The sequence below is a fragment of the Phalacrocorax carbo genome, chromosome 12 (assembly GCF_963921805.1).
Source record: "Phalacrocorax carbo chromosome 12, bPhaCar2.1, whole genome shotgun sequence".
Classification (NCBI taxonomy): Eukaryota; Metazoa; Chordata; class Aves; order Suliformes; family Phalacrocoracidae; genus Phalacrocorax; species Phalacrocorax carbo.
Window position 1 is genome coordinate 13,859,081 of NC_087524.1, and position 243,793 is coordinate 14,102,873.

General features: G+C 44.9%; 5 protein-coding genes across 15 annotated transcripts; 3 read left to right on the forward strand and 2 right to left on the reverse strand.

Annotated features, from left to right (window-relative positions):
- Positions 1-26,588: 26,588 nt before the first annotated feature.
- Positions 26,589-49,170, forward strand: ADRB1 (adrenoceptor beta 1). 2 transcript variants are annotated; one of them, XM_064464201.1, is made up of 3 exons: positions 26,589-27,926; positions 37,603-37,657; positions 48,139-49,170. In XM_064464201.1, exons 1-3 carry the CDS (start codon positions 26,646-26,648, stop codon positions 48,348-48,350), a joined length of 1,548 nt encoding a protein of 515 aa, XP_064320271.1. In that variant the 5' UTR covers positions 26,589-26,645; the 3' UTR covers positions 48,351-49,170. The 2 variants fall into 2 exon arrangements, with proteins under 2 accessions (XP_064320271.1, XP_064320272.1); XM_064464202.1 differs by lacking the exons at positions 37,603-37,657; positions 48,139-49,170 and adding an exon at positions 30,823-37,573.
- Positions 49,171-56,513: 7,343 nt separating this feature from the next.
- On the reverse strand, positions 56,514-95,577 carry CCDC186 (coiled-coil domain containing 186). Of its 5 annotated transcripts, none has more exons than XM_064464204.1 (17): positions 95,407-95,546; positions 82,195-82,328; positions 79,002-79,695; positions 76,416-76,542; positions 73,851-73,979; positions 72,697-72,909; positions 71,135-71,254; positions 70,488-70,592; positions 70,050-70,148; positions 69,254-69,340; positions 68,332-68,474; positions 65,769-66,024; positions 64,943-65,132; positions 63,752-63,832; positions 62,488-62,698; positions 61,211-61,430; positions 56,514-60,516 (listed from the first exon to the last, which is right to left on the reverse strand). In XM_064464204.1, exons 3-17 carry the CDS (start codon positions 79,679-79,681, stop codon positions 60,433-60,435), a joined length of 2,745 nt encoding a protein of 914 aa, XP_064320274.1. In that variant the 5' UTR covers positions 79,682-79,695; positions 82,195-82,328; positions 95,407-95,546; the 3' UTR covers positions 56,514-60,432. The 5 variants fall into 5 exon arrangements, with proteins under 5 accessions (XP_064320274.1, XP_064320275.1, XP_064320273.1 ...); XM_064464205.1 differs by lacking the exon at positions 95,407-95,546 and adding an exon at positions 83,513-83,638; XM_064464203.1 differs by lacking the exon at positions 82,195-82,328 and having other exon boundaries at positions 95,407-95,577.
- On the forward strand, positions 95,537-127,335 carry TDRD1 (tudor domain containing 1). Its single transcript, XM_064464479.1, has 25 exons — positions 95,537-95,778; positions 102,491-102,573; positions 103,990-104,060; positions 104,253-104,400; positions 104,799-104,904; positions 106,125-106,185; positions 107,676-107,780; positions 108,139-108,321; positions 108,969-109,115; positions 110,080-110,251; positions 111,833-111,916; positions 112,278-112,454; positions 113,609-113,716; positions 114,525-114,695; positions 116,112-116,360; positions 118,303-118,425; positions 119,574-119,684; positions 119,889-120,059; positions 121,121-121,366; positions 121,868-121,984; positions 122,206-122,316; positions 123,486-123,653; positions 124,018-124,239; positions 124,428-124,474; positions 126,011-127,335. Exons 1-25 carry the CDS (start codon positions 95,537-95,539, stop codon positions 126,101-126,103), a joined length of 3,516 nt encoding a protein of 1,171 aa, XP_064320549.1. The 3' UTR covers positions 126,104-127,335.
- A 2,695-nt stretch (positions 127,336-130,030) lies between these two features.
- VWA2 (von Willebrand factor A domain containing 2) lies at positions 130,031-157,879 on the forward strand. Of its 3 annotated transcripts, none has more exons than XM_064464208.1 (14): positions 130,031-130,112; positions 136,664-136,722; positions 137,352-137,426; positions 139,413-139,546; positions 141,840-141,949; positions 146,716-146,910; positions 147,289-147,419; positions 148,096-148,228; positions 149,930-149,985; positions 150,862-150,969; positions 151,784-152,365; positions 152,702-153,253; positions 156,415-156,537; positions 157,272-157,879. In XM_064464208.1, the coding sequence occupies exons 2-14, from the start codon at positions 136,674-136,676 to the stop codon at positions 157,403-157,405; spliced, it is 2,382 nt and encodes a 793-aa protein (XP_064320278.1). In that variant the 5' UTR covers positions 130,031-130,112; positions 136,664-136,673; the 3' UTR covers positions 157,406-157,879. The 3 variants fall into 3 exon arrangements, with proteins under 3 accessions (XP_064320278.1, XP_064320279.1, XP_064320280.1); XM_064464209.1 differs by lacking the exon at positions 130,031-130,112 and adding an exon at positions 136,804-136,843; XM_064464210.1 differs by lacking the exons at positions 130,031-130,112; positions 136,664-136,722; positions 139,413-139,546 and having other exon boundaries at positions 137,350-137,426; positions 157,272-157,878.
- A 4,800-nt stretch (positions 157,880-162,679) lies between these two features.
- AFAP1L2 (actin filament associated protein 1 like 2) lies at positions 162,680-234,701 on the reverse strand. Of its 4 annotated transcripts, XM_064464215.1 has the most exons (20): positions 234,555-234,701; positions 190,815-190,943; positions 190,208-190,285; positions 185,522-185,613; positions 181,208-181,298; positions 177,693-177,776; positions 175,064-175,269; positions 174,316-174,495; positions 173,638-173,727; positions 172,754-172,838; positions 171,452-171,556; positions 170,661-170,872; positions 168,804-168,949; positions 168,345-168,456; positions 167,400-167,636; positions 167,137-167,314; positions 166,736-166,903; positions 166,200-166,381; positions 165,498-165,626; positions 162,680-165,123 (listed from the first exon to the last, which is right to left on the reverse strand). In XM_064464215.1, exons 1-20 carry the CDS (start codon positions 234,568-234,570, stop codon positions 165,097-165,099), a joined length of 2,547 nt encoding a protein of 848 aa, XP_064320285.1. In that variant the 5' UTR covers positions 234,571-234,701; the 3' UTR covers positions 162,680-165,096. The 4 variants fall into 4 exon arrangements, with proteins under 4 accessions (XP_064320285.1, XP_064320284.1, XP_064320282.1 ...); XM_064464214.1 differs by lacking the exon at positions 177,693-177,776; XM_064464212.1 differs by lacking the exon at positions 177,693-177,776 and having other exon boundaries at positions 175,064-175,266; positions 190,785-190,943.
- Positions 234,702-243,793: the final 9,092 nt, after the last annotated feature.

Consider the following 243,793-nt stretch of genomic DNA (forward strand, 5'->3'; position numbering starts at 1 on the left):
AGTCCTGCTCTCTAAACTTTTTAAACTCCTGTGTAAAGACCTGTGATTGCTGGTGTTAAATAAACATTGATTTGGATAATTTCTGTTTGTGAAAGAAATTAAAGGCTTAATGTTGTGTGAAAAACAACTTTAATAAGATACCAGCAGCAGAAACCAACTGTGAAAGAGGAATCTGTGACTTGGGTGTTTGGAGCTAGTGAAAATTTTACTACCAACATAATCATTAATAAAACCACACACTTTTCTGCTTACATAAAGTGCTGTATAAATAATGCAGTGTGACTGGAGGTGAGATAACTCATTGACAAAACCCTGTGTTTGATTTGGTGGAAGAGTTATGTTAGCAAGGACCATCTCCAGCTGGGACTTGTGGTCCTATCCTCCTGGGCTCTGTGAAGACTTGTAAGAGGAAGAATCTTCCAAACCATTCTCAAAGTGCTTACCAAGCCCACAGATGGGAGGTGAAGCAAAGGCACTGGAAGATGGAGAGTTACCATTTCTGCAGTAAGAAGGCAGGCACGTCCAGGCAGTCCACCTTGCTGTACAATGTATAGCACTGTATGTACCACAACACACTGTTTTACACTGAAAAGAGACCGTCTACCAAAGTCCTCACTATCACTCTCTACAAACCTCTGTTGTATCTCTATATCTGCCAGCAACTGCGTCCTATTCCAGTTCCCAGTTTAACTCCTTATCTTTTCACCCTTCTAAATATTTGCTAGTTTCTGGTGAGCACTCCTTTTCCTAAACTGACAGCAGAGTTGTGCTCCACTAAAAGCGCCTGGCACACTTGATGGATGGGTAGCTACATGGCACCAAGGGCTAACGCGATCTCAGCGTCCTTCACTCCAAGTGTTACAGAGGGCGAACCTCCACTTACAGCTGTAACATAGCTTGAAGGAAATTTAGAGGATGCATTGCTTTAGGGAAAACAATCCATTTAAATATAACAACACCTAAAACAGATAGCTCCTTTTGTCTGTAAACTCTCTGATACCATTTCTGCTATTCTAAGCTGAAATGGATTTTAATCATAGGTCAGTTAAAAAAAAAGCTGGGAAAACACAATAGCAACTGCCAACTCTGTTTTTTTCCCTTCTTCTCCACAAAAAGGAGTCCAGAGGTTCAGATAAGCTGGGGACAAAAACAGGAAATCAATGATCTGTCATCATGGGCTCCTAGCAGTTCCCTTCCTAGCCGTGTCCCGCAGCAGCAGACAGCATCAGTCTCTGCGGGCCCTGCAGAGACATTGCTGTCCCAGAGCTCATCGTGGCTGCTGGAAGTCTTGCTGGGAGCATGGGCTTTGTGTCACACCAACTTTTGTTGATTTTAGATATTCCAATTTCCTCACATCCACTCAAAATATGTCACAGAAGTCCCATTATTTCTTTCAGCTATGTCTCACACACCAGCATATCTTTGAATAATCTTTACCCTAAAGGAGAGGAAAACGTAAATGTCTGGGTCATTGTAATGCCACTGCTGCCTAGAAAGAGCGGTGCCATTCCTGCACGGCTCTTTGATTTGAATGATGAGTGGAGTGCTAACCATTACTGGTCCTATTTCCTTGGACTCAAAAGGTAGGACAATGTTTTATGGTGGCAATTTCCAGATGTTTGTTAGGCTTTAACTCCATCTGCCCTAGCTTTATCTACAATTGTAGTCAGCAGGATTTGCCTGTGTTAAACATGTCTTAGGAAAAGTTTTGAGAGTGTTTAATTATTAAGACTTATAGAAATATTGTCCAAGGAGTGTCTCTGTGAATAAAAACAGTTTCCCAAGTAGCTCTGATCAGTGTTCAGAAGAAAGCCAACTCCTTACCTGACTGGGCAATGAAAATAAGTTAAAACATGACTGTGCTCCTTATAAGAGAAACAAACCTGGATTTTGCCCTCTTGGTAATATGTTAACAGGTAATTTTTTCTAGTAAGTGGCACATGACCAGAGTGTTCCCCATGAAAACAAGCCTCTGAAAGTGCTCACATATAGCACATTTAAGAGGAGATGTAAACTCAAGTTTGCTTACTCCTTGGGTTAACCAATCCTACAATAATTTCCATAAAGCTGAGGAATAATGAGCGTAATTTCTTAACCAAACCCTGTGAGTTTTAACAGAAATATCAATATACACTTTTAATTAGTCCATTGAACAAGGATTAGATTTTTCCTAAGCAAAGCCATGATTTCTTACTGCTAGGCAAAGTCACTCTGCAACAACACTTTAGCCTGGTGAAGGTCACTTCAGGGCAAGGATGATCTCCCAGATGTGTAGGAGTAAAGAGACAGTTTCTCTTCTATGGGAGGCTATGGGAACTATATGGCCTGTATTCTTCTTCTCACTCATCAGCTGAATTTTTTCTGGCCTCTTATTGCCATTGAAGGGTAAGGTAAGATGGAGCAGCTCCGAGAGTTCAAAGACAGCAGGGGTGAACCAGCCTGTGCTAAGCAGGAAGAAAATCAGAGGGGTATGGCAGCAGTTGCTGTGCATGACATGCTGACTTGTGCACAAAGCATCTTGACTATAACCAGGAATCTGGCCCTTTGTTTATGAAGCTTAATGATATAACATTGGCATCTTAGATGAAAAGCACTAAAACATCAGATCATTAATACCTTTCACTTTTTGTCAAACCAATGGTGAAAATTCCAAACAGAACTTGGGGCGAAGTTCATGAAGCTGGCAATAGTCCTGGGAACATGAGCCAGGAGCTTAAACCCAGACTCCAGGGAATTCTGTTTATCCGTGTCATTACCCAAAATGGTCAGAGATGGAAAACAACAGTGGACACCACTGCAGGTTAAATCTCTCTGTTTTGAGTTCCTTCTTTTTTTTTTTTTTTTTTTTTGGGGGGGGGGGGCGGGAAGTGCTTGTTAGCACTTTAGCACTTTAAAAGCATAAGTCTGTGTTTCTCCTCTTCCTGAACAGAGAGCAGCATGAACTTTGGAGATACAAGTTAACTCATTTTCCCCATTTTCAAGATTCTGTGTTCTCTATGCAGAAATGGAGGTTTCTGTTTCATAATTTTCTGATGTTCTCTATGAACAAATCCTAGGAGCTCAGGAGCATGTACAGAACACTGTTCAACAGTGAAGCTGTTGAAACCTTCATACAAGCTTTGATGCACTCTAAGTATATCTTCTTGCAGCTGCTACAAGTCATATAAATTTCTTCATTCCCATCTTCATCAGATGTCTTACTAGTGCTTGCCTGTGGCAGCGTAGTGTGAATCACACAGCCCAAAATCCCTGCTAATGTAAATGGCTGCTGTTCCAGGCACACCAGGGAGCCTCATCTTTTGTACTAGCAAGTAACTGGCACCAGAAGCACGTGTGCGCGCGTGCGTGCTCCTGTGTGCACATGTGTATGTTGGAGAATGAAAACTGTACCAAAATTCAGGTCCTTATACTCTGTTCCCTGCAAACACCATGGTAACTCCCAGTGGTGCTGAAGTCTTGTGTCCCTGTAGTGCACTACATGATGCTATAAACAGCTATGAATAGCTAACACATAATAGATAAGCAGCTAATAACTATAAATAAGTTTTGTCTGAACAAGGAGATAGTTTTATGTCATTTTAGTATCTGTCAAGCCACATGCATCTGCAAACTGCTGATAAACATTTTTTTTCCACTCACATATCCAGTTTAATAAGCTTCTGTTAGCACCATGGTGATATTTCTGTGACAAAAAGAATCAGGTTCTCTTAAACTAACAAATCTATGAAAATGGTTTTAAAAATCAGGTCAGTGTAAACTTGATAATAAAGATAGGGGCTACTGAGAGTTTAATCTCTCCTCTCCTGGGATCAAAAAGCTGAAGGTTTCTTAAACGCCTAGGAGACATTCACTGGCTACTGAATAATTACTGCCATAGATAAACCAGCTCGTGGGTAGTCCAACTTGATGCCCCTGGAATGATTCAGCCGAGCAGACTGGGAAGCTTCTTGAGTTGCAGGTTCAGATGGCCACAGATCAGCTTCAACTATAACAGCAACCTGAGACGCTCTAGTGGTGCACATTTTTTATGCAGTAGCACCCAACATTTGTGGTACAGCTGGGGTAGGTGGTTGCCATGGGCGATACACCATAGCCCAAGCTCACACTGTGACCACACATACTGAATGTGCACAGAGAACTGATACCTCTCTGAGTGTTTAGAGCTCCAGGTCTAAAAAGGTGCTGTACAGGGGCTTCCGTCCTCTGCTGCTACCATGTCAAGTGATATGGTCACAGGTAATAACATTAGCAAGGCAGGTGACAACTGGAGAGTGGTAGGTTAAACAAATTGTCCTGGCAGGCCACACGCAGGAGGAGGTCCTCATGGTGGGACTCAGCAGAGCATCAGGAGTCCTGCCAGCAATGTAAATGTTTTGTGAATTTGTCTCAGTTGTGCTCAACTGTCCATGAATAACAAACCACAATAAATGGTGAAAGCCGAAATTTTTCTTGTTGGCAACTCCAGCCAGAACATTTAGTTTCCAGTTGGAAATGGCTCGTCATTTAGAAATTTCAGCCCACTTTATTCAAGAAAATAGATCCTAGAACACCCTACAATGCTTGAATCTGGAATGAAATGTTTTCTTTACATCAAATTCCAGAAACTTGTGGGGTAGGGAGTTGGAGGGATTTTAATAATTTAAAAAAATAAACAAAACCATCAATCATTGGAAAAGTTCTCTTCCTGGCTCTGCCTCTGACTTCTGATGGGATTTGAGGTATCTCAGGACTTTTACTAACCCTTTGTTTTGCCAGCTTACTTTGGAGCTATAGTTATCCCTGCCTGTGTGTTACACCAGTGGGTTTCTGACCTCGGATGGGCTCTACTCTAACAAACACTGCAACAGTTCCCCTTCTTTCATTTCGTCCTCCCAAGACCTCCTAACAGTCTTAGCTGCAAAACCGCACTAAAACCTTTGATGAACCATGTGTAAGAGCACGTCTGTCTTTGGACACCACGTATCTTCTACCTTCACCCTCGTTCTGCTTGCTGCTGCCTGATGCAGAAGACTGCACGAGAGAGTGTAGGCAAGTTGCACTGAAAGGGCAAACAGGCTTCCTGTGCTGACCCCTCCAGTGCTGCCCCCAGAGCACCACAGTCACGGACAAGCCAGCCCTGGCAAATGGGACTGGGTCAGCATAATCTGCCCCCATCCACAACTCTCATGATAACCAGTGCAAGATGAGCCAGGACAGATTGTTCTCAATGACGGGCTCTAACTTCTGCTACTCTCTAGTGCCAGCAATTACTTTAGCCAGAGCATGACCATATTCACACACAAGATTAGCCTTTTCCATGAATACCAGTACAGTTTTTCCTGTAATCCTCTAGTTTCTTTCCTCTTAAGAGTCCTGAGAAAACTTCTGCTGGCACAAATTATTCTGACTCTACAGAAATCAACAGAGCTCTAACCATTTTTATTCCAAGTCAGGCTCTTCTGCCACTTGGCAAGGAGACCCACAGTGCATCAGGGTAACCTGATAGGAGAATTCATGTCTTTGCCCCTGCCCTTGGACCTGCCTTACTAAGAGGGAAAGTAAAGTCTAGAGAACAAGAGCAAAAGGGCAGTGCGTTGTTTAACAGAATGAATGCCATCATAATGTCATCATCATCTGCAACTGGGACAGATCTATCCTAATGGCAACAAGTCTGGAGTCAGGATTGCATTGACTCAGTTTGCATGACCTCAAGAAATCCTCATTCAGTTTCTGCTTATTTTGAGTAAAAACAGTCAGGAAGTGGACAGAATGCTGCTTTCTTTCATTGGGTGTTTTGGGAAATGTGATTGATGGGCTAGAGGGGTGGCGTTATGGTTTGTGCTGTCGCAATAACTCTTCAAGCCTGATAGTGCAGGGCTGGACATCTCACAAACCTTGTCGAAGTAATAGTAAATAGCCTTTATGAATTAAAAAAAAGAGAGTAAAATCAAGATTAGTACCAGGAAGGATAGAGATTATGCTTGGAAGTTATTTCCTTAATATTTGGATATAATCTACCTTATCCAGGAACATCTGTCTGTGTGCATGAGAAAGAAATATGCTTTTGTCCCCTGCAGCAGTATCCAAAAATGAGGTGGTAAGTATTGCTTCCTGGTCACACACAAATGGGTTTTTTATCTGTGCCAAGATCGTAATATGAACACTGGAAAAAAACTGCAAACACAAGAAAAAGGGCACACACCTGAAAGCCTTTAGCTAGCCTTTCCATCCCCTGAGATTCACCAGCTTGCTCTAATAAAGCTTTGCTGAAGCTTTGTTTTCTGAGGACATTTATATTCTAATAGGAAAGTGCAAACATCTTTAACAATAGCTTTGTGTCAGGCCACAACTGTATTCATTCCTTGATGCTAAGGCAGGCTATTAAAAGAAAAAGTTCAGCCAGTGCCCCTTGGGGTCTGGGAGAGCTGGACAATTTGGATGTTAGGTTCACTTCCAATTTCAAAGCTTTGCTATATAGAGGATTTCAAACCTCGCAATTCCACCAAGAGAGACTATACCTGCTAAATTTGCAGAGACCACTAACCTGAGAGGGGCTGCAAATCAATCACAGTTAAAATCCCAATATATCTTGGCAAATAAGGAAAAAAATCTGGAAAAAAGATAATTCTGTAGGCACTAGAGCAGGGCAGATATAATAAAATGTAACTGCAGAAAAGGGGGTAAACTGAACTATAGATTTGAATCGTAGAATCAAAGAATCATTAAGGTTGGAAAAGACCTCTAGGATCATCAAGTCCAACCGTTTACCCAACACCACCACGTCTCCTAAACCATGCCCCGAAGTGCCGCGTCTACATGTCTTTTAAACACGTCCAGGGATGGTGACACCACCACCTCCCTGGGCAGTCTGTGCCAGTGCCTGACCGCTCTTTCAGTGAAGAAATTTTTTCTAATATCCAATCTAATTACAAGCTGAGCTTGTTGTTGTCCCTTTGCAAAAGAGAGGAGCAGCATGCTGGGCTGCCCAGGCTGGGAGCCTGGTCTGCAAAGGCAGGAGGAGTAACCCTGCTGCACATGAGGTGGGGAACACCTGAGCTGAAGCATCAGTTGCAACATGGGAGATTCAGACACTAGGAAAAATCTTTTAATCGGAAGTGTAGGGAAGTAGTGCAGTAGATTGCTTGAGGATGGCACAGAATCTGCACGACAACAGAGTTTGAAAAGCAAGTGGGGAATAGCTGAGAATGACAAAGCAAAACTGATTCTGTCCTGGAGGAGGGGCAGGGGCTGAGGGAGCCCTCCTCTCTGCTTGCCATGGTCATGTCTTTGGCTGCTGTGCTGGAGCCTGGGCTTGAGTTCTCAGACCCAACTGGGGTTACAGCCAGCCGTGTCCACACAGCTTGTGCAGTATCATGGGTTGTGTAGGAGAACAGTGTGTTTTCTGTGCACTTCCTCAGAGTGTCTTCATTTTAATTCATTGCCTAAAGGGCTGCACAACATAAAGAGGAAGACAGCACTCCAAGGAAAACATCCCTGACTGACCTTCAGTGCCCCCAGTTAATCCCTCTGCTCAAGAGGCCAACTCACTACGTCCTAGTGCCAGAGCATTGATTACTTCACATGATCAAGGAGTTTGGGTTCAGTTACAGGACTTAAACCAAAACAACAATAGATTCAGCCACTAACTTCATGTCTTCTAAGAAATGTAGACATCACTTACATGTAAGTGTCCCTTATCACATCCATGAGATATGCAAGCCTATATAGTGTCATATAGACCCAGTTCAGTAGCCCATCCAGATAATCAGACTGTGACTGATCCTTGACTGCCCCTGTGTATTTCCCTGTAAATCAGCTTCTTTCTCCAGAAAGGCACCTTTGGAGGTAGTTCCAGATACTGGCAATTGGCAGGAAGGCAGCAGAGCAATAATGGCACCTAGCACTCATAATGGTTTTGCCCAGGTAGAAACATTATAACTTGTATACACAGAGTTATAGGAGACAATCAATTTCATCCAGCCATACTGAAATGAAAATATCATATCCTTTTCTGAGACTGAATCTAAATGATATTCTGTATCCTATCATTCCTTACAGAGCTAGGAATCAGGGAAAACAGACTATACCTCTGAAGAATCCTTTCTGTTTGAAAGACTGCTTTTGCATGCTTGCTAAGGTTGTCTTCATTTTTATTCATCATCTACAGGACTCTATGACATGCACAGGAGGGAAACATTTTAAGTAAATCACCCCAGCCTGACTTCAAAGGAAAGTGAGCTGGACAAGATGTGCCAAAGGGTTTAACATCTGCGCCATTCCTATAAAGCATTGTTTTGTCCTTCATACTCGGCGAGGAGACACCCACATGTGTTTTCCACTTTCATTGTAAAAGCAGGAAATGTCTAATTAAAATCAAGCTTAACCTACTTTGTTTTCTCTTCATGCCGAAGTAACATCAGCTGATGAGAGGGAGGATCTGCAAGTCTTGGCACCCAAATAGCCTCACCCAGCAGAGGGACAGAACCGGAGAGATCCGGGCAGATACACTGGGATGATATCTGTGTCCCTGGGGTACGGGAACAAATTAGGTCGTGTACCAGGAAGGGCAGTGCTGTGTGCTGGGGAAATTCAACACGGATAGTTGTACCAGGCCAAACTCTGTTGTCATTCCTATAGAATGACAGAAAATAGGGATGGCAAGAACCTCACCAGGAGATGCGGTCCACCTGTCTTACTCCAGTCTGTCACCCTGATCAGCCACAGTGTCTTGTAGTTACAAGAGCCGAAGTGAGGGCAGATGCAGATATTGTACTCCAGGATCCTCCCCAAACCCAACAGCCACAGCCTGAGGTACCAAATCAGATTAATTAAGAAACTCTGAGATGTGACTGATTTATAACCTCACTGGATCAGGCCAAAGAATGGACGCTCCAACCAACTTAATATCCAGATTATGTGGCATCTTTCATTTGCCAAGGGCTGAATGGCTTTTCAGTCCCCTTTCACTGGCCATATGGTAACAAAGATCTTTGTGTTGCATGTTAGTAATGCAGAAAACAGTACTATAGTCATGAGTGGTTTGGGAGGAAGCTTAAGGCAGCAGATTCTTTTCCCAGAGACAAGTCTACTTCCAATTACGTATCATTATGCGTCAAACACAACTTTGCTTCACCAAGGGTGAAGGCACTCTCATGTGGTTTTTGCCAGGAGAAGCACAAGCTCTCTTATGGAAAAAACCCCTGTGTTACAGGAACTTCCCATGCAGTGATCATAAATAAAGTCCCTGGAGACATCCACCAGGCCACTTTGGAAAACTGTAGCATCAAGGCAGGCTCTGATCAATGTATTCTAAAGAACAAGATTATTTCCATTAAAATTTTGATCAATTCAGACATTCTTGAAATTGAAGTATTTTTCAAATAATTCAGTGGTTTGGGTAAAATTTCTTTGTGCAATTATCTTGCAGAAGATGAGTGACCGAAGCCAAGCTAGAAGCAAATTAACATTTGCATTTTTAACAAATTTCCCAGCCAGGTGTTAACTTCCTCATTTGCAGGGAAATTTTGAGGCAGGCATGTCGAAGCTGTGAACTGCTATTTAAAACCCATTGGGATTGTCATATTTATTAACACAATCACTGGCATTTTTCTATAATTTAGATTAGGTCTTTAGGGCTTAGAAGAATGGCAGCCAGAATATAGTGCTAGTCATGATCCTGTTATCAAAGGACACCCACTGTCCATAGAAGCATAATCCCTAGCTCATACAGCATATTAAAGTAGCTTAAAATTGCTTCCTCAGTTGCAGATGGGGAAACTGAGGATAAGAAAGAAAAAAGTGACTCAGAAAGTAGGATTCCCTTCTTCCATCAAGCTGTAACAACTTGCAGCAAAGGGAAGGCTGAGAGACAATGGATTACCTAAGAATATTGTCATGTTTATGCATCCAAAGTGAGAAGAGGATGGATGGATTTGTCCTCTGTATCAGTGCTATGACAGTGGAGGCTTGTCTCAATCTCTTTAATGCCACTTCCTGTTCTCTCTGCATTATCATTTTGGACCATCCTGGCTTTATCCCATACTTTAACTGCTTGGCCCCTTCCTCCTGTTCTTCCCAGAGAAGGGGAAGTAAATAGAAGTTGACATGAGCTAAGGGAAGAGCTCAGGGCAGAGCAAGAGTATAAGTACTGCGGCTCAAAGAGTTGAAGCACAGCAGTGTTGTTTCCTCAGCTTTAGAAGCTATAAAATGGCAAGCAGCAGAGCTCAAACGTGTTGTCATGACAATGAGTGTTATAAAAAGTGGGGGTTTCTCTGCATGTTTAATGCATTGAGAGAAAGGTAACCAGGACAGCAATAAACACTTGATAGATTTCACTCTGTTGAGCAAAGCAGCACAGAGTCTCAAACATAATTACAGTAGAGATTATTTATCTGTTATTGATGAAATGACCCAAACTCTCCTATCTGTATTGATGGGCACTAGTGGTTTAGTGCCACGAGGCACAGAAAAGGGTCTGTGTAGGCTGTTTCCATGGTCCAGCCTAGGTCTCACAGTCTAATCCAAAGTCCTCCTAAATTAGCAAGAACTTCTCCAGATAATGAAAGCCAGACTAAATGCCAGTCTGTAGAATGAAATATGAGGGTTACATCGTCACCATGCAGATCTTCACCCAGAATGTAAACTGGATTATTGGGTTTGTAGGGAAGGAGCATCAGGTCAGGTTCTTTGGTGAGAATGATTGCCTGGGGCAGAAGTGTCATGTGGCAAACCTCAGGCTGGCTCATTACAAATGGGCTTAAGAGGGCAAATGTGATAGTTGGACTTTCTGTTTGTTCTTCTGCCGACTTGCAGGCAGTAAGCAGTCTTTGCAACACCACCAGCTACAGAAAACTCCCTAATACCTCCTTCATGCCCCTACAGCACTTTCTTTCTGAAGCACTTTATTCAATATCAAGCAGTTAGGTGTCCTCCAAGTGAAAACAGACTCCTGGACTTACAAGACTCTCCAGAACCTGTGCTGATCAGCGCAAAGGATGGCCAGCCAAGCAGTGACTCAGCAACACCTGCCCGGTCAAGATCCCAACACCCTGCCCTACCTCAGCAGGCTATGAGTAAACAGAGATGAATTAGGAAGGTCAGGCATGGAAGCTGAGGACCTACAGTCACATTCTGCCCTCTCTCTTCATGCACCTGCCCTGTACAGGGGAAGCTATTCCAGCCTGACCTAACACCAGCAGACTGACTCTTCTGCAAGGCTGCAATGTCACACTTAACCCATCCAACCAGGAAAGGTGCTAGAAGTACCTCTGGATCAAATGTAAGTACAGTCTAATGCCTTGAGACAGTAAAAGAGGTAGGAAATGGGGAGAAGAAGGAGAAGACAGCGCAACAAAAGTGCAAATAAACACGCACACTAAGTGAGAGTCCTGGCACTGTTCTCTCCACATCTCTCACAACCCCACTACTCACCCAGGCTTTCTTTGCAGCCTGCTCTTCCCTTCAGGCTGGGTGAGCTGAAATTGAAGAGACAGTGTACAAGTCTGGCAGTCACGACCTGAAGACCATGGATGCTGACCACTGCATGAAGCCAGTGCCTATGAAAAATTCTGAACTTATTAATTTTTTTTACCTATTTCCCTGTTTAATCAGACCAGGGACAATGGGAACACCATGCCATGACCTGACACCAGGCTGCCTCAAAATGTACAGTTCTCTGGCTACAGGATTTTTTTTTTTTACTTTTCTCTTGTGTTCATGAACTATTTAACTTTCATCCTAAGGAAGCAGATAATGATTCTTTTCAAACAAAAAACCCGTGATAGTAACAGATCTCTTGGTTCATAGAAGGGTTTTCTTTGTTTTCAAGTTAAAACCCACCTACTCAGATCCAACCGGCTGTCTTCAGTTTCTGGATGTGGCTCTTGAGCAAGGTTTTAAGACTACATCCAGCATTGTTTGATTGATGAAGGTTCATATTTTTGAGCTTTGCAGGGAAGACATATCAAACAATAAGGAATGATGGAAGCCATTCTGCCATATTTAATAAACTGTGTGGATCAGCCCATTCATGGGTCTTCTCCTACAAAAAATAGATCTCTAGCTAGTCTTCTCTAGTTTCAGTGTTCTTTCTCTCTCTCTCGAAGCAGACAGCCCTTGCTATACTTAATTCCCAAAGCAGGAATAATCCTTACCTTTCTGCTTGAGCATGACTGATCACATCTGTGTTCTGCTTTGTGATGTTGGCGATCTCTGCTACTTCTCTAAGACTACTCCATAGCATACTAGATCATACTTGCAGGAAGTCTTGCTTGATATTCCTCCTTCTTCTTTGGCTGACAAAGATATGTCCAGATGTCTTATTGAAAGCCATTCTTCAGGACATCTCCCATTATGTTACTAACCCCACTCCCTTTCACACAAGTTCTTCTCTCCATCTGTGTTCACTGCAGTCCTCCTCAGCAGTACAATAGGGCTGATATATGTCACATAGTGTTTATTTTCTTTCCCTTCACAGCCCACCTGAGTCCCTTTCCTTACTGCAATCATTCTCCTGTGAAATTAAGAGCACATGCAGTCAATCAAATTTTCAAAACTAGGTCCTGTTTTGAAGCCACACCTGCTTTCAAGCCCAGCAGGGCACACCATAGCTCACCCGCTGTGGCTGTTGAGAATGGCCCCTGCTGGGCATCCAGGTGCTGGAAAGGGAGTCCCAGATCTTCTGATCTCCATTGGAGGTAGGCTTTCATCTCTGATGAAACCAGAATTTCCACACTGAGAATGTGTCTCACGTTCCAAGGGGAACTTGGACAACACAAGTGAGGTCTTACCTCTCCACTTAGCTACAAAAGCCCTACAGGTATTTTGACTCCTCTCTTTGAAGTTCCCTTTTGTTTCCCAGTTGCCATTAAGAAATGTGCCATTCTGGTGACAGCACAGGATGTCAAGGACTTGGAGGTCCAACGTGGCTGGAAGTATTTTTCTCCCTGGCCACCTTTCTTCTTATGGTGGTTCAAAATCCATCACATGCCAGACAGGTGGCCACTGTGAGCACGCCACAGAAACAGCAAGAATAAATGATTGTTACTCACCTGGCACATCAAGTTACAAATGGTCACCATGTCTACCCAGGGAAACAAGAGGGGACTCCCTCATTTCAAAGGAGGACCTGGGCTGTGTTGTGAAGGGAGAAAGCCAGGCTGATATGTTGTGGGCAGCACCCACAGACAGACTGTCTCTGTTTCACTCACCAAAATGACAAATGTGGGAACTTCTCAGCTAGGAAACTACTGATTGATTCACATTGCATCTAAGGCAGAGAGACAGCACATATTTTTGTCATAAAACTACACTGTGCCATAAGTAGCTCATGGCACTAGGACTAACAATGTCCCAGTTATTAGCTTACCATTCATACTGGAGGGACAAATCTTCCACTACAAAAAAAAACCGCTATTCCTTCCTATTCTGTCACACATATAAGGAAATCACTGGGAAGATTTTTACATTTCTTTCATAAGTGGAAACTAAATTATGTTTCCCTTTCATCTGTCTGTTTAGTATATATGTTATTTTTAAAGGTATTAAAGTTCACTACCTCCAGAAAACAGGCCACTGTTCTTACACAAAATTTTACTGCTCAGAGAAGAAGTCACGCAAGGGTTAAACAAGTTGTCCAAGGCTGGGAGCTCATAACCAAGTGGGGATTGTAACTAAGGGGCAACCAGGCTCCTTTCCTGTTCAGTCACACTGCTGTCTGCACTGCAATGATTTCATTCACCAAAACATGGTCATGGACAAAGAACGGACTCTGCAAAAACAGCCCCTTATCTGCTTCTGCCTGCCTCTTGTCCAAGTCATGTGTGATTAGTTTACTGACACAAACACCCCACTGGAGCCAAAGCAGCTGCAGGAGCAAGTTGTGCTCTGATACAGTTCATGCCTTTATAGCAGTGTAAGAGCAGTAGCTACAGTTTAGCCAAGTCCAGGAGCTTCGCTGTTTATAGAGCTGGAAGAAAAACGCAGCTTGACTGTAATGTATCAAGTAGACCTGGTTGAGTTGACAATCAAAAAAAAGTCAGTTCTGATTTGTAACAATAACTGCAGTGAGCATGAAATAAAGATTAGTTGTAGGGAACAAATACAGGACAGAGAAATATAAATCCCAGGAGCTGTTTCAACTTGTCTTTTTTTTTTTTCCTTAGTCAATAGGAAACAAAGGGATTCAAAATACTTGAGGCTAGGGAGACTAGGAGTAGGTGGCAGCAGAGCCTCTTCACGCCATGACTCCAACCAAATCTATTTTAAACAATTACTCCTGAGAAAATGAAAACTCTGTTAAGTTTCATTTCAAATAGGTCTCTGCTGTATGGGTTCTTCAATATCTGCTGTGAAAGGAGCTCTGCAGCTGTCTTTCCCTAAGCGAGGCACTAGTAGGCTCTCTTCCCTCCACTCATCTCCTATTTCCATTACCATTCCTAGGAGCTTATTTCACTGCAGATCATTTGTCCTCTGTCAACCTTGGTTGAAATTAGCCAAGAGGAGGAAAGACCTGTATGTGCACACATTACCCAGAGTGTGAGTTTATAGGTCTTGCTTCCTTGAGAAGACAGGCTAGAACCATCATCATGCTTTGTAGTCATCCCATCAGCATTCGTTTCTGCTGCTAACAGGGACAGTGGAAGCATGGGTATAGCATATGCCATGTTACAGACCTCCTGTCATGCTGCTGCAAAGTCCCACCATTCAGACAGAAGCTGCACCAGCTTTTCCAATCTAAGTGTTTTGATTCCAAGCTTAAATCTCAAGTCCGTACTTTTCCCAGTTTCAGCTCCAGTGAGTTCATCGGAGATACTCATTTTACTTCCTTATAGGCATAAAAGGAGAAAAACCAAGCAAGCACATCCCAAAGGCTAAAAACCTCCAAAATAGGGAGCATTTAAGACAGACCTCAGTTTTTCTAAAAGTACAGCCTCAGGAGTTTTAGGCCAGTAGGATTCCTCTGGGGAGGGGATCTTTGCACTGCTATAAAACAGTGTTTGGTGTTAACCTGACAGTTTCCCAATACTGCCTTAGCCCAGAGTAATGGGATTATAGATAGACTATTTTTAATGCTACACCAGATAGGATAGTCAGATTATTAGGGTTTTGCCATAGGATCTTTTTATTTTTTTACTCTACTTGCTCATATTTATAAAGAATCTTTGAAAACTGAGACTAAAATCTATTTTCTGTTTATCTGGCTTTTTAGCACTTACACTGGAAAATGACCCACTAGGTAAAGTGTTATTCATTACCAATTTTAGAAATGATTTAGCTGATAGAACCTTCAGAGTCATGTTTATATATTCAAAGGGCAATTCATTAAACAGTTTGGTGCAGTAAACAAATCTTTAACCTTCCTGAAGAACAGGAAATATATATTATTATGCTAAGGTTGTTCAAACTTCTGTAAAGCAAAGGTTGGCTGCCGAACGCAGCAAGTAAACTGAAAAGCAATGATGAAACCAGAAACTGGAGACCGTAACATAGGATCCACAGGGTCTGATGATGAGTCGTAGGGCAAGGGTAAGTCACTGAGGCCCAGATCCATCCCATTTAACTTTAGGCACTTAAACAAATTGCCTGATATAGGAAACTGGGCTGCCTCACTAGTCAATGTAGAGATAAAAGCTTCTTCAAAGACAGTTGAAGCATGGCCAGAATTAACGTCTCTACTACATATAGAAGTTTAAACTCTAAAGTTCAATGATGCTCCTAACCTGAAGACCTCACTTAATGGCACAAAGTTATTCCCTTCCCAGGCAACCCAGACTGGAGTCCAGCTGTCTCCAGGGCAGCTTAAACGCCTCTTGTTGCAATGTATGTTCATTCCTTCTTGTCCTGTATCCAGCAGAGAACTCTTCTTTGCAGGAACATTTTACACTGTCATTGTGTCTCCTTAGTGGTCTCTGGAGTAAACAAACCCGGGTCTTTCAGTCTTCCCACTCCAGCCACAGCATCAAGGCCTCTGGTTGTTCTCACTGCTTGCTTATGGGATTATGTCACTAGGCTCACATATTTCTAAAAGTTGGCACCCAAATCTGGACACAGGCATTGCCAGTAGAGTAATGCCAGACATTGATTTGCTACTTTATTTTCAATAGAGTGAAGGGATTATTTTATGTCTTGCATGTAACTCCTGTTTGTGATGCTTGTGTAAGAGTAGTCACCACTCCCCAGAGACCTTACAGCATGTCAGGTTTATCAGACCTTTTCGCTGACAGAAACAAGGGCCCTACCCCCTTAGTCCTACTCCCACGAGAATGTCTTTTCATGGTACAGTAACTGGTGCCAAGAGAAATAAGAGCAGGAAATGGGTGTCAAGAGAAAAAGACAAGTTTGGTGGAATCAGTAGGCAGTAATCCCCCAGGCTGAACAGTGATAGAGATGCTGAAGTTGTGAACTGCAGCCTTGCAGCAGCCCTTCAGGCTGCCACTGGGAAAGTCATTTTACCTGTCTGTCCCTTTTATTTCCCTCCTAACTTTGACCTAACTGGCCTGGTTTAGGTCTGTAGGAGAGCACTTGTGTTACCACATGCCAGATGCAGTCATTCTCCTATCTCACCCAAACCACTGACCTCCACCGTAGTACAACTGCTAGTAGCAACTGAAGTAAAAAGTTGAGAGAGTAATGCCAGCTGCCCAACCCACTCTCTGAAAGTATGTGAGAGTGATTCTGCAGTTTCAGAAACAGTTGAATGAGAGCTGCAGAGACCTGGGAAACAGCAAGATGCCCTAATGTTCACATCAGAAGCCCTCCTGTGCCTTCCAGAAATGCCTTTCCTGGGTTTGAGACTCAACAGTCAGAGAACAAAAGCAGTGCCACATGATATGGTTTGCAGTGACCCATGAGTTCTGTAGACAGCACATGATGAACAGCAAGCACACAAAGCAATTAGGAAGGCAAAAAGTTCATAGAGAGCCTGTGGCCTGAAATATGTTTGCATAAACAAACTCCTTGAATCATTATGAATAATTAATATGTAAAAAACCCCAATCTCATTCCTGGATAGACTGCAGAACAAAGGGATAAATAAATTGTAAGGAACAAGGTGTTTGCTGAGTGAGAATAGCTAAGCTAACTATGAGCTTAGCGATTTCATATTTCGAGGCTGCAGTGAGTAGCCTGTGGTTACTGTGAAGAACAACTTGAACACAGAGGTGTCTCAATAACAGTTCTGCTATTTAAAATAGTAATATTATTCTCTCTATAGGAGACCTTTCAGATGAGGACTGTGAAGTGGTTCACAGCTATTCAGCTTCACAAAAACCTGGTGAGGGCAGAGAGAGTATTTATTAGATGCAATTATGGCATTGTTACTAATGCATTACAAATTTATTGGCAGATGTAAGTTTTTGCTACTCAGATATGAGGGTGTTATATGCATTAAGTATAATAGCTAACAAAGAAAACTTTAAAAAAATTGTTAATTTCCCTTTTTGTCCAAAGGCATTGTATATAAGCAGCAGGTATATAAAAAATTTCTTGTAGGTGTCATTTATGTCACTTGGTCATAAATGAATTTAGCCTGAAGCCACAGTGCAGTATTTGTATATTATTAAATGTCTTGCTGATTGAAGAGGAGGGGAGAAAAGGGAGGTCTGGTTAAGACGAATTAAAGATGGGGCTCCTACAATGGAAATGGAGATAGAACTCAAGGATTACTTCATTTCATCAGTCTCTGAATAAAACTGGAGAAGGATTGGACTGGCAGAGCTGTGTTAAATGCCTCCAGGAAAGCTCCAGTGAAGTCACTACCACTTTGGTGATTTACCCGCACCTATTGACTACCCCTCTCTCTCCACCATTTTTAATCAAAAAGATATAATTTTTAGAACCTGGGCAATTTTTCTAAGCATAAAGATGGGTACAATAGTTAAGGTGACAAGTACAGCGATCTGTTGTCAAAGGCAATGTCATTTCAAGAGAAATACATTTTGCTCTACTTTGGGACATCCCCATGAAGAGGCATCATGCTGAAGAGGTTACTAACAGTAAAGCTTCAGGTTGTTTCCCTCCTCCCTTATAAAATAATTTAAACTAATTACAGCTTGAGTAACGAGTCTGACAAGAAGGTTCTGTAGCTTTCAGGGTGGGTGTTCACTGGTGGCTTAATCCTGCAAGGGGCTAAGAACCCTCCAATCTTACCCTAATCCCCGGGAATGTGATCTAGCACTACCAGGCTGGGTCAGAGTCTCCCCTCTGCCTCTCCTTAGATTTAAGACCTTAATATTAACCTTATTACTTCACCAGTGTTCTGGTTTCACCACCCATGCAGGAGCCCTGAAGTCTTTGGTGATTGCACCACCAGCACGGTTTGTCAGGAGAGGTGTAGGGATGGACTGGATCTGCCAAGGCTGGGCTGTCATGCATATCATGCTCTACTGCTTGGGAGTTTGTGGAGTCCATAACAGAGAGAGAAAATCAGACACAAATTTTTGAGGAAAGACTATAGTCAGGCAAGATTATTTTCAGACTCCAATGCCAACACAACACAGGGTTTTAAATGCAAGAGAGTAATTTAGCTCAGAAAAGACTCTGGGACAAGTTATGACGAAAAGAAAGATATTGATGCCAAATACAGACACAGGGTAACTTCAGCCCTATTTCTAGTTATAGCTATGCTTTAAGACCATGATTATTTTATTGAAAGATGTAGTTATATAGCTTTAAATTCTGGCCAGATTTTCAGAAGTACAGAGCACATTTATCCACTTTACCTCCAGGAAACTGGGGGATGCTGAGCACTTCACCTTATCATACAAGGTGGCTTGTGCTAAATGCAGACTGAAGGGATAATTCCCAATGGGTGGTACCCAAACAGAGAATTTGCCATCAGAAATTCGCTGGTACCTGCAGAGCTGAAATACCATAATTTAATTTGCTGTTAGAAATAGATACACAAACTGATGAACAGTGAAGCAATTTATCACTATCTCAGCATGATTTTATGATAGGTAGAAGAAAAAAGGGCATGCCCTCGTCCGAAACTATTGAAAAACAAAATGTGCATAGGTGACAAATAGCTTAATCCAAACCAGCGCTACCAAGGCCACCGAGGAATGGTCAGTAGGGCTGTCTCATAGCCAGTAAGAAGAAGTTAGTAGAAGCAGATACATTACTTTAAGCATTGGCTTAAACACAGTGAATGAGTTTAGAAGAAGTAGGTATAACAGGATTCTGTAGTATAATACTTGTGCTTTCCCACTTGCCAGAGGACTCTGGTGGTCTGCAAATCTGCCAGGGCAGTATATTAATTGGTAGCAGGCCTAGTTTACCCAGATGTGAGGTAGGTGCAAGTTAACCATTTATTCTGTGACAACTGAACCGCAGGAATTTTCTGCTCGATGACATGCAATGACTATATCTAAGGTTAATGTTAAGGATGTTTAAACTTTCTCAGCAGTTTCCAGAACTAGATATGAAAGACATTTATCAAAGACATCCAAAGCAACAGGGTAGGGAAAAAAACACCACAGAATTAGACCAAAGTTCTTGCAACAGTTTACCATGGACAGATTTTTGGGGGATAACTCTCAGCTTTTGAATTTTCTTATGTTACATAATAGCAACGTCACATGGCTCTGCATGACACTCATCTAACACTAATGCATCATACTATTTCTTCCTCTTTTAGCTAATCCTATGATTATTTGCACCAAATAAAAGCAGTCGAGGTCCTCATACTTTTGTAGGATTACATCCCTGATTACTTTAGTGTAGCTTTGCTCTGTTCGATGCATAGTAAAGATAGTATCTACTTGAGTGTGTGGCTTGGCAGCTTTGATAGCCAGCTGAGAGGACGTGCAGGGCTACAGATGGATGCTAACAGGCAGTGATTACTGCTAATGAAATGTAAGATGAGGCTTTTTTTTCCCCTTAACAAAAAAAATATTTCGATTAGTTGTCTTAAAAGATACTAAGGCAACTTATGAGGACTGTTACTTAGAAAAACCCTGGCACTGAACATTATGAACTGCCTGAAAGACAGATTCAAAAAATAGAATTTGCAACTCGGCATCCCCCAAAAGCTTCAAAAGGCACTCTTAATGCCAGCAGAAAGGAATAACCATTCAGCTTTTTTACATGTTGTGACATAGTCTCAGCTATTCAGAGCTCTTTCCCAGGGTACTGCCCTAAGTTAGCATGAGCTGCAATTGACTTTTCTTGCTTAAAAAATCCAGAATATACTTTCTCCCAGTGGGACCCCTAGCTCATTTCCCTACAGAATCCAAAGGCTCAGTCCTACATCTGGAGACACTCAGCCAACAACACAGGGCTGCCCAGATGTCAAAACCGGTCTTAGCCACGCACCCACCATCGCAGCCAGCCAGCACGGGACCCCAGCCACGTTGCTCGAGTCAGTGTTTTGCCATCCAGAATATATATACAGATTTCCCAAAATTCTGAAAATGCTGGTTCCACCCCAAGCCATCTGAATTAGTCTTTTCGCACGTTCCAGCTCCTAGCTTACACGCTATAGTCCTTCATAGGGTGAAGGAGAAAGAAATGGTTTCTTGACTGACCACAGTTCGCTAACCAGCATGTTAGTGCTTGACACCAAAACACTGTCACTGAGCCTTTTCACTGCACCTCACGTCCACACCTCAGGAGGTGCTTGTAAAGGATTAGCTTTTTGTCCAATTAAAATGTGAAATGATATTTCCCAAAGCATGCAACTTTCATCCCACAGATGGGTAAGCTTTGGGTTGGAGATATAAAGCAACTTCTTGCAGCCAGTATGCGTTGAAGCAGGAATAGACTAGAGTAAAATCTCAGGGGACTCCTAGTCATCACTCCTCTGCTCTGGTCTCTGACCACAATCTCTCTGTATAAACAAAGGCTCTGGCCACCGCAGTGTTTTCTGGCCTGCTGTAAAATGTTTCGCCACCCCTCTCAAAGGAATCGCTGATGCTTAAAAAAGAGACAGCCTTAGTCAGGCTTTTCTCACAGTGCCAGTGTCTCTGTCAAGGAGTCTGGATTTCAATACAGTATAGGGACATACAGAGAGTGAGACTTGGCAAACTGAGCAATTAAAGGCAACTCTTAGTTATAATCTGGATTAACGAGCACATTATTATTGCTCCAGTTTAATATTAGTCCAGATTGTAAATAAAACGCTCTGGCAAATAATTATGGGTGTTAAATTTACAAAAATTACATCAATAGCAACAGGAATACTCTGCTTCCAGAAACACCAAACCTGGCTTGTTCTCTGCAAAGTTTAAAGATTACTTTTGCCCAAGGGGAATTCATTCCTGCAGCATGAATGGTAATGCAATGGTAAAAGCACTCTATGAACTGGGACATCAGTCAGGGCCCCAGTCAGCAACAGCAAGTCTAGATCGTGCAGATGGCAAAGTATCATCTAGAAAGGTGAAGTAAGAATTTCTCCTGGGTGAGATCTTCAAAATTGAACTGCAGACCTCCCCTGAGATATGTAGAGTGAGGCTGGGGAGGCAATGTTGAAAACTATCAGCTAGATAGATGAAGAGACAGCTCTTCAACTAGCATGTGTTGGTGCAAATCCTTTTGTATTAGGCTTCTGGATGACAAATAAATATATCTGGCATGAGCCAGAAGTTTTACTCTCAGTTCAAACTTCTGCATGTACAAGACCAAGCCCACTTTCTGAAAGAGACACATTTCCAGAGTCATAGCAGCCTCTTCCTTCACTCCTCTAATGAAACATCAGTCCAGGGCTCTATACTTCCTTAAAATTGTGGGTAGGATTACAGAACACACCACAATTTTTATGAAATACAAGACGAATAGAGAGACCTGGCCTCAATCTGATGGAGGAAATAAGAGGATCTTAAAAAACTGGGCACTTCTAAAGGGCATGAAGCATAAAAAAAAAGAGTCGTCAGTCCGTACTGGGAGGATTGAATGGAGTTGAACTCTCTAGTCAAACTCAGCATTTTCCTGAGGCTTGACTTTTTAACAACAACACAACACAGATCTCGGGAGACAAGGAGGCCTTGGCGTGGCTTTTTTTCTCAGCATCTTTTTATTCACTGTACGAGAGAGAGACAGAAAGACAGAGTCATTGCATCTCTTTTATCACCTGAAGGGAATTAATGGATCAGGATGCTTATAAGAGGGTCTTCTGATGAAAAAGTGCTCTAAACAAGGCTGGGTTACTGTGGCACAGTCTTCCAGAGCATCAGGACTTTTTTGTGTATGGTCAGATTGTTTTACAGCTTTTCACAATGTTGTTATGCTCGGTCCTGTACATGCTAACCAACACATCAACCACAGCCCTCAAGTCAAGGGGAATTCATAGGCATTCACTGCGTTGGACCCCCTCAGTCAAACTCAGAGGATGCTTACTAACGTAGCACTCACTACTTCATAGTGTACCTCAGGTATTTATGGTGTTACATGCACAGTATAGGGCTGGAAAGTGTAGCCACTTCTGTCATTTAATGCATTTGTTTAAAATTTTTGTAGCATTGTTTAACTAAAAGGAACTACATACAGTATTTCGTGCACTGTCACATGTAATCAAGAGATAATGTCAATGGAATTGCATGTTGTCACAGGGTAACAGCCTCCCACTGTTGCTAAAATGCCAAAACGAAGCCGAGGCATTTATGGAAAATAAACGTCAAGTCAAAGCCAAGATGTTTATTTTAAAAACAAGAGACATGGATCTTGTGGCAATATTCCATCATGTCTCTATTTCTCTAATAACAAATGTCCAATGTGAATAGAGCCAAGTGACAGTTTCTTTCTGGGACAACACAGAAAGGGTGAAGCCTGATCACTTCACATGAAGTCTTGCAGAGCTGGTTCTCACCTGCTTTCCTTCAGTTCAGGTTTCAGTCAAACTGTGCAGGTAACCAACACAAATGGTTTCTCAGATGTATGCTAAGTTTACAAAGGTATTTACGGGACAGCAGGAAGAAAAAAGGACAGTAAACGCATATTTATTTTGCTTTTACATAGATCTTTTTCTCCAGGGAAAAAAGATAATAACATGAAGCTCACTAAAGTCAATGGGAGGCCTTCCGGGCATTTCAGTGGGCTTTGACTAATGCCTTAAGAGAGCAAACAGTTAATATTTTAAGACGATGTTATGTTAAAAATGGTGGTGCCTGAATTGGATTGCAATGAGGGCATGACTGGACCAAGGCTGGACAAAGAAGACAAGATACTTCTGGGTCATAAGTGGCAGCACAGTCACCCCTTGCTCCTTGGCCTCACAGCCACAGAGAAACAGCTCCTTCACTGCATTTCTCCAGTAAAGCTTCCTTAAATCCAGCTGGTTTCCCAGTAAGAAAGATGACTGACTTTATTTTTCATTGCATTGGGAAAAATAAAGGCTATTTGTCAAGACCCAAGTTGCTGAGGTATGGTAAGAAACCATGGTAAAGCTAAAAGTAACAGCTGGAAAAGTCCAGATCTTAGACATGATGCAATCTGATTCAAAGTTGAGGATTAGTTGTCAAACCTAAATATAAAGGCCCAAGTGATGAGACATCCACTGCTACACCCAGCAACCTAATGGGTTTGACATCCTAAAAGCTCTTTCAGATATTCATATAAAATTTTCTCTTTCATTACATTACCACTTATTAAATCTCCTTGTATTCATCTAAATTATTCCTCTCCCTCCCTGGCAGTTTTTTCCTTCCTTCAACTACATTAAGAGATTATGTCTTCAACAAGCTAAAATTGTCTCTTCGCCCTCCTCATCTGGTAACCCTGCCATCCTTCTTTAAACATTCATCACCTGTCTGCCAGCATCCTCCCTAACCAACTAACCTCGCAGACCACATTAAGAGTGCCAAGACGTGGTACACAGAGCTCAGAGCATCCCTGGAGATCCAGGGATGGGCTCCAGCAGCAAGTCACCTGTGTGTCCCCAGGTCATAGAGAGACCATTTGCCGGCAACAGCAAAGCCACTGCCTCCAGCGCTGCCTCAGCCACCGCAACACCAAAGGAAGGGGTTACCCCAGTGCCCAGCCCCGTTCCCAGTCCCCTACCCCACTGCTGATGCTGCTGACATTCCCCAGGGCAGCGCAGTGCATGTAGATGCATACCCATGCAATAGGACCCTCATCGTGCAACCTGTTTTGCATGGAGACAGGCGAGAGAACAAGCAGGAAGCTGTGCAAAGCATCTCAAAGGACTGGGTTTAAAAATATACCTAGATAACCCACTTCAGTTCCTGAAGTGTTGAAGTTTCACAGCTCATGCCAACAGGGTTCCTCAAATGCAATACATTTTTATTTTCACCGGATCTATCCATTTTCCTCTATGCAATATAAAACTGATCTACCCTAATAACTATGAGGAGTTTGGACTTTTTTTTTTTAATGACTTCCAGAGGAAAAAATAAATTAGTTGCTCATTAAAAAGTGAGATCTGGAGAGCAAATAGAAACAAACCATTTCATTTCTGGAAGGTCTTTTCTTGGCCTGACGTCCTTAAATAATAGGCAAACAAAGAGATATATTGAAGTCATGTTAAGGAGCTGTCTGAAATTCAAAAAAAAAACAAGGAAATTTTTAGTTAAAGGAGGTTTACAAAAGGTAACGCTCTGAAAGGGGTTAAGCCTACAGTGATTATTTAGCTGCTCTGTGCTGCAAGGGCCAGAGGGATGTTCTGTACAGAAATCATAAATTTGCTTATTTTTTCCTTTGGAGATGCATTGTTTCCCAAAGACATTCTGGCTCCGGCTCTGATCTGGCATTCCAGATTGATGCTTGTTGAACCAACAAAGATACTGGGAAGCAGCGCGTGATCATGCGCTTTCTGTTTTATTGCGTACTTGCAAGTAATTTCCTTTACTTCTTCAACCTTTAAGCTTACAGTGGGATGAGGATGTCCAGCTGGAGATCTGATAGGACAGCTTGATAGGCAAAGAGCCGGTATTTGATTAGGTGACGTTATTTATTAACTGAATAAGGATACTATAGCAGTAATGGATCTGAACAGATGACAGATGGATGATGCTCCAGGAATAGCAAGCAAAACAGCTACATGACACCTTCAACACTGCTTCCCACTGTCAGTGTCGTCTTGGGAAAAGTATTTAAGAATTTATCAGATTTTAATCCGGCTGATTTGCGCTAAAACGGACTATGCATATTCACAAAATCCATCTGAGCGTCTCAGCTTTGAAGGCTTTGGTGTGGGTGTGGTGATGCACTGCAGGGCTTGTACTTACTTTGAGTGTTCCAGCTAGATGTAGAAAATAAAAGAAAATGTTTCTATCCCAAAGCTCCACTGTCCTAACCGGGTGTCAGATCATTATTTTTTTTAAATCAGACTTAAAGATACGAGTCCTGGGCAAATATTCCCAGCCACAATCCTTTTGTTTTTCATTCAGCACAAGGTCTCCTTCTGTTCTTGAAGATGCCCTGCCTCCCGCCCTTCCCACCAGCAAGGGTCACACTTTGGTCCAGCAGATGACAAGCAGCAAAGCAAAGTCCATGGGAACACTAGGGAATGGTTTGCCAAGCAGCAGGTCCGCACTGGTGTGTGGCCTTTAGTCAGGGTTAAATAAACAGTGTGTAAATAAATAAATAAATAGCTTCTAGGTTGCGACCTTGTAAATCAAGTCTAAGCCTAGAAGGGATTTTTATGGTCCAGCTGGAACAGTGGAGCAGTCTTAGCAGAGTAAATATATATGGGGGGAAAAAATAACTGTGCCTTCCAGTTACTCCCAGACTGCTGTGGGGAATGTTTGGTGCTGCTGTAAGACATGCTGATGATGAAAAATAAGAGAGAGGGGGGTCCTTGCTCTCATTTACCCAACAGCTGTTTCCCATTATTTTAAGAGGTTTAAAAGAGGAGTAAAACAGTTAAATGCACCCAAGAGTAATCTTCCAGCTTTGGAGCCGAATAGCGAGCTGAGCAAGCAAATGAAAATCCAGCCCAGCTGGTTCCTAGCAGCCGGTTTCATGGAAGTGGATGGGAGCCGGGCAGGGATTTGCTCTGAGTCTGTTATCTGGACATTATGGCCCCGGGATGCTTCATGTGCTTTATTGCTCATTAACAACTAACAGTCAGTCCCTAGATTTAGTGCGCTTTGACCAGACTGGGTAAAAGCTACTGGCTGCATTTTTAAAAGTCCAGAGAGACCCGTCCGATGCAAAAGATGAAAGCCAGAAACGGGAGCTGGGACTTCTACCTCCCAGCCCTGCAGTGGCTCAGCCTGGCAGGGCCAGGGAAGCCTCAGAGCAAGGAGGGCTTGTGATGGGGCGACTCATGGGACAAGCCGCAGCTGAAGCCCCTGCACGGAGCTGGTGGCATCTTCTCTTGAGCCAGAAGTTTGTACATGGGGTCCCCGGCCACGGGGTCCCTGGGGGGGGGTGGTGGTCCCGGCGGGCAGGAGCCCACCCTGCCCACATCCCCTGCGCACAGACCCGCCCCCCCGGGCCCGGGTACGGCAGGGTGGGTGGCCCGGGGCCGGATCTGTGCGCGGGGGATGTGGGCGGGGTGCAGGCAAGCCGCAGGCAGCGCAGAGGCAGGGGTGCCGGCAGCGCACGGCGCAGGCAGGGCGGGGCAGGGCGGGGCGGGGCGGCCCCGCCCCCTCGATGCCGATTGGCGGCGGGCTGTGACGCGGGGCGGGGCGGGGCGGGCGGGCAGCGCGGGGCCATGCGGCGGCTCCGGGGCGGCGGCGGCGGCAGCGGCGGGAGCGCCCCGCACAGCCATGGGCGATGGGTGGGTGCCGCCCGACTGCGGCCCCCAAAACCGCACCGTGGCCGTCGGTGGCGTGACGGCGGCGCCGCCCGGGAGCAGGCAGCTGCCCACCGAGGTGCTGTCGCAGCAGTGGGCTGTGGGCATGAGCCTGCTGATGGCACTGGTGGTGCTGCTCATCGTGGCCGGTAACGTGCTGGTGATCGCGGCCATCGGGCGCACGCAGAGGCTGCAGACCCTCACCAACCTCTTCATCACCTCGTTGGCCTGTGCAGACCTGGTGATGGGGCTGCTGGTCGTGCCCTTCGGGGCCACGCTGGTGGTGCGCGGCACCTGGCTCTGGGGATCCTTCCTCTGCGAGTGCTGGACCTCCCTGGACGTGCTCTGCGTGACGGCCAGCATCGAGACCTTGTGTGTCATCGCCATCGACCGCTACCTGGCCATCACCTCGCCTTTCCGCTACCAGAGCCTCATGACCAAGCGTCGGGCCAAGGGCATCATCTGCACCGTCTGGGCCATCTCTGCTCTGGTCTCCTTCTTGCCCATCATGATGCACTGGTGGCGGGACGAGGACCCCCAGGCACTGGAGTGCTACCAGGACCCGGGCTGTTGTGACTTCGTCACCAACAGGGCTTACGCCATTGCCTCGTCCATCATTTCTTTCTACATCCCCCTCATCATCATGATCTTTGTGTACCTCCGGGTGTACAGAGAAGCCAAGGAGCAGATCAGGAAGATCGATAGGTGCGAGGGCCGGTTCTACGGCAGCCATGAGCAGCCGCAGCCGCCCCCGCCCCCTCACCCTCACCACCAGCCCATCCTCGGCAACGGCCGAGCCAGCAAGCGGAAGACTTCCCGTATCATGGCCATGAAGGAGCAGAAAGCCCTCAAGACTTTGGGCATCATCATGGGGGTGTTCACCCTCTGCTGGCTCCCTTTCTTCCTGGTGAACATCGTCAACGTCTTCAACAGGGACCTGGTGCCAGACTGGCTCTTCGTTTTCTTCAACTGGCTGGGCTACGCCAACTCCGCTTTCAACCCCATCATCTACTGCCGCAGCCCCGACTTCCGTAAGGCCTTCAAGAGGCTGCTCTGCTGCCCCCGGAAAGCCGACCGGCAGTTGCACGCCAGCGGCGGGGAGCTGGCCCGGCTGCCCGGGGGCTTCATCAGCACCGTGGGCTCCCCCGAGCACAGCCTGGGAGGGACGTGGTCTGACTGCAACGGGGGCACGCGGGGTGGCAGCGAGTCCAGCCTGGAGGAGAGAAATAGCAAAACATCCGATTCGGAGTCCAAGGTATAGCGGGGGGGGCGGGGGAGACCGTGTCGGACCCGGGGCAGGGGGAAAGTCAGGCAGGGAGACTCACAGGAGCAGAGAAATCCCCGGCAGCTGCCTGGTGGTAAGGCTAATGCCAAGCAAACCTGATCCCTGTCTTAGCGGGGAGAGAGCGGGTGTTTACTTAGGAATAGGAGCAGGTGAACTCGTGTACAGCATACCTCATCCGAAACTGCAGCAAACAGGAAACCCACTGACCGGAGAACAAAGAAAATAAACAGCCCAGCCCAAAGATAGCCAGCTTGTGTTTAGGAGGAGTGCTTTCAGAAGGGGCTGCGGCAGAACCCTTTGCTCGGGTGAGTTGCCCCAGGACCGTGCTGGTGGCCGAACCAGAGCGTGGAAGCGCTAGCGTTCGGGTGCCGCGTTCGGCTGCAGCCCGGGTCCCAGCCGTCCCCGCCTCGCCGGGGCTCTCGGGCGCCCTGGGTTTCTTTCCCTCACGCACGGCACCGAGTGGTTTTGCGGAGGCGCAGGGTCCGTGCCGCAGGTGCTCCAGGGAGAGAGTACAGACCCACGGGCAAGATGAGTTTCAAGCTCGGAGTAGCTCGGCTCCTCACAGAGTAGCAATGGAGAAGAAAATGAGTAATGAGGAGCACAGGTATATTTTGAAAGGGAAAAAAAAAAAACCAACCCACGCTCTTGTGCTTTTTCCTTGTACATCAGCAAGCAATGAGTTATTGTGCTTATCTCCTTTAGCCAGACAATAGCAGTCAGGCTGAGAAACTTCTACCTCAAACTGTGCATATTGTACAGGGGAATAAATGGACCGTGTTTATATTAAACAGTGTATTTACATACCACTAATAGTATTTTATGAAAATGGGGGGGCGGGGGGGGGGGGCGGGCGAGGAACCTTCTGCAGCTTGTTCATTGTAGTTACAGGTGAACAGGGGTAAAAAAATCCTGGCAACAACAAAAAATTACTGCACATCTTTTAAAAATGGCGACAAAGCTGTTTTTTGCACAGTGTTGAGAGTTGTAAAGTTATTTGAAGATGTTACTTGCACACACGTACACACATGCAAATTAAAAATGAAACGGAGGTTTGAATAACACTGGCCCTGAACCTGATTTCTGGTTTTGTCTGATCTGTTATAGTTTTATTGAGAGAGTGACTTTTTTATATTATTTTATGAAGGTACTGTAAATATATCCATATTATAAATTAAAATATCTTAAGGAACTTTATTATTTTTATTTCCAAGTGCCCACGTGAATCTGCTGTTATTTTAGCACTTGTGTGTCATTTCCATTTTCCTCTCTGTGTGTGTTTTATAACATATTTATACTCTGGTGCAATTTACTACTGTGTAAGTAATTGGTCTATGTGCAATAAATACCATTGCAGCACAAGCAAGCGTGTCTCTATAGGTTTTGAAACAATACTTACCTATAATGGGAAGAACAGCATTTGTTTTTCTCCAAAGATGGCTCAGATTACCAATACAACTCTATCTAATGGCTTTTCCTGACACAGTATTGTAAAAAATGTGTTTGAAACCCAGTAAGGTTGTGCTCCTGTTGCACCGAGGTCTGCTGACTTCCCTTAAAATTAATGGCTAAAGACAAGGTGTTTCCAGTCTGATAATGAATACACTCGTTCTCTGTAACTATTCCTTTCTGGAATTTTTTTTTTTTTTTTTGTTAGGAGTACACGTCTGGGAGTCAGGAGACCAGAATATTTAAGAGTACAGAGGATGCTTAATTTCAAAGCTAAAAATGGTCTTGAGTAGAAAGAAATCTCCTTATGTGGTACACACCACCCCACAAGTAAGTCCACCTCGTGCTGACGGTGGGCCTGGTCCTGCCCGAGCGAGGTGGGTGGTGTGTGCTCGGCAGGACCAGGTCCAGGTGCTGAGCACGGAGACTAGGGGAGAGCCCTGCCCAAAAATCAGCTGGAGGAGGCTCGTGCCCTCTAAGGGGAGATGGCAGCTGGGGAGCCGGTTGGAGAAGTCCAGTCTTTGGTTCCCTCCTCCTGTAAGAAAGGAGTTAACCTCTGAGGGAATGGCTGGGACATTGCTGGAGCAGGGTCGGACCCTGGGACAGACTTAAACACCGCTGAAATCAGGAGAAACATCTTCTGTTGTCATTGCGTGAAATAAAACTACTAGTGAAATAAAACACTATGGTTTGTAGACCATAAAGCTAATGGTCATGTGCAGTGTGGCTTACTTTGCAGCAGTCTGCTGCCGATAGTCACATATTCCTTGGGGTCCAGGTTATGATAACTGTGTGTTATATTGTCGACTGATCCAAATACGGACATTCTGTGAACAGACAGGCTGCAGATTTTAGCCCTTGGTCCAAAAATTGTCATCCTTTATTGCTTTACGAAGGTGTGCTGTGTCCTTGTGGTTGCATAAAGTTTTTCATTACTGCAACGAATAGATAGCAGATGGAGCAAAAAAAAAAGCAGTGCAGAATAAAAGTGAAGCCATTTTTAGCTTTATTAACCTCAGAAGTATAGTCAAATTAGAAATCAGCTCCCAGGAAGAGCACTTCCCAAAGCAAGTTCTTTAGGGTGCTGGCCAAGAGTTTGTTTTGGAAACCTTTGTTCATTTTTTTGTTTTAAAAATTAAGGCATTTCTCCTTTGCAATTTCTAATAGTGTCTTTTCAGGAAAGAAGAAAAAAGAAGCTACGCTTTTTATGCAAGGACAAAATAAGGGGACCAGGGAAGTAAATACTACTTTTCAATTGATGTTATTGGGGTTCAATGTGAGCTGCAGTTAATGGTGTCTCCCTTAATAATAGGAAGTGGGCTCATTAAAATGCTGGGGTGACATCAGATCAGGTGCTAAGTGAAGCAGGCTCTGCCACTGATTTTTTTTTTTTTAAATCTGGTTTTGTCTGTGATTCCAGCAAAGGCACCGGGACCAAAAGGGTGCACGGAACGGCGACGTCTGACGCCAGCGACTGCGGCGAGGTGTTGGCTGCGCATGGCGGGTCGGGACGGGATGGGGAGGCAGCGCTGCTGTCCGCCTCCTGCATGCTGGGATCGCAGCAAGCGAGGGCAGGACCGGGTCTCCGCCTGCTAGGTAGGGTAGGGCAGGATCTGGCCCCAGAGCCTGGCTGGGAGCTGAAGTGGCTGTTGAGCCCTTTATCCTCAGCAGGGTGCTGGACCGCGGAGAAGAGCAGTGCCTGCTGGCTGCGTGGGCACTGTGCAGGCGGGACAGTCTGGTGGACTTGGTTCTTTGCCTCATAAATCAGTTCACATACTTAATTTTAACCATCCGAACACTCGTGTCCTTAAACTGTAAAAAGTAATGAAAGTTTTGGCTCAACAGGGTCCTTAGGTGGGAAATTTATGGCCAGAACTTGCTTGGCTTCTCCTGCCGAATAGCTGTGCTGGGTCCTGCTTCCCCTGCACAAGTGTAATGGCATGGAGAAGGTGAAAGGTAGGATGAGTTTTTCCCGCTGGCCTCAGTAGGGCCAGCTGTGTGAGCAGAGCGGTCAGGATTTGTACACTTTGGCCAGTCAAGGACCTGCTGGAAGAGTCTGGGGGCTGGTACATTGAGTCCCTTCGCGGACAGCTAAGATAATCCACCTGGCAGCGTGCATGGCGGATACTGGTCTGTCTTGCACGGTGTAAAAAAAGACAGTGGCACAGTAACATTGCGGACAGAGCAGGACATATGGCATGCACGTGTGTGAGGAAGGGGAGGCTGCTGGCGAGCAGTCTGCCGTGGATCGCGCTCAGAACAGGCTGTTCTCCGTGGAGAAGGAGGATACTCCGAGAAGTGTTACGGGGCAGCTGAAATACTCCGGAGGCAATGAGTCACTCACGATGAATATTTTTTTCTGATGAAAACCAGACATGGATTAGCAACTGGAGCTGCAAGTCAGAAAGTATAGGTGGTAGGCATGTGGCTGCACACGTACGTGGGCAGGAAATAACAGCAAAGAGGTACAGGCCTGCAGAAAAGGGAGACACAGGTAAAACAGAAATCCACTTGGAGAAAATTATTTGGTGAGGGCGCCTGAGACGTCCACGTGCAAGATGCCTGATTCTCAAAGGCGCCAGCTGCACTCTAAGCAGTGTTTGCTCAGCACTTCTGAAAAGCAGGCTGCATCTCTCCACGTGCTTAGATGGGAATATGTCGGGTGGAAAGCCTGGCTTCAGTTTTCTGTGTGTTCAGGAAAGTTATGGATGTTTGAGACACGCAGTGGGCTATCACAGTGCCTGCAGAAGTACCTCCCCACCGGTGAGAGCTGCACAGAAGCACTCCTGAACATTCACTGCACTTTGAGACCGTGACCCTCAGCATCAACTGACTATAGCTCCAAGCAGTAACCGATGAACAAATGAAATTATGTGCAAAAACTATGGCTTAGAATTGTGATCTGAACTATGCCCATGGCACACAAAGCGTTTGACAGCATCAGCCGTGTGTTTGTGATACAGCACGCACCATTTCTGCGAGCGCTGCTTTCCCTTTTGGGTACGCACGTGTTTTCAAGTGTAAGGACAACTTCTTTATCAGCTTTTTTTTTTTCCCTAAACCCTATCTGCAGTTGATGTTTTATTAATAACTTTTAAGTGGCTATTTTGCAAACCTTCCTTGTGCTGCACACTTTCCTAATTTATTGTAATTTCCCGTCCGGTGGAGTGCACTTACTTCCTTTATGTAATGTATCAGCTGCAGGGCTGGAAATTGTACAGCTATGAACTGAAAGAGCAGACTTTCTTGAGGCCAAATGCGGTCAGGCATCGTTGCCACTGGGAGCAGAATTTGACCTGATAATCTAATCTTATACCAGAGAGTATCTCCAGAAAAGTATTGTTACCAGTAGTAAATGACCTCTGCTAATGAAGCTGGAGCAATTAGTCCTATTCAAAGCTGTCAAGAAAATGTTAACTGCTGAACAGTTAACGCTGGATAGCTCAAATAATGAGTGTTTTGTTTGCTGGTGTGTGTTAGGTGATGTGTTGGGAAATAATTATCCTTTGACTAGCAGCCAGCTTTGTACTAATCAGAAAGGAGAAGTCATGTTCTGGTTGAAGGATTATACCTAAAAATAGTTCTGTTACTGCCACATCGACTAGCGAAATGAAGCAAATTCACAGAGACCTACACACTTCTTAACATTTCACTTTTCGTCCTAAAATTTCATCGTTGTACAGCTGGAACTTTCTGTTTGATCGTGTCAAACGCACTAATATGATGTCCTGCAATAGCACTAAGCACGCCCCCCCCAAGGGGTGTTAGCCTGTGCACCACACCACTGACTTGCTTTCAGAGCCTGCCAAATTCCTGAATGCCCCGGGAGGAAGTAAGGAGTCTTTCTGTTTGTATAAACTATGGCATATAATGTAAGATCAACAATATTTGTGATAATTGTCTCACAGAAGAAATGGATATGCTTTTTATTTGAGATGCCTGCCCATCTGCAAGGAGCAGCCGTGGTAACAGCAGGTGATTTATTTGTGCAATTCAGAAACTTCAGGCTGTCAAACTGCGCTCAATAAAAGTGACCGAGATGGGAAAAGGATAAAAAAGGTGATGCTGGCAAGAAAACCCAGGGTTGTCATTGCAAACGACAAAAAAACAGGGCATCATTTGCCATACAAACTACTGGTGTTGTCTTTTACTGGGAAATCTAACCACTTTGGGTAGGGTTGCACCAGGCAGATGCACTGCAGGTTCAGAAGTGGGAGAGGTAAGACACTTTCCATATAGGACCGTGCCAGCAAGGGACTGGCAGCTGAAACATGCCCCAAACATCCCTAAAAGTTTTTCTTACTCTTTTGGGATAACAGCAGCAGACTAAAGCACACCTGAGCAGCTTCTCAGCCAACATAAAGATGCACAGCTCTGTGCCCATCCGTGGCTCCTGGGAAGTGTGCCTCCCTCCTGGCATCTCCCCTTCCCCTCCAAGGGACTCCAGCTTATGCTGAGTTTTGCAGGACCTGAAGCCTTCCCCCAGCCCAAAGCTGTTGCCTTCTCACTTGGTGCCCCGACAGGAGGTGCCCCATGGCACCCTGGGGCTGGCACCGCTGCAGGGCAGATGCGCGAGTGCTGCAGGGTGCAGGGTGTGCCTGTGCTGCCTCGGCTGGGCCAGGCATGCCGGTGCAAGCTGCCAACCGTGCCGCTCCCCTGAGTCATCGCTCTGTCCTGCAAGCACCAGCGACAGAATCAGGCCCACCGAGCTGGAAATGAGAGAGTGTTTGGGTTTGTTCTGTAAACTGGTGATCACCTTCCTGGTTCACAAAAACCGGCAGCTTGGCATGCAAGTTTGCTTTGCAAACTGCCATTTTGTCTTCCCACCCACTTGGGTCCCAGGTTTTTCATGGCAGTGTTTGCTTGCTCAGCCTTAGCACCCAGCAGCACGGGTTTTTCAGCTGTGCCCCAGCTGCTGCTGCATCCAGATGTGAATGGTACCAGACACTGGGCAGTGTCTGGGTTTGGTCGTACCCATTCCTTCCAGGGCTGATGCTCAGAGTTACTAATACCAGCAGCACCAAGATGAGAAAGCACCAAACAAATAGGAAATGAGTCCTGACCTCCAGGTCCACAACCTGGAGGAGAAAACAGAAGCTTACCCAGACTTTTGCCATTGCCATGGTTAGCAGTGCATCTCAAACATAATGGTGTTCCTTTCCTTTCTGATCCTGTGTAATGCACTGAATCCTGTTGTCCTTAATGAGATTAAATGAGGATTTTCTACTGGTTCGGTGCTCCAGCCATTAGCCACTGTTGTGCGTCTCTAGGCAGGGATGTACCATCGCATGCCTGGCCCGGTCTCTCTCTAAGCCACAATATTGAGACGTCTTCCTACCAAAATTGTTTTGATAATTGGTCTTGAGCTCATTGACACAATGCTTTGAAAGGCAGATTTAAGTGTATACACCGAAGAGGCAATCAGAGCCACTAAGGAGTTCAAAATCTAAGCAGCTGCTGGGTGTATAAATATTTCAGCTACCAACAAGTCATTTTGCAGGGTCAGGTGAGTGCTGCAGCCCCCTCAGAGGCTGCCAGCTGCCCTTCCTCTAAGTGGGACTGCAGAATACCCTGCCACTGTAAGGAAGAATTTTAGGGACAACACAACAGCTCATGACAAAAGATTTTCCAGGTGGTAAAATTTAAACAGTGATTTGTGGCCAAAATTTAAAGAGCACTTGTTAAGAAGAAGGAATTGAGATGAGTCCCTGGCAGGATTTCCTAGAGGGGAAGGGAGAACAATGTTCAGGGTTAAAGTTTCCACGTGCGGATGAAGAGCCCTTCATTGACTGGTCCAGTGAGAATTACAGATGCCTCTGGCACCCTGTGCTATCCACCCCGGCCACCCTCAGGGACAGCTCACAGTGCCTGCAGCCACCCTCCCTCTGCTCCCATTTGGGTACATAATGTGACCCCCCCCACCTGCCCGAGCATCAGAGGGGACCCCCAGAGGTGTCCTGCGACACGAAGGTGTGTGCCAGCCTGTGTCCCGCCTTGAGGCTTGCCAACCCACCATTGTGCTGCGGAGGGAGGAGCCCTTCCTCTTGGACTGGAGCAGGTAAACTGGGAGATGTCCCACAAAGCTCCCATTGTTTAACAGCTTGTCAGCTCACAGAGCCCGCCTTCGGTGAGGGATGTTTTGTTTGTCTGTTCTTCCCCTAAATACTCGCTTGGGAGCCGTCAAATAAAATCTCAATTAGCTCGCTTACGACATGAAGCGCGGTGTAGGATGCATTCCCTGGCAGGCAGCTACCCTCGCTGCGGTAGGGCAGCAGGGATGATGGGAGGACCTGTTGTTCACACCCCTCCTCCTGACTGAAGCATCGCTGGTACCCTGGTGGGTTCCCATCACCAGACTAGGACAGCCGTAACACCAGTGTGCCCAGGCTGTGCCCGAAATCCCAGTTCTGACACAGGAGCATCCAATCTGCTCATGAATCAGCTCGTGTCAAATACTTAAGCTTTTCGGAGCTTTTACATAATATTCAGTGCAAGGCAGCTGCTGCTGCAGTAATTGCCAGTAACAACAGGTATTGTAATGCTGCTCTAAACCACCTCGAGAGCATCCACGGGAGATGTTTTGTTCCTGTTTCAGTGCCCGGTGGTTCCTAGCTAGCTGGCAATGGGGTGAACACATCTGCAGTTCTGAGCATCAGCCCATCCAAGCCAGAGCTGGTGCTCACACTCCCCCCTCCACTGCACGTCCTGCTGCCCGGACTGGCTCTGCTGCCTGCATAACCGCATGGGGAATGGGCTCCTCTGGCTGAAAACCAGCCCTTTCAGGAAAGGTTTGTCTCAGCTGATCCACATGGGTGCATGAAGACAGGTAATGGCACGAAGGGCCTGGGAACATGCAGAGCGATGGGGCTGAGATCATGTTTTGTTAGCAGCCCTGATTTGGAGCCATTGCTGTGATCACAAACCTTCTGTCTGGCAGTGATGCTGCAGAAGCTGAGACCCAGACCAGCGCCCTCTGGCCTGTCGTTTTGCCTGACCTGCGCTGGAAAAGCAGGACTTGCCACCTAAACTTTCCCTCCCTTCAGGGTCTGCCCTGAATATTATATTCAGAAGCTACTAAACTTCTTGCTGCATGTGAAAAGTGGAAAAAAAGTCTTAGTTTGGTACAAATATTTGTGCGATAGAAGAAAAACATGATTGAAGTCTGATTACCCGCTGTGTAACTATACCACAGTGAAGAGCATGGGACAGACTCCTCAACTTTTGGCAAAGATCTGGACCAGGGGAGCTGAAAGAGCACCTCAGGTACCGGGTGACAGCACTAAGCTGTCCCCAGCTGCAAGAGGTGACATGGCAACGAGCCACAGGCAGTGGAAAAATAATTCCCCAGGAAGAGCAGCTCTGTTTGCACAATGTCTTTGTGTGGATCCCAACACTGACAAGCACCATTGAGCTGCTAGTGACTTGTGAGTAATCCCCATCATGCATGTCTTCTGGTGGATGATGTTTAACCGCTTTTATTCCTGTGTACTTCGCTCATGTGGGAGCAAAGAATGCAGTGATAAAAAGGCTGGAATAATTTCAGTGCTGGAGAGCTTCCATTAATATATTTCTCATTATATAATGCTGCTGTCACTGTACAAAATCTGCTAAGATGCCTTTTAAGAAGGTGGAACGTTTCTACATAGCCATAATTGAGAAAGTTGTGTTGTAGAGCAGGCTGGGCTTTGATCAGATGCTTTTTAATTGCACCGGGTGTACTTGGGCTTTTGCATGGTATGGATTTCTTTGCCTTTGTGTTACAAGTCACCTCATAAATTAAATGGTTGATGTTGTCAAATGCATGCCATTAGCACTCTGAGCAGATAATCCGTTCGGTGGCCTCAGCAGAGTCTATCGCAGGGCCTGTCTCCAGATAACGGCCTGGAAGAAGAACAATGGTGCCCCGAGCTCCCAGGGACTTCCACTCTCTGCTTCTGCACTTCAGAAGAGAAAAATTATCATTATCTGCATGGCTCAAGCTCCCTTTGAAATGCAGTTATTTTTTACTCATACATTCCAAGTATTTTTTACATGATATCAGAGAGAAACTTGAAACCCCCTTTGAGAAGAGAAAGATTTCCTGCAGCCCTACTACTAAAGAAAATGGATAGATCAAGTAGTAAAGTTCAATGACTTACTTAGCATTAAATAAGAAAGAGAATAATGAATTGGATTTTGTGTGCCTGTTTTTCCTCTGCAGGAAACAGTCAGGCTAATGGATTTTCATTGCCTTCTGCTTCTGTTCATCAGTTTAGGTGAGTTCAAAACACGGCTGCCTTTTTGTGTTCTCCTTTCCCTGACTGCTTGTCACAACTTCAAGTATTTGGAGCCTAGAAAACATCAGTTTGCTACCATCAACACCATCCTGACTGGTGAGGAAAACAGGCAAGGTTCACCCTCTACATCCAAGGATGACTTGTGGCCTGTTGCGTGGACGTCTGTATTTTATGCTAGGTAGCTGCAAGTAGGGAATTCCTTACTTAGGGTGGACACTAGTTTCCTACTATTATGAGCTCAGGCGTTAACGTCCTTCAAGAGAGACATTATTTCCCCACTGGGTTTACCAAAAACTGGTTGGGTCTCCAAACCCCTCCTTTGTTTACTGGCTTTGCCAAGCGCGCCATAGGGCTTTTTATTGGGGAAGGAAGGGAGGTGGTGTAGGAGGAAACTATTACAAAGCTATTCAACATAAACAACTTTCTCATGTAAACTCCAAACACCACTTGGCAAGGAAGAGGTTAAAGCTGGGGGGAGGATGGGGGCACTCATTAGGGCAAACATATAAATAGCAAGTCGTGAAGCCTTGGGAGGGACACAGGGGAAAAGGAAGCGATGAGTTGACCCTAGATGGGCTGGACTCCCCTGGCTTGCTGAAAGCCGTCTGCTGCTCTGCCCTTGGGGTTTCGACCTGGGTCCTCCCTAAGGCATCCCAAAGTGGGGAGATGCTCAGACAGAAACCTTGCATAACTGACCGGGAGTCGTATTTGTTCAGAGGTGACCCTGAAAGGTGTTCACGTCGTGTGAAGGCTTTCCGCAAAGCCAGAAACCTCTGCTGGTCTTGCCTGCCCCTTCCTGCCCCAAACCCTCGCTAGGTCTGCCAGTGCCTGCCCAGAGCCAGGAGCTGCTCTCTGCCCACTAGGATGGTCGGAGCAGGATTTCCGTTTTCCTACCAGCCTTGGTGCCTCAGGCTTTCTGGTCTGTTTTATGTCCGAATGGGAAGCGCATAGTACGAAATTGTTTAAACAACTTATGGTACAAGGAAACTCACTGGAGTAAAGTACAATGTTATAAATTATTTCCAAGGAAATGATGCACTCTCCAAAAGCACTCCACTCAAGCACTGCAATTTAAAGTTGCAGGATAATTGCTGGCCCTTTTCAGTGCTGCCTGCAGCCCTCATCTACGTCTGAGCGTGGTGCACGAGGAGGGCAGGAGTCTGCCAAGATCGTCTATGCTGCTCTCTGGACGTGCCACCAGCAACCGTTCATCAGCAGGTTATTGCAGATCTTTGCACGCAATGAGATGCTCCATGTAGGTATAACTCTGCTGGTAAAGAGGCGCCAGGCAACATTATATAAACTCTGTGCCAATGGATATGTTAAGATACACACAAATGCTAGTGAGGGTGTTTCCTTAACAATGTTTTAAACCACCGACAGCAGCTGCATGGACTAAGATCACAAAGTCCAGGGAGTGACCAAGCAAGGGACCATCCCTCCCATCCCCCGAGCTGTGAGTAAGGTTGGTACTTAGGCACAGTTGAATGCCTGAGGTTCAGGGAGGGTCTGGCTGTCAGAGCTGTCCTGACTGTTGGTTTGTTTGCATGGGTAGGTCTGGAGAGCCTGGTGCTGGTGAAGGAAAGCCCAGGAGCCACCGAAACCCCAGAGGAATTGTCTTATTCTATTTCCAGCCTTGTTTTTTAAGATACAAAGGGCTTCAGATCACATGCATTTCTGAAGCTTATCTGTGTGAATATTTGACTGCTTATCCAAATAGAGCAAAAACCTTCAAACATTCTGAGGTCCATCTATCAAGAACCTTATCTCCCCATGTCACCACTTGGCTCTCGGCCGCTGCTGCTTGGAGCCTCCTGCCACCCGGGGCTCAGCTCTGCCCACCAGCTTCTCATCTCCCCTCTCTGGTTGGCTTCACGGCATTATCTGTGGTCACCTCCTTCACTCCCTGCCACTTCAGTGACAGTCTCTGCATTGCACACAGGAGCGGCAGGCCTGGGCCAGCATCCTGACGGGCTGCATTTGAGCTGCTGTATTGCAGCCCAGTGTCTCCATCCCCCACATACGTAGCCATCTGGGCTATGGCCACAGCCACGACCAGAGCAGAGCGCACTGACTCTGCTTGGTCCCAAGAAAGGAGAACATTTGTCTTTGTTTATGGGATATTAATGAAGCCCAGATAAAGGAATGCAGTCTCCTCTAGCTGAGGTTCAAAGAATGAAATATCCAAGGAGAATGTTTCTGATCCCCTCTCTGGCAAAAAGAAGGTTTTGGAAGAGGTCCCCTAAATCCCAGCTGTTGGGCTGGGGAGGAGGGGATGTCAGCCCGTGCCCCCTGACAGCCACTGGCCCCCTCCGGCAGAGGCACCCTCACCACTGCAGTCGGGCTGCTTGAGATCTCAGATAGCACCCCTAAAAACCCAGGTGGGCTCAAGCACGGCACCTGAGCCACTGGGATGCACGGGGAGCACGGCAAGGGCACAGGAAGGGCACCAGCATCATTGGCCATACGGAGGTTCCTGGCCAGGTAAAACAGCTGCATAGTTAGTCCTACGCCAAATTTATATAATGTGGTATTCAGCCTTGTCAGAAAAGCCTTTGCAGTGTGCTGTACTTGGTATCAGGGCCACAGGACATTTCTTGCTTTGAAGCTGAACTGGCACAAGAAGTCATTTGCAGTCCTGCTGTCCTCTCAAAGCTGTGGCCAAAAACAACAGGGTGAAGACTTTGGAAAGAGCCACCCGTCCACAGCATAACTGAGTTAAAATGGGGGCCTGGCTGGCTCAGGGCTTGCGAACAGCTTTTAAGCACATCAGATGTTGAAATCCTGGGCACATCAGTGGGGATCAGAGATCTCTGCTGCTTGGTACTGCCTGGTCGCGGCCTGGATCTGATGAGCTTCAGCATCGGGGTGGCCTTTTCCGATGGGGACCATTTTCCTATGGTCCTTTATCACAGGAGAATCTGACCCATGGCTGTTGCTGCTCTCCTCCCCATGGTTTTAATTTTTTTCTCCGTTTTGATAGTCAGAAGGGTAAAACTAATTCCCATCTCATATATAACAATGTATTTGACTCAATAACAACAGGATAAATTTACTTTTTATACTGTGGTGTAGGATAAGCTATTTATAAATATTATGCCACTTCTAGGTCATCATCAGGATTTAAAATAAAGTTTTAATTTAAAAATAATTTTTCAGTGTTGGCAGATATGATAAATACATTTTTGTTCCAATAAAACCTAATTTTGACAATATCTTGCAAAATTCATTACAAGCTAAGGATTATTCCCCTGATTGTTTTTTCCTTGTTTGTCTCCATGATCCGGTGTTTAGTTTAATGTTACATTCCGTTATATAAAGAACATCTGTGACTGCAGTAACTCATTCACCAAGGCCTCTGCTTAAGGGATAGGAGGATGCTCTTGAGGACAATGATGGAGAGAGGAGTTAGCTCGTGTCACAGAGCCCTTGCAGCAGTCGCAGTAACCCCTTGCACCATTCAGAGACTTAATGCCCTCCTTGCAGCTCCATGAGGCACTAGAACTTACCTGCCTTGAAGGTGCTCAGGACACTTGATCTGGTGCTGGCATGATGGGAGCAAATGTGCCTGGTCACAGCCCGAGCTCCCAGGCCTGTATGACACCGCTGCAGCATGATGACAGCAGTACGTTAGCATTGCTTCAGGGAATTCCACATTTGTGCAATAGCCCAGGACCAGAAGGACCTGTCCCTGAGGCTACAGTGGCACGCAGGACTTCTTTTACACTCAAACTCTCACTTACATCATGCCTGACAGTGTGAAGTCAGTGGCCACCTCCTTCCCCCAGAGCATCCCTGCTCTCTTCCAAAGGCTCTTTCTCAGGCTTCAAGACTGATGGCAGAACAAGCCCCTGGGGCACTCCTGCAAAGCCTGGTGGCAACTTCATGGCCGTTGAGCTAACCTTGATATTGAGGCAATCCCAAAAGAAAGCCAAGAGAGCACAGTAGGGAAGATTTTATGTCTGCAAGGTGAGGTTAAACAGATGTCCTCCATCTATGGAAGGGTTGCATCTCTGTTGCCTGAGCTACTCATCCATTGCCGAGCTGAGTCCCTCCAAAATTTCTCTGGTCCTTCTCTGGTTTTCCTGCTTTCCTATGTAAGCAGCTCTAAGGAAGACCTGTTTTTATGCAATTAGACATTTTCATTTTGCAGTAAAATAGCTCGTACATCAGCTACCATTGTATTGTGGATGCAAATGCAGTACAACAGAGCCCTTACATGGTGTGAGGTGAGGGGGTCAGATCCTGTGCTTGAACAGCAAAAGTACAAGGAACGATGAGCAGGAAAAACACCTAGTTTTAAAATGCTTTAAAGCTGTTGCCTATCTTCTGAGCCCTGCAGCTTGCAGCCCATACTTCTCACACCGCCTCCTCATTAGACAGTCAAACAAGAGAGGATGCTATTTGGAGAGCAAGTCTGTGTGCTGGAGACGTGAAACACTGTTGCTTGTATCCACATGGACTGGCCTCCATCTGTGAAGAGCCTCCAGCTGCTGGGCTGAATATGCCTGGAAAGGGGCATCCAGAAGGGGAGGGAGGTCTTCTTCTGGTGAGTTGCCCTGTCACTCAGGCTGCTTTCATGGCAATATCTAGAGGACGGCATCCAGCATGGCCAGCTATGATAATCCGTTCAGTGGGAACAGGTGATGGAGGATAATCCTGCTGTTTTTCTTGGTTATGGTTTGCTTCAGTCACTAAGACTGAGCAAACAGGATTATCATAGCAGCAATTCAGGAAGTGATGTTACTGGTGCTGCGTGTCCGTGGCTGCACGGACATTTGTTTCCAAGGCAGACACTGGCTTTGCTGAGCAGCCCGCCCCAGTGCAGGCAGCGGGTGAGTGGGTGAGCTGTCGGCACCAAAGGGCTTCAGTGGCCGGCTCCTGCCCGCAGTCCTCGCTCAGGTCTGTGCCGTGCCCCTCGGGGATAAGGACTGGATCCCAGATGCAAAGCCCATGCTCTCTACAGCTCTCCTGGAAAGATGCCTCCCCCAGTCCCGCAGCTGTGAGTGGGATGGAGACTGCCCAGCTGTGCAGCAGCTAGTGGCATTGCCCCACAACCTGGGCTGAGCCAAGGCACTTGGCAGAGGGAGGAAGAAGAGGGGCAGCAGCTCCAGCTGGGCTGCCGAGTCCCCTCTGGTGGGGAAAGCTTGAAGCACTGCAGACCCCCCTGGGGTTTACGGTGAACCAGCCCCACCCTGTGAAACTTCAGAGCAAGTCTGTCCCTGTGTAAGCGTGGGCTCATGATTCCAGCAGACTTTAATATATTGTCAGGTTTTGTATTAAATCCCTGGAGTGCTGGACTCATCCTTTCCCTCTCAGCCCCCCTCCACCACTCTTAGAGACCAGTGTGTGCCCTGGTGACACTCCTATGCAAAGTCAGTGCCTCCTCTGTTCCTGTTTTACCACCTTTTTCTTCTGCTAAGAACCCCTGACACCTCCCCCCGCACCACTGCCCCCGCCAATTCCCTTCTACACCAGCAAAGGAACATTAAGGTTTGTGGCACCAGCCTTTATGCAGTGTCTATGCACCGACATCTGCTCCCCTGGACTGGTTTGCTTCGGGATTTAGCTGACACCTAATTTCAGTAACAGCAAAGCAATTGAGCTTGGCTTCACAGTTTTGTGGCAATCTTGGCCTAAAGTTGTGTTAAATAACAAATTGCAAAGTAAACATACGTGTACAGAGACCAGTACCAAACTGCAGAAATAGGAACTAGAGACGTGCAGCTCAGGAAGGGTTGTTAAAGCTCCAGCTTGTAGCTGTGCTGATAAGGCAGTTTCCAAGAAGTTGCCCAGCCCTTAAATTCTAGAAACTCTGTCTTCCCAGGTCAATAACCTTTTATGGACTGAATCCTGGTGTCGTCCTACAAACAAACACGGTCCAGGCAGACCTTCTACAAGTGATATGAGAGAAAGGAGAACCCGGGTTGCTAAGAAGGGTCCCAGAAAGTTTCTGGCATAGAAAACCAAAACACACAGTGAAAAGCAGATTTGGTAATTCTGGTAGTTTGGGAAAGCACAAGAAAATGTTTCATGCAACTTCATTCTTCTTTGGCCAAGTCTCCTCCTTGCCCAAGAGGGGATGGAGGATGCTGCTTTCCCCTTTCTGCACTGCACAGGCAGCGGGCTGCAGCACTGCAAGGCTTGGACTCCCTCCAAGGTCTCCCCTCTTCCCAGGGAGTGATCGATCAGCCCTTGGAGCAGGGCTCTGCACCCCAGCTGCCCTGACACCAGCTTCCTTGCAGCTCTACTCACTGCTTTTCACCAGTCTTCAGACATGAACAGAGGCTCTTTGGGGAAAAGATTTTACATAGCACCCTGCAGCTCTGTTAGCAAAAACGTTCAGTGTGGCTCTAGTGAGAGCACCGAGACTGGGCTGATGAGACTCAGTTGTTTGGCTCCCTTATTTCATGGGGAATTTTTAAAATATCTTATGCAGGTGCAGGAGTTGACACAACAGAGCACACACCACGTTAAGAGTCTATCCAGCTTGTGTGCAAACACCATTAGTCCCTTTTTTAAAACTTAGGAATTGTTTCATAAACACAAGATATTTTACTTAATTTCCAAATCATGTGCGATTTCTTTAGCAGGCCCGGTACTGGAGGAGCCACTCACGCAGACGTGGGCTGCAGCCCTGTATCCTGCAGGACAGTCCCAGGTCCCTGCCAGACCTGGCAGCAGAGCCAGGCAGAGGCTACCACCTGCTGGACCTTTCTTATTGACTCCCTGCTCTGAACCTCTCCACAATGCCATTTACTGACAGCACCAACTGCTTTCTGGGCAGCCGCAGAAATGCGTGCTGAGCATCATGGCACAAACACCTCTCACTAGCTCTTCATCAATAACAGATCTATTGAGATGTAAGCCAGCCGTGTAAACAGTGAGGATGCTCAATGAGTAGCTTTGTGGGCCTGACCTGATTGTTGCTCGTTTGGGGTCTGATGTGTGTTTTACAGAGTCTAGGTGTGCTCTCTTCCTTGCTGGCCCTGCAGAACAGGGGTGTCTTTCTGAGCTGAGGCAAATTGCCAGAGTTTCACCAAACTGGAGAACCTGGTATTTCTCCATCAAAACTTGTTCCTACCAAAAAAAAGAATTACTTTTCCAGCAGTCCTTAAGAAGGGTGAAGAACTCATGCATACTGGATGAGCATCTGCCTGAATTGGCTTGGGATCCTACTTTTGGGGGGGGAGGGGGTGTCATGGGAGTCTTCGTGGGAAGCACCCTTGCACTCTAAGGGGTCTTCATGGGAAGTGGTGCTAGAGCACCCAGCTCTGCCGTGCAGTCACGCATCATCGTGCAGGCAGCACTCCCAAGCAGGCAAGAGGGGTCCACAGGGCTGCTGCTTTTGTGAGGGTGCAGGATGTGGCCTGTGTAATCCAGGCAAACCAGGGTCACGTTTGTCCCACTCAGGGAGCTTGGCTAAATGAGTCCTGTAGCTCACCCTGTCTCCTGCAGCCTTGAGATTAAGGGACTTGGTACCTGCTTTGGATCGGCAGACTCCGGGGATCTTGCGAGGCTGAATGCCCACTGCTGCCAACATGACCAGGGGTGGCTCATGGTGCTGCAGCATGTGCATTTCTGGGGCAGAGACTTTTGTTTTCCACCAAGCACACTGAATGCTGTCAGCATAATTTCTTGATCTAGGCTTTTTTGGGTTGACCTCGTCTTCTGAGCTGCCCTGAGCCTCAGCAGGTCATGCTAGCTTGCACCTACAATGTGTCAGGCCTCAGCTGTCCAGTTAGCCAGGCTCTGGGAAGGTCACTGGAAGGACTCCAGTGGCTTCAAATAGGAGTTGACTAATGCTGCATGAGATCAAAACAAAATGTCTCTGCATATGAAAAAATATTATGGAAACTGTATCATTCATGCACAAAAGCCACACTTCAAACTTTATCATATAAAATACATAATATTGTAAATGGAAAGATAAATTGCCCAAGGCCTGGTGCGCATTAAAATTGTTGGCCTGTGAAATGTCCCTTCCCATAAACACAGCTATTTCCTGGGGTCTGGCACATGAGTAGGCATCCAAAGCTAGAAAAATTGGACTCCTTCCGCACTCCTTCAAAGCATTCGTTTCTCTGTAGCAGTAACTAATTTCTAGGCTCACCCCATGTCTTGTCAAGAGTGACCCAGAGCAAATGCTTATGATGGAGTTGTCAATATGTGGTGATACGGTGGTGCGCTAGGTAGGCTCTAGGACCTCATAAACACAGCAGCAGTGCCAGAGAGTGATGTCTGGGGGCAGAGGTGAGTGCTGAGAGCACCCCACGGACAGGCTGCGGCACGTGGCTTGGTAAGGTCTTTGTGGGAGGTCTGACTCTGTCGTCCAGTCCTGCCCCATTGATGCTGGCCAGGATTTGACTGTGGTGTTCAGCAGTGCAGAGTCCCTGCAGTTCCCACAGCTGCCATCTGCAGCTTGATCATATTCCAGCAATAGGTGATTGCCATAGCCCAGGGAGCAGGATTTAGCATATCACCTTGAGGAATAGAGCAGAGGATGGCTTGGCATGCACAGCGAATGAAATTCTTAGGGAAAAAAATAATTAATGTGGGTATTAACCGGCAATTTGTCATACAGCCTCTAAAGCCAGCTTCTGATTCTGTGAAGTGTATAGTGAAAAGTGATGGATACTTCTGCATCTCCTCTGGCTTCTCCAAAGTTCTTCGTCACTAGGAGCAGGTGAACACGTCCAAGGCTGTTTGCTGCTCAACAAATGGGAGAAGCCACAATGAACGCTTTGGCTGCTTACTGCAAGTGGCCCTTTCCTGTGACCTTGGGCCATGGGGCAAACTGTAGCTCAGCCTTTCCCTCTGTGCTCTGCCCCTCTCCATTTGGCCACTATTGCAATCAAATTACCTTTTTTTCCCCCAAAACACATGCAGTTCAGGCCAACCGGTCACACTGTGCAAGTCCCTTACTGATCCGCAAGCCTACAGAGTGCAAGAGCTGTGAGATAGCTGGCAAGCTCTTGGGCTCTCCTGCCCCAGTGTTATGGGTTGGCTGTGGGATGTGGCTCAGCTAACTGGGCTATACTGGTTCCCTGCTGGAGCACATTCCCCTAACTGACATCAGGAGACATCCAGCTGTGATGACTAAGCTCTTCTTACATTCCAGAAATCCGACACACATTTCTTGAAAATAAGCTTGTGTTTTGTTTCGGGAAATGAGTGAACCGTCAGATGGCTGCTTTTGTGTAGGGGGCAAAGCTTCACAAGGACCTGCAGGGCACCAGTCAGTGGCATGAGCATCTCTCTTGCCCGCCCTCCCAGCTCGCCTCTCCTCCTTTGATGGGTTTGGAATGAGCTCTGGAGGTCTAACTGCGGAGAGTAATGATGTGTGAAAGCTCACTTTCATTTTTCACTCTACTTTTTTGGAAGGTGGAACATTTTACAGTTGACAGTACCATGCTAAAGCCATATGAGGCAAGCAACTATTTTTAACCATACAGAGATTATCTGAGAGTCTACTGCTGAATCATTTTAAACAAGGAAGAAATCATGGGATCCAAAAGTGGTGCTGGGGATGGGGGGAACTGGAAAGGCTTTTATCCTGCACTTGTTCCAATAACTTCAAATACTTCATAACTATGATGACGACTATCTGAAAGTGCCTATGGGGTCATTTCAAGTAGTGGCTGCATTTTACAAAATGCTTCTGCTTTGAGAGAGAGTCAGGTGCTCAGGTTAGAACAGCTTGAAAGGCTGCCTGTGCTCGCTAACCCTCTTCGCACCCTGCACCATGCTCTGAACCGTCAATATCATCTATAGAGGAGTGAGTGCATATCAGGAGTAGTTCTAGCTGCCAGTTTGGTGGCAGCCTCGAATGAGCGGCCTATTGGCCATGGTAGGTAGGTTGCAGTTCCATTTGGTGTCTCTGCTGCACTGCATTTGCCTTTGCAAACATCCTAAATGTGAGCTCTAAGACCAGATGGACTTTCTGGCTGTAAGCACCTACAAGCAAATTTAGCCAAAGGGCCTGTGCACACCCCCTTTAAAAAGCTGCCAGGGTCACTATTTGCGGTGTAGGGAACAGAGCTCAAAATCAGTGATCCTTGAACTCAAAATTTCTTAAGAGCAGTTGCAAAGCGTGGGGAATGCAGCATGGCCTGCTGCAACCTCCGGCAACCTCTGCACAAAACCCAGAGCGCTGCAAAGCCCTGCCTGTCAGGTAGTTATAGATGTTACCATAGCTGTCACCTTGTGGTTTTGCTCTCACTGTGCAATGCAAAGTGAGAAGCGAGGCTTGCATTGCTACCCATGACGCTAAATGCAGCACGAGCTGCTGAGCTCATGGCTGTGGTCTGTGGGGCAGTGGTAAGAGGAGATTTGCATGTCCCACGGAACTCTGATCCCATGTGGGATCTCCATCCCTGGAGAGGACCAGAGCTGCCCTTCCAGATCCTCCTCTTTCCCTTTTCTCCTTGTTTACTTCTGATCTCACCCATCCTCTCCAGGTACCACCATGGGGAAGGGAAGGCTCCCTGCCTGCCACCAGTCCAACCAGCTGGGGCATACTGCAACCGGTGCAAAGCTGACCTGGGCCTTTCACTTGAGGAAGCACGTGGTTCAGCTGATGCCAACGATCGGCATCCAGCATGCTCATGCTTGCACGCCATGCATGGCCTGGCCTGTCCCTGCGCCTGCAATCTTGAGTAATGGGGCCTAACACTTGTTTTTCCAGAACAACATCTCTTCAGATCAAATGAATTCTGTGATTTCCATCTGCTTCCTCCTCTGCATAAACGATGAAGACCTCCAGAAGCTAATGGCCAAGCTTGCTCAAAGCTGGGATATTAAAATTAATCTTTTGGTCTTGGGTGCTTTCTGTAGCCTGATGACACTGGGTGCTACTCCTCCCTTCTCGCCTGCAGATCCATAGGTCCCAAAGCCGCAGGCAAAGAGGCATTTTAGCAGGAAGAGGAGGGCAGGGCAGGGTGTGAAGTGGCTTGTCTGTGGTTTGAGCCTACCTGGAGGCTCATACTGAAAGGTCTTTGCCAAGAGCCTCCTTGGTGAGTTGCTGCCTGCACGTGGGGCAAGGACAGCGCAGTGGGTCCAGCCTGGGGCCCACCACAAACAGCCTCAAATGAGCCTGCAGCTGCATCTTGCTTCCCCGGTCCAAGGGTGAGGCCAGCGGTCATCCAGGCATTTCTAAGGACATGGGAACTGAGGGCTGTGTTTAAAAACAGCAGGTAACCTCTCCTTCTCAATTTGAGGCGTGCTCACTGAATAGCATGTTTGTATTGGAGCCCTCGCAACACTGTGTCCTGTAGGTCCTGTTTGCATTAAGAGGAACTGAGATTTTGATGGGAACATCTTGTATTGTGCATATGGTTCCCCTCTCCCACTTATCAGGGCTTGCATCATGTTTGCTTATATTAAAGTCTAAAATACAGATGAAGCTGTGAAGCATGAATAATAAATGCTGCTCATCAGTAGATATCCCAGAAGCATGTCACGTTAATAAAGGGTACTGGGTGAATAAAATGCCTTTTACTAACTGATCAAGGCATTTTTATTTACTGCTTTTTAGTCTAAGCCGGGATGTTTATATTTTTGTGTGGATCTGCATTTGCTTTTTCTCATGTCCAGTTCTGTAACCCGACTGCATTGGTAGTATAAGTAGTGCTGGCACCACAAAATTTTCATAGCCTATAAAAGGCATGGAGCAGAAGTCTGGACAACATAACCTGCATCTGTCTCCCACCTGCAGTGCAAGCACCAGTACTTATCTTACAGGTAGGACACCTCTCCATCAGAGGTCTGAAAGCCCTTGGTGAGTGTTGTTTTTAAAAAATGCTAATCATGTCCTTATCCAGCTTTTCGTTTCAGCAAGATGCAGTGTCCTGGTGCTGAGCTGCAGCTTGCTCTGCTCACCAGGTGGGTCTGTTCTAGGGGGATTTTTAAGTGTGGTGAATTTTAAACTAATTAGTTAAAAATTTACAAACCTGAGCATGCAGTCTTTATGCTTACTTCAGTATCAACCCTCAGGGACAGGCCTGGTTGATGCTTTTGGTAAGGTCAAGTCCCTTTTTCTAACACTGGTTTTACTCGTGTCTGCTTTTGTGTCCCACTCTTGCCTGTAGTTGTGAGGTCTACATCCCTGTTACGCAAGCAAATGTTGTCGGTGTTTTCCTTCTTGATTGTTCTGCGTGTAATTTAGATTCCACTAGCAGCATTTAGATTATGTCATTGCATCATTTTAACAGTGTTTTTCTTGGCTGCGGGTTTGATTTTCTTGGCACTGCAGTTAGGGCATCTTTGCAGACATGTACATTTGCTAGCTGCACACTCCATTTCCCCTTTTGTGCATCTTGCGCTCGCCTCTGCAAATCCAAACTACAAAGTACTTATTTTGCAATTATTTCCTTGCTTGTTCACAATGGCTAATGCAATTTCTCTTCCCCTTTAATTTTCATACGTCAGTACTTATCTTGGATTAAAGTTGTCCTTATACTACATGAAACCTTTAAAGTTGGGGTTGGTTTTTTTTGATAGCAGTGCCTAGAAGATCCAGGCAGGGATCAAGAACAATTTGTGCTGGTTCTGCACAGGCAAAAGCCAGCACTCCTGGTCCCCAAGTGCTCTGCTCTAACCTTCACACAACAACAAAGGAATACAGACAGGAAAACAGGAGCATCAGGAAAAGATGATGCAGCATTAACCAGCAGGATAGACATAAGTGTTTGGCAGTAACCATTTTCAGATCTTCGTCACAGCTGTGCAAAGGAATTTCAAAGGAACTGTGGAGGATAACTAGGTAATTTTGAGTGTTTCATCACTGTATCCACAGCTCTACTCTCACATTTTACTTGTCCTTCCTTGGATACTCACCTTCCCAACAGAATGGATTTAGGATAGTACTTTTCCAGGGGCTGTTTAGCAAAGCCCATTCCTTACTCCTGGCAGTTCTGCTTTCAAAGTGTCTCCAGCTTCCCACAACATTAGTGCAGGGCTGTTAGTAGTTTTATTCAAATCCTCATCTTTTTCATCCATGATATTATTATAACACAATCTGTCCTTTCTTTTAAGAGCTGACAGTCAAATCAGATAGGTATAGTTTGCCAGTACAGAGTTGTCTATTTTCTTATATTACCAATTATATTTCTCGCCAGTGCTTTTTGTTAAGCAAAACGAAAGCAATTGCTCCACAGCAACAATATTTTCACCTTTAAACCCATCAGAAATCCTATAGAGGCTTTGAGCTTGAATTTGCATCTTCCTTTTCTCTCCCGCTGCCCATGTATTGCTATTTCTGTGCTCTCTGCTCTGGCGCTCCCAGCTCGCAGCTGCCACAGCCACAGCACCCAGCCCCAGCAAGCCTGCTGCTGGCTCCCAGGGTAGCCGGGGGCAAGCATGGTATGTGCCATGCTTCCCACCACGCAGAGTAAATTCACCAAACTCTAGGCCTCCAGGAACCTAATAGCAAACTAGAAATACATGCACTATGCTGCCCTCATGACTTCTTGTCATAAGAGCTGGAAAGAAACAGGAAAAATACTGGCCCAGCGATTGCTCTGCGAGAAAGTGCTACTGGAAGCACAAGGTTGAACTCAGGGGATGGTCCCTGTGCTGCCACCGTCTCCTGCTCCTTGGTGGAAACACAATGTGAGTAATCATGAAGCTGAGTGAGGTCTGGCAGGGGCTGGGGTCGCTGGCTCCTGTGCAGGCAGCAAACTCCCAGAAGCATGGAGGAGAAGAAAGAGGGGAAAGGAAAAATTGATGGGGTTGGAGGCCAACACACAGCCCAGCACAGGCAGATGCTTCCCAGAAGGTGCCTCCAAAGTAAATACAATTGTGCAAGCCAATTCTGTGACACGTTGGCAGAGAAAGCCAGACTTTTCTGTTTCTATTTCATACATATCTGCTCAAAAGTGCATGTTTTGGATGCCCTGAGGTTGCACAAGAAGTTAAGATCATGCCATCAGCTTCTCTCCAGATCTGGGCTTGCAGTGCCCACACTTTGTTCTGCAGAGGAGAGGAGAGGCTGTGGTGCTCCAAAGGCCAGTGAGGTTTGTTCTTGTGCTAGGATGGCCTTTCTGAAAAAAAATATTTATTTTTTTTCCCCCATCTCAGCCTTTCACCGGCTAGCCAGTTCCCAGCCCCTTCCTCTCCCCTGTACATTGCTTTTAAGCCTTTTCTGTTTTCAGAAATAAAGTCTTTGTTCAGGCCTAGCCTCAACGTGTCACGGAGCAGCCCAATGCCTCAATTCAATGGCAAATTGCAGACAGGAAAGTCCCACAAATGAAAGGCTCGTCACAGAGTCTGCTCCACCTTCCTGACAGCACAAGCTGCGTTTTCTGCTTCCCGAGGAGCAGATCTCCACGGCCTCAGCTAACAAAGCCAGGTCTGGTCTCTGTCTGGGGAAGACTGGCTCCTTTCCCAGTTCTGCTTTGACTACTCCGACTGACTTTGTCCCTGCTCAAAAGTTTGCCCTAGCTGATGACCCAGCAGGTTGGTAAGGGAACAGGAGATCCTTCAATGTCCCTGTGCCATTGCATGTATCAGGTCCCTGACGGTCAGAAGACTGAAAAATCAAAGGAACCATCTCATGTTAGAAAATGTATGAATTTTTCATCCTAATATATATATATGAAGGATCAGGACCACAGCCGACATCCTCGGTGGCCGTGTCTGAGATGGGTTCCTCGCTAGTCACAAGGCACCCACACAGAGGACAGTGCCCAGTGGGGAGCTGCTCCTCCGTGCCCTGGTCCAGCACTGCGGGGACAGGGCGCCAGCGCAGGAGCCTGTGAGGCTGCTCTGAGTCACCCTTTGGAAGGGCCTTGCTTCCTTGCTCTCTGATCCAAGGCTGCTTTCTTGGCAGAAACCTCCCCCAGCAGTTGGTGGTAAACTCAGTGCTTTGGGTTGGGAGGGCTGGTAGGTTTGGGTTTTTTCCAGTGTTTGCTCTGATACACAATTAATTAAACGTAAGTGCCTCCATTTATTGCTCTCTAGAGAAACACTTCTGGCTTGCATGCCCTGGCCTTTGGGGACATTTCTATTGTTTCAGCTACTGCCAAAGCCAAGGAAAGCTAAATCATGCTCTTCTTCAGCATGATGGGAGGGAACTCACCCACCACCATGCCTTAGCGTGGCCTGCGGTTACCCAAACATTGTCTTTAATGAGAGACTCGCTGCAGTGGATTTGGCATTATAAGGTGACCACTACCAGCAAGGTCTGGGCTCTGTCACCAGCCCAAGCAAGGTCAAATCAGTTTGAAATAGTTGACTGGTCTTTCACTGTCAACAAGCAGCCTTAGAAGATTGCAAGGGAAGTCTGAGAGAAGGAAATGGTTTGACGTAATTCAGGTAACAAAAAAATTTAATCTGCGGGCCTCGTGCTACAGGCTTACTGCCAAATCTGTCACATCTTTTTTTCAAGGGCTTCACCTGCCTGAGGAGCAAAGGTAACTTGATCCAAGGTCCTGGATTTGTCAGGCCCTGGATTAGAGGTAAGCCAATGTTTCTGAAGCGCCAGTGTGGTAGTCATTCCCTGCTAGCAGCCCATCTCAATGCATTTAGTATCAGGGTTGCATGGCCCAAGAAAAAGCACAAAGGCTTCAAAGCACAGCGTCTGGGACTGCGGATACCCAGACCGATGGCTGCTCACTTGGCCAGATCGGTTTATGAAGCAAAGGCTTTCCTCCGCCAGTGCTTGCTGATGGAAAATGCCTGCTTGGCTCCAGCTGGATCTTTCTAGAGCCCAAAAATGTGTGATTAAAGCCAAGCAAAACAAGGGGCTGCGGATGCTGGGGGAGAGTTTACCTGGAGCAGTGCAGGGGTTTTGCTGCCAGCCATCCTGCCTTGCTGAAGGAGCTCTGTCTCCGCAGCGCCGAGGACGTGGGAGCTGTGCAACCACCTCTGACACTGCAGGTCACACCGTGGCGTTACCAGGGAAAACGCACACCCCTTGCTTTGCCTCAAAAGGCTGAGCAGTGACCTGCGTTGCGTCAGGAGCTGCTTGAACAGTTGAATAACCACACAGCTTGGGAGCAGGTGGACAGCAGTGGGCAATAACCTCACCCCTGGGACAGTCCTGTTTCCATCCCCACCGCAGTGGAGTCCTGTCCCCTACACAAGCCGTCCCTGCTGGTTGACTGAGGGCCAGATCAGACACGTGGCAAGGGGAAGGGACCAGGGAAAGCACATCGCGAGCCTGGTTGCCAGCAGCCTATGTCACTCCTGACTTTAAGCCCATGACAAGCTGACAGCAGCTTGTTCTGATTTCTCACTTCAGCTTAAGGCTGAAGATACCTTCTATACCCTTCTCTGGAAGGGTGAAGCCCTTATACATTTTCCAGAGTTCATCTAATCAATATTTCTGTGATAATCTAATTATTAAGGTGAAGCCAGACCAGCTGATTAGTACAAGCCACTTACAGCATTAACAGGTTACAGCTCTGAGCCCAAGGTCAGTGTTTTTCAACCTCTTTGACTTATCAAAGTTTCCAGGGAATTTGCAGACCCACAAAACAGGTTTAGGAGGACCGGTGCTAGGCTTGTTTTTTCAGCCCATAACTTGGCCATATGCAGCTTTTACCCACAGTGTTGACGTAAGGGATTTTCACCTTCTTCCTCTCCCCTGTGCCAGGCACTGACTGGAGTTAAAATAATTACAGATCTAATAATTTTTGGAGTATTTTTAACCAGCTGCTTTCACAGTGAAGCCTCACAAACCCTTCTGTCAGGCTGCAGACCACAGCTTGGAAAACATTGCCCTGCATTCGCACCTTGCTTCAAGCCCTCTCTAGAGCCAGCACTGGTTCCAGAAGAACTGCAGGTTGGAGAGTCCAGGGCAGCATTTAAGGACCCACCAGCCAGCCCAAAGGGAACGGCTGTGGCTGCTAGGCTGTGCTCACCTACCTCATGTAAAACACAAGCATTCTGGTTACAGCTCGCAGACTTCTCCGTGCTTTCATCTGCTGCTTCTCCTTATTCCACACACGGGATTATTTTTTAAACGGAAACCCCTTAAGAAGCCCATAGACGTTCAGACCAGAATGGATTCAGCCCTTTAGTCAGTGAGGTGCTTTACTTGAGCGGTTAGATCAGTGGCTGCATGTGGTAAGGAGCCCTGCAAAACCTGAAGTCCGGAGGATTTCCTGACTATAGGGCATCCACCAGAGCAGAACGCAACAAACACATCTAACAGCATATTTATACACATTGGATGAGAACAACTTGTTCAGCAGCACTCTTCTACTGCAACAGTTACATTTATGTATGCAAAAATCTTGCAAAATCTGGCACAGACCCACTGTGGTTTAATGCAACATAGCCTAAAAACAACTGCAACAACAAACCCCCAACCATCCCTCTCTATTAAAAAACCCTTAAAATAGAACAGGGAGAGAGAGAGAAAATAGCAGTGCTGATTTCCTCTTTCGCAGCCATCTAGACAAGTAGTTGGGTTCTATATTTATTACCCAACAGCTCCAGTATCAGACTACCTTGCTTCAGGACTGGGTACTTAACACTAACGTGCCATGAGAACCCTTCCTCTGCACAGAGTTGTCTGTAAAACGGGGGTGAGAAGCTCTTTGCCAAACGGCTACTTGCAAACACCACCAAAGCCCAGGTTAGTATTTGAGGAAGTTCAGCTTCAGGCTGTTGTTTCCAAACACCAGCACTAAGTACTTGCAGAGCACAAGTAATTTTTGATTTTTGGTTACATCTATCTGTCAGCTGTACCTGCTATCAGTGGAAAAGGCTGGAAGAAAAATGGTGAACTGCAAAACAATTCTGGCAAAGGGTCACACAGGTAACAGTAACCAGAAAACTTACTGGGAGCCCTCCCACTGATCCTGGGAAACTAGTGTTAGCTTGCCATTAAATTTCAACAGGAAACAGGACACCTCCTCCTCTCATTTAAGGTACTCTGGGAGATACTAGAATAAACTCTGTAATTTAGCCCCTCATGGTCTTCTTTTTCCCTTCTCCTGTCTCCCTACAAGGGCAGGACAGCCCACACAAATGATTCCCAGATTTTTAATGTAAGCATAGCCACAACGAACAGCCAGCAATCTGACAGCACCACTCTTTTTTTTTAAACAATATCATGGTGAAAAACCAAACTACATTAGGTCTCTGCAAGGGAATAAACCAACCTGAGCAGCAAACAGCATCCCAAATGCGGAGCCGTGGCCAAGGGAAACAGCCCTTGCTACTGGGACTATGTGTTAGTCAAACTCACATGGTGTGAGGGAAGAGAGGACTCTAGCATCAAGGCCCCTTACTAGGATTGGCCACAGCTCACAGCAGTACCTAACTGTATCGCACCAATTGCCTGTCCTTAGGCTGGAAAAGCCTCACACGTTCCCAAGAGCTGAAAGTACAGCGTGAAAGGTGTACAGCCCTGTTTTCCCTGGCTTTGCTGTTAGAAGTGCCTCACAGTACCAGAGGCAGGCGGCAAGGACGCACTGCCACCTCTTGTTTAGACAGTGCAGTAGAAAAGTACAGGCTGGCAGCAAGCACTGCCCTGCCAAGCCCGCGTAGTAGCAATGCCTTTGCATATCATTATATAGTTACAAAGAGTTATACCCACTTGAGGGGAAACAAGGAGGTCCTTTACGGTCCCCTCCCAGCATCCATGCTGGCAAGAACAGTTTGCTGGCAATTGAGCTGTTTTTATCCCAGAGTCGTTGCTCACAAGCATCACGAGGACATTTCTGCACTGCGAGAAGGGGAGGCTCCCACTCACTAAAGATGAGTGCCCAACACGAAGCACCCTGTTGCTGCCACCACAGGCCTCCGTCAAGAGCTGTCAGCGCAACCCAGAGTTAGGCAGCAGTAACTCAGCAATGGTACAAACCACAGACCCAAACCAGGCTTTCACACATTTGTATGTTTATTATTTCAAAGTACAATATATACATAATGTATAGTGATATCTTCAAAAACTTTATACAGAAACAGGTTATCTACAAAATTAAATCAATAGACACTCTGTATATTCAGACAACATACATACATATATTGGAAGATTCAACATGGTTTGTTAGAACACGAAAATGGGAAGGAAACCCCTATCCACCTTGGAAAAAAGGTCTAAATACGACCCAGCTCCCTCTGCAACGCAGCCACCCACCCTCCAACTGGCTTCAGGTCGTTGTGGAGACACGGTAAATCTGATTTCTAGTGCCACCTACTGCTGATATTTACCATCACAGTTGTTTCAACTGAGCAGGAAGGGCGAAGGCCCATTTGAACAGGCCTTGCTCCCTGAACCCCTTCCTAAATTCGTGTCTCTGCAGCAGGCGGGCACTCAGCTTTACACTTGATTCAGTGGAAAGCAGAGATCTGAATTTTTTTTTTTTTAAAGGAACCAAAATATTGTAATGCAAAAATATTTCAAGAGAGCAGTTTTTGTAGCTGGAGATACTACAGGTGTTGCGAGCAACAAGTGAAGACGGTGAGAACGTATCTGAGCAACAAATCGATCTCCACTGTTTCCTGGAGACTAAAATTAAAAATACGGCACAAGTCTATGTGGCAGAAAGTCAGTGATTTCTATAGGATGAAATGGTATTCTTCAGTTCAGGGGATCTGGCTTTAGACAACGTTGCTGGGTTTTACAGAGGTTAAAATAGCTTAGGCAGCTTTCCTGTAGGGCCTCTAACAACATCTGGATGTGCAACGTTTGAACTAAAAGAGCACCCTGAGTATTTAAGAAACAGCTGTTTAAGCCTGTAGGACACAACTAGCTACAAGCTTGGAATTTTCAAAAGCAGCCTGTGGCATTACATGTCTAACAGACACTGAATTTCAGTGATAGGTATGTAGCTAACTGCTCCAGGCTGCCTTCAAAATCAGTTTATCAGTTTCTCTCTAAAACTCAGTTTATCTGAGGACAGTTTTCAATCTCAGGTTCATAACATAAAAGGTTTAGAAAACAAGAGTAAGTGAAAAGCGATTGCTACACAAGCCTTGCACCCGCTCTGCACCAGCTGGTGCTCACCTGCGTGAGCCCCCCCCCCCCCAAAACACACCTTTTCACAGAAGTGTTCTTGTTACCTGCACCAACAGCACTACGCTCCTGACAATCTGCCCCATGGGAACAACAGGCAGGTGGCTCACCAGCAACGTTTTTATGGCTCATACCCCTCTGCCTGTCAGGAATGAGCAACATCATTCAGAAAAGTTGCTGTCATTTATTCATCACATTCTGGGCTTACTGGAAAGGGGGTCATTTGCCAATGTGGGAGCTAGAATGAAATTTCCATCTCTACCAAGTATGTTTAAAATAATGCCTGTAGAAAGCAATTTTGGTCTGTGAAGATACGATGCACAATAAATGATGTGATATTTTAGCTACTTTGTGTGTCTCCATAACCAAGAAAAAAAAAAACAACCAACTGAAAAGTTACTAATGCTACAGAGAGGAAGCAAGATTTCCAGGAGGGCTGGAGGACAGCTATCTAGGTTTCTCAAATAACTTAAAAGGAGAAACAACCACGCCAAAAAGAAATAAGAATTTCCACAATGTCATTGCACTTATTCCATCTGCACCACATCTCTCCTTCATTCACATTGTACACCCGGAGAACATACATTAAATGATTACATTATTAACATGGTATCTAAAATACTGGAATCATTCAGCTGAATGCCTGAAAATATCCAGAGATCTGTTACATTAAAGCATGAAAACACAAATTTACGAGAGCTAAGCTATGTTTTGACATGCAAATTGTTCCAAATACTTTCTTTCAGCAGAAGGTCTAGTTCAGTCACAAACAACCGCCTGTTCACTTCCTGGAAGCTGGTGACAAACCTGTTTCAGCAGAGCCAGGTATTTTCCTCTTCACATCACTTAACAGTAAAGCAGAGGTAGTCCCATGACTGGACTGGTCCAAACTCCCTAACACTTTAGATAACCACTGCTTTCAGGAATTAGAAAAATATATGTATAAAAACCCACCCAGATTAAAGGCTCACAGTTTCTACAATGCACGGTCAGGTTTTAAATAATTTGTTTCTGCCCTCCCTTTGTAAAGCAATACTTAAGCCTCTGACACTGAAGGGACCTGCCATTCAAGACTCCTGAAGCTCTTTGAACCACAAATCAGGTCTTGATCCCACAAACTTCCAGAGATGCCTGTCTTTAAGGTAAAAAGGAAGTCTCACTGTCTTGAATCAAACTACTCAAACCAAATCAGGCCCTTTTGCTCAATTCGGCTCACTACAAACCTCAAGTGACATAGTGGCACCTGAAAAGGGAGCACACACCCCTCAGTCACCTAGATGCTTTGATAAATCATCCCTGTGTTGCCAGACTCAGGCTTCTTGTTTTGCGTATGATGCAAATAGTGCCAGTGGTAAGATTAGATTCCCCACCCCACCAAGTATCCTTTCTGATTAAAATAGCTAAAGCATTGCTATTGTAAATGTACACTGAATCTTTTTTCATGATAATAGGAAGTTCAAGTATTTAATAAAAACAAGTATTATTTACACTGTGATCTGGTCAATTCGTTTTGGTCAAAAAGGCAATAAATACAGAAATCTATGCATTTACTGCTGGAATAGAGTTATTTCAGATCCTGTAAATTACTTATCCTGGAATTAAGATGTGAACATGACGTTGTGACTAACCAGAATCTTGTCACCTTGATACTCTTCTTCCATCACCCTCTCAGCCACTGAAGGACTAAGTAACACTTCTTGGTTCATGCCATTTTGACCAACTATTTCTTCACAACAGTAAAATTAAGGACTCATACAGATTTCTGTGCCACTTTCACAATCCAACCAATAGATTAAAATGCCATTTAGATATATTTCCCATTTCTTACCATTACTTTCACTGGCTGGCCTAAGCCACAGTTAATGAGAAAACTTAGTTTCCACTTGTTTTTGAAAACACATTTTCTGATCATCTGAAAACAGATGCAATCATGATGTCTACCTATACATACATAACAATAGGCAGCTAAAACACCTACTTTTAAAATGCTGTTAGTTATGCAGAAGGCCAGAGAACTTTATTAACGAGTTATCTGATATCAGACTTTCAAACCGTATGTCTGAAGATCAAGGGTTTACAAGACTTGTTGAATTTACATTTGTTTCAATTACACACACTCATCAGCTGCACCAGAAAGCTTCTTAATCCCTTCCTTTTACTATTGTTTCAATTCTTTTCAATAAAGAAACTGACCAGTTGATTGCTAATCTAAAGCAGAAAATACGCAATATCATGGCCACCACTCAAAAACCAGAATTTTGTGACAAAGCATTTTTCCATGCGTATGTCAAAAATGCTTAATCAACCTAAGTGTCAGAAATAATATGCAAGAAATGAAATAATGTCTGAAAGCTCTTAAAGCTCAGTAACACTGGATATGTTCAACAGCAACTAAGACATAATTGGTTTTATTTTTTCAAGCTCCATCATTAAGAGACTAATTATAGAGTGCAGAAATTAAAATCTCATTGCAACTCACTCAAAACATCGTATGCACTGCAAAGCATCTGTATGTCATTTCAAATAAAAGTTTAAATAAATTTAGCGTATAGTGAAGTTCAGTGACACCTCAGGCTGGTATTGGGTAGACAGAACCACGCTGATGCCAAACCCTGTAGATCTCTTGCATGAGTAAGCCTGTATGGTTAAAGGATGTATATGCAAAATACCAGATGCTTGTGCTGGCAGGTAATTGCATTTCAGGAAAAAAATGTAAAAAACAGTGGTCTGTAGCACCTGCCTTTTTTGCATCTTCATGTTGGTTATTCCATAAAAGTTTTAATTAAGTCTGCTTTATTCTCTGTTCCAGTTCATGCTTGTGTTTAATGAGCCGTTCTATTTCTGTTCCTAGAGTTTGAAGGTTTTCCTTTGGGGGATAAAAAAAGCATAGGGTAAGTTATACAGGAAAAATGAGTCAATCAGGACAGAACACACTAATAAGTGAAAATTGTCAGCAGGTTGATACTTTCAAGTATCCAGAACAAGCACATATGATTAGACAGAGTTTGAGAAAAAAAAGCTTATTTCAATATAGGATGCAAAGCTCTCCGCAAGTCTTTTTTTGCAGTTACTAATATTCTACAGGCTGTCTAGGAAGTGTAGCATTCAAGGGGAATGAGAGTCACAGGAAGAGATGTCCAACTTCTGCAGCACACTGCAGTCCAGCTGGCAGCCTGCACATTTTCCAGCCTGCCACCTTTCCCTCGCAGCAGAGATGCTGCCCCAACAGCTCAACAGGGTACCCAGCTACTGGCGCTGGCACAGGGCCAGGCTCCACGTGACTGGGGAGAGCATGGTGAGCCCCTTCCCCGCTGAATGCACAGGCAGCCCAAAATTTATTTCAGGAAGCAGCCCACTAGTGCAGCATGCAACGAGGGTCTCTAAACTGAGGTGCAGCATGGATCATGTTACCGAACTCTTTGGTTAACCCAATGCTATCAGTCACCAATTCGCAATGAGCTGACTTCTGAAGAGCCTCCTCCTTTTAACAGCATGCACCTCTCTGAAGGCGGTACCTCAGAACCAGAAGAATGTGCTGAAGAACTGGCATAGCTACTCACTTTCAAGGTAATATTTTTCAGTAATGTATCTTCTAACACAGCCTGCAGCTTCCTGTTTATCTCTAAGGAGAGTTCCAACGTGAGACCACTATCTGCGGGATGAGATGTATAGAGAGATGCCATAATCCCGCCCCGTCTACTCAAGTGTACTTTGTTGAAGTCAGAAGCCTCTGATGATAGTGTTCCAGCCTCTTCCCGCAATATGTAACTCTGAATAATTCTGGGGGTGGGGAAAAAAAATTAAAGAAACATTATACCACTACAAGGCAGTGAAAAGTCAGACATTGAAGTACTGCAGATTCCTGACACAAGAGTCATTTTATTTTCAAGCAGTTCTGTATCACTGAAAAGGTAGTAAAAATCAACTCCTGCAATTTCCAGGTCAGAGGAAAACCTGGGTTACCCCAAGTACTATAGGAGATGCTGGTAAGCTGAATCACTACAATGTACATGGTTTACGTATTTAGAAGTATTTTGAGAAAGTAATATTGCTACTGGAGCAAAAAACCAGTACTTAAAAAATGCCTCTCTACTTTTCATTGCTGAAAGACTCCAGACAGGGAATATTAAGCTTTCTACAGATGAGCCAAAAATTACGAAGTCTCAGCTCAAGCGCCTTCACAAGCTGTGACCACGTTCTATGAAATGGTACCAGATGGGCATAAACGTATCGGCTCATTAAGCAGGGGCTGTACTTAACAGATAACTGTACTTTCCAGACGAAGGTATATGCCACAATTTCTTCCCCTCCTAACTGAAGTTCCAGACATCACCCTGTAAGGTGAGATTCACATGTAAGTGGAATCTTGCCTCACACATTAAATACTGACCACCTTCAGCTCGGAGACACTGTTTGTTTGATCTGCATGCCAGACTACCCTCTGGAATTATGAGATCCTCCTTCCAAAATAAACACTTGCAACCAGCACCCTTTTAAGCACATGAAGAGAATGGACACTTCTGTTAACCAGTGGCAGCAGTCCACCTCAAATCAGGCACCTGCTGACCGTTTTGCTACCAAAAAGCCACTTGTACCACTCTATTCCTCCTGAAAAATTTTAGTAATAAACAACTCGCAATTACTGTAACTGCTGGGGAAAGATAAGGAGAAAACAACCTTGGACTGACCTCACCTTTGAGATCTACTCTCATTGTAGTATTTTTATTGCTTAAATATTTTCATTTAGACAATTACTTGTCTTACATGAAATCCAGAACACCTGTCTTGCACACCAGCTCAACACCAAAAAACTGCATGAACAGAACTCAGAACATACTTTGTTTTTTTCCTGATTTCCTCCACCAGTTGTTTAATGTGATCCTCCATGAACTCCATCTTTTCATTTTTTCGAGCATGTGCCTTCTGTAGCCTTAGTATTCTTTCAACCAAGACAGACTTGTCCACCTCTGGGAAGCTATCCACAGCTACTGAAGATCCCGTATTCTCAGGTGACCGATCCTCATTGCTGCTGCGCGCATTAAGGGACCCTGCCAATATATCCGTATTCATAAAAGCTCTTTTTGCTTTTATACCAGGTAAAGCGTCTCTACTAGTGCAGTGCGTGCATTCCTTATGTTTAAGGAGCTTAGGATATTTTCTTCAGAATGTCTGTTTTCCTTATATGTTAGTGGGTTTTTATACAAACAATCATTATACCATTTAAATGATACATGCTGAAACAGCAATGTAGCCCCCTAGCATGGACACAGTCCCTTGAGCATACTTGCTTCAGGAATGCTTATTCCTGCATAAGTACCTTCATATTCATTAATATTACTTTGTACAAGACTGAGCTGATTTTAGAAATACCTGTTTTGGAGTCCGCTAAAATTACAGCACTATGAAAACTGTACAGACTGACCAAAGCCCTATGTATAAACACTCTGCAGCACTGATCACTTAGAGCTTTAAACATTTTCTTTTCTTTCTTTTCTTCTAAGTATTTTTCTGTCTTGTACAGCGATATTACAGGACACTGACAGAACCAACCAAATTTAAAACCCAAAGATATTGAAGAAAACAGATGTTGTTTTCAGTGCTAAAGATAACCGCTTTACTTCTAACTGGATAGAAAGGAATCAATTTTATACAAGTACACTAATGCCCCTAAACACACTAATTGATTTATCATTTACACAGTTGCAACCGTCAATAGTGCAATTAAACAATGTTGGAAGCCACTGCTCATTTTTGTTTTGCCTCTGGCAGCATTTAAGAGGGTCCTCTCTCAACTGGAGTCCTCTGAGCTTCCTCCAAACACAGATGCAACAAAATAAAAAAGGCGGGCATTTTAAAAGAACCAAAGTACATAAAGATTATAAACATTAAACTTTAATCTCCTAATAAGAATAAGCACCTACAACTGCTTTCAGCCAAGTGCGTTTTGGTGCTTAAAGGCTATTCTGTCAGCTTTAATGGGAGGCTGCCCACACACTACATATGCACAAACCACAGAAGGAGCGAGGCTCATGGCAGCACCCCATGGCAACCTTATTAAGATCGAAGGATTGTTTTGGCCGCCCTGTTATGTGCTATATTACCTGATGAACTGGAACGGCTCCCCATGCTGCTGACTTCTTTGTCATAATTACCATTTTCCATCTGATCCAATTTCCTCCGTGCTAAAAGTATAATAAATTATGGTTACCAACAGGAGATTAAAACCCAAAAATCATAGTGTTACGCAAAATACAAAAACTCTAATCCTCTCTGACCTGCACTAATTTAACATGGCTTGACAACTGAAAGATAATGGTAGCAACTAAAAACCTTAGTGAAAAAAAAAAAACAACAAAACCAAACAGTCCCCCTCCTCTCCCTGCCCCCAGCCATGAAGCACCTGGATGCAACATCCACCAAGACCCCTACACCCTGCAGCAGTTGCCAGTTGAAGGGGGTAATGTCAAAGACCAGCTTAACTGGGAACAGTAAGACTTAAATTTGATTTTACTTTTGATTAGGACTGCCATGTAAATAACTACAGAATGGCAACTCTGTTCCGGGACCTCATAACTGTATCACTACTGGGAGCTGAGTGTAGTGTTTGTGCCAGAAGCACCGCTCGTTCAGTAGGGAACAAGAGGGAAAGGGCACAGCTGTTCACATATACACAAAGACAGACATAGAACTTGTCTGCTCAAAGCCAACAGGATCTCTTCTTTCAAATAAATTTCAAACAGATTTGATTATATTTCAATCTATTTGAGTTCAGAGCATATGCATTAGTGGGTATTTAATGATTTCTATTTGTTGACAAAATTAGTCATCAGTCTCTCCGTATCAGTCTTTAAAAACAGAAGTGCTCTGTTTAATACACTAAAAAATAACTGTCACCAGCAATTCCTGATATAGTCAGCAACTAGAAAACATCTAGCAACTTTCGAATATACTCCCATACGGACCAAGACCCACACATACACATGACATTTCAGTAGTCACATACATGATAGCAAAGACCAAACTCTTTTGAAATAGATCTTTCCTTTTATATCTAAGCCTATTACAAAATTTATATTTAAGACTAAAAATTGACACTAAGGCCTGTTTCCTGTAACTGCAGTTTCCCCAAGACCTAACTTGCTCACTCACTCTCATTGTCTTTAGGGACAGCAGGTGCTCGAAGGGCTACACTCAAACAGTGCACAAACGCAGACGGGACCCTAGCCTCTACCAGACACTGTAAAGGTGCTTATAGACGTGGCTGACTCATTATATCTGAAAATTATTTCAACCTAGCTGAAGTTGTTTCGTGAGATCTTTCAGGTTTGCTGCATGCTTGCGCTTCTGGGTAGCCAGTTCATCTTTCAGTTCATCCACATGGGTCTTCAGTGCTGTTAGTTCTTTCTGCTCTGAAGCGAGCTGAGCCTGTAGTGTCTCAACCTCTAGCTTTCGCTGATCCTCCTCCATCTGCAACTTGGTGGCCTGAAATTGTAGTTGTATTTTCAGTCTTATACAAAAAAATTCCAGCCTATCACCACTGTTAGTGCCTAACTCAGCACTTTATTTTCACCTGTGAATCATTCACATTTTACATTATTTAGGCTACACTACCACTGCAAAAGAATTACTGCAGCACTGCACTGAGCTGCACAGAACCCTGAACTAGCTCCAAAGCATCTACACGAGGTAGTGAAGAGCCATGCAGAGCTGTACAGTGCAGTCGCATACCTTCTCTGACACACTAAGTTTATTAAAGATTACATTTATCTCATTGTACAAACAGGACCTAAGAAACAGTTTACAGTAATAGATTTCACAGATTACCACCTTTTAATTGTTTCAGTGACAGCCGCAGAGAGAGAACTCTTTCATTCCAGAAAGCCAGAAAGACACACAGTAACACCCCTTCATTCCAGCGCAGCGTGACTCAGGATTTCCTTCCCCTTAGAAACATGAGGTGTTCATATCCCACTGCTATCATTCTACCAAACTGGCAAACTCAGTGAGAAACTGCAGTCAGGTAAGTAAAGACACAAGATGGAATTCATGTGCTACATCTTTACCGGTATCAGACACCTTACTGGTGCAAAAAAAAAAAAAGCTGCATACTGTACTCACCAGATCGTCTTTAGTCTGTTGAACACATTCCAGCTGATTCTGCAGCTCTCTTTCACTGTAAGAAAGCTTATCCAACTGGCTCTGTAAGGAATTGTTTTCAGACTGAAGCTGCGCATTCTTACTGGTTAATTTTTCAGTGAATATCAATAGCTCAGATTCTCTTTTCCGACTACCTTCAATGTCCTTCTGGAGATCAGCAATCAGAGAATTGACACCATCTACTTCTTCCTTTAAAGCATTGATTTCTTGCTCATCTCTGTCAAAATAATTGTATCTTATTAGGGATAAGCTGAGCTTAAATATATGAAAACTTATTGAAATAAAAGCATTCAGGTCAAGACCAAATAAGGCCGAGGAACAAATTAATGACCTTGGGGCATCTGTCAGTCACTGGATGGTTTTAAATGCCAAGGGAGTTTACAGATTCCATTTCATTACATGTTGCAGTGCTGAAGTAACAGATATCTGTATCCCACAGAAGGACACGCAGTCATTAGCTCCTCGAGGAAGACAATTTCTCATGAGCTTCAGTACAGGGTATAAACAAAACCCTCAAAAACAGATCCTGTAGATAAGAGGAAAGCCTGCAAATCCAAAGGTGGGCATTCTGTAAGAGGACTTGTCTTTGCAATGGGGAAATACTCCAGTTTTGAGCTTCTCCAGGACAGTAGTACAGTGACTTCTGAAGCATCCTTATCCAAGTGGTACAGCTCCAATTCAAAGGACCTATCTTACTCCACTATCCCTCCCCCAATCCTCTACGAAACAAGTTCTTGTTTTTACTGAAGCATTCCCACTAGGAGACCTTTGATCTATCACTTGCAAAGTATTTGAGTAAGAAAGGCTGTATCTTCAGTTATGGTCAACATTTTAGAGAAAATTATTGAAATTAATTCCAAAATTAAGTAGCTGTTAAAAAAAAAAATTAACAGACTAAAAACGTCCTCCTCTCATTTGCTCTCGCAATATTATTTCATTAGTTCTTCAGTCATAGGATTTTCTACACCTTTCTAAAACCTTACTTTCAACAGAAAAACCCTCACCTCTCTTTCTCACAGGGAGTGTGTATATTCCAATTTAAAATAAAATTAAAGTTACACAATGCAAGGGCACACGTCTCATTTAATTCCCTGTCAGACAGTGTAATTACCAGGAGGCTCAATTCACTTTAAGCCAACAACCCCATATCAACATGCTGCTTCTTTAAGGACACCTCCCTTCTGCCTTCTCTTCCCTAGGCTGAAGAAACCTGCCTCCTCTATTCTTTTCTCATCCAGAAAACAGGTAAGATTTTGTGTGTATTAAGATGAAATTCCTTCCATTTGCTTCCAATAAAATGAAAGGCGGTAAGTTTGTTTATCGTATACAATAGGAGAAACAGAGGTCAAGACTCCAGGACTTCTCTTTCATAGGTGAGAATGGGAACTTACTGGTCCAAGTTTTAATTCTCTGGTTGAGATTCCACAACTTTAACATGTTTCCAGTACTCCTTAGAATGTTTGATAAAGATGTAAAAGACAATATGAAACTTGATGTATGGATAGTAAGTGTTGTATGGGAAGGACACACAAAAAAATTTGATCCAAATTGAATAGGAATGAGAGACAGACATGCCTCAATTTCCGAGAGGAAAAGATAACCGGAAAAACACATTTGTAGTTTCACACTGTGATCACAGTCACTTTAATTCATTTGACAAGATCCCAAGTGAAAAATAACTGTTATTTATCAAAGTGTAAGCTTTGGTTGTTTCTAACAGATTGCAGTTTCTCTTGAAAGACTGATGACACGATGCCAATACAGCTGACCAGCAGATGGAAAATGCTTCATTCTCTAAACCCTGAGGAAGGCATATAATCACTGAAATATACTTCAATGTTAAATAAGAACTGTTTAAAGGTACAGGAGGGACACATGGGTGGTTCTGTTTATCTAACATTTGTCTATCTCCAGTTATGCAACACCATTAGAATCAGTAAAGTGGACAGCATTTGTATATACTAGTCCATATGTACCATACAGAAACATGACTACGTTCAGACAGTCCTGAACTGTCCACGAACCCTACTCTTCTGAGATTATCTCCCTCACATTCTTAAATGAGCAAACTTTGACATATCAGAACAGATTCCAGTCCACAAGAAATACAAGTGCTCCCTACTATGTGAACATGGCATCTGTCAAATATATAGAATTGTTTTTGTTAAATACTTTCATACATCCATCAAAATTTTGAAGCAATCTTTCAATAAAATGAGCACTGGGCAGACACCTAGAAGACAAAACTTCCTACCAAATATGCCAGAAAGCAAGCACTCCTTATTCTCATACTGAGAGATTTAAGAATCAGACTTATCAGTCTCAATACTCTTGTAAGAGGCTACCAAGGTTGTCTCCAGTACTACCAATATTAATTTAGGTTAGAAAAACACTTAAATTAGGACATGGACTCTTCAAATTACAATACATTTTAAAACATCAAAAATTTCAATTAAAAAAAACAAACCGCACTTTCCAATCCCAGATATTTTTTTAAATCATTCCTCAAAGTGCATAGCTGTACCTCTGATGTTGATCCTGCAGATGATCTACAGTCTTGACTCTGTCCAGCAAATTCTGAATTTCAGTTTTCTGTCTGTTAATGATTTCTTTATACTTGGATAACTCATCTTCTGTTCTTAAGCGCTCATCCTCTAGGCACTTCACCTAAACAGAAAAAGAAAAAAAATTCAGAAACTATTCACCCAAACTTCCAAGCTGAATTATTCTTATCAAATATCTAGATTGTGGTTCAAAGTTCCTTTGTTATTTTTTGACAATTCCAAGTGGCTTGGAACAATATCCCAAATATTTCAGATCAAATACAGTCAGAAAAATAAACAGACAAGAAATTCAACAAGTGTGATAATCATTATTTTTGTCCAAAGACTTAAACTTAAATCAATCTAATGGACCAGGATAAGACATCATCTTTCCCCAGCTACCAGGCCAACCTGTATCTTCACAGGTATGTCTCCCTCCCTTCTTCTAAGGTCCTACTGAGCTAAAACCCTGCTCTGGATAGAGACTGGCATGCTCACCTATAGCCTGTTCAGAAGTTATGGATAGCATATACTCCTTACCAGAGGTCACATGTATGACCTCTACAAAACTAGCCTCACAGGTAGCAAAGGTTACAAGTATTTTTTATTTTCCAAAGTTACTAAATTTACAAGATATTTACTAAAATGTTTCTCACAACTTTTCAGTCAAATGAGGTGCATACCAGGAAAAAAACCCATTGTTGTACTATGAATCACTTGACACTCCCTAAGAAAGGCTACCCAGAGTCACATTATATACCCCATCTAGGCTCATGCCAGCCAATCTCTAATCACACTGTTTATTCCAAAAGAAGTAAAAATACAATTAACAGATTTAACATAGCCTTGTTCCAAAACACACTATGCCTTCAGCCCCACTGCAATGGAACACAGCACACTTACCTTTGTTCTCAGCGTTCGAAGCTCATCCATGCCTTCTTTAAATGTTCTCTTCAGGTCTTCCAGTTCTTTTATTTTTGCATGATGCACCTTTTTAAAGAGTGAGAAGCTCCTTGAGAAATCTAAATGGACGGTGACATCTCCTGGGATGTCAAAAAAATCTAGGCCAATGCAGGCCACCACAACAGCTTAGTGGGCTTACGGCACAACTGGTGCCGTAAAGGTTTGTTCTATTCACAAAGCAAAGCAAAGCCTAACAGCGTCTTTATTCTCAGAAGAACTGAGAACAAAAGCGAGATTACCCACTCTGGTTTTGGGTGGACAAATCTAAGCCACAACAGCCCCTGCGGAAAGTTCTAGGCAAACCGAAGATGGCATATCCACATATGAGCTGGAAGAAGGTATTAAATCATTAGAGAACTTAGCTTTTGGGCTAGCAAATCTCTACACAGAACAGAGTCTGTTGCCTGTCTCTCACTGCCATATACCTTGACAAAATACTGGTTGCTCTAAATTACAGCAACATTCATGTTTATAAATGAAAGAGCAATTACTTCCTTGTCATTACATCATCCTTTTCCCATAACTTTGATTTTAAAAATTACATCCAAGGTAATAGCTAAAAACATCCTCCAAAATCACGCTGGATGCAGACACCTGGGCTGCAGTATCAGGCCAAAAAGAAAAATGTTTGGCAAAAACCGTAAGCAGCTTAAAATAAGATTGCCAAAATTAAAAACTCAAGGCATTCTTAACTACTAAATTGCCAATATGTTGCCTCCACACACCGCATATTTACCTCCAGGTGATCAGACTTCTCCTGAATTTGTTTCTCTAGTTCTCCTTTAGTTACTCGGAGCTTTGCATCCAATTCATTTGATTTAATTTCTTCTGACTCCTAAAAGGATTGAAGATATTTAAGTACAGTTTGAGTTTTATACTCCCCTTTCTGGTTTTATGAGCATACAGACAGCTTCTCACATCACTGCATCTCTTTTCTGTAGGTACATATCTAATAATTCTGAACATGCCAAGACAGACCCCAGACTGCATGCCAATCAAGACAAACATTTTCCCTTTTATTTAACAACTTTCCAAGTAAAGAAATCAGCAACTAGTCATCTCTGCTTTGTAGCTAGCACAGGATAATTCTTTCCTGCTACAGCTTAAGAGAGAAAAGGATGAAAAAGACTCAGATGTTAAATACTAATTCCACCTCCTGAGAAAATGTGCCTACTTGATAGGTTTTTATCATTTCTTGGCAGTTTCTCCTTATCTGGTCTGCTTCTTCTTTTGCTTCAGTTAATTTTGTCGTTGCATCTTTGAGGCGTTCTTTGGTTTCCTACAAAAACAGGAATAAACAATGGGTTAAACCTATTTATCTAACTTAATCGGAGAGAAGCGTTCCTCATAATAAAAGTTTCCTGGAAAGAATGAACAAAAACAAACCCCACCCCGTACAGCATTATTTTTCATCTTGCTTCCATTCATCTACTACTTTATGCAATTTTGTTTGTTCCAATACTGAAAGCACAACAAAAGGACCTCTTGGTTATGTGCCATGTGCATTTTCAGATGATAGATTTAACTCTATCACATAAACCAAACTAAGACAACAGTTAAAAAAAAAACCAAAAAAACCCCAAATTAGAAGTTGATCACCAGATTAAACAGAATCCCCCTCATACATCCTCCCAACATTTCCATTTCTATATCGCTGTCTTTAAGAGAGCTACTCTGACTTTTGCTGCAGGTATTCAAATTTAAAAAAAAACAAAAACACTTTAGAAAGAGATTTTAGTACTATATAAAAAGTAAGCAGTATAGCAACTACATTCCTCTGACTGTATTTTCATGTCATGATATCAGTACCATTTCACTAACCTTGTGTGAATCCATTTCTGTTTTCAATTTGTTCTGAGCCCATTTTACTTTTATAACATGAGAATTTATTTCCTCTTTCAATTTTTCTATTTCTCTGTTGAGTCGAGTGGCTTCACCATCCTAAGAAGATTTCACAGATTTTATTTTATAGTTTTAAATCATCCAGTGCTTCCACAACAAGACTCCCGCTCAAGAGTCAAATGCAAAAGCATGCGGAGACTTGAGAGCTCTCAGTAATGCTTTAGCCCATAATCCAGCAAAAACACCCATCAGTGTTCTGGTTTGAACAGCAAGGTAAGGCTGCATTGCTGCTAATGTATGTTGAGGTTACATAACTGTTAAAAGGCAAAGCACAATCTAGAGTTCTGCTTTAAAATAACTGTCTCCTAGGTAAGCTGCACAGTCCTCTTTGTTCTTTTTTGCAAAAGGATGAGGAAATAAGAGGTTCAAAGTGGTAAGGTCATATATGATACAACACTACAGACAAAAACTGGGACACCAGTGGAATGGTATTACCAACTATACAAATGCACGATTACTCAGAGCAAGAGGTATGCGAGTCAAATCACTGGCCTGTAATCAGTGCCAAGAAAGGGCGTTAACAGAAGCACATCGCTGGCGTAACCTGTACCACTATCCACAAAACACTGCACTAAGCCGCGTGTCCAAACTGTGTTTCTGCAGCAATAGGTTTGTCTTACCAAAAATGTTTAAAGCAGTACTGTACGAGGGCAGTACAATTCCTGTAAGGCTCTACTGTAAACCCCAGTAGTTAGGAAGAGAGATAAGTGTTAAGTTTTGTTTGGGAAACCTGAAGTCAAGCTCCCGCTTCCTGTTCACGTGAAAGAGAACACCGAGGTGATTTTTTGTTTCACAAGCATAATTTTTAGGACTTTTAGCAAGATGTATTTTTCTGATCATTTTGTGCAGAGTATACAATTGCTCAAAAGAGGCCCAAAGTTTGAATCCCATTAAATTTATCAATTTTTGGATCTTTCACGTGAAATAGAATTGTGAAGCACAATAGAAAGAGATCTGGATAATTTTAAGAGGCTGGTGGGTATCTTGTACTGGCTTCTAAAAAATGGCAAATTTTTGGAATTAGGCCTGAAAAATCCTACTGCTTTGTTACCAAGTTCTAGCAATACAAAAAAAAAAAAAAAACAGAGTAAAAAAAAAACACAGAAAAAATAGCAGGAAAAAAAAAAGGCTGCAATAATTTAATGCCATTACGGCCTTTTAAAAAGAATCCAAACGAGCTAAAAATACCCTCAAAATCCAGGCATCTCCAACAAGCAGTCTTTTCAATTTTGTCAAAAAAACCCCCTAATGTTTCACGAACTAATATTCAGGGAAATATTAAAAGGAACTTCAAATAGAAGATAATGAGCACTCAGTGACTTCTTCTCTGCCTGTTGGAGGAAAGGGGTTTTCACAGCTACACAGCAAAACCAAATTGAAAACGCATTTCTTTCACCAAGTACAGAAGCAAACAAGCAATCGGGTTGTTCTGGTAGTACTTCTCAGCATTCACTCAAGTCATACAGCAATACTTAGAGCACCTTAGTTTCATAGAGCTGGTGCAATCTTCCTTTTTCCTGAGAAAGTTGTTTGATTTTATTAGTATGTTTTTCAATTTCTTTGTTTGCATCTCTCACTCTTCTCTCAAGTATCTCCTTTTCCTTTCTGAGATCAAGCGACTCCTTCTCCCCTCGGACGTATTTCATCACCATTGTTTCTTTTTCATGGCGTGCTTCTTCACATCTCTTGGTTGCCTTGAAAAATATTAAAATAGAGTGAATCAGTCTTGTAGTTCATAATTAGCTTTTACAAGACACTACTGCATATTTTCAGTATTACAGTGTAGTAGCATAACAAAGTAGGACTCAAAAGCTCCAGTTTTGCAAAGACCAACATTAGATCCCACTTAATCACTGGAATTACTCATACTTCTAACAGTAAATATACATCTAAGCTGCTGCAGCTTCACAGCTGAACATCTCAATACATTAGTAATTTGGAATATAATCTGTTGTTTCAGAAGGAAAGAAGTGTACACAGTAAGTTTTAATAAAAAAGTAATTTTGCAAATACCCAGTAACAGTCCTCTGTCTTCCCTTGCCCGCATGCCAACTGCACAATCATTACCCAGTAGCTTATTTTTACAGATTTCCCACCACCGCCCCAGCACTAACAAATTCTGCTTCTCATAAAAAAAAAAAAGAAAAGAATCAGACACTGAGCTTTGGAATTCATACAACAGAGAAAATACCTGGCAAAATATGATGTTAAGAAGGGAAAAAAACACCATCTCAGCTCTCAGTAATACTTGAAAAAAAAAACAAACCAAGAGCTTTGTGCTGGAGTTGAGAAAAATATTAATTTTGTGATAGCCTGTCTGAAAAAAGGCTACTGCCAGCTTTTACTTTCTTTTGAACCAAGACCAGCTTACAGGCAAGGAAAATGACATTTCCTTGAGGCCTGAATTCCATACATACAAACATACACATTAAAAAGTCATCAGGCACTTTACAGTGTTAACAGTTATTTAAAAATTGATGCCAGTTACCAGAAATGCATATAGAACCACACACTAGTAGTTCCAGTTTAGGAAAATCTTGCTTTACCTAGTGATCCAACAACCTAGGGTGCATGTTTTGTACAAGAACCAAGTTTGTTCACAAGATGTTCAATAATTAAAGGTTTTCTGTATTACCTGTTCCATTCGAAAGGCCATCTCTTTATGCAACTGCTGAATAGCATTTTTGGCTGCTGCATCTTGAGTTAGAAGTTTGTCTTTACTAGCTTTTACTTCTTTATTAAGCTCTTCCATTCTTGCTTCCAGCTGAAAGACAACATTATGATATAATTATATGGAAAACTTTGTTCATGTTTTGTATAGGCAGGAACATTTCACACAAAATTAGATGCTTCAACAGATATTTTCAACCTGTATTTTACACTTGTCAAGCTGCAACTATCCATATCAACATCTAGCTTTGCATTACAGTACCAGCATGAAAGATGTCAATTCTCATCTTCAGCGAGACTGAAGATGCATCAAATCAAGCAAAACCCAAGGCATAGTAATTTACTACCCCAAAAATCAGATTGACAGCAAATGCTGAGATGCCAGAGCAGAGCTGGCTGCTCTCTGAAGTTGTTTCACCTTCCACCCTTTTGTTGCTATCCCTGTGCCATATCCTCCCCACTGTGCCAACAGATGCATGACTGCTCCATACTGAACTGGACTGGGAATTAATTCACTGAAAAAATAAGTCAGCAAATAAAGAGGCGCTTAGTCATTGTGCTGGCACTTTTTTTAGCCGCCTAGTGAACCAAGTCAGAGACCTGATCCAGCTGAAGAATAATTACCGATTTTCAACTGGAACACTTCCCAGAGTGCATTCACTGCACAGTCATGCAAGCTCAGCAGAAGGCGCAGCAGCACTAGTGCAAGAGCAAGTCGTGGCTACATAAGCTGTAATGCTGCCCAAAGGCTGTTCAAATGGTGCCTTAATGACTAATGACTATCCTCTTGTTCCAGGGGAAAGCCAATTCACCGGGGGGGGGTGGGGGGGGGTGGGGGTGGGGGGGTGGGGGTGGTGTAAAAAAAGTACAAGATCTCAGGGTCACTGTCTTACATTTTTGTGCAGTTCCAAACCAGTACATAAAAAGCAGGAACAATCTTAAATGCTTCTGTTACCACACAATTAATTGATTACAACCTCTTCAGCTTTGCAACTGAATCATTGTCCGTACAAAATAAGTTTTACACATACAAGCATGCATGTAAAGTTTTCTTGCAGTTGTGAGCGCAGTCAAGCTTGCGCTGACTTGAAAGCTACCAAAAAACCACTCATCTAGAAATTGTAACATTAAAACACTCATATTACAAATTAAAACTCAAGTGTTTCACTGCAATGTATCTTGCAACTCCAAGTGTTATCCAACAGTATCCAACAGTATTACAATCCAAACCAGTATTTTCTGAAATCACCTGCAAGCATTTAATATCACAGATTCTTCTTATCTGACCAGAAAGCAAAAGAAACTCCCTAATTATTTTTTTTTTCAGAACAGGATAAAGCAATCACTGCATAATACAGTTTCATGAAATCATACAGTGCTATCATGGAAATACAGACAAGAGAGGATGGGTAAGCCACTCATACTGATTTATTCAGGCATATGCAATTCCAATTTGTAGCTTAAAAATAAGACTCTTCGATTCCATTTTCAGTAACATCATGGATTTTCAAAGACTCTTTGAAATTAACCAAAGACAAAGTTTCTACCTACAACAATACATTCCTCTGGAACACCACAAGCCTGACACACTGCTTTGAGAACAGATTTCTCTGTGATGCAGACATTAACAGAGGAATCTGACAACTAGGGTAGTATCACCAGTACTTTGACAAACAGAAATTAGTAATTTAAATGCTAGCTGTTGCCAGATTTCTAAGCATTTATCGGTTTCTAAAGCTTGGCCAACTAACTGTAGTTACACTAGCAGAATGCTTTGTAACAGACACGCAGTGACACCTGATGTGATACCTTTTCTTCCCGCACTAAAACCAGCCAACACCAATGTATGCTTTATGTCCCTCTTTGGTCTGTCATGCTTCTGACAATTCATTGGGGAATGCCTGTACGTAGTAACCAACAATACCAAAATAATGTGCAAGACCAGAGTTAATATGCTCTACTTTTTGTACATGTTCTACATATTGTTAACGTTTACAACTAACTACACACCCATCCACTTCTATCAGCAGATGCACTAGTTAACACCAGAAGACAGAGATGAAAAATTAAGAAGAAATTGGGCTTGAAAAAACTCAGTAAGATCTCCTTTATGTCTACACACAAGAAATAAATCATTCTACCAAGGTAAACGACTGAACTTGTTATTTTTTGTAAAAAGATCTAACAGGCCTTCAGCATACGCTGTGTCCAGCAGGAAGCCAAGGTACACACAACCTACCCACAGAACGGGATCTCTCTTGACTTTAAGAGAGACTTCCAGGTACAGAACACTTAAGGGATCTGAATCTAGAAAGTCAGTTTATCCAAAGGCACTAAACACTTCTAAGCCAATGAATAATATTTCTTGGAATGGAAGAGCAGATTTATCCTCTTTAAAAGCTTAGGATAATAGGCATGGGCATTTGTTCTTTGTCCTCTATGCCACCGAGGACATCTTGTTAGACAGTGTCAATAATGATGTTGTATACAGGTGAGATACTGACCAGCACTTCTGTTTTGTTATCTGTACCTGTTTAATAATGTTGAGGTGCTGCTTTTCAGTTTCTGTTCGTTTTTTCAATTCATCTTTTAAGTTGTCCTTTTCTGAGCAGATTTCCAGAATCAGTTCCTGATGCTTTTTATTTTCTTTAACCAATCTGGAAAGCAAAGAAAAATGAAATTAAGTGCAAGATACTTCAGTACTGGATTTTTTGTTTTTAGTTTTGAGATAAATGGGTTTTCCTCTTTGATCTAAAAATTTTAATGGGAGTTACAGCCAGAAACACTAATGAAATCCACAAAAGCCTTACAAGACTAAACAGAAGTATGTTGTGCATGTGAAACTTAACACCAAACCTTAACACCTTCCTTGTGAGAAAATGGATTGTTTCCAGCATTTTGGGGTGGTTATTGCCCACAGTGAAGCAAGATATTTGCTACCTCTACACACCTATGGAACTGTAAATGTTAACAATTTTAAGGTTCTTTTAAGACAAGTAACTTCCAGTCACATAGCTCCACCAGTCAAGCATCTGAAAACACAGGTACTATACTCATTTCATGGATTGCTCAGAGTAGCCCTTGAAGTTCACAACCTGGTAAGAAATGAACCCCTGACTTTCCAAGTCCTAAGTAGGTATGTAACTACGACAGCGTCCATGCTCATGCTCCTTATAAAGTTCAGATTTTTAGCAAGTTTGTTCTTTTGCAGCTCAGCTGTTTGAAGCCTGAGTTGAAGCTGACATGTATTTGCTTTGACATCCTAGCACTGAATAGAAGACAGTCATACATAAAACTCATGAGTTACATTGTTAGAACTGCTGAATAAGCAGAATATCAAATGTATTTAAATGTTTAAAGATACAGTTATTTGGTGGATATTTTAGGCCACTAATTGCATTAATTTGTAGGAGGCATGCTCTTACCTGAACAAGATATTTAAATAACCCTTTACATATATACTTTCATGTTTAGCTCCCCTCCTTTGGGGTGGGGGAAAAAAAAAACAAAAACAAACAAACAAAAAAAAAACCAAAAAAAACCCACTCTAAACCAATTAGGCTTCTAAACTACAAGGAATTCAAAACCATTGGTGAAAGAGAGTTTAGCACTTGTGAACTGTTTTTTTAATCTATTAATGAATATTTCAGGATTACAAATTCTTAAATTCACACAGTTGCTGCTCACAGATATTTCTTAGATCTGATCACAGGATACCAACCGGGATACTTCCAGAGCAGTGTTACGAGAAACTCTACTGATCATAAACTAAGGGACAAAATCAACCCAACCCAGAATGCCCTTTGGACCAGACATTAAATGTTCTACAGCAGTTTTACACTTTTGAGGTCAGTCCCCAAGAGTCATAGTGGCACAGCTGGAATAGCAGCTGACAAAAAAGAGACTGAAGACATGTTTATAGAAAAAACTTTCTGTGTGCATACATAATATGTACATGTATTTATATAAACATTTGCCTCTAAGAAAGTAACTGGTCCATGGCTGAAAACATCGGCCTGCCTATAAGTTTACCATCAACAAGTAAAACCCAAATAACTTGCTCACTTAAGATCTCCTCGAATTACAACCCCTTACACAGCCACTGCTTCAGATTCCCACTCCTCCTCCTCCTCTGTAATTACTCAATGTCTAACTATTCACTCCCAAGATCCCCGTCATCAACTGACTTTCCTCACATTTATGATTTCTGTCCGAGGTCAGCTGGCAAGGTGCAAGAGGATACTTCCCCTGCTCTGCTTTTTGAACATCTCTTCTCCCTCTGCCTGGTTTCCCTCCCTTTGATGTCCTCCCACACCACGGTGTCAAAGTGCCTCTTATGAAGAGTAGGGCACACATTTCCAGTTCATTTGAAGTTTGAGGGTACATTTTGTTAGCAAAAAACATTTCTGAAGTGGTAACAGAATATGAAACACCAAGTGGGGAATCAAGAAATTAAGCAAAGAACTGGTTTTTCATGAATATACTATTCTTCATGGAGTGTACTGCCTGGTAGAACTATTAAGCCCCATTTATTCCAGCGAAGTTTGTAAGCCATGCATTTCAAAAGCCCTCCTATAAAATGTGTCAAGCCAGTAGTTTACCTATGACACGTCCAACTCAAAGATGATACCGTGACTGATTAGCAGCTTTGTGGAATTGTGACAGGAGACTGAATACTACTTGAAAAAGAAATAAGCAATTTCAAACTCATAAATGAAACACCTAGTGGGAGTTCGTAATTACAAAGGTTCATTTCTCCAAAGACATATATGGACTGAATGAATCCTGGACTATTTTTATATCACCATTATTTTTACAGTACTTAATTCTAGACATTGGCAGGCTATTCAACTGAACAGTTGGCTATTCAGTTCCTGCCAAATTCCCCAAGAATTCAGAGATCTAAGCACACATTTTTATTTATAAATACATACCACAAGCAAAAATCATTCCTCACTTAAAGAACATAATTTAAAAAGCTCATTAACTGTCCTTACAGCAACTCACAAGAGATTACTTGTTTCATACCAAAATGTTGCATGCAGTTGCACACAACATACAAGCAAAACTGTTCAGTACACACCTCCATTTGTGATGAGCATACTCAAATACTTACTTTTTAATAGTTTGTTCTTGCTCCAGGTACTTATCTTGCGCACATTTTTCAAACACGGCCAACGCATGTTCACCCTTCCGCACACCATTTGGGAATTTTCGTTCCTTTGAAAAATCTGTAGATAAGAGTTCAGACTCTATTTCCTTTAGCAAATCCTCCTGTGAAGAAGTCTGATGTATTGTGGATATAAGCTTCTTTGTGCAGTCTGTGTCATAAGGGCTTTCTGAATAGATTTTATCGCTAGTTTTTTTCACAAAGTCAGACTCCTCCCTTAGCTCCTGTAATATTTCCATTAATGATTGTTCTGTCTGATTAGGTTTTGGATCTTGTCGTTCAAATTCTTCACTAGATATATATTCTCTTTTTATGGAGCCTTCTACCTTTCTTTCTGAGCAGGTATTGGCACAGCAGTCCTTCCCTCCACACTGCTGCTCCCGCCTTTCTGCCAGGGCCCCACTGCTGCTTGTGTCAGTAACTGCTGAATCCTGGTCCGAGGGCAACAACCTCCATTCCCTTTTCAAGACATCAGCATCATCTCCACTATAACTGATGCTTGAGCAGTCCTTCATTCCAGATGTTTTATCAGACTTCTCATTATCTGGGGACCTGGAAGAGGCATCATCTGACAGATTGACTGGTTCCAGTGTGTTTTGCATTTCTGGTAAATATCCCTCCATCATTTTCCTTTGGAAATCTAGAAGCAGAATTCACATTACACAACATGTTATATCCAAAATCAAAATTAAAAGAGATTGAGAGAGGGGAAAGAAAGGTTATTGGAAAGTAAAATTCAAAGGGCAAAAAATATTTAGATCCATGTGTTATGCAGTTTGTTGATTTTCAAGCCTAACTTTTAAGTAAATGCTTCAGTACAAGTTTTTCTACAAGAAGCTGAGAAAACAAGGATAGCAAACAGGAATTAGTGGGACATAAATGCCAAGACAATTAAAAAAAAAAAGATTTTTAGAATTAATAATTCTATTATTTAAATCCACAAAAAGTCCAAGTCAGCACCTCTGAAAAACACTCAGACATTAAAAAAAAAATCTAGAGCCTTTCATTTTCCTATATCCTATCTGAAAGCAGTAATATGCCTTGACCTACTCATTTTTACAACATAGGGTGACTGTCTCATCCAGCCAGAATATACAGCTTCCTTACTGTCATGTCCTCATCACCCATACAGCAAAATGTGTCTGCACCCAGAAACCTGAAGGAAGGAAGGGGCTTGGGGGAGGATGGGGGTGAGATTCTCTTTTCCCATCTGCTTTTGAGCAGCCAAAATCGCTTGCTGGAAGAGCACAGATGGCCTGCAGCAGATTTGCTCTCTCAAAAAGTACCTTGCAGAGGAAACATTTGAGGAGTTGAAAACCTGCGTAGAAAGTGTTCTTCTAGACTGACGCCATATTGAGATCCAAACAGCCAGAACACTTATGGAAGAGCCTGGGTATAATGCTGTATCCTGTATCTTCTTTTTCAGGAATCCCAGACGGTCAGGTGTCTGGAAAGACTGCTGGCATTTTTAGCCAGCACAAGAAGCCCCTATGGTATCATTTCCACTAGGAGAAATTCATTACAGCAGTCATAACTTTTAGATGCAACCCTACCCCCTGATACTGGATAAGTTAGACTGTTTAATAACAATGCTAATTTAATTTATAAATTCAACTCTACCATTCCAACAATTATCTCAAAGGAAGCAGTAACCTTGCCATCTTGCAACACCAAGCTTGTTTTCCTACTTGCCTTCTCATTTGTTTAGCTTTCTCTTACACAGTCGCACAGTCCAAGTCATTCAGCTACATGCTCCAGGCCCTGCACTTTCACTCAGGTTGAAAGAAAACCCTTTGTGCTGCTGCGCTCCACTCCTCCAGAGTCCTGCCGTATTAACCAACACTTAGTCGGGAGGCTTACTTGTTAGAACACAGGGATACATGAATTCCATTAGGTCTGTGACTAGTTGCTACCACATCACCTTTCACTATCAGGTATAAAAACTCAGATAAGGAAAAAAAGCAGCAGCCTCAGCCCAGCTGTTTCTACTGGGAAATACCAAATGAAAAACCTGCAACTAGTATCTGAAACTAACTATTGGGCTACAACTGCCAGTTGATCCATAAAAGGAAAGCATTAGCAAAACTGAACACAAGGCTTAAAGTATGAAAGGGAACATGTCATGACTGGACAGATCATTAAATGGCAATTACACGTTTTAAGTAACAAGCAAACCACTTTTCCTTTTTGGTTTCACAGCAAAAAGCCTCAATGCTACAGCCCTTAGACAAGTACAAACAAATAGGAGCCAGCAAGCAAATGGTAAGGAAAGCTACAAATGAGAATAGAGATGGTGAATGTGAAAGTTTATATACAATGTAAATCTTTTACAAGGACTATCCATTTTACAAACAGATCTCTGATACTAATAAACCCTCCAATTCCCCTTTACATGAAAGGATTTATGCTTTGGTCAACACTGGAGCCAACAAATCCATCCGTTTGGTTTGTGCAGCCAAAACAATTGCTCCTTTGGCACTTAGCTACTTTTTGATAACTTCTGCTTACTAGCAGAATTACTATTAAAGTTCACAATGTACTACTGTTATTCTAGAATAAAACAAACAAAAGAAACAGCCCCCACTGACAATCTCAATCTGCAAGCAAAGGGAATGAACGTAACTGCAAGAAAAAGCATTCAGTTTGATAACAGCAGAACACACTAGTCCCTACTTAATTAAAAAGCTGTTAAAAGAACCCAATGTTTTGAGACTGGTGCATTTAGCACAGTCAATAACCACAACATAATTTGCAAATGATGCAGCTAAGAGGGAAGAGAAATTTACCTTCTAGTATGTATTTCCTCTTGTCACAGGTAGCTTATAATTCACACACTCAACTGCAGAAAGACACTGCATAAAGTATAAAGCTGAGGTACAATTTTTTTTTCTATAGCAGTTACTCTAGTCTAAGTTCTTGCTGACACTTTCTCTGCATTGATCAGAGGGGTTTTTCTGACTCATTTTAAGCCTTTTCTGAAGTACATTCTGAAGTGTTATAAAGCCCCAAAAATGTGCAGTTGTTTGATGTACTACTGCCTCAAAGCTGCTCATCACTGCCCAGCTGCTGCAGTTCACCACTCCCACAAGAAAAGACATGGTAAAATCAGATATGCAAACTTTCATGTTGGTTACCATACCTAAAATCTCCAGCCCAGTCAGCAAACTAGATGGTATTTCTCTTCATATGAATGCAGCAGGTGAAAAATACAGCCCTGTTAAGACAGTACATTGGGCAGGATACTAAGTTTTCATCTTATTCTGTTACTACCTTCTGTAAATAAATACCATGGATTAGTATTAGAGAGAAAGATTAATCTATGTGGATGCAGAAATACAGTTATTTGCATAACTCAGTTGCAGTGCAATAAAATGCCACCAACTCCATATCCATAGCATCATACACTTAATATCAATCATAAATAAAGCATAGGTTTTGTATCAAATGCATGGGCAATTTGAATAGTGACTATACAAATCAGGTAAAGAATGAAAAATAAATGATGATGATTCAGTGCTCCCTCCCTGCAGACCTACTCTAATCTCCAGTGGTAACCAGAACGTAATTTACCACATTAAGAACGTTCACAGCCTTTCCGATTCCAATACATTGGATTTTAGCTCTTTCTGTCCAAATCTATCTGAATCTGTTCATGATCTGAGCTGATTTTTTTCCCTTACTGACGCTGAATAGTTCTAGATTTCATGTTTTAAGTACTAACTTTTAAACAGAAATAAAACTTAACAATTCCTCATAGGATCACAATTTATCTTCACATCAGAAATCTTCAGACAAATCATACGGAACAACTGTCAATGCAAGTTCATCTTGATATTCCAATGTCTCTTGAATACCCGAACTTTGTTGTGCCTACCTCAGCCCACTGAATGCAGCAGATACCTCCTTTATAAGGCCAGAGACAGAAAACTAGAGAAAAGGCTCCTGCTTTGCAAGCAGAAGGTTTTATGTGTAAGTAGCTTAAAACGATCAGCACTGCCAACCTAGCAGTAGCTAGTTGGAATGAAACATGCTAGTATTTGACTGTTTAACATCAAACATACAACTACAGCAGGTCCCAGATAATATCTGGACACCAGACATATCTGATAGCAGCTCCATGTCTTTCCAGGGTTTATATCCATCTTCTATTATCCTAGCCATCCTTACAGTGACTCTCCTCAAGTCAGGGAAGTAATAGAGTTATGGTATCATTCTCTTAGAAAATACTGCATTAAGAAAACAAAACAGCTTAGTGTCTTTTATGATGTATTCAGAAAGTGCCAAAAGCAATCATAAAAGGCAAATCCTGACTCAAGCAGATCAACTGTTTTATGTAACGATATCTTGTTAACATATCAGACAAGCAAACCATGGTAGGTCAGCATACAGTATCTTGAGAGACAGCGAAGCGCCAGGGGAGCACTGGCCAACCTTGCACTGTTTTGCCAAGCTTCTACCTTCAGCCATTGGCTCTGCTCCTTCCTCGGGGCTGATCATCATCAGAAGAGTATGGCTAAAGTGTCTTGTTGCGCAGTCCCCTCCACGTGGTGTTTGTCTCCCCCTCACAGGGTATGTCCCTTTTGCTGCCTATGCCACGGGAGAATGCAGTCACCACCGAGTCAACTTAAAACGCCCAGGGTAGGAACTTCTCAAAGTACCATTTGAGATTAGCCCAGCCCAAGCTTGCCTGCCTGCATACCTTGAATAACAAGCCATCCTCTGAAACTGCCACGCATCTAGTGTTGCATATGGAAAGCTTTCTGTCACTGCCTCGTAACGCTCCTGCTGCTGTGACAGGACTCTCCGCACTCCTGCAACTGGTTTGACCAGCTCTCCCCCTGCTGTTTTACAGCTCACAATTGTTTTGACGCTCTTAAAACACCCACCCTGTGTTCCTGCCCTTATTCTAACGCTAAGGAGACAGCCCGTCGCCTGCGCTCTGTTTCCCCACAATGCAGTAATACAAAGCAAAGCCAGTGGAAACACATCAATTCAAAACCCGGTGATGTGAGTAGCAGAGAATGAGGAGCATGAACGCAGCTCAGCCAAGCTTCCTTCACAGCAAAAACGGGCCCACCGGCCCAGTTTGCACAAGCAAACAAAACATGCTTTGCATATATACATCAGAATACAGACAAGTTCCACCCTTCAGGAAAAAAAACTTAGCTGCTTTTTTTTCCCCCCCTTTCAACAGACGCTTTTTCTCATCATAGAGCTGTTCTTCAAAGCAGCAAGGAACATGCATACTTTCCCTCATTATCTCATAGTATTTGCAAAAATTAAGTTTAAATCACCTCAGCACATACTATGACCATTTTAAATACTACATTAGTACTTGGAGAAGTAGTTAACTGCAGCCACAGGACACACAACACTAAAGGCTAGTCCTGGCAAGGGTTGCATTTCTCATACTACTGTAATAGAGATGTGCTTATCTGCTAAATTGCTGATAGCAAAACTGACTGGAATCAAAAGCAGGGAGCGGAGAGCCTGGCGATACAATGATCACACAGCACACCAACCTTTTAAGGCAGAAATATCTCACAGGTATGCAAAGGACCGCAAAGACTCATTCATTCACTTTCTTTGGTAGACAGTGGAAACATCCTCTATTAACTGCTAATCAAATGACAAAAATAAGAACAAACGTGACAATCATTCATTTAAGCTCTTCAGTGAAGTATCTGATAAAACATTAGTATTGACTATCTAGTGAAAATATCAAAACCTTGATACATGCTCCTGCAACATGCCAAAAAAAAAAAAAAAAGAAAAAAGAAGTATTTCCTCTATATTTCCTCTAGCTACCTTCAGCAGCAGTGATCCTAAGTGTTTGTTCAGCCCTGGCCTCAGGGGCTATTCATAGATAGGAAGCTACAAACATATAGAAAATCTTGCAGAATCATTGCGCATAAAAAGGTAAAACCTGCAGATGAATAAAACATACAAGCTACTCGAATTTATCTGAGTATTTCGATTTACATTCTATTGTCCACAATTTTCTATCTCAAGGTTTAAAATTACTTAAAAATTAAGTAAAATAATGTTTAATACTTAGCTATTTTAACAGAATAGACCTGCTGTGCAAAACACCTGTATGTAGGACAAAGGTCTTAACTTCTTCTATTAAATCAATCTAAGCGGACAAGTCAAGTAACTTTTTCTTATGTAAGACTTGGTCTCACTCTTGCAAGCCGAATATGTACTATGCTACATCATGTTAGTTGGATTTCTGGAATAAAAACCTCTAATAATGGTATTATATCATTGCTATGATAATTACAGTAATTAGGTACTTGTTTATAGTTTAATTTTTACAGTGAAATGAAAATAGAATTTCTGAAAGAGCCATTGATACCATATTTGAACACTGATTTGACTATTTATTAATCCAAGATTTATTAAACTACATAAAATAACTGTATAAAAGTATGCAATCAGGCATTAGTGTTTAGTTCCTGGACTAAAACCATAGCAACTACCTGCAGAAATAAAAAGTCAATTAACAGCTAGAAGATACCGGCCACTAATTTTAAGAGCTCCTCCAATTCACATTCTGATTTTAATACAACTACATATTCTGATAAATTAGAATAATTAATTTTCACATGCAGTAACAAAGTAAGTTTAATTATTCTTGTTTTAGCATCACTGTTCCGAGTATACTGTAAGACATGACATCAAACACAGACGTCGGAACACAAGCCAGCAATGGATAGCTTCTACAGGTACAACTCTAGAAACAAGATTACAAATACAAAAATATTTCAAACAATACCTACTGTGAACTAACTCCTCCATTCAACTTCACTGGAAGAACACTTTGAAAATTTAAGAACTCTATTCTTCTGTATTAGCAGACAGCTAAGACCTGTTATTTTAACATCAAAACTTAAGCCCTTCCTCCCTCCCTCTCTCTCCTTTTCTTCCCCCCTTCTGCCCATTATCCACTATAAAGTGAATGAAAATGCTGCAATGAAGACGGAAGATGGGAAAAAAAGGAGAATCAAAGTTGTTCCTTTCCATACACACTTTAACAGTAAATTCTCGCTTCAGAGTTCACTCACTGGCATAGAGAAAAGCAGTTTCTCTAACAGTCAATCCTCCTATTTCCTGTGCTGAAAAGTACAGACACTCTTACTTTATAAGGAAGCTGTTGACACCTTCATCCCTTGGCTGTCCATCAGGTTATCCAATATACCAGTTGAGAATGTTCCGCCCTATGCCAGCACTGTTAATTCCCAGCCACTAGAAGGTAATTCATGATGAAAGCAATTCCCTGTATGCTTCCTACTCCCTGCACAGATCTAATTTGGAACACAACCTTTCCTAGCTGTAGCCTGCTATTCTGTTATTACAGGCATGCACTGAGTATCTGGTACATTTTAATTCAATATTATGCCATTTCAAACTGCCTGCCTTTTCAATCTTCTTATGGAGCACAAACATGATTCTTTTAAATTCCTGACTACAAAGGACTCTCTTAAGCAGATACACTATTAAGGCCAGCATTTTATTTCATAAAATAGATAGCTTGACCCCAGCTATCAACACTTATGCTGTAAATAGTCGAGGAGGAAGAAATGACTTTGTTTCAGCCAACTTCAAAATACTAGTGAGATGTCATCTAAAGAAACATATTAAATGTCAACTATAGGAAGCATTTTCTGAGGTGTGGCTGCCTAGACGAAATCACTAACAACAAGGGGAAAAAAATAAAGTGAGTGCCTTGTCACCTAGTAACTATCACAATGGGGCTCTTTTACAATAAACAGATTAAAGAATGACTTAAGTGTGTGCCTGGGGTGGTTCTGTAAGCAAACAGACTGAGAGTCAAGGTCCCAAGAAATAAAAATCACTGCTATAAGAGGAAAAAAATATATTTAAGCTATAAAGCTTAAGCATAATGTAGAGAAAGAGGCAAAAAAGGGAAGGAGGGGCTATTGCTTCACGGGTGTGCACATATACAAGAACTTGTTCAAACCAGGGTAGATTTTGAAAGAAAGCAAAGACCATTGAGATAAGTAACTCTGAGGCACAAAACCTTCTGAAAGGGGAGTAATAACAAGGCATTAATAGAGTAAATGCAGTTTACTGGACACCAGGCATATTCAACCATGCATTGCACAATATAATGGCCAGCAGTAGTCAATGGCATCAGTTTCTTTCAACAAGAAAGGGTTTTGCATCATCATTGGGCAGATGTTTTCCTCTCATAGCTGTGCTCCTAAGAGACCTTATAGCAGTGTCACTAATGAAGAGGGAATCATCTACTCCCCAACCAGGTATACACACATCCACAAAGTAGTAAAAATACAGTTCTCACATCATCATCTGAGACCATGTATGCTCGTCAACTCTGGATACGTAAAAAGCATCCAGGCAGGTTTCACAGGATATGAAACAAGCTCATTTTTAAATAGAAGTACAATGCAAATTTACAAAGCCATCCTCTTTCCCCTTCCACTTCACATCTACCACAGCAGAGTACTCTAATTTCCTTTAAGTAACAGACTAAAGTCTCAAAATGACCAAAGCTGCAATACAGATATGATGCATTTCAGAGAGTAGGTGGGGGACAAGGAAAGGAGTGGTGAAGCGCTCCATGGCTCATGGGCAGATGACCCCAACAGTCAGCAGGGTCCGAAGTACCATGACCAGGCCAGGCAATCAGCTCAGTGACAGAAAAATGTGGTGACACCATGAGTAGCCCAAGTTCCCAGAAGTCCCTACTACTCTTACATGGATACCACATCAGCACACATATAGTTGCACTGTAGTCTCTGCTGTAAACTTGCTACAGAAACACTGCATACCTTAAAGTCCATGCATTTACAGGAAAAAACCTACCTAGAAAACAAGCTCCTTGAAATTGCTTCAGAGCAACTGTCTTTATATTGTAATTTGAGATCCTTATTTCCTGGTTCTTTCTCAAATTGCACTGGATCTATAACTCACAGAATTGCTGCTGCTGCTCTTTATTTTGCTTTTAAAGATGGCACCTTCTCAAGATAAGCTCCACTGGAAATTCATCATAAAAATCTAAGCAAACACCCTTAAGCAGTAGTCTCTTTATATGCTCTGTAATACTAACCTTCCATATTGGTTCTGGTTTCTGAACTCATGCTAAGCTAAAGTAAATTAAACTTCATTTATCTCCTTTACTATGCAATTCAGGTTTAGCATGCAGCTTGCCTTGTCACTTACTGGGAGAAGGAATAAAGCATGTCCTTTGGGCAGCTTCTTATGAAGATATCTAGAAACAGGGTTTACTCTTAACAGCCTCAACCTGCCCAGTGAAAGCAAATCACTACTACTTTTTTCTCATACTAGGCCAGAAGATTGGGCAGTGCTACATAACTCAAATAACCAGCTGTCTATCCCAGGTGCTGTATTACTATTCTCTGTACCAGATTCCAGCTTATTTTACAAACATCTCTGCTCCTCTGTGGCCTCCCTCTCCAATTCAACCAAATGCTCATTTGGGTTTACACAGATTCCCCCCACCCCCCCAGCAAATCCCAACATTGCAGAAGCAAGTGAGGAAAGAATAGTTTCATTTTGATACTGGAGGTGTCAGATGCAGACACTTAATCATTCCAGTTCTGGCAAAGCCGAATTTAGGAAAGAGGACGTACAGCTTGCCTACATATTTAGAAAGTTGTGGGTTTTATCTTTGTATAACCCAGGTGCTAGATGAACAGAAAATTCTATACCCCAGTTAAAGCAGTTAGAAACGTAATGCTTTTGTGATGACTGGCCTGTTTGTTCACCTGCAATTCTCTGGACAGCAAGGTGAGCAAAGAAGCACCTGTAACTGTAGCTGGCCTAAACACACAGCAGAAACTGTTTCCCCTGTTTTCATTATTCTAGCTTTTTCATAGCTCTCCAAAGATGGAGAGGTTTGTTCAGGGATACGTGTCATATCTGAAGGCAGAAACACTATCAACATTGTTGTGCAACCTTTCAAAGCTGATCCAATAATAAAAATAATAATTAAAAAACCAAGACACACACACATACAAAGTCTACTAAAAAAACCATCCAAACTAACAACGAAATCTAGAATTGGGGGGTCTGGAAGATAGACCTTTTAAAAATGAAAAGCATTATCTTCGTGGAATTTTAGCTGCGGAAGAAAACATTTGAGTTTTTTTCTGAATCACCCAGTAGTAAATTTAAACATAGTCATGTGAATTTCCAAGAAGAAATTGCATGCATTTTACAGCTATTTTGAAGATTCACACTTACACCTCAAGTCACATTGTAATACACTGCCCCATTACTCCAGCCCTCCACCTACCAATTAAAGCTCTCAGCAACACGTCCAGCCACACGCACTGGCATACACTGCTCTCATGGACTAAACTACAAATGAAACCTCCGTTACATGCCGTTACACCGTTCCACGTCTTGACCTGAAAAGCACTGAGCACTGGAAGAACCCCTTCTTTAGCAAATACACAACTCAGATGAGCTGGAACTTGAGCTCTTTTTGCTAGGATGGAATTTAACACTTACTTTGCATGCATCTGAGGACTGACTTCTGATTCAGTAATACTGAGCAATGTTTCAAAACGTGCCTTTTTTCTGACACGATTTTCAAAAATTCATATAAAGAAAGATCGGCAATGTCCTAAATCTATCGTCAGATAGCAGGTTCATGCTCATCCCTTGGAAATTGTGATTCAACGTGACTATGATTTTAAAAAGGTGTAATATGACATCGTAGTGTACATGCAAATGGATAATCAATATGTACTCTACCATTTAAACAACTCTGCCTCCTATTCACTCATGTTAAGCACATCTAATTAAATTCCAATCCACAGATTGATTTTTGCAAGTGGTTCATTACACTCAAGCAGAATACCAACTTGGACACACCTCTCCATGTAAGCAGCCACTAAAACTCATGAAGCAAAGACAAATACATAACTTTAACAAAATGACATTTATCATTTATACTTCAGTAGTGTGTTGGCTCTTTCCCTAATCACTGCAGCCTAGACCAAAGGCTCTGGTAAAGAGACTTTTTTTTATATTGCCTTATGTTTCAACTCATGCAGCTATGAAGTGAAGTGACATATGGCTGAAGTTTCAACAGTCAAAAGGCTTTTCTCGATGAAGCTCATCATGTTCATCAGAAAACCCCAGCAAAAGCAAAAACTGCACATCAGCACCATTTGAATAGTTCAGTTACTGACCCACTTCCCTCTTGCAGGTTCCTGGGCAACAAAAAGACCAAGTCCAAGTGATTTAGCCATTCTTCAATTGTAAATTCAGCTGTTAACGTAAGATGCAACATAATCCAGTGTAACACTGGAGATGGACTTTATTTCAGAGGGTTAATAAGGATTTATTGGCTGAAGAATACTGAAAAGAATGATAATGATAATGATTTTTAGAGTTTTCTGTCAAAGTCCCCCACACATGAAGGAATCAGTAACGAAAGTAAGACTTAAAGAAGTTACATGCAAAAAAGCTTCACAAATGCCATAGCATTTATTAGGAAGACAAGATTAGAAGGACAAATTATTTTTCTGAATAGTTTGTTCTACAAAGGACTATTCCCCTCCTTTAAATATTATGCTACAAAATATTCTATTAGAAACAAAATCTTAGAAGAATCACAACAGAATAATAATACTTTCTATTATCTTTAAATGATTATCCTAAGACAAAGATGTTAGTGTAACCATTAACCAGACAACTCTTAGAATCACAGGAACGGCCACTTCATTTCAATTCAGGTTTAATTTCCAACCTATTACACTCGCCTAAGAGACGAAGCTGTAGGATAGCTTACGTGCATATGTACAATGACAGTCCAACAAGAGTCCTAAAGAAATAATTGCTTTGGTGGTATGACAACGTTGTTTTCTTCTAATAGTTGTGCGGTTCATTGTAAAACCCAAGAAGCATCTCTTCAAGAACTCTCCATATCTTTACTAAACAATAATGATTATTTGCGCAAGCTAAAATGCTTTTCCAAGTCAGTGCCAACCTGTTATTACACCAGAACTCTTGCTAAAGATTTTACACAACAATAAGACTAAAAATAAAATGGAAGAGAAATCTTACAATTTGTGTTAGCAGTTAGCTGTAGCGTAATCCTAATAATACTTTCACCTAAACTAATCCGAACAGACCAAACACGCCTTCCTACTTCACCTGCTGGGTGAGGATTTTTGTTTCTTTTTCTAAAGCAAAATATCCTCAACTACTGCCTGCTGCTCATCACAATTACTAGCAAAACAAATTTCCTGTCATTTCCAATTAATACCTAACTTACCTGATTTTGTATGACATCTCTCATAAGAACTCCATCACAAATGTCCTTCCCAAACTAAGCATTACACCACCAGGTAACACTGCAAAAGAGGGAAACTCAAGTCATCCTAGAAATAACTCTGTTTCAACTGAAGTTTATAAAGAAATGAGGATTCAGCTAAAGAAGTTCTGTTCTACATGACAAGATATGAAAAGCACCTCTACTGTATACCGCCTGTATAGAGGGACAAACCAAAGCTTTCAACTAAATTGAAAAGGACCGGGACAGAAAGGCCCACAAAGCCAGATATTTTACATAATCTATTGTGAGATGTATAAACATGAAGCCAGAAGGACTGTTTGAAATGCCTTTGGTTACATCTCCACATGCAGAGGTAATCAGAGCAGCAAGCCACCCAAGTTTAGAAGTGATGAAACACAATGAAAGGAGATTAACTGGACTGAAAAGCATCGCAACACCTAAAAAAGTCAGAAAAAACCCAAGCTTGAGATGAAGCCAATCACCACTGCCTGTATTCCATACAGAACAGACAGCAGGTGGCCATGAGATCTCATCACTGATGGCCTTCCTGTATTGACAGATCGCACATATGAGAAACAAAACAATTAAATCCCACCTACGCTAGATCTCCCAATATTAATTCACTTTTGCCCAAGACCGAATAAAAGATACTGCTCTAATTTAGAGAAAAGATTATTGGGATATCACCCAGTACTGCTGAGAAGGAAGATGTAATGTAACGTGGTCCCTCCATAGAGGACTGCAATACAGACAGAACAACCGTGACCCACAGCACAAGTGGCAAAGCTGGCTGTGTACTGGGACACCGAGTCCTCCAGCCCAGGCATAACTTGACACAGCTCCCTGATTCAGCGCACACACAGACTTGCTCTGATGCAGACGCCTGAAGGCAGGGGAATGGAAGGGTGAGTATACACAGTGGGTAGATTCAGGATTTCCTTGCTTTCATCAGTTTAATACTTAATCTCAATTATTTTCCTTTTTTTAATCTGAATTTATATGAACAAAGACTGCATACAGTGCCAAGGTGCAAAGCCCAGCATTACTATCAATTCTTCTAACATGAGTCAAGTACTTTAGAAGACAAGGTTTACTCAAACTTTATCTTTGCTGATGTCACAAGTCAGAGAGTTGAGCAATATTGTATGAATTCCTTCAAGGCATCACTAGGTTTTCTACCAATCTCACGTAAGTGGTTAATATTATGGTCATATTAACGCCACATATGGAGACAAGTAACAGCACAACTCCAAAGTAAAGTTAATTAGTTAAGGTTTAACAAGTGGGACTGGATTTCTTCCTATCACAACACAAGTCATGGGGTACACCTCAAGTGTGTTACTTTTTGTCATACTAATCCCAAGGTTGAAGCTCCTGTCTCAGGGGAAAACAATATACTAGCAGCAGTGTCCTTTTACTGTGAACGTCAAACAAGACTTGGATGCTTATGGGTTTACACACAGACTTGTAACCCTCTGTTAGTAGAGTGCCTTCAGCACAGAACAACTCTTACTCATCTAAGAAAAGAAAACTAGTCTCACCTACACCACTCAGCAACCAACGCAGTATCAGCAACAGCACTACTGTAACCTTTCAGGATTTTAGCATCATGCCTTCAACTCTGCTTACAACAAGGCTAGTACCAGCCACTTAGTCACTACCACTACCCTGTTTGCGTTCATGTTCTGACACTGACATCATCACCTGTGCAAAGAAGAATGTTTCAAGGGAGGAAAAGAAATAAAATTTGTGATAGAGTTCACAACCTGGACAAAGCATACGTTCTATGACATGCCTTCTCCACCTATTACTACGTCATAACTCTAATTCACACTATAAAAGTTAGAGCGCTGGCAGACTGTCTTACAAAACTGTAGTGTCATGGTATTCATAAGATACAGCATAAATCTTAGCATACTTGGCATTGAAGATGCCGGCATGTTTGCTGTCATGGCTGTTTCCAAATGTTGTTTCCAGAACACACAAGAGGGTTGTAAAATTCCAACCATGGCTCTACTGTCTGCGTGACCACTGCATACTGAAAAACACCATTCATGAGGATGGTAAGGCTCTACTGTTCTCAAACCTGATTTTCCTACTGAGTTTCTCCAGAATCCCTGGAAACAAGCAAGCAAAAATTTTCAATCCTTTAAGGATCTGAATGAGTCAACTCTAACCTCTACAGAGGACTGACTTCTACTAATTAATATAAGAGGCAGTACTTTATACAATATTATTACATTAAAAAAATAATAATCAGTATTCCATATACTTCTTGAAATTAGGGTCACAATTTTCTCCTCTCTTCTGATGCTGATTTGTTTCTGATGAGATTTTCCCACCACCCCCCTCAATAATTTGAAGCAGCAGGGTCTTGGTCTATGACTTGAAGATGAGAATTATCCATAAGGCTTTCCAATATTGTTTTTGGCAACAGGAGAATAAATTCAGAACAAGCCAACCTAGAACGAAGTACAGGATATTGTCTACCAGAGCCCACTCGTTAACAAAAGTTGCAGACTACTGATTTAACATTTAACATTTCTCCTGCCTAATAATACTACTAAATCCAGAAAAACGCTTTTTTCCATAGCTCTTTTTAAAAAGCCAGCTTCAGGAAATTCAACATTAGCCTTAAGTAGTGATAAGCAACATACCTGCTCATTAGGACCAAAGAAACCACTCTCTGCATTTAGTTCTTCAGTCCTTTGCTCAACACTTTGAAAGAGTGAACCTGACAATACGAACAAATATCTGTCAACAACCCCAAATCAAGTCTTATAAAACAACAGAAAATACTGTTTTAAAGCCAAGTAAAAAACAGATGACTGAAGAATTTCAGAAAAAGAAAAGATGGACTCAAAGGCAATACAGAACAAGTTTACTTGTCTTTTTCTTTTTCCATAAAAAGGATGACGTTTAAAATGGACAGTCTCTTGAAACATCTTTAGACTTTCAGTTTCTCACACTTCTAGAGCTTAACCACCTACTCCTAAAGTCAATAGCAATATAACCATTCATAGCAGCCAATGATTACATTTCCTTGTCAATATAAAAATGAAGCTGTGCCTCACGCTGTTTCAATTTCCTTATACAACAGAACATACTGGGACACTGGTCACATGTGGTGTTTTAGTGTATTCTGCTTGCAACATTTTAACTTCTGAAAAGGAATTTTACAAGAAGCTAAAGCAAACCAACACTAAAGCCAGACTACCGTATTTCTCATCTTACACACAGATTTCAATTCCGCAAGAGATCCTCTCCCGGTCTGCACAGAGTCTCACTGGAAGCATACATGTATCAGACTGACCTGTGCAGGCTATTTTCCAGGACAAGAACGAAAATCCGCAAGCCTACACCACAATAATCTGGCTGAAGTTGCTTTCAAACCCAGAAGGGCAAGCGGCTTTTGCAAATACCATCTGCAAAAACAAGGACACGTACTCTACCGGAACACTGCGGCCGGCTCTACAATATAACCTTCATGCTGGTGTAACGGTTGCTGGGTTTTATTATCTATATTATTTAACCATATAGCGAAACAGACACGCGACCAGCGAACCAGAACCACCTCGTTAACAGCGCGGAGAAAGCTGCCAAGGAACAAAGAGGCTACGAGCCAGCCCAGGAGCTAGGGCTGCCCGCTCGGAGGTCCCGACTCAGGCGGCGCTGCCAAGGCGGGACTTCGCCCCGCGGCCCCCACGCCCCTCCTCCGGCGGGGCCCGAGCCTCACCCACGGACCGGCCAGCCAGGCGCCCCCGCCGCGCGCGCGGGTCCCCCCGCAGCGGCTCCCGGGGGACGCCTCCCTCCCTCCCTCCGCCGCCGCCGCCGCCAGGCCGCCGCGGTTCTTCGCCCGCCGGCTCCGCCGCGCCGCGGGAGGCGGCCGAAGGGGCTCACCGGCACCGCCGCCCCCTCCCCGCGCCCGCCGGGCAGAGCCGTGCCGTGCCGTGCCGTGCCGTCCCGCTCGCCCCGGCCGCCCCCTCAGGGGGCCCGGCAGCACCCGCCCCCCCGCCCCCCGGCGCGGCCCCTCACCCGCTGGCTACGGGCGCAGCAGGGAAGGCGGCAGCTCCCCCATGGCGGCGGTGCGGTGCGCTGCGGTGCGGTGCGCTGCGGTACACCCCGCCAGCCGCCGCCGTCCCGGCGAGCTGACACATCAACAAAGATGGCGGCGGCAGGCGGCGCTCCGGGCCGGAGCGGGGCGGGGCGGGGGCCTGGCCCGGCCGGCGGCCTGCCCGCAGCGGGCGGGGACGGGCGGCGCCCGGCGGAGGCGGTCCCCGGGCTGGGTCTCCGCACCGCACCGCTGCGGGACGCCGCCGGCCGGCTCCTGCGGCGCTGCCGTGCCGAGCGGGCCGCGGGGCGAGCGGCCGCTCAGCTCAGCTGCCGGGCCGGGGACGCTTCCTCTGAGTTAGTTCCCTGCGCGTTGGCCGTGGGAGCGGTCAGGCGCTGGAGCCGGCGGCCCAGGGGGGCTGGGACATGGCCACCCCCGCAGGTACCCGGGCGCAGCCCGCACCAGCCGGCCCCGCTCCCTCGCCCAGCCGCGGCGCTCCCGCACTCCCTGCCGACAGCAGGCAGATGGAGGGGAATGGAACGAGACGTGAGCGGAACGTGCTGAATCTCACACATAGGTAGTTTAGAGCATTTGTATAAGTATTATTTCAATCAGGAGGTTGTTGGGTTTTTTTCCCCTCTCCTTAGCTAAGCATGCATTACAGCCTTTCTGCGCGGGGGATCTCGCGTCAGGCATTCCATGGTGTTACCCAAGACCCGTAGCCCTGAGGAGCTGCTGTGTAGGAGGGCTTCTTCACCTCAACAATTTTTAGAGACACGGTCACAAATATACCTCCCCCTTTTGCAAGATGAGTGCACAAGTAATGCCTAATAAAGGCTCTTCCCTAAGGAAACAGCTCCTGGTTTTCCAGAACCAACCCCTACATGCAACGTCAAAAGCCCTTGCACCTACATGCCATGTAGGAGTAAATCCAGTGATGTTAATAAACAAAGCCCAGCCTCAAGTAACGCCTGCCAGTACTTCATTCCTTATTCTGATGGGATTAAAAAAAAAAGTGTGAAAATTCGCTGGGTATCAAAGATCTGGAGTATGTTTCAGTGCTGGGGGCAGCAATTTCTCCATGGAACACAAAGCTTTTTGGAATCCAGGGCACTACATAAGTGGCATTTTATTTTATTTTATAAAAAATAAGTTTAAAAAACTACCTTAGCAGACAAGCTGTTAAGTGAGAACAGTTGCATTCACTATAGCAGATCAGGTAAAGTAAGCAATGGCACCTTTCCTGCAGGAACTTCATAAACATAACAATAGAAAAGCATGTAAAAATCATAAAATCATTTGGGTTGGAAGGGGCCTCAGGAGTGTACATAGTCTAATTCCCTACTCATGGCAGGGCTAACTTGTATGTTAGATCAGATTGGTCCTTTATTTTGGCTAATTTACTTTTATATACATATAAAAGTATATGCTTTATCCCTATAAAACCCAGCGATTATTTCTTCAGTTCATACCTTGGGTGATTTTGAAAATAGAATGTGCTGCATAAGTTTATTTACAAATATGAATTGGAAGCATTATTTCAAAGCAAGTTATTTTTCTCCATATTCTTTCCACGTAATTGGAATTTCAAAAATCACAAATGCAAATTTTGGGGTCCTAGAAAATGCTCCCTTTAAACCTTTTTACAGATCCTTATAAACAACTCTGGGATCTTAGAGAACATCAATCCGTACACCACTCAGAGCTCATAACCATAAACCTTCGCATTTTCATTATTTTGGGAAAGATAATACTGCTTCAGATAATTAAACATTAATATCCTAACCATCACCTCTAAAGCAGTGGAGGAGCCAGCTGAAAAACATTTCCATCTTTAAAAACATTGTTTAGGTGAGAGCATAAACTGGAATAAGTCGTGGAGAGAACTCATGGGCTCAGCTTTAACCTCCAAATAATAATTTGAAGGCAAAAAATCTAGCCATTGCTTTGCTCATGCTATGCGTTCCATATTGCTAAAAATACATTAAAAAACAGGTGTGGAACAGAGGTAAGGGCAAAATTGTCCATTTTCAGAAAGCAGTGCCATGCAACACTCACTTGCTAACTGCCATGCAGCCCAAGTCTAAGCTTTGCTTTCGGAAATGCTTCTTTGCCACTCCTACTCCTGTTCTGCAGCAGAACAGCAAAGTTCACACAGCCTGGCTGCTCTGCAACAGTCACTTCCATGCCCAAATGCTTCTTATTTGGTCTTCTAGTCATTTAAAGGCAACCACAGAGACACCAGTGTACTCTGGCCCCAGTCCTTAGATTTATGTCCCTGCTTTGCTGTACACTTTGTCTGCAGTCCTACTGATGTTAGCTGAATGTGGCTTAGTGCATCCCACCAAACCTGGCAGAATTTCAGCTGATTTTCCCCTCTTATTCTGGATGTTTTTTTTCAGCAGGACTGAAATCAGGTTAAGAAAATCGAGCCCGATTAGCAGATTTCTTCCTTAAAGGCAGGTGAAGTTTTTTTTTTGTACTCAGCTGGACTTCCCACAGCTCTAGTCCCAGCATTGATGCTCAGAGAGTTCTGACTCTTACAATACCTCTGCTTAGGCCAAATTTTAGTCTAAACAATATCTTACCCCAGGAGGCAGCCACAGATACTTAGGGAATGATAATGACAGGATATAGAGAGAGCCCCTTTCCCAAACTGTCTGCATTCATATTAAAAATGACTGAATTATTGTAACTCTTTGTTAGCCAGCCATAGCTCTCATCTGGCATGTACAAATGCTGAGGAAGACAATTTCTGAGTGAGAGAACTTATCATCTGAAATACAGACTGTCATACACAACAGCCTTCTCTTCTGCTGCAGGCACAAGCTCTGCATTGCAGAGGCAGCAGGAGAATTTGGCCCATATTTTCAAAACATTGTAGCTCTGGGTTTTGGCTCATGCTTTGTTATCTAAGAAAAAGAAAAGTAAATGTTCATGTAGTTGGTGAATTTCCAGGTGACGTTAATTCTACATAGTGGTTTTAGAGCTTTGCCCACCAGAGGGGCTTACAATCCTATACTTTCTCCTTCAACTAAAAAAGTGTTAGCAACTCCACTTCAAGGGAGAACAACGAGGTGGCTGAAACAGCAGATGTGCTGAACACCCCACACCCCTCTGGGGCCACCGGCGCTGGAGGGCCACGGCTGGCACAGCTGAAGAGGAGCTGGGAGCAGAGTCCAGGCTGCCTGACTCCTTCCTCCGCATTTGTCAGAGGGCTGGTCTGTTATTAATTATTGAGGGCTGATGTGACTCCTGCATTTCATATCCTGGCAAGCTTACATGAAAAGTTATTATTTTCTTCATTAGGAATCGCTTTCCTTGTCATTCTAAGCAAGCACAGTTTGCCAGGGGCCTTCAGGGAGCACCATCCACAAAGACCCAGGAGCCTCGTCTTCCCCCCCAGTGTCAGGTAGGGACAGCAGCACTGCTGAAGCTGCAGCCCGGGTGCTAAGGCTTTGCCACCACTGTCATGCCTGACCTATGCACGGTATAGTTAAATCCATGTGACTGTGATTATACAAGCGCTCTGACTAAGTTATACCTGGAAAACACTATTTTCATTATATGTTGTTTGGACTGTCCTTTGTTCAGCATGTAGCACAGTGGTGTCCCAGCTAGTTCCTAGGCACTTAGATCCTACAAATTAGAGCTAACGACACACGGGTACAGTTACTACAGAACCTGCATGTAGGCAAGCCCAAAGCTCTTGCTAAAAATTGCTGGCAAGCCACATCAACCTCCTGCAGCTCCTGAGGTGTTGCTCCTGATCAGACTCCGTGCTAACAGCACTCTCCCCAGTTACCTGACACTCCTTCACATTTATCTTTTTCCACTGCTGCATCCAGACCTGTTATTTTTCCTTTCTAGAATCAATTTTACTGCTGTCGTTTCCTGCCCTTTCTTGTTGCAGTATCCTGAGGCATGGGAAGTCCCAAATAACTGACATTTAAAAAACAAAAACAATGAAAACAACATTTGCCCTGGCTCAATCATTCTTTGCAACTTCTAACAAAACTTTGTGCCAGTTCATGTGCTGATAAAGCTCTACGTCCAGCAGGATACTTGATTTTCCTTTTCATTGCATCCTGCAAATATACTTCCAGCGCAGTCTATAGTGTTAATTAGTGTCATTTCTAAAGACTGTTCAGACTGGCAGCGTTGTTTTAATTCAGCAGGCCTTGGGGATCAAAAGGGTTATCCAGCGGAATGTACCAGAAACGTGGATATTTTAAGTCAGAGGCATAGCCTAAATTTTATTTTATTTTTTGAGAGATTTGCATTACAGAGAAGTATTTCTTAATGCCTCGCTGGTATTAGTGCTTCTTGGGCACAGTGATATTTGGGCTGGGAGGCAATGGAGGCTGTACAATCATGATTGTCCTGCCTCCCTGCAAACTCCCATGTGCAACTCAGCCTACTCTGATATGCAACGCTGGGCAATTTGGCAGATGGATTTCCTGAAATCCCACCTAATCCTAATTTCCCCTCCTGCTTTCAGAGCAGCCTCTGATACATTCACCTTCTACTCAGACTGCAGCTGAGGGCTGGAGGTTCGTTGGAGCCAGGAAGCCTTTCCTGACTTTGGTACGTAATATCTAAACCACCTAGAAAAAACTCGGCAAACCTTTGATGTGTTGTTCCCTTTTCTTTTGAGAAAGCTTAGAAGAGAACAATAGTTTGGCAGACAGGATCCTAGACTTAAACACAGAAGATTTACACTGAAATGCTGTCACAGCCAGACACTAAATGACTTAAAGGCAAAATAGCTGTGCTTCAATTTCTTCTCTGTGAACAGAGATAATTATTCCCTGTCCCACAGAACATGTAAGAATTAAAATCCACCACTGATTTTATATATTTTAATAATAAGTACAACAGAACAGGCACTAAAATAGACTAGATTCATTTATTTTTGATGAAAGCTTAATTGCACAGCCCTGGGAACACCTGAGAGCATGTCTAAGTAGCAGCATAACTGCAGCAGCGTTGAGGATGAGGTATGTTTTCCATCATAGACAGAGTTGTGAGGATGAGAAATAACAGGTAAGAGAAGGGAAAAACATCTTGTACAGAAAAGGAGAAAGGACAAAGAAAAGCAGAGAATAGGTTGGAAATGGGTGACGAAGTGATGTAGTTTCTAGGCTGTGTGGCAAAACTGAAATATTTTGAAATACAAATGCATCAATTTGATGTATCAAATTTCATCATTCTTGCATAGACCTTACAGCCACTTTCTGAACTTGTATGAAACAAGGTTGTCTAACTGATGTCCTGAGAGAATTTTCAATCTATTGGAGAAATTTCAGACAGCAGCTATAGACCTTTCCTGCTGCTGAACGGTGACCGTTTGGCCCGGGGTGCAGTATGCCTGCTCCTGTGAAGCACCGACAGGCCGAGTCAGGAGAAGGCCAAGGCTGCTCAGGCACAGCCAGAATTGTGAATATAACCTGTAGGGTTTTCTGAAATTAAAGAGCTAAGGACAGTGCTACTCATTGCTCTCCGTAGGTAGTATTTTGTAACTCTTAATTATTCTTTCATCATTTTGTGTCACTAAGAGCAGGGCAGTACACGCGTCCCCGAGGAATGCATAGGGTTACTAGCGCAGCCGTGGATATTTCACTGTCGCTCGCCAAATTATTGCTGCAGAGTGAGAAAATCAGTGGTGCTTTTGAGTAGTAAAATAAAAGCAGTCTCTTGCAACATGCCGGTTGTAATATGATTTGTTACTAACATGCTTTTGGCCAGAGCTCTGGCAACCATGCAATAGCTCAAGTGAAAACCACACAGCCTTAGCTCTTGGGCACAGGGACAGAGACGGCCACCGATGAGGAGGTGCCAGCGATGCTGCCCGTGCACCTCTGGCGGCTGAGGTGGAGGGGCCCGCCCCGCCCGCCGCCGGGGGTCTCTGGTGCAGGGCCCCTGTACCTGCCGGTCAGTCACACACGGGTAGGCAGCCGCTACACACCTCTCCCTAGAGCACGCCGTGCCGGAGCGCCGCGGCCGCTCCCCGCCGCGTAAGATGGCGGCGCAGCGGGGAGCGGCAGGCGCCGGATCCCGCCGGCCGGGCAGCACGTGCCCCCGCCCCGCCCCGCCCCGGGTGGTCCCCGCGCTGGGCGGGACGAGCACGGGGCTAGCAGCCGGGGCACCGGCGGCGGGGCACAGCCTCTCTCTTCCCAGGGTCGGTGTTTCTGCCCCAGCCCGGGGAGGGGGTGCCTCGGGGGCTGGTGCTGCCGGGAGGAGGGAGGAAGGCGGCCCGGGGCAGCGGTGGTTCTGGCCCGGCCCGGGGCAGCTGTGGTTCTGGCGGCCCGGCCCAACCCAGCCTAGCCAAGCCTAGCCTTGGCTGGAGGCTTGGGGGGGGGATGTTTTAATTTTACTATGCGTGAATTAAAATAGTACGTGCCGGTACTACTCTGTTGTGGTTGTGAAAGCTCGTTTCTGGTTGATTGCAGTATTAGTTTGTGTGCCCAAAGACTGTTCTGCTTTATTTGCAAGTTCATTTTAATTTGATTTCTCCCCTAAAATATAGCAAGAGAGTATTTCATTCAAAATAATTACATTGTGTGTTAACATTGGGAAAGCAGGTGCCAAGAGTTCCTCTTGGCAGAGCCCGGGGCAGGAGTTTCCCCTCGGGCAATGGCTCTGCTCGCTCAGAAACTGGTTGCTGTTGCGGGGCTTGGGGCCTTGGCCCAAGGCTGCGCTCCCAGTCGCGAGGAACCGCGGGGAGCAGCTTGCTGCAGTGGGGGGGCAATTTACCTAAACTCAAGCGAGGCCCCCTAAAGAGAGACGGGTTGCTCGTGAGTCCAGCAAGCTGAGTGTTCAGGTCCTGGTCATCAGTGCTTTCCTGTCACAGAGGACTCTTGTTTTTAACTTATTTTTAATCTGGAGTGTTTGTTTTTTATCTCTTTAATGCAGAAAGTATTTAACTTTTTACAGTACAAGTTAAAGACATAGTGGCGAATCAACCTTCCAACATTGATTCTTAAACATAACTTCAGAACATGACTTAAAAATATTAAATTATTTGTGTGCCTGTCTGAATTAATCTTTAAATCTGTGCTTTTGCAGTTATTTGGCCTACAGCCACCTTTTGTCATACTCTGACGCGAACATCTACATGATGGCGGAACCGCTTGACATGAAGAACAAAGGTAAGAAAGTTGAAGGTGGAGGTTAAAGCAGCAGAATCATAGGTACCAACTTTCTGTTGAAAAGCTCTCGGTTTTGAGGCTGAATTTCTGAGATGTCTTACAAAAAGCAGTCTTTTGTGAACAGACAGTACAGGATGTTATTTTGCCAAGTGTAGAAACATTATAGAAAGTTTCAACTGCAGCACAAATGCAGTAAAAGAGACACTTTGTCCAAAGCTTGCCAAAGGTATCTTGACTTTGTCCTTCTGTAACTCTGTATATGTTTGATTATTGATAAATATTGTCAGCATGAATATGGCTTATAAATACAGCTAACTCCTAGTTATCCAAACTTGTGTGGGCTGGAATGCCTTAAATAATTGAAAAAACAGGGTAATTGGAGTACTGGGGAATTAGGTGCAGATACGTGCAGTGGGAGTTCCTTCAGCAATGTGTATTGTCATCATCAGTGCCTCAGTAGTGTCTGATCCATGTTCCCTTTTATGCCAAATGGGGTGGGAAAAAAGACTCGATTCTGGGAGATCTGAGATAGCTTGGTATGTAGATATCTTTGGTCTGGAGCGTTCACGAAGTTTGATTTCATGTTAGGCAAGAGTTTTAGTTCAGGCCAAGTTTACAAGATTAACTTGCTTCCAGGTGGGGAAGAAAGGCTGCATAAGCTTTATGTTGGCTCTGTGGAGAACTTGGGCTAATAAGCCTGCCAGAGTGGAACAAGCTTAAAGTGGCATGCATAGTCTACAACTGAAACAAATTTTTTGTAGGTAAATGAGTTGCCCACTTATAAAATGATAGTTCCTAGTATATTGCTATGCAGACCTAGCTAAATCTTTGTTGTGTAAGAGTTGTTTGATAAAGAACAAACTCACCAGAAAGACCACAAGGCTTATTAGGCACTCACTGGAAAGTCAGAAATCTCTTGTTTCAGAATATTTTGTTTCTGAATACTTGTTGATGTGACAAAACTATGCATAAGTATAAACTTAACATAGACCACATGTTCAACGGTATTGAAAGAAATTTGTAATGTTATAGCTACTGTAAAATTGCCCTTTCTGATTTGCCCTGTGGATATTGGAAATTATGTACAGGTTTTTTTTTGTTCCTGCTGAACAACTTCAATTGAAACAAATTTATGGATGGAAGACATGAAGACCTCTATCGAGTGATAAGCACAGAGCTCTGAAACTGTTGCTTTAATAACGGCACTGATGGTAGGTTTGAATAAACTTAGTATCAGGGTGATAACATGAAGTGACTTCCAGAGTGTGTCATGGTCCTGGCACCTTCAGTGGCTCAAACATGTTAGCAGAATAGTAGGAGTTGATAAAAGCCTTGTGTCTTCTGCAGATACTCCATAACACAGGCATGCATTAGCATTGTTAAATCAGATCCCTTTGCAAATGCTTCTGCTCCTAGGAAGTTCCATGGAAGGCATAACTGGTAGAGGGAATTCGCTGTTGAGAGCTGCAACTGATAAAGGAAATATGGTGAGTTATTGATGCTTTATAATTGCCCCAAATGTTCTGAGCATTTTTAGATAGCAGAAATGGTCAGCATGTATTGCTCTTTCCAGAACTTGGAAATTTTTACTTTGTTGTCACATTTTGGTATATGAGGATGTTTCTACCCTAATGGGCAGCTTTTTATGGTAAGAACCACTTAAAATTTTTCTTCTACAGGTGATGCATTCTGATTCGATTCATGAGAAGCCAAAGAAATTGCAGTATTCCTCTGAAAATGTTTTCTCTATTGGCTATGATAAGAGTCTCTTTAGTTCATTAATACCACCCCCTCCAGTAAGGACTTGCCATCATTGTGGTCTGTTTGGTAAGTGCCTGTTGCCCTGTGGTCTGTGATGAGTAACATATTTGATTGAAACCTCATCAGAAGGTTTGCTTAGAAATATCTTAAAATGGATGTATATTTTTCTCTCAGATGCAAGTATAGTGATTATTCAGAACAGAGTTGGAGTTGTGGAACTGATAAACAGAAGAGAGCAGCTCCTTAATAAAAAATTTGTTTTTTCTTTCCTAAATATAGAAGGAACTTGGGGCATCTAGGGCAGTAATGTCTGATAGCTATATGTGAATACAAATATCTACATACATGTGCTTAGAACCGGAACCATCTTGTAAAGCAGTTTTTAAACAATACATAGAATCTGTGTCTTACCAGATGTTGTCTCTTCTGCTATAGCTGTTTAGATCTGACTTTTTTTTTTTAAGGATCCCTCAGATGTTCACAATGCAAGCAAATATACTATTGCTCTTCGGATTGTCAGAAGAAAGATTGGCCAGCACATAGTGTTGTATGTGAGCCAATTAAACAGAAGTAAGCTTGTCAAAAGTTCTGCTAAATAATCTTTACAGAAAGACAATATACTTTATTTTATACTGTACAATATACTGTTCTATACTGTATTGTACCAATACAACTTACATGGCCATGTAATGACACTATTACAGTAAAATATGTTTAGTATTCTTAGGCTAGTACTGCATTATCTCATGCTTGTCAGAAAACTCAGCTCAGCTGCTTTAGAAGGCTGACTTGAAAGATATTGTTGGAATTCTTGAGGTGTTCTGTAGTGTGACTTAAAGCAAACATTATTTTTACTTGTGTCAGAACTATGTGAGCGTGCAGTAAGAATACCAGCTTCTCACATGACTCTCTTACTGCTGTTGATGACATAGGGAAGGGAGGAGAAACAACACTCTGCTTTCCAGCAGTGGCATAGTTAAGGGATTGCATTTAACAGACTCTGAAGGGGCATGCTTTGAATCTAACTGTAGCCTCAGTGGACTTCATGGATATTTTATCTTTGAGCACAGCTGCAATTAGAAGTTGTCTCAGCCAGGCCATTCTCCAGCTGTTTTATCACTTTTCAACATGCCAGTTCAGATGCTCAAGAGATCGCTCCCTAATCTGTTTCAATTAAAGTAAGCACCATTAGGTTATGACACAGTACAAACTGACTGGCTGGCTTTGGAACGGTTTAGGGGAGTGATCTGAGCGTTTAAGCTGACAATCTCTAACAAGGAATGATGATTGCAGTTCAGTGAATCTGCAACCAGGTGTCCATAATCAAAGTTTACAAGAGATGTTTTTTTCCCCACAAGTTTTGCTACAGTGACTGAATGGGGGCGGGGGGACGACACGACACAGCGTCAATCTGGCATATATGTTATCTGGATATTACTTATGTATTCAACTGAAATAGCAACTTTATTTTTTTTGCCATTTTATAGTTCCTAAAGTTGGGTTGGGATTACAGTGTTAGCAGAATTCCACAACAACAGTGTAAGATTTCTTCTCCATTAAAAAAAAATTAATGTGTTTTTTGTTGATGGCATCAGGAAAAAAACACCAGATGTTGCATCACAGAGAACAAACAAATTTGCCATTCTGCACTTTCTTGGAGGAGGAATAAGGGTTGACAAAACCCACATACTATGAATTCAGCCTTTTTGCTCTATTTGCAAATAGATGTTAGGAATGCTACTTCTCTGTCTTTGGTACTTCAAAACTAACATATTTTTCTTTGATTACAGTGTAAGTAATAAAAATGGAGGCAAGTTACCTGCTAAAACAGAGAAGGGAGTTTATCCTAAGGTATAGAATACAATTTTCACTATGTCTTGAATGGATCTGCTGTGAGCTAGTTGCAATATGCTTAATTTAACCTGTACAGGAAGGGAGCAAGTTCCAAAGATGAAAATCTACTCCTTTTAGAAAGATCAGTGCTTCAAATCAAAAATTACTGGTAGAAGCATTCAAAAACATGTTACTTCTAGAGCCCTTAGCAACACTATCAGACAACTCGTGTGAAAAAACATCTGTGAAAAAGTTAAAAATCAAGACGAGCGTGATGTTGCTAGAGGAATATTTTTAGGAAGGAAACAGATGTAGCTTGTCCAGTTCAGAAAAATTCTGGTATCTTGCTTTCTGCATAGATCATGAGCTGATGCTTGGAGCCTTGTAAATTATCTGAGATGTACGTTTAATGTAGTATTGTATGGTAACAGAGGCAGATAGCTTTTGATTCTTTCTGTAGCAGGAATTAAACATGACGCAGTTCTCCTTTGCAATGTTTTGAAGCCTCTTTTCATCTAACTTTCAGCCAAACATTTCCTCTAGTCTTCCTATGAACTTTTCTGCAGGAGATCATTTTGCTGTCTTTGTGGTTTCTTAATATTTATGAAAGCGAGTGAATGTGTATACCCCCAACTAGCCTCATGTTTGCACAGTACAAGAAGAGTCCTTTGTCATGCACTTCTTTGAAGTAGCTGATTCTTCTGTTTAACTTTTGAAGGAATTTAGAAAGGAGACTTCATATTGGGTCGTTAGACTTCTGTTGGTTCATCCTAATAAGTTTCTGCTGTGTGTGTACTTGTGACTGTGTTCTAATAAAATTTAACAACTGATTAAATATTGTTCAATATGCAATATATTTATATGTATTTTGCTACTGTACTGTGAAATGTGTTTTTTAAGGAAAATTTCCTGGAAGGATCTTTGTTGTAAATAAACAATTAATTTGGCAGTTGCAATGATGATCTTGGTCATCATGCATTATCTGTGGTATGTTGGTCCAAATGTGAAAGAAGTTTCCCTGAAGGATCTGGATGAGATTATTTTTCTAATGTTTTTAGGATGTCACAGACACAGATGGTGTATGTTAGGCAGGTTACACTAAATGTTTAGACTTGTTTTAAAAATGGATGCCAGCAATTAAAACAGTAGCTATAACCTACTCTGGTGTTAAGGCTACAAGGAAGCAGGTGGAATTCAATTCCTCTTTTTCATGAGACCATCGTAAACAGGAAATATAGCTGAGTTGTCCTGTAAAACAGGTGTGAAAGGAAGAGGTGAATGTGTGAGACTTCACGTGTTTTTCATTCTGTTCAATATATCTCTGTGATAATGTTTTAAGTTATTTTCAAGAGTAATACAAAGTTTGTAAGACTTCTTATTGAAAGACAACAAAAGCACTTTTTTAGGTGTTTCTTGAAATGATAAAAAAGTCTTTTTTCAGTTGTTAGTACAAGGAGCTACAGCTGACCGACTCCAGTTTAAATGTAACTTGTAGCTGTTTTGAATAGGGAAATTCAGCTTATGTGGATCCTTTCAAGACAGAAGAGGACATCAAGAAAATAATGATCTCAGATCTCCAGACTCTAGGGATCAAAAAAGCTATGGAAGTAAAGGTACTGTTATTTTGGAAGAATCATACAATGCGTTGTTCGGTTGCATTTGAAGCTTTGTTAAGCATATATAGCTGTGTCTCACCCCAGTGTCTTGTCTTATTTTGTTAATATGTAAAATTCCTTTATGTTTAAAAACATGAGTAAACACAAGCTAGGGGGAAGTGAGTGAGTAAGATTGTTTCTGTGAAGGCAAACATCACTGGTTTTGTTCCCTGCAGTTAATTACTGCTAGATTCAAAACAAAATAACATCATCAGGTGTAGGGTGAAATGCATCTATTGAAATGAACATGGGTCCTGAATAATATACTGTAGATTGTTCTTGCATAAATATCTTCTACTGTGGCTTTTCTCTTTAGGGTAGAGTAACAGAGTTCAAGAGTCCAAGTGAATTTTATATACAGATGAGTTCGCCAGAAGTTTTAGACCAGATCAGTAAACTTTCTGTGAAACTGCAAGACTGTTATGCTAACACAGTTATTCAAGAGCAATATATTGCTGTCAGAGGGGAAGTCTGCATTGCAAGGTGTTCTTTGGATCAGGTAACATCTAATTATCCGTAAAATAACCATTCTGTTTTGAGCTCGTCATATTTTACATGTTTTGCTTTTATGACTCTACTAGTGAAGGCTGCTAATTAGAGATCAGTTTATTGTGGTGGAATTGTGGTAGTAACTAGCTTTATAACATCTGGAACTCAAATTTAAGGTACTGACTTTTTTCCCCACCTCTAAAAAGTTTACTTCTACGTGTTTATGTTCATGAGCCCTGTAGGCACTGTTTGTCCTGCTGTTGCTTGAAGGCTGTGGATGTTCTTAACAAATTTAAACTGCTGTAGTTAGGACAGTTTGGAAGATGACTCTACTTAATTAAGGAAGTTATTCTTACTTCATTTCTTACCTGGTTTTTCTGGTTGCACTTCTATAGCCACATCTAGTTCCTGTTTCCCTTCTCACCCCTTTTTTTACTTCTTCCCCTTTTTGTCCTCCATTGTTAGCAGATGCTTGATTTACTGTACAGTAGCCAGTATCCATAGGAGTAGTATTTTACCTTCACAGCAGTCAACTCTGCAGTGAACTGTGTTCATTTGAGTCACTTCATCATTGGTCAGTGCCTTTGTTGATAAACCTGATGAAGTAAAGCAAAATATGTTGAGTTCTTACTAAGATTATTCTTTATTCCTACACAGACCTGGAATAGAGCACTGGTGAAAGATGTTGATATATTGAAAAAGAAAGCACAAGTATTCTATATCGATTATGGGAATGAAGAAAATATTCCACTCTCCTGGATTAAAGCTCTGCACAGAGACATTGACCTGTTGTTTCCTCCATGTGTGAGTTCTATTTTTCTAACAGTAGCTGAGGTATTTTAAATGAACAGCTCTGAAATGAGTGTAACTCATGTCTCAGTGTAACTGTCACTATCGCAGTATTTTGTGTGCAGTGAAAGTGATGCATAAAAACTGCTCTACTATACTATACAGAGTTCACCCTCTGTAATGTTCCCTAGCTATTCCACACGAGTGAGGAAGGCTGCCTGGCTTTTTGCTTCCCAGTCCCAGAATTCTTGGGTCCTGAGCTGATTTAAAAAAAAAAAAAGCCCTGCAGGGCAGTTAGGTCCACACATCCTTCTTACACAGCAGGACAGCAGGGGAAACATTCTGTCTGCATATTCTAATCTGATCTCATGTGCTAGTGAAAAATCCATTGTAGTTTGGGCAAACTTTTTGTTTGGAGTAAGGACAGCTGTTGGTCTGATTTTGTTGCCATACCATACGAATGTCTTCCGTTACAAAATAGATGGTCAAGCTTTAAACTGTGAGTTAAACTTGTATGTTTAACTATGCACAAAGAAGAATAGAGAAGCATTCTTTCAACCAGTGACAGCTATGACTATTGGTCATAGCTATTGGTAGTCTTTCATAGCTTGTTCGCATGACTTTCTGCTGGGTCCATAAAAGATTTTGAGAGCTCTTTTCTTGGCTTAAAGCCCTCAGTGTCTGCTGAGGGCAAGTTAGGACATGCACCTGTGGTCAGATGTGATGTGAAGCCATGCCTTACGTAAGACAGCATGAGTAGTGGGAGAATCAGAAGAAATGTAGTTTACAGTTTGAAATTAATTTCTTAATTCTTAAATCTCTTGTAAAGAAGTTAGTTGAATTGATAGTGCTTCACGTTCCAACATTAGCTTTAACTTTCATATGCAAGATATTTTCAAGGGCCTTAATTATTTAGTCACATTTTCTACAGGGCAAACAACCCCATATCCCCTCTTGTTCTAATTGTAATTCTTTCCAGGCCATTAAGTGTTTCTTTGCTAATTATGATCCAAAAGAAAAAGGATGGAATGAAGGCATTGCCGGCTTTTCTTCTCAAATCATGGGAAAGCACTGTTCAGTAACTGTTGTTGACGTGTTACAGGAGGAACTGATGTTGAGTTTTGCTGTAGATGTTGTTCTTCCAGATTTTGGTAAGTACTTGGTAGTGGGGGGGGAAAAAACCCAACACAACTGGTAAAACCCAACTGGTAAGTCTTTTATGTTCACTTTCCCTCCTCCTACCCCTGCCCAATACCTGTATAAAAGGAGAGGTTTTTTACTTTTGCACTCTACCCTCTTGTACTCTCCCAACATGCCCCTTGATTTTTTTCTTCTTTTTTTAATATATTTTCTTTTATTTCACCATTCCCTATGGAGGTAACTTTAAAATGTCTGTAACTGAAATGTCTTGATACGCTTAATAATCCTGAGTTTTATTAAGGTTACTTTTCTAGTAGAATTGTAAAAAAATTCAGCATTTTCTTGATTATCTTGTTTATTTTTCTGTTTTAATAGATGCATGCAAATTTGGGACCACGTTGTTCCTTTTGTCTCATTCATTTTTTAACTTTTCAAAAAAATTATAGTATCAGCTTCTAGTTCCACTAAGGCTTTTACCAGCTCTTGTTATATTTCATACCATGCTCACTAGAAGAGTATCGCAAAGAAAGTGCAACCACTGGATATGTTCCATGTAGTTGGAGAACTCTAAGCATGTTTATATATCTAACTTAGCAAGCCTCAGTGATAGAGACAGGCAGAGCACCTGACTTTTGAGGAGTCTGAATTCAGATTTTTGGTCAAGCTGAGGGGGGTGGCTTTGTGGAACCAGATCAATACACAGGTGTGCCTGTTGTCATTATTTGGAGGGCTATTTTGTTTGGGTCTGTTTCTGGCTGCAGAGCAAGAACGATATAATGCGAAGAGCATATTCTTTTCATTGATAGGCAGCCCATAGAAACTTTGAAGGAAGTGGTGTTTGATCCTCTTAGCTTGCTAAACTTCCTGATGTGCAGGAAGGTTATCTCCATGTCATAGTCCCTGCAATTTATAAAATGATGGTTCGCCGTAGTCCTGTGTAAATTCAACAGATTCAGAGTTGGGTTGGGCATATTTCACATTTGGTTGCTTTACAGCACATTAATGGCAAAACAGCATAACTTGCCAACCTCTTGGAGAGCAGATCACAAAAATATTGCTGCATTCGTGAGATGTTGCATGCATCTATTCCATGATTTTACAAGAAACTTAAACACCTATATTCAGGTTTTCAGTTGAAAATAATTATATTGAAAGCTTGGAATACTGCTTCATGCACTGGAAATGGAATGCATAACAGCTAAGCAACCCGAGATTTCCTTGTAAATCCTGTTAAATCATTGCATACTCAGTGTTGTAAATATGGACGTGTTATGAATCGTGTCTGAAAAGATGTGATCAGTTTTTCAGCTAACAGTCTTTAGTGACTGTGAGTAAATGTTGACTGTTACTGATTTGCTCATTTTATTTAGTCAAACAGTCTTGGATCTGTGAACGTCTTCAGAAAACTCAAGTAGTTGAGTTACTCTGAAACTTATTTTGCATTCTAAGCATATTAAGTGCTCAACAAATAAGTAGAACATGCTCATCTTGTGATAGGGATATAGGTCAGGCTCAGAAGATGGTTCTGAAATGAAACTAAATGATAACTTATCTTGTATGGTAGCTAACTTTTTCTTACATCTGTATTTTAGGAGACTGCCTAGATAAAGTACTTTCAGAAACGAGGTTGGATTCAACTTCAGGAAGTAGTGACAAACAAGGACAATCTCTAAGAGGTAGGCAAGCAAATCAAACTTCTTAGTAAGAGACACAAAATTCATGGGGAATTTTACATCCTCCCGTGTTGCATGATACTCTGCAGTAAATATTCTAGCTGCTCACTAGTGTCATGTCCTACTTAAAATATTGGCTAGTGAAGCTTCCTTCAGTTCACTAATGACAGTAGCATATATGCTCTTTAATAGTATAAAGTACTTGTTTAGTGATGATTATGTGAGCATTAATTAAATGGATGACAGGAGCCTTCAAAGTCTAAAGAATCAGCAAAAAAAAAAAAAGTGCTTCAGCATGTTTAAATTTTCAAAGTCATCTAGCTTTTGATCAGCAACCTCTTCTTTTCCTTTTTTCGATGTACAGCGTCAGGAAACCATTCTAAGAGAAGTAAAGAAAAAATATGTGAAGATGAAGAATTTCTTCACTGTGCTAATTCAGTAGCAGAGTGTGTCTCTGTATGTATTGGAGATGCATTTTCTGGTGTGGTTTCCTGCATTCAAAATCCAGACGAATTCTTCTGTCAGCAGATACATGGTGCCCGTAAGTGATGCACTGAAAACGAGATGTAAGATACTTGGTATGGCATTTTTCTGTTCAGTAGAGTGGCTGGAGAGAGGTGTTGCTGGTCTTGTAGTTTGACCTGAAATGGTGATTCCCTGTAGGTTCAGACCACGCCTCAGTCAGTTAAGAGCCATTGTGTTGCAGAGGATATATTTGGCGGTGTTAGCTGTTAATATTGCTTGCTTACCTGTAGGGTGATAATCTGCAGGCAGTCTCAGTAGCGCAAAGTAGGAGGGTGATGTGGCATGGATTTTAGCAATCTGAAGTCAATTTAGATCACAAATATTTAATGTTAAATATGTTCTTTCATGTATTCCAGAAATGTGTGTGAGTTTCTAATTACTTTTTTTATTTCCTATATTGCCTTGTTGCTTTACCACTGGAGGGAGGTGTTTGCTTAGAGTCTGGGTGCAGGGACTGAACTTCTTTGTTATTTAGTATGGGGAGAATATCTGAGTGTGAGATGGCCAGATAATAGTCCCCAAACTTTGCTGATACAGTAAAACGTAACACCTAAGTAACACTACAGAGTGCTAGGCTGCAGGGGCTCTTGGTGCATCTCCCACAGTGTGTGTAAGCAGATGTCTGGGGAAGAATAAGAGCAGAGTAAGTTTGTGAGATGTGTCTGAGCCAGCATTTTTTTTTTTTAATCTAAAAGGTCTTTTGCAGCTGGATGTGACCTGGTATATCTCCTAAGCTTCAGAAGATTTCTCTTCTGTGAATTCTAGGTAGACTCATAGCATGGCATGTCCTTCAGCAAGAAATGACACTTGTCATCTGCCTGTTGTTTGAAGACCAGTCTTCCATGGTTTCATTCTAGCATGCCTCCACTCGCTTGGTTTCAATGCCTACTGGCTTCAGTTTTGTTCCTGTGTTGAGAAAGTCTGTGACTGGTTTTCCTTGTGTGTTCTCTTTACCACTGTGATTCCTCAGGCTCATGTGAGGACTCTCTTCGATCTTAGTGATTGAAGAGTCATAGTCTCATCGCTATTTTGGTATTATGTTAAACATTACGTGAAATAATCTCCATTGTACTACAAAATGTTCTTCCAGGCTTTGAACTTAAGATTTGTGTACTTTTATAGTAATTACAAGACAGTGTATGTTGCAAAACCTATATATTTTAACATCAGGTCAACTTGCTGAGCTTCAAGTGTCTCTTAACAAACATTGTGACGAATTTCCCAGTAGTCCAGCTTTCCGTCCTGCTGCTGGAAATGTGTGCTGTGCTCAATTCACAGGTAAAAATGGAGTGAAAATGTGGCTCTTGATACATGTTACTTTAATTTATTACAAAAATAAACACAGATTATAATTATGTTTAGAAATTTTTCATATAGAGTTTTTTAGTTGTGTCTGGTTTTAGTTGTGGATAGCGTTTGGTGGTGATTTTAAAAAAATTAATAGCAAATTATGACATCTAAAAAATACTAGTTTTAAAAAAGACCATAAAATGGTCCATTCATTGAGCAAACTCTTAACACTGAGTTCATTTCTGTTTAAGGGAGGATTTTTTCAGGAAAAGCTAGCACTGCCAATAAGCTGTCTTGGCATTTGAATGGACACTGATTTCAGGTGCCTAGCGCTAGGGAAAGCTATCAGTTCAGTACCTCAGATGTCTTGATAAACTTGAGTAAGGTTGTATTTCTATTTCTCAAATATTTTAATGGAATTAAGATACTATTAGTTCTGTTATGTGGCCTTTGAATTGCATGCCATTATGGTTAGCTGAGATACCATTTGCTGTTTGGTTAAATGTATTGAATTTAAGCACTACATCCACATAATGTAGTCAGTTCTTTCTTGCAGTATGTAACTGGGGGGGGGACGTCTTTACAGAAAGAATGAATTTGCAACGCTCAGCTCGTACAATGGGTGATGGTGGTAGGTGTTGCATCCATTAGGGTTTTGTAAGGGTTTGTGTGAACTGTAATGCTGCTGGTTTTATGTTGAGATTGACATTGTGTTTTTATATTGGTCTGCAAAAAAATCATTCTGTTCTCCAAAGTTAAAAGCAAGTACAATGAACATCTCTATCTTTTTTTCTAGAAGACAATCTTTGGTATCGTGCTGCTGTTATAGAATATGTTTCTGAAGATTCTGTTTTGGTGGGCTATATAGATTATGGTAATTCTGAAGTTCTTCCACTGACCAGACTTTGTCCTATGATTCCAAGATTAATGGACTTGCCAGCTCAAGCCATCAGATGTACCTTGGCAGGTATGAAATAAATGATAAGCTGTTGCAAACTGGATAGAGGCAAAGTAAGTGGGGTTAGATAACAATCACACCTGTAGTATCTTATATTGAAATATGGGGAAGGATGGAGGTAACAATAGGCATTATTTCCAGAATTCGTAACTGTTGTGGCATACCTACAGAGTGTGACAAATCTTTCCTAATGTACCTGGTGACCTGCAGTTGTATATTTGGAAAACTGTGTTATGTTAACATACCTGTTGGGTTTTGCATTGTGCTTTTGTTCTAAGCAAAATTCAGTCACCTACTGGATTTGTGGAATTCTTAAATCTGTTGTGGTTCTATACTGCAGGGAAAGGTAAAATTTCCAATTTTATAGCTTGAAATTCAGAACTGTATCTGTCTCCCTCCCCTGGGGCAACTCTAGTGAAACTGCTGTTAGACTCCTCTCCATAGGCTTGTGAAAACTGTCAAGTTGGAAAGGACATTGATGCTTCTTAGCTCATCCTGTCTCAAGCATAATCTCTCTTTTTTTTTTTGGACGTACTTATTTAACCTGCTGTTGGAATTTTTTTGTTTGTTCTTATCACTGTGCAAGATAGTCCACCCCTTTGCTTCAGTACCCTTCCTTTAGAATACTTGACATCTATCCTTCCTTTACAATACTTAATATTTAACCTGCTTTTCGAATTTTTGGTAAACTTCAGAGCAGTATTCTAGCTGCTTACTCTGGAGGAAAACATGAAGCAATGCTTCCCTTATATGTAGAGACAGAACCTATGGATATGGAACGTGACTGCAAGAAATCTCTTTTCTGGGGCAAATCATGATGCCTATAGCTGATAGAGTGTTCTAAGACTAAGAAAGGTCCTAAACACATCATGGACACACAAAAGTGATCAGATAAGGTGTTTCCTGATTAGAGTCAAGGATTACTGCTACATAAAATGTATCTTTCTGGAAGGCAACTTCTGCCAATCTGTTACTATAAAATTCTGCTTATAACTTGCATTTTAAAAATAAATTTAGTAGCACAAAGAATAAATGTTTAAGAAGGAAGAAGCTTACAGCAGCAGATACATTGGCTGAGTGATGGTTAATGTTCAAAACTATAGGCTGTATTCATGAGACCCAGAGACTGAAACTTCTTACAGACATTCATACTAAGGACATATTAAATCTGAACTTATGCTTCTCTTTATGTAATAGACTAGTTGTACATGACTTTGGCAGATTTTTATTAAATCCAACTACTACAAAAGTTAAGAATCTAAATAATTGGGTTTGGAATCTTGTTACAAGCAGGAGGAGTGGGGGCGAGTTACGTGGCATATTTGCTGCTTAATCTATGCTTTTGAACAGCGTTGTTGTACCTTTCCACATATTGTCAAGACTTGGACTGTCCTCACAACCTTTCCATACTATGTGACTTTTTAGGTGTAAAGCCACCGTTAGGAGCATGGACCTCAAAAGCTATTTCTTTTATGAAACAACTGGTGAAAGACAAAGTGTTCACAGTAAAAGTAGTGGATAAAGAGGGTTATAGATCTGTGGTGGATCTTGTAGATGCATCAGTTACTCCAGTAATAAATGTATCGAGCCGTCTCATAGAGAAAGGCTGTGCAGCTGAGGAATTGAGGATGGCCTTACCAGCAATTGGAATGACTGACGTTAAGCAAGCAAATGGTGAGTATGAGCACATCCTGCCGAACTGGCATTATTTAACCTCCTACTAGAGTGGGTACAAAGAATGCAGTTTCTTAACTGGTAAGAACTTTACAGTCTCACTCGTGAAGTCTAGCCTTCACAGCTCTGAAGTTTAGCCATGGCAACTTTGCCATGAAGAAATTGTGTCCCTGTGTGTATGTACATATATATACGTGTGTGTGTGTGCATACATAAAAGAAGTTGCAATTGCTTACTTTTGGGAGACCATACTAGTACTTCACTTTCTCTTGTTAGAAGTCTTATAATTTTCAGTTGAAGTAGGATATGACTGGTTAAGTACCTGCTTATTCTTATGTCCTCATCCTTTAGCTCAAATAGCATTTCTTCTTTGTTGTCCTGTGTTTTACACCTAAAGCCACATATTTAGTCCTTGAACATTTGTTTGACTGCAGTAGCCTATACAACTTCAAGGCTATGCCTAATTGCCTTTTTTTTTCATTTTGTGACCAAAGCTTCACTTTGAGAGATTTGCAAATTCTGTCAGATTTCTTTGTGTTGTGGGAATATTCCTACCTTCGCTCATATAAAGCATGTTAAGCCCCTCTTTTCCACCCTGTGTCTGGTAAAACCATGTATTCTCTCCTGATCCATCTGTACTGAAAACGAGGGGAAGTCGTCTTGTCAGGAATATGTCCAAATCTCTTACTTTTGATCTTCCTCACTAGATGCCTTGTGGCCAGGACATGGGGTTGTCTCCAGGGAGATCTTATTGCAGCCTTTCAGTACTTAAAGGGGCCTAGAAGAAAGAGGGGGACAAACTTTTTTAGCAGAGCCTGTTGTGACAGGACAAGGGGTAATGGTTTTAAACTAAAGGAGGGTAGATTTAGACTGGATATAAGGAAGAAATTTTTTACAATCTGGGTGGTAAAACACTGGCACAAGTTGCCCAGAGAGGTAGTTGATGCCCCATCCCTAGAAACACTCAAGGTGAGGCTGGGCAGGGCTCTGAGTGACCTGATCTAGGTGAAGATGTCCCTGCTCACTGCAGGGGGGTTGGACTAGATGTCCTTTAAAGGTGTCTTCCAACCCAAACTATTCTATGATCTTTGTTCAGAAGAGTAACTATATTTCACAGTTGTTAGGTGTCCTAAAGCTTTCTCTAAACTTTGATCCATTTGATAACTTTCACTTTTCTTGTCAATCTTTCTTCCTTCTGGAGTGGAAAATTCAACAAACTTCTGCTTCTTTGAGTATATTTCTCAAAATATTCTGACTGTACTTTGTCCCTTCCAGTAGGGATCTGGCAGTTGCTTACAGTGTGAAGGATAGTCTTTTATTCCACTGAAAACCCAGCTCTCCCAGCCTATCCTTGTATGGCAGCTTCCCAGGCCGTTGATCATCCTGGTGGCCCTTCTCTGGACCCCTTCCAGCCTGTCCACATTCTTTTTATATAGCAGGGACCAGAACTGTACACAGTACTCCAGGTACTGACAAGTGCTGAGTAGAGTGGGATGATGACTTCTTTATCTCTGCTGGCGATGCCCTTTTTGATGCAACCAGTCTTTATTAATCTTTTTGTTCTTTCTCTTCCTTAGACCATTTCCAGTTCTTTCAGTAACAGCTGTTTCCTTCTTCCATGCCCCCTAGCCTGTTTCCCGGAACCAAGGTTCGCCAGAGTTCCTTTTGCTCAGGTTGTTGCAGCCTAGTCTGTACCTCTTCCCCAGTCCTCTATGGCTTGCCCTTCTTGGTAGTGATCAAATACATTAGGCAACTGGCACATTTCTCTTACTTGCTTTTATTCTGCAAAGAGGCTTTCACTGGGAATTAGTCTGTTGGAAAATTTATAACAACAAAATCAAGGACATGAATAAGTGTTCAGGATATGTCATTTTTTTTTTTCCTGTAAAAATTATTTTAATTTCCCTTCCTTCCTCTACGTTCTCTTCTCTTTCCTCTCTAGAGGACAAAATGAACAAAAGAATTTGCAAGTGGAGTAAATTAACTCTTCAACAAACAGTAGATGTCGTAGTGTGTACACTGTACAGTCCTGGAGAATTCTACTGTCAGATTTCAAATAATGATGGTAAGTTTATTCAGCTTTTTTCTTTCTCATAGTTTCTTTGCTTCCGGATCCGTCATTTCTTATAGTTCTAATGCATTACTGTTTCAAATGAGCGTATAGCACTGAGGCTTACCTCTGAGCTTTTGTATCTAAGAATACAAGTGGAATGATGAAAAAACAGGACCATGGTATATAGTGACTCTGAGACTGAAATCTGAAAATTTTGAAGGTAAGCAGTTGAATATAGTTTAATCTAAGAATATAGAGAAAAATGAAAAGAGTTACCATAACCTAGGCAAAGGATATCTAAACAGAGAATAGCAAATAAGAGACCGGTTCCCCATGCCCATACAATATTTATTGGAGCTTTCTTCTAGTACTCTGTCCTGTTCTAATGTATAAAAACTTACAAAGATTCAAAAGAGATAAAATAGCATTAAGATTAGAAACCGCAGCTTTTGAGACTTGACTTGCTCTTAGATAAGATAAAAAAAACATATCTCGTTCCTCTGTTTGCAGGTAAAAAGACTTCTGATAGCCACTGGGTTTTTAGTCTACTAGAAAAAGAGCATGATGAAGTTCAGTGTCTGGAAGTGGAAGCTAAATGCATTCAAACCAAAAAATATAGGGCACATCTTAAAAAGTGAGGGAAGTTTATTCGTTGACTTATCTAGGGATAGTATAGATTCTTTATGGCTTATCACCTTTAAAACATGACTGAATTCCTCCCTAAAAGTGATGTTATAGAGCAGGCTGAAGGACTTGATAAACAAATAAGCAAGCAGGATGAGATCCCATAATCTGTCATACGCGCTAGCTAAATTATCTAATTTATATGGTGTTACCTGGCTGTAAAATATACTTTAGGTTTTGGAGTGAAGGATGCTTGTTGGATTGGTAGGAACAATTACTGGTCATTTTGCTGTCATACTGAACTAATTTGTCAGTAAATATCAGCTATCTCGCCTCTTCCTGCTAATAAGTCTAGTAAGTTAACTATTTAATTAATTGTCAACAGTTTTGGTTTTTTTTTTTATGAAATTCTAAAGTCCACAGAAACCTCCCATCAGACTTTTTGTAAGCAAGCTATACAGTGAACAGTATTCATAAAGTTCAAGTCAGTTTATTTCATTCATCTCATCTTCAGGTTTTTTCTTTCTAATTTTCAGAGTTACTCGCTCTAAAGTTACTTAACAAATCATTGTCTGAATACTGTCAGAAAACTCCACCAAATGTTTTTAAGCCTGAGAATGGAGAACCTTGCTGTGCTTTTTTTTCTGGTAAGTAACAGACTAAAATATTTTTTGTCTTTAAAGGGTGAACATAAAGAAAAAAAAATTCGGGTATCTGATAGTTTGCATTGGTAGAGGATAACAAAGAATTGCACTTATTTACTAAAAAGTAAATGCTAGTAGACATACCAAACGTGGGAAGTAATCTTTTTGCTTTCTTTCTTTTTTTTTTTTTTTAATTTTTAAAATGAGGTGATGGTAACTGGTACCGTGCTTTGGTGCAAAATGTTACTTCAGATGGAGCTGTTAAAGTATGCTTTGTGGACTACGGAAACGTTGAGGAAGTACCACTGTATAAAATCCGGCACATCTCATCCTCATTCCTAAAACTTCCATTTCAAGGAATTAAATGCTGGCTCTCAGGTGGATCTTCTTACTGATTCTTTCTCTTACAAGTGTTACTGAATTTACAGACCTGCTGCTTTGGGGGAAGGAGATGATGACAGGGTATACTTCACAGAACTCTGGTTTTGGGCGTGGTTTTTTTGTTGTTGTTGTTTGTTTTGTTTTTAAAATAAATGTCTGTGTTGCTTCCAGCCTCTGAAATTGTGGGAACTGTTGTTTTAGCCTTGCTACACAGCAGACTGGCATTTAACAGAAAGATGGTGGCTCTTCCCTGAGCTCCTGGCAGTGCTGTGGAGTGATCTGCATGAAGGTTACTTACTGATTACCGTTCAAAGGGAACTTGTCGTTTAGTTCTGCTTCATCTGTAGTGCTTACTAGCTTTTGGTTGCTGCTTTACTAGGAGTAAATGTGCTTTTGTGCAACTTAATTGTTTCTTAAAACTTTTGCAGGCAAAGGAGCTTATCTGGTTTTAGGAAGCAAGTTGGCCTTTCAGTTCTCTGTAGGGATTTTTCATCTGATTCCTGCAGAGTCTGGCTGTTTCTCAGTCTTCTACAGATTCTCTGCCTCTTTCTTTTCCACACCAAATCACTCAAAATTCTGCAGAACTATTCATTCATTCTTTCTTTCTAGTGTACTCTACTTGGTTTAAAAATAAAAAATGTGGAAACAGGAAAAAGCTTAAAACCACATTTTTTGTCAAGGTGTCTTCTGTGGGTTTTTTTTACTATCTTAAACTTTGGGTTTCTGCTCCTTTTGATAAAAGGGATATATTAAACATTCATAAAGAGCCTTAACACTGTTATTTGTGCGAAGGCACAATGATTTACTTGGTGGAATATCATAAAATGTATAGATCAAAACTTGTGAGTCCTGAGGAAATGTGTTAATTTAGAAGAAAGGAGGAAGAAAGAGGCCAGTTAACAGGATGACGTACAATGTGTACCCCTAAGGTAGTAAAAGCAGCCTTGCTAGTTCAAGTTGTGCTTTAAAAAAAAAGGGATTTTTTTTTTTAAAGGAAAATATAATGTTGAAGACAGTCACTTAATGGAGATATTTTGAACAGTTCTCCTGCTTCCTAGGTATAAAGCCTGGTAAGAGCAAATGGATTCCCGAAGCTACAGCAAGATTTCACATGTACACTGCAGGGATAAAGCTTCAAGCCAGAGTAACTTCCGTTTCCAGAGATGGGGCAGGTGTAGAGCTTATTGACAATTCAACAGGCCATCCAAAAATTATCAATGAGATACTAACTTCTGAAAAATTGGCGGTAAAAGAAGTTTTACAAGATAAAAATAACTTTCCAAACAAGTCTGTTGACAAAAAAGGTAATTAAATGAATGTTAATTTTTTAGATTGAACAAGAATTTTCAGTATTCTGGCCTTTTTGTGATCTTGCTGTTTAACTATAGTTAGTATCAATAAAAAACATATATAATCTTGATTATTTTGTCAGTTTTTACAGTTAAAACACAAGCTGCCCTGCAGGTGGCATTATAGACAAAAAGACAAAGATCACTGGGTTTGTCTTAAATGAATATTACTTGAATATTTGATAGTAGAGGGTTACAGATTTTGTATGACTGACACTTTTCCCATGTTTACTTTCCAATATGTTATTTTTCTGAGGTGTTTTTTTACTTTAGCTACTCTTATACGCTAATAGTTTATGAAACAGCAAATTAAGCAAGAATTATCTTGGTTTAGATTTCTTGAAGTGAAGACGCACAGTTGTCTCTAAAATTCAAAAAGATATTCTAACAGTTACTTACAATATGTATGTGCTTGGAGGAAAGCAGTACACTGCATTTTCTTACTATTTCTATTAGAAACCTCACTTGGGCGCTGGAAGCTAATTGAATTGGCTATAGATGAAACCGTATCTGTCTGTGTAACAGAAGTTGTAAGTCCAGACTTGTTCTATGCTGTACCCGTTCAGACTAAAGGTAAGAAAAAGTGTTCACTGTTCTAATACCAGTAAGAAGTCCCTGTTGCAAGCTAGTTAATAAAATGAATGCCTATGGTGAACTGAACCATGTGGGAATGCAGCTCGGACAACAGAAGAATTTGAAAAATGTCAAAGGTAGGAGCAGGGGAGCTTAAAAGTAAGTATGCTCTTCATTATACCCAAATGTGGTTAGTTATCAAATGTTTGGTTTTTCTGTAGATCAAGAGAAGCTACACAGGCAGTTGATTGAACTAGAAGGCTATTGTAAATCTTGTAAGAACCAGCCCTTCAAACCTAAACCGGGTGAAGCCTGTTGTGCCAGGTTTTCAGGTGAGGCACTCATTCATTCTTATATTTCCTTGACCAGGGTAAAACACAGCTTTCATTTTTGCTTTAGAAGAAGGAAAAACACCAACTTTAAAGTGCTTACAGATCTCTTAATTCTGCTACAAAGGATGGCCTGGCTGCATCTTCAGGGCAAAGTAACCATGTGACAGAGAGGAGATATGGAATACGTTGCACTCTGCAAAATGTATGAAGCTTTAAGAGGAAAGGACAGCTAGTTACTGTTTAAACTGAAATTTTGTGTGTGCTGCCCTAAATTGCAGGGGAATGAAATTCATGGCAGAGCAATAGTGCACTTGGATCTATACAGGCCCACTTTTGGTTTAGGGGTGCCTGGGTGTTTGTTTTGTTGTCGCTTTGTGCGAGCATAGGGCGGTGACGCTGGTGATGACAGCTCATCGTTCAGCCTTGTTAGCCTGCCAAGCTGTCCACGCTTAGTGAATTGTTAGTTCTGTCAAAAGTATTCTTGACAGTAAGGGAACTTAATTTATTGTCTTAGTCTTTCAGAAGAAGGGATACTCTGGGGATATATTAACTCGATATTTAAAAAATAAAATAGTGTTGACTCATTAAATGTTGACTGCATGTGGATTGTTACAGTAGATCTGGCTAAGTGCTGAAAATGAATTTGGGTGCTAGATCAGACAACAGCTCATGGAAAAACAGGATAGATGACTTTAAAAAATACTAGGCAGACCACCTGAGTGTTCAACAGTTGTTTTTAACTTCCACTGATGGTTTGCTTGGGTTTTTTTTTATTTTTTCGTTTGTTTTTATGGCCTTTTAGGATAATTGAGGTAAAAGGATTCTTTTATTTCTTTTTAATTTCGGTTATGTTTTGAGAGGGAATATGCATTGCAAAACAAAGGTAAGGAGCTAGATATACAGTGTGCAGACATCCTTGAAACAGTATGGTAGTAAAAATCTTACCTGTATAATTTGAGCAAAATTCTGAAAGCAACACTTAAAGATTTATGAATGCAGCAATTGGAAAGTATTCCCTTGTGCTATGGGCTTGCTTCTTGTCAAGCCACCTTTTGTATATACCAGAGTATTTAAAAATTCCTGAAACTGTACAGATTCTTGTTCTCAGGATAAGCTATGTTCATAAGATGGTACTTCACATCCAATTCTTCTCGTCCCAATCTTTTCAGGTGATGGCCATTGGTACAGAGCTCTTGTTCTACAAGCTTCTCAGTCTGCAGTGAAAGTACTATATGCAGACTATGGGAACACAGAAACATTACCGCTTTCAAAGGTGCTGCCAATCACTGATTCCTACTTAAAGCTGCCTTTTCAGACAATCGCATGTTCGCTTGCAGGTAAAAAAAACCCAAAATGACCAAAAAAGCTCCATCCTCATTCACACACCCATCCACCCCCCACCCCCCAACCCAAACCAACCCTAACTGGTTGTTTTCTTGAACATTATAAATTTGTATCTATCCTGATGATGGTTTTCATTCCTTAAAACATCATGATGATCTGCTGAAATAGTATACTGGTTAATACTGCAGAAGCTGTTTTAGAAAGTATGTTTTTAGTTAATTATCTGTAGAGTCTAAGCTATTTAGAAAAATGTAGCATCATATTTTCAGAAACAGTGATAGCATTATTTAAGATTCAAGTTGTATCATAAATGAATTCTTTGTAGAACAAACTTGATTGCACTATATTTTTTTGCAGGAATAGAGAAAGCTGAGTGGTCTCCATTATTACTTGACAAGTTGAAAGAAATGTTATTGAATAAATACGTCACAATTACACTGAAAGGGATTAATGGAAATGTTAATGTAGTAACAGTGGAGAAACTTTGTGAATATGGTAGTCTGAATGTAGCTGAGAAACTGGTAATGGAAGGTTTGGTCAAAGCCAGCAGGGCTGAAAACTTGCACACTGAACATCAAGGTACTTACTTTCACTTAAGTACTTCTTAATTTAAACTTAATTTGAAGAACTGTGGGTACATGGGATGCCTAATTTACTTTTGCTTCCAAAAATCTTAGAGAATTCCACACAACACTTCTTAAATTAGGGAAGCAGTGGCAACGTGTGTTTTGCTCATTCACTTGGTTGGATTTTTTTTTTTTTTGTAGGCAATGGAGGCGAGACCAAATGCTGCTGCACGGAATTAAAAATGCAAGTAAGGTTCAGTCCAAGTAATACTAGCTTTTTTTCAATTTCCAGAATTCAAAAGAAACCCTGTGTGGTAAGCAAATGGGAGTAGGGAGTTAATAACTAACCAAAACATTGGAAACACACCAAGTGAATATCCTGACACTTCTCAGCTTGTTTTATATGCGGTAATAATTAGAGCACCCTGAAACTGAGGGAGGATAGTGTATAGATCACACAGACTTCATTAATCTGTGTTTTGCCACACATACAGCTCTATTTTTTTTCTACAGTATGAAGGCCCAGAAGTGTTACTTCTGCCTGTTGTGTAAAGGTAGTTGCAGTGTTTTGCATAAACTGTGTCATTTGGAGAAAGGGCAGCTGGATAGTTTTGGGTTTTTTTTCAGTAATACGACTGTGTTTTAATGTGGATATGACTTGGCGGACAGCTGCACATGTAAGAAAATTCTTAGGAAGTGTAGTTTTCAGGTAGCAGAGATTGATATTAATACATGCCACAGTTTCAGTCATGAAACCAGGGCTGAGAATCTGAGTTCAGTGGAATACTGGAGTTTTTAAGAGTGTTTGCCAGCTGCAAGATCTTTTTTTCTTCTTTGGGGGGGGGGAGTGTCCCTTACCAATATTTTATATTCCTGTAATGTTTGAAAGCTTTCTGGCTTTAAACTTTGTAATTTTTGTTTTAACTTAGGCTATTTAGGAAAAATGAGAACTTTAGATTAATAAAAGTAAATCGAAGTATACCAAAAAAGATGCATCAGCCTGTCTCAAAGTGAGGATCTTTGTCAGAGGAATGAGCAAAACTTTGAATTTTAAAGACAGAAACCCCTTTCAAGGGTGGTTTGAACTTCCCCCTCTCCCCCCAGCCAGAGGCAGCAAGGTCAAAAGCAAAACTATGCACTAAGGTATTCTCAATGTAGGAAAGGAACATTTCTGTTCAAGGTCATTTAGACCTTTACCGCTTCAGAGTAAGCGTAGTCACCAGCAGTTCAGTGGCACAAAGGCAGTAAAACTATGCTGTTCCTGAAGGTGGTTGATTCCTCTGTCCTGCAGTAGGCTGTTGAACCCTCCTCTTCCCTTCACTCTCTGTATCTCTTTGATCTTCCAGCTTGATCTAGCTAATGCCTCTTCTGACTTCAGTTTCTTTCTGTTTTCTGTCATCCTTCCTTACGTGGGTAAGTTTGGCTCAAAGTCTTATGACACATGAAGAGGAGACAGAAGATTCCAATACAACCAAAAACATCAGGAAATAGACACCAAATTTGAGATCTTTATATCAGTCCTAATTTGAGTATTTCAGCAATTTGGTTCAAGGAATTTTTTTCTTTAGGGGAAGGAAAAAAAGTGAGGGGGGCAGGGGGAAGTCAGCTACAGTTCTGCTGTCTTTTTTTCCCCCTCCAGAAGGTGTTACGTCAGAAAGGAACTGTATATTCATTGAACTAATATGGGACTCGGCTGTTTGTAGTTTTAGGATGTACCCTAATCTGAAATCGAGAATTTTAAAAAAAGAATTTTATATTTCTACTTCTTTCTGCTTATTCCACAGCTTAAAAAGCATGAACAGATCCTGCTCTTCCTTTTAAACAAGTATGGAAATCCAGATGAATTCACTGAAATGAAAAAACTGCTGGACCACTAAGCCTCTGACATGTGCCGTTTCATTTGTGTGTATACCGGGTTGCTGCAGCTCCTTTTTTTTTTTTTGGAAGAGCAAGTATATTCATCGGCTTAAAAATGAGATTCACTTTGTAGAAAATTTGCAGTTTAAGTACCTGTATTTATCTGTATGCTTGCATTGTTACTGTGAAATGAGTATGTAACTTGAAGATTTCAAAACTGCAAGCTAAATTTTCTTGTCTTGGAATGCATATAGGTAGTTCTCTCTAAAATCAGTAAACACTTAAACGCACGTAGTTCTTTATTACACTTATTTACACTTTATTTACACTGTGTAATATGTATTAGAGCTGTTTTGTCCGTAGCTACATTGTCAGGATTTCTACCCCATCAAGTTTTTTCACATCATAAGGGAAACATCACAATAGAGAAGTCCCACTCTGGGATATGATAAAGTACTGAATCAAATCATTAACATATTTTTGGTATTTCTCTAAAATGTAGCTGGTACCTACTTGTCATTTCTGACTAATCGGGTGGCAACGTTACTAAGGAATGCCAAATTATTGTTCATAGAGCACATTAAACATTTGCTTATTGAAATTTCAGGGTCAGTTTTTTTTTGTCCACATGAGGTATATATTTTAAGTTTGAGCTTTGTACAAATAGGAAGGATCCTGAAGATTAAACCTATTGTGGAAGTGAAATACTTTTGTTTGACTTAAGTGTAATAAAACATTAAGTTGCCTCAGATTTATTTTTTTTCTTTTTTTTTTTTTTTCCTGCCCCTTGGGTTTTGTTGCACCCTATTCTTGCAGTATCTAATAATTAAACTCTTGCACTCGGGTCTCTAGAGTTCTTTTTGTGCCTCCAGTTCTGAACCAAGATTGTGGCTCTCAAGTATCCTCTGACTGCCTGGGACAAGTGTGACTCTCACAAGCATTTGCCCACATGTAAAACAACTTGCCAGTGCTTTAGCCCTCCCACAGTTTTTGTTCGCTCTTCCACATACTGCCTCTCCTAGCACTAGTCATTGCTTTTCAGAAGATGACTTGACTACAGCAGTCAAAGTAGTCGCTTTGTCTACACTTGACATGCAGGAGAAAGGAAAAGTGAATCCTTGCTTGTTATACTCGGGCAAAAACCAGTGTAAAGCAGTGGTTGGTGTTTTACCTGGAGATGTACGTATGGTGCAGCACAAAGGTATCTGGCAGTAATCCTTCTAGACAGCAGAAGGAAACAGACTTCTTATGGTTCAGAGACTTAGCTCACTCTTTAATTTCAGATTAAGTCTTGGGAAACATTGGTGTAGGGACAAATCAAGCAAGAAATGTGGAAACCTCTCGGACTTCCTGATGTAGCCTTTGGTTCCTATTGCTTTATTTTTCTCTGCTACTTTTAATCTGTAATTGTTTTATCACTTCAAGAACAGATTTCAATCAGCTGTGTATTATATTTATTTAAATGCTAGTACTGAATATAATTTTGAAGTAAATTTCCATGTGTGATTATATCCAAACAAAGGGTATTATGTGAAACACTTGAACTATGACATCCACAGTCTTGGTAAAAAGAATTTCTTAACTCCTATTCTGGAGAAGTCCTCTCTTAGGACTTAAGTCCTTGCTGGAGAAGAAAAACAGAAGTGGATTGGAACTCTAGAATAACACAGCCCTTCTGAAAGGGAAGTACTATAAATTCAATAAAAATTGCAGAGCACTGGAAAAAGATTTTTTTGTAATCCTTAAAAGATCATTTTCATTTATGAATTACTGTTGGAGGAACTAGAGTATACTTTGTTCAGTGTTCATATACTCACATAGAGCATACATCCTGCAGTGTGATTTGTTCATTGAAAATCGATTTGTTCAACTGAAATGTTTGATCTATTCATTTATTCATTTGATCTATTCATTTATTCATTATTTAGCATTCCATTCCTAACACTATACACTGGGAGGTAGGCGCAAGGGAATGTTTTGTCTGTTCAGATTAAAAGTTATTGGTCTTTGTGTAGTTTTGTGTGGGAAGAGACGTCCAAGATAGTCTTCAACTAGCTTTGCTCAGTTGTGTGCACCAGTCCTTGCACGTGTTAGATGCTGGGTAAGGCGATACAGTGCAGCTGAAAGGCAGTGTTGGTTTAAGGCTTGGATGCTTGAGGTCTTGCTGTCTACTTTCAATCTCTTACTACAAGTGGGTCTGACACCTTCTCCCCTCTTAAACCTATCTTTCCTTTTTTTGAAGGTACTTTTTTTATTTACAAGAGCATTGCTCAGGAACAGTGTGCGCATCGCAGCAGTCGGCGGCTCCTGCCTGCGGTACAGCCCGCCCTGGGACCGGTCAGGGAGAACTCCGGGTGGGTTCAGCACCCGCCAGGCTCTGCCAGAACCATTTTGGCAGCTCCAGCCAGGTTACTGCCGCCTTCTAAAAAGGAATTCAAGACAACAGCTAGGGCTTGATTTAGATTAGTTAGTACCCTCATCTCTTACCTGGCAGGGAAGGGATGCAGTGCAGTAATAGTGATCCTCTCAGTGTTTTAGAAATACAGGGTTTTAATAGCTATGTTGTGGTAACCCCATCAGGTAAGACAGAAGGGTTCTCTCCAAAGCTGGACCATCCTGTAGTGCCAGTGCATTTAAAGTTAATTGCTCTGCTGCTGCTTTCTTCCTTGGCTTTTATTGTGGGAGCTGCTTTTAGGTGGTGGGTGGGTGGGTGGTGGGGTGGAATCTAGCCCGATGACCTGTCCTTTCACTCCAAGGCAGACCTCTGCAGAAAAGAAACCAGCTAAACACCAAGCAAGGCCCAGCTGCTCCCTGCCCGTGGTGAAGCTCATCTTGTGTCTTTATTCTTGCTACGGAGTTCTTGCATTGCTCAGCTTCCAGGGATAAGGACTGTTTGCAGGATGAGTATGGTGGGTACCGCACGTCCTGCTGGAGGAAAGAAGTGAAAACCAGACTAAGGAAAGCTGATCTAGGAAGGGAATCTGCTACTTTAGTATAGCTTCTCTTAGGGAACGATCTTACTACGTACTTAGATTTCAGTTCATTCTTATAAATAGCTACATTTTCTATCTCCAAAACATATGAAGTTAACACTTTTCAAAGAATATTAACCTGTAGAGGTCTTTTTGCTCCTACAGTTGCCCATCTTCAGTTGTAAAAAAAAAACCCAACCCAAAAAAACAAACCGAAACAAAAAACACCAACACACAACCCCCCGAAAAAAAAAACCTAATTCTTAAAATGGGGCCCCTGAATATTTTCACTGGGTATAATAGGTATGAATATGGAGCTCCTAGTCAGAGGTGGAGAATAGTTTTCTGTGGAAAAACAAGTACTAGTGAAAATGTTCTCCAAATAAGCTGATTCCTCAAAGAAGCTACTTCATGGCTGTTGGTGGTGCAGAGTAACCTTGCAGTCCATGGTTCTGGTTCTGCTTCTGCTGGGGTGCTGCCGGGCCCGCTCCCTGTGCCCCAGGGGTGCTGGCAATTCCAGCTGTGCTTAGTCTGTCAGAGGAGCAGGTACAGCAGTGTGACTCTGAAATGGAACCTAGAGCCATGAGGGTGTTCTTGGGTTTGGTGGTTTTTTTCTTCCCAAATCTGAGTTGTAAGCGGGAGGATGGGATGGATGAGGAGAGCTGTTACAGCTGAACACAATATAAATCCAAGCGTGAAGGAGGCTGCTCATAAACCCATCAGAGTCTGGCAGGGGAAAGGTAAAGTGCAGCTTAAACCGCTTCACCACCACCCCCACCCCCTTTTTTTTAGTTGGAAACATCTTAAACCTCTGACTGGGCGGTTAGGGACCGTGCGGGCCAGCAGCGGTGCTGACAGCAAGCTCTCGCCAGAGCTGGCCGTGCGGTGGGGGCTGCGGGGCCGTCCCGGGGCGGGCGAGGGCAGCCCCGGCTCCTCCTCCCCCTCCTCCTCCTCCTCCTCCCCCTCCTCCTCCTCCTCCTCCTCCCCCGGCCGCCGCCCCCTCCCAGCCGGCGGCGGGGTGCGGGAGCCCGGAGGGTCGAGGGGCGATCGCGGCTGGGTGAGTCTTGCCGGGGCGGGTCGGGGGGTCTCAGCCCCAGCAGCCGGGCCGGCCCCGGCGGGCGGCCCTCGGGGGTGGCGTCGGGCCGGCCCCGGCGGCGGTGGAGCCTCGCTGGCCCTTGCCAGGGGTGCCGGGGGGCGGCCGGGCGCCGCTTCGATGCTGCGCCGGCGGCTCAAAGCCCGTGTGCCAGGCAGGAGCCGGGGAGGCGACGGTAGAAGGCACCCAAAAGCCCCATGGCTCAGCCGAGATCCCGTCCCAGGTCAGCGAAGCCCTGGCAACGGGGACATGTCGAGCCCCAGCCTCTGTGTGTTCCCTTTGGTCCGGCTGCACGGTGACCCTGAGAGCATAAGCTTTGCTCCTCTTCTAAGGGAGCTGGGTTATTAAAATAACACCAAATCCCCCCACCCAGGAAACCAGACCTAGCCCATGCTGTAATGCTTTAATTGACTTGTTTCTGGCAATTTTGGGGTGCAGCCAGGGGAAAGTGCTGAACTTGCCAGGGCAGGCTTTCAGACAGATTGTGTCTCGTGTCCTTAGTGAAAAGCTTTCTGCAGAAGACACAAAGACAACTTGATCAAGTCCTGATCAAGGAAGAACTGAAGGACATTGAAAGATCTCTGTAATATGCCCAGACACTTGTAGTTCATTTAAGAAACTAGAGTAGACCTTGTCTTTGAGGGCACATGATGGGGACTTTCCCTGATGTGGTCTAATGGCTAGAGGAGGACTCCCTGTCTGGTTCCCAGGTGGGCTACAAATTCATGCACCTGTGAGCAAGTCACTTTGTCTCTCTGTATCTTGGTTTCCAACGCACCTGCCTTCCCCAGTGACCTGGAGTGGAAAGAAAACAGGGAGGCAGCAGGACCCTGCTTCCAGGTTAGCTGGGGAAATGTCAACAGATGTTAAAACGTGACCTGGAAATTGTGAAAATTATTTCATGGGGGCTTCTGCTCGTTTGCCTCCCATTTTGTTTATTTTGTGCAGTGAAGATGAGGCATCACCAGGAGATAAGACCCCCATGTAACTACATTTTCCCACTTTCTTCAGAGAGGGCTGTGCAGGAAAGGCAGCGTGTGTGCTGACCCACGGCTTGTGTGCTGCATGCTGGGGTAGTTAACCACATCATCTTCAGTGCATGATCCTGAAGATGCCTGGGTCTTCTGTGAAGAGTGTAAGAAGAAAAAGTAGATGGAATGACTTAAAAAAAAATAATCTTTTTTTCCCCTACCCCAGGTCTGCAGGAAAAAAAAAAAAAAAAAGTGGAATATTCCCACTTTCTAAAGCTCCTTTAGGAAGGACCCACAGACCTTTGCCCTGAAAATGCATGCAGGCAACAGCTTGCGTGTGTCTGCAGGAGTGGTGCCATGGAGAAAATTCCCAGGCTGTGGCTTGCCCCTGGGGCTCACAGAGATGCAGCAGGAGGATAAGGTGTGAAATGGGGTTAGTTTTGTAAAAAGGGCTGGGTGTGAGATGATCAGGAACATCTTGGCATCATGCATGCTGAAATGAGCACAGACAGACTCATGTTCTGAGAGCTAAAATGAACACAAGAGATGTCAAGGATTTTTCCTCTCTCCCTCCAGCCTCTGCTGTATGTAATCACTTCAACCAACTGGCTTGGAAAGGTAGAGTTCCTCCTTTTCTGCAGTCGGGTGTTTGCGGAAGGACAGACTAGAATTTTGTTTCCTCAGGAGAAAGGTGTAGCAATCTTTAAGTCCTTATTCCTGCTTGTGATGTGATGAGGCTTGTCCTTCTAGGCCAGCCAGCAGGTGCCTATGCTTTGAGGCCTGGCTTCCTTAGCAGCCAGGTTAATGCTCTTTAGCCAGTGGTTTGCTTCTGCTGCAAAAGGCAAGCACCCCTTCTAGCACTGCTGGGAACCCGTGCAGGGGAGGCTCTCGGGACACCGGTACCACCAAGTGAAATAACAGGTTTTTTGTCTTGTGAGATGAGGTGACAAACCTAAGGCCTTCCTGTCCCTCTGGGAAGCTTTTGGACAAAAGCATCCATGTGGCATGGTGGTACTTCTAAGGAATAAACCGGAGAGATATCTTCTTGCTGATACAAACAAGAAAGCTGCCTGCTGTAGGGAGTGTGGCCCTCTCCCACCTCATTCTTTGGGAACCATTTACACGTGCTCATGGTACAGGTAGATCGGTAGTTGATTGATCTCAGGTGTGGATGTTTCTGGCTGGTACGAGGCGGTGCAGGTTCGGCCTCAAGCCAGGCACCCAGCTGTAGCCTTCCTGGATTTGCACAGCTCGGGCAGGAGGTGATAGGGGACAATTACCGTAATTGCATTGGAGCCTATAGCCTTGAATTAGTAGTTCCCAGTAGGGTGTGTGACCAAGTTATCTGCATTCTTTCATAACCTCAATATAATTATAGCATTTGTGTATTTATTTCCTTATGCTGCCATTGGTTTGCCCTAAGACACCAAGTTCCTACAGGTTGCTGTACCCCTTTTCTCAGCCACTCCACAGAGCATTTCTTTCCAGCATCCGCACTAGCTGTCTGCTGCTGTGAGCTAGCGCTGAGTGCTCGCGATGCTGAGGCAGGCTCTGGCTCCCTTGGGTGGTCCTGCATGTGGCATCCAGCAAAGGATGAAAAAGGATGAGGCATTCGCGGAAACCTTCCTGTTGCTTTAGCCACAGGCAAAGTCTGTAGCATGAGCGCTTCTGTCGGAACAAACTACACAGTAAGTTTAGCACAAGCTCTTAGGTCAGAAAAGTGTCTTTTATTCCAAAACTTGTGGGTCATACAGGACCTGATCTGCAGTGTGTTGATTTTGACAGTGCCCCATGTGAGCAGTGCTGCAAGATCAAGGTATCTTTATGTGCAGGAGCCCTTACTGCAAGGGGGAAAAGAGCCTGTCAAAACTGCTCCTTGCTGCAGAACGAGGGGGTTTGAGTAAAGAAGCTGGTTTTGTAGAATACCTTATGGAAATCTAATCTTGTTTATTACTTGGAGAAAAAGTTGTCAAAAGTTTTAGACTGAAATTTGTGATGTTTAAGCAGAAGTTAAACGTTTCCACATCGCCTTCCTCCTCCCACTGGTAGGTGCCCCCAGCCAGGGCAGTGCCATTGCCCAGCAGAGGGGACACCCGGAGCTCCCAACAGAGACGGCCCACTGCCTCCAAACCTGGGCAAGCAGAGATAAGTAAAATTTACTTATGGAAAACAGGCTGAGGGAGACTGAAAGAGGGACCAGCAAAACTGGCCTCTTCTCTTCCCTCCCTACACTTAAATGTCAGACGAGCCCCTAGCAGTGCGCTCCTCTCAGCAAGGCGGTGCCACGTCCAGCGCTGAAGGGAGCCACAGAGGTGACCGCAGACAGGGGGTCGCTTGGCTGGCTAAGAATATGCTTTAATGAATATGCAGCATAATATTTTCTGCTTTCTCTCCTACTAGTAAATAAAAGTGGGACAGTTTTAAAAATGAGCTGGAGGTGCCTTTTGTTGCAAGGCAGGTCTCTGTGATGAGAAGAGCTAGTAATTAATTAAAGCAGCTGACTGGTACTTTAAAGTATCTTCTACTTGTCCCAGTGCAAGAGTAACACTTGCCCCAAAGTAGTGTAAATTATATTAACTGTTATGGTTCAGTCTGTAGAAATGGGGTGTGTTTATATGGTTATACACAGGATGGTGTCTCACGGTGGTGTTCCATGCCAGGCAAGTTCAGTAAGGTACATGGCATCAGCTGCAAGCTTTTTCCCTTTCTTGCAGAGACACGGTATTTTTTGGATCCCTTCTCAGCCGGGCGCTTGCCCGATTGTAGGTGCAGCTGTGCTGTTGGACTTGGTTCCACATCCAGGTGGCCATGGCGGCCGGTGGCGTTGGGTTCACTGTGTTTTCAGGTCACAGTTTGGTTCTGTGTCATTAGTAGGAACAAGAAGTCTCAGATACTTTGCAGATGGTGAAAGGCGTGTTGGGAAGACACTTGTCAAGAAGAGCTTTTCCCCCCTCTACCTCTTTCTCCCCTGTCCTGTGTCACTCCTCCAAATAAGGTACGCGTGGTTACATTCTTACTTAGCTTTGCATAAGCTGTCATATTTATCTGGCCAGGTGAGAATCTGGGTACAAAAAAATAGGAATTTTGACTGGGTGTGATTTAAAAAAAAATAAATTGTTTCTTGACTTGGTACTAATGCAGATGTTTTTGAGGTTCCCTTTCTTAATGGCCAGGAGGATAAAATTAAAAGGTCCTTCACTCACCAACCCATCCCCCAGCAAAGATGCTGTCTGAAGTTCCGGAACTGCTGCTAATCCTGGACTAATGCTGATGAGCAGAGGGTGATGATGAAGCTTTGTTTCAATTCCTGCTGCTCAGAGGCAAAAAATTCATCCTGTAAATTAGTTGATTTAAGCCCAAGATAAGACACAGTTGTAGAAACATCTCAACCTGTCAATGTTTTGTAGGAAAACAACTTGAAATCCTTCCACACCTGCCACATCTGGTTGCAAGCAGAGGCTTGTCCTCCTCTAGGTGTTATGGTGCTCTGAAATTAGATCCTGGAAAGAATGTCCTTGGGGCATGGCAAAAGGATGACCTTACCTCTGTGGCACGTGCCAGGGCTTGAAGCTACTGCCCAACACAAGGGCTTCCTTGATGAAGTTATGTTTTACTTAAGCAAGCTTGGGATCTGTTAATTTGGTGGTGGCAGTCTGCTGGGGGTGTTGGGAGGATGTGTTGAAGGGTGATGCTCGTAAAGCACCTGGTACTGGGTAAAGAACTGCAAGACACAGCGTTATGGTGTCCCTTTGACACTTAATCCCCTCTCCATTGTGGACCCATGCAGGTAACTGAGCATGGCCTGCTACAGGTATCTTGCCTTGTCTGATGTGAGGGGTGTAAGGTGCAGGCAGCTGCATGGGTTTAAGTGGCCCTTGCTCTGACCAAATATGTCTAGGATGGATGCTAGAGGATGCCCTGGCAGAGGGAAGGGTCAGAGACTGATGCTCTGGTACAAGACAAGCCCATTGCTTCAGGTGTCTCACCCACTCTTCTGAAGAGAAGAGCCTGCCCAGAGGAGAAGTTTCTGTTGCTTAAAGCTTGGGGGTTAAAGTCCTGGGATTTAAAGTTTTACATGCCTCTGAACTCCTGGGGGTACCTACAGGCAGGTCTTCCCACCTATGGAAACGTAGGGGAGCTGACACATGATTTCAAAACTCGGGGAAACTGAGGAAGCGAGACACCAGCACTGAACATTAAATCCAAGGTCAAACAATAAGACAGAGAGAGGAGCCACTGCTTGGCTCCTTCCTCTGACTAAATGTGCAGGAGCTGGTGTACAGAGAGGTGTGAGGGTAATGGCAGTGGAAGGTTGGACTGGGACGGGCAGCACGGGGGCCCCGTGGGGCACCCCGGGAAGCCACTTCGTGACCCCTGCTGCTCTGACACATAAGGTTTGCCAGGTTACGCTTTCAAAGAATTGGCACCTGGTGTGATGGGAACGGGCCTGTTTTGGCGATTTCACTAACAAGTATCAGTTCTTCTCGGCTGCTTATTAAATATACCATTTGCTGCAGAGAAAAGCCTTTCCTGAGAAAAAGCCTGCTCTATTTGCTTGGTAAAACAATAGGTTAATAGAACTGATTAGCAAGAAATGCACTTATTTGTCTTTAACTGTGTGATGAAAATCTGTTTTGGCAAAGAGAGAGGCAGAGACCCAGCCTGAATCTGGTCAAATTTGCTCTAGTGAGTGCATCCAGTTCTTTTAATCTGGAGGAAAAATAAATATACGTGACTTAAACAGAAAGCCAGGGCCTCTACCAGACATGCATGGTCTAAATCTGGGCATGCCTGAAAGTGTCACTGAAGTCCTCCTACAATGTGATGGCAGCCTTTCTGATTTCTAAGGAAAAATGAGCAGAAAATTGACTTTGCTGGACACTTATACGCAGAAAACATCTCCCCAGAAAGCCAGTCCTTGGAAAATGTAAGGCATGAAAGAGCCTGTGGTTGAGTGTTGTTGAAGACCTGTGATGAGGATGGGCAGCGGTGCTGGCCATGGCAGGCCCCGCAGGACAGGACTCCTCTGCCCTGCTCCACTGCAGGGACGTCTCAGCCAGAGCCCCAGGCGATGGAGGGTCTGAGGGACGTGGCTCTGCCCTGTGCTTGGTGAACCCTTGGAGGAGCTGTGTTCAGCTCTCCACTGGCTCCCGGGGGGCAGCGGGGGGCCCTGGGGGACTCGGCTTTGAGAGGGAGGTGCAGTGAAGAGGGAGAAAAGGAGGCAGGAGAGTAGCGGGCTGGGTGGCCATGGAGGGAAGGAGAGGAGGGGAGGCTGGGAAGTCCCTGCCTCCCCTGCGAAGTCTTTCTCCAGATCTGATAGGAAGGGAAATGAGTATGCAGGGAGACTTTCTTCTCCCTTGTTTTCACGTTTTTCCATGTCCCACCCTTCTCCCCAGGGTAGGAGTTGCTTTTTTCCCTCAGACCAAATGTTTCTGAACTCATCACATGAGACAACCAACAAGGAGATGATTAACTGCAGGCAGAGAAGCCAGCTTTAGGAATTGGATTAATATTCCTCTCTTTTTTTTTTTTTTTTTCTTTCAGATTTGTCACTATGAGCCTCTTGTTGTTTGAGTCTATTTGCCTTTTCCTGCTTCCCCAAGGTATGTATAAAGTTGTCATTTTGCATCAGTGGTTTCTGTCTGGGATGCTTCCCATCTCCAGCTCGAGTTCTTCCTTCCCAGGAAGAAGAGCCAAAGCAGTGCCTCTCCAGGAGGTTTGCAGGTAAACCTCTGAAACATAATTTCACACAGAAGGGGAAATTTTCAATTTGAAAGTGTCACACAGAAGGGGAGAAAATAATACCTGGAGAAACAGCTTTTCTGAGAATTCAAACGCATGTGACTGATTTCTATGTGGAGTCTCTTTGATATGGGAAAAGTTGATGTTACTATTATATTAAAAGTTCATAGGTTTCTCCAGTGTAATTATTTGGTGTCTCCAGTGCTTATGACTGTAATCTCACGAGCCTAAACCTGGCTTAGCTCTTGTTCTCACGCTGCATCCTGCATGTGGTGAGCAGAGGGACTGTCCTCCTGTGTGCTGGAGTCAGGTCCTTGGCATTTTCATGCTCTGCTAGAAGGAATTTACTCCCATAGACACACTGCTGTGCTGTCACCAAATTAATTTTTGCAAGTGAAATCTATACAGCAAACCAGTGGACTGCATGTTTGGGTTTTTTTTAAAAGGCAATTTCTAGTGTTGATAGGTGATTATCTGTTTGATCCCACAGTTTTCCTGGTGTTAGGTATACAAGAAATATATGCTGATGAGGAGATGATTGGCAAGATCTCAGCTGCTGGCCAGTGTGAGTTTGTTTTTCAAAGCAAGTCTTCTATTTTCTGAATTCCTTATTCCTTTGTTTTTCTTGAGGTGTTTTTTTTTTGTTTTTGTTTATTTTGTTTGCTTGTTTTTTAAATTTATTGGACCCCATTCAGTCCATAAAGTCCCCAGCAAGTGCAGCATGGTCGCTGCTTCTGCCCTAGCCCAGCTTTTCCCCTCATTGGTGTTAGCTCTTCTGGGATGCCAGCCTGCTTTGGTTTTCCCAGATTGGCTATTTGCCAACCTGGGTGGTGTTTCTGATAGTTCCTTCACAGCCTGTTTCAAGCAATCCTGAGTTAAGGAGCCATGTTTAATTGATTCATGATCAGGCCTCTCATGTGGCTGATTTGTTCAGGCTGTAAAGCCAGCACCAGCCACAATGCTGTGAGTAGGGAAGGCTGGGCTCTGGCTGGCTGGCAGACCGTGTTCACCTACAGCTCCCTCGATGTACAGCAGTTGGTTACTTATAAACTCTGTCATGCATTCTCCCACTAGCCATTAATTTCTATTGTCTGTCTGTCAAGTGATAAATTACATATTTTTCCTATGCCAGGCATGCCTTCCAGCCTACTCCATAGCACCATGTGTTCAGCTCAGGCTTTCCATCCTGATGTGCTGTATTTGGACATTTCTCCCTGATGCACATCACCAAGAGTGCACATCGCTCTTGGTGGCTGCAGACATCATGCTTACGAGTCTCTGCATTGCTGCAGCTGTGCAGCATTGAATACGGAGATCCCCGCTCCTTCTTCCGCTGAACTCTGGAGCAACCTGGAGACCGTTTCTCCATACCAAGCCCGTACTGGGACGGGGGCGCAGCAGTTCTCGCTGTGCGTGCTTGGGCAGGCGGCAGTGGTCAGTGACTGCAGGCGAGCACCCGGGTTGTTGCGTCTCCACATTCAGATTGGTTGGGAGGGCGAGGCCGACAAGCCGGGACGGCGCTGGCAAGGAGGCCGTGCTCTAGCTCATCCCCAACGCAGTGCTCCAGGGCAAGGCTGGTTGCCCTGTTAGAAGAACCAGTGATCCAGAAGGGAATGCTTTGCAACTTCCAATCCCTCATAATCTGGTATTAGAAAACCTTATTATAAATTCAGGTTTTTGCTAGCAGGAATTATTTGGAAAAAAAGTGATGAGTGATAATAGAAAGATGATGATAATAATGAGGACACAGAATTTGGCGTGGGCCAAAAGGGCTCTTACAGAGTTGGTGTGCTTACTCCCTGTATTGAGCTTCTGGAGTCAGTTTCCCTTGAAGTTGGTTCTGGTAAATGCTGCAGAGGTGACTTTAAAATTTCCATGTAAATGCTTTGAAAAAATGTCTCTTCACAGTCTGCAGACTGCCTGGTTGTTTTTTTGGTGTTTTTGTTTGTTTGTTTTTTAATTTTTTGTCAGTGAAATTATGGGCTTCCACTGCAGCATAAGCACCTCAGGAACTTGTACTTGGGAGCTGTCATGTTCATGCAGGCAGGGGTGATACAAGGGCACATCTCTGAAGATGGGATAAAAGGAAGATTTTTGTGAAACGTGTTTCTGTCAGTGCCTTGGAGCTGTTCGGAGAGTTTGTGTTGAGAAAAATAAGAATGTGTTTCGAAAAATGTGCTGCAGATGAAACACATCTGGCTCCGTGGGACTCCATACGCTTTGCAAACGCCTTCTGGATTTGGATCCAGCCTTGGGCTGGGAGAGGTGGCTGGTCCCGCTGGGCACCTCACCCCTCCGCGTCCTCACCAGGAGAGCAGCTCTCTCTCCTAGACCTGAAATCGAAGGTGAAAGTCTTGCAGACTGTGAGGGCTGAACTGGCGATGCTGCAGGCCAGAGCAGGAGCGGATGCAGGCTTTGGGTTGTGAACACCGGGCTGCCCCAGTCTGTCCTTGGCAAGTCTGTTTGTCTGGGCTTTCTGCTGTTGGCTGTCTGCTTCCAGAAAGTGAGGCTGATAAAGTGCAGTTTCACAGTGTATATCTTTTTCTCCTAGTGATGCAGTGCTCGGCTTCATTAGATGTCCTTTTCCTCTTGGATGGCTCCTACAGCATTGGCAAAGGAAGCTTTGAAAGGTCTAAGCTCTTTGTAGGCAAGCTCTGTGATGCCTTGGACATCCATCCAGACAGGGTGAGTGTCAGGAATGTCTCATTTTAGTTTCAAGCAGGTTGGCAATTTGTGGAAAAGTGATAATGTGCTGACTGAAATTGTGACATTCAACCTAGCAGCTACCATGGGGCCAGAGTATTTATTCAGAAAGATACAATGGAGTTTTGTGAAGCAGCGGGGTTGGAGGATACTTCTTGATTCTTCACAGATTTTAAGCAGTTCCATTTGGTCTTGAGAAAAGACATAATAGAACATATATATATATAGAATAGAATATATATAATATTCTATCCTATAAACTTTTAGGCTAAAGATTATAATTTGTGGGTTTTTTACTGATTTTTATTTTGGTTGGATGCTCATAATTTAAAATGGTTGGATCTTTTTGTTGTTTTTCCCTGCAAAGTTGCAGAATTATTTTCTGGGTAGTCGGTTGCCTTTCTGTCTGCTTGCCCTGCTTCTTGTAGAAGGTCTTTATTCCAAAATAAGCCAAAAGAGCCAAAGGGAAGGAGTTCATTGCGAGGCACCACCTGCATACAGAGGCATTTGGGTATCTGTATGCTGCCATAGGTCTCTAAGATGTCATTGCACTCCCGACCTGCTAGTGGTGCAGTGGACTCTAGTGCTGGTGCTCAGGGGAGAAGAGCAGAGGACTGGCCGGCTGGGACTGCCAGCTACAGTCAAGTAGCTGGTATTTACAGATACCCAGTATAAAACACGCTAAAATAAACAGACAGATGTGGCTATGCCAAGTTCTTTCTTGTCCATTCCTATTTCAGACCTTGGCTCAAACCAAAGTCTAATTTTGGGTGCTGTGTGTCTGAAAGGAGTGATGGGAGCTGCACTGCTACAGTCTGGGCTCCATCAGGTCCTACCTGCTCCCTGGAGCCATCCTTGAGGCACCTCTGGGCCTGAACGACATGTCTCAGGGTTTGTCTGAGGGGATTTCAAGCCAGACCCAGCTGCAATTCCAGCTATGCATCCAGTCCCGCATCACACTATTCCTAGTCAGGAGTCTTGCGGTGGGCTGGGATGGTCTCTGTACTTCATTCCCTGCCAGAGCCTTTCCAAATAAATGTCAGGTCTTTGGGAACGATGTGGCAGGGACATGAGGTCTCTGTGTAGCAGGAAAAGGAACTTGAGGCAGGACAGAGTGGGTCTGGGCCTGCTGCGGCTTTGAGGACCCCTGGTTCATGTCCGTTTCTCCAGAGAGGTCTGGTAGAGAGGAGCAGGGACAGGTCTTTTGTTTGCTCAGTTCCCATGCCAGGGATGCTTAGACTTGTACCTAAAAACCTCCTCCAGACCAACTACCACCACTGCTCCAGGTCCTAAAATCGAAAGCTGCTGCTCTGCCCCTGTTCCAGGGTTGGTTGGAAGCTGAAATCACCAGTCTGCTACATCATTTTCTCATCTAAGGAATCTTTCGTGCTTCAGACCTCAGCTTACAGCCACACAGCACAGGAAGCTTTCCACAGCCTGGGCAATGATGGTAGGGAGTCACAGTGCTTCTGCCAGGCTTCGAGAGATGCTAGGTGACTCAGGTTACATGGGCGTTCCCTTTTCATGGCTCAGGCTAGATTGACTGGAAGTAGAGACTTGCATCTAGGAACCAACTGCATTGTAGGCTTAGGCAAAAGAATTTGAACGTATAATATTTGCAGATTTGGTGTGTTTTTTTTTAAATACCATCCTTGCCCTACTCTTTCTCTTAATCGTTACATAGACTGGACTGAAAATCGGTAGTCTTTTCACCTTCAAAGTTGTCACATTCCATAAAACTTCTTGTAAGTCTTCAGTGAAATATTCTGGGTGTATTGTCCAATACAGACAATTTAGTGTGTTTGCATTTTTAGGCATTTTCAACTGTAGAAAACAGTTTTAAAGAAAGTACCGGAAAAATAATTGGTTTGTGCTGCCTATTGTGCTTAATGCCAGAGGGAGATGCTTTTAGTAATGGAAAGATTGCCTGCACAGTGTATAAATGGCTTGGTATAAAAGGTGTTATTAATAAACTTACTGTCCTTGAGGCTACTAGCTGCTCTGAATGGATAAATATAGATCTTGAGCTGCCTGTAACTGCAGCGGAAGCTCCCGTTGTTTGCAGATGAACTTTTTTGCCTTATTTACAGTCTGCATAGGCAATGCTGTAGTTGATGTTTGTTTTCTCTTTTTTGAAGTTCATTTAGGTTGCCAGTGGCTCAACATGCAAAATAGTGTTTTTCTCGATACAATATAGTGCTGCCAAATCTGTAAATTGATCAAAAGTGTAAAACTCTCACAGGCACCTTTCATAATCTTTAACCTTTTCTTTTAGGTCCGTGTGGGAATGATACAGTTTAGCTCAAGTCCCCACCTTGAATTCCCACTGGATTCATATCTAACCAAGCAAGAAGTGAAAGAGAGAATCAAGAGGATTGTGTTCAGGTCAGCTTATTTTACAACTCTTCTCTCTTTCTGGGCTATGAATGATCTCTGGACTGAGAGTTTTTAGAGGTCCAGATATCTCTGCCTCTGCTGTGCACACACCAACGTGATGGCCCCAGGGAGGGGGATGGATGAACACTGCCTGTGGTCCACAATGCACAGTCCGCTAAACGTGTGCAACCTGCTCTGTCTTTGTCAGTGAAAGCTGATAGGGGAGAAAGTTTTCAGTGTCCACTGTAATGTGGTAAATAGGGGAGAGTTTCCCATGACCTTCCTGGCAGGTTTTTCTGACCGTTTGTGCCAGGCAGTGGGTTACAGCCTTCTAGGGAAAAGCAAGTGTGGCTCTCATGCAGGGCTGAGCAGAGGCAGGACAGTGTGCATCTTCATTTTTTGGTGGTTATGGTTTCCTTCATCCCATAAAGTAGTGATGAATTGCTGGTCCCTAGACAGCTGCACATGTGTGTCTGCTGAATTCAAGGGGGTCAGGTTTTCAGGTGGAAACCTTTCTTCTTCCTGAATATTAAGGCTTGGTTATCTTCCCACGACCTCAGGAAATAGAGCCAGAAGCCCAAAGAAACATTCTCCTTAGATCCTCTCAAAATCCAGACTTCTAATCTCGGAGAAATACATTTGGATCTACAAGGGACCTGACAGCCATCCCAAAATAACACTTGTTTTTATGATAGATGAGGTATTGGTATGGCCTGTGGGTGTCTGCTCTTTCTTTAGCTGATCTGCATTAGGGCTGAAGGTTAGCTCAACATTTCTCGTAGATGTCTACTGCTCTCTGCATGATGTGCATATTACAAGCAAATGTGGTCACTGTTGACTTTTTCAAGCAAGATCACTTGTCTGGGTTTTGTTGTATTGCTTTTGATAAGTTTATCAAATCAAGAGAACCTCTCATGTAAGGTTACTGGCAAAACTTACCAGAAAATAAAGTTACACTCCTCCTCTTTGGCTGTTGCTTAAAAGTCGGTGAGAGCAGAGAAAGTGAAGCAGTGTTTGGTGTCTGGCACTGAAATTCCTTGATGACAACACATGGATGCTGACAGATTGAACAGAAATAATGACCTTGTGCTATGCTGTTTCATGTAGTTTAAATGGAAAGCTGACATTTCAAAGTAGATAAAGTTATGGATAGATTCCACTTGGCTTCCGAAAAAACAGGGTGTTTGACATCTCAGTTCAGAGGCTCCTTGATGTGTTTCTGGTGAGCCTTTGGCCATGAGGGGTTTTCTGACTTCAGCCCTGTGCTCTGGGTGTGGAGCTGAGAGCATTTGGAAGGAGGCAGCACCAGACTCAAGTGAAGCTTTTGTGACTTATTCAGATACTGATAGTCTCTCTCTGTGAATCTCGTCCAAATAGCATTGGATAATTTCAACCAAACTTGGTGGTGATCTCCAAAGCTAAATTTCTTACAAATTTCTTTCATACAAGTCCATGGCTCGTTACAGGAGAGAAACCTTCATAGTGCTGTTCTTGAGGAAAGGCAGCAGATAAAGTTGACGTCTCCTTTAGCTTCAGAAAATCTGTATTGGAGTAATGCCTTAAACACACACCTGCTGTGTCAAAAACCAATGAAACGCCAAACGCAAATCAATAGGAACAAAATTTAATGAGCTTTGGTGCAGAGACTCTCTATTAACTTCTTCTTATTCTCAGGGCTCGCATGGGCACAGCTTACTGAGTCCATCAAGACTGAGACATCAGCCTGACTATGCACAATACATTTTCCCTCATGCACAGCACTTTTCAATGAAGCATCTGACAGCTACTGACATCTGGTCAGTAAAAGGCAAATTTGAACATGCTATGAACACATGGTCATTGAGTATGCTTTGAAATGGTGGAGTGCAGGGGAGGAAGTACCTAAAGAAAGAAATTCAAAGTGAAAGGGCTTGGCAGGTACTGAATTAAGAAGTTTCTGTGAAAATCAGAGAGTAGACAGAAAAGAATGAACTTGGGCATGATCAAATGTTTTTCTAGAACAAGCAGGTCAGGTGGTAAAACACAGGAGGGATGTTCAGAAAGCAAGTGGGGTGTGTTTGTGTCAAGGAGAACATGATGCCTCCAGGAAAGGGGTATGTCTTGTGGTTTGGTTCCCCTTGGTTGCTCTGGATGGCAATAAAAGCAGTCTTAAAAGGTGATCATAGGAAGTGATTTATAGCATAACTTCTTGGACAGAGTTAGAAGACAGCTGGAGATGTCTCTTCCGATCTAGTGGTTTAAATTCTCAACAGGTCTGGAGCATGTTCCCAGTGAGCTGGGCTCTCTGGTATCAAAAGTCCAGTCAGAGATGGTGCATTACAGACCTCTCACTTTGTGCAGATGGAGAACTACCGAGAAAGGAAGAGGGAGACTCATGTCCATGCAAGATTTACCCCTTTGAGATAAGCAAATGCTTAGCCCTCCAACAACAAAAAGAGATAATGTGTTGTAGGCAGGGATCAAAGCTGGCCACAATAGCTAAACAACTTGCAGTGCAGGTTGCCCTCAGTTTTTACAGGGGACGAAAGGCTTTTTTTGCCCAACGTGTTCTGTTGTATCAAAGTCTTAGCCTGGTGATGACTGGGTGGGGAGCGTAGATGGGTGATGGGCAGCTTGAGTTGGTCGCATCAGGTGGCCAGCAGCAGGGGCTGGTGTGCCTGGGTAGCCCTTGTCTCTGAGCGTGGGAAGTAGACAGGGAGTTGGGGCAGCTGGGGCTGATTTCACCCAGCCACCTTGGGGACCAGCTGCACCATCCACCAAACCTCACCCTGCAAGATGGGTGAGGCCATGTCCTGTCTCCTCTCCAAGTTCTCTGTTATGTTACCCATGGCTTTCACTTAAATAAAACTTCAGTGTTTGGCTCACAATGTAATCATTCCTGCATCAGCCTGACACAGATAGCATTTCATATAGCATTTTATATATAATTTTGATGACATCTCTAACAGTCATTTAAAGTTAAATCTTGAAAGCATAGGAGGACAGTCCCTGCCCCACAGAGCTCACTAGCAAGAAATAACAACTAGAGTAAATGTGTAGGCCATAAAAACAACCACACCTTGTTTTTCCCCTCCTAGACCTCTGTATAAGTAGCACTCCCCTTTTTTATTCCCTTCTGCTTTATTTTCAGCACCTTCTGCAGTGAGGGGCTGCTTCCCAGTCCACAGCCAGTATGCCATAACCAAAGAGACCCTAGTGCTGTGCAGACACTGACCATAAGCCTGCGGGTCTGCTGCAAGCAGCTCTTCTCTTGGGTGCCAGAGCGACCCCTCTTTTCCCTCCCCGGGCTTTGCACTGATGTGCAGCGTACCTCTCAGACAGACACCTCCAGTATCTATGGGCTCAGCAGGGCAGTCAGGCTCTTGGGTTAAGGAGACATCCAGCAGTCGGCAAAACTCATTCTTTAATAATTTCACAAAAGATGAGTCTCAGGATTTCTAAAGCATCTTCGATTGAAGATCAGAAATGTTCTCTGGAAATCTGTAGCTTATTTTCTACTAAAACTGCACTCAAGTTTGCTTTTCCTTGGGAGTTATTGCGCAGCTGCAAGGCTTGATGCCTGCCATTCCCTAAAGCTTAGTGGCAGCCTATTTTACCTGCTGATTTATGTCACCACTGGGATGTGCCCCCTTTGGCATCCAAGTCTTTGTGTGGATTTTGTACTTTGCTACTGGGGGGATTGCTGAGTATTCAACTAATCGCTGTCTTCCACAGAAATGTTTCCTTCTCCAGGGCTGTCAAAATATTGAGGTAGCTGGCTTCTGTCTCCAAAATGAGAAGTGAGGGGTACAGCTGTGTGAACGTCAGTGCATGGTGTACCTTCCCTATCATACCAGCACTGCTGGCAAGCAACCTAGCAGCTGAGGGTATTGCTTTTAATTGAGTTTAGCATGGGTTTAGACAACTGGAGCATCAGGTGGCTCTTCTTAGTGTTTGCTTTCCTAGTGTAAAAGGTACTGGTGAAGCTCTAAAAAAAGTGTGCCTTGTGTTCAGTCCTCCCAAGTCCCCAGGGATACGCTAGGAAGCTTTCAGCATTTGTATTTTTCAGGAGCTTTACTACAGGATGGACAAATTACTTTTTGTAGAAAATCAAATTAGCCTGCAGATCAACCAGAGAGAAAAAGGCAAGGACTCACTGCACACTGCTGGACTGCAGCCTCTCAGTTACAAGCTGGGACGCTTAGCTCCCTGCCTTAGCTCTTCGCCCAAGAACGGCAGAAGGTCCAGCGGAGGGAAAGGGAGGATATGTGACAAGAATTTGTAGCACGTTTGTGCATCAAGAGAAAGGAAAACACTTTGAGAAGCTGGTCTTTGTTCATTTTGCCCACTTGTACTGCATTTCTGACTGGAATGTGAGAGGAATATGTTGTAAAACAGCTTTTCCACACAACTTTTGAAAGAATTGACTGCAATTTTCAGGTGGAAAAACAGAAGCAGTTGAGACAATTGTCAAAGCTGGCAATGAAAATCAAATATCGGAGAGCTCTGGTTCTTCCTCCGACTGCAGGAATGCTCTGCTGTGTGTTAAGTCTTCTGAAGACTACTCTGGGTGGGAGAGGAGGGAGGTAAGGGTGGGCAGATGGGACCTATGTGTAGGAAGGTGACAAGAATGGCAGGATTAAACATCTCTATGGGAGTGTTCTGTGGCAACAGGCAGAAATATGCTAAGTTCCCCACTACCAGAGGGTGGAAATATGGAAATCAAGTGGTAAATTCAATACTGGGAGAAGAGCTTTGATTTCTGTTCTTTCGATTTTTATCTCCCTTCTTTCTAGAGGCGGGAGCACAGAGACAGGTCGGGCTCTGAAGTACATTCTCCACAAGGGCTTCCCTGGTGGTAGAAACTCTAGTGTCCCTGAAGTCCTGATCATCATTTCGGATGGAAAGTCCCAGGGCAGCACCATAATGCCTGCAATGCAGCTGAAGGAGAGACACATCACAGTTTTTGCAGTGGGAATCAAGTTTCCAAGGTAGGAAACTTTCCACAGAGTTGGAAATGGAGGTCCAGCTAGCCAAATGACAAGTCCTTGCAAGTAAGGGATGGTCTTGTGCTAGATATGAGTTTTGGAAAGACAAAAGGGGAATTTGTGGGGTAACACAGGCATGGAGGAAACAATAATTTGTTGGCTGGGGTAGAAGGAGGATCAGACTTGGTGAAGAAAGCTCTTCCACTGAGTAGAGCTACACTACTGCCTGAGACTAAACACACCAGGATCTTGAAAAGTGTTTGAAGGGGTCATGGTTCTGCATTAGCTATTTGCTGCACAGGGTTTGCTTTGCTACCCAGTTCTTTGGGGATGACTAAGGGTCTTGTTACACAAGTGGTTGAACCCCACCTTGCTTGGCAGGTGGGAGGAGCTGCACGTGCTGGCTAGTGAGCCCGCTGAGCAGCACGTGCTCTTTGCTGGAGATGCCGACGACGCTGCCAACGGCCTGTACAGCACCCTCACTGGCTCTGTCTGCAGCACCGCTGCTCCAGGTAACCCCTGTCCTGGCTTCTCCTTCATGCCCGTGCTTTGAGCTTGGACCATGTCACTGAGTGAGAAAGATGAGGCAGTGTCAGAAGGCCTACAGGGGAATTAGCAGGTGTTGCACTTCAAGGTAACCTGCTTCTGGTGCCCAAACTAGACAGTGTGCTTGGTAGCTACCTCTCCAAATACTTGCAAGCTGCAGGATCCTAAATCTTTGTGTCTCGGTTCACCTCTGAAATGGGAATATTGGTCCTTGCTCATGTCATGGGGCATAAAGGGTTAAACACAATTGTGTTAAATCTTCTAATGGACATGGCTGTGTGTTAAGGGGAGGCCACCAGGGGCTTGCAAGAGAGAGAAAAGACACAACTAGACTGTCAAGTATGTGACAGGCACCAGAGAGGCTGAAAAGTTGTCATTAAACCCTGAACTCAGCAATGCAAGTTTTATCGCAAAGCAAAGGAGGCTGAATAGTGAGTACTCCAGAAAGTCAGGTAGGCTGGTGAGCTTGTTGACAGAAAATTTCTCTTCTGGGGTCTCACAGAGGCTCTTTGAAGCACTGTCTGGTCTGCTGTTGGCAGGTAGATCAGGAAGAGTAACCCATTTCAAAATGGTGCTCCACTCCCACACAGACTTCGTATTTTTAGGCAATTGATCCTCGTTTGTGTTTGTTCTTTGCTACAGGCTGCAAAGTTGAATCCCACCCTTGTGAACGCAGGACCATGGAGACTGTGAAAGAGCTGGCTGGAAACTATGTGTGTTGGAAAGGCTCAAAGCAGCCAAACACAGTGCGTGCATCACTCTGCCCTTTCTATAGGTGAGTTGGACACCCACATGTCTAAAAGTGAGCAGGGCTGAGAGAAGATGAGAGATACAGTAATGAGGCTTTTATCTGGCCTTGACTCTTCACTGGGATGTAGACCCCTCAGAAGACTGATGCAAACATGGTCTCTAGACCATGAGACCATGGTCCTGTAGAGAGGCTCTCCCTGCTCTGCCTATTGGCTGATCTGAGAAGCAAAGGATGAGAGGAAGAGCTGAGACAAAGAAGCAGATGATGATTAGCCCAAGAACACCATAAATATTATAAATGGAATTGGGATTAGTTTCCTACCTGTTGAACCGAGAGGCTTTGAAGTTTACATCTCCATACCGACTCTGTGCTGCAGAGGGTTTCTAGGTCTGGCTCCCTGTGTTGGTGCTAGTTCTGGTTTTGTCCCTCAAGCTTTCATCCTTTCAGAGACGTCCCTTTTTCTTTGCTTGGCTGAACTGGGAAGCCTGGGAAGGACTTTCCCCAGTCATAGTGTAGCAGTGCCAAAACTGGGATGCGCACAAAGAGCTGCATTTGTCAGGTCGATGGCAGTGAGCTGCATGAGGGAAATGTCCTCTTGCCCGGGGAGAGGAGACTGGAGCTGAAAACCAATAAACCATTTTAGGTCCCTCAAATAATATTGTCGCTGCAGTCAGTACAGCAGGATAAATGCTTTAAAAATGAGCTGTGAAAGGTAAAGGCAGCTTCATGCTTTCTTTGCTGATAAAAAGAGCTGAGTGAAAGTGGTATTGTACAGAAATTGGTAGGGGGGGTTGTTTTTCCTTTGAAGAGGTGCTTCATGTGTTTGTTTTAATACCAGGCAGTCAGATTAATGTTTGAAAATCACCCCAGATCTGGGCTGTGCATTGATAGCCTTCTACATAGAAATACTGGGGGTTGTTTGTATGGACAGTTTGTAATGTCCTAATGGCTGCAAGCATTTCCAGATACTTGTACCTTGGAGCCAACGTGGGAAAGCAGAGCAGCTCATGGCTTGCTTACAGCATCCCAAAAGTGACGGTTTTGGCCACGATTGCTGTGAGTTTGAGCAGCCCTAACACAGAGCACTGAAAGATTATGGCATGATATTAGAGAAATAGCAAACTAATTAACAGGAATGAAAGTTTAAAGCAGAAATCATCTTGTTGTCAGGAACTAAGATTAGCTGCTGCCTTACATGTGGCAAATATACACTCCTGCTCTAGGGTGGGTTTTTTTTCCTATCACCTTAGGGCAGGGGAATTATAGAGGAAGTTGAAATATCCCACTGTGAGGCACAGCTGAGGGCTGAGGAGTTCTTCCCAGTCTAAACCTTGCTTGTCCACTAGTTGTTACAGCTGGATAAGTTAAATGCTAGAATTAATATTCAATAAAAAATTCTCACTACTGTAAAATTTTCTTTTCATTCCAATTTAGAGCAAAAAGTTTAACATCTCTTCTGTAGCAACTAAAAAAAATAATTTTAAGCTTTAAAAATACAACCATAATCTTTAAATATAAAACATTGAAGTAGAATTCAAAACCAAAAGAGTAGATTTGATGAAATTGTTTTTTCTTTTTGCCACCTCACTCAGAATGGACATTTTCTTTTGAAACACTTGTTTTTAAAAATTGCATTTTCAAAGGAAAACTTGTTCCATTAAAACACAGTAAGGTCAACCTTGTCAGTCTTTAAATTCATTATCAGTTTTATTCTTCCTGTTTCAGATGGAAGAGAGTCTTGATAAAACACCCATCCAGATGCTTCCGAACTGTATGTCCAGGTAGGACTTAGCCTTTTTCAAAAATTTCTTTACAAAGCATGAAAGGAAATAACGAAAGAATGAAAAGATGACGTTTTACTCTCACTTCTAAAAATTTTGTTCTGAGTGAGAGATTGTGATCCTTAGCAAGAAGTTGATATTATGTCCCCTTTTTTTATCTCATGGGTATTTATGACCGGAGTTCTTTTTGATTAAAATTTCTCCCCGTCATTTCTCCTTTCACCTGAGGAGCCAGTTAATCCTCATCTGCTTGTGTTCCTGGGGCAGAGGTGCACTGCTTCCCAATGCCTGCGGAGAGTCACTGCTCTCCAGCTAGGGGAGTATGCAGGGAGATGCCTCCACTCATTCACTTGGTTCCATGAACATCATCAGTTTAGCGGGGAACCTGACACTTGCTGATTGCCAGCCTATTTTTGTGACTGTGGAAATAGCTATGGTCCTTGAGTTCTGCCCTTAACCCATCCTTTTGCGTGTTCAGACGACAGTGGCTTTATTTTCTTTGTCAGTACAACATTGTCCAAGCAGCAGGCCGGACTCTGATCCCTTCGTTGCTCATATAAACCCGGAAGGGCTGTATGGCCTTTAGCAATTCTGTGTTTACATGAAGATAACTTCATCCGTGTTATTCCAAAGCACGTGAAGTGAGGTCACAGTCTAGCTTGCTCTCTTCACTGCCTGTTGAAGAGCTACCCCAAAACAAAACTCTCATGGAGGTAAGTGAGTGTGCGCGTGGTCCTGCGTTTGTTCAAACTCTGCAGCAAGACAGACGAAGCTTTGACCCCTTTTCCAGTAACGGCGATGCTCACACTGGCACAGGATGGGAAGGGGCAGGCTCCCTGCTGACTCCCTCTCTTTCCCTTCCCTGGTCCCGTTTAGACCCTTGTGACAACCAGCCATGCCAGAATGGGGGCACGTGTGTCCCAGAGGGACTGGACAAATACCACTGCCTCTGCCCGGTGGGGTACGGAGGAGACATCCATTGCGGTAGGTGCGAACCTGGGTTCTCTCTTCTTCCTTCTCAGCTGTGTCCTGCCTTTGCAGTGCCCATTGCACGGCCATAGGAACAACTGGGGTTGGGCTGCAGCCTTTGGGCTTTTCTCTGGGAGACAGACTGATTTTTTTCTCATGCTGGTTATGACTGTGTCAGGTGCGGTCACTGGGTCTTGCTGCTCAGAAACCTTGTGGGTAGTGAGAGCACCAATACTGAGAGTCTCACCCTGGTGTGGCTGCCTTTGTTTCTAGATGCAGGTGCCATGTGAGCAGAAGAACAGAGAAACTGGGAGAGACACGTATGTCCCGCACACATGGGCATGGGAGGGACTCCTGATTTGGGGTGTTCAGTGTAAGAAACCCAGGAAGGTCCTGATCTTCAGAAAATGCTTTGTACTTACTTCCCCTGGAATCAAGGCACTTTAAAGTGTCTCAGGGTGTTACAGATGAGGGTCTGGTGCTCGGACTCTCTCCTTTCTCCATGTTATACTGAAGCTCAGAAGGTTTTCCCCAGAGTGCAAAGAGAGTGGAGTTATCATTTCTAATTTGATGTTTACCATACCCAAAAGTCAAGGAATCCCCCCAGACTCCCATAAATATTTCCTGTCTAAAGGCTTATGTGGCATCCAACCAAAATAAAGTGCACTCCTGGCACAGTTGTCCTCCAGCTCATGCCATGTCTGGCAAACCATTTAGCTTACTAATGTCTCTTCTCCACACCACAGGGCTAGCAGCAGGCCCCAGCTGAGGTGCCTGGCATGCTTGTCTTTTTGCCCTGCATATGACAAATTGCTGTTTCCCTTTTCAGCACCAAAGCTGAGCCTCGAGTGCAGCGTCGATGTCCTCTTCCTGATGGACAGCTCAGCAGGGGTCACGCTGGAAGGGTTCTTGCGCTACAAAGCATTCCTCAAGAGGTTCCTCCACGCAGTGGTGGGCCAGGACTCACCAATGAATGTGGGGGTGGCCCAGTACGATAACCATGTCAGGATACCTATTGGAGTGGGCCAACACAAGGATGCATTCAGTCTCATGAAGAGCATTGATGCTTTGAATTTCAGTGGCGGCGGAACCCTGACAGGCAGAGCCCTGCAGTACATTGCACAGCATGGTTTTAGGAGCATTCCAGTCTTTGCAGATGTACAGGATGACCTCCCACGCGTGGTTGTCTTGCTTACTGACTCCAAGTCTCAGGATCCAGTGGCAGAAGCTGCTAAGTACGCAAGAGACCGAGATATCTTCTTGATTGGTGTAGGTAGCAGCTTTGTGAGAGCAGAGCTGACCAAGGTGACTGGCAATCCAAAGCAGACTATTGTCTACTCGGACCCCCAGGACCTGTTCAACAGGATCCCAGAGCTGCAGAGAAGAATCTGTAGTGTGGGCAATCCTGAAGGTAAGACTGTGATATGGGCATTGTGGGATGAGTTTGTCAAACCATGAGGAGGTCTTCTGAACTCCACTGGGGAGGAGGGAAGGACAGAAGGCTGAGTGTCCTTGTTTTGTTTGCGTCAGTCACAGATCCAGGGACTAAACTTCCATCACTGATTTCTGTGATGGGTATCTGTTTATTGGTGTCAAAGGGCCATAGATCACCTTTTGCAGTCAGTGATCAGCAGTGGTGAATTTTGCCCACCATTTATACACACACACCCCCCCGCCCCTTTATTTTTGGTCAGAAAGGAGTACATATATACCCTGAAAAACACCATGTTTGCACTCTTTTATCCAGGCTGCCAGGCGCAGTCTCTTGATTTGGTGTTTGCGGTGGATGCCTCGGCTGGAGTTGGCCTGGAGAATTTTCTGCGGCTGAGGGACTTTGTCAGGAGCAGCTTTTTGCACTTCAGCATCAATCGGGACGTCACCCAAATTGCCCTTGTGGTCTATGGCAGCAAAGCTCACACTGTGTTCGCTTTGGACACCCACACAAGCAATTCAGCTGTCCTCCAAGCCATCAACCAGGTGCCTTTCCTTGGGGACTCGGCCTCTGCTGGCAGCGCCTTGCTCCATATTTATGGTGACGTGATGACAGTGCAGAAAGGAGCCAGACCTGGTGTTAACAAGGCAGTGGTGGTGCTCACCAATGGAGGTGGCGTGGAGGATGCAGCTGCCCCGGCTCAGCAGCTGAGGGACAACGGCATCTTGGTGTTTGTGGTTGTCATTGGGGACGCACAGAGGGACACGCTGCTGAGGGTTGCTGGGTCTCCTAACTACCTGGTCCACATCTCCTCCTATGAAGGCCTGCAGCATTACCAAGACCTTATCATCGAAAGAATCTGTGAAGGTGAGAACTTCCCATCCTTGCTCTTCATGCTGGTGCCACCAGCTGGTGGTAAACTTTGTAAAACAGGCGTAGCAGGGACTTTTTTCTGTAGCCATTGTTATCGTAGGTTTTTTGATGCTTTACAGAATGAGCTTGATATTATCCTTTGCATTTTACAGATGGGGAAACTGTGGCATAGATATATGGCAATTGTCCAAAGTATTTCTATAGGAATAGGAAAAATTTTTCATAAGATTCAGTCCAGTGGGTGAGAGTGGGCTCTGTGTGACTGGCTCTTTCCAGCCCTTCGGGGTCTAGGTTCTCCCTTCCCAGAAAGAAAACAAAGTTTGCTCATTTTCTGATGTTTCTTTAAACCTGTAGAATTTGCTGTGCCTTACTGTAACCCCTGCAGTGTTGTAGGGGGAGCTTAAGGGGACACGTTTCTGCAGCCAACAGTGTTGGTACCTGAGTGAGGTCTCTACTGTCTTGTTCAACAGGTTTGTTCCCAGGTGTTTGTGAAGTGGTGGGTCTGAAACCCCATCACTCCTGTTCCTCCTTAGTGTCCCATTATGAAGTTATTGCGTAGGCTGTCAAGATTTTGTTTGTGCTGCACTGAATTTAAACCTAAATTCAGAATCTGTCCATTTTGAAGCCTGTTAAACTGAGGCCTTCAGACAGCTTGTGATTAATTTTACTTGCAAAGTGTTCAAGAGGGAAGAATTTTCAAATACTCACGTAAAAGCTCATTTTGTGTAGAGGTGAGGGGGGAAAGGCATTTTCTTCAAAATGCCGAGTCCTGATGACAAGTCCCCAGCTGGAAAAAAAATTGTCTCTGATACCAAGTTTGAAACACTTGTGTGCTGAGTGTGAGTGCCTGTGTTTGATGGAAATCAGCTTTTCAGAAAGGATAGCAGCCCTGGTTTGCAGACATTAGTGGTGGTGAAAGTGCTTCTAATTAAAATGTCATGCCTTGTTTCTCATTCAAAATAGTCCCAGTTTAACATCTAGCTATTTACTTTTGTTATGTTTTAACCTGTTTGTAAGATCAAAAGAAGCAGCATGTTGAGCTTCAGCACAATCAAAGGTCCTTTTCATCTCTGGGCATGCCCATTGCTCCTTCAGGGTTGGAAAGAGCTACAGTGTTGTGTCTTTGGGGTGAGGAGCCGGTCTGCTGGCAGGCTCTGCCGATGGTTTCTACCCAGAGCTTTTCAATGTGCTCCTATTGCAGTGATATTTTCAGCTGTGTTGTTATAAAAACAATCTACTGTACCATGAAATTAACTACTACACCGCAGACGAAGGGGAAAAGACGGCAAGGTTCAATGAGTCAGGGTAATAACATATAATTTCCTGAGACTGAATTGCTACTTTCTTTTCATGTGCAGGTGATCACTGTTTGTACTAGATAGGCTGGGACCAAGGGCGATGTAAACATAAGCCTTTCATTCAGTATTCTACTCCAAGCCCAAGACTCAATAACAGAACCATTGTCTGTGAAAGGACTTTAAAAAAATTATGACTCATGATAGAAATATGTGAAAAACAGACCCTGCCTCTGAACACCTGAAATATTGCATTTATTCTGAGGCTTAGCTGAAAAGAGACCAGAAAAAAATGGTCCAGGCTGTAGGGGAAAAGGTCCCAAGCATTAAATATATATGAATCTGATTAAAAGAAATACAGACTCTTTGGATTGTCAACGGGTATAATCCCTGAAGTGCAAGAAGCTTATTTAAGATGATACTATGTTAACAGAAGCGTTGAGTTTGCAGAAATGGTCTCTGGGTGGAATAACATGATTACCCCGAACAGGGACCATGAGGTTATGCTGTGGGGCAGCTGCAGAGAGAAGTGGTAGGCGCGTGGAGCGGCACACAGCATATGTGGAGCAGAGCACCATTGAAAAGCTCTCTGGGGAGCAGCCAGCACCTGGAAGATGAGTAGTGGGTCCAAGAGGTCCCTCCAGCTTTCGTTGCCAGTGGCTCTATCACCCTACGATGACAGCAAAAGTGCCTGTTCCTGGGGATACGCTGTCAGACAGGACCCCACGTGGGATGTCTCATGTTGTTGAACCCAACTTGGCTTCATATAAAATCAACAGGCACTAAAGAGTGAGGTCTCAGATCTAGGATTTCGCTGTCAAAAAAGTGAATTTCCAAGATAATTTTGTCTATCTTAGGTGCAGGTTGAGAGTTGATGTGCAAACTTGATGTATGAGAATGAGTACAACATGTAGTAAGCTGTAGTAACCATCCTGATGGGTAACAATAGAATTTATATTCTTTCCTTCTCCCCCTTTTCCTGCTCTGTTTGTGTGCTTTTTCTACCACAGAACAAAAGGCAAGGCCGGGAGGTTCAGGCTCTACATAATGCAGTTGTTCAGCAGAGGAATTTCACACCCTCACCAACGCTGCAATGGAGTTGCCAGCAGACTGGAAGCAAATTCCTCTGGGATGCTGCTACTTAACCTAACATATTCACAGCAAGGCAGCGTGGAACGGTGCCAGCCCTGCTAACAGCTGGGCTCTGCTGTGTTAAGAGGGTTGGGAAAGCTGTCATTTGCTTCACAAGAACAGGACTAATAACTTGGGAGATGGTTGCAGGCTTTTCTCTCAAACTTCCTACAAAAAAGCCCATAAGTTTTTCTTGTGGTGTTTTCCATTTGTGCCATGCCTGCTTCTCAGCTGACTTCTTGTCCTTGCTCCTCTCTGGTGTAAACTCAGGTCCTCTCCAGGGTGAAATGTGGTTGTAAACAGCTAGGATCAGGGCATGTGTCTTGTTCTGCATTGGCAGTGTCTGGATCCGGGGGGTTTAGTGTTCAGTGCACAGCTCTGAAGATGCTCCATTTTGCTTTTCTTTGACATTCAGCCTAATGTGACATCACTCTCTTAAGCTTATTAGGAATATTAGTCTCCAGATCAGAACATTTAGAAAAGCTGTTCTTCCTTTTCTCTAGGTTAAACACAGAGGAGCTTGTCCTCTGTGCCAAGACAGGGTTATGAGCTTGCACCCTCTGCCATAGTAATGTGGTTTTCCCATCCCATTAGCCCTAGATGACACTTTCTGATGTCTGGGATATATAGTTGCTGTTGTTTTTGCAGCATTCCTGATGGACGTGGGTACTAGCTGTTAATACTCTGTAGATGTGCATGAGCCTTCTGTTCTGCTTGTGTTTGTTGCAGAAGCAAAAAGTCCCGTGAACCTGTGCAAACCCAACCCGTGCATGAACCAGGGCGTATGCATCCTTGGGCCTGGGAGCTACCGGTGCGAATGCCACGGCTGGGAAGGACCCCACTGTGAGAGAAGTAAGGATCGGCAGATGGCAGCCGCAGCACATGCCACCCCTTCTGCCCAGCCCCTCTGAACTGAGTCTCCACCTCCCCTGTGGGCAGAGGTGTGGCTCTAACTCTTGAACAGCTGTTTGGTGGCTGGGTTGGTGCTGACATGGCCTCTGCTGCATGGATAGTGGAGAGGTTTGGGCTGCTGAGGGGAGCAAGGGCTTGTCTTAATCAGCTGTGCCCTGTTTTACACATTCACTAGGCGAGTTGACTGTGAGGGGACCCCAAGAAGGCCTAATAACTTTGTTAATCTTCTTCCACTCTGTTCTGTTCCTCTTCTTCCTCTGCTCTGCTGGAAGAAACAAACCCTGCTTTACTCCCAGGGTGGAGAGCTCTGGCTCCCTTTTAATGGGAGGGAGCTGTCTCTATTGGAGTGTGACCCTCTATTGCTTTCAGTGCTTTCCACAGTGCAAAAGCCTCCCCATTGCCTTCCTCCTCTTCAGCAGGTGAGCAATGGCCAGGAGGTGGTCAGCCTCCAGCTCCCTAGAGGTGGTCCTGTGCCCATAGTGAGAAGTTCTCAATTAAGGGATTTTTCCCCCCCACTCTACCTGAGCCCAGGGGTTGTGGCTTCCACCCCATGGCTTCTAACATCTGTCAGCTAAGGCCAAGTGGGTGCTCACTGGGTTGTAATGGACTGAGCAAGAACTTATCCCTCAGTCCTAAAGCCCTTATCCCACATCTGTGTTTTTGTTCTACAACAGGAGTTCTCCGGGGCGATTCTCTGAGATCTCTGGTCCTTCCTCCACACTCCCACGTGCAGCGGGGTTCAAGTGGTTTGCAGCACTTCTCCAGAGCTCCATGGCACACCAAAGAGCACATGGATCAGAGACACTGAAACAGATGTGCTGAGCACTCCAGTTCTGACTGGGACCCCTTGCTGCCACTCGCCGGCATGATCCAGCAAGCCACCCCTGTCCTTGGCAGTGAATGAGTTCCTCCAGCGCGGGGACCGTGCTGAGGCTGTTCCAGTTTCTGCATTGCACAAACTGGGCTTCCCATTGCTCTCCTTCTTTTTCAATTTAAGTAAATATTTGTGTTTAAGTATTTATTATTGTCATTTTGCATTTCCTCATCCAGATTCTAGTGCTGTGTGTTGTTTTTTTTTAAAACAGACTTCTTGAGAGGCCTTTGAGGTACTCTGAAAATATGGAGAAATCTAAGCAATTCTCGAGGTCCTGCTGAAGGGGGACAACGTAGATTATGCACTGGCAGCCAGGTACTGGACTGAATGGCTTGGTACAGGCAGGAAGCCAAGTATGAGGAAGAGGAAGGAGAATTCATTATAAGCCTCATTCTGTTTTATAAGTTGTCCATGCCGCTTTCTTCTCTGAATTTATCTGGAGTGTTCTAATATGATATAGCTTCGTGGGCATTTTGTAGCTGTGTATTTTTGATAAGGAGAGGTTTGAAAAGGATTGGTTTTGCAAGAGCATTCAATGGTTTATGCAACTCCAAGGCAGAGCTGTGACAGTGAGTGTGTGTTGCTGTTTTTAGTAGGTGGGTTGGCTGGTTTTCTCCTAGATTTGACCAAGGTCAAATTGCAGCCACAGGTAACTGAAACAGACCATGTAAGTGCAATACCCCAGCCATTTCCAAACAAACATCTGGGCTCTTATGGTCCCTGGACAGAGCCATGGTTTATATCATCCCACTAGTCTTTGGATGTTGGTCTACCTGCTTTCAGGTTTAACTCCATCCCTCCCCTCCCAGCCTCACTTTTATCTGTCAGCCACAGTCTGACCTAGAGGGTACAAGACCAGGACAACCTCCTGAGTGGCTTGCATGGGTGCTGGGAGCAGAGCATGGCAGGCGATGTGCAGGCCAGAGGAGGAAGAGGCCTGGACCTCTCCTCCCAGATCTCATCTACCCTTTCCTTTCTCCTCCTCCTCTCCTTTTTCAGTGCATGTTTTTCTCTTATTCCTTCTTTTTTGCCCATTCCAGGTCAAGTCTCACCTCTTACTTTTAGTGCCGTTTCTGGCTCTGAGCTTTGCCTTGTTGCTTTGCTCACCTTTTGGAGCTGGCTGGAGAGAATGGGGTGCACGTACCTGGCCTGAACTAGGACGGATGAGCTGAATGGCATTTCTGCCTCCCCTCATTGTTTTAAGCCAATCTTTGTCCTCAGTGCAGCAGTGGTCTCTGCAGCACAAGCTGGGCCTTTGGTGGGCTGTGATGGCTCACATCTCCAAAGACAGCTTGGCCACATGCCTGCATCCTTCAGAGCATCAGCCTTGCTGGTTCAGTAGATCAATTTGCCCATGAAGCTGTAAAATTTACATAATTTCTCCCCCAGGGACTGTGGTTCACACTGTCCTGTTGTTCTCTGCTGCCTTTCCCATGGTGTCCATCACTTTCAGAGAGCAGGAGCAGCTCTGGACAGGGCCAAGGCAGAGACATTAACTGTGGCTGCCAGTGCTTGTGAAAATAGCATCTATTGTGGCCAGGAGAGGAAAAATCCCTTTGCTCAATTGTCCTGGCCTCATGTTTGAATAGTAACATTAGGCGTACAAAGAGAGACACAAATTACTCTGCACGTTCATTGTCAAAAGAAGAATGGTATAAAGCACTCCTGGGGATGAAAGCTGGCGCTGAGACAGAAGCAACAGTGTCATACCTTGTGAGAGAAACCAGGCTAGGAGAAAGGAGAATTTCCTCTTTCTTTTCACTGCCACTTTAGTAGATTGTCTGTGTCCTTCGGTGCCTAACGAACAGCAAAATAGAGGCGTAGTTGAAGCGCTGACATTTGGGACAGAAAGAGAAACTAATCTATTAATGTTACTTAGGCATGGCTGTAGCTAAGCTTTGCCTCTAAAACTGTCAGTTGTCTCTTGTTGCAGGGAGAATGGGCTAGATCAGACTCACAGCTGACATCCAAAGACGTGGTTTGTATTTTATGGTGCAGAAGCACCCACAGAGATGGCTGGATTCCATCCAGACTGCTCTGAAAACTCTTCCTAGCCTCCCTGCACATCCTCTGTTTTGTGAAGGGTCAGAGAGACCGTGACTTCTCACCCTCGCTACGCTGTTATGTTGTTGGGTTTGTAGTTCCGTGGGGGTGTCTCTCCTGTACTTTGTCTAACAGCATCATCAGTTCACTTCTTACAGGCATTTGTCCGGTGCAGGATCAGTCTTCCCTCTCAAACTGAAGCACATTTGCCTTGTCTGGCATGCAGCTCTGGATCTGGTGCGTGTTTACCTAGCCTCATACAGGTATTTAAAGCCTTTTCCTTGTATTCAGTTGCCTGCAGGATAGTTCGCACAGTGCTGCTGAGCACTTTGCCTTGTGGCAAATGTGCTTTGGATGTAATCTTTCTTTGTAAATTCTTTTTATTTTATTACATAGCTAGTAGGTACATTTTTAGAGTGCATGGGCTTTACTGGGACAAATGCTTGCCTGGGTCTTGAGTTGGGAGAAACCCTGTGTTTGTACCACCCTGCTTGTTTTAAGCACAGATAGACAAAACTCTCTGTGTGATTCAGGAACTGCAGACTGAAATCTCATGCTGGAAACAATATTTTAGTGCTGGATGGGATACATCTAGCCTGGTGCATCAGTTTCTCAAGTAGAGATGGTATGAACGATTGGAAACTCACGGAGGAGTTTCAGGAAAGCTGGTTCCTAAAACCGAACCCTTAGCCTCTCTGTGCATCTGGCTGAGGTCTCAGTGGCCAAGATGCTCCAGGGATCCCCATGTGTTGGGCATCTACATGTGCTGGAGCTGTGACCTTCCTCCTTAATGTGGCTGAATGCTGAAACCTTGGATAGTTGCTGAGACGTGCTCTGGCAGCAGCAGCACCGGCCAGCTCTCCTTTTGCATGAGACAAAAGCATTTTGCAAGGTAAGGAGGAGCCTGGCGTTGGGAGGATATGGGAAAAGCTGAGCTGATAACAGGATCAGGATATATGGGATGGTTTCGGAGAGCCATGCTGATCCCATGGGCAAGCAGGACATTGCTGAGCAGTCGTTGAAGCTCTTTTCTTTTTGTTTTTCTTTTTAAAAAATTGAATCAAAGATCCTGGTTAATTTCTAGGCCCTTTCTCCTGCAAATTTTAATTAAAAGAGAGTAAGTGACTTGGGTCTCTGACATGATCCTGTATTAAATTCACTCTTGCAGACTTGCTTTGATTCAATCAGAAATGCTTAATGAGAATTTACCTGATGGGAGCTCATTCCCTTAAGGCTGGGTCAATGTTTGAGCCTGGCACAGCCACCAAGGATGTGGGGGCCCTGTGAAGCCAGCACTAATCCCGTCTGGCATCAGGAGAGTGCAGAGGACACCGTCTGTGCCAGGTCATCATTAGATGTCTGGGCTGTTATGAACGGAGCTGTGAATTACTCCTGCTGTGTAGGATTGCTGGATGAGCTTGGCTGGTCCTGGCTCATGTGCAGACTCTAGGGGAGAGCCTGTTTCTTCTTTAAGAAACAGGGATTTTAAAGTGCCGTCAATTTCCCCCCATTAGTCTTACCTTCCCTCAGCAAACAAAATCATGCCTGTTTTTCGTGAGTAAATGTGTTTGGTGCCTGTACTGAGAAGGCTGCAGCAGAGGAGCTGGGCTTCGGACCCTGCTGTGCCACTCTCCCTGGGCACTGACACCCAGGGCCAGCCTGTGAGAGGTACCGCAGTGCTGGCACCAGGTCTGCTGATGCTCTCCTTTAAGCCAGCTGTTGTCTTCAGCTTGCTAAAAGCCTGCAATATTATTCTCTTCAGTAGAGGTAAATTAGTTTAATTCATACCCCCAGACAACTTTATATAAACATTCAGGCCAACTTCTTCACCAATAAAAGACAATTTTTTTTAATTTAAAATCTGGTACTTCACATCTGTCTTAGTTTAGTTAAAAATCAAAGTGTCCACCAGCTCTCTTGATGTGCTAGGCAGGCTGACTGACAGGATCTCCCAGTAGCTACTGTAGGGTTGTTCCATGTATCCAAAGCAAGAACAGGAGCTACTTAGCAAGTTTCTCACCTAAGAAAATGATTTGTAGCAGCAGAGTTCCTTCCAGCAGGATATGGGCTTCTGCTTGTGCCACACTGTGGTCCTCGTGGCGGCCCAGCTGCATTGTGCACAGATGAGCATTACAATGGGAATAACTAATGAGGCAATAATGATAAGCACTAAAGTGTGCATTTTCCTTCAGGAGCAGTAGGAGCTTTGCCTCCACACAGAGCCATGGCTTTGGGCTCAATCACTTCAAGATGGACTTTCGTGAGCTGGGACTGCACTGGGTCAGACAGGAGGGCTTTGAGGTGTGTGGGTGAGCAAGCCGTTTAGGCTAGATGCAGCCATGACCTGTGGCAGCTGTGTTTGCTACCAGGACGCTCCATGGGGTTTGTGCTGGGGACAGCTGGAGCTGATACCAAGGCATTATAAAACAGCCATAGGTGAGGGGCAGTGCTGCTGGGGAAGGACAAACGCAACTGCTGCTTCCCCTTCAGCTCACAAGAACAGCAGTCCCAAAGCGAGTTGTTCGCGGATTCCTATGCTCAGGGGCTGGCAGGACACTAGTGGCACATTTCCTAGGAAAGGAAAGGGAGTGGGACCTTCCCCAGGACTTTGTGCCACACCTACAGTGCCTTTCCATGTCTTCTGCAGGAGTGGAGCTGGTAGTACAGCCACCAAACGATATTTCACAGATATGTCTAGTTTGGTGCCTGTTCTGTGATGCCTGGCCTCAACCACGTTCTTTATGCTTTTTTTTTTTCTTCCTTTCCGCTAAACCCCCTCCTGGGTCTCCCTTCAGTGACTGCAGCAGGCACTAAGCATTGCACACAGTTGCTATCTACTGGCCAGAGCAAGGTAGTGGATGAATATTTTTCCCCCGCCCTCTGCTGGTTTTGTGCACGAGGACTGTACTACTGTGATACAGGCAGGAATCTGGTACAAGTATCCATGCAAAGTGTCACAGTGATTGCTATTTTGCAGGGGCTTGGCTAGCTGAATTTTTTGTTGTTGATAGTGCAGTCACTGTAGAAGACTAGATTAGTTAAGATATAGTTCATTGCAGTGGTAGACTGCATAGCTAAGGGACTTCATAGTAGCTAACAGGTTTGATGTGCTTGAAATCTGCTGCAGAGTAGGGACAAGCCCCATTACAGAGAAAACACCACTGGTAACATGATATACTCAACATTTTATTATAAAACCCTCTAAAGCGCCACTTTATAGGTCACAGTTACAACAAAGGAAACGCCTTGAGTTAAGAAAACAATGGCGACACAGAGACATTGTTTAACTGTTCTTGTCTGGGGAATGTGTGTTGCTCAGGACTTGCCTATGTTTACTATCCCCTGAAGGAGATATCCCAGCAGGACCACCAATGCCAACTGGGCTGTGGTGCTGAAAGCAGAGCTGCTCTTGTCCATTGCTGGCTCAGTACCACTGTGAAATGTCTAGACACCTGCTGGAGGATAACAGTGGGGGGGGTGTATGCTGAGGGCATGGTACTACACATATATTTAAGGTATAGGGAGAGGCTCCTGCTAGTTCATGGTAGGGCAAAAAAAAACTTCATGATGTCCATAGCCTCCCTGTGCTTTGGGGAGGAAAGGCCCCTGCGTCCTGGACCAGAAGTTTCAGTGATTTATTTGCATGAGGTTTTTTTCCTATGTGCAAACCTTGCACAGGAATAGGCCTGACAGCTGGGGCTGATGAACTCCTCCTGAAGCCTGGGATTAGCAAATTCCTCCATCTGCACCACAGCAGACTTTAAAAGTGAAACAACAACAACAAAAAATCCAACCCACAGTACAAGGGCACTTTTCTTGCCTCTAGGCCATCCTGACCTAGTGCTTTGTTGCACCCCAGCTCCATGGTGGTGGTGAGCAAGCCCAGAGGCCCTTGGCAGCACATCTTCATTCCCCAGTGCCACCACCAGCTGCAGGTGTCACAGCCCTGCACACAAACCCCCCCCCAGCTGTTGGGCCTTCGTGCAAAGGAGTATCCCCTTAGAGGTGGCCTCAGGCCTGTCAAAGGTTTTCAAGGGTTAGGAAGGTAGATTCTGCCTGGCTGTGTTTACCTTGGCTCTGCATGATGCTCAGCCGTGAAGCCACAGGACCCCAGGAACAACCCAGCTGGCGTACCGGTGCTGCTTTAGCTTTGCAAAGCAGCTGCAGCCCCCACAAGCCACCCCAGTTACCAAGGCTGGCCTCCAGGGCTGACGGAGCATCAGAGGTGTCTCCAGGCCAGCAGGCATGACAGAAGGTCAGCAGGAGGAGAGGGGGCATGGATTTCTGAAATTTGAAGGGGGGTGTGTGTCAATGTCTCTAAGTTTAGCAGTCCCAAACGATCAACATTTTTCATTAGAAAGTTTGGCTAGGGCAGAGAGGGGTGGATGTTGTGGGCCGCACTGCCACAGCCCAACAGCTATATTAAGTTTAATAATTTGGAAATAAGGGTGACAGCACCAAGGTGGCCAGCAGCCCACCAGAGACACAATGGTGCCACCTCGCCTGCCGGGGAGCCCTGCCCATGTGGAGGGGCCCCTTTTGCACAGGGCTGTCTTGTACAGCTGGGCCTGCCGTGGCTCTGCAGGGACCAGAGAGCATGAGCAAAGTGATGCTCGGAGCCAGGGCAGGAGCACAGCGACAGCTTTACCTCCCACCCCTTGGAAAGGGCAAGCGCTGAAGGGTGGATTGGGCTCCAACTTCCACATCCACCAGATTGAGCAGGCCTGGGCCTTTGATACATTATTAACAAGTACGCAAATATGATTTTTTTTTCTTTTTCAGAATAGACTCCTCAGGTGAAGTAGATTAAGATCATCTTCAAGAAAATTAACTGAATCTGCTTGGCAGATCTTTGCCCAGAGCTCTTGGAGGCACCAGTCTGTAGCACAGATCACAGCATGAGAAGGTGAGCAGGGAGCTTTCTCAATATTCTGGCACATCGGCAGCAGGCTGGTAGGAGTAAGCACATGCTGGGATGCATCAGGACACCGATTAAAAACAACAACAAAAAAATCCCTTGGCCAGGCTGCTGCGTGCTTCTCATGTCTCAAGCATCGCTTAGGCATGGGTATTGCCCTTGACTGAAGGCTGGATGATCTGCAGCTGAGCGATGACTGGCAGCAAGACAGGTTAGATTTTAGTTGACTGCAATTGGCGAGGACAGGACAACCACCAGGGTATAAAGAACAGCAGAGCCCCTTCTGAACCCACTACTGTCACTAATATAGAAACCTTAATTACTCATTGATAAACCTTCAGAGTAGAAATACACAGAACACCCCTATATACAGTAACATTCTTGTTTACATCAACTGGGTTAGGAATTTGATGCAAGGATTGCCACCGGTTGTTATTGTTTTAGCTACGTGATTGGGACTTGTCTGGAAAGAGCAAGATCATTTGGGATAACTTGTCTCGGCAGCTGTTGACTCCATTGCTGCATCGGAGCAGCTGGCGCGATGTGGAGGAGGCACTTGGTGTGTGGTTGTGTTGCACACCCATCCTCTACCTACAGATGATTGAATCCCCTTGGCCATGCACAGGCAACTCCAGTCTTTAGTCCATCTCTGAAAAACATGGTTCTAACTAGCTCCCTTCTTCTCCCATTCCTGCCAAGGAATAAAGGCAAATTAGTCAAAATTAAAACCTGGCAAGCCACAGTAGCCATAATATGCACAGGATCAACCTGATGATCTGGTACCCGAGTGTTTTTGGCCACAAAGTGGGTCAGGGATGTCTCTCTGTTATAAGCAATACACAGGTTTATTCATTTAAATTGCACCCAGGGCAAGCTGAGGTGAAAAGACCAGAGGAAAACTAGGCTGGGCTGCTCTGAATGGCGCTCAGTCAGGGGTGCTTCCCAGACCGAGATGTAAGACCCCTCCCAGCCCTGTCCCACCACAGCCAGTCTGCTCTACTGCTGGGAGGGATAAGCAGCAGCTGTCCCAGATGGACTGTCCTCCTGTACTGATCAGTGCATTACCTTAGCTTTCTGTAGGACTGTTCCCTTCCCCGTCACCATGACGGATAAAGGCCGGTTTTTTAAAGCCATTGCTGAATTGACTGGTGAGTTCTCTGCACTATTTGCCGGACTGGAACTTTTTGCCTGAATCTACAATAAAAATAATAGAAATTATGATGACGTCAGACTACTGAGAGAGATTGCTGCCTTTCCCCACTGTCTCCTCAAAAATCTCAACAGTCACAGCCCGCTTGCACTGAGATGCATTTTTCAGCGACATGCCAATTTTGAAACACCACCAGGATGTGCATGTGTGGCACTTGGGAGTTGAGCAGAGGTGGAGAGCAGGTCTCAGGCAGTGACCATCTCCATGTCGTGGGAACCAAGTTCCCAGGAAGGAATTTCGATGCCTGAATCTGCCCCCCCAAAACCAGCCCTTGGGTCAGCTGAGTGCAGAAGGAACTGGGGCCAGACCCACACAGCCCTGGAGGTCAAGGTCCCACAGGGACATACAACCACTCTCCTGAGCCCCAGGCCCCTCTCACCTCCCCATCGCTGTTCTTACCTCATTAGATTATTATTTTAGGTATATTATATATTATAAGTAACAATAATAGGTGCAATATAAAACAATAATATTGTTATTAATTATTATATTATTAAGCAGGCTGAGACAGTGTGACCACCTGGCTGCCAAAAAGCTGCCATGCATCCCTGACGTACCCGGGGGCCTACGTTCTCCAGGTGCGTGGTGTCCACAGCAGTGCCCAGCGTCACAGGGCCAGACTCTGCCTTCTTCAGGTTCTCCTTCACCTCCACTAGGCTCAGCTCCAGGTCCACCCTCCGGCTCTCCTTCCTTTTGCACTCTTCTTCTATCTCCTTCAGCCTCTGTTCCAGGATCTTGTCTGTGAAGGGAGGGATGGCTTGGTGCGGGCCGGTTCCCGGGCAGCCAGTGCAGAGCTGGGGCGGATACCTCTGCACGGCTCCACCTCAGCATGCAGCTCTGGGGGGGGCTGCAGGGGACTTGGGGAGCAGGGACTGGAGCATGTATTATTCCTGTACATTTTCCTTATATCTTGCCCAAAGGGGACTGTGACAGAGTGAGCTCTTTCTTTAGTATGATTTGGGCTACGTGGTTTGTCTCAGAGCACCACTGCTGGAGGTGCAAAGCCCCTTCTGGTCCCAGGTGGGCTAGGTTCATCACCCTCTCCTTCCCTGTGGTGGCTCATTTCCATGCATCACCTCTTGCCCCACTCTACCTGTGCTGCCTGCAAGCATTTCCTTCAGCTCCCGCTTCTCCTTGCGCAGCTGGGTGAGCTGAGCCCGGATTTCATCCTTCTCCTTCTCTAGCTGCTCCTTCTCCTCTGTAAAACGCTTCACCTCTGCCTCCGTCCTGTTCTTGCCCAGTTTGGTTTCCACTGCTGCTCCTGGAAACACAAGCCACCAAAACAAGCTCAGCCAGGGCAAAAGTGGGAGAGAAAATATTATCAGGAGCTTGGAAACAAAATAGATGAGGCTTGGGAAGGTCACCAACCGGGAGATGCATCAGGCCCCTTGGGCACCACTAAAATACCATAGAGCAGGGCAGAACTCACACCTGAAGCACAACCTCTCCTTGAGCCCCTGCAGCAGCAGGCACCCACCCATGCAGCCCACTCACCTGGCAGCGGCAGCTTGGGCCGGTGCGCAGGCACCAGCTGGGGACTTCCCACCATCACTGTGCCCACCGGCAGCTCAGGGGCTGGCTGGGGGAAGGCGATGTTCTGCTGCTGCGTCTGGATTTTGATGGCAGGCATCTGTGATGGTGCCTCTTCAGGCTCCACCTTCTCTGGTTGTTTCTGGGGGTAGGAAATGAAGTGGGATGATATGGTGGGACTGGCTTGCTGATTAAGCCTGTCCCCACAGCACAGCTTAGGACAGTACCTGCTCCGAGGTCTCCATCGGCTTACTACAGGGCTCAGCTTCCTTAGCCACGACAGGTGTCTCAGCTGTGCTCTCTGCTGCAGCCTTGTTGGCAGCCCTTTCTAAAGACGGTGAGCTGAGGGGTGAAGGCTGGCATGACTTCTTGCCAGCACAGTGCAGGAAGGACTTCACTGGGGTGAGATCCAGGTACACTCTGTCCTGGTCTCCTTCCAATTTGCTCTCACTCTTGGGTACTTCCTGCAAAAGGAGAATGTTCCCCTGAAAAGGGACCAGCTGCTGCAGCCAGAAGTACAGGAAACATCTCACTGCAGAGCAGCAGCTTCTCAGGCAATCTAGAGCATTTTCCATAAACCTCAGAGGAACCAAAACCTCATTTTCTAAATCATTTCGTACAGGGCTTTTTGGCATACTAAGGGAAAGGTCCCTCCTGCTCTCCTTCAATAGGTCTTGCCAAGGGTAGCAGCAGCCCCATGCAAGGGCCTCACATCATTGTACCTCTAGCAACCTCTGCCAGAGCCTTTGCCTTTCCTGGGGTAACAGTCCCATCCCCAGCAGGGCCCATCTTTCTTGTCCTTACACACAGGACTTGCTCTCGCAGGTGTCAAAAAGGAATTTTGGTAGACTGAGCTCCAAACAATCCACCATCTATCACCAAATAATCCATGCTGTTTGCTGACGGAAACTGTGGGATTGTATCCCAGCTGCCTGAGGATCCCTACAGCACCTTGCTGGAGACCTCTCTCCCATTCCTTAGGAAGTCCTCTCCAGCACCCACTTCTGCCCCATTGCAAATCCTGGACTTCCCCAGGGGCTGGGAATCCCCTTTGCCATGGTTTGAAAACCCTCTGCCTTCACTGCTGGGGACTCCCCCGGCCAAATGTTTACCCATGGCCTCCGCAAAGCTCACCGCAGCAGGGCAGCTGACTGCGGCACCAGGCGTCTTACCGCAGGCAAGTCTGGCAGATCCACATCATCATACAGCTCTTCCTGCTGCATCCTGCCCTTTGGCAGGTTGTCGATATAGGTGTTGGGCTCAGAGTACTTCCGCTGCATTAAGCTGTGAACAGACAACAACCATCCTGCCCCACTGGCACAGTGGACTGCATGGCTGGGTGCCCACAGCCCCATGCCCCCCAGCCAAGCCCGCCCCACCAACCTGCCTTTGCAAAATCCACCTGGTCACATACCCATGGCAGCTGCAGCTCAGGTGAGATGTGTCAGGGTGGGACAATGACAAGTGCTCTCTTGTCCCACACTGAGCTTCCAAAGAAAGTGACTGAGCTGCAGCTGCAAATTTACCACCCTCTTCCCATGCAGCCAACCTCCCTCAAGCTGAGGGACCCCCGCCCCAGCTTGCTGCCTCTCCACCAGGCCCTGCAGCCCCATGCATTACCACTGACGTACAAGAAGGAGTTCTTTGCAGCGCTCACAATACAGGAAACCCGGTCAGCATCCACGTAATCGTAGGTAAATTCCTCCGGGTCTGTTTTCGAACCTGACTCTGACAAGAGGAGGCCCAGCCAGTGGCCCATTTCTTCCGAGGACTTCGCCTACAAGGTGATCAGAAGATCGTACAGGTTGCAAGAGCAGTTTCCCTGCACTCCCAAGGCTAATGCAGGCTTAGTCTTGGGTAGGGAAGTATGCTGGCAGTCCTCTGGGCTTGCAAGGGGAAAGATGAATGGCTGGGTATTTATATTAAACCTGAGACTGCATTAAAAGAAGAATGAAGTACCACTCTGTGTATGGACTGATTCACAAATTTGGAAGATATATGAATGCAGCTCTTTGTTTCACTCCTTCCTAAAATTTCTAGTCAGTCTCTATTTTCCTTTCAACGGTGATCAACTCAGCTGCCTACAAGAGTGAGAAAAGTCTCAGGGGCTGGGGATGCTGGCAGGGAGCCGGCTTTGGTAAGGAAAGCTTGCAGGTTTTATTTTACACCAGCAGAGCGCAGCAATAGGATTGCCAAACACAGATGTGCAAGGAGATGGGAGCACACCAGGGAGCCTGCGAGTTCCTTATGCCAAGCCCAAATCCCTTCCAGGGCTGTTTGCACAGGGGAGAGGGGAAGGGAAGGGTTTAAAGTGGGATCAGAGAACATAAAAAAGAGCCCCTCATTTTAACATGGTCAGTACCAAATTCCCAGCTGCAGTGAACAGTCTGACATTTTGCTAAACGAAGAGTTGAATATGGTGCCTTGAAGTCAGCTCTAGCAAACAGCCACATGCACTTCCCAGTAGTGGGGGATTTCTACCTGAAGCAAGAAGTGGGCTGCTGCAGCCATCTTTTGCTTTGATTTGAGGAGTTAGAGCCATAAGCACAAAGTAAAATTCAGGGCAAGCGAATCCCAAACTGGAAAGTATATTTTAAGCTTTCAATCTGTTTTATTTAGCAGAGACTTTAGTCCCTGGGAAACCCACCCACCAGCCAGCCTGTACATTGAGTCTGACATCCCAACAAAATACAGATTCTTCCTTTCACAAAATGTAAATTTTCCCAGCACCTCTTCTTCACATCTGTAATTAGTCAAAATCTCTTAGACACAGACATACCCTGAATCAGAAGCTAAACAAAAACACCTCCAAGCTTCATGGCAGGCCCTTGAAGTCAGTTGTTTAGCTATAAATATTCCACCCACTGGCAAAATACAGGAAATTGCTCACATTGTCCACCTCCTACTATAATCATGCTGTCGTCAAAGAGAACTAAGATTAAACAGTCCCGGATGCAGGCAAAGGAAAGTGACAGATGGAGATGAATTCACTTACACTTTCAGGGGCAGATCTGTGATGGGTTCACTTGGGATGCATGACCCATGGCTTTGGGACTCTGTTTTCAGAAGATGAAGTTCTCTGTTCCTCCTAACCACAGACTTAAATCCCTGAAGCGGCATTCCTCTCACCTAACATTAATCCTCTCATATAACTTAATGCATCCTGTAACTTATGCATCCCATATAACTTAATCATCCAAGGTTATCCTACAGTCAGTGGAGAGAGATGGGCACCTCCAGAGGACCCTTCATCCCATCCTAAGATGAGTGCCTAAGATGAAGGCTGAATGGTCCTCTGGAGGCACCAGCATCAGACACAGCCTGGATTACCAGGTAGGTAGCACACCTTCTGGGTGACCACAGGCAGATGAACCAAAGTCCCATGCTTCAGGTTCTCTGTTTTGCTGGACTGAGACCAGCATTTAGGCCTACTAAGACACGTAAGCTGATGACTTAAAGCAGAGCTTCCTTGGAGATATACACCCTACCTCCAGAATGACCCTTTCTTCCCCATTGTGCAGGATGCGGAAGGAGTAGAGATGATCAGGACTTGGTTCTGGGATAATTTCACAGCCTGCCAAACTCAGGGGCTGCTGAGCCAGTTTGCTTCGGTTCTTGTCCTGGTAGAAATGGAGGTGACCATCTTTTATCTGACACCAACGGGACTTCCACTGGCTGTTCACTAGCACATTCAGGTAACCTGCAAGCAAGCACAGGTTACTTTGGCCCATTTTCCACCCGATGGGGAGAGGGAATCCATACTCATTTATGTGCATGGGGATGTCTGATGGGTAAGTTCCGAGATCACAATACAACACAAAGCCACAGGCAAGCAGTCCTATCCATACAAAATACGGTGAAAAGGGTAAAAATCTGCTCAACATGAGACCCTTGAAATTCAGGTTAGGTTTGGAGCAGCAAGTTGGACCCACACAACTCTCTCCCTGCTGACTCCCACACCCTGGGTTGATGCCCAGGAAAAGCAGCACAGATGCCCTCTGCGTGCATGTCTGGTATTACTTGCCCTTCCTCTTGGGTCACCCTGCAAGCTATTGCCCGCCCTTGTAAGCCACAGTCACCTTAAGATGTAAGCACCACCACAATCGGCATGGATTTACTGGCATGGACCAAGCAGACTGTGGCCTCTCTGCCTCCCCCAGCAGGATAGCCTGGCAGACGCACATTTGAGGATGATGATGCCTGGTGCTCATCCTGCCCTGCTTACCAAAGATCCAGCCTTAAGATGAGTCCCTGCAGAGGGGCTCATGCTGCCACTTACTTGAAGTCTCCAGAGATCTCTCTGGGCTGTCCAGGGAGCTGGATTTTTTCCTCCCGAGGTTCATCAGGTTGCTCAGTTTCAGGCCAGTTGTGCCCTTCTTTTTAACTACCAGAAAAGAAGGAGACGACTTATGCATGGCTTTCCCAACCCACAGCCATACCCGCAGCCTGCTGTCCCAGCTGGGTGTCCCACCCCAAAGCTGCCTGCCTGGCTGTCCTGCACCCAGCAGCGCTGCGGCACACGTGTCCCTTGCAGGGCGCAAACCTGCAACTCGAGGACAGGCTGTAATAGTCCAAAGCCCAGGAAGATGATGAGCAAGATGGCACCAGTAATCTCAGTTAAGATACTTAATCTATATTGCTTTAAGTTTAGGTTAGTTCTGACCAAACACCAGTTGCTGGCAGCAGCTGTGGGGAGGCTGTTTACACAGGCCTTGCTGAGCAGGTGCCAACCTCCCTTCACTTTCTTACACTACAAAGAATTGAATTAAAAACCATTACCCATAAATATTTACTGCATTTAAGTCTTTTCCTTTCTAAAAGAGGGACAGCTTATGCCCAAAGAGCCTCTTCCTACCAAGCATATCAGTCAGTACATGAATATGGCAGTGTAATCATCAGGTAATCCTGGTAAGAAATCAAGTTGGATGTTTTTTTAGTCCAGATTTTCCTTCCTGCAATTGTAACAAAAGGATCAAGTCCTAGTGTAGATTGACTCAGCAGCCAAGCTTCATCTGTTGGGTGACTCCCGTGAGTCCTCAGCATGGATTTCTCTTTCTCTCTCCAGTATACGGATGGGTCCCACAGAGCATCTCCTCTTTTAATGTACTTACCTACCCCATCTTATAGATGGGGAACACAGCTTAAACCCCAGAGTTGGATAGCCTAGTGAGAAGGTGTAACTCTCCCATTGGAGACAGCTCAGCATTTCACACAGGTACTCCAAATTTCTCTGCAGACACCTCTGAGGAGAGTCATTTCAGTTGCATTTATGCCACCTCAAACTGTCCAAAAGTGACTTGCCCAGAGTCACACAGGATTTCTGTGGTAGGGCAGGTATTATGCCCAGGCTTCTAAAGCCCTATCCTAACTCTGTAACTGCTGAGAAATCCCAACATCCACCTGACACTTCATTATGGAAAAAAAGCACTGAAATAAAATTCACAGGCAGTGAATTCACACACAGCTTTCACCCTGCATCAGGTCAGTTTGAGGTGCTTGTGGCAGGAGAAGCTACAGAAACCCTTGCCACCTGCAGGGTTGATGGCCCTGTTTCCCTGTCATTCCCAGGGTGAGGTTTTACCATCTTTTGTCTCGGCTGTCTCTAGGTGGCCGTCCGTGCTGCTCCCGCTCTCAGAGGCTGCAGAGTACTTCTCAAATACCTCCACCTGTCAACAAGCACCAGACAGAAGCTCTATAGATGCACATGACCCATTCCTCCAGCCAGCACAGGCTGCAAGTGCCCTTTTCTCCCCTCCTAAACTATGAGGTCCCACATTTTCTGTAGCTGATGCTTTCACACAGACATCCACCACCCGCCCACTCACCCTGTGCCCTCCCCGTTGTTTCTGAGCCCTGCATGGGCTGATGCAGCACATGAACTGCCCTGGCTGGGCTCACCGCTGAGATGATGCTGTGGCACCACCAGTGCCACCCCATGGCCTCCTTCCCTGTAGCCTGGCTGGTGCGGGCATTTGCCAGTCCCTGTAGAAAGGCATGGGCACAGGAACTGCCTAGATGCCCAAACAGGTCCATTCTGGGTGTCCACCAGAGACTTTATGAAGGTTTCTTTCTCCTCCCACTGTTTTGGAACAAGCTGGCCCCAGGGGACTGTCACCTAAAACCTGGACTCAAGACTGACCCAAGCCCTGGCACCCAAGGATCTACATCCATTCCAAAGCTCTTGCTTAGCATAGCTATCTGTCCTGTTGGATGAAATAGTGGCTACTGCCCTGTATGGAGGAGAGCCCAATGATGAGTCAGTTTTCGGAGAAAGTTGTGGCAACAAAATTAAGATTGCAAAGGAGAATTGAGATTGTTCCAGTAACACTCCTTTTCAGCAGAACAGCGGTCTGGTTACACTCACATTAGTCTTTGCTCATCTAAAATTACTACACCTACAACTATTATTTATTAAAGGAATAGGGTGGAAAAGCCTAAGTGTTAGTTCTCTCTGTAGAGAGTTACCTTTGGGTAACTGACACGCTGCGAATCTGGGATATACTGGTTGCCTTCACTGCCTCCATCACACAGCAGACCACTGGTCTCCTGGATTACCTGTGCAGAAGGGGAAGCCATCACCTGTGAGAGCATTGCAGTAACAGGATCAATACTTATCTCCCACCCAGGACAGACAAAACCACAGCAGTCTGGGAGACCCATGGGTTATGCTCCCTGTGACACCAGGGACTTCCCTGGTGTTGCCACAGGCAGCCAGCAGAAACTGCGGGATCCAAGTCAGCCGGGAGAGGCTGCCAGCAAAGGCAGCCCTGACACCTTGCAACCCCGCTGCTGCCTTGGGCTCCTCAAAGGCTCCTCCTTCTGCTGCCATCTCAGGGAAAGGGCCTTATGTCCCCCTGTCCTCAGCTAATTTATGCTGGGCACCCACCCCAGACATCCCTCCTGACACAGCAGCTGGGCTCGAAGGTCCCTCTGCGGCCTCCCGCACACAGTAGGCAGCAGGGAGCTGCAGGAAGAAGCTATCCCAGGACATGAAAATGAAGTAGTGTATTTGTATATGTGCTTGCAGTGAGAAAGGGAGCCAGAGCACACAAGGACAGGACTGAGATAAGATATGATCTTCCAGCAAACCCAGGGCAGAAGCACGGGAGCACCAGTGGGACAAGCCCCAAAGGGGCCACTGACCCTGAGCCACTGCTCTGCCTGGTCTTTACTCTGCAGCCCCAGCACGATGACATCAGCATTCATGGGGATGATCTTCAGCTTGTGCTCTTTCTTCCTCACTTGCTTTTCCTTGTGAATGACAGTGCAGCCCAGCAAACTGACGTCGAGCTGAGGGCTGTGGTCTTTGGAGCTCTTGTAGCACTGTGGAAGGAAGATGGGAGGGCAGGTAAGAGGCTGAGGAGGAGCCTTCCCTCTTATTTGCTGGCATGAACTCAATGCCAGAAATGGCTCAGTGCAACCACATGCATTAAGTGTGCTAAACACAAGAAGGTCCTATAAGTCCTACAAGGCTGAGATGTCTACAGACTACACACAGGACACATCTATACATATAGAGATACACGTACATCTGTGTTCATGCATATATAGCCTGAAATACCTCTCACAGATACTGCTAGAGGGTCAAGTATGTGGTTAGCTAGCAGGATAAGCATCCCTTCTGCTTAATCACCTCAGGAAGTTTCCCCAAAAAGCATCTCTATGCATTTTGGGAGTTTTGGATTTTGGACACAAATGCGCCCTTGTGCCCCCCTCAGTAGCCCCATGCCCACATCTCTTCTGAAAATGGAATAAGATCTCCAAATCTCTGGAAGATGGTTTTGAAGCACTGCGTTTCTTTACCAGCTAGTTAACATGGCCTGACGTACCAAGTCCCTCCCCAGCTCATGAAAACGTGTTGTTTTAGGCAGAGAGCGGAGGATCTACCCACCAGCAACCTGGTGTCCTTGATAACACACAGCTGTTTTGCCCACTGTCCCAGCCACTTCTTCCTCCACAGGAACGCACAGATTCGAGCATCCTTCATCAGCTCAATGGTGGCCTCTGTGGATGGCCATTGATGGGTTGCTGACTTGCCTTTGCTGCTCTCTTCTTCATCATAAGATTCATAGGAGCTACTAACAGCTTCACCATCTTCTATAACAAAAGCAAAGCTCTATCATTAAATACATTCCTAGGGCAACTCTGAGCCTATTGCTTGCCTCAGCCATGCTCACACATGCAAAAGCTTCCAGCACAGGGATGTGTCTTTTGAGGCTCTCCTACAGGAAGATAATCAATAGGAAAATAACCCTTATAGATTGTTTTTTCTTTCTAGCCCAATATTAATCTCATCACAATGTTTTGTGCCTAATAGTCTCAGTTAGCAAACACTCAAAAGACACTTCTCAGTTGACCACAAATTCAAGAACATTCCCTTAGACATTTTGTGATGTTTGCTGCTTTTTTACCCCCCGAAGATGCTGCTTCTACTTTTCACTTCAAGCCAAACACAATTTTTAAGGCAACAGCAAGCTCCAGTCAGCCTTTGTCCTCTGAATGTCAGAAGTAAAAATGGTTTTTGCAATGCCATGCAGAAAGCAATGATCTATTGTATTTGAGATGTCATTCCGCTTTCCCTTTCTGGGCTAACCGGTCTCTCTCTCTACTCAGTATCTAAGGGACAGCAAGGGGTTTTGAAGTAATACACTGTTGCAGCAGCAAAAATTAGTCATAAGTAGCAGTTGTAAATAATAGTAATCCCATTTTTCATATTCATTCTTAAATGGATTGCTATGTTATTAGGATGAGTTGGGGTTTTCGGTACCCAGCTCTAATGTATCGCAGATTATTGGAGTTTTCAGCTGATAGGGACAGCTAGTCATTAGTACCAGACTCAGCAGAAACAACGAAAATGTTCCCACTGACCACAGGGGAATTTGCAATGCTCTGCTGGCATTTACGGTATGGCTCTTATTTGCAAGGTAAGCTCGCATAGCAAGATGGTAAGATTTGGGCAGCGTCTCTGTAGGGGTTTGCATTCTTGTCCTACCAAACAGCACAGAGGAATATCATTAAGTTTCTCTCACCAGAATTCAATCTAATTTTGTTTCTCATCAAATCTTATTATCCACATAAAAGTAGCATTATCAGATTGGTGCAAAATAAAACGAGGAAAAGCAGCCAGAAACGAGAAAAAAAAAGCATTAGGAATTTCACTGAAGAACATTTAAGTTGGGCTTATTTGTTCTTAAAAGAAAAGGAACTGAGATGCAGTAACAAAGCTACAGCCTCAGCCCCAGTGAAATCTTACTCTATAACATCCCTCAAGCAATTAAAACTGCACCGATTAAACAAACTTACTAAAAAGCAAATATTCCCTTTTAAACTCTCTGAATGGTGCTGACAGCATGCTACTGGCTCACCATCTCCGTATGCTCAACATATGGGCTGTCAATCTTTTATGGGAAAACATTACCCCCCCCATGCATTATCACGATGCAGACCTTGTCCACAGGCACCCTGGGCAGAAGCTCAGATGGAAGAAAAGTGCTGAAGTTTCTCATCCCTAGAAATACTAAGAAGCTGAACCTCTGCACTGCTAGGGACCCTTCCTTATGCAGCAGCTGCTGCAAGGATACCTAAGGGACCTCATCTTCTAAATCTCCTTCTTTATCAATGTGGGGCTATCACTAACTGCTCTTCTGACCTCTTCTGGGGTGCCCCTCACCTAGGCATTCGGTCTCAGGCTGCCACCTTTCTCCTGGGGGAATAACACTTTTCTTCCATGCTCTCAGTGGGAGCCCTGGCTGCTCTTTTGTGCGACCACACCGACAAGTGCTTCAAGAGGTGAGCTTTTTACTTGAAAAGCTGCAGCTGTTGCTGTGCCGGTGACACTGCCACAGCCTCATGATGGAAAGGTGTAGTTGGGAAACCGGGACAAACATTGCTTGCATGACTTGTGACAACACTGTTGTCACTGCTGAGGCTCATTCAATCCCAAGTCATACAGCTCAGGCACTTCAGTACAAGGTCTCCGTTTCCACCCACTGGCAGTTTCAGCTAAGACCATAGTTTTATCCTCTCATTGCTGTGACAGCAGCGGCAGCCATGTTCTTGGATGTCTTTATCTAATCCACCTCTGCGTTCCTGTTTGTTTTCCCCTGGCCTCCCAGGGAGTTAAATCAACACCATGATGCAGGAAGCTCCATCTTGTATGCCATAGCTGCCTCTGCCCAAGCAGAGCACCTTCAACAATCACTACTTGTCAATACAGCCAGCGTTATTGCATAACAACTCCACATCGGTGGCCAGAACCAGGGGAACAGAGGCTAGGGGAGTTCTCTTCATTGTCATCTTGAGCACAGGAAAAGGCACACAAAAATGCTGCCTTGTGTATATATGCCATGGGCAGAGAGAGGGGAAAGGTAATTACCTTCCGTGCATGTAATGGGCAATATCAAGGGGAAGCACCTGATCATCTTTGCTAAAACTGAGGAGGTTTGTTGTGGTGTTTTTGGTTTTTTTTTTTTTTAAAAAAAAAAGGAAAAGACACTTCAGGTTTGGAAAGCATGCCATACCCATCGTTATTGTGGCATAAATAACGCCCTCAGTAACCTGCAACCCTGGTTTGGGTCCAGCCGCAGCAAGCCTACCAAAAAGACCTGCACGTTCAAAAGGAAGGAGAAAGGGAGACAAAGAAAGAAAGCCACAGATAAGCAAATGCGGACAACAAGGGCATCAGTCCGGCTCAGCCCCACGCTCCCCCCTTGGCCATGTCCCCGCTGCCAACAGAGGAGCACCTGATACGATACAGTGAGACTTCAAACGGGCACTAAGTTTTCAACCCATCCCGTCAAACAAGGCAATTCCCTTTAAAACAGAATCATCACCATTGTAATTAAAATCAGCCAGGGCCGATGAGCTGTTTCAGCCACAACAATTATTGCGCAGTTGGCAGTCATGTTGCCCCATGCACTCTGTTTCTTATCGCACCCTTCAATTATGCAAACGAAGACAAGGACAGTAACAGTTTAACACATTTCAGCCCAGGAGGAATAGGAAGCAGCAGCATTTACCAGAGTTGTAAAATGAAAGGCAGAGGTGTCCCCAGCAGAGAGACAGGAATCGTGCTCATGAAAGAGGGACCCCAAGACCCAGTGGTCTTGCCTGCCTGCTTCATTTTAATTAATTCACCCACGATTTGTTACAGTGCCTCACAATCCCACTTCTGACACTGCACAAATTCCCTATCTCCTCAGCCCATCGGAGGCTTGCTTTGATGTCCTTTCTTGGCAGTGCACCCACTAATTTTAGAATGTTCCTACTTTTGTTTGATTTAACTACACCCGTTTGTTTGGGGATGCATAGGTGTCTTCCAAGGCTTGCGCTGCAATTCTGTCAGAAACACCACCAGCACCTCCCTGGACTGTTGGCTCCCTTCCTACCCAGCTTGTGGGGAGAGAGGAGTGAGGGCAGAGGGTTTGGGGGGTTACTAGGGTCAGGCTTTAGCATCTTTGGCCAGGGCAAACCCATGCGTGTCCAGACTGCTCTTTAGCAACAGCAGTTGCACCAAGGTCTCAAGGCAGTTGCAAGCAATGAGCATCACTCCACTTAGGACAGGTACAGGGTACTATTACCATCTGACAAGGCAAGAGGGGGGGAAAAATGGGATGGGGAGCCCAGTTTTGTACTCGTTGAACCAACAGGCAGGACCGAGACCTGCAGGTTTGCCCCTTGTGCCATGGGATTTGAAGCCTGACCTCTTGAGGCAAGCTAGGGCACCAGCAGCTTCCCAGCATCGCTGCATGACCTACCTGCTACATGGTGTGCCAGGCTTCACCCTCTCCCAAGCCCTGCACAGCCTCCTCATGCCACATACCTGCTGCTCCACATCTCTCCCTGCTTCTCCTTCCCACTCACCCCAGGGCACCACCTCAACACGAGGTTGCCAAAAAGCACAGATTCTCAGTAACACGATGCCACCTTCCTTCTCACACAAACCACCTTAAAAGCCATCAGCATTAGAGCACACCAGGCGGTTTGTGTAGAAGGGACCTGCTGAGGCCTGCAGAGGGGACCAGCGGTCGAGCAGTCACAAGAGCCAAAGGCACCACACACCTCAGCGGCAAGGGACTGCCTGGGCTTGTACATCCCATCTCGCTCGCTTCACAGGCTCCTATCTCTGCTCGCCGCTGTGATACTGCTTGGTAAAACACCGAGCCCGCTGGTCAAACAGCTATTCATAGCAGCCACAGGCTGCCCCATTTTGACAATGCTCCCATCATACAGGTTTTTTCTCTCCTTTTTTCAACCACACTTGTAGGGCTCTGATCTCTCGCTTCCTTAGGCATCTGGCTGGCCTGGATTTTAGTGGATGGTGGTTGTATTTGCATCTATGAGCAGCAGGTTACCAAGGAAAAGCAGAGGTTTAAGCTGGGTGTGTGCTTATCATTCCTGCCAGCCAAGACTCTGAATGCAGTGCAAGTTTATGGAGCTGCCTGAATAACATAACCTGTTTTTTCCCAGCACACAAATCCACAGCCATACTCCAGATAGGACCATGTATGTCTTTACGTGGCATGGCTCTCAGTGTGTTATCCGCTTTCCCAATGTGCACCAGAGAAAAAAAAGTCCATTTGTCTTACAGTGCAGGCAGCTGGACACCCCCTGCAGGGACAAGGCTGCAGGAGGGCTTCACTCCCCTGCACCCCACTTGTCACAGCCCTGCCCTCAGCCAAACCACCAAGAGCATTCTGGCAAAACCGAGCTGGCACCTAACTGCACGCGGTGGGGGGACCTCTCCTCTGTACCAAAAGGTACGTTTCACCCCATTTCACCCCAGCCATGATGTGCCCATGCTGGGCACGGTCTTACTGTTCACCACTGTAACGTGGTTGCAGACAAAATGGGATGGTTCAGGGAAACAAAGATCTTTCTACATCTCCCTTTTTTGTTTAGCACTGAACTGCTAAGCTATTGTGAGAACAGCAGCCCACACTGAGCTGCAAGCTGTGCAGGAGTGAAAGTGAGGGCACATTCAGATACATCAACCCCCAGCCACTTCAAGCAGGGGCACTGCTGGTGCCTCCCTACCAGGAAGCTTCAAAGCCTGGTGGTGCATGGTGGGGCTGGAGATGACTCAGCTTCTCTCATAAGCAGGCCACATTCAACATTCAAGGGTTTAGATCCAAATGTTTTACCCTTAACTCTCACTTCTCTGCTTGCCTCAACTCTCTCTGCTCAGCTCTGCCTGTCATCACACCCTGCTCTGCTGCAGTCGAGGCTGATGAGCAGAGATCTGGCTTTGCAGCAGAGCGATATAATCTGCCTCATTTGGGCTTAAATGGATTATAAAGTGATAACATCAGCTCTGCTATTAGATCAGAGGGAGGTAATCTCTCATGAAGGGTGTTCACTGAAAGAAGGATGCATGAATACATCTTAAAAAGTGAGAATTTGGGAACCAGACTCAGCCTGTGTGCAGCAGTTTCCTCCCAAAGGGGTGGTATCGGTGACACTGAGGACATTGCTGGGAGGTGCTGACCCAGACAGCAAGCAAGGGTGTGCAGAGGGAACCCGCATGCTGTCCCCTCTCATGAAGTGTGGCTTTTTAATCAAGTTTACAGATAGCTAAACTGCCACAGGAGACAGAGCCGAATAAATAACCAATTATAAAAATGGTTATCACAGCTAACAGACCAGAGTCAGGGATTTTGAGCCCCAAAGGGACAGTTAGAGCACTAGGACACGAATGCAAGCCACCACAGCTTCATCACTGCTCAACAGAAACTTGTGTTTGACTACAGCCTATCTTCCAGAAAACCATCAAGACAAAGAGAACCCACGATGGTTAATAGCAGCTTACAGCAATGTTATGTAGCACAACTGGTTTAATATATTTCTACAGAAAAGTTAAAAATTTTAGTAATTCAGTAGCCTTTTCTTTCCAACTAGCATTAGACCTGTAGTAGCAAGAAAACAAATTTATCACACAAGCTCTAAGAAATGTCTGCACTTTTGTTTACTCGTTCCCATAAACCTCAAGTCCTCCATCTCCCACGTGAAACCCCACAGAGAGTTAGCTGTGATATACCATTCACAGAGATGTCATATGGCTCAGCCTCTTCGTAATATCCCTCTGGGGATTCGATCTTGGGGACCGGAGGTTGTTTTGTTTCGGGAATCTGCAGAATAAATAATTAAAAGAAGCATGATTTAAAACAGGTAAAAACAGATACTTGGAAACAATGGAGCATCCTTTTTTTTTTTTTGAGCACTAAAGTGTATCCCAGTGGGTGAGAGCTTTTATATGGGTACACCAGGATTTTCATGTAAACTGGTTGAGATGACGGGAGAGAGACTGTTGAGGGCTTCAAGTTTACAGTTAGCTCAAATATAAAGGAGTCTTTGAAATTACTGTATAATTGTGTCATAAATGTTATTTTTTTTTAATATTGCTGAAAGCCCTGGGAAGATCAACTCATAGGTTTCCTCAAGAGCTGCAATTACAACCCATTGGCCTTACTGTGAACTGGGACTTCTGCCTGCTGCACTGACCTCCCCCTTAAGCTGCTCATCATAACTGGGGATGATCCTCTGTGCTATCGATTATCTTCACAGGGAACCAGAAGGGCAGACGTTTGGTGTGATCCTGGCTTTACACTGAAAAGCATATCTTCGGCAGTCACAGGTCGTGTCTCCAAACAAAGCAACAACTAACAATCTCTGCTTTAGGAACTATATCAGGCATCTTTAATTGTGCTCTGAGCAAAAAATAAAGGAAATGGATAAACAACTAATGGAAAATAAGCCTTTGAAAAGAGTTCAAGTGCTGGAAAATCCCTGTGGTGCCTGCCAAACCCCTCCCTAAACACAAGCAAGGGCTGGCAGGAAAAACACAGTGCCTTGATCCTTTAGAAATTTCAAGACAAAAAAAAAGGAAGCTAAGAAACCAACCTTTTACTTTTCAAATAACTCACATGGCTGTTGAACGTGAGACAGTGAAGATCACAGTAGGATAAGTGCACAGCTTATGCCCTTCCCAAAATATGTGGCATCCCATCTCCCATCACCACCTGACAGTAGCATCCCCCCATTCCCCAGCATGGTGTCCCCTCTCCTTGCCCAGGTCAAACCATCCCCAGTCATCTGACAACTGTATGCTCTGGCACACGCTTCTTCAACTGGCTTCTGAGAGAGACCTGTGCAAACCCTGGATAGGACGTTCAATGTGCACAGGGCTAAAGCCCCACACCTCCCAGGAAGACAGGCAGAAGAGCAGGTCTCTCTCTGGAGAGACAGCAATGTTGAAGGTCATGGATCATGCAGAGTCCTTCATGCCAGCCCATGTGATTGTTTCTGGTGGCCTGGAGAAGAGAGGCCAGCTGGGCACCAGCACCGCAGAGCTAAGGCAGGATCAGTCCCTTTGCAAGTCATGCCAGCATCACCAAATGCTAGCTCAAAGCTGTCCATGCTGCCCTGGATATTTCCACCAACAGGTACTGCTGCCCAGAAGTAGAAAGAAACTTTTGAAGGAAAAGATGTTCTGGCCAGTAACTGCCCACAAAGGGGGATGCTGCTGAGCCTGTGGGAGCTAGGTACCCTGACCGCACCGGCCAAAGTCATGTGCATCTGCTCCCACATGGGCAAGCTGCACATGGCTCTGCCAACCTCACAAACTTCTCAAGTGTCTTGGATGAAAAGTCCTTCTTACCCGTGTCTGCCAGATACTGTGAGCAGACTCTGAGCTTACTTTCCCGAGCCACGTAGGACACACTGCTGAAAAACGTTTGCCTCCAAACACTTAAACATTTAGGAACTTGTCCTAATGTGTTAAAGAAATAAAAACAAACCCAGCCACCCCAAAGCTTTACTTAATCCCTTCCCTGGCCAGGGAATTCGTCTGCAATTGCCATCTGTGGTGGCCTCCTGTGTGTAGCCAGTTCACATTGTACTACGACCATAAACAAATTGCCTACACAAAGAAATGCTGTGGGTTTATTTGACACCATCCCACAAGTGTCAGGGAAGGAGGCAGGGGAGGGAAAGGGGCTGCTCCGTTTTGTTTCCTACAGACAATGGAAGCCAATGGGGACTAGGTGGGACTGCACCTCAGCTGCCCCAGAAGTTATTTTTTACTCTCCTCTTTCCCTAAAGGCATGGAGTTGTTTTGTCTCCAGCTTAAAGTCAAAGAGTACATGCTGTGTTATCTAACCCAGGATGGTCCTCACAGGACATTTGCCTGTTGCATTATGGCACAACGGAGCATGCAAATAGAACCATTTTGGGCACCTGCATCCACACCCTGTGACTTTCTCAGTGGACAGATGCAGAAAGCAGCAGAGCTTCCAGGGCTACCGCAGATGAAAGGTTACTGATGTCTGAGCGACAGCCCACGGGACTCAAAGGTTGTTTTGGGACAAACCTAGAGAAATTAGTGGGATCCATCTGGGCCACCCCGTTGGGTTACCCACTGACTGCTGGTGTCAGTACCAGGGACAATCTGCTGTGCAGAGCTTTATCGCCAAATTTCTCCCATGCCTCAAAAGGCAAGTGCAGTGCAACACCACAGGGTGCCTTAACATCAAACCACAAAAAATTCCACAGAGCTAAACCAGACATTCTGACATCCTCTCCTAACCGCCCCATTTCTGTGTAAGCAGCTGTGCTCCCTCCTCCACCATCCAGGCGGCCACAGCTCCTTCCCGCGCCGGGAGCAGCAAAGACAGACAGGTGCATTTCCCCACAGCGGCAGTTTCACTGCTGCTTGCAGTGAGGAGGTACTTGACTGCTTTGCCCGAAGGGGTTTAGCTCCAGTAGTAAGCAGGTGGGAGAAGGTAGTTCCCAGCACCGGTCTGGGGGAAGGCAGATGGCTTAGATACCCTTCTCAGCTAACATCTGAGACTGGTTGGTTTTGTTTTGGTGCTTTGGTTTTCTTTGGGTTTGTTCATTTGGATTTTTTTCAGTCCTGTGCCCCTCCCCCATTCCCTCATGTAACTTCCTAATTTCCTATCAGAAAGCTGGGCTGCACCAAGCACAAGCAGAGATGCCTTGGGGACGTGGCTGCTGCTTCCCCAGTCATGCTTTCACTCCACCACACCACTATCCTCCTGCCCACCTCCCTGCCACAGCCACCAACCCCTCCAGCTTTGAGAAACCCCAAATCAAACATCAATTCCTGCCCTGGTCCCTGCTCCCAGGCGACTATCCCTGACCAGCTGCGTGGGCAGAGCCCCGACAGGGCTGGAGCAGCTCCCAGCAGGCAACCGCACTGTGTCTGAGGATTTGCTGGCTGCATCCTATCCTACCCCCTCGTTTTCCCAGCTCCTCCAGCTGAGCCACACAGCCCCCTGTGCAGAAGTCCTGGGGCCTCACCCCATGTCCTCCTTCCTGGGAAAAGAGCAGATCCTCCTCTGTGGTTGATGGATGCACCACCATGTCCTCCTCCATGCCTCCCCCTCCTCCCTATGCACACTCCCTTCCCCGCTCTCCTTTCTTTTCACATCCCGAAATCCCAGCTACAGCAATTCCCATGTCAGATCAACTACTGAATAGCAACATCTGGGGTCTCAAGGATGACCTGTGTCTCTTGAGGACAGCTGGGCTGGCTTGCTGGCATGGAGACAAAATCCCACTGAAAGCTGATGGTGTTGAACTAGAGCCTGGCTAGATTTATAACTGGAACTTGACCATATTTACAGCTGCCCTATGGAAAATTCTGTGGCACTGGTGACTCCTCCTCCCAGACCAGTGGGCTGTACAAGCAGCGTAACGTTCAGCACATTTGCCCAATGCGCAGACAACACCAGGCGCTTCAGCTGGTACCAGACCTGATCTTCCCTGCTGACAGTCAAACTGTGCAAAGCTCTGCTGGTAAGGGAGATCCTGGTGCTGCTCAGGGATCGCTCCACCGCCTCACAGCTGAAGGATTTCTGGCTTTTGTAAGGTCATGCCAGCAGCCCAGCCACAGCTGCTTTACAACTTGGAGATGCCAAAAGCAACAGCTGAGAGCCAACCTCACCTTTGTTTCTTTGGCAAAACCTCAATTCTCTTCACTCTTTGAGCCTGGATTGCCATGTGATGGGCGTGGGTTTCCCTGGCAGGGAACACAGCCTGTTTTGCAGCGCTTCTGCACACGCACAGGAAGCCCGAGGCTCCCACAGCTGCCTGCTCCCTCTGTGCACGAGCTTTGGGAACCACAGCGGTTTCTGAATGCCCACTCACCCCAGAGCACGGCCACCCTGCCTGGGCCACCTGCAGCATTCGTAAAGACCAAACATATAGCAGGAAACGCATACAATAAGGAGCCCCTAGACATATATTTTTAATTTTTAAATAAAGCTCACCAGGATTATGTGTCTCACTAAAATACATGGGCAGAGAAAAGCAAAGGATTTGTGAAACATACCTTTGGAGGAGGGAGGTCTGGCAGGCTCTTCTGAGGAGGGGACGAATGCAGTCCTGAGTCTCCATTGGTCAAGGAATTTCTCTGATCCAGTGCTGCAAGCCAGAAACAATTATATCCATGACATGTGGCACTTCCCAGCAGAGCACTCGCTACGCAGAGCTGTGCAGGAACAGGGAGGTGCCATTTCGGTAGGAAGCAGAGTGGCAATTACAGGCAGTGCTGCAGCATCACCATGTCATTTCAGGCCGTACACAGGAATGTGGCACTAGGAGACCCAGCAAAAGAGCTGGCCTCTAGTTTTTGGATGTGTTTTTCCATCTGGAGGGAAAACTGTGAAGCCCAGACCCATTGCTGCAACTTTAAAGGGTCTTGAGAAGTAGCATGGGCAGACATTAGACAGTATCTGGAAATCCTTAGTACTTTAGTCCTTACTAGCTCTGATCCCTGCTGCTGCAAGCAGACAGATCAGTGACTGTCCTCACCTTCACTGCCCTTCCAGAAAACTGGAGCTACTACCACCCTGCTCCCAGAGCGAACTGCAAAGGTTGCTGCCCAGCTGGGCTGCACAGCAGTTTAATCAAAGCCAGCCAAGAACAGTAATTTAATAGCTATTGAAGGAAGAGTTGCTCTTGAATCACCCCAGGCCAAACATGTGAAAGGGCATATGGCAGCAGAACTGCTCCAGGCAATCTGCATCTGCCTCTGGAAAGTCAGATTTTCCAAGCAGCTGAATGCAGAGTGATTCAGTAGCTGAAGGGTACATTGAAGGCTCAGAAAACTTGTGTTCAGTCCCTCTTCCCCCACCACAGAACTCCTGGGTGGCCTCAAACAAGTGCCCAAATCCCACGACCTCCAAGACAGTGCAATGCAGCAACACTCAGGACCAAGTGGGAGAAAGACACCAAATGGCTGAAAAACAAAGGACTTTGAAGGTAGTGCAGTGGGAAGTCCCCTTTCACAGAGTGTCTCTTGTCAAATACTTTGGGAGAAATTAGGCAAAGGTCTTCAGATATGGCAAGTCCAGTAAATTAAAAGGGGGCCCAAAATCTGCAGTGAGCTGACACTCTAACTCCCTTAGTCACCTGCTGATGCTCCAGCCACATTCCTTGGAATACCCACAGCCCACAGAAACCACCAAGACATCATGCAGTGCCCTCAGAAGACATGGGCAGGAACTTTGCTGCATATTTCTGGGCTTTAAAAATAGAAGCTGGAAACCACATTACTTTGTTCGTGTCTGGGGCTCAGAAGCCACGATGACAGTTCTGCCTTGCCAGGCTGCAGCCAGCTGCTGGCCTGATGGCACAAGAGCTCAAAACTCATCTCTTGTGAGAAATCGCTCCCTGTGACACTGGTCTCCTGGTCATCAGCACTGGCTAAATTCAGTGAGTCAGGAGGACACAGACACCCTTGGATCAACAGATACCAACTCCAAGCAGCTGTTTGCAACTCGCAAGTAGGGCTGCTGAATATCTTTTAAGGTTCATAGAGAATAAAGCAGGTGTGCCTGTAACACAGACTGGTCATGGGGAGACCCACCTACCAAAATACCCATGATTATAATGCCAGAGTCGTATCTGCAGGCTACTGTGGGAGGCTGGCCTTTTCTGTAAAGGACCGAGGAGATGGTGCTCACAGGGCAGACACCTTCCATCAACAGCAGCTGCTAAGGCCATTGCTGCTTTTGGAAACACCAGAAAAAAGTTTGATATTTCCTAAAGTCCCAGTGGGCTGCTACATAAGAGGATGTGGAAGTACCCACTCCACACACAGAGTTTTCCACACAGGGAACTTCTTAGGGGCCTTTTAGTAGAGAGAAACAGACAGGCCAATGTGCATCCTCCTGCACCAGGCAGAACCTCCTATGCTCAACTTCACAGAAGAGAAGTCATTGCAGCAGCTGTCAAACCCTTCACAAGTGGTGGCCATCTGTTCTTGACTCTCCAGCAAACCTAGCAATCATCCCACTGAACCTCACTGTGCCAGGAAAATGCTCTTTGGTTTCTGTACCAGCAGTTCCTCCTCCTCCCAGCGACCTTGGAGCATGGGATGGAGACCACAGCCTCAGTCCTCACCCTGCTGGAAACTTGCCCACCCTCCATGGACACGTGCCCATGTACTCCAGTTAAGGAGCAAAGTAGGATCTGATGGAGCCTTGATCTTCAGGCTTTGTGCAGGAAGAACCATCCCTTTAACCTTCATCCTGACAAGACCCCTGGGAGATGTTACAGGGTTTTCTGTTCTGAGGTTGCAGAGGGCAGCTATTGCTGTGCCCAGCATGTGGGGACAAGTACCCAATGCATGCTTTCTGTACAGACAGTCCTCGCAGCATGTGCTTTACATACCCCTTCTTTCTCTGGGAACATACATCAGCACCACAAATCATAGACTGTTTCCTTATTGGGGTGGGAGGGAAGAAGCATTTTTTTCCCTAGACAAGCATTAACACTTTGCAGGTGTCTTTTGATAAAGATGTCTCTCTCAAACCTGGAATTTGGAGAGAATTTAGAAGAGGGAAGGAAGAAAAAACAGGCAAAAAGCCTACTAAAATTCACATCTGTACAACTTGGTTTTTGTGCTTTCTGTTCTTTGTAAAAGTGAATATCTCCTGGTATTTGGGCTAAGAGGACTGTGACGTGCACCACCAGGAGCCCTACACTGCACATCAGTCCCACCTCCTAGACCCCTGCACCTTGATCCCTCTGTGCTGACTTCCAGAAGGAGATGCCTTCAGCTCACTGAAGGGCCCCATGGACTTGCATGGTAGAGGCTTGCTGTGTTTCTCAAGTAAATGACAGTGCCTTCATCACTCACTGCAGTTAATTCAATTACTATGCCATAAAAAGGCATCTCAAAAGCAACACACTGTTCAGTTTAATCCTTACCAATGGATTGGAAGTAGATACAGTAAGCAGTGAAGTATGGTTTTTGCAGAAATGGCATATTTTTAAGGTTTGGAGAGGGGAACTTTTAGAGCTGTTGTATTATCACTTTAGAAAGCATTTCACCCTGCACTGCTAGAGCATGCTTGAGCACAGCTACAGTGATGAAGAAACCCTGCAAGGCACGAGGGGTCCCACTGACCTTATCCACAAAAGTGTGGTAACCACATCCCACCAAAGGATTTCGGTGAAACAAAGTGCACACAGCAGCAGTGGATAAAAGGGGTAAAGGGAATTGCACAATCACTGGGGGATCCATATCACACCCCCTAGCACCAGTGGTTACTATGGCCCCTCCATCTGCTCAATCAGAACCTGCAGGTCCCACTTCTGACCAGGCAGGCACAGACCTCTCCACACAGAGAAGCAGGATCAGGGCTGTACACCCAGCTGCAGCTATGGCTAAGATCCCATACATGTGTCTCACTGACTTCAGCACTTCCAAATAATTCAGAAGTTTTACTTGGAATAGGGAGGTTGTTGAAAACAGAGGAAGAGAGAAGCGCCAGGTCCCATAGGGAGCGATTGATTGGGTAGGCTCATGGCCTTGGTAGGAAAAAGTCTGAAATAAAAGAACCAATTCTAAAAATAAGATGCCTGAAATTTGCCGCCGTATTTCAGCAGGGTGGATCAGCGCAAGTCTGCTTTATCTACCCAAATAAGAATTTATATAAAGAGAGGTTTCTGTTGCTCCTTAGCTGCCGGGAGCTACCGGGAGCCTGTGCAATCCTCTTATGGAGCATTACAGCATCACCCAGAGGGCCCCATCTGGAGATCACACTGGGGCTGCATGCGTAATCTGGGAGGACATCCTGTCTTCAGGGGTATTTGAAGTTAACCTAAATTCAGCTGCAGGTAGTTTAAAAAAAACAAAACAAAAATAAAAACAAACAAAAAACCCACCACAAAACAATAAAACCAAAACCAACAACTCTGGAAACGGAGCCATCCCAACTATTGCAGGACCAGCTCATCAACAGCAGGCTGCACCAACGCATCCTCTTGTCTCATCTATTTGGACTGGAGACTGTGAGGTAGGGTCAGCCTCTGACTACATGTGCATTAAGGAGATGCATGTCAGTAATAATCTCATTCCACACAATTATCAAAAACAGCCTTTGTGATTAACTTCAAAGAGCAAGAACATTTTTAGAGAACTACATTCTTTCCCATGTTACAAATTCAAAATCTGGGAGATCTAAATTAGAAATATTTTATCTAGGTTTAGTTTCTTGGCTTGCACACCGCAGAACTCTTGCATCCCCCAGGAGATGAAGGTGCTCTGCCTGTGCAGGTGGTGAGGGTGCAGGCTATGCCTGGGAACTCACTTCGCGAGGCTGTGGCAACGCAGACTCTCTGGGCTAGTACAGAGCAACACACTAAAGACGACACATACTTTCAAGGTCTCAAAGAGGTGAAGTGACATGTTTCGTGGCCAAAGGAAATATGAGAGCTTCCTTAAATATTTCAGGCACTGGAGCTGCAAGCCTTAGAAGGCAACGTTTTTATCCCAAAATAACACCCTCTGAAGTGCTACTTCCAGGAATAACCTCACAGTGCTGGCAAGGACCATGATTTCCAAAGAAATGTAATGAAAATGGCAGTCCTTCCACACCATCAACTGCCTTGTCCCTCAGGGCTGCCAGAGGAGCCTCTACCAGTCCCAGGTAAAGCACAGCTCTAACCACATGTGCCTTTGTTGCCCTGTTAGATTTGAGACAACCATTAGTCTTTAGCTCCCTACCTTTGTCTTCTTTCTCTTGGTCACCCTGCTGTTTATGGATGGTCACTTTGTTCATATAAATATATTCCTCATCGCCACCTGCAACCAAAGGGAAAAGTGAACTCTTCACCCACCCGCTGCTCTCGTATTGCTAGGTTTTTCCACAAAGACAGATGTAAAAAGTGTCTCTGCTGCGTACATTTTAGGAGAGCATATGTGCAAAAAACCCCAAAACCAAAACAAAACCCAAGCAATAATAAAATGCAGAAAAATTAAATGCTTTATAGTCAGGAAATTCCATAAGTTAAAGTTTCTACTTAAACATTAACTTGGCCAAACAGTACATCCTGTGTATCTTATGAAGTGGATTAAATAAACTTAAGGTTTAATAAGGAAAACAGAAAGTATCAGGAATCTTGGGAATCCTTGCTTGTAAATCTGGACACATAGCTATAGTAATTTTACATAAACAATTAGAGGTCACTGCAAAAATAATCTCCATTTCATTTTCCCCTTCTAATTTTCATGTCTCCCCTTCCCACCAGCCTCCAAGAAAATATTGCTTCAAGACCCTGTAGCAGTCCCCACGAGAGCCTACCACCCCATCCTTGGTTTTCCTTGCCCATACCACTGGACTTGGTGTAGACCCGCAGAAGGTCGGAGAGGAAGCTTTTCTTCACAATGGCAGTGCTGCTCAAGTTCTCCTTGTCCAGTATCCTCAGAAAATCTTCAAGTTCTGTAAGCAGCTGCTCAAGAGCTACGACAGCAACAGAGACAACAGTTGGCAAAGCAGTTGGGTGGCATTTCAAAAGAGGACATACATTAATTCTGAATTTTCCAAGATCCTCTGCATTTTTCTGCCCAGCAATAACTCATATTCAGTTTTCCAGCTTGAAGCCTCTTTCTAGTTTTGAAAAGAAACTGGGTCCCAAAATCAAAAAGGCTCCAACTTTCCCTAGTCTGTTCATATACCAGTAAAATCCTGTGTAAATGTCTGTTCTTCCTACAGGACTTTTGCTCAAGGGGGTAAAAGCCTGGAGAGTTTTTCAGCATTAGGGCTGAGATCACACAAAAGCAGCCAGCAAGATCTTGACACCTGAATCTTGAGTCCTGGCAAACATCATTCAAACCTCATCTGAATTTGGATCTACCAAACACTCTGCTTTCTGGTTCCTCTCTCCAAGCCTCCTTATTTCCTCTACCTGTAATGATTTGAAAACATTTATGTATGTCCCCCCCCCCCAAAAAAATAAAAAAAAGCATATACATAATTCAGTAACTTCTCAAGCCATCTTGCGTGAGTAGCGACCACAGAGATCACTGTACCACACGGAGCCGAACACCCAAGACTGAAAGACCGAGCAGCATCTCAGAGCCCCTCAGGAAGCCCGGCCATACCGAAGGCGTGCCTGCGTACCCGCCACAAGCAACGCGGACACACCGCTCCCCAGCACTGACGTCTCAGCCAGGCTAATAGGTTTGTTTTCCTTCTGAGGAGGTGCTACTCGGCTCTGCACCGACCAATCACTTCTCTGACAGGGCTCACGCTGAAGCAACAGGATTTTAATTGCTTGCTTTTGTTCCTGCCGACGTTTATCGTGGGCTAATTAGCGGCAATGGCAGGAGCCCGTTCCAGGGAGGAAATACCAGAGTGTTATGTGGAGAGAGGAAGTGCCACACAAGAACGACAGCATGTGGGAAAAGCACAGAAAACACAGCCAGGCCATTCCTCCCCCACTACCCCACCCCGTTACTGCCCAATGCTAAGGAGCTGCCAGGAAGACTGGCAGCGAAGCTCGGGTTTGCCACAGCGAGTGCTCTGCTGCAAACCAGGTTGTGACTGCCCAGCACACCACCAAGGAACGCGACGCATGGGTAATTTAACTGGGGCAATGCTCCATTCATTACTGACAGCATTTCCACGCTGTGTGTTCCCATGGTGCCCCTGCGAGTCACGGTACACACCAATGACCTAGGAAAGTGTTAATATTTTGGCTCCGTAGGGCAAAACATCTGAAGCATATATAGTTTAAGTGCTACAGCCTCCAAGGTCACAAAGAAACATTTGCGTAAGACCAGGAGAGAACCATCACCTTCTTACTCCCCCATCTTTAGCCACCAGGCGACCCTTCTTCAGGTGAATACATGTTAGAATATTGATAAATAAATCATAAATTACACTGTAAAGGTTTATGTTGCTAGCCATTAATTGAAAAACATGTTACTGCTCTCAAACTGTATTAACCTTCACTAGCTTAACTGTAACACAGTTTAATGACTCCCGATCAATCAATAATTGCTCCACAGGAGACTACCAACTGGTAGTTCTTCATACTTGATTTTATACCCCCTACTCCAAATTAATTATCTTCTCATCTGATTTAGGACCAGCAGGGAGTAGAAAATGCCTGTATCATGCTGTGTTAACTTGAATGTTTTTGCTAGCTGCTGTTTTGCCCAGCTATAAGCCACTGCCATCCAGAGAAAGCAAGAATACCTCCAAGAAACAACAGCATTTTTCATAAACTGTAAGGCAATAGGTAGTATGTGATATCAACAATATTAGATGTCACTGATATCATTAAACAAGGAACTGTGAGCATTTGGTGTCACACTCACTTATAATCATCATCTCTCAAGCTACAAGGACCCTGCTTCTTCTAAGTTTAAGGCAACTCCACTGGGATAAATCACAGACTTGCTCTACTCGCTTGTCTGCGTCAGTGGCCCACTTCAGAAAATTTAAATTGAGGTCAGCCCCTTCTGGTCAGGCCTAAATATACATTATCCTTGGTTTGTTGTAGTGGATAGGATAGTTATGTGTTGAGGATGGTATCAGAAGAAACACAGCACAAAAAAAATACCTAATTTGAAGTTTCAGAAGCGGGTCAGCTCCCAACAGCTGCCCACATGGAAGTCATGATACCACGTTTGCAGAGGAGGGGGTATAATTCCCACTCCCTCCTCCACCCCCATGACTGCAGAAAATGGCTTTATTCTTCTCCCAGGCATGGCACAGCTAGCACACGCACAGGGCCGAGCTCTTATGAATAGCACAGCCCATACAGTAGGTTACATTTTCCAGCCCACCAAAGCTGAATTCAAGCTTCTAGTGACTCAAAGCAACTCATTTAGGACGTAATCCTGGGGCCACAGAGGTCAGTGGAAAGATTCTGTCAGAATTCAATGGGTTCAGACTTCAGGGACTCAAGAGAAATTCATTTTGCTCTTCTTCAGCAAGAAGCAGCATATAAACCATCTGCTTCTACACAAGTATCTCTTTGATCTCGGCTGGACATTCCTAATCCAAGCCTGATAATGGCAGTTTATTTTTGCAGGTGAGATGAGTGTGACCATTCATTCTCTCATATCAGAAGGAGAACAAGCTAATACTTACCAGAGTGAGGAATGTGAGAAGTAAGAAGAATTAATGCGAAGGGGTCTATAAGATCCTCTGTGCAAGCAAGAATCGCAGCATGTCCCAGCAGGTGAATAGGACTAAAAACAGCTGAGAGACCATGTACATGAAACCATCTCAGGATTTTGAATGCTGGGAACCACTGCTTGACCTCAGCTAAAGACCTATCATGCTGTGGTGATGATGTATTGGCCATACTCATGGCAAAGCCAGGTTGGTGGTTATCCAAAGCAGCATGAAACACTTGGCTCTCCCCCCAAGCTGCATTGTTTTGCTCTCCTTATCTTTGCTGTTTAGAAATTAGAACATGTAAAGACATGATTCCTGTAGCTAGGCTTTCTCTACAGGGCAGTAGTTACAGGTGCAAGGAACTTGTTCACAAAATCAAGTGGCTGTGAGCAGCAGGATGAGAGATCAGAAGTAGACAGAAGCTCAAGTCACAGGGCACTGCAATTCTTACGAGATGCTTTTGAGAAACCTCCTTCCACAGCTATGTTACTCTTACCAACTCTTGTAGCACTTCTTCACGAACCCCCAGTTACAATGCAGTTCAAGCACCATCTCAATTAAATACTTCCATAGCACTTAGAAAAATTCAGCCTACGTCACGGAAAACAGGAGGTGACCTCTGAAGTTAAGATTGGCCCAGAATTAAGATTTAGCCAATGTCACTGTGAATACCTCTACTGAATCCAGTCCTCCCAAGCCCCAGGATATGACCTACTCCACCTCCTCACAGAGGATGGCCACACATATGGGGTACCATTAAGTCATACAACACAGATCAGATCACACTGCTCTTGTCCACAGCCCCAGGTATCAGTCACTGGGTAAAGCCATAAGGATTTTGCAACACGTGATGGAGAGTGGTGCAAGCTCATCATAGCCAATAGAAACTTGGTTGATTTACATCTGCATTGAGCGGATGATCATCAGTGAAAGGACCGAACTTTAAAGTGTGTAGCAATACCACTTGTTTACTGATGTAATAAGGACTTACAGGGGATTACAACCAGAACTACCAGCAATTCTTGCACGCACCGAAGTGGAGGATGAGAGATGTTCTCCCTCCTTTTACTCCAGGACAATGCAACCCTTTTTACAGAAGCTCCTGGGCAGCCCTCTGACCAGAGTAGACCTTCTCTGTTCAAAGGTTGCAACTTTGGTTGCAGCAATAAGCAAAGCATTGCGTGAAACACGACTGACCTGTTTTCATGGCAATTCAGTGGCAGTAGCACAGCACTGAAAAGAGCTTCTTTTGGCAGGAGTCTATGGCCTTTCTTTGCAGACAGAAAGTCTCTTGCAGTGCAGCAGTGTCTATCTTAGTTCATGTGAAGCTAGAGCCAAAAATGCAGCAGCTTGCAAAGCCCCCATTGAGGAGGCACATTCCTTGCAAAAGGGCTGCCAATTTTGCTTGACACCAAGGTCACTGAAAGGTAAATGACCATTAAACAAGATTATAAAAGCCGCTCCTACCAATAACCACTGATCTTTGTCATTTTGCTACAATAACAACCTATGTCTAACATCTAATTACTTCATGTCTTGGCCTTATGAGGAAATGGAAAGACAGGCTCAGAATGAACTTTCATTCAAGTGTTTTAGTAACCACTGGGCAGGATTATATTAGACCATTTAATCTAAATTCAATTATTTATTTTATCAAGGTAGAGAGGCCCCAGCCACTGGACAAAGAACTGTAATAAGATACATACTAAAAGACAAACTCTTTCCTCTACTGAGATGAGAGGTGAAAGATAAGGAGTATCATTTGCTAACAGAAAACTAAGACAGAGAGATTAAGCGATTTGTCGAAGGATACAGATGCCTTCTCCAGCAGATCAGGAATACAACCTAATTTTCCCATGTCCCAGCGTGCAGCTCTCACTCCCAAACCACACTTCCTTGGATCCCAAAATGCTGGGAGATTTCCCACCCTCCTGCCAAAAGCGGGAGCTGGGTTTGGTACTTTTCGCTTCACCCCTGCTACAAGGGGCTGGGCTAAGCTGCTGGCCAACAGCACAGATTCAGGCACCTGCAAGCTTTGTGCTTCAAAAGCCTTGGGAAGTTAAACTGATAACAGCGCTCTGATTCATGCAAGTGTCAGAGGCCACAGGAGCAGAGGGGTTCCCAAGGGGCACCTCAACAACCCTGCACGCCCCCAGCCTCCCTGCAGAGCCTCCTCCATGCAGGGCATCCCACAGCAGCCTTTGGCCCCTATTTCCCACTGATCAGCCCTGGCTGGCAGCACTGGGATTCCCCAGGGGCTGCTTTAGCAGCAAGCAGTTCCTTTCTTGCCCTGGTTGTTTTTTTTCCTTTGCTGCATAAAATCAATAGGGCAGCTGATGACTGTGTAGAAAGGACAGGCGGGTACAGAGACAGCATTCAGGCCACTGAATAGTGAGCGCTGCCAGCAGAGCAGGACGACCCAGCCCAGGCCTCCTCAGCTCGTTTGAGGTCTTACAGTAACAGTTGGCCTTTGCAAGAGGGAAAAGTTGCCCACTATGACAGCTAGAGAAGGCCATTTCCCCCACATGTGAGGAAAGGCAGGTGTGTGGACGGTGACAGCTGTAACAGCTGGATGACCCCCAACATGAAGCTGCTTTCCAAAACAGCAAAGCACATCCTTCCTCAGGCAAACTGACCCTCCTCATCTTGCTGGCTTCAGGGCTTGCAGAGCAGCAGTGAAGAAAAGGGTACAGAAACACGTTGGCCCTTCTGCAGCAGTTACAGCTCCTCTGCCCTGCTCTGGATGCCACTGGCTTCGGGGAAGCAGGTAATAAAGCAAGGAAGGACACATGGTGAACAGCTCACCAAAATACAGTGCCAAGAATAACTGACAGCTCTGATGAACCCCAGAAAGCTGCTCCTCTGAAGTGCATCCCCACCACACTGAAACCTCACCAGCATTCACCCAGGGCAACGAGCAGGAAAAAAGCAGACAAGCATGGACCAAAGTGCACCAGCTTGGTTTTGATCATCAGAAACCAGGCTTTACTTCTCATACTTGCACCTGCAATGACTGGCCAGCCTTCCTTCTTCCAGCTTTTCATGGGAAAAGAATAAAAACCCAACCCAATGTTGGCCAGTTGAAACTCCATTTTTTTGACAGAAGAGTATTTCATAAATATTTGTAGGAAAAAACCTCCCCACAGCAAGATGAGTAGCACTGTGTTTGTCAAAGGGGACAAAATAAAAAGACAAACCACCAAGCTTTTAGTAAACAGTGAACTTCATTATTTCACTGCTAGATTAAACAAAATAAAAGGTAAAATTCACAAAACCAAGGCAAGCTAAAACTCCTCAGAATAAGAAAATAGTAAAACTGGAGAACTCCTGTTGCAGTTTCCTGATTAAGCCAGACAAGTGTCAGACAATTATGACCACTGCCACAAAAGCTGTCTGATTTTCAGCTATGAGGGCGCACAAGGAAGAAAGAAAGAAAAAAAATCCAGACTGCTTCTATTGATGTACCTAAAATCCAGTACTGCCTGGCTTCACACTCGTGTTGGGAGCATTAGGCTCGTCTTTGTTGCAAAGTATGAATCATGGAAGGAGAGAGGCAAACAATGTCTCGTTGGTTGTGGGCTGTGAACTGCGCAGATGAACCCAAGCAACTCTGCGTGGGCTGCTCTGGAAGTTCGAACAAGACTCATATTGAGAAGCGGCAGCTCTAACCTAGGAACTCTGAACTTTAACCAAACAGCAGCAGAAAATGCACACAAAGCTTTTTTTCAGTTAGCTGAGCAAACAGACTTCTCTTCCCTCCGCTGAAAGGAGGGAAACAGCATCCAAGAAAAATTAAGAAATAATAGAAGGAAGACAGAAGAGAAGCAAAACATGAAAATTACTGTGTCTTAAGGAGTTTTTACTGAGCAGCCTTGTATTTTATTGCCATGTTGCTTTATTATATTATGACACTTTTCTTTGCAAAGGGTATCAGTCTGTCCATGACAGTGCAACCGGCGAGTCACTGGAGGTCTCACACCGGCAGAGGTATTTGTTGGATGACATCTGAAAGAAGCCGGCATCTCTTCCCTTTGTAGCATGCCATATTAGCAGAGTGCCCACCAAACTCAGAAGATCCCCAAAGCTTTACTAGGCTACGGACTGCAGGTGCTTAGTGATGCACATAGCATCAGGAAATGGGGACATATCACAACGTGTCATGGAAAACTGTACTGGGACCTGGGGTTGTTTGGACCGTAACCCTGAGAAGTGCAGCATCCTCAGCATGCAGGGGACCAGGTCATACATCACTTGTGCAACACGGTAACTCCTTATGGGGCAGAACTGAGCTAGGAAAACATCAGGGAAACAACTAAAGAAACATTAGCACAGTAGCCAAAACGGTAAGTAAGGATGAAGTCAAATCAAGATAACTGTCAACTAGAAAAATTTGGACCAAGTCAGGCTTTTAAAGAAGGTCCTCTTTCTAAGGTAAATATCCCCAAGAGAAGGCCCTAGAAGGCACCCTTCCTATCAGGGACAAAACCAACCCAGTCAGCTCTTACAAAGCAGAAATGATGCTTGCTGCCAAGCCCCAGAGTTGAATCCTACAGTGGCGTGACAGAGAAACGCCGTTTCCTCTGAAGTTGCCATCATTGATTCCCTTCTCCCTCTATAGTCCTTTCTGCTGTTTTTTCCCTTATTCCCTCAGTTTTCTGCTAAGATTGGGGCTTTTTTCAGTCTTGTGAAGTTTTGCTCTCCTTTCTGTCCCCTGATCATTGGAAGACTCCATGTGGCTGACTTCACTGCAGGGGTTGGTGACAACCTGACCTGCAACTTAAAGGACATCCGTTGTTTGTTATCTAATGTAATGCATATCTATATCCAGGAAGGGGCTACTAAGAGACATCAAATAGAACAGCTATTTTCAAGAAAAAAAAACCTATACAAACATGCAAAAAACCCCTCAGCTACCTGACAATCTCATGGGGTTCTACTGCTCAAATCCAGCACGAGGAGGGATTCTGCAGCCACCCTCTTAGCCCAGTCTTGTTCTCCTCTGCCTTAATGCAGCCTTTGCTTCATGAAGGTGGCAACACATGCTTCTGCATCTCAGCTCAGGTCTTTGACAAGTCTCCTGGAGCCAAGTCTCCTTGGTTAGGAAGCATGATTGTAGTGAAAATACTCTGGCAGACTTTGCATCGTCCTTGTTCATCACTCTGCATGGCTGCATCTAGAGGAAAGCACATTTCCATCCCTCTCTGCATTACAGAATAGCAGTCACACAGCTCTCCTAATGCCTGCCAGAGTCTGTGGCCACAGGAGCCCTCTGTCCTGTGGAAAAAGGAAGCCTGGGACACCACATTCCCAAAACAGCAACTGAGAAACTGCAAGGTCCTAACGAGATTAACTATCACAGTGATGGTGAACAACAGCCCTGGAACAACACCCCACAGTTTGTACCACTTCTATACAAATAAAGGAGGTTAACTGCGAAAAATATTTGGAGATGGATTTCTTTCTCGCAGGCAAGACATAATTTAAAGGAAGCTGCCAGATACAGAGGGTTGTGCTGTTTTTTTAAGAGGCCATGCGCACACACACACACCCCCTCTGAAGGCCTCATATCAAAGCTTTTTCCCACCATTCTCTGTTGATTTAATGGCATCATTTCTCCAATGAACAATAGAAACAGAAGGGGAAAGCAATTATGGTTGAGAAAGCAAACCTAAGAGCTCTGGGGTCAGACAGACAGACACTCAGCCCTGGAGTTCCCAGTGTTTTCCTTGCTTTTTCCTCCGCATCAGGAGCTCTTCCAGCCACGCTGGCCACAACAGCCAGGGCTGGGCCTCTGTTCCTACAGCTGAAAAGCAGAATGACTATACAAGGCTATTACACTAGTGCAGGGGAAAAACAGGTTTTAAAAGTATCCTGAAGTATATCAGAGTAGGCTGGCAGAGCCTGCAGCAACTTCATTGTTCATCACTAGGCTTCTTTCTTAATAATCCTGCTGAATCCCTTGTCCAAACAATGCATGCAGTCCTTAGCCATCCTCTTCAGGGCAACCTGGGAACCCAAATACCGGAGGGGAGCATGCAGTGAGCCACTGAGCGGTGTTGATGCAGCAATATGCAAACCAACGGTTTTCTCTGGAATCCCAGTGTATAATCAGTCATCAGCAGACAAATTTGCTGAGGAAAACAACAGGAAAAAATCCCAAACAAACCACCAGAAAGCCCCACCACCACAAAAAAAACCCCACCAAAACCCAAACCAAACAACTCCTCCACACCCCCAAAATCTACAGACATCAGGGAGGACCATAGCTTGCCCCCTTCCTAACAACTGGATTCAAAACAAACTAACATTTACTAAACTTCAGTGCAGGACTAAGAGGTGTGAAAGAGGAAGGCTTAGGAGTGACTACACAGTACCTCAGAGGCCAAGTTACAAACCCTGACCTGCCATGAGTCACTATCTCCCAGCAGGGCTACAACATCTGCCACAAGCCTGGGGAGGGCACAGATGCCAGAAGGTGACCTGAGGACAAGACTAGATGTCCCTGCTCTTATATTCAAGAAACGCCATCTTTATTCCCCTCCCACATCTCCAGACATGACATTTCACTGAAGTCAGGGTGGAAGAGCAGCCTCCCAGGAGCAGGCTGCTCCCCTGCTTGCTATGGATTACCAAAGCAGCTGGGCACCACATGAGCTGTTTTGAGACGCATGCACCCTGTGGTGAAACACCAGTGTTGTCCTAACGCTGCAGAATGCTCCAGAGAAACAGAAACTCTGCCCTGCTTCACACCCGAAACAACGCTTTTGTCGCTCAACAGGTTTTCAAATGCAGTTCAAGTTTTTAGTACCATTTGGCATCTGTGTTATTAATCTAAGTTGCCCAAGAAATATGTTTTCTTAGTAGAGCCTCTCTGTCCGATACTCAAAAAAAAATGTTGGCTGTGTTGGGGAAAACAAATGTCACTCACAGGGAAGAGCTTCAGAAGAGAGACTCTTCCCAAGCCACCCAGTTTATGCCACACCTGCATGCACATTACTCTTCCAATGCAGGTCCCATTCACTATGTGAAAGAAACATGTCCTGCTAACACACAGGTGACAATACTTCAAGGAAAAAATGGTGATACAACACTTCTCATAGGCCAGGAGTGTACTGGGATAAGTGACACATAATATGCAAACCAGTACAGAACCAGTGAAAACAAAGGCTGAGCATGCCAGTGCCATGGATACTGCTAAAGCTGCACACCACGGCACAAGGAGGAACAGTACGAGCTCCCGTTTACCTCCCTATGGGTTCAGGCCCCACATGGTGTGATGGTCAGACTCATGGATCAGGGACCAGAGAAGCCACAGACATTTACCTCCTGAAATAAGCAACTTATGCAGTGACCTATCTAACTGACAGCTCTTGCTTTGACTCATGGTGATGGACCTGTCCCACTGCCCACAGCTGCTTTGCTGCATAGGGGAATCTCTTACAAGGTGTGGGAGAGGCAACCACCAAAGGAGCTGCCAGGACTAAGAAATAAGCCTTGTTTTACCATTAGGGTCACAGGAAAAGCCACCACCTGCACCCTGGGCTTAAGCCTCACCACGGAGCAGCAGCAAGTCAAACTCAGAGATGCACAGGTGGGAAAGCAAAGGCTCAGGACAGGAAAACCATACTGCACCTCTGCCTTCTTCCCCAGCAGGGCCCCGCAGGAGCCCAGGGGGGCTGAGGCAGTGGAAATCCAGGACAAAGACTGGCGATTCTTTTTTTCCATGTGAATTGGAAAACTTCTCCTTTTCTATCCTGACTGTGAGGCATGGGAAATGAAAGACAGCTCTTAAACCAGCAAAACAACCATTTACCGGATAAAAAAGATTTTCTTACTTTGTCTGTCTTGCACTTTGTTTACATGAACGAGAGCCAGTTATCCAGACTGGGAACAATACTCTGAATTAAATCTCTGAATCCCATTACATAAATATGCCAAAGGTATCACTAATCCTATCACAGATTTAAGAGTTAGACCATTATTTTCATTTACCATTGCAGCAGAAAATCTGTGACAAGAAACTGCTGATGAATGAGTTCAAGCCCTTCCAGCAAATTCAGCTTCCTTGGAGCTTTTCTAAACTCATGTTTGACTCTTTCATCTCCCTTTTAACAGACTTTGGAGGCATCCTTGTAGCTTGGCTATAATTTACCCAGCAAGGAATTTTTTTCCTCAGTATTACGTGCTAATAAACCCTTATGTCATTCTCAGTGACTGAAGATCCCTTCCCACCTGGGTTATTTGGGAGGGGGCTGGCACGCCCAAGGGAACAGCATGAGCAGGCAGCAGTGGTTTCGGATGAGCAGCTCCTGCCCAGCTCCCTGCAGCCAGGGCAGGCCATGCTGCCCTTGGTCAAAGCCACATTGCCATTTTCCATCCAAAAAATTACCATAATATAGGTAAGTGTTAGCACTAATAAATTAATAGCTTTTAATGAAAGTCATAAGTTGAAGGAACTCTCTATTTACTTACTGCTAAGTACAGCCTGGCTAGCCCACTGCTCTGCCTCCAGCACTGGAAGCAATTCAATCGAGGACATGATTAGCATCTTGCAGGCAGGAACTGCCCTCGAGACAGTTTTCTAGTACTCACAGGCATAAAGAGACACACATGCTCACAACTGCTGTCTAGCTGGTAGGGAACTGCCAGCCGCAGCCAACCCGGCAACCTTCCCGTTTTGCAGAGAAGGTACTGAAAACCACCAGCCGTTCAACTTGCCAACAGTCCAGAGAAAAAGAGGAAGAAGAGGCATTGCTTTGCCTGCCTGTTTAGGGAGCAAGACATCTTGGATATTGCTTAGGGAGGGATCGTAGCCTGTCACTGCAAACATCTACTCAACCTTTCAACTTCCCTTCCACCAATTCTGCACTTAAGCTCCAGCCCTAAAGGCTAAGCTGAGGCATCCAGGGAGCACAGAGCCACAGAGCCTTTCAATATTCTTGGGTTAGGAAAAACATGAGGATTGTTTCAGTTGTGGTTTGTTGTGATTTCATTTGTTTTATTATCATCTGCTTGCCCGGGCTTTCTAAGAAGCAGACAGGCAGGTGAAGGAAAGAAATGACTAGAAAATGACTCCCCATTTTTAGAGGTAGGCATACTTTTTGTTACAGAACTAACCAAAACACGTGATTTTATTAATAAAGTAAAAATAATTTGTTCCACTCCTTTGTTTCAGGAGCAAAAAAAAAAAAAAAAAAAGGAGGGGGCAGGACGAGGCTGGATCCCCAAAGACAGGGCAGTTGCCCTCTCGCCTTTACCTCCAAGGTGGGGAAGTAGACTCAAATCCCTCCCCTGAGTGAAAGGATTTGAATTAGTCTTCTCTGGAGGCTGCTCCATCCACTTATGTCACTACAGAGGGGAAGGAGCATAGGCTTTCCCACCCAGAGAGTCCTACCTCAAACAGCAACTAGGATGTAAGCCCTGCGTGTCTCTTCTTGGTCCATTGAAAAGCTTCTACTTATCATTGTGCCTAGTCCTTCATCGCTTCATGTTGGTTAAAAAGAAAAATATAAGCTTTTGTTTGCCCCCAAAATAAGATTCCTGTCCAGCAGTCACCCCAGGGCAGTCATTTCTTTCACGCTAGTGCTGATGGGACTTTGCCACCTACCCACAGTTGCTGCTTCCTGACACTTGCCTACATGAAAAACTACGAGAGGGGGAATGTTTGCCCTGGTAGCCAGACAGAAAGAGCAGGGAGCAGTGATTAGCTGCACCTCAGCCTTCAGCAGGGACATCTGTTACAGCCTCCTGGGTAAGCTGCTGAACAGGTCACACACTGCACAAAATGCAAACCAAAAGCCACAGGCACAAAAGCTGCCAAGATCTTGAGGCCTCCTCAATCTGTCAAACTCTACAGTTCCTCCAGAGCTCCACAGAAGTGTACAATCTGAGTTTCCTCTCTATTTCAAGTAACATCTGTCTGAAATTTCCAGATGGGACATGCTAACTCATGCTTCTACAAATTCCCCCTCTTGGGGGGCGAATAAAGTGCAGGAAACAGTTTCAGAGACGTAGAAGAGAAACTGGATCTATAGGAATCTCTGAGCAACAAAATAATACATCGCACTTTCCCACCCATGGTTATCCATCCTCACCCCAAAAGCTTTGGAGGCAACACTCTGGCGTGTTTTACCTACATCTTCAGTATGCCTGTCTCAAGGTGTCATCTCAAAAGGGGCATGGAGGATAAGTGTTGTACGTTGGTATAAAGCAGCAGCACACAACATGGCACCAGGCAAAGACCACGCTCAGATCCTGGAAATAGCATCTTGGGACCACACAGCACTCTCAAGCTCTGCCTCTCTGCTAGCTTACATATCTCTGGGCCAAACTGCAGACTCACCTTTTGCAACACTTGATAAATTGGTCCTGCAAACCTGGTAAACACTACTGTGCAGTTACGCACTTCAGAGATTTTTCAGAAGTGCACTTTCTTCAATATTCACCCTTCATCACTGTGCATCACCCCTCTTGTAGGTCAAAGCACAAAACTTCAGCGATGAGGCTGATACCCTAAAGCTTCAGCAAAGATACACCCCAGCACTGACTGATGCTCAGTCTCCAGCTTCACTGCGACGTGTTTTTCTCTTAAGATACCTCACTGCACCTCGACCTCTGCGTCCCACCTCAGCCATCTCACTTTTCAAATTTTCTGTCCTATTTTAGGCAGCTGCAGGAACTTGCTCTCCTGGCTGACAGAAGGCACGCTACCTTTCTCACATGAGTCAGCAGCCAGCAATAGGAGAGCCTTTCTTTGTAACTGAAAAGAAATGAAGTGATTTTGAAGCCGGGGAGTGTTTTGGACTAGTTAGCTGACTGACAGCAGGAGCACTTCAGAAAAGGCTGCATTATGAGAAGCAAACTTCAAAAGGAGAAGTGACAAGGCCAGAGTGTTTGTGGTGCCTGAGGAAGTCATTAGAATTTAAAAGAGACACAGATTGGGCAAGTACACTAGCTTAAGAAAGATTAACTGCTGCCAAAAAAGTTTCTTTAGCTTTCCCAGTGCTCCTTAGCCTGTATTAGAAATACAGTTTCACAAATATCCACGTCTCAAAACATTTTTACATAAAACCCTTGCAATAACAGAAAACATGAGAAAGATGCCACTGCCAAAAAGTAGATGCCTCCCGCTCCCATTCCTCTTTTCAGCTTGTTAATGGCAGTCTTGCTTTCATCATTCCTGAACAGGAAAGGGTTTCTGCACAGCCCTCAGAGGTAAGATGTTTCTTAAAGGACTGGGTTTGTATATGGTACAGTTTATGTTCCTTCATTGCAGGGTTCTGGGGTTTGGGGTTGTTTTTTTTGTTTGTTTGTTTTAAAGCAAAGGCTTCAAGGGCTTCAAAGGCTTCCAGGGTCTGTGAGCACTGATGTTTGCTCTGCGGCGAGTGACCTGCCAGGTCAGGAGCGCTGCTCCAGCTGGAGAGGTGTGAGGTTAGAGATCAAACTGAACGCAGAGCCCAGTGGTTTCCAGTCAAAGTTCATTGCTAAATTTCTTCTGCTTTGAGATCTCTGCTATGCCACAGGAGGTTTTGATTTGGACATTCAAACACACACGAGGCTGCAACAGCAAAACTGCAGCTGAGACCAGCAGAAACGTCTGTTCTGGTTTTCCTGAGCAAGCTGTAGCAGCTCACAGCAAACTTGATGTTTAGCCCACAGCAAACTTGATGTTTAGCCCCTTCCACTAGGAGGTCAACACTTCTGCGAGAGCAAGATCCAGAGATAGAGGTCTGCAATAAAACCCAAGGCCAAACGATTTGTAGTTCTGGAGCGAAGCCAAAGTTGGTGTTTCACCAGGGCCGGTTCTTCCCATCTATTCCCTACCTGAAGGCATTAATACCCATTTTCTTGACCCTTTCCTGTACAGTAAGGACTCTTTTGCTCAATGGTTCATATCCAGACAGTGACAGAGACAACTAAAATGAGTCAACAGCCCTCTGAAGGCAAACAGGGCTCATGTCTCACCAGGTGCAGGTGAGATGTGGTGAGTCAGGCTGGAGGAATGAGCTCAAGCAGCAGCACCTGGCACGGCTGGTCCCTCTGGACCACACCACTCCCAGCACAGTGGGTCACTGTGGTTAAGGCACTTGAGTTGCTTATCTGTCAAGTGTGTAAAAAAAATTTTTGCTGGAAGTTTGGCAAGCTTAAACAGGCTTCCAGTAACACTCTGAGGAAGCTTCACAGGATGTCATAACACAAAGTATTTACTGAAAATTATCTCGGCATTCAAATGTTCTTTGTGAATTTAGTTCAAGCTGTGTTGGATCCCATCTGCTTCAGACTTGTGGATCCAACCATGATCTCAAAGGAATGGAAGTGTTCACCCTACGTCACTTATCCCCCACGGGTCTCGCAGGGTCTTTCACAAGCTCCTGACACAGTTTTGAGGGAAACGGAACAATCTTTGTATAAATACAGCCACTCCTGAGCAAGGACTTATCACAAGAAGGTATACTAAGGGTGCCACATTTTGGCAGACTGGCAAAGGCATCTTGCTACAGAAGCCATGATACCTCCTGGGACATATTCTGAAGTGATATCAGTGGTACCATCAGCCTGACCCATATGCAAGCAGCCACCCTAGGTATCTGGGCCATGAACCAAAGGCAAGTGGACACGGTGCTCACCATGCTCACCTCTGTAGTTACTGGCTGGAAATGGGTGTTCCTTGGCTATGTCAGCTCAATAGGCCAGGCAGGTCTACCTGGACCTTTGGACTTGCACTGGAAGTTGGAAGGTTGGATTTATAATAAATTGGGTTACATATAAAAGGAGCATTCCTTTGAAAGCACAGAAATGCTCGAAGTATACATAAAGATCTCATTATTGCTGTTCAGTCTCCACAGATACCTACCTGAGCTGTAACTTCATCTGGTATACATCTGCACAGCCCCACTGAACACTACCAAAAAAGTTTTAATTTAAACACAGAGACAAAGGATGCCCTCTCATCAGGAAACTCCAGTTTTAGGCAGGCACAAACAGACAGCGCAGAAATTTCCCAATTCATGTCAGGTCCAGATGTCCAGCTCTGGGGATGTCAAAACACCAGAGAAAAATAAAGATGAAAGTGAAACAAATGCAAGCTGTATTTCATTGAAATGGGAAACCACAAACCACTCTGTTCAATGGGAAGTCCAAACTTTGGGATTTTGTTTATTTTTACGAAAAGAAAAAGACAGAATCCACAACCCTTCAATAGCCAATAACCTCACCGGGCTACTGGGGCTCTCCTCTAGGATGGGAGGGATTGAGGACCAAGACCAAGCTCAGACTGTGCAGTACCACAGGCAACTCCTCTGCATACTAAACACCAGTTCCTCTGGAGCTGCTCTCTCCCATTTAAGGTATTCCCCTACATTACATGTATACATGCTACTACTGTTCATTGAGGAGGCAGCCCCCCCAAGACAAAGGCAGTGATTTCTGAGACTCAGGCCTGGGTTTCCTGGGCAGTACCATCACCACAAAGCCTGTTTATGATCAGGAATACCAGCCAGGACCTGAAGAACTTTCATGAAAAACACTTTTGTTGAGCTCCACTTAGAAAAATTAAAAATACAAGTAAAACAGCAAGCTCCAGAGGGGTGAGGATTTTCTGAAGAAAAAAAAATCCAGCAGAAAAACCTGCCACTTGCCTTCTACTCACTATAAGCACAAGAGGATACCAGGATCAGACTTTTTCATCCCAGTAGAGTTCCCCTGGGCCAAATTCATCAGGGCAGCTCCAATGACTTCATCCCAGAGTAGTGCTACAAAGCCCTTATAGCTCCTGGTTAACTGCACTAGTAGGCTAGGTTTGTGGCCCTTTTGTATTAGCCCAAAAGCCCAAAACAGCTGGGAATTACCAATAAATTTGGCCTATGAACTCCAGCTGAATTACTGGTAATCCCTTACTCTCCCACTGACAGGAGGAACTTGGAAATTTTTAAAGTTCATCTCCTGTAGAGGCAATGGTCTCTTCTCCAGCAGAGGGGTCAGTGCTGGCCATGCATCCTGCAGGGAAACCTGCTTTGGTGCACAGTGAGGGCCCCCTCCTGGAGCTGCAGCTGAGAACCCCCAAACCATCCTCTTCCTGCACATCACAGCCCATCTCAGAAATTACAGGCTGCTGCAAAGGAGCATTTCCACACTCTCCTCTATTTACTACAGAAGGTAAAACCCCACTGATGTCCTAACCTGCCTGTTTTCCTTCCCTTCTTCCACTGCTGATTGTGGTTCCAGTAAGCATACCCTACCAGGGTGAGACTAAGCAGCTTCTGCAAGGGGCTTGCCCCACACTCATGTTTGAGTTAGGAGACAGCCGCTGCATTCTTTGACACCTTTCAGAAGACCCTGTGGACAAAGGGTCTGCTCCAACCTCCCTTTCATGCCACCCAAGTCAGTATGAGCTGCTCCTTGTCCAACTGGTAAAATTCAGATCAGGAACTGGCCTTGCTGCAGAGGAATAGCCACAAGACCAAAAACCAATATTGAAAAACAAACTCCTGAACGAAGAGTCACAAGGCAACCCTAAACTTCTGTCTGAAAATATTTAGGTAGTATGTCTTGCTGAGCTGACACATCTGGTTTCCAGAAGGACTTCAGACAGGAGCTGTGCTGAACAAAATCTTTTCAGGATGCCCATGAAGAGAGGCAAATGGGGAGCCTGGGACACACTGCTACAGGCACAAAGCGAAGGGAGGTCGTGGGGGCTTGGCCTGGCTCAGGAAGCTGAAGAGCTCCAAGGGAGCCATCCCCATGGCTATCCCCACTCAGCACAGCTGTTGGACTTGGACATAACCTGAAGTAAAGTTCTCCGACCCTTGCAGGTACCAAGTACAGTAAGTGGGTGATCTGAAGGCTGTGTTAATATATTTCCCTTAATACACGACTAATAAGCCCATCTTTTAACAACTCAGAAGGGCAAACATTTACAAAATGCTATATTGTTGCAACTGGCCTATTTATGGTCCTGGTTCAACGAAAGAAGTCAAGCATGCTCCTTCCCTTGGCAGTGCATCCTTGCGTACACAACTCACTTTTAAGCGACTCTGCGACTGGATCTGAGCCTGTTCTCTGGCTGGGGAAGGGATGTCTCAGCAGTAAAGCAGGCAGGAGCAGGCAGGAGCATGCCTGTGCTTTTCCAACTGGCAGTCAGTTTAAAACCTCCCAAAACATCCCAACCAGCAAACCAGTGAGCCGAGAGGAGAGGAGCTCCTGAGATGTACACTGTGCTCATTCCTAACACATTTCACCTTCCCATACAGGCAGAAAGCAGAACCCAAATTTTCAATAGGACACAAACATCTTTTCTCCTTGTTATACTAGGTGTGGCCTGGGAGCACCAACCAGGGAAAAGAAAAAAAAGAAAAAAAGGTGGCTGGTACCTGCATCAACACAGCCCTTCTTGCACACTTCCCACTCAGACAGGCATCCCTTCTGCAAAAAGGGGAGAGGTGGGTAAGCAGGATGCATTTTGTCTCGCTTACCGAATGAAAAAATAGATCATAAGTTATGGCTGGTTTCCAGGCCCTCATTATTGTTCAAGTAGCATTAACAAAAGAGAAAGGGCAACACAGCACACACCCAGGGGACTTGGAAACACCCAGCTGTTCCCAAAATAGGAGCAGCTTGTTGGGTCACAGCTGGAGCATGGCTGGGACCCCCCTTCCCGGCACTCCGCTCTCCTGGGCAGCACTGCAAACAGCAGGTCAGGAGGTGCATTCCTCTGACAAAAATACTATGAGAAAAAAAAAATGACAGAGCAGCAGCCCCAGCGCAGTCCCCTGCAGAAGCCACTTGGAGCTGCACTGGCTCCCTTCACCTCCATGATGGCATTGGGACTGATGGACCATTGGGAAAAGGGCTGCTTCTCACAACATGCTCAGAGTGCCTGGCACTGCCTGCAGCCCTTACGGGATGCTGCAGTGCTGAGAAATTGTACTGAGATTCTGGCTGCCTCAGGAAGAAGGGAGATACATAGCAGCCCTCATTGTAAAAAAGTTTAAAAATAAAAACCCCTTGAAATCAGCACAAAACCCGACAGCAATCAGCTCATCACCACATGAACAGGTTTAGTGTTATAGCAGCCAGACAACTGGGTCCTCTGGGCTAGTGTCCTTCTGGTAACCCTGGGAAGTCATCGGTTCTTAATTACAAATCTGGGGGAACATCGGATATTAGTATTTGTACTGCCACGTTACATCTTGGCTCTGGCTAAAGCTTCCCTTGGCTCCCAAGGTGCTGGAAGACAAACATGTATTTTCTTTTAATTTCAAGATAGCTGAAAGCCACAGCCTGAGCAATGATGAGAACTGTATGAGATTAAGAATAAATGAATAAAATGTTCTTAAACAAACAAACTGAAAACCCCTGGCCTCAAATCCCAGACCAGGACCCTGGGGAGCTAGAGGGATGCAGTAGTGGTGGAAAGCATTGGGCCAGCAAACCCAGATCGATACCTACGGCTCCACAGCAGAGTGGATCCACTGCAGCAGCAGCAGCCCGCCTGTGAGACAGCCAACAGGGCTCAGGGCTTGAGTCTGTGTTTCGGGGTGTCAGGGTAGCAAGTTTTGGGTCTCAGCATGGCACATGATCCCAGTCAGACATGACAGTGAGTCTTCACTGAGATATTGCCCGTAGACCTTACAGAGGTCTTCTTCCACCCCAGGGTACACAGCCTTCCTAAAGACAGTCTCAGCTTCCCAGGTGTTGCCTGCAAGGCCACACAGCCCCATGTCAGCTGCTGCACAACCCCCACGTGCCCAAGAAGCCCATGGCATACTTGCTTTGTATTTCTTGTAAGGCAGGTTGACTGCGTCTAGCCACAAGGCACAATGCAGACTTACTGCTTTGAGGTCCAGCAGATTTGGGCTACATCCAGTTAGCAAGCCCATTTTAAAAGCTGGCTAACAGCAGTGACTCTTTGGCCAGAGCAGCGTGTCCTACAGGTTGCACTTGCAGCATGTGAAGGAGCCCTTTCCTTCATTCACTTCCCATTTCCTGCCCATTTGCTTCAGCAGCAAACTCCCTGTCCTCAGTCTGGGTGGGATATACAGAGAGGAAAGGAGCAATCCTTCTCCACTGTACTTCTCCACATCCCATCATACAGTAACAGGACTACAAGCCATTTCATCCCACCACTTCCAGGAAGGAGAAATCTTGAAACACAGCCCTCTGCTGAAAAGCAGCTTTTCCAGGGAAAAGCATGGAAAGAACGAACACATGCAAGCAAGACTGAACACAGTTACCACAAGAAATCAATGCAATAGTGCAGGGGGCACCGCCCCCCTCGGTAAATGACATCCTCAGGCAACTTCACTCATTAAGAAGAGATCAGCTGCTGGAGCAGGTGGAGGAAGGAGATCTAGCAGAGTAACCCAAGGCTTCCTGCTCCAATTTTGTTATTGTAGGAGAAAAAGGGACAGGGGGGAACATGGAGAGGCTGCAGAACAACCAGGTAACTCTGAGGACACAGGGCCAGGCTCGACTCAGCCCCTCTGTCACATCACAGCACAGGCTGCATGCCCACCGTGGCCAGTTACCTGGCTCCAAAGTGGCTCCAGGAGCAACCCTGGTGCTCCCTCTCCCTTACCATCGTGCAAGCAAAACCAAAGTTACATTGCTGCAGGCTGCAGCTAACGCAAGGAGCAGCTGAAATGGTCAGAGCTACATAGGCAGCCTCCCATCACCTGAAGTGCTATGGGGTGAACACAACCAACCCTCTTATCTTGGCTGTAAGCACCACAAATCTTCAAAGCCCTTCCCTGTGCAAGCCTTTTTTCACACTGCTGTCCCTACCTTGAGCTCAAATACAAGGTTTTTCAAGGAAAATGCAAACTAGTTTAGTCCAGCAGTTTGATGCCTCATCAATAGTTTTCCTGAACCGGCTCCTATTGAGCACCTCACAGCTGAAACCTGTCTGTGTCTGCAACCAAGCCCAAAACAGGACAGAAAAGTACCATGGGGGGAACCCACCATCTCTGGCCAAGATCTTTTGCACATCAGTTTCTCCTCCCGGCCTCTGCAGAGTTCCAGCCTTTCTGTTTTGTAAATGCACACGCAGCGCCAGATGACTCAGTCCACTGCTTCCCTTCAGGATTTACAGCCAAGATACAGCCAGCGGTGCAGGGGAAGGTGGAGGGAGTGGTTTTACACCATGTGAAAACAATGTAATTTGTTTTGCTGGGCAGACTCTCACCCTCTGACATGAACACTCCCACCAGAAAAGCAAAGCCAAGCATGGGATCTGTGCGACATCCCCCATGGGAGGCTGTGCAAGGCCCCTTGCAAGGTGCATCCTGCACAAAGCTACAGAAGACACATGGGATCCTGCCCAACCAAGTTCTCCAGCAGCTTTTCTCCAACACAGCTGTGGGCGTCAAAGACACTGACTCAACCTACTGTAATTTAAAACAAAACTAATCTCTCTAGTTAAAATAAAGAATCAGTTATGCTGAAGACTTACTCCCTTTCCTCCTGAAAAGTCAGAGATTACTGACACTTTGGCCAAGAGCTGCTTTGCTAGAGGGATGGAAACCTTGACAGTGGTCACACTTAAGGAATAACAGATGTGTCTTTCCACAAGAAGCCCCTCCTGCCCAGCTGAACTCCAGTACGCGTAGGAGACGCCACGTGCCAGATCCTCTGGCGAGGAATATCCCAGTGACACTTCCAAACCTCTAAAAATGGAGGGCAGCCAAGGACGATTGACAGTGCAAACACTGTGCTTGGCTGAGTGGGAGGACAACCTGGCCAGCAGCTCTGCCCACAAGCACCAGGGCTGGGAGCTCACCTTTCGCTCGTGGCAAAGGAACAGAAAATGGCCACTTGGAAGTGCCTGGGAAGAAACTGACCTGCCAAGCAAGACTTCATGTTGAACCAAATAAGTAAATAAAAAAAATAGAAAGTGTTTTCCCTCCAGCCAAGCAGAACTGATGATGAAATCACCTTTCTGCATGACACATTTAGTGATGCTTCGAAGAAATCAGAGAGGCAGTAAATCCTTTAGCAGTGAAAAGCCACTTTTCCCAGCCCTGACGGAGCACTCTCAACACTCAAGATCTTTCTCTGTAGAATAGCTTAAGTGGCATAAATTCACAGATACCTGGAATGTGTCAAAAGTAGATCCAGCATGATGGGATGAGTGTTCATCCATGCAGCTGTGTCACACCTTATGGGAACACAGGTCCTGCTCCAGGAAGCCAAAACACCCTTGATTTATACACACCGTGCCTCTATGGAAAGGCATCATAAGATGGCTTACCCACTCTTTTGTTTAAAAGTTCCTCCTCTGTTACCAAAGGTATACCTAACACAATCAGATGCTAGGACTGGATTAATGCATGCTCCATCCCAGATTTCCCACTGATCACAGAAATCCCTTCAAAGGGACTGTGCTGACTACTGAGAGGTTTCACTACACCCATGGTTGAGATTGGCAGGCACCTCTGGAGACCGCCTAATCCAAGGCCCTGCTTGGAGCAGTCAGCTGCAGCAGGTTACTCAGAGCAACCCATTCCAGTTTCTGGCAGCCCTCAGAGGGAAAAAGCTTTTTCTCACATTAAAATGGAATTTTCCTGTATTCCAACTTGTGCCCTTTGCCTCTTGTCCTTTCACCAGATACTACTGAGAAAAGCCTGTCTGTCTTTACTCCTCCCAACCAGGTATTTATATGTATCAGTGAGATCCCCCTGAACTGACTCTTCTCCAGGCTGAACAGTCCCTGCTCTCTCAGCCCCCTCTCCTGTCACAGATGCTCCAATCCCTTCATCATCTGCATAGCCCTTTCCTGAAGACGCTCCAGTATTGTTCGCTTCTTCTGTGTGCCAGGGAGGCCAGCATTTGAGCCAGCATTCCCCATGTGTCTCACCAGGGATGAATAAAGGGGAAAAACGACCTCCCTTGGCCTGTTGGCAACACTGGCTATCACAGCCCAGAGGCTATTGGCCTGTTGCCACAAGGGCACGTTGCTGGCTCATGTTCAACTTCATGTCGACCAGAATCCCGAAGTAGGTTTTTTTGCAAAGCTGCTTTCCAGCTGGTTGGCCCCAGTATGTAGTGGTGCACAGGGTTACCCCTCCCAAGGGCAGGACTTCGCCCTTCTTTCTTGAAGTTCAGGAGATCTGTTGGGTCACTCCTCCAGGCTGATGAGGTCCTTCTTAAGAGCAGCACAGCCATCTGGGGTATCAACCACTCCTCCCAGTTTTGTGTTATCTACAAAACTGCTGAGGACATACTCTGCTTCCTCAGCTAGGTCATTAACGCAGATGTTGACAGTACTGGCCCCAGTATCAACCTCTGGGGCACACCACTGGCGAGTGGCCTCCAGCTGGGTTTCGTATCACCAGTCACAACCTATTGAGCATGGCAGTTCAGCCAGTTTTCACCTCACCTCTCTGTCCACTTCTCTAGCTTGTGCTTCATCAGTTTGCCTGTGAAGATGTTATGGGAGAGTATCAAAAGCCTTAATGAAGTAAAGATAAACAATGTTGACCACTCTCCCCTCAGCCACCTAGGCTTTTTACAAACATCAAGACTGGAAGATGATAGGGTGTAATAAATAAAGCCAACAATTTCCCAAGCTGTCTACTCATCAAAAACTAAACATAAGTAGTAAGGTATGTTTGGGGTTCTTGTTAAGGTTATTCAGAGTGAACAACACTGCATAACTGTGGGTTGTTTGTGTTTCTGTTTTAGGACTAAAATACAGAGATAAGAATACTCATATCACCAGACAGACAGAATCTGGTTCCCTCACCTGTATTTCTAGATGCTACCTTAAACCAACAGATGCAGTAGATAAATATCGTGTGGGCTCATTTTAACCAGCACTCACCTGCATTCAGTTTACAGCTAAAACATTGGCACTGTATCAAGTTGCATCACACCCTTTTGGCAGCATCTGAATGCCTCCCACTAGTGCACCACACATTTTCTTTCTTGGCCTTTCTTTTCATAGGGTTAGAAGAACATCTTGTTCAGAAATTTTGTATAGTGCATACTAAAATCATACAAATAGGTTGGTTGTCACTGCTTTGTTAAAATCTTGGGTGAGATCCAAAGAAGCTCTGGCCTTTTGCAGCCTGAATTTCATCCCAAGAGAACAATTCACTCTACATTAAAGAAACCTTTGAGTTTCACTAATGGACAGGGTTGCTATAAGGAGACTGGCCTGTTCCAACCAGAGAGAGGATATCTACCTGGAGATCCCTTACTATACTGGGAGCTCACACAATCTTTATTCCATTGTAAAAGCCACACACAAGCAGCTCCTGGCCACAAGTAAGAGCAGCTTTGGACAGATAGGATGCGTACTCAGAACTCTCACAAAATCGCTAAATACAGCTCTCATAGCCTTCAACTGTTCCCTGCAGGTGCGGGCCCCTCCACGCACACCCTGAAGGCAGGAATTCAGGTACAGTACAAACCACAACCTTTTTCTTTTTTCAGCCTGAAAATCCAGCCAGTTTTTTTACTTATCTACAAGCTCACCCCCTCGAACCATAACACCAACCTGGGCACATATTTGAGCTGGACAAGGCTGTTCCTGTGGCTGAGTACCACCGCTGCATCCTAAGCCAGAAAACATCCAGTTTTTCATCCAGAGAGAGACTTAAGACTGGGGCAAACATATTTATTTTCAATTTACAGCAAACTAAATAGTTGCTTGACAGCAGTCAAACAAAATACTTCATATAAACTTCTCCATGTTGTGGGTGGGAAGGGAACTGAGAAAAGCAAGTCAGAATAGTTTACTCAGGGTAAAAAAAAAAACATACGCAAAAAACCAAACCAAAAACACTGACAGAAATTGCATTCGCTGGAGCAAAGTAATCTTGACAGAAGTCTTCTGTCTGCTTCTCCTTTTTTAACCCAGTCTGCTAGAGCTAGAGGCTAATTTCCTTGAAGTCAATGGGAGACTTTCCTCAACATAGGGAGAATTTGCTCCTCAGATTGAAATAACACAAATTATGGATACAATCAGTCCAAAAATCTAATTTAAGAACAGTGTTTTTAGGTTAAATATCGTATTTCAAATATAGGCATTAACAGCATGAGGGCTTGGACAGCTCCAGCCAACAGGCAAAGCCTAAGAGGTGCTGTGGAAACAGGGACAGTAAATTCCCAGAATGAGTTTATTTGTTGGCAAAGTCAGAGCAATTCCCCTCTGATTTATTTCTACTTTGAAAGAGACATTCAACAGCTTTCCAGCATTAAGACATTTTCACACTTAAGTCCAAAAAGGGCTTAGAGCTACTTATGCCCAGTTACTGTACATCTCCACAACAGCGCAGAGCCTTGGCAGGCTTCTCAACCAGCTGGTGAGCCTCAAATCTGCCAAAATGTGAGGAATAAAATATTTTTCCTCCCAAATTTCTGAGCAGCTGTTTCTCAGGAAAGACATTGGCCAACTTTCAATGGATCTGCATAGTTGCAGGGCAGGAAGTAGACACAATCACTTTAACGTCGTTTGTAAAGCCAAGGGTGTCTTCACCTCTCTAGCACCATTTTAAGAGTGATTATTCCATAGTACAGAAAATATTTCTGACTTAAGCTGAACAGGCTTACTAGAAATACAGAAGAAATATCTAAGGAACTGAAGATAAATCTGCTGTCTTCATCTCCTAGCCCCCTCCATATCCTTTCCATGAGTTCACTTTGGGAAACATCAAGGTTATTTCAGGGACCCAGAAACCTTCCAAATGAGGTATGCCATAGAGCTAGTGAGACCCCTGTGCTCCTCTTTTCCCTGCCTTTGGCTACATAGTTTCAGCCCTCCCTTGCACTTGTGATGGTATCCATCACACCCTCCAAAGAGCCATTTCAAGTCCAATGCAGTTGGAGATATATGCAGCAACAAAAGGGTTGGTTTTGTTTTCTTTCTTTTCCCCTGCTAGGTTGGCCAGGTGAATTGGCTCAGAGGGTAGGTTGACTGTCAGAGCAGGCATAGAGCAAGCAGAAGTGCCTGGATAGGGTAAGAGCTAAGGGCACACATGGCAGCTCCCTTTCCCAGTGAGTGCAAGGTGTTTAGCAGCTCAGGTCCTCTCCTGTGATGACACCCTTAGACCTCACACTCACTTCACCCACTCCCTTCAGACTCTCACTGGACTGGAAACTGTCAGAAGTCAGACTATCCCATCCCTTTTTCTCTCATTACTCTCTCCCCAACTCTGGCATCTGTTATTTCAAAGCCACCCATACACTCACTTCATGTAGCAGCTCCATCCACTAACAGTTAACAGCTGACATTTTCTCTAACTTGTTGATTCAGAGGCATGTTTTCCTACACATGAACACTCCAGAACATCAAACCTATTTCATGCAGGGAAGAGTCTCCCTTGAAGCCCATTGCTTCCCACCAAAAGATCCCTTTTAGTTGATATGAGGCTGATACTCATCACTAAAACGCACCTTCAGTAAGTCACAGTGCAGTACCCTGATCACTATCTCAGCATCCAAGGTACCCAGAGCATGACCTTCTCCCTGAAACCTTACATGCTTTCCCTCTCTGCCCCCACCATCCTCACTTACAAACCAGAAAAAAACACATCCACACCCCAGAAACCCCCAAGAACCTTGTCCTGGCTCTCAAATCAGCAGCAAGGATGCTTGGCTGGATTCTCAGGGCCAAAGTGGGGCTGCTCTAAGTTGTGCTGAACCCAAGCAGCTCTTCCAGTGGCGTGCCTCTGCGGCATGGTGTTTCTGTCAGTGCTGCCTGTTCTCTGACACTAGCCAGAGCATACACATACCTGTCCAGGACTATGAGAGAGTGGCAGCAATGCAGTTCTGACGATTCAGTCATCTCTCGATACCTCAATACTGGCAGTTCTTCAGTAATATCAGCTGGAGTGTGCTCACACCAAACAGCATACTCTGGTGTCTTCTGTACAGCTGTCAGGTTAATGATGCCTTATTTTCAGGAACAAGAGACTGCTGCTACTGCCAAGCCCCATCACAACAGAAAACCAAGCGCAGGACCTTCCTAGGTGACTCAGCTGCACACCCTGCTCCTGGACACCTCACACAGCTACAGGGGCTTTTCTGCTGCTCTGCATCCCTTCCCCACCACATCGCCTCTCTCATGGGACCACAGCCATGCCATAGGACGGCTAGAAGGTCTTAGTGTTGCAAAAATGCCCAATCATGATACAATGCAGCCAGAGTCTCCACACCCTGGGCACAGGGGACACCTCTACCCTATAGTGCCAGGTACAGCCCCTTCAAGTGGGCAGCTGGGGGTTTGGGAAGGAAATCCCAATCTGGGCAGGGGCTTTCCACAACCACTGTACCCCTACCTGGAGGGATGAGCAGGTAACGTGTAGTTGGGAAACGCTCAGATGGAAAAAACAGGGATAAATTTCACCCCGAACAACAAGTACAAGGTGTTCACCACAGGCTCTTGCTGTTTGCCATCTTCTACAGATCTTTTAGATTCAAACCCCAAATCAGTTTCAGGTTAGCTGAAACCCTATTTATTTCTGCTGGATTTGGATCAGGCCCCTTCTAGGTAAGAAGACCCAACAGTTAATGGAAACGCAGCACACATGGAGCTTCCACTCCTATTAGCAGGTCTCTCCAAGAGGACACGATTTTCCATCCATGCATTAAGTCAGTCCAATACTGACATCAGCTTATTTCCATTGATCCTGATTACATAATAGTGATTTAATTCTCTAGAGAATTGAATTTTCCATATGTTTGGATCTTTTGCAGTTGCTACATAATTTTTTTGTTCCCTGATGGATTTATTATTTATTATCTCTTTGTCTTAAAGATTACGGTCTTCACCATAAGCAGAGATTTCTACAGACTTGCTTTTGTTGTCTGACACAACGTTTATCACATCAACTTCCCTCCATGACAATACTGCAGTATCGGACATACCTACAGCTTTGAGGATTGCCACCAATTCTGGCCTGAAGTTCCATTTTGTTTCAGCATATATTAAGAGTGGTTAGTAACTGTTATGGCACCCAAGTTTTCAGGTACATATACCACTATTCATAATTCATAAACATCAACTTTATGAGATCTGGAAGCTGTGCAAAAAAACCCAACTGGTTGTGAAGGTTATAGTTTTATAGCTGTAGATGAATATTCTCACTGCATGTCTCCACTAAGTAGAGTGGCCTGTTTCTGTAAAGAGATAGAAGTAGCACAAGCTCCCAGTGGCTTCACTCGGACATCACTCAGAACACCTCTGGCCATTCCCTGGATGACTGGAGCCCACATTTCTAATCTCTTTGCTAACATACACATTACCAGTGTTACTCGCAAAACAATGTTTTCCCTTTAACATTCATGCGGCACCACTGGGTAAAGCCATTAATTTTCACAACATTGCTTTAGAGTGCATAGCACTGCATTTACTCAAGACAGGAGTAAACTGAAGCACGTGAATATCAGAAGCACCACCAGAAGCTAGGTGTACACCCATACTGCCATGCTACATACTGCTGGGTGTTTACTTGGGATTAGCTAGAACTGTGATGCATTTTCAACCCATCAGCCTCTCATTTGCTTATGTGTCATGGTTAGTTTAATTCTGTGAACACAATGAAACATAATCCCCTTCACATCCCTGCAATATCCCTTCTTTTCATTCCTAGCTTCATTGAACTTATTTTCCACCTTTATCCAAGAAATCCTGCAAGCCTCTACCAGAGTCGGTGGAGCTATTCACATACTTGAAGTAAGCAGAAGTACTTCAGCACTTCTGTAGATTACGGTTTAAAAGACCAATTACAACCTTGATCCCATCTGAGAATAGTAGTCAGAGAACAGGCTAAATTCACCTAATTTCTTTCTTCCTATCCCCCTTCCCTATCTTATTTACATTCATACCTACCTCCCAAATTTCAGGAGTCCAGGCGTAGGCAATGAGTACAGAGCAAGGCTCAGATTTCTTGGTAAATCAGCACTTTGTTCAGCAGGAATAGAAACGCTGCCCTCATAAGTAACATGAGAAAGTTGTAGGAAAAGCTACAACGTCCACAACTGCATGAGCAGCATCCAGCCCCCGGCACAAAGGGGTGGAGACTAGAAGCAGAAGGGCACGAGTGATAGCTGCGCATGGCTTGCACAGCCTGGAAAAAAGAAGGTCTGGGGGCTAAGAGCAGCCCTCCAAAAGCTACGAGGACACAAACAAGAAGACCCAGCTCTCCAGAGAGGTACATGGTGGGAGAACAAGTAGTAGATGTAAACAGAAACAGGGAGGTGCCAACTAGATATGTGGGGGAAAGATTTCTCCATGAAAATTTGTTGTGGCAGCTGTGTTCTTGGAAGTTTTCAAGACCTGACAGGACAAATCCCCAGGCAACCTGGTCCAAGCTCAGCATTGGCCCTGCGCTGAGCAGGAGACTGGGGTGGAGAATTGTCAAAGTCCCTTGGGGGTCAAATAGCAAAGCCTTATAAAAAATACATTCAAAACTATACTACTGAAGAGATTGGGATTTAGGGGAAATACATAACCTAAAAAAGGATTCTCAGGCTGAAGTACTCTTCTCTGTGGCAGGGGAAGCACTGCCACAGTAAGATTATTTAAAAAAAAATTAATGCAATCATCTGCTCCTCAAGCCTTCATGGAAAGAACCTCCCTTCCTTCTCTGCAGGACTTTGAAAATGGTGGTAGTTCCTGGAAATGCATCAGCAGAACAAACCGTGCTAATGATACGTACAAAGAGAAGTTGAAAGAGGAAGAGAAGGACTGTTGTCACCTGGGAGCTCTCAGCACACTCTGCTGTAGGATGGACAGCAGGTGCCATCTCTCTCCCACAGACCCCCAGGGTGAAATCACCTGTGACCCCACTCCTTTCTCCTCAAGGAAGGGATGCAATCCATCAGCCCTGCTCCACACCAGCAAGAGGTCAGTCCCTCACCTGCACACCCTGCCAGAGGCAGGCAGGGCTGCCCTAGCCACATCCCCACCAACTCCAGCAAGCTCAGAGAGCCCTTCCAGCTGCAGCATGGGTAGTCCCTGCTACCTGCCCAGTGCTCAGTGCCCAGTGAGGACCTTGCTTCTCTCCACTTCCTGCCTGCAAGCCTTGAGCTTCTGAATCATCTCCAAGCACAACCTCTGCACATGCATGACCCTGACCAACTGCAGAGTGACTTTACAGGAGGACAGCACCTGCCTGCCGAGCACAGGTCGGCTGTGACACTTGTGAGAGCCAGGACAGTTACAACCATCCCTGCAGGTTTTTAAAAAGACACATAGACATGGTGCTTAGGGACATGGTTTAGTGGCGGCCTTGGTAGTGTTAGGCTAACAGTTGGAATCACAGAATCATTTAGAATGCAAAAGACCCTTAAGATCATCAAGTCCATGACAGCTGCATCCTCACAATTCTCGCATCACAGCCCTGGCTGGCCTTTGGCATCAGCGAAAATAGCATTTTTTTGCTATGCCAAGAAAGGAAGTTATCTTACCCTTCTATTATATACATTCAATACTAATAATTCACAGCCCTTATACATCATACCCCTGAGAGTAAAGATACCTCCCAGACCATCAAATAATCCCCAAAAGGACAGAGGCAAGTCACCTCACTGAGAATATACCACATTTAAATGGAAAGAACACCAGGAGATGCACACTTTCTGGAACATGAGATAAACTAGATGATCCAAAGGATCTTTTCCCTCTCTAATTTCATCACGTCTATCTTGGGCCACCTAATCAAACTATTCTTTTGTAAGAAATTCAGTGACCAGGGAAGGATACAACGCAGACCAAGGAAGTCCCTCCTGCTGACAGGCACCTCTGAAGGGCCTGCACATCCTCAACATCCCAAGTGAGCCCACTTGACAGTGCATGACTGTGCAATGGACTGGCCCCTCTCCCCAGCACACTGCTCCTGCTCCCATTGCCGCCCAGCCTGTCAGCAAGGCAAACCAGCAGAAAAATAACCTGCTGAAAAGCTAGTAGCCATCTGCTGGTAGAGTGAGAAGGAGAGTAAATGCCAGAGATGGTGCAGGTGAGGTCATGGGATTCCTTCTCAGCACGAATAAGCTGTTAGATAGCAGGAGACTTCACAAAGCAACTGTGCCAAAGAAGCCTCCATTGCCTACGGCATGCAGCCACCAAAATGAATGAAGAAACCTTCTCTGAAGTGGTCTCCAGGTAGATACCCATTTGTTCCTAGCCTATAGAGGACAGCAGCACAGGACAAAATGTAGGTCAGTGGCTGGATGTAGAATAAAGCTGCAGAAATAACGAACACCAGTGACACTTTCCTTTCATACTGGGAATTGCCAACAGCTTGCTGTGTTGAGCCAGATGCATTTCACCACATCCCCAGGATCCTGGCCATGCAGCATGCCAACCAAATCGCACGGCTCACTCTATGCATGTGTGCTGTGGCAGTCACAGAGACCCAGGCTGGGCCCAGCTGTGTTTATTTGGTCAGCTGCAGTGCCACAAAACGCAGCTGCATTGATCTGGGTCTGGACACCTGGCTCCAGATAAAAGCAGTTCAGTAGCAAGAAGTTGGCCATCCCTGCTCCATCCAACCAGAGCCGAGCCTGTGACGGAGCAGGGTTTGACCACATCTGCCTCCTCATCCAGAGGGCTGCAAGCAGTGATGAAGGGGACGCATCCAGTCAGGGTGAAGAGGAGGCAGCATACATGGGTTATGCAGCCTGACTCAAGGCCAGGAGACCCCAACTTTCATCCCGGCCCCACTTCTGGCTTGAGCTGTGTTTCAGGAAGTCTTTCCCCTTCCTGGTCTGTCCACATTGCTCGCTATTCCTGTCTCAACAGGAGTGATCTTCCCCCACTCCCAGTCCCTTTCTGGCTTGAGGAAAACTCTTGGCAACCAACATCAGAAGTGTTTTTTCTCTTTTCAGAAAAGCCTCCACACTTCATTTCAGATGTTATGGTTTTCATTTTCACATAATATACACTATGACTGATGTGTCAAAGGCATCATAGCCTAAATCTTTGGGTTTTATTTCTAAACTCACTATAAAGAATTGTTCCCTGCTACTGACTGAGTCATCTCCTCTAGATCAAAGCTTCTCCTGCTCAAATTGAAACAAAACAGTTTGGCATTTGACTCTTTCATCTAGAAGCCAGCTCTCTCTGTGCTAAGCAGCAGCTCCCTTTACATATTCAGAATGGAATATTTTACTTCCTTCTGTCTGTACTATGGCATAACAGGCCTGCATGGTTGGGAATAACAGACAAAAAGTAAATGTATGAACAAGGGAAGGCTGAAAGAAAATTTGAAATTCCAACCCAGAATCTGGGATTGGCAAACACTCATGAGCACCATTTCATCAGCAGCTGAAAAAGCTTCAGCCCAAAGCATCAGAGAAGTTGAGGATGTCAGACTGATGGGGTCTGTGCTGCAGTGCAGGCTCCACCATCAGCTCCAGAGCCCTCAACACCAGAGGCCCTCAGCCCTTGTGAGGTCTCCACAAATGATTTGGCTGCAATTTCATAAAGCGTGTCTCCAGTGTGGTAGATCATCCTCATCTTTCAGGGTCCAAATAATTATGTCTGGAGCAAGGGTCAGCTGCATCTGTGCTATTAGCATCCGGAAACATTAGCATTTCTGTTTAGCTAAGGAGTTGCCAGCTCTACATTCCTCCTCTATCACAAGTCAGCTTTTGTTATGTTAAATGTAGATTTCCTGGCATGTCAAACGCATCTTTATCAATTGTGCCAGAATTATGGTTAAGAAACGTATCAATAAAAATGGGTGAAACTTGCAGTAAGCCTAACATGAGTCTTAGACCCAGTCTGATCCTTGTGGTCAGCCCATTGGCTATGCTGGAGTGACACTAGGAATAAATTTGGCCCTTCCCACCTCCTGTAAACACAGGCCAACAGACACTCATGTTTATCAGGAAAAACAAGAACATATGCTGAAAACAGAGCATTTCCAACAAAAACCTCAGGCCAGCTTGGGAACAAAAGCAAACTGCAGAGATTTTGTAGCTGATCAGGAGTGTTAGTGTGAGGTTGTCTGACTGAAGTTAAACTTCATAAGAATACTTTAAAAAAAAGGCATTGGAGTATCTTTCAGGTCTATACATTTTTTTAATGGAGACACCAAGCAACCGACTGATATAAGAATATGTGATCTGGAAGTGGTACACAACAGTACACAGTTCTTATCCTGGTTTTGGAGTAACACTAGTTTCAAAACGACAGCAAACAGCCTATGCTAACTGCAAGGATATTCCATTTTATTACATGCACAGCACTAATTGGACACCCTATGTATGATCTTCAAGCGCTCTCACACAAGTACTGTTCTTTCTGCTCAACACCTGGCTGTGTTCCTGTTGGTTCCCACGGCTTTGATATTCCTGTGGGATTTGTAACTGAGCACCACAAGAACAAAAGACTCACCATAGCTGAAATATCAGCACCAAATGAAAAAATACCCAGCACATAACCTTAGGGGGATGTCATTATCTAAGCCAAAAAAATTTGAAGGAAATCTGATGTAGCCAGTCCAAAGAAACATGAGCATGAAATCCTGTGCTGTTTGATACAGAATGTCAGCCAGAGTCAAACCTTGCCTCTGGTGCTGTGCATAGGCTGGGCTGGGCTCCCGGGCGGTGTGGACGCCCGGCTGCCGGGTGTACCTGTACTCCCTTCCTACAGCACCCCAGGGTTTTCAGCTTCAGCACTGCCCAAAGCTTGCTGCATTCATTTCTAAGCAGCATAATAAAGCTGTCATTGCTCTTTTGGTTTAAGAGCTCCAGTGAACTATCAGAATTAAAAATAAATCATTCTGTTTTGGGGAATGCTGAGTCTCCTGGGTCTAGAAAGCATTTGTTTCTCTTCTCAGCCAGACGTGGGAATTCAGTCTTCAGGATAACATACAGGAATTTTGATTGCCATTTTACTTCCCCCCCCACCCTGCTAACTCCCACTTGAATTTCTAGAAATAGACCTCTTCTACACTCAGAGAGCATCTGCTTCAACAACCTGATCCGAAAACTATGTGCACTGAAGTTAACTAGTGCAGGGTGCTAACAAACACAGGCTTGAAGCAACTATATCCTGGCCCAGGTCTGTTCTGCTTCATATATTGCTGGTTTACGCTGGCTCAGTATAAGCCAACGTAACCCATTTAAATAGAGTTGATTGGTATTTTGGCATATATAGGTTATTAAATCAAGAGCTCGCTGAGCTGAAAGTGTGACTAGCTACCACGATCCAAGCACTCCAATGACAGAGCACAATAACATGTCTCAAGAGCTGCGGATCAGGACCAGAGACAGAATTACAACTCAATATCCCAGAAATCAAGAGTGTAGGTTAGTGTAATGAACACACTTCACCAGTTTTGTAAATCAGTCTTGCAGTTTCCTAGAACCAGGCCTTAGAGTTCACATGGACTCAGATATAAGCCAAGCCACACTTGCAAGCACTGATAGGTTTCTGACACACTTTAATCAGTTAAAGGGTCCCTCAGTATTGAATTAGGACAACCAGTAGCAAACAAGCCAATAATTCCTTTCAGCACCTGAAAAGTAACCTAACTTCCAAGAATTATCACCTCACTCGGGGAACAATTTCAAAGCTGTAGCTACAGCACATTAAACTGACGTGGCACCTAGGCAACTAGATTTCATCAGCTAGCGTCATTCATTAGAGAAAGCTGAAAGACGCTGTACATGGATACATACGTATCCTATAATATGACTGTAAGAGACAAAGTGGGATAAAGTTGAAGCTGTAATAAGAACCTGTGTTTATATAAACAATACCATGCTTAGGAGTAAATCATTGACAAGTGTTGCTTTGCTAAATGCCAACTTCTGTTTTCTATCAGTAAGAAGAAACACAACCTTTTGGTTTTGTGTTAAGGCGAGTGCATCTCCGCTGTAAACCTCAGAATATTTGGGTTGCTCCTTATCCCATACAGCCCTGGCCCTGCGACAAGACAGGTCCTTGTTAGCAGAAAAGGGATTATATTATTAACTATTCGTAACACTGAGGAATTAAGTTGTAGGCTGAATTGAGTAACAGTTGATTACGACCATCACGAGAAGTTAGTACTCACATTTTCCTACAGCTTTCTCAAAGACCAGCCAAAGGAGGTATCACTGGATGAATTGGTGGGGTGAAGAAGGCAGAGCACACAAGAAGTTGCTCTGCAGAGATGACTTGTTCCAGAGGTTCCACAGCACATAGGCTGAGCACCAACAGCTGCATTTGGCTCTGACAGTGCTGCTCAGGAAAGCAAGACAGAAGTAAGTGGGGAGCATAAATACTGAGGTGGGAGAAAACCAAAGACACCCAAGACAGTCGCACATGCATTTCACTGGTGACTTTGCACTGATCTGGGGTACCCGTGACCATCTTTCAACAAGACACATGAGGTTGCTGAACTCTGAAAGTCCCTGCAGCCCCAGTGCTGGCTACACTTACAGCCCCAGGCACCAAGTGCAACATGCCCCCGATGAGGCAAACCACCCACACAGCCTGAAAGAATTCAGGAGGAAAAGCACGTAGCCACCATGCTGCCCAGCAGACTCAAGAGCCCTGCAGCAGCAGATGGTGGAGCAAGAGCCACCCTGCTCAGTGTGCAGCCAGCTCTTCTGTGGCCTCAGGCTTGGGGAGGACTGCTGCTGGACCACAGACAGCAGCCAGGCTTGCCTGCCTTTGCATCACACCCCTACTTGAACCTAGTTCACGTGATTTCACAAACTGCTCATCTTTTAGCAAAAAGAGCTGCCTTCACCCATGTGCACACATACTGAATTCCTAACAGGGACCAAAAAGCTGTCTGCGGTTAGATGAGATGGATGCATGTCCCATCCCTCAGCCCAGCTAACTACAGCAAGGTAAAGATACCTCAGTTACTTTGCAGATTGAGCCCAATTAGTCTAAGCAGTCCTCTTCTCAAGTGGGGCTTTATCACACTTCAGCAGCTGCCAAGATCAGGCAATCCTATAGCAGATGTGGAACCATACATTACAATCCCAGCTCTTTGCCCAATTCTGTATACCCCAGGGCAATGAAGAGGTCTGAAGAGTACAACAATAAAAACAGCAGTAGTTCCCACCATTCAAGACTACATGGCATATTTTTAGAGACTGCAATAAAATACAAAAGATCCTTGAAGACACTGTATTTAAACAAAGGAGACAGACGATGCTCGCCAGCCAAGCAGCAGGGATGAAGGTGCTGATGGGCTGGATGGATGGGGCAGACAGCCTCCAGCAGTCACAAGCCGCTGCAGGAGTCAGGGCTTGCCAGCTCTCTGCTTTTAAAGGCAGCCCCAATTTCTACATTTGTGATATTTTGCTACCATAAGTGGTAGCTGCTCCGACTGCGTACCAGTTTCCAGCAGACAAAGAGCATCTCTGCATTAGTACCGATTTCAGCGCATTCACTGTGGGACCATCAGAAGTGGGAGCTGTTTGGCACTGGGACTGACTGGACACACGCACTGGCTTATTCCACAGAAACAACAAGTTGGCAGCGCTACTGGAAGGCTGTGGGGCTGCAGCTGGCTCAGTTGCATTCCTCAGAAGAAAGCTCCACGTTTCACATGGACTTTCAGCTAAAGCCACTAAGTGACATCGCAAAACCTTGTGCAACCCATGTTCTCTGTGAGCCAGCTCTTTCTTCCTAAGCCTTAATAGTTGTCATACTTTGTAGTGATAAATAGCAATGATGAGATCCACAGAGTAACTTTGGATCAGAGATTTCTTTGCAGATACCTTATCTCAGCTCACAGGAGCCTGCACACATGCTTCCCCTCACCACCTGCCTCAGCTGGCTGCCTTGGAGCACACGCAAGCTCTGGGAGGGAGATCCCCTCCTCGCAGCAGCCCAAGACATGCTCCCCATCTAACTCAGTCCAAGAGGGAAGGGCTCAAACCACAACTGGAGCATGAACTGCAAAAATCTCCTGGCTCAGACCCACCTCTTTCAAAGCACTGCTGCCAAAGTGTTATGCAAACTTCTTCAAAAAAGCATCCCAACTGCTTCACTGGCCACCTCTACACCCCAAACTCAGTGCTGACTCTAGACAGCCTAGATGCATTAATTATTAGCAAAAGTGGGAGTCTAAAGGTACTTTAAGAAATCCAGTCTTCCAAGTCACAAAAACAAGTGAAAAACGCATGCACCACTCTGGTGCTTGGGGCGGCTACTGCTCCTGGTTATCTCAAGAGGAGATTCCTACACTCAGAAATAAGAAGCCCACAGGCTGAACTGCCAGCTAAGGCTCGTGGATCCCTATTTCCCAGGTTTTTTCTAAGCCTTGCACTACACTTTTATCCTAAGCAAATCCAAAGGGGAAAAAAAGAAAAAGAAAAGACATCAGAAAAAGCTTTTTGTAAGACAGAACACAGTCCACCCAAGGGGGGAAAATACTGGCTTTTATTAAACTGCAAGTGGCCAAGTCCATATGTTATGTGGGAGTTTCAGTCTGATCTCATAATTCTGAGGTATTTACTTCCAGACAGAGCTGTTTATAACCGAGGACAATGTTGCCATACACCAAACCATCCTCAGACGTGCTTTCCATGGACTTTTGCCCACAAAGAAGGCAATAGGTCAGCAGGGGAAAAATAGAAAAAAGTATTTTAGTGAGTCCTGACCCTCATCCTTTGAGCTTTAGACCAAACCAGTACACTTCCCAGGCCTCCCTCTGCTACGCTGCAGGCCCTGCGCTGCCACAACTGACCTGCACTGCTGCACTCCAGCCTGCACAGGCACAGGCGCGAGTAAGCCAAACCCTCCCTGCCAGCAGGAATTACCATGCTCATGCCTCTCTTAGCGACAGCTGCTCTCGTGCCCATCCTGGCCCACCAGCCGCAAGTTTAACCACTCTTGGTGGGTTTGGACCCAGTTTGTTCTCTCTCTCAGCTGCGGCCGGAGCAGTAAGCCAGATTCGGACCTAATGCTCAGCCCCACAGGAGGGGCACATGTGGGCACAGTGCCAGCCCTGCTTTGCTGCAGCTTCTCAAAGTGCTCAGCTTTTGTGGCCACCCTTAGCAACTTGTGTTTGTTTTGGAGTTTTTTTCCTCCTAAAGCTCTGCTCCTTGGATTCAAGTAATTTATTTTTTTTTTAATAAGAACTTTGGGTACTGGGAAAGAGCAGTGTCTTCCTACTGAGCACTTCTAAACAAATTTTTCTTTTGTGAACTTTTACAGTCACTCTTCCAGTTCACACAAGGTTTTACCACGCACTGTAGCACACACAGGAAGTTCCCAAATTTAACCCCTCTTCTTCAAATTGCAGCCAGGGAAACTTGCCCGTTCACTGACACTTCTCCATCCACCCCAAAACCAAAGCCAAATATGCAGTTCCAGCCCAGAAACTGGCTGTGTTGGCACCTCCGCCAGCAGCTCCGTGGGGCAAGGCCATGTCAGACACATCTTTGAGCCACAGAGCTCTGCTGACAGTCTGCAGCACAGACTGGACCAGTCTTTCTCGTCTGCTGACCTGAGAGAAATGCATAAATGACTCAACTTCCAAAATGAAGTAAACAACAACACACAGGTTGTCAAACTGGCTGCGTGACTGCAGGATTCCAGTTTGCTTGCTGGGTCTGGACCTGTGCTTCAGCCAGGCAGCTGTGGAGAGGAACACCTATGGCCCAGGTGCACATGCTTGGCATCACCTTCAGTCACAGATGTAGCTCTAATTTTTGGTTCCCCGAGATGTCCCCTACAGCTCTGGGCTCTCTGGTTGCTGTTGCCACAAGATGCACTTCCCTGCCTCAGATGACACCTGCCTTTCCAGCGGCTACAGGAGATTAATTTGGGTTTACAGGGACTTCAAGAGAACAGCATCCCTAATTTGCCCTGATCCAGGAAGGATGGTTGCGAGGAAGGCACTAGCAACCAGTTGGGGAGCTTGGGGTTCAGGTTCTGGATTTGCCATAAAATCTTAAGGCCTTCAGTAAAGTCATTTCGATCCTTCATGTGCGCTGTATATTGAGATGGAAATATCACAGAGCAAGTATTCAGCTGAGCAGGTGCCCAGAATTTAGATTCTATCTGGCCTGGGCTGCCCAGTTGCCTGCTTGCTGTCTACTGCCATTGCTGGAAGCTGAAAGACCCAGCCATGCTAAAAAAAACAACAAAAAAACCACAAAAAAAGGCAGTAGAAGCATTTTTGCATAGACACTCCCCATGTTCCTGGGATGTGGGTGTTCAATGAAAGCGACTAGTGAGAACCCCTGAACAATAAACTCATTCACACAGTATCTCTGGTCCTTGGCCAGGTACAGCACCCACAGAACCTGCTGTAGGGACGGGCAACGGTGCACGGAGGAACAGGAGCGAGGCTTGCCTGCCACACTAGCCAACACCACACGAGAAAAGCAAGGGTTCATGCCTTGCCAGAAGCACTCCAAAGGCAGGTGCCCAGAGGCTCAAATCTTGTGATCACTGCTAGCTTTAGGAGCAGCCTTCCAGCAATTTCGGTAGTGGCACAGACCCCACAGGGCAGGGCTACTGCCTCCACTGCCCTTTGCTGCACGGATCCCTGCCACTTATGGTCAGGAGAAGGAGCAAGCCCCAGTGACCATTTTGGGGGAGAGCAAAAGTAGCACCCCCAGGCCTGGCAGTTACACACACTCTCTAATGGCCATTGCTGCTCATCAAATGGGGCTGAAGCCAACACCCACACAGCCTCGTGCCCACCTGCAGTGAGCCTGACCTGGTGTGGAGAGCACCAGAGAGGCTCACATCACCCAGTGCAACTCAGAGCATCCTCAGGTGCCCTGTTTACATTAGAAATGGAGCCATGCTAGAAGAGACAGAAATATTACACTGGCGTGGGTTATAGTGTGTAGGATGGCTTGGCAGGGCAGACACAGTAGGTGTATAATCAAGACAGGCTGTGGTTTCAGTCACAGAAAAAGGTTACATCTCCTAAATCCCTGCTGAGCAAGTGGCTGCACTCCTGCTGCCTATTCCCCAACAGATTCCCTTCCCACCTCCAAAACTCACCACTCTCATATAAGTGAAACTTATTTTATATATTATAAGGTTATGCAGGACATGAATGTTCATCTGCATTTCAAAGAAGGCTCAGCCCAGCAGCCTAAATTTGTATTGGATTTGGTACAAGGCAGCACATTGCCCTGTTTTCTCCAGTTGCTAATTACACCAGGGCAATTAGCAAAACACAACAGCTGTGTTGATGCTCAGCTGAGAAGAAACCACATATGTTTGTATAGAGCCTAGATCATGTTAATATGAATGAATCCATTTCTGACCAATTAACTAGAGTTTATAAAGGGCCTCAGATGGTTACCAGGGCTCATGTCTTTCATGTCTCCACTTTGCAGCTTAATCCCAAGCATATCTCCTTGTATTTGCAAGAACTTGTTAAAAAGAACATGTGCCAAAAGCCCAGACAGACCCACACCCCTTTCCCCTCCCAGTTAAAACATGTTAACTAGCAAGCAAACACCTTGTCTTTCTACCAAGTCAACATTTTAATCCTTATCAGTGCTAAAGCATTGGCTTCTGTAGCACAGCATCTCTGTCATTGACAAACAATGTTCGTCTCCTCAGAGGAGCACTGCAAACACTAGCAAGGCTCTGCAGAGCCCTGGGATACCCTCAGATAAAAAAATGCAAAGTCATGTCTTTGCTCAACAGAGACAGTAACACAAGGATGCCAAACACCTTTCTTTGAAGAACTGGGCTTCAAATCACTCTGATTTCCATTACAGAGTTTTAACACATTAAAAATAGAATAACCATCTTACAGACCTCACGGCCCACATCACTTGATGTCTTAGACTACACACAGGGGAATTACCCATGACTGTGGTGACAAGGGGTTGGTCTGAGAAGACCTGACAGAGGCGGGTGGATGAGTAAAGGTGCCACCAACACACCCCACATCAGTAACAGTGCATTCAGCACCTCTTCCCTGCCCAGGGACTGGAGATGGCTAGTCATGGGCCAGCCAGCCACATCTGATATGTGGGGCAAGGAGCCATGGGGCCACTCTAACAGCGAGAGAAAGACAGGACAGCTGTACAAATCTCATATTATATTCAAAGGTAACACACACAGGAAAGAGTAGACACAGTGTTTGCAGGGAACAGAGGAGGAGCAAGAGATGAGCAGCTCTGTCCTTGCCACTATATAGCTGCCGGTACACCTAGTACCCTCACACACGCCTGCCCTCTGCTCCCTGCAGGTCCCACCTTGTCCCCGTGAGTCTGTTGCCCCTTACACCTCACACATACTTCGTCAATCACAGGGAGAAGGTGGATTTTCAAACAGCATCTTCACCCATGGGAAAAGACCCTCTTTACTGTGGCCTGGCAGGAAAAAAACAAAACCACACCAACTCTGTCATACACCAAAGTCATCCTTCAGAGCTTTAATAGCCTGACTGACAGGAGTCAAAAGCCTACATCTTCTTATGCAACTTGTCTCGCATCTCCATTTGCAGAGGCTGGGAGAGGAAACCCATTCCCAAGAGTTTCACAATCCCTCCTTCACTTCCCACCAGGTGAGTCCAACAGCCCAAGCTCTTCCCATTCCACGGGTGCCACCCTGCCAGCCACCAGCCCTGGCCTCCCAGGCTCCCACCGCATCTGGCCCTGCACGCTCCACCCAACCAGATTCCTGCGGCAGCTTTACCCTGCCTTTGAAACAGGAGGGACAACTCTTGTGCCTGCCAGGTTAGAGCTCAATTAAAGCACATCCCTGCCTGAGTTTAAAGGAAAGAAACGTTGCTCTTTGCTGATGCTTGCAACCTTGATTTCTTGAATAATGGGAAAGATTTTGTAGTCATATTCCTCCCCCAGAACACCAGTTCATTGCTTAAAGGACCCCTTTGACTCCATCTGTCTCTAACGTTACAGGATTTCCATGCACAAGCACTCTGCCTCGCTAGTGGCAGGGATGAAGACTCCCCATACCAGCCACAGCAGTAACAGGACATCCCCACCAGCAAAGGCACATATCCCATGTGCTTATTATTAACAACAACTTACTTGCCTGCTTTCTCCACCTGCTCCTCAGAGCTCCCAACTCCCACACACTCCCCCAGCCCAGCCCTTCCCCCCACCTGCCTCACCAGCCCCAGGTGACTCCAAACACCCCTCCACACTGCAGACACCTCCCACCCACTAAGCGAGCTGCTCCCATCACCTGCAGCTGCCCTGCAGAGCTGGGCTGCCTCGGTACCCTCCTTAATGCATGCTCACTCCCACGCACGCACATTTGTTACCGCGATCACAAAAAGGACTGGCAAGGCTCGGCAGTCAGTTGCACTTGCTATTCATTACACATGTGCAGAACACATCCCCACTGCTCTGAGGGAGCAGTGTGCATGTTTAAAAAGACAATATACAAAACATAGCTGAATCTTAATGAATCTACTGCTTTGCTACTGGAACTGAATGGAATTGTACAGACCCTGCCAGGGAAAAAAAAAAAACACCAAAAAAACTACACAATATTTGACTTGTAATACAATCTTTAGCATCACTTCTGCAGTATGTTACTATTGTGCTTATCAGGCTCGTAAAGGATCATTTTAAATAAGAAAAGGATCAAAATGCAACAGGCAGTACAGTTCCATCCATGTAAAGAATATTGAAGTACTTGATAACATAGTCAAATAAAACACACAGTCCTGGCAAAAACTAACTTCACACAATATGACACCTTGACATATAAAGCCCCCACCCAAGGATTAGGGAACAAGGGCTATTAGCTTAAATGCATCTGTTGAGTCCTAACCAAACCTTGCCAGGTTGACAGGAACAGGTCCAAATGGGGTCAAGCAGGAATACATCTGTCTAGTACAAAGCTCCCCACTTAAGTGTTCAAGCTTCACGAGATGAACAGGAGTTAGGAGAGCCGTGTTTCCTCTCAACAGGTAAAAATTGCCTCAGCGTTATTCTGTGCTGCACAAGTACTGGATCCTCCAGGGAGGCTTTACACACTAGGAGGAGCAGAAATCAGAGTACCCGTGCATGTCCAAGCGTCCCGTGCCCGGGCACCTCAGCCCACCTTCTCCCTCCTCAGCTGGGAAGGTGCACCGAAGTTTGAGAAGTTTCCAAGAGCTGCCCATAGAACTACCAGCCTGAGATGAGCCGCTCTCGGTGACAATGACTGAGTAGCATCGCACAAAGCGCCAGAGCCATTGACTGTGGGGAAAATAAATGGGCCATGGGTGACCACCAGCCCGGACGAGATCTGCCAGGAAGAAGGCAGGGAGGCTGCTCCCCTACCCTCTCCCTACCACCGAACCGGCTTGCATTTAGAAAACAGGACACTCAGTGTCGTGCCTGTTAAGCCTGGGAGGGTGGGGAGACGGGGCAGATAGGCAATTTTGGAAGCAAGACGGAGCAGGCAACCTTAGCCAAATTCGGTGGCTGAAGAAAACAAAACGAGACGTTGCTTTTAAGTAACAAAAAAAAAAAAAAGGGGGGGGGGCCCGATCCGCAGACGGTGTAAAACGAGAGGTGTCCCGCACTCCTTCCCTCGCTGCCCAGCGTCGGCACCGGGGGACTTCGCATCCCCGGGCGGGGCCGCGCTGTCGCCGCCCGGCCCCACTCGCGGCGGGACCCCGCTCCCCGGCCCCACTCGCGGGGATGGTCTCCACCGGAGCTGGCTCCCGTCCCCACTCGCTGGTCTCCTACTCCGCAGAGCCGGACCCCCGCCCTCGCCGCTCGGTCCCACTCGCGGGACAACCTCTCGACCCCCCGGAAGCGAGCTGGGGGCCCACTCGTTGGGACCCCCTTCCCCGGAGCTGACCCGCGGCCCCACTCTCGGGAAACGCCGCCTCCGGAGCTGGACACCAGCCCGCCGCAGCCCATCGCCGCCGCATTTTCCCACGCGTGGGGAACAGCGAACCCCGCGGCCGCGGCCCCGTTCCCGTCCCCCAGAGACCTTTCCCCTCCACGGTCGCCCCGGTGGGCTGGGCAGGGCAGGACGGTGGTCCCCGTGCGGGGCTGCCGCGGGGCACGGACACGCGTGGCGCCCCGCCTCACCTCTGTATTTATCCATGGGGGCTGCAGCAGGGGGGCCACAGCCCACCAGCTCCCGAGGGGCTCCGGGACACGGCGCTACCACCAGCCGGCTCCGCCGCCCGGCTGCTGCAGCCTTATTCCGTCGGCGCCGGATCCCCCAGCCGGGCCGGGCCAGCCCAGCCCGCCCCTCCCCCGCCCCGCCCCGCCCCGCCCCGGGGCTGCGGAGCTGGCCGGGAGCGGGGCTCCGGCGCGGGGACCCGGCTCCGGGGTGGGGGTCTGGGATCGGCGGCCGGCCCCGCGCCTTGTCCCGCGCGGCGCGGACCCTGCCCGTCGGCCTGGGGACCCTCCGGCTGCCGGGCCCCTGGGAAGAGGGGTGACAAGAGGAGGAGGAGGGTGCCTGGGGTTCTGGGCTGAGGTGGGGTGGCTCCGGGGACCCCTGTCTGCTCCCCAGCGCTGCGCCCGGGGCGGGGGTGCCCTGTCCGCTCCCCGGGTTTAGGATGGTGTTTGCTCTGGCTGCAGCGGGGCTTTGGGCACGTTCAGAGAAAGGCCGTGGCCATCCCGGGATAGCCGTAAGTGGTCCCGGGACTAAGAGCCCAGGGTGGAGTCTGCCAGCGCCCCACGTCCTGCCCTGCTCTGGGCTGGCAGGCCGAAAAGTGGGGTTCCCCTTCCACCTTCCTGGGGCAGCTGCTGGTTGTAACCCCCAGCCAGAGAGTTTGCACACTCCCTTCCCAGCGGCTTCATTAAGGCTTTCTGGTAGGACCTGCCTCCTGGGTAGAGCAGATTTCACAGGAAGATGTGCCTCTCCTTGGGTTCCAGTAACACTTTTGCCTGACTTCCACCACCGCAGACAGAGCTGGCATGCCCAAAGTGCACAAAAACCAGCAAATGGAGAAGCGGGCACCCAGTCAGACCACAGGTGACAGTCTGTCCTGAGGCCAATAATTTGCAGATGCTGCAGGAGTTTAATGTTTATATCAATAACAAAAACATTGAAAGTTACAATGGACAAGGTACACAAGGATTACAGAGGAGGTTTTCTTTTCAGAATTAACATTAAGTCATCAGTGTGGGGACAAGGGAGCCATACCTGCCTATTACAAGGTCTTTCTGGCAAGAGGAGAGGCCAGGCATCTGACCTGGATGGGCAGCTCCACTCTTCCTGCGGAAAGGCATACAGCCGTTACCTAGAAAATCAACTGCTCTCCCTGTGAGCTGAAAATAAGGTACCAGAAGTCAGCTGTGCATCATTCACCAGAGCTACACCCACTGGATCTCTGTGTGAACATCTAGTCCTCCTTCCACTGAAGGATGACGGTCACACCAAGGTCACATTGTTCTGAGATTAATCCTCATCCCACTGCTTTGACCCTCAGGGGACTCACAGGCTTTGGGGGCTGGGCAAAACAGAGCTTGGGCCTGGCACAGGGTTTGAAGTGTTGACAGGAAGATGGTGGTGCGGCCTGCAATGTAAACAAACCTTTTCTTGCAGAGACCAGTGGGACAGGTAGGCGGGTTCCCCAAACCACACAGCCCCTTGCATATTGACCCTGCTCTGCAAGCCGAGCGCCTGGCCATCAGCCCACATCTGAAGAGCCTGAGTACTCACCAACAGTAATTCCCACAGTGAGGTGGTGGTGGCAGCATCATTGTTTCTGTGCAACAGCAGGGCCATGGTATCAGCAAGAGGAGGGCAGTTAGACAAAGCCAATGAGAGGCTCACAGAATCCGTATTTCCCAATTTTTGGACCTCCTAGCCCACAGACCGTTGACATCTCTGGTCCAAGGCAGCGTTGGGAAATGTTAGTGCCATGTATGTAGAAAAAAAAACCCCAAGCCTCCATCGTATTGCCATCCTTATATTTTCTGAGAATAGCCATAAGCAGACTCTTTTGGCCACAAGGGAAGTGAGCAGCCGGGCTGGAAGGGCACTGTCCTGCCGCTTTTCAGGGCCCTGTACCCTCCCAGCCCACTACTAGGCAGTGCTTGACAGGGGTGACACCTCTCCGAGGACCTCTGTGTCAGGTGCAACTGGAAAGTGACTTTTGCCCCATGGAAACTTTCCACACGAGGCCACATTTATCTAAAGGGTTATTGCCGCTCAAGGAAGCTGACGCTGGAGCATGTCTCATCTCCTGCCAGTACCAAAATACTGCACAAAAAGACAGGCAAGCCAAACGCCTGAACCATCAGATCTAGCAAGCAGATAGCAGTCTTCAATGACTGGAGAAAAAGCAAGTTAAATAAATATATCTGTCATGTAGGAATAATTCTCTTAGAGCCCTTTCCAGCTACTTCTTGGCTCTAGATTTCAAAGTCTAGCAGGGTAAGCCCTGATCTTGCAAACTTTTGAAGTATGCCTGTATCTGGAAGCAGGTGAGCAGTCATTCTGAACTCAGCAAGACTAATTAAGGATAATACCAGTTAAACAAACTAATTAAGGACTATTTCACAGATCAAGACATCAGATACCTGATATTCCTGTCTCCAGGCCCCACGGCCTTTACCTCCCCTGCTTGTCCTTTCCTTCCCTCCCAGCTGTGATAAGGTTGCCCTGGAATCCCAGAACTGCTGGCCAGCCCAGTGGCAATTGCTGGGCAAGGGGCAATGGGACAAACACTAATACCAGAGGAATACAAGTTCTTCCTGTTTGTCCCCTTCTTCTTGCAGTAAGAAGTACCTAAAATACTTTGGGATACTCTTCTTCAAATAGGCTGTTGTGTTCTGGGGTTTAATAAAACTGGGAAATACTCAGACCTGCTTAGTGCGGGGAATTCATATTCCTGGTGTTGGTGCTGAAACCTAGATGTTTGCCACTATCCTCAGCTAGAGCAAACACCTGCATACTGGTTTTCCTGGTGGAGCTTCTCAGAGCCAATAAAATAACTGCAGTCAACCTGTGTATCCATGTATTCCTTGCTTTTCCCCTGCTTATTAGTAGTGATGATTATTACTAGTGATGACTCAGGTGTGACAACTGTTGAGGGCCAAGCTCATCTTGTTTGAGTTGTCTCTTTTTTTAATGTGGCTGACATCCTATCCTTCCATGGAGAGGATCTTATTATAGATTACATATTTTAGTGTTTCTTCCCCTGCATATTCATGCTGCATGAATAGGCAGTGTGACTGCTAGTGAGATTATCACCTTTGGCTAATGTTTGTAAGTACCTTGCTGTGGTTTTCAGCTGATGTGATTCTGCTTCTCCGGCCTTACATCCTGTTATTTTAACACTTTTGTTTCCCGTGAGACAGAGAAAGAATCAAGTATAAATTTAGAAGCCTAAATAAACTCTATAAACGATTACAATGATTTGCGAAATACCTTGTGCAGAAGCATGATCCTGATCCTCTCTTTTATCCACAGGTGATGCAAAATGCTTTTATTTTCTTCCCAAATATTGACACCAAACAGGTGTGTATTGCTTCATTAATACTATTGCTGTTACACTTACCTTTTGGCATCAGCAATGTCTTTTAATGGCTAATATTTATCTACATCTTTGCTGTGACTTTCTTCTCTTCAGTTGCATTTGACTTGATCTTTCCCTGGTTTACACATGAGTCAAAGTCTGGTGAAAGTTATTGACCTGTCCGTTGTGAAAGCTGGAGGGAATCCTACCATGACAGCTTGTGTACAGGTGCCCTCCACTGACATCAGGGAAGTTACGCTTGACGGAGACTGTCAGGATCACACCTGACTTGGACAGTGCAGAGCTGCTCCCTGGGGTATTTTCTCCCAGATGTGGTTCATCCCAATTGCAGCAGCCCATAGTGGTCAGGCTTCTGCCTATCTTCAGTGAAACTATTCCATCTGGCAGAACAAGAGGTAGACATTTCTTCCACACATGAAGGGTATCTGTCTTTGCACAGGGCTTTTCTTTCCCTCTTCCCCATGCCTTTATCACAGCTGTGAAAACCTAGTTCAGGAGTCTACTCAGCAAGACCAAGCTCAGTCAGCAGTAAAATTAACTTGGTCTTGCTAACTTCCTGAAAGGTGGGGAGCCATGTCAAATACCCTGTGTGTGCAGGCATCTGGAGGACAGATGGAGAAAGAAGGTGGCTTGGCAGACTAGGGTGATAAGTGACATGTGCTCAGATCAATGGCGGCACACTGGTGTCCTCTTTCCTTCCAAATATCATCTCAGGTACCTATTTAGGTAAGGGTGTAACATCTCTGTGGACAGCTGTGGTCAAGCAGCCATAAAACTCTTTCAGAGCGGTTTACATGAGAGATCTGAGCAGAGTTGGGTTTTGTGACAGCTCTGAACTGAGATTAAAGCTGAGGCATGTCCTGTGAAATGCCAAGAAACAAGGACGCCAAAGGCTTTTTCACTTTGGCTGCACTGCTGGGCTGTAATGCTGCCATAGTCTGTGGGGGAGAACTCTTTTTGTCCATATGTGGATCCCTCTGAACAGCGACGAAGCCTGTGGACCTAGGGACAGCTGAGCCAGCAATCAACCCTACTGCCTCTTCCCCCTGCTTCTGGCCAAATGATCTCTCTCTCCTTAGTACGATTTTCACAGCTATTGGACCAACTTCCATGCTGAAATGGTGGAAAACGAAAATGGCAGATTCTTCTCCCAGCTGAGGAGGCCAAGCTGGGTCACAGAGTCAGGCAAGGCTGGGACAGTACCAGGTGAATGGCAAGCACCTGCAGCTGGCAGGAAGGAGGAGACCATGTGAGCATGTCCACGCAAGCTGGTGGGACCACACAGCTGGGACTAGTAAGAGGGATCATCAGTCACAAGCTCTGCTGTCTTCTTGAAAGTCCTCCCTGAACTTCCCTCTAGCCAGGAGCACAGAGTAGACACCCACAGGAGTTCAGTATGGTTATGGAGCTCCCACCAATGTCTCTGACCTCTGATCTGTTGAATGCTGCCTGTCTTCCAGCTGTTCTGATTTGGGGGATGAAGGGAATAGTTGGTGCTGGGAAATTGAACTTATTCCCCAAGGAGGTCTAAATAGCTGGACTCTGCTAACTGTCCTAATTCGTATGATCAAAGACTCTACAACCCATGCCAAAACCCTGAGCCGCCCAGGCCCTGGGAACATGGTGTTGTGAGAGGTGCTGTGATAAATGACATTGTCATGTGGCTTACTGTAGAAACACGGTAAGGATCCTGGGCTACCCACTCAGGAGCACGAGGAGCAGTGAAACATCTTTCCCCAGAAATAACCTTTACGAGTGCTTTATAGCAGACCGGGCTAGCTCCTTGGTTCCAGGAAGGCACTGGGAGCTTGCCAGGGTTCAGCCAGTGAAGAAAGGACCAGAAGAAACAGAGAGGCAGGTGGGTCACTGTCTGGGAGAGCACAGTTGTTGCAGCAAAGCTGCAGCAAAGCTACAGCAAAGCTACTCACTGGAAGAGGAGTGAATACTCTGCTGGAGAACAGGATGTGAATCCTTCATCTCAGAAGATTTGCAAGTATGCTGTCTATGGGTGTCCCTTGTGATGTCTTCTTGCTTCCCTGTGAAGCACTTCATGATTCTGACCATAAAAGAGATGGCCAAATTCCTCCCCAGCTTAAACTGGCCTTACATTGTTGTTGCTCCACTGACTTCTGCCCAGCCATTTCTGACTTTCACCGATGAAAGGCAAGACAATCAGCCCTAACACAAACAAAACCAGAGCTGTTTAGCTGCTCAGCTACACAAAAGCTTCAAGGCTGATACATTCCAGCAATGTTTTGGATTCTCTCAGACATTAACTGTTTCAAAAGAGCATGGCTGGGAAGAGGGTGGCATGAGGGAGGGGGGATTTCCCATTAAGGACAGCAGGACCAGATGTCTTTTTGATGAACTTCTCTTGGCTTCCTATTCTTTGATATTTCCTTTTCAGTTGTTGAGTCCAAACTGCTTCTAGACCAAATTACAGGGACCTCTAATAGCACAAATTGTTTTCTTTCCCCCAACAGATATAATACCTTCTTCTGGCCAAAGTATGAGACATGCTGACCAGACAGTGTGCTCAACAGCCGGGGACGGTTGTTCATCCTGGAGCCATTTCTTCCTTATGCTTATTTTCCACTTCAGATTCTCTCCCCTCTCCAGAGAAGCCCCTCAGCTTTCCTTTGACAGTGTTCAATACCAGTTGAAGAAGTAAAAAGCATTCTTTGTTCCCGTCCCCTCCAAACTCCACATGGGGATCCTCACACCAGCAGACCTCATCAGGTATAAATACACTGTATTTTGGCATGTAACACTCACAGGCACCACAGGACATGGCTATCAGCCTACTCTTACTTCCTATGAGTTTCTGATAGAGATTTCTGATACATAACTAGCCATGGTCCTAGTTTTTGAGTGGATCAGATAGGAAATCATGGTTTTCAGCTGAACAAATATTAGAAACCTCATCTACAATTACAGATTTTACCAGTAAACGAATATTGTTCAAAATCTTTCCCAAGTTGGTACAAAAAAAAACCTGTGTGGAGTATCAAGCTGTCAAGGGAGGACTTGCCTTGACAGAGCCTGAACTCTTGGCGCCTTTCAGCACCACTAAATCTTACCCAGGAGAGTGAAAAAACTAATTTTGTCAAAATATGGGAAAACATTAATTTTTACATCTTGCTACATTTTCACTGGGATTTTTCTAAGCGTCCCCCCATCATCACTGCAAACTGTGGTCTGATGTCAACTGTGAGGTCACAGAAGGCTATTTATTCTGGCATTTTCCCCAAGAGGAGTTTTTTTCAGCCTGCAGCTTTTCTTTAGGCCTAAACCACTTCTACTCAGCCAAAGTCAATAAGCAGAGCACACTTCTGAGGTCAGCGCTGCTGAAGTGGGAAAGGGAAAAGAACGACAACCTGTGGTCCGTTCAGGAGAGCACCAACACACTGCAAATTGTTTCAGTGGAGGTTAAGTACTATGGAGGAGTCCATGTTTCCTTCCCAGCCCCCAAATCTGCTATTAATATTAGACGTTAGGGTACATCAAACTACCTGTCAAAGTGGAAAAAACTACCAGGTAACAGAGCTCATCCATGTCAGTTGAGTCTTCCCCCTTTTTTTCTTTTTGTTCCTGTGAAAAGGGATTTAATTAAAAGTCAAGAAATCCACCTCAGTAAATACCAAAAAACGCAGCTTCCCTTTTCCCACATAGACCAGTGGAGCTGAATGTCTCCTGCCTTCCCAGCTATCATTAAGTATTCTGTTTAAATAGGCCAGCTTCATGCCATCTATAATGAAGTTATAGTGTATTGCTCTGTTATGAATGATGAAGCTGTTGTGTCCTACGGGGAGAAAAATCGCTGTAATCCAACTTTCCTTTTGAAAAGGCCTAATGTATCCACATGAGATCTTCTGGCAGAGACAACTGAGAGAATATAAATAGAAGCTTAAAAGAAGAAGGAGGGGAAGGGGAAAATAACTCCAACAGAGCTGAGTAGCTGAAATTCACAAGTTTAATAGGAAGATGGATGACTGAAGAGTCTGTTCTGTGACACAATTAGGACTTTATGTAGGCCTTTTTCAATTATTTGTAGCTGACAAAATATCACACAAAGGCTGTTTCACACTGCAGTCCAGGTGTCCAGAAATGGGTTTTTCAGAGGTGGGGAGCAACTGGGAGATTCGCCCAGGGGCACAGGCCACTAGGGCTGCCCCCGGCTAAGTTAGGCAATGGCGTACATCACCTCATGCACAAATGGCAGGAGCAGAGTGTCCTGCAATGCCTGGGGCCCCTGTACCTTCAAGCTATCGACTGCCAATCCCCAGTGTGCTGGTCTTGGCTGGGATAGAGTTAATTTTCTTCATAGTAGCTAGAATTAGGCTTTCTTTTGGATTTTGATAACACAGGGATGTTTTCATTACTGAGCAGGGCTTACACAGAGTCAAGGCCTTTTCTGCCCCTCACGCCACCCCACCAGCGAGTGGGCTGGGGGTGCACAAGGAGCCGGGAGGGGACACGGCTGGGACAGCTGGCCCCAACTGACCCCAGGGATGTCCCACACCGTATGGTGTCATGCTCAGTGTATAAAGCTGGGGGAAGAAGAAGGAAAAGGAGGATGTTCAGCGTGATGGCGTTTGTCTTCCTAAGTAACCATTACGTGTGATGGAGCCCTGCTTTCCTGGAGATGGCTGAACTCCTGCCTGCCCATGGGAAGGAGTGAGTGAATTCCTTGTTTTGCTTTGCTTGCACACACGGCTTTTGCTTTACCTGTTAAACTGCCTTTACCTCAACCCATGAGTTTTCTCACTTTTACTCTTCTGATTCTCTCCCCCGTCCCACCAGGGTGGGGAGTGAGTGAGTGGCTGCGTGGGGCTTGGTTGCCAGCTGGGGTTAAACCATGACACCCAGGGAGCACAGAGCTGCAGCCCCAAAAGACAATGTGGGGTGGGAGGTTACTATACAAGTGCATATGGTCCATCTTGGACCACAGCTTTCTGGTCCTCCCCACAGACAGATAAAGTAAGGGGACATGTGAGTTCCTGCTACAGGAAGAGGTTTCTGCTGATGGGTAATTGTCAGTACTGAAGTTATATGAAGAGATATTGTCCAGGAGCCTGCTCAGTGTGGGTTCTGCCTCCTCGCTTCTCACTGGCCCTACCAAATACTGCTGTTGTTTGTTCTCAGCACAAAGCCACCGCAGTTCAAGCACCAAGGAAGGGTCTTTGAAATAATGTGCCTGTGTTTGCACGCAGCGATCACACCTTCAGTTGCTTCAGCGCTGCAGCTTAGGGTGGTGACGTATGGCAGAGGAGTGGGGTGAGCTGGTGAGTAGTAACAGCTTTAGACCTTCTACAGATCTCATGAGAGGCCTGCAGAAGACCTCACCAAACCTTCAGATTTTAAGTGTGTCTAATTTGTTTTGGTTTACTCCATTCGACAGTGAGCTATTCTAATTAAAGGCATTTTAATTCAGGCTGAAAACACCCAGGGCGGGTAGAGATCAGTAAATTTAGTTCAGTTATTTGTGGGTGAACCTTCCTGGGTGTCCCCATGAGGAGAAGAATAAGTTGAGCCCTGGGACCTGTAGAGGGGTTAATTCTGCTATGGTGGAGTTCTGGTGGGGCAAGGCCAAACTGGTGGGAGCAGACGCAGACTGCTAGGAGTCTGCCAGGCAAAGATAAAGCAGGGTAACGGGCGTGTTCCTCCATATGTAACAATCTGATTGAGGAAAGAAAGACAAGATAAAAGGAGGAGGGTTTGTGGAGAAAGGGGAGTCACAGGGATGTCCACCCTCTGGACAGCATTAGCCCTTACTGGGGCAAGATTGTCTCTAGGGAGATGTTTTCCTGAAGGCGCATTCTTGACTCCAGT

Bases quoted from the DNA above. Each gene is read 5' to 3' on its own strand.
- ADRB1 (XM_064464201.1), top strand. From the start codon at position 26,646: ATGGGCGATGGGTGGGTGCCGCCCGACTGCGGCCCCCAAAACCGCACC. The intron at 27,927-37,602 runs GTATAGCGGGGG...TTTCCTCTGCAG, and splicing joins CATCCGATTCGGAGTCCAAG to GAAACAGTCAGGCTAATGGA. The intron at 37,658-48,138 runs GTGAGTTCAAAA...CATCCTCTCCAG, and splicing joins GCTTCTGTTCATCAGTTTAG to GTACCACCATGGGGAAGGGA.
- CCDC186 (XM_064464203.1), bottom strand. From the start codon at position 79,681: ATGATGGAGGGATATTTACCAGAAATGCAAAACACACTGGAACCAGTC. The intron at 73,980-76,415 runs GTACAGATAACA...GTTGTCTTTCAG, and splicing joins ACCTCAACATTATTAAACAG to CTGGAAGCAAGAATGGAAGA. The intron at 61,431-62,487 runs GTATGTTCTGAG...CCCCACCCCCAG, and splicing joins GAAATCAGGAAAAAAACAAA to AATTATTCAGAGTTACATAT.
- TDRD1 (XM_064464479.1), top strand. From the start codon at position 95,537: ATGGCGGCGGCAGGCGGCGCTCCGGGCCGGAGCGGGGCGGGGCGGGGG. The intron at 110,252-111,832 runs GTAAGTACTTGG...TCTGTATTTTAG, and splicing joins TGTTGTTCTTCCAGATTTTG to GAGACTGCCTAGATAAAGTA. The intron at 124,240-124,427 runs GTACTTACTTTC...TTTTTTTTGTAG, and splicing joins CTTGCACACTGAACATCAAG to GCAATGGAGGCGAGACCAAA.
- VWA2 (XM_064464208.1), top strand. From the start codon at position 136,674: ATGAGCCTCTTGTTGTTTGAGTCTATTTGCCTTTTCCTGCTTCCCCAA. The intron at 148,229-149,929 runs GTGAGTTGGACA...TTCCTGTTTCAG, and splicing joins TCACTCTGCCCTTTCTATAG to ATGGAAGAGAGTCTTGATAA. The intron at 153,254-156,414 runs GTGAGAACTTCC...TGTTTGTTGCAG, and splicing joins CATCGAAAGAATCTGTGAAG to AAGCAAAAAGTCCCGTGAAC.
- AFAP1L2 (XM_064464215.1), bottom strand. The intron at 177,777-181,207 runs GTATATCACAGC...TTGAACGTGCAG, and splicing joins ATATGACATCTCTGTGAATG to GTCTTTTTGGTAGGCTTGCT. The intron at 165,627-166,199 runs GTACGTCAGGGA...TTTTTATTGTAG, and splicing joins TGGAGAACGTAGGCCCCCGG to ATTCAGGCAAAAAGTTCCAG.